This window comes from Diprion similis, chromosome 12, assembly GCF_021155765.1.
Source record: "Diprion similis isolate iyDipSimi1 chromosome 12, iyDipSimi1.1, whole genome shotgun sequence".
NCBI lineage: Eukaryota > Metazoa > Arthropoda > Insecta > Hymenoptera > Diprionidae > Diprion > Diprion similis.
Window position 1 is genome coordinate 12050316 of NC_060116.1, and position 270749 is coordinate 12321064.

At 41.6% G+C, this 270749-nt stretch overlaps 17 protein-coding genes and 1 non-coding gene across 25 annotated transcripts; 9 read left to right on the plus strand and 9 right to left on the minus strand.

The window, feature by feature from the left end:
- Positions 1-37910: 37910 nt before the first annotated feature.
- LOC124412826 (cuticle protein 8-like) lies at positions 37911-39086 on the plus strand. The gene is made up of 3 exons (XM_046892972.1): positions 37911-38043; positions 38375-38609; positions 38806-39086. Exons 1-3 carry the CDS (start codon positions 38032-38034, stop codon positions 38943-38945), a joined length of 387 nt encoding a protein of 128 aa, XP_046748928.1. The 5' UTR covers positions 37911-38031; the 3' UTR covers positions 38946-39086.
- A 15829-nt stretch (positions 39087-54915) lies between these two features.
- Positions 54916-59358, plus strand: LOC124413212 (V-type proton ATPase catalytic subunit A). Its single transcript, XM_046893648.1, has 11 exons — positions 54916-55009; positions 55864-55962; positions 56046-56158; positions 56243-56608; positions 56849-57000; positions 57096-57367; positions 57446-57629; positions 57736-57853; positions 57932-58212; positions 58344-58533; positions 58634-59358. Exons 2-11 carry the CDS (start codon positions 55881-55883, stop codon positions 58724-58726), a joined length of 1851 nt encoding a protein of 616 aa, XP_046749604.1. The 5' UTR covers positions 54916-55009; positions 55864-55880; the 3' UTR covers positions 58727-59358.
- A 539-nt stretch (positions 59359-59897) lies between these two features.
- Positions 59898-62436, minus strand: LOC124413216 (upstream stimulatory factor 1). Its single transcript, XM_046893651.1, has 5 exons — positions 62211-62436; positions 61911-61990; positions 61290-61567; positions 61018-61182; positions 59898-60920 (listed from the first exon to the last, which is right to left on the minus strand). Exons 1-5 carry the CDS (start codon positions 62249-62251, stop codon positions 60705-60707), a joined length of 780 nt encoding a protein of 259 aa, XP_046749607.1. The 5' UTR covers positions 62252-62436; the 3' UTR covers positions 59898-60704.
- Positions 62437-63203: 767 nt separating this feature from the next.
- Positions 63204-65928, plus strand: LOC124413215 (probable 39S ribosomal protein L45, mitochondrial). The gene is made up of 6 exons (XM_046893650.1): positions 63204-63352; positions 63614-63934; positions 64094-64245; positions 64519-64567; positions 64704-64853; positions 64979-65928. The coding sequence occupies exons 1-6, from the start codon at positions 63302-63304 to the stop codon at positions 65216-65218; spliced, it is 963 nt and encodes a 320-aa protein (XP_046749606.1). The 5' UTR covers positions 63204-63301; the 3' UTR covers positions 65219-65928.
- LOC124413217 (oxysterol-binding protein-related protein 11) lies at positions 65291-67272 on the minus strand. 2 transcript variants are annotated; one of them, XM_046893652.1, is made up of 2 exons: positions 66863-67272; positions 65291-66682 (listed from the first exon to the last, which is right to left on the minus strand). In XM_046893652.1, exons 1-2 carry the CDS (start codon positions 67092-67094, stop codon positions 66303-66305), a joined length of 612 nt encoding a protein of 203 aa, XP_046749608.1. In that variant the 5' UTR covers positions 67095-67272; the 3' UTR covers positions 65291-66302. The 2 variants fall into 2 exon arrangements, with proteins under 2 accessions (XP_046749608.1, XP_046749610.1); XM_046893654.1 differs by having other exon boundaries at positions 65291-66655; positions 66863-67264.
- A 1186-nt stretch (positions 67273-68458) lies between these two features.
- On the minus strand, positions 68459-73330 carry LOC124413211. 2 transcript variants are annotated; one of them, XM_046893646.1, is made up of 7 exons: positions 73176-73330; positions 73018-73078; positions 72519-72826; positions 72085-72267; positions 71880-72012; positions 71311-71477; positions 68459-71157 (listed from the first exon to the last, which is right to left on the minus strand). In XM_046893646.1, exons 1-7 carry the CDS (start codon positions 73286-73288, stop codon positions 68499-68501), a joined length of 3624 nt encoding a protein of 1207 aa, XP_046749602.1. In that variant the 5' UTR covers positions 73289-73330; the 3' UTR covers positions 68459-68498. The 2 variants fall into 2 exon arrangements, with proteins under 2 accessions (XP_046749602.1, XP_046749603.1); XM_046893647.1 differs by lacking the exon at positions 72085-72267.
- A 1291-nt stretch (positions 73331-74621) lies between these two features.
- On the plus strand, positions 74622-82460 carry LOC124413210 (putative U5 small nuclear ribonucleoprotein 200 kDa helicase). Its single transcript, XM_046893645.1, has 6 exons — positions 74622-74710; positions 74961-75124; positions 75236-75755; positions 75950-76196; positions 76344-76674; positions 76771-82460. The coding sequence occupies exons 1-6, from the start codon at positions 74666-74668 to the stop codon at positions 81869-81871; spliced, it is 6408 nt and encodes a 2135-aa protein (XP_046749601.1). The 5' UTR covers positions 74622-74665; the 3' UTR covers positions 81872-82460.
- Positions 82461-84083: 1623 nt separating this feature from the next.
- On the minus strand, positions 84084-87027 carry LOC124413213. The gene is made up of 3 exons (XM_046893649.1): positions 86697-87027; positions 84804-85232; positions 84084-84484 (listed from the first exon to the last, which is right to left on the minus strand). Exons 1-3 carry the CDS (start codon positions 86978-86980, stop codon positions 84187-84189), a joined length of 1011 nt encoding a protein of 336 aa, XP_046749605.1. The 5' UTR covers positions 86981-87027; the 3' UTR covers positions 84084-84186.
- Positions 87028-91089: 4062 nt separating this feature from the next.
- Positions 91090-142722, plus strand: LOC124413482 (janus kinase and microtubule-interacting protein 3-like). 3 transcript variants are annotated; one of them, XM_046894077.1, is made up of 13 exons: positions 91090-91318; positions 99281-100120; positions 100618-100891; positions 101226-101339; positions 105969-106073; positions 134153-134242; positions 134351-134458; positions 134852-135184; positions 135283-135501; positions 135779-137062; positions 138063-138332; positions 140986-141147; positions 141244-142722. In XM_046894077.1, the coding sequence occupies exons 2-12, from the start codon at positions 99288-99290 to the stop codon at positions 141007-141009; spliced, it is 3654 nt and encodes a 1217-aa protein (XP_046750033.1). In that variant the 5' UTR covers positions 91090-91318; positions 99281-99287; the 3' UTR covers positions 141010-141147; positions 141244-142722. The 3 variants fall into 3 exon arrangements, with proteins under 3 accessions (XP_046750033.1, XP_046750035.1, XP_046750034.1); XM_046894078.1 differs by lacking the exon at positions 91090-91318 and adding an exon at positions 96695-96777; XM_046894079.1 differs by lacking the exon at positions 141244-142722 and having other exon boundaries at positions 140986-141148.
- Positions 142723-142933: 211 nt separating this feature from the next.
- Positions 142934-143576, minus strand: LOC124413483. Its single transcript, XM_046894080.1, has 2 exons — positions 143323-143576; positions 142934-143170 (listed from the first exon to the last, which is right to left on the minus strand). The coding sequence occupies exons 1-2, from the start codon at positions 143574-143576 to the stop codon at positions 143017-143019; spliced, it is 408 nt and encodes a 135-aa protein (XP_046750036.1). The 3' UTR covers positions 142934-143016.
- A 153-nt stretch (positions 143577-143729) lies between these two features.
- Positions 143730-148282, plus strand: LOC124413527. The gene is made up of 10 exons (XM_046894166.1): positions 143730-145004; positions 145066-145191; positions 145398-145658; positions 145743-145871; positions 146014-146191; positions 146267-146640; positions 146745-146860; positions 146963-147494; positions 147595-147830; positions 147986-148282. The coding sequence occupies exons 1-10, from the start codon at positions 143937-143939 to the stop codon at positions 148164-148166; spliced, it is 3201 nt and encodes a 1066-aa protein (XP_046750122.1). The 5' UTR covers positions 143730-143936; the 3' UTR covers positions 148167-148282.
- A 168-nt stretch (positions 148283-148450) lies between these two features.
- On the minus strand, positions 148451-150573 carry LOC124413525. Its single transcript, XM_046894164.1, has 2 exons — positions 150440-150573; positions 148451-149825 (listed from the first exon to the last, which is right to left on the minus strand). The coding sequence occupies exons 1-2, from the start codon at positions 150539-150541 to the stop codon at positions 148686-148688; spliced, it is 1242 nt and encodes a 413-aa protein (XP_046750120.1). The 5' UTR covers positions 150542-150573; the 3' UTR covers positions 148451-148685.
- Positions 150574-153641: 3068 nt separating this feature from the next.
- On the plus strand, positions 153642-154477 carry LOC124413526 (U6 snRNA-associated Sm-like protein LSm1). The gene is made up of 3 exons (XM_046894165.1): positions 153642-153771; positions 153924-154108; positions 154190-154477. The coding sequence occupies exons 1-3, from the start codon at positions 153726-153728 to the stop codon at positions 154361-154363; spliced, it is 405 nt and encodes a 134-aa protein (XP_046750121.1). The 5' UTR covers positions 153642-153725; the 3' UTR covers positions 154364-154477.
- Positions 154478-154674: 197 nt separating this feature from the next.
- LOC124413524 lies at positions 154675-159334 on the minus strand. 2 transcript variants are annotated; one of them, XM_046894163.1, is made up of 7 exons: positions 158871-159334; positions 158202-158371; positions 157917-158126; positions 157463-157839; positions 157016-157378; positions 156036-156830; positions 154675-155789 (listed from the first exon to the last, which is right to left on the minus strand). In XM_046894163.1, exons 1-7 carry the CDS (start codon positions 158993-158995, stop codon positions 155025-155027), a joined length of 2805 nt encoding a protein of 934 aa, XP_046750119.1. In that variant the 5' UTR covers positions 158996-159334; the 3' UTR covers positions 154675-155024. The 2 variants fall into 2 exon arrangements, with proteins under 2 accessions (XP_046750119.1, XP_046750118.1); XM_046894162.1 differs by having other exon boundaries at positions 158202-158374.
- Positions 159335-159918: 584 nt separating this feature from the next.
- On the plus strand, positions 159919-170860 carry LOC124413523. Of its 3 annotated transcripts, none has more exons than XM_046894161.1 (18): positions 159919-160576; positions 160856-161049; positions 161116-161292; positions 161374-161501; positions 161969-162156; positions 162300-162430; positions 162579-162689; positions 162864-163241; positions 163322-163433; positions 163575-163659; positions 163763-164176; positions 164260-164460; positions 164669-164821; positions 164907-165040; positions 165133-165474; positions 165598-167269; positions 167449-168210; positions 170003-170860. In XM_046894161.1, exons 1-18 carry the CDS (start codon positions 160349-160351, stop codon positions 170194-170196), a joined length of 5604 nt encoding a protein of 1867 aa, XP_046750117.1. In that variant the 5' UTR covers positions 159919-160348; the 3' UTR covers positions 170197-170860. The 3 variants fall into 3 exon arrangements, with proteins under 3 accessions (XP_046750117.1, XP_046750115.1, XP_046750116.1); XM_046894159.1 differs by having other exon boundaries at positions 159920-160576; positions 161362-161501; XM_046894160.1 differs by having other exon boundaries at positions 159920-160576; positions 161362-161501; positions 164260-164454.
- A 39302-nt stretch (positions 170861-210162) lies between these two features.
- On the plus strand, positions 210163-212511 carry LOC124413655. The gene is made up of 7 exons (XM_046894376.1): positions 210163-210232; positions 210303-210473; positions 210588-210768; positions 211355-211529; positions 211733-211923; positions 212061-212274; positions 212389-212511. Exons 1-7 carry the CDS (start codon positions 210163-210165, stop codon positions 212509-212511), a joined length of 1125 nt encoding a protein of 374 aa, XP_046750332.1.
- Positions 212512-217571: 5060 nt separating this feature from the next.
- Positions 217572-243483, minus strand: LOC124413656. Its single transcript, XM_046894377.1, has 4 exons — positions 243448-243483; positions 243169-243366; positions 224509-224749; positions 217572-217690 (listed from the first exon to the last, which is right to left on the minus strand). The coding sequence occupies exons 1-4, from the start codon at positions 243481-243483 to the stop codon at positions 217596-217598; spliced, it is 570 nt and encodes a 189-aa protein (XP_046750333.1). The 3' UTR covers positions 217572-217595.
- Positions 219312-219383, minus strand: Trnah-gug. Its single transcript has one exon. It is a non-coding gene; the product is annotated as a tRNA-His (tRNA).
- Positions 243484-270749: the final 27266 nt, after the last annotated feature.

A 270749-nucleotide genomic window follows, 5' to 3' on the forward strand; every position in this document is an offset into this window, starting at 1 on the left:
AAATATTCGCTCATTGGCCTTATGTTTTGCGAGTTTACAACAAGGGATCCGCGTGTGTGTAGAGATTACGTTCATCCAAAACGGCTGCAGCTACTATATAAGGGCGGAGGCTGAACCTACGAAGAAGGCATAGAGATGGTCCGAGTGATATATAAGGGCGAACGGGTTTGAGAAGGGTCAGCAAAAACTATTGACGTCACATCCCACCGTTGGCGGGGTTGATAGGTGAAAAAAAAAGAAGAAGAAAACGTATTATTTGTCTCATTGTCGCGGTATCAAATTTAGGGGGATTCGAAAAGGGCCAAACGTGGCGCGGCGAAAGCAGCATCCGGATTTAGCCCCGCTTCAAGTCCACCACGGCGAACCGACGGGTCAGCAATTCGATCACCCTTCGCAGGATATTTCGTATTAGCTGATATATATATGATATATATATACGTACATACACACACACACACACACACACTCTTGCCCCGAGCAGACGGGTGAATGGTCAACCTTACAATGGACCCGACTACGATCTTGAAGCATTTATGAGTCGTAGTCCGATCCCTAGTAGCCCTTTAATCCGAACCCCGGATATTGGAACGACGCTTATTAACCATAAGATCCTTCACCCTTAAATTCTCCGACTCTTGTCCCTTTTGATTCTAGCCTCTTTCGCAGCTCGTCGTCGTGCAGTTGAATTTCCACGCTGTCAGCCTCGCTTTTTTTTCCGCCTCGTTTTTATCCGCTCGCGTGTGTAGATGTAGTAGTTGGTGTACGCGGGGCGAGGCTAACTACGCGAAATGCCCCGCAGGTGAGTCGCGAGGATTCGAGATAAACATGAAATATGATGATTGCCCGTTGAAGATTGTCATTATTCCTGCACGGAGACAAAGAACGACGAGGAGGAAGAGAAAGAGGAGGAGGAGGAGGACGAGGAGGACGTCAACGAGTTTAATGCCGGCGGGGAGCAGGGAGGCCGAAAAGTGGCGTTTACGCCAAACTCCTATCTCCGCTTCGCCAACTCTGGCCTGGCGCTGCTGTTCAACTGAAAGACACAAAACCAGGCCGACAATGGGAGAGTCGACAATCTCTTCCCTCTTTTCAAGCGGACGTTGGAGAGAAGCTCGCATTGTCGTTATACCTACCCACCTCCGCGCTACTTTCTTTTTATTTTAAATATAATAACCAGCCCCCGAGAACACTGCAGTCTCTCCAACGAAACCACGATCTGTACCTACGTGCCTATACATATATCGACAAAAACTTTTAAATCCGGCTCGTCTCTCACGAATGAAGCCCTAATTTCACCCCTGGACTAAACGATTTCTGCAGAAGAAAGCCTCGCATCGACCCGTAGCGAAAAGGATCTTACACAACTATAACGCTTCCGCAGCTGTAGGTTTAGGTGCGTAAGGTACTGTTTTCTAAAATTGAGATAATAACTTTACGGCGAATCTCGACCGCAGACGTAATTCACCGCAGACCGTCTAATACTATGAAAGCAAAGTTTTTTCACACCGTGTTTTTAATCATTCACAGTGAAAAGAAAAAGAACGAAGGAAGTATCCGGTACAGCTAGGAGTTGTCACGATATATCAACCAGGAATATCATTCCCCTAAATTAGAAGTTCATATTAAATTATAACAATTTTATGAGATTGAATTAGTAATGAAAAGATCGTCGGATAAACTTCTCAAACATCAACTGGCGACTTAAGATTACACGTGCGGGTCTTCTTAGTGCTTCGTAAATTGACGTTACGATTGACGTAACAAAAGAAAAAAAATAAATAAATATATATTCACGATTCTTCATGAATTTTAAAACGTATAAAAGAGAAAGCTCATCTTTTTCCGAAACCTTTCTTTTAATCTAGGTAAACTTCTCAGAAGGTGACATGGGTTAAAATCTCAAATGATTTTCATCCGAACACCCTAATTCACACATAACTATATAATACCCACAAGCCTTGAAGGCATTCAACAATGCCTTCGATCCAGTTAGAGCGATGCACGCCGATCACTCGAAGGCATTGTTGCAGCATGAATGATAATAATCGAACAACGTGGATACTCTTCGCCTGGGGGATGAAACTCGAGAGTACAAAAATGAGAGATCTCGGTATAGTCGGGGGCGCAGTATATACGAGCAGCGGTTATTGCTTGTATACCTCGGCGTATACAGAGAGATGACAATACTGTCAACGGTCACGGAAACGTCGAGTCACGCGGGGTCGTCGAATAGACGCCCGATGGGATAACCGGAGGGTTGGCCTCAATTATTCAGCCAAGTTGTGCAGCGTAGTTCGAGCCACCCTTCCGCTCCCCTCGCGAAGCGCCCGTGACGGGGAGAAGAAGCCTCACCGCGAGCAAGTTCAAGTGCTTCTTGACTCGCAGAAACAACCCATCGAGTCTGACAAAAGACGCACCTTGCTCTTCAGAGTCTCTCTCTCTCTCTCTCTCTCTCTCTCTCTCTGCTCCGGGTGGCTCACCCGAATTTACATCGCTTACCATAATGTGACAAGTGGCTCGACTCGAGTTCCCGGCGCGAAATACGCCCATCGAGATGCGCCGGGGAATTAAGGAGAGGATACGATGCACTTCGAGATGACCTTTTTATTCACCCCGCGGTACGTACAGGGTGACATTAGACCTTACCGACCCCCGGAGCTTTCCGGCCACGTAGGTATAACACGTACGTCGAGCTCACCCCCATGAATAATGCATTCCACAAACTGCACTCGGCGTTGAGCACCATCCGTCAAATAACGAGTATCTTAGATATATTTATGCAGATATGCAAGAAGTATACATATATATATACACGTAATATATAAAAGCGCAGCTTATGTATTCGGAGTAAACTTCAAGCTGTTATCGGTGAGACGTTCTACCCCATTTCAGCAAACCTTGACATGTTGACAGCCGTAACGACAGAAGTCTTATCGAAGATCCGGAGTTTCAGGACTCGCCAAATTTTCTCATTCTTATCATCCAAATCGTTTGTATGATCACTTTGTACTGCAGACTCCACGTGTTTTATGCGGCAAAAAGAGACGAGATAAAGTATTTTCTTATCAAAATTGTGCAAATTCATGCATACATATATATGTATGAGCTTCTATCATATTTCAATAACTAAAAGCTCTATATCTGTCCTCGGATAACTTGCATCTGACATTTGCAGGCTTATTATACATACAAGGACAACTTACGTTACGAAACGTGCCAAAAAATGAATGTATACAAATCTGACATCCAGGGTAGAGACGTGGTTTTTTATTTTATTTTTTTTTTACTCTCACATTTCGCTTTTTTTCCTACAACACACGTTGAAAAGTCGCGACATCGAGACGTCCTCTACACATATTTGTCGGATAACCGGGACGTGCTGGAAAGCGTGGATCTGAAGCTCTGCACTCCGTTAAGAAGGAGAAAATTCATTATACGGCGTATCTCGAGTACGATAAATCGTCACGCTCAGGCGGCATAAAACTTGGCTAGGAACTTTAAGGTCTTCGTACCTACCACCTTCGCGGTGGATGAAATCCCCCGAGGGATTGTCAAAATTGCATATACCGTAATAAAAATCCGCTTTGAATATATATTCCCTCGATCGCTGCATCCCGGTTATACTTGTACAATATATATATATATATATAAAGTATACCTGCATCGGCCTGCATCAACGGTTGACCATTTTGCAGGGTGCAGCGTGAGGCGCGGATGCATGCGTCCATCGACATAATCCACCCTTGCCGATAAGTGGACGGGGTCCACCAATCACTAATGGACCCAGATATAACGAGCGCCCGTCGCTCCCGCATGCTAGGCGAGGCGACGGTGAAGCGATGGGTCGAGGGTTTCTCTGGATCTCGAACCGTCCTGTAAATCGATTAATTCCCGGCCGATTGACTCGGAATTTAATACTTATCGTATACACTTAGAACCCTGATCCATTTGCTTCCAATAAACGATCTCTTCTGCCTCCCTCACCTTCTCGGCGCCGCGGTGTCAATACGATCGTGAAATAGTAAATATCGGGTCCGATGTAGGCGGTGGCGGCGGCGGCGCGTTTCGGTGGGCAATTATTTCCAACCGTTAGAAGAGTAAGTAGACAGGCAGAAGAAAGCGTGGAGGTACTATACCTGCTCGTACACACAAGGCAAGGAAGAAGAACGAGTGAAACTGAGAGAAGCATCCGCGGAACCCCGAGGGAAACAATGGGTCGTAAAAAGATATCGCTGTATGAGGTAATTCCATACCCGTGGGAGGAATGTATGATATTTATTTAAATAAACCATAAATTCGTAAATAAATGCGTAAGCCTAGACGGTACGCACGCGTTACTTACGCGCATAAGTAAGGTAGGTATGAGTATAAGTAGGGGATGCATAATACAGCTGGGGGTGTGTGTACACGCAGGTATACCACCGTCAAATTAAACACACACGCGTATAGAGCGAGGAGTCGAAGTAGGGACATAAAGCCGGCGATAACTTTGGGAAACCCAGCTATTAATTACCGTAACAGCCATGCTTACATGCTTATCCGAGAGCCACACACGCTTACCGCCGTGTCAGACACTGTGTACCTCACCTCTATACCTAACACTGATTTACAAGCCTCTGACCTCACACCCTCGCCTCGCCTGCACCGCCATCGCCATCGCCATCGCCATCGCCATCGCCCTCGTTTCAAGGCCCGAATTGACCGACCAAAACCCCCCAGATTATCTACGAGAGGATTTTACAACGAGCCGTCTTCGAAGCCGAGAGGGATATTCCCTCCGAATTAATTCCAAACTTCGAGGTGTTCAACTTGAGGGCAATATTAGCTTCATTTATTTAATTTTTTGTTTTTTTCTTCCTACTTTCCTTCTTTCCCTCGTTCACTTTCTTTGTTTTTCTTTACCCTCCCCCGAGTCGTTTACAAGGAAGAGACAGGGGGCGGGCAGAGTGAAAATCGTAAAGATGATAATCAAGCTCAGTTTATGACCGAGACGTCCAAGAACTTTTTTTCCACTCACTGGAAAGCTCGATGCGATTGAACAATTTTCAATTCCACGATGTAGTGCAGCGGCATATTGTGTAGGGCTGGAGTGAATCATGTCCTCCTGGAATTCGATTCCCATACAAGCGCATCGGGAGAATCAGGATTCTCCCTGATTTGGTGGCATCCTTTGCAGGACTAGAAGCCGTCGCTTGTTGCAGCTGCTGCTCTCACGGCTTTGGAGTTATCCAGTTTTACGAGCATCGCTGTTATCCCAATTGCCTCGATACGCCGTCGTTGAACAAACGAGAGTTATCGACTAGACCATTCGAATTTCGAACCCGAATTCAGTCCAGTCTCTGGAATCTTTTTCGCCTAATAAACCGGGAATCGATGCAACTTGTACCGACTCCATTTCTGGATCTATACGGTTCTAAGAATTTTGTAACGTCCTAGTCAACCGTTTTCGCTGGGCTACCCTTCTCATCCGCAAGGTTTACTGCCTGTATATAACTTGACTTAGGAAATACGTTAGATTTCTTGCCCGTATATTCCACTCTCTACTTTTCTTTCTTTCTCCTGCCCATCTCGGCTTTCGACTTGCAAAAACACGTACAACGGCGCATGACGCATGCCGCGAGGTCTATTACGCGTAATGCATCATCCTTTAAAGTCACGATTCCTCAGGATATTCAAGAATTATACTTGCATAATCTCAGAGCACTTTGGGTATCTATAGATAACCCCATTTTACAACACGTTAAGGCAATTTGTCAAAACATTTTTGAAAATTTATGGGAACGTATGAACCTGCGAAATATTATTACTCGTTATTTCCTATCAAAAGAGTTCGGGCCAAGTTTTTTCCGCCCTTATTCCACGTGTCTAAACTTTGCAGCCTCTGTCAGTCAGCAAACGGCATCGCTCAACATTTCCGGGTGTCGAATCGAAATTGGGGCACAAAAATTCGGGGGTTCGAGTTTCGTCGACGATTTGGTTACACCTTTAGATATTCGCGAGTTTCGATCGGCCGCGCTGACAGTTCGGGCAGGTACGTTCGTACCACCTCCCTCCATCTACGTCTAAGGGATTTCGTTGATTTTGCAGTTTCGAAGCTTTCCATCCGAGTCACTTTTACCTGTCAGCATCTCTCCGAGGCGAAGCTAGCATCAGGGTGGCGGATTGAAGCGGCCGTAATCACGTCATGCTCTTCGCTGGGTCGCCATCAAGTTCCATTGGGTCCTACTTGGCTCCGCTTCGCAGGGCTAATCGACGTTCACGGTTAGCCCCTAATGTCCCGAGTTTCGAAGGGGTCAATTAATTCCAAGATGCAGAACGGGGTTGGCTGGCTGGAGAACCAAGGGCAAGAAACCGCAGCGCGGATATTTGAGCGATGAAGATTTTTTACACCCTTCATCGATTCGGAATGATATCATCCTTGCTTCTCACCGCAGCGAATCGATTCGATTCGATTCGCCGGGATTTCCGGGGATCAGCGTCGTAGATCGGTAATCGGGTCAAGTTGAATTAAGCACCGTCTGAATTGATTCTGAATAAAAGTTTATTCGCTCGGTGATCGGAGGATTCGGACGGTTTAACGTGGATTCGGGTAATCGACGAGCCTGAAAGTCCGCCTTGTTATCTGATCCTCGTATTAATCCTCGTCCAGAGTGATCCGGCTCGTTTCGCCGCGCGGTCTTATTGTTGGTTGACCCTCCCTACTCTCACGAACAACAATTAGCAAGTGGATGCCTCACGTTAGTAGCAACGAGCCGCGGTTGTTGCGAGCCGTGAAAGCGAAATTTGGTTCGCATTGTCCGCGGTAGGCTCACGTGACTATTCATACCCGTTCGTTCGGCCCACCACCGCATCCATTAACTTGAAGCCTTCCAACGACCGCATGAAACCCCATATACACATCTCTGCTGGAAATGTTATCCCGTTTCCTGCCATCTTCCATCCGAAAGAAAGCTTCGTACCATTGTCAATCAGGATATACTGCGTGAATATGAATCGTGGAAAGCGGCTGATTCCACGCCAATGACAAGTCGGATCATCACCAACCATCAACGCCGGATGGTTACACCAGATTTACGAAGTACTTAGTATAATCGAGTGATAAAAGTGTTCGCGGTTTGGTGATCAACAGCTGAATACTTTTCAATTTTGGGTTAACCAAAATTTTTGTGGATGAGAAACAAAACTAAAATACAAAACACATTAGGACGCGGTAAACTTGTAACGGATTCGTTACGTCATAAAAAAAAAAACACCGTTCTGATTGGCTCTTGTATTTAAGACAGCAAGCAAGTAAAATTGCCTCTCTTTTTCGCCGGCGAGGGTTCATCCGCGATAAACTTGCCCCAGCGAGTAAGACATAATCCATCTTCGTCGGTGTTCCTTTCCAGGATATCCTCGCGTGTCGCTGCACCCTTATTCCCCGGGTCCCATACGGGGAAGAATTATGGAAGAGAATTACGCACCGTTAACAGTGCTGCTTTTATTTTCAAAAGCAACAGCCAGCAGTGCTGCAAGCGCCTGACGAGCGGCCGTAATAACGTGCTCGACTTCAGTCCAGCACCGTATTTAGACCCTAAATAGTCCGTCGTAACGAGGCTAGAAAAGGGGATGATTTACATGCGGCGCATGCTAGGCTCAAGCGCCGTCGGACGTCTGTAACAAACTGCTGAACTCCGTGGATTGAGATGGCCGAATAATTTCACGCAATCAGCCGTCATTAGCCGCGAACCGGACGGTCGGTCCATCTTATCGGCAAAAACCCCCGACGGTGAGGGAGGAACACGCAGGGTGTGAGGGAGGCAGGAAGAAATTAGCTTGTCTGCGTTGAACGTCTGCGTCAATAATAAACGAGGGTTGAGAGTGAAAGCGAGGAGGAAAAAGAGATTTCGAGGTGCGACGATATCGTGTAATAGGGTATGTATGTATATGGGGCATTCCAACCCAAAATCGACCTACGTCTGACCCTCACTGAGTGTACAAAAAAAACATCTTTCACAGGGTTTTAGATTTTTTGGACAACGAGTTTGCTTTTTAATGCTCGCAAAAACACGAAAACATTATTTTCGAAAGGTTAGCCCGGATCGATTGGCTTCGAATTTTTCTCATGAATTTTTTGTTATAAAACATTAATTTTGAGACCGAAATGGACGTGGACAAGCTTCTGGTTGAAAATGAATAAAAAGTGAGGAAAACTGAATTGAATATGACTCTGAAAAATACTAATTCATATTTTATTCGATTTTTCTCACTTTTAGGCTTTTGGTTCAGAAGCTACAGGCAAAACACGTGATTGATGAGTGAGAAAAAATTTATAAAATATAAATTTGTATTTTTGACATATATACGTATTTGTCGCCTGTAGCTTCTACACCGAAAGCTTGTCCATTTCCATCTTGGTTTCAAAATTTTCGATTCTCAACAAAGAATTCATGAGAAAAATTTAAAGCCAGTGAATCAGGGCTATTCGTTCGAACATTGTCTTTTTGTTTTATTGAGAGCAGTAAAAATCAAACTCGAGATCGAAAAAATTTAAAACTCAGTAAAAAATGATTTTTTTTTTGTACACTCTACGCCATACTTAAAAATAAATAAAACCACGGATAAGGTGAGGTTCAACGTAGGTCGGCTCGGAGCGGAATGCCTCTTATATATATATATATATATATACATACCTATGTGGGTTGGTACTTATAAATGGAGCTACGGGATCGAGAATTGAATCCCACTGAGAGAAGTTCGGGCATAATGCTTCGTTTTACACAGCCATTTAACGAGAACTCTGAAAAGTACTCTGAATAATTTCTCACAATGAGCCATCATCTTGGAGAAATCCGGATGCCGCGTTGGTCACGAATACAGATTGAAACTCTCTCGAACGAAGGCAAAGGCCATAGTGCCAATGGGATTCAGCAAATTCCCCGTAGGACTTCCAACAGCACACTTCGTAGAAGGGCTTTCTCGACTCTGCGGTGCCATCTTTACCCTCGTCAAAGTTTCGATCAAAGAGATCCGAACCAATCCATGCTGCGTTCGAAAAGGGTGGAACGACGAGAAGCGCTTTTGTTCAGGCATACGGCACAAAGGTTTGGCAATAAGAAAAAAAAAAAATAAATAAAACGAATTTGTTTTCCAAAATTGACAACGAAACGATGTTTATCAAATATCGGAGTTTTCCGTAGCGTGACGTGAAGATAGAAGGAAAGGAGAGAAAAAATAAGATCTTGAGAGGAGAGAAGAATCACTCCAATAAAAAAGCAATCCAATATTACACACCTACGACTTACCCGGAATATTTCTCATGCATAGCCGAGTCTCCGGGCCATAATTGAAAACCGATATATCCATGATCGTAGTTTTATCTCACAACTATACGCCGATATATTTTATACGTTCATATACGTACATTATACGCTTCCGTTTACCTAGAGCAGTCTATCTTCCCTCGAGGCGATCCTCCATCGCGTTGCTGCACCTGTAATATGCATTATTTCGCATCTCCGTAAGCCACCGCGAGTATAGACAAAGTTTGAAAATATCCGAAGTGCTCAAGTTGCCCGCGGCAAATCGATGCGGGATTATGTAGGTGTACTAATACAGTGAAGAACAGTGGAGGAAGCGGCGTTATTAACGTTAAACTTCTCACAACATTCGATACTTTCGTTCCCCTTTTTTTTTCAACAAAAATTTATCCATCGGAGCGCGCTTCTAGACCGCAGAAAAAACAACTCGTAACGGAATAAGAGAAAAAGGAAAATTGAGGGAAGTTTTTAGGCGTGAGATTGAAATTTCGAAAGTTTTATCGGTGCGAGGAAAATCGAGGTATATAGGTACACGGTTGCCGACTGATCATTTAAAACACACGTCGTACGGTTTGGAGATAAAAATTAACTGGCGTCGTTTCTGCGCGCTCGTTGGCTCGTAAATTTTCAGTGTCAATAGGAAATACGTGTGCCAGAGTCAAGCGGGAGAGGCGGAATAAGGGAGGTGCCTTTCCCTCGCGTGGTAACGGATATCGGAAGGCCCCTAATTTACTAGTGAGCCAGCTCATCGATTATCGGCGGTTTGCCTCCCGCGGGAACACTCGCGAGTATTCGCGGATGACCTGCTGGCGCCGCATCCGCCAAATGACGCACTTCCTCCGCCTCCTTCCACGCCGCTGCAAATAAGTGCAAGAAGGGTCGTTCGGCGTCCGGGAAAATCGAATCTATCGACCCGACGTTTCACGGAGCGCGAGCTTCCCGTCGCCTCAGGGATCGACTATAAAGTCAAGACATAGGTGGGTACCTACTCGTCGTATATCGAACACTTGACAAAACTCTGCGGTTGTTCTCTGCAGTCGAAAAAGATACTCTGCGGAGAACTATTTTCGGTTGTATTTTTGACTTCTCGAGACAGGTACAAAGTGAAAAACCACGATCGACTCTGGAAAGGTTCAGTGGGGAAGAAAATATCGCAAAGAAAGTGCGAGAGCGGATCTTTCGCGAAAAGAAGAAACACAACGGCGGTATGTAATACGTCAGGAACGTCGGCAGAAGGAAGTTAAGTACACGAAATAATTCAACCGGTGGTATATCGTGTGTGTAGTTTGCATGTGTAGTACGTAATACGAATCCCACCGAATGAGCAGTAATTCTGATAGAAAGAACGTTTTCCGACCAGCTGGAGGAGCGCGTGAAATATATGTACAATATACTGGAATTTGAAGAAGCGTTTCAGCGTCTAGCGCTCTGTCTGCAATATAAACAGAGATAGGTTTTTATTGCGTGAGAAATTCTGAAACGGAAAGAGAGAATGAAATATGTGTCTACACGGAGACACGTATTAACACGCATGTAGCTATATCTACAAGAATTACACGTCCATATAGCAATTGCGTTTCGAAAGGGATGGAAAGCGCAAAGCGCCGAAGCTGATATTGCGATAGAGGGTGAAAAAACGATATCCCCCCCGACCCAAAGCCCGACATACCGAGGCGCAGCTATTATTTTCTAAGGTGAAACGAGTCGATAATAGGGAAGCTTTTCAAGGGCTTATCCGACGTGGGTATCCCGAGATAAAAGACACAACGAGAAGGCAGGATGCCTCGAAGCGAAGGGAGGGATGAAGGGAGGGAGGGAGTTGCTTGAGCTTCGCGAAGCTGAATAAAAGAAGGAGCGGTGAACGAAGAAAAATAACAGAAACGGAATGACCGACGAGCAGAGGTGGACGAGGGGATTTTTTGCCTCGGAAGGGAACGTACGCGAGTCGTTAAGGTTGATAAAAATCAGGTTTGATTGAAGGCAGGTTGAGCTCCTTTTTGCCTTTTCATAGCCTCCCTCGGCCCCCGTTACTCGGCTTACGCCCCCGCCTAGGACGAGCCTTCTTCAACCCTTTCCTGCAATCAATACACGGCCATAAATACATTTTGCTTCGTAAACCACCACCGACCGCGGATCTTTTCCCTCTTCTATATCCCGTGACGCACGAGTCGGCGGAATTATTTTCGACGAAGTTGATGGCTCGAGAGGAAGAGTACGTCAATCGGCCGCTTCACCCTCTCCCGGTACACCTGCGGGCCGCGATTTTCTCCCATCCGGGAGAACGATTGTCCGTCAAATATCGTAGGAAGGTATCTATATGCAATTTATATCACTCTTCGATCTTGACATCCCGGCTTATGACTTGGATCGATCTGTTGTTGTCTCTTCCTGACTCTTTAATACTGGCACGGCACTTGGTTATTTATCGTTTCGATCGTTATATATCAAACCCTAAGGGGCGAATCGCTTTATGCTTTACTGACAGTTACAAGGAGAAATTATTTACGAAGACGAGATGTTGTTATCTTATTTATACGCGCGGTCAGGCATCCTGCTATCGACGTTTCACGATCCCACGGTATAATTCGTAACTATGTTTCATTGGAATCACATTGATACCTATTTAAGTAAAATTTTTAACATGTCAAATATTGAAAATTAATCGACTCGCAATTCTTGTCTAAAAACTTTTGTATTTTACTACCAGTAATATAACAATATTTCGGAAATAATAATCGTTTACTGAATGATAAAAAAAAAAATTTCTTTCAATTACTTCCGCCGTTCAGAGATTGAAGCTAATTTCTTTTTTGAAAACTTGGATGCTTATAAAACAAAAAAAAATTAAAAACTGCTTGTAAAATGATGAGTTCGTGATACGTTCATTTTTTATCGTACAACTGAAAAGATCTTCGATTATTTCTTTTATATCTCTGAGAAATTAGATACGTTTCTTTATTTTTGCCTTTTTTTCGTCAAGAAAATTACCGCGCCAAGTGAATTCTTCCCATTCATCAAAGTTGACTTCTGTGCCCCCCTGCAGAAGTATTATACAATCATTTTTCTTCTTCTTATTCTCCTTCTACTAATTCTTTTTTTCTTCGCAAGTTTCGTCTTTGCAGTCGGAGACTCGACAAGAGGGACGGTTTTCGGCCTGCAGGATTCAGTCTGATTGTCGGTATCGAGAAAGAAATAAAAGATCTGCGAACTGACAGGTAGGTATAGGGAATGTGGCTGGGTTAAATCCAGTGCTTTAGTATACACATATAGTATAGATTACATCTATACATCTATCTTCTCTCCTACTCCACCGCGACGTCTTTATAAAAATAGATGTAAAAAGTTGTTTCATCCCTTTTCCCCCCTTCGCCTCGCCGACTTTTTACCCCTGACCCAATCTTCACTGGCCCCTATCAAGTTACCGATATATGCGCTTTTCAGCCAGTTGACAGGTCTCTCTCTATCTCTCTCCCTCTCTCTCTCCCTATCTCGCATCGTCAAGGATGACGCCGGACGCCCCGAGAAACGTTTCTCTTGTCGAAAATGGTGCCGATGTTGCTGCGCCAGGATCTCGAGTGTTCTGATTAAACGAACTACCCTTGAAAGGTGTATTATATATCGTCTTGTTTGTTGTTCCGTCAGAGGACGTAGCCGCGGTGGAAAAAAGAAGGGAAAAGAACGAAAGTAAGAAAGGAAAATCATACTTACTCTCGAGAGAGACGTATTACTCAGCTTGCGCACTCGATAATGGTTAACGATTTTCGTGATCGGAGCAAATATATTCCGTAATCGCCTGCGATGTATACTGTGTAGTATATGTATAGCTGCGGGGCTTTTGCGATGGAAAATGAGGATCGGGGAATGAAATCGTTTCACCCCCAGAGGGAAAATTACACGAGTTATCCAGCCACTGCATGAACAACAGCGCAGGTTTTCGGTACGAACAAACTCCTAATTTAGATTTAAGGACCTGCAGCATTGTGGAGATAAATTTCCGCGGACGCAGAAGCTACAAGCATATCATAATTACACTTATTTCACGATTACCCGAACGAACTGCAGTCTACCAAACAATTTTGCATTCGGTATAACACAACCACAACCCCCAACCACCAGGAAAAGGGGGTCGCAGGATTATAAGGCGGATAGTAAATCGGAGAGGGGGACGTGAAGGGGTAGAGAGAATGGGATTTTTACACTCGAAGACGTTTCGCGCGTAAAGCGGATGTGTAGTTTGGTGTGACCTACTTGCCTAGAATATATATGTGTGCTATACGTATAACGTATATACTACATACTATATACCATATACACATAGGTATATACGTAGGGTGAGCTGATAATATATTGTGATTAAATTCAAGGGGTGGCACCGTCACGCACCGCCGCCATTTATATCACTTATTGTCTCACGCGCGCTGATCTTATATTTCTTCTCCGGCATAGGTATTGTAGGTATGTAGGTACGAAGGAACAACCCCCGAACAACACGCACCGACAAACGAAGCTATTTTCGCGACACCCGGTACACCTCACCTATCGCAGGTCCTAACAACGGTGCAAATACAGGTGTTATTTCGCGTCAAAAGTCCGGGAAACACTTCGAACACTTTGCTTCGGCAACAGTTTCGAAATTTACTCGAGTGAAGGTATAACAGATCGGGGTTTCGGTATTTTGAGGTTTGGTATTGTAGGACTTGATTTGATTTCGCGGATCTGTCATTGTCCTCGTGGAAATCACCGAAGGTGATTAAAGCATGGACGAAAACACTAGAGGATTATTATCTAGCCGTAAAGAGCCCGGTTTATTACAAGCGGACTGACGAACGTGAATGAAAAATGTGAAAAATTAGCATATGGTGGAACAATAACAATTTTATGCGGTGATAATGAAGAGAGAAAATCGTAGGGAGTCACGTTTTTCCTGAACTGTATCAAGGATTTTCGTGATACATCTCTGGCCACTCAAGGAAAAAAAACTACAAACTACCCCGCGCAGTTATTTGTTCGTGGCTAAGAAAATAAAAAATAAAATAAGCGTTGAATAAACACAGCTGAGGTGGTTTTTCTTTATTTTTAAGCTTTCGGCTGGTATTGTGTTTTTTACGTCTACAATTCAAGGATCTCACTTGGAAAGATATCACCCTGTTTACGTATAACGTGTACCGGTTAACGTGATGCAGGAGAAAAGATAGACGGAGAGAACAAGGGTGAGCTTAGACGTATAAATCGAGGAAAGAGGGGGATGAAACGAATGTATGCACATCGGTATACCTGGTATGGGCGAAGGAAAACTCTGAGGAATATTAATCGGTCTCCGGTAGCGTAATTTTATCTTATACGGTATCTGACGTGACTCAGAGGGCGCCGCAGTGATAACTTTGGTGATTAGGCAAACAAACAGTGATATGCCGGGTGTCTGAAATGTTTGAGAAACACGCGCGAGCTTTTTCGGTACGAGCATAGAGGGAGAGTTTGGAGGATGGAGTGGAGCAGGCGGGTATTTATCGTCCGGAGTCACGCTAGCTCATAACTTCCTGAGGGGGTTGGTTATCTGTCTGTTGTACCTGACACGAAAAAAATCATTTTAATCATAAGACTAGTAGCTATAATTGAAGGCGCAATGACTGTGCGAACTGTGACGAGGAGAGACGGGGATCGGTTAAAACCGAGTTTCTTTTTAAACCATAGCTCGAATAATTCAACTCAGCAAACTCAACTTCCGCCTCGTCTTACGACATGATTAGTTTATTTGTCCCACGGAATAACAAGCCTTCAATATCACGGAGCTTTCCCGGTGTTCCCAGGCTGACTATCTCATTTGTGGATTCTGTTTTTCCTTCGTTTTGTGCAATTAACTCCAAACTCCCAAGCTCAAGATTGTCTGTCACAGAGTTCGGTCATGTTGGACGAAAAATTGAGAATCTATCGTTTCGGTAAAATTCCTCAGCACTGTTCGACTCGCGGTGCAGATTTTGCCTGAGAAAGTGACTCGTTATTTCCGTTTTTCTAGATACGAGAGAGTCAAAAAGTGTATCGTTAAAAGGATACTTTACCATTGTATTATAAAAGGTACGAGGTACCAGCACTCGTGGTATCGAATTTACGAAATATTAACGTTTCTATATTCAGGAAAATCTCTCTGAAGAAAACGATGTACCTACGACCGAGGTTACGAGAAAGTTTGACTTTCAACAACGGAACTGTTGAACCAACAGAGTACAAAACCATGAATCCGAGATTTAAACAAATCCCCGGGAGGCTCGACGCCGAGTACATTTTCTAAAACGCCTAATATACGCGAGGACAATCGTCGTCTCAAGTTTGACGAAACTTTCCTGCACAGCATCGTTATTATTGCGTTATACTCTGTACGCGTGTCATCTTCAAGATTCGAAGTTGCTGAGCTTACTCGCCACTCGGGCAGGTATTACGTGAAAACTCTCAAGTTATTATCTGCTCTCGACAGTCCGGGAGGCCAGGCAGACTCTGGTCTCATGGGCGAGATACAAGAAGACGGTAGCAAAGGAAAAGGCAAAGGAAGAGTAAAACGAAGGTAGGGGGAGGGGAAAACACAACGAGAACTTATTACGTATCTACTTTGAGTCGAGCAATGGTATAACTGTGATTAAAGCCAGTTGTCTCAAGTCATAATCGCTTCGACTTTCCAAACCAGAGAAGTTCGTACCTCCATACCCTACCCACCTGCACCAGGAGTTTTGGTCTCAGCCAAACTTTGCCAGCTTACAGTACACCCACGCAGACGTCCACGCGTCGCGCTCACCGATACGGGAAAACTGTTCCCAAGTATGAATATATACTTGAAACAAGACACGACCGCAAGATGATGGAAATTGTCGTAGAAAAACATTTAACAACGCGCCAACCCCCTTTTATATTCTGACGATAAGCAAGAAATTATTAATTACCAGGTATACGTATGCGAAATTGGAAGAGAATTTTGTACTAGTGTCTGTACGAAGAGAAAAGTATCTAATCACGTGCTAGATTATATTTTCCGGTAATGATAGAGAGAAAAAAAATAAAAAAATTAAACACTGAAGATAGCTAACGAATAAAGGATAACTGGAAATTTTTACTCGGTGTAAAACGTAGTTTTGTAATTAATTATTCGAACGAACGAGGCAAAGATAAGTGCTCTGTGAAAGGTAATATATGGAAAAACCAGTTGAACACATATGTACGTAAACTTTCGAGAAATTTCAAACGACTGCAACAACGGAGCTGGTATCAAGGGGCGCGTATAAATGCAGCTCGAGAGCTGCTTGCGAAACTTACCATATTTGTACCATATATTATACCGGTCACGTTTATACGGAAAGAGGAAGAGCGAGAGAAGGAGAAAGAGAGAGAGAGAGAATAGGAAGAGAGGAAATAACGAACGCTAATCCCACGTTACTACTTTGCTACAAACGAGGAAATGGAAAACAATATAACACACGTACACTGCACACCACTTCGTTCGTATGCTATCGCCATTATTTTCGCACAACGAAATCTGCACCCCGTCGTTTCTAGATGGAAAGTAAGCGATGCGCAAAATTATACATACAGGTATATGCAGAAAAATAAATAGATTAAAACGTGAGCCGGTAAATGAAAAGACTGCAACTGAAGTTAAGAGGGTTGATTTCTGGTATCGGAGCACCGGGTACATGGAACTACAATATCTTGAGATGTACTTCGGCGGGTACACGAAGCGTTGAATACGTAACACAGGCTAGGCGTAAAGTTGGTACATAAGTCATCCGACAGAGGAGATTTCCCAGATGACGTCTTGCGAGAGTCAGGAACATGTGACGGAGACAAACGAGTTTATAAATAATATGATAATAGAATATTGAATATCGAATATCCCCTCGGAGGGTTGAGGAAAATTAAATATTCGATTTCACCCCGGAAGGATCCTCTCCTCCCCCATCATCCACCCCCGTCGCGGTGGCGGTAATAAGGTTAAGTATATACCTTCGCCCTGCAAAGGAAGGCACGCGCGTTACCGAACAAATACTGAAAACGATGATGTAATAACTCGGTGAAATCAATACCGATCGACCTCAGGACCTTTGTACCCTCGGATTTATCAAAAGTTTGAAACGCGACTGGCTGGGATGTCTCATTGTATAGAATTTATTATCCATGTCCTATGACTGGTACGATTTATAGATTTTTTAATAAAACCGTCGAAAAAAATTCCGCATAATATTATATCCAAGTATAAACTGGCGAAAACAAAAAAATCTTGAGGAATATCTGAAGGCGATTCACAAAAAGTTAGCCCTGTTCAACCGTAAGAAAAACTTTGTTTGAGCGATTGAGCAATTGCTCGTTAACTCTGCGGAGAGTTGCGTGATTTTTGTCGAAATTAAAAATCAAGCAAACGCGAATGAATAACAATTTTCGTCGAAAGAGTGGATGAATATTATCTGCAATTTAATAGAGAGTGTTTCGCGTCAAGTGTAATATCTGGGCGAACGGAGCGGAGCATTATTATACGTATGTTTGCACTCGACCTTAATACGTATAGGTATGTATATGTATATGTATATATAGCAGGGAAGTGGGTAACAGGTGAGAGAGATATTCAGCTAGTCGTATATCCTAAGCGGATTAAACCACATACGTCGAGCGTCCTCGGAGCCTGGGAATCCATAATAGATGCCTTTATCTCCTTTACCACCGCGAAACGACGCGAACGCTGCTGCAAAACGACTCAGACTCTTCAGCTTTGCAGGCCACTCGCGACAGACGACGATTCTTCCCTTGAATCATATTTCCCGGCTGTTCCGCGACGCCGTCGGTTCCAAACTTTTCCTGAAGCCCGGCTCTTCGAATCTTGTCGGAAGCCAAAACGCGCTTGCGAAACAGAAAAACGCCCAAATCTTGTGAATTCCATTCCTCGGATACGTCGTGCCGGTAAGGATCCTACAGGATCTCATTTACTTCGTTTTTTTTTTTTTTTTAATAAAAAATCACCCGAGCTCAAAAGCTTTTTGCTTGAGTTTCAAAAGAGTGGTCAAAAATTAGTAAGTAAAACACGAAATCGAAAGCTGTTTTCTTGCTGCGAGAAACTTAAATTCTAGTTACGGGGTTAGAATCATACGTTATACGAATATAGGTAAACGCATGTGAGTCCGTATTTTAGCACCGTTGAATTTTGACACAACGAGAAAAATTTCGATATTCGGTTTCGCGTGAAAGAGAAGAAAAAATTGGCCAAAAATCTACCTCATCTGCTTTCTTTCTTTATTTTTACGCCCTGCACGGGTTCATTGAAAAGTTCCGGTTTTTGAATCAGTGCCAAAATCAATTCCGCTACTCCCTCTGCCATGTTTTGCTGACTATAATATTACGTAGACGTTAGTGTGCGAAAGCCTGCAGATCGTACACCCGTCGACGTTAACACAATTTCGAAACTCCAACGTATCCCACACCACTGTGCGTATACCTACGTATACCTACATACACATAGTCACCGCGATAATCAAAGGCGAACATTTCGGCGTGCGATTGCTTTGCACCGTTTCGATCGCAGGACTAAAATTAACTCCTTCGTCAGGATGTTACGTCTATCTGTTTGAGCCTATGTGCGGAACCCACGATTCGATATTTACCTAGGGATGTCGATTATCGAGATCAAATCGTACGATTGAGAAAGAAAAAATCTCGACTATTAACTGAGGGTGAAAAGATTATGAAAAATTGCAATAAACGTTCGACAGTTTTGAGTGTATATTACAAATAACTCGGTAAAAAGGAAGAATTTTTTAAAGAAAAAAACATTTTATTAAAGTTGGAAATAAATTACCTACCACTCGAAGAAACACGGGGGCGAAAAAAAAAGCAAAAAAAATTAAATATCCTTAAGGTTCATAAAATAGCAAGAACAGGACTGAATTCACCGTTTCCATTTCCAAAAATTAGCTAAAATATACACGGTTACCTGAAATCCACACATTTAAATGTCCAGGTACAGCTTTGAAAAAATGAAAAAGACGTAATACTCAAGGAAAGAAAAGACAGAAGCTCGCTAACCAACCGGGTAAAATAACCTTGGCCGGAAGACACGTAAGTGGGGGGAAGGGATAAAGAAGGAAAGCTCAGCCCTCGTCTGCAGTTTATGTCCACCGGTTAACCCTGCAGTCTCGGGAAAACAATCTTGGTTATGCCCGTTGGTACTCTCTCCCTTTTGCTCTCCCGCTCTCAGCCTTTGTCCGTAAAGAAGGTACAGCGAGGAGAGACACTCGGGTGTATTCATTTTAGGATGTACGTATTATTTTTGTTTTTTGTCTTTTTTTTTTATGAAGCGGGAGAATTTGAACATTCAACACCACGATACGCATGATTCAACGAAATTCCTCTGATCACCGGAAACCACCACCAGACGTACAAATACCCTCGGAGAGAATAAGAGAGAAGAACAAACCCTTGAGCCGACCGAGTTTAATGGACCGTGGATACGATCCCGTACGCAGGAGGAGTCACTTTTTTCCTATTTTCTTGGGAGCGATAGGAGACGTCGCCATAGGGGAGGTGGCATGAAACCGATATCATTAACTTGGTGTTGAGTGATTAGAACGAGTCTGGAGTGGATCGAATTCTTGTACACTTTCTTCTTTACCTATCGAGGAAATGTAAGAAATGGCAGATTCTTTGCGATAGAATGCGACCAAACGTGGAGGAGAGATAATTTTAAAAGGTATTGAAGGGGGATGATTCTTTCAGCCTGAAGTACGTGTGCGATGCAGCTACTCCCTCTGCATGAATTGTATGTAGGTACGTAGGATTTGTTCATAAATAAAATTATACCTCGTTGAACGGAGAACTAAACAAAAAACATCGAGCGAGCTACCCTCTCGAGTAAAACTTTCGTTGAATGAGGCCTAAATTTACGGTCCAACATTTTATTTACTCTCCGACTGCGGCATTCACTCCTTTACATTTCGAAAACTCCCCTTTTACTCCTCCTGCAGCGAACGCTAGACTGCCAGCGACTTTTCACCCGGTGAAACGAAATTCGCTGGCTTAAATTTCCACCCCCTTAGAGGGCGGAGTGATAGAGAGAAAAGAAAGTAAACATTTGAAGAAGACTGTTATACAGAGAGTGAGAAAAACGGAGGGTGAAAGAAAAAAAGATGCGCACACATACGTTTACGTATATTAAATATCTCGAAATACTTTTTAAAGGCCGCGGAAAGACGCCTCCGTGTCACCGTTGCACCATCTTCGCGGCGTATGGCTCTAACAAATTCCCAGAGGACGGTTTCGCTCAAAGGTGAAAGGGAGAAAAACGGAGGAAACGGTTGAAGATGGGAAGAGTGGGAGAAGTGGGTTTTATTAGATTCCGAGCTACGAGTCTTCTTGCAAAATTACATTACCCTGCACAAAGGAGTTTCCGAGTGTAAAAATGAAAAATCAAGCAAAAGAAAGTTATGAAAAAACCTGCGCACAGCTACAGCGTGAATAATTTCTTATACTCATTAGAGAGAATCTCCGGGTTATTCATCCCCAATTAGTTGACGAGTCGTTTGTATTAAAAATCTTTGTCAACGACTGACAAACAGAAAAATAGATCAAACTACGGAGGGCGAGAGTCGCCTTTCATGTATATTATTCCGTATTAAAATTTACATCGACTATATCATCGACTTACGAACGGGAAATGTAAATACATGATCCATTTTAGAGAAGATTCTGCTCTCGAATGAGTGAAGGGAAATAACGAGGTATCGAACTAGCATATAACATTTCGTCCAGATCAGACGTGCGGAACGTGACGAAAAAATGGATGAAATAAAAGAAGAAAGACCATAATTGACGAGTCAACCGATACGCAACACCATAAAAGTTCATGCGGTATCTATATTTCTTCCTTCGTGCCTGCAGTTTTCTCTTTATTCCAGTGAAATAAACTCGACGGAAGAAAAGTTGGAACGTAAAACAAAACAGAACGTGATAAGGCACCTGGGGTAAATTTTCAATAACATCTAAATCGAAGCATCCGTCCGCACCTGCCGACCTCTAGAAGGGTTTGGGGGGTGAGTAAAAGCCGTGGTGAGAAGGCGTGGAGAATCGTGGTTTTGCACGAGGGTCGGCGTCTTTCTCTCTGCGTCCATATTAGGCACTATCACCTCGGAAACGTCAACGAGCGAGTTGAAAGATATACGAGCTGAGACGCGGAACGCGAGGTTAAACTTCCAACTTTGAAAAGTCTATCTTGAAGCCAAGGGTTGCGAGCGTCGGATGCTGCGGCTTTGGTTAGGAAGGCAGCTGATGCTGGCGTCGTCGTCCCGGCTGCACGAACCAGGCCGAAAGAGATCGGAACTTGGTGCACCTCGTGTGTAGGTACGTATAGGCAGTCCCACATCCACGCGTAACGGGCATTCCTTGAATATTCGAACATAACTTGTGCGTCGAAGGATTTTTTGGTATTTATCGGACGCCTGATTTCGAGAATTCCATTCGGGAAATATGCGGTACGTGTAGTACTATCGATGGTGAATCGTGTCTGTAGGTAATTGAAACGTGAAATGCTCGAATACAAATTTCAAATTAGCCACCAAGCTAAAAATAATCGATGCATCGATCGATCGAGTCCAAAAAAATAATCGAACACGATTCGATTAAGTCGGTAAAAATTGATCGATTAATCTTTTGTTTCGTATTTTTGTTTCGAGACGGTACATTTGAAACCAAAATTTCGCAAATTTCAGTACACGGTCTTAACGGGGGAAAACTTTTTGATAATTTATCGTTTGACTCAAAATACTTTTCAATTGAACGTAAAAATATTCATTTATCTCTGACTTATTACATCAAATAGATACATACATAGTAAGCAACACAATGATAATAATTGTTACTTCAATCACACTAATTGATATTGTATTGCGTCGTTCAAGAGAGTAAAAAACAAAAACCGATTATGAGGAAAAATAATCGAGTTAATCAAAAATCGATTATTTTTGGTCATTCCTAATTGCATTATACATGTGCAGATAGATCGGAGCACAGACGTAACTTGGAGGCGAGATGCATTAATCCGTGCAGGCTGCACCTCGAGCCGTAGTAACTGGTAGGTAGGTGGATGCCTGCATCACCTTATACCAGAGCGGCGAGATTGGTCCGGTAATAAAATAATAAATTTGCCTGCTTTCCAATTTCAAACACCGCAGAGAGTTATTTTGAGTTATCGTTAAGCTTTCTATGTATATAACTGGCATCCCGGGTCCCTCTGGCCACACCGGCTCGTGCAACGCATAAGTCACGTTCATAAAGTTTCGCGCACACACGCAGACATCGTATAGGGAAAAGAAAAAAGGAATCGTACGAAAAAAGGGAAAAGGGTAAAAGTCAACTAAATCCCGACAAGCCGGCGTATTTTATTCAATATTTACTCTCGCGGTTGCAGCTGCACCGTCTGCTCGGCCTCAAAAGAGACTCTGCCTGTATCCATTATTATATCATGTACTTTTATCGGCAAAAAACGTCTGTGTCTCGTCAATGCTCAACCGGAGAATATTAAATTGCTTATATGTATACCTATATATACATTAGGGTGGCGTAAACAAACCGACTATTTTCTTTTTTTTTTTTGGCGTCTCGTGTGACAAAATGTTAGTTTTTGATGTTTTAAGAGCCCACTCCAAAGGAAAGTTCAAAAAAAAATTTTTAAGAGGTCGCTCCACATTTTTTAAAACGTCAGAAATCGTCAAAAATCGATTTTTTTTTTAAATATTTTTTCTCGTTACGGTATAATTTTATAGACAAAAAAAAATAAGTTTCCGAAAGTTTCAGTTCAAAATTTGAATTTTGAAAGGTCGCTCATAATTTTTTTTCAATTTTTTGGTGCACTTCTTTAGATCTTTTCGAGCGACCTTTTAATATTCATATTAAAATTTCATAAATCTTTGTTCTTTAATTTAGTAAGAAAGAATCGATAACAATACACTACGATATGAATTAAAAATCAAACAAAATACTGAAAATGTAATTTTTTTAATTTAATTTTTTGACGATTTTTGACATTTTTTAAAATTTGGAGCAACCTCTTAGAATTTTTTTTTGGAGCTGTCCTTTGGAGTGGACTGTTAAAACATCAAAAACTAACATTTTGTCACACGAGACGCAAAAAAAAAAATGTTCGGTTTTTTTGCGCCACCCTAATATACATATGTATATGGGATATAGGTATGGAAAAAAATTATACTATAAAAAAAGTTACAGAAGTTGAAATGAATTTTTTCACTCAAATCACTGACTTTTTCTTGTTACAATTTTTTATATAATTTCTTCTTCCTTTTCACCATCTATAAAGCGTCCGAAACAACCGTTTTTCAACAATCGATGTGTAAATTCTAAGCCGGGATTGGAACCTTGTTGTCCATTCCGCGTTGATGCAACATACACGTGTACCCGTATAAACACCCACGAAATGTGCTCAGGGATAAAAGAAAGGGGTTCGAGTGGGATTTACAAAGGGCGTAGGTATATAGCGAGTCCGCCAAATCTTCTGCACCTGACGGACAACGGACCGCTGGATTTTAATCCATGTTAAATCCGGCGATTCTCCTGCAGCTGGAAGCATGATACAAGCAGGCAAAAAATTAGCCCGGGGTGCGAATCGACGAGGGGGTTTCAACCCCGGCGAAAAGCTGGCCTCCCTACTTTTTAATTGCGAGTTACCAGCAGTTGGAGTAAAGTACGCCTGCATTTCGACGGTTTATCTACGATCTATATCTACATGTGTGCGGTACGTGTTCACAGGTGGAGGAGAGGAGGCATCGCATATACGCCCGAGGGTCGAGAGCGGACGATAATAATTTGAAGGGTCGACGAGTGAAGCCGGTGCGTCAAATAGCCGGCTGTACACAAACGCACCGCGTATCGTATGTAGGACGTACACATATCCATATTCGACATGATATATCCCATTTCGTACGATTCAATTGAGCATAAATATATGCATTAATTAGCTGAAATGAAATACTGTTGGAATTGTTGAAACGCTTGTAAAAATATTGAAACAGCGTATGATATAGGAATTGTTTTATGGTTGATTAAAACATTCATCAGTTTTGCAGGTTTCAAGCACCTACAACTCGGATAGCCAACAAACAAATACTGATACGCTATTTCATACGATTAATTTGTGATTTTGAAAGAAGCGAGTGAATTTCATTTCAAATATTATTAAATAGGGAACTTTTGGACGATAGTTTGTTGGACGTAGCACGAGTTATTCGTAATATTTATCAAACCAAAATCGCTATTCGAAGAGGTATAATTTCAACCCTGCAGATAATGAATTACGCCAATAGATTTCTTTTTCATTTTTCTGCCAAGCGTCGGTAACTTGCAAAAGTGATTTTTGAAACACCAGATTATTTTTCCACGCGGGTTCCAAGTTTTATTCGAATAGTAAGTAAATAAGTCGCTTTACGAGGACTTTGGGAAAATTGGGGCAAGGTCGGAATTTTTAAGGTTCAATCCTGGGCTAAAAAATACTGGGTTTTAAAAAGTGGATGTTTGGGAAAAACATGACTTGCTTAACGATTAATTTCATACGCCTTTCCTCGACCCGAGAAAAGAAAGAAAAAACTTTCTGACATACAAAAACGGAGAAACTCTTGATACAGAAGTATAAATTGAAAATCCAGCCAACAGCTGCAGGCTCCGCTTCATAAAATACGATTTACATAATACGAAACGGAGAATTGATTGACGATATTATCTCAGTCGAGTCGGCATACCCACTTCTGTAATCAACCTTTGAATTCGGTCTTATTATATATTTCAACTGCAAGCCAAAACCATCCAAGATATTTCTCGGATGCCCTGCGATACCCTCCACGTTATTGGGTGGTTGTGTTGTATTCATGATGTATATAGTATACTTATCAAGGTAATATACACAACAACCCCGTCTCTTTCCGTCAGCATTATAAGCAACAAATTATATTTTAATGAAGAATATTCACACTGGATAAGATAATATAATCTACCGGCGATATCTTCTTTGACGGTAAATAATTATCAGGATGCTACACATGTAACACCTCGTCCATGGTTAGTAATAAACGGAAACCTTACTCACGGCGTATGTCAAGCTGTTCCTCTCTGCAGCGGTGGTAACATCCCTCGTTTTACCCTCTAGGGAAAAAAGCTGCCGTACCGGGAGAAGCTTTTGCCTTCCCCTCGTCTGGTCTCATCTCGTCTCGTCTCGTCTCGTCTCGGCTCGCCGAGTTCATCGACGGATTTCGAGAGGACGAATCTGTGGAGTAAAAAAGGTAATCGGTAAAGTTAACAAACCCGTGAACGGTCAATGGGGGGTGTTTAACACCCGACGCATCACGAGGATTCGATGTTAAAAAATGGAATGCAATTACTGAGAAAGGTGGTGGAAAGAGGAAAGCGGAAAACGGGAATGCGGATAATTATGCCAGGAGATGACGGAGAAGCCATTACCTGCACGAGATCCAGAAAATAACTTTACTCCGCCGTAGATAAAACTTGGCAAAATGTTTCCGTATATACATAAAATGCGGGGTTAATTCGCAATCAACGGCAGGAAATGCAATTCTTGTGCAACCTTCTATAAAGTTGCAACCTCAAGGAAAATATTGCAATTATAAATTTTCATAAACATAAACGTTGAAGGGTCGGTGTCAACTTAATTGCTGCGAACAGTTTGAAAGAATACATCAATGGAGTCGGATGAAAATTGCGTCTGTGCTAATTATTTATTATATTATGCCCAAACGAAACGCATACAAAGCGAAAAATATTTATATCTGACAAACGCTGACGCGAGCTTCTAAGCGGATTCTCGAATCCTCGGACTAGCTGGGGAGACTTGACAAATTGTCCAAAGAAATTGGCAAACAAATTGACGACAGACCGCGCTGAGGCGGAATGGCGAACAAGAAGAGCAATATGGCGTCGACCGCAACACCAGGGGCGCGGACAGTTCTCGCCTTGGAAAGCAGTCAGCAGAAGATAGCCGAGATCAATCAACGAGCTCGGGTCTCGGTCTTATCCCGTGTATCGAGGACTGCTAGAAGGACTGCTGGCCTCGACATCGACTGACCCGGGGTCGCAGTTTCTGCCGTTCTCCCTTACGCTTACAAATGGGCGAAACGCCGGAAACCGTCTTGACCGACCCACCCGACCACCAATGACTGGTTTAACGCTTTGAGCTTTGCTCCGACAGTCGAATTCCGTTCTGTTCGAGTCAAGTTGCGGAGAGAGGGTGAGCACATGGGTATAGACTATAGGTAAATACGGTGCAGTGAATCTCGAGCGTTTCCAGAAGCGGGAGAATTCATCGTGGCTTCCGGAACCGCAGAATGGATCTACGTATCAGCTACTGCAGCATGTAATAATAATTAATCCACGCCGAGTTTCGTTCTTTGGCATGCTAATCATCTCATCCGACTTTATCCCGCCACTGAAACAATGAGTTTGCAATACCAGCTCGGTTGAGCATCGAGGGAAAATTCCAGGTCAACCAAATTTCGGTGGTTATGAGGAAGTCCGGAATACATTTTCATGGGAATACTACGTTCCTGCATGACTTATTATCAGATGTGTTACGAGTCGAAGAGAGAACTTTGAATGTAATAAAAATTTCTACCAAGTATAGTATAGGACTTTAATAATGGTCTAAGTAGTTATTCTTGTGTATATACGGAGTAAAGCACGCGGCCACGTTGCACGCACTCGCAGCTTTATTCTATTGCAAGCTACTAGGTACAGAGACATGCATGACGTGAGTCCCGTACCTACTGAATATAGGAAGTGTATGAAGAGGATGACGTAGCATTGGTGCCTTGCGTCACGTTTGCATGACTGGCCTACTACATAATATATAATTTTGCGTTGCACTGAAAAGGAAACGGAACACGAAGCTGCATTAAATTTACTGCTCGAAGCGCGCTATCTCTAAAAGGACGAACGAGGTGCAGGATCGCAGTGACGGTAATTCGAACCCTGCGAGTAGTGCAGGATACATGAATTCGTACACGCTAAATAACTGAAGAGTAATAATAAATCTTGTCTCGTAAGAAGAGCAATTTTTGCTGCAAGCTTAATAAAAAAAAAACAACAATAACTAAACGTAAAAGCTCCACAACCATAGTTGCTGGTATTCGGAAAAAAGACTGCTCGGATCTGCTTGCAGTTTTCGAATTTTTCCCGATTCGTATCCTGGATGGCTTGCTGAGACTTCATATGTTAGCCAGTTTTTCGCGGGTAAGCACAATTTTCTTGCTTTCTTCAGTCGTTCGCTGTACTAAAACGTTATAAAAGAAAAACTGGTTTCCCTCTAACTCAAACTCACAATCTTTATTTGTTTTTTTGTTTGTTTTTTTTTTCAACCGACCAATCGAAAAGATAAGAAGGCACACAATGTACACAATTCATACACCAGCACGTATATCAAAGCTGTAGACCGTGTGAAAATTAATATTTCGCGAACAGCAGCAGCAACGAAATTGGCTGTCTTACTTTTGCGCTTTAATGCAAAAATTAGGCAGGCTAATGTCGACATTTATCTTCAAGATTTTAGCGAGCCGGAGGCGGGAATTAAAATGTAAGTTTTATTAAGAAAAGTTGAAAAATATCCAGGACACGCAATACATTATACGCATATGTATAGCATAGCTATGTACGAAATATAGATATACAGGCAATATTTATACACACTTATGCGTACTTGGGTTGAAATTAACTGCAAGGGAAAATCCTGGAACGGAAGGGAGGCCGAGAAGGAAACAAGTTGTTCCTCTGCAACAAAAAAGTCAAGCTATTACATACCGAGTTCGACACGATAAGCAGGCGTAAGATGTTTTACACGAAGATAAATTGGTCCAGATCTTGGCAAGAAAACTTTGAGGGAAAAGTGTTTCACGAGATCCAAGAGTTCGCGACTCTTCCTTCCGTGTACCATCATCATCCTGATTTTCCTTGTTTTTCTTCTCAAGTTGTATTTTTCTTTCTCCCTCTTTGCCTTATTTTCCATTAATCGAATTAAGGTAGCTAAAAAGTTTTTTGCTTGGACAAAAAGAGAAAGAGAGAAAAAGAGAGAGAAAGAAAACGATAAACCGTAAGCGTAATTGAAAATTTTTAACGTCTAATTAACCGTCCGAATCCTCTCTTGCTGGAAATCGAGTCTGCCCGTGTATAATACACGTGTAGCTGTATAATAATAATTTTGGATCTGGCGAGGAAACTTCGGACTAGTAGCTGCAGGCCATACGGGTTTGCAGTTAATTCCAACTCGGTCCAGACTTGAGAGACAAGATACAAGAGGCGAATTTCATCTGGGACATGGAGCGGAGCTACAGGAAGGCAAACGAGAAGAGGAGAGAGAGAGAGGGAGAAAGAGAGAGAGAGAGAGAGACTGGAGATCGCAAATCAAAATGTGGTTTTGACTCCTGCGAGTCTTCCTTCTCCCGGCATTTCTAGAACGTTGTTATATGCGCGCGTGGAGAACGCGGAGAGGAGAAGCAGCAAGCAGCGTTAACCGCAAGACAAAGTGGAACCCGGCGAGGATTCCAAAAACTTTTCGAAACGATCCGACGAACCCCGCGCACGCGGCCAAGTTATACGTGAGTTGAGAACAACACTTTATTCTTGGGGCCTCGTTATCGCTACTATAACGCGTCGGTGAGTACGTTTTTGACCTTCGCAGGGGGCGACGAAGAAAGCGCGTTGCGATTTCGAAACGGAAGCGCCACCCACGGACGGATAAGTAATTGATATACGCGTCCTTGGAGGGAAAACGGAAAAAGCACCGGATATGACGCACTCGGCAAGACGACGTTGCCAGGTAAAAACTTACGAACTTGTTAAAGTTATTTTTGTTCACAAAGAGAGAAAAAAAGAGAGAGAGAGAGGAACGAAAAAAACATTGAGCAAAATAGCAGCCACACCGATTGTAGTCGGCTTGATAATTTTTCGGCTCCCCACCGTTGAACCATTTCAAGATAATGAAACGGTAAAAAAGAGGGAATAATAAAAATGGAAGTGAAAGAAAAATAAAATAAAAAATAAAAAATAAATCGCCAACCCCAAGCTTTACTCTGGATTTTTCTCTTTCTCTCCTCTCCCCAGAGACAGCAGCTATAGAGCTGCGACATCTGTTAATTGCAGTGAAATCCGGGGGATCTGTATTATATAGATATAGGTATAAATGTGTACATAACGATGTAGTCTGCATATAATACATATCCACGGGGTGACATTGGAGGAAAAAGGAGGTGGCTCTTATCGTTAGTTGACGCGAAACGTTCCGACGCTTTCAAGCCATTGTTATTTACCTCAATGGTAATAAAAATAAACAAAAAAAAAAACAGCAACGAGTCGAGATAAAGAGGAAGGGAGAAGTAAGTCGAGTAATTATACCAATACAGAAGCAGACGTTTTAAAAGGGCTACCTCTATAGGTATATAAGGAGTTAAAAGTCGCCGGTTTACAAAATGCAGATTCAGCGTACAAGCCGAAATTATTTTCATTATTATTAAAATAAACGCACCGTTAATTCTCACTGAATCAATAATCGACTGTAGTTCCATTGAAATCCATACCTATATACTTTTGATGGAAAAATTGAATGTATTCAACGGTATGAAGAAGAGAAACTTTGATAAAAATGTATTCTAATTAAGCTTAAGTCGGAATGCCAGTGAATTGAAATCAAACCCAATTCGGAAGATCGCGAGAGCCGAGTGACTTTGTAAAATAATGATGATATCCGTTTATTTCAACGTAAGAGAATGTATAAATCTAAAGCCAGAATCAGCGAGATTGAAAAATATTCGCTACGGCTCAGGCGGTAGGTAGAAACTATTTCGTTCGTACCAAATGGTGTGCAAAGTTGGAGGTGTAAGGTAGGTTTACCATATATGTTCGTGACGTAGAAACAAGAATGGAGAAACGTGGATACCTCACACGTTGCCGCATGCAAATAACAGTGTAGTAGGAAATTACGAGGATGAGAGTGAAAAAGAAAACGCACTCGTAGGAATATAATATGCGAGTTAACGAAGGCAATCCGTGCAGGACAATATCTGCACGTGCGTGGGTGTGTGTATCGCGACAAATATTTGCGCCATCGGCGAATGATGGAGGAGCGTCGGATATGGTAAAGCCCGAAATGGCGACGAGGTATAAGGTATCAATTACGCAAACCACACACCAAGTGGCGGAGGACTAGGGCAGCAAGTTTTCAGGAAATTCGCGTAGTAAGTCAAGCCAGGGGACACAGTGGAGACCACCGTGAACAATACCCTGGAACTGCTTTCATTTGCATGTGAATCGTAGCCGGAGGGTGCGACAGCGGAGAAGAGAGAGAGAGGAGAAGACTGAGAGAGGAGAGAGAAATGTACCCGTCGGTACGCATATACCTTCATAATATATGCATATATGGATTACAGAGAGAGAAGGAGAGCCAGAGAGAGAGTCTCTGAATTCAATATCATCATGGCTCGATCCGGGCACCATGTACGCCTGGGTTGTCAGTGTACCTGCCTGAGTGCAAAAAGGACAGTAAAAGAGCGTAACGACATACACGAGGCCAACGAGGCTTGGTTACTCCGCACTATAAGCCGTAGGAAGGAAGTTGTCCAATCATGATCTCTGCAGGACAGAAGGAGGACGAGTCATAACATCACTATACGGATATATAACGTGATGTGACACTCAGATTTTACAAGGGATTTCAGCGTTTTTATTAGGCTAGCTATTACGTAGGTATGTATAATACAAGTATGAAATCGGGATGGTGTAGGTATGCCTACATGGTGTTTAATGTGCGGATATTATACTTGGCCACCACCGGGAGGCAGAGTTTCAAATTGTACCGAGGACTTTACTCTGCTTAAAATCCAGGGAGAAAAAACCGAGAACAGTGTAGGCACATGGATTGTACACAAGTGTGACAATCACCATACGTATTGAAAATTCTTGAGCACTGGGATACAGCTGAAGAAGTCAGACGATCAGTGAGACGTTGCTTCTAACGAAATTACAGTGTCACAGTAGATTCGGATCAATCGTGCACCTACAGCACCGATTGAACGCCCTTTGATCCCGCTGTAGAGACGTCGTGTGATGAAAGCTCGTACCTATCATGAACTATCGGATGATCAGGAAAAATGCAGAAGCCAGATCAAAGATTGATGGCTTTGGAAGGTCTGATTTTCTTCCCTTTTCCTATAATACACTCCGTATCTTATGCTCAAGGAGCGTGAACTCATCGGTTGTTCTTGCGGTGAAGCACGCAAGGCGTGGTTCATCCGCGACTATAGGAATAATCTCGAAATCCTCCACCCTTAGTGAGCTAGGTGAGCCGAGTAAAATAGAAGCCACGCGCACCCTGCAGGCACCCCGAGGTGAAAGGGTAAACATACACACTTAGCGTCCCAGTTTAATGGGTAGGGATCCTCCGGTTTAAATTACGGGCTAATTAATATGTAATTACGATCCAGTCACAGCCCTTGAATACTCCCTTCAATTGCAGATATACTACGGGATTAGGTAGGTACGATATCTGGGGTGTCAGCCGAGTTGCGCGAACAAACCTCTTATACACGCTGGCGTGTTCATTTCATTGTTACCAGGTTTGCATAGGGTGGATAACCGAAGAGCGAACACGACAAGGAGGACTCTCTCCCTCTAGGCGTTCTCTTGCTGCGGACAAGGATGGATGTAAGCAGACCTATACATATGTAAAATCCACGTTACATATAGTGGTGTGTGTACATGGAGATCCAGCCACGAGAAGACGAGGCTTCCCAATTTCGTACTGAGATGAGAACCAATTAAGTTGTATCTCGGAACTAACTAGCAGACTAACCGAGCTGGTCGCTGTTCCTTCTACCGGGTCTCCATCTCGCCGATGAGTCAGATTCCTTGCTGACCGCAACAACCTTGGTACTATCCTCTTACAGTTCACCACTCCCTCGTCCTCGTAGACATCATACGTGTGTAGGTCCATGGGTGTATATAACGACGCATCCATGGACCAACACATTCTACGCCTGGACGAAGGGAAGTCGCAGAATATATGAGGCGAGTAGTCGCGTTAAGGGCGAGGAAATTTCCCTCCGAAATATGGATAAAAACGAAGAAATTAAGGAAAAACGAGGCCGTTGAGCAGACGATGGTATGATTTTACAAGGTGTTCGACGAGTTCTTGAATATCGAACAGAACAGTGTAGGTTCGAGTGGTCCAATCAATTGTAAAACGCGTTCATAGAAAGGCGCAGCGAGCCTTTGGGATGATTGATGCTGTTTCGGCAAGAATCCGGGAAACGTGGTAGCGAGGAGACAGCCTTACCTGACCGAAGAAGAAACTTCTTAGCCGGGATGAGACGGGGCATTCGAAGCTTGAGTTGGAGGGAGGAAGAGAGAGGAAGGGATGAAAACCCCGGCAAACAGAACTATTCATCTTTATCCGAAAACCGTATCTCCGCTTGGCCGGATCAGGGGTAGATGGGGGGAATTTATCTGACAATCCGGGCTCCTCCTCGAGTTCCTCGGTTGCGTGTAACAATGGAAAGGACTGCAAGAGCCAAGAATACGCGGAATGCAACATAACTATCTGTGCAAGTTTGCGCGTTGCCGTTGGTATAATATCAGCGAGGCATACCTAGGGATGAAACGGCGCCGCTAATCTGCGCGGATTTATCCCAGGGGATCGCGGACGCAAGTGCCTTGCTTATCCCGCAATATTGCCGGGATTGGTTGTAGCAAAAACAAGAGTGGGAGGGGGAACCGCTGCGGCCGCATAAACCGATATGGAAAAAACATTCGGAAGCCCGGCACGCGATCTCGGCGCACTCGATTAACCCTCCGGGAAACGTTTCCCGCTCTTCAGCGCGCCTCGGGTTAATCTTTATATCTCTTAACGGTAATTTCTTTTAAAAGTGCTCTTCATACGAGTCGGCTAATGGCAGAAAAACAATACTAGGGCGCCCACTGCGGAGGGGTTTTAGTACGTACCTACCCTCGGGATACCTAATTCACTCGATCCTTATCGTTATATCGACGCGCGATGCTCCCGTCTTTCCTCGCCGTCCAGCTCGCGGAAAAATAACTTTATGCAACGCGTCAGACGTACATATTCAACGAGACAACCGAATTCCATTTTCCCGGGATGACCGGTGATCCGACAATCTATGCATTAGTAATACGTGGTCAGAGCCACGAGTCCATGCATACTTATTATTTTCACCATACATTTAGAACAGCGGAATATTTATTCATTTCAGAACCGAATGCCGCGATACATACATACATACATACATATATACGTGCATAAATGACGTAAATAATACAGTTTTCGATTCGTTTTTATTTTTTCTTCATCTCCTCGTTTCTTGACAATTTTTTTCCTTGTTTCTGTTTCATTTTTTTTTTTTTTTTTTTTTTTTTTTTTGTCTTCTTGTGTCCAGGTTTGCTTGCCATTTGAATTTCGAACTTCGGCTGACCGTACTTAAGCTGAAAACATGTTTTTTATACGACGATACGATTCGCTGCATCGTTTTTGCCAGGAATCTATTGGCAGCGGAAACTTTCCTTCACACTTTCACGTTGTACGCGCTATAATATGATGTGTGTACGTGTAACGCTCTTTAGTCAACACGTAACAAAAGAAAATCGCACTGTAACAATAGAGACTTGAGCGAAAAAATTGTATAATGATTGCTTGGATATTTTCATTCTTTTTATTTTATACTGGAATTTAAGAAATTGGCTGAGTTCGCGAAAATTCTCATTGGCTTTCACGAAGAAATTTCGCTTAAATCAAGGTTCAAATTAATCGATCCGTCCATTATTGATCTAAAATAACTTTAAATCTTCTTCAAAAAAGTTCAGTTCTAATATAATTACTTGAGATTAATTGATTAACAGTTTCTATACCGAACGCGTTTGAAAGTATATGTTCATATTTAAATACACCAACTTCGCGTGCAATAATACTCAAGCAGTAAATCTACAGGATTCTAAAAATTAAACGATATTTTACGAATATTTAAACAACGAATTTGCGCCGGAAAGACCTTTGATTTAAATTTTAAATGAGAAGCGCTACCTACATCTGCACGTATTATATACTATACATATACACCGTAGACACGTAGGTTTGTAAATCTATCGATGCCCAGACGTGTAAAGGGTGGGATAAAAGTGGTAGGCAGCCGAATTCCATTCGCCGGTTGATTAAACTTTAAGCAAGCCCGGCGGTATAAAAAGAACCGCAAGATTTGACCGGAAGTACATTGTATACGTGGAAATGAAAGGGCTGAGAGAAAGGGGAGAAGAGCGAAGAGGGAGAGAAAGAAGCTTGGTATTCCGGATCGCCTGGCAATGTCCAACGAAATTTCAAGATCTGGCTGAGCTTATAAACAATGCAGGACTCCCAGGACTCCCGGGATCCTCGGTAGGGTTGGTTTATTATCTGGTTAGGATGTGTCGCCAGGCATCCCGCGCGTCTTTCTGCAGCATTACCTGGTGTTCGCCACCCGTGAAACAAGCCCGTTCCGCGAGGTTCTCCGAGCCACGGAAAATCTTATATTCCCGACAAAGATATTAGAGGCCCGAAGGATATTATGCCGTGTTCGCCTCTCGACCGAGAACAAAAGTGAGCCACGAGAAGTTCACGGGGAAAGGTGCAGCAGATCTTTTCATATCATTTCTATGCCGGAGAATAGGAAGAGAGAAAACGAGCCGAGAACTGAGGAAATTGAATCACAGAGAAAGTTTATAGTTTTCGTTCTTAGCTCCTTTGTCCTTCGACCCCGAAAAGGAGGTGGGGGGGGGGGGGGGGGGGGGGGGGGGTAACAAGTGCAACATGAGCAACAAGTCAAAGTTCCTCAAACTTTCCCCATAGAACTTGATTAATTACAGCCCAATTGATTACGGATATCGTGCAGGCTCCGAATCACTTGGCATTGCATAGAAGTCTTGCAGGTGAATCTGCGGAAAGCTGAATTCCTTCTCCTTAGTTGAGTTGTCATAACGCCGTAGAGTGTTGGGGGGGGGGGGGGGGGGGGGTAAGTTATGCTGAAGGTAATTTGAGGGCTTCTTTGGGTTAAGATATTGCGGAAAACTATATGACTCCAGGGCTGAAACTTTCCCGGTAGGGAAACGAGGGTGCAAAGAGTGTCTATCGTGAAACTTCAACCTTAGCTGCTCCCCCCCTCGCCCCGCCGCCGCTGCCTTATATTTATATCCTTGAGGAATATTGTATTTTCCGAGGCAAACACGATTCTGTGCTAATTAATTTCTTTAACTTGTGTACGTCACGATCCGTTGAAATGAAGGAAATTTGTCGTTATAAGTAGGTACAGTAAGACTGCGGGTGTTTACTCCGAGCGTAGGCCGAAATTTATGAGAGGGGGGAGTCGCGAGAAAAATAAATCTATGCGATTTTCTGACTACCTGCATTGGTACTGAAATAATGAGGCGAGTTGTTCGTTCGTTGAAATAAAAGCACGAAATTTCCTCGGCTTCGAGTACAAAGGGGGGACCAATTAGTGTGAGTTTCAAATTCTGAAACACAATGGAGGTGCGGAATTACGGGAATAACCGATCTAGACTTCGTTTCTGAGAATTTTTGGTAATCGCTAATTAGCAATCAGGTGAGCTGTTTCGTTATTCAATTCACACGTGTCACCACAAGAACGCGAATATTCACGGCTTAACTGTGCCGCGTTGAGTTTGTCGTGTATTTTAGCCCAATTACAAACTAGACACTCATTTGTAGTTACTTCTATATTGTAAGGGTATACAACAAAGCTAGAAACACCTTTGATGCTTCCAATTTGAACAGATGTATAAAAAATGTATGGATTGGTATAAGAAGATTATCACATAATTCAGTAGCATAGTAATGAATACTGTAATAATTTTTTGATTTGGTAATGATGATAAAACACGAATGAAAAAAAACGCAAAATCAAAAATTTCACTCAACGTTGCTCGGATAGTTTTTCACACGCGCAGATGACGATTCGACCATTTGGATAAGTGTGAAATTCTTCACAAGCCGACGAATATACTGCAGGCATCTGCAGACAATTTGTCTGCTCCAACAAATCATGGCTGAAGAAGAATAAAAAGTGTCAGACATCCGCTGCGGCTGACAGCTGGAGACATTTATAAGCGGTATTAGAGTTTCTAAACTTACTGTAGTCTTTTTACGAGACGGTATAATAAAGATAGGAAAAAAGAAAAACGCGTCTTGTGTTATAGAATTTGAGTACCTACAACACGAGCCATCCGTTTTATTAACTGTTCGTTTTGCGAGGTGGATGTAGTAGCCGAAGCTCGGCGAGTGGCTATTTAAGAGACTCTTCGGCGCGTCGACAGCCAATAATTAAAGCCGTTTATACCGTACAGCGATAAGAGTGGCGATTTGAAATTTTCTGAAAGAGTATAGGATTAACCGTGGCCCCCTGCGATTGCATAACTGCACGCAAGCTCGCGTGCAGCTTTCCAATCTTGTTGATCATCGTCGTAGGTATCGAGCAGCTCCTTCCATTTCCCCGTTCCCATGAAGAAAGCAAGATGCATCGCAAGATTCTCGCCCCGGTTTTAATATCGCCCTGCGGCTTGGGCCATAACTTAAGCCGCAGCCAGAGGTATAGAATAACGGAAAGACGATCCATCCTGCAACGTTAGTAAGATGTAACCGTCAGCCCGTTATTCCTTTGTCTTGCCGTTCCACGCCTTAATTGCAAGCTCTTCGCCTCATCGAGTTACCCTCAAAGACAACAATTATTCCACCCGGCTGTAACCATTTGTTCCGCAGCTTTAGGTGTACGGTTTCCCAACTCTCGGTACAACCTATATACACCTATACTCGTCGATGTGTGAAACAAATGCGAGAAAGATGACGAGGGACGGAGCTGAAATTACGGGAGCGTAAATTTGTAAGCTTTATTAATTTTCCAACCCTCTAAACGGTGATACAAACCTAATTTCACGATTCGAGGAAAAGTTTCGAATCCGCTGTAAGGATCGACGGAGAAACGATACACGTAATTCTTTTATATGCATGAGTACATAAAAGATTTTTTCCTTTTCTTTTTGCTGAAAAAAGCAAACGGCTATACCCGATCGAACGCTGAGAAAAAATCTATGTCTTCGCTGTGGCAAAAACACTTTGCATAATAGTGTGACGGTTGCAGTAACTCAGACGACTAAACGTTGGAAGTATAAACTCACATATAATTACCATGCGACGGTATCAACGGTGTTACCGATCAGTTTTTTACGCTGCCCCTAATTTCTCCGCGGTCGAAAAGTCCCGGTACAGCATCTTAATTCATTCGTCGCGTTACGTGGTGGAATGCAGAACTCGCCGTCGTCGATGTACGCGATCTATAGATCGCGGATCGAACACGCCTAACTTAAGCATATATACGTGAGGTGATCGACGGCTGGGCAAAGCCGATTGTTCGTGACTCGCTCGAGTGGATTAACCGGTGCTTTTTCTATCAAAACTGTTGGATAAGCATGTTTTCTAGTCAAGAGATAGTACAGAGCACCGATCTCGAGGAGCTGCATCGATAGGTGTGTTACATTTCTTTTCTCACTTCGGCGGCGATCGAAAACGCCTATAAAAGCCGGGCGTTGTTTCAAAGGTGTCATTGCATTCGGCGTGATCTTTGTTGTTAGTTATAGTTGATAGAACGGCGGTAAAATGGCTTACAAAGTGAGTGCTAATCGTAAGTTAGGAGTAGTAATCGAGCCCCGCCTTGGTGGTCCAAATTTCTACTCTTTCACTCGCAGATTCTTTCGATAATCCAACAACAGGTAGTTGAGTGCAAGGAAAAGTGTGGAGAAGGAAAAACTAACGATAAGAAACACAAGCTTAGAATCGTTCAATACCGATAAGATTTGTCCAAATATTTCTGGATGCACGCTTGATGCATCCTCGAGATTGAATTTACAGACTAATACAATGATCGTGCGAAGATCGGGATCGAGACTACAGAGAATCGGCGAGCAGTTTAATCCTTCAACGAATGACCGTCATTTTCCAGCTTCTCACCGCCGTGGCTTTCATGGGGTTTACGATCGCCGTTTCGGAGGCTCACAAGGCTCACTCCTTTCAACACTATCACGGCCCGGTCGAAGGTCCTGACGTGAAGGTGAGCTGGCACGACCACCACGGGCACGTTCACCACGACTTTGCGGCTCATCCGAAATACGAATTTGCCTACGGAGTCGAAGACCATCACACCGGTGACCACCATGGGCAAAAGGAGCACAGAGATGGTAAGTACGACGATTAAACACCGGTCAGCGTTAATTTGTGAGAAAGAAACGATATTAATTACGAGTCACGGATCATTAGAGTGGATGCAACTTATTATCGAATAGCGAATAAAATGGTTGTTTTCTGTGCTATTGCTGCCGAATTATTTGATTGTATGTTATACCTAATTACCTACTTTTGTTTTGTAATCAACAGGCCATAACGTGGCTGGAGAATACACCCTGAAGGAACCGGGCGGGAATACGAGAACGGTGAAATATCACGCCGGAAAGCATGGTTTCTTCGCCCACGTGATTAACAGCAACGGAAATGATCACGGTGGACACGGACGTTAATCTTTTTATACGAGCGTCGCGACGCCTGGGCAGCATCCACATTGCTGCACGGAAGAATTTTACGCTATAAACCATTGATAATCGCCCCCTTAGATCTTTATAACAATCACCGTGACTGCAATATAATTCATTTGTTATATACCTACGTGTAATGTTGTGATTCCTGATGTATACCTATAAGAATTCAAATCATTCACTTATACGTATATATTTACGTTTTCAAAAACAAACTCTTCAGTTTCAACGTCTTCTAGTATCCTATAAATATGTGTATATCGTTATACACTACATCACATTCGGCGATGATATTATCAGCACTTTGCAGTAGAACGAGAACCTCCCCTTACGGAAAAAAACTCATAGAAACTCATAGATAACGATACATTTCCATAAGCAAAAAAAAAAGTAGAGAGTACGAATTCGTCCATCATCTTCCAGGCGTTTAACAATATATTTAGTAGAGGTTTTCTATTTTGAAGAAAAATACGGCGTACTCCCTCCTTTACGATAAGTGGTGGAGTTAAGACGAACGTGAGTGGGCATGAGCCTCGTTCAAATTGTTCATTCAATTTAAAATACCGCGTGGGAGTATCTCGCTCTTTTCGAGGGAGGGAGAAAATTACTACCGCATATTCTCGAGAAGTGGTGTTTGCGGTATAATTTAATACGTAGACACGGTACCCTAATTATTATACCAACCTCATGCCTTCAAAGGTATATAATATAAATATGAAAAATGATACAGATATTTATTCCTCAAGGTAGGAAAAAAATTCATACACAGAAGAGACAAATTTTCAACCGTCTAACCTGCGTGTTAAAATAATTTGAGAAAATTAAAAAACTGAGTAAATAAACAACGTACGCAGAATCGAAAAAATATATGGGGTATTCTAAAATTAACACCAATTCGATGATGCGCTACTTTAGTTAGTAAAGATAATTTTTGGTTCAAAAATTTCAAAATTTCGAATTAGGTGATAAAAATTTAGCAAAAAAATTCGGCCCACGGACAATTTTTTCAAATCTTTAAAAATGGGCATTCGCAATCGACTTCAAGCATTTATAAAAAATAAACGGCTTACTGATAAAATTTTAAAAAAGTCGCATATTTTTTACCGAGTAGAATATTAGAAAAAAAAAACAGGAAATGATTTTGAGATGATCGGGGCTTAACACTGATCCAGTTGGCGTGGATTACCCCATATGTGTTGTACAAAAAAATTAACAGGTCTAGACTAGAAGCTGTTTATACTGCTAGGTAGGCATTCGTCTGTGTTAGTAATTGCTCGAATCTGCCATAGAAAATTCTATCCCACAGTAGCACAAGGCGGTAAACTTTACCTATCTTTCAAAGACGAGTTACGGAGAAATCGTTTTCTCGTCAATCAGATACTTGCGTATACAGACTGTACACATACTGTACAGGGATGAAAAATTCATACAAAGTTTGCCTACATCAGCTGCAATGCGAGGAGATAAAATATAGGCTATGGCAAAAGACGCGTTATCGCACATTTATCGACACAGTTGCTGTCAAGATGTAATAATCGTTCAGAATTCAATATGCAAAAATATGGAAGCACCAGTTCCAATTTCAGCATACCTTATACACATCGCGTCGTGTTCCGCCCTGTTCCGCACATATTTTCAATATACGGATAGCAGGTGAGTACGGAACGAGTATCGTTTCAAATATATTACATGTATAAATGGATTCGAAACGAGATGCACACAGTTGTGTATTTATATAATGGATAATTTCGGCTCATAGTCAATATCGTAGAAATAAATGAAAACTCTGATCGCGAATATCGTCAACAGGGGTTCGCGTTATATAAGTCGTGTGCCCTGGATGCGGGGGGTGGGGGGTGGGGGGGGGGGGGGACTAATAAAGCGGAAGCGTCGAGAAATTATTTGTCGGGCAATTTGGCCGAGGAGATAAACAAATGGATGAAGAGAGGAAAAGAGAGTGAGAAAGAGAAGAAAAGAAAGCGAAAAAGAAAGAGAAGCTAGAAACGACTGGCTGTGGCCGAGGGGAGGATTGCCCGGAATTTCTGCAATTAGGTTAATGCCAAAGTAAAACAGAAAATAAGAGTCGCCCGGCGTAATTTAATTTATAGCTCGCAAGGCACAGACCTGAGGCAGCCGCAAAGCGAGTAACATCAGTTACAGCTGCAGCTGAAAAAATAAAAAATAAATAAAGAAAAAAAATGCGAAAACTAATAGGGTCGCAAAGAAGTACGAAGCACGTGTCCTTGCCAACCCCCCTCCCCCTCGCCATTTTCCATAATCTCGAATTCACCCACCCAGTAATGCAGGCATAACCCCTAACGGGATGAACTTCGTTGCTGGAAATGTCGACCGGATGACTCTGCAGCTCGGCATGAGCGAACAGGAAGTAATTTAGCCGTGCCAATATCCGACTAAATATCTCACTCGGTGAGTTTGACTTGCATACCGTGCGTTCTATACAATGTTGTGCATCGTATCTACGAGATGTAAGTCAAACCCTGTACCCATAAGCGGTCACTTATATTATATATATTATGGAATACGTGTTATGCCTACGTAGATTCACGTCATAGGGGTTAGTGCGCCGTAGACACGGGGTGTCATGCGGGATAAAACTTGATTATACGGAAGCAGCTGTTATCGACTAACGTTTAGTCGGCATAAAGCAATTAATAGGACCAATATAGATATACCTACCAAGTTGTCCCGCCGAGGCCGTAGCCAGTATATATATATATATATGTATATATATATATAGGTGTAGGGTCTTCTAATTATATCCAACTCGTGAAGCCTGGCATTAATTTACCCCTAGCCAATATCGTCAGATGCTAAGTCGATTCCCCCTGTACATTCGCATGAAATTTGCTCGAATATTTGGTATGTATATATACGTAACGTACTGTAAATAACAAATTTCCTACCTTTGATCACTTCCTCCTGACCTGTAACTGGATTTCAAACTTCTCCATCACGAAATAGTTAGCTTAGAACTAAATCAGCAATCTAAACATCCATAAATTCATCTCTTCTCCCAGACCGCCGTGATCGTTTGTTTTTTCCACAATTTAGGACGCGATCTTTGAGCGATAATTCGTTTATAATATAATCTAGTACTAAAAGGGATTCCTTGAGAAGGTGAGGATCAATCGGGACCAGCATCTGATGTGTATTTGAAATTCAGATTTTTCAGTCTACCGTCGAGCCTCGATTAAGCTGGGGCATCGGTATGATTTAAATTTGACAAATGGGGATAACTTATACAGCGCGACTGAACCCCTGTTATATACCCATTTGTCAAAGTTACTCCCCCTGCAAACGAACAGACGGATATCAGCTCATGCGCCGATATTTCTAGGGAACAAAAATCATTCTCGTCATCGATTCGATGCTTCAAGGACGTTCCAGCACTAACTTTCAGCATCGAAAGAGGATTTGGGGACTTCTTTTTGACTCTGCAAACAAATGCCCAAAGTCCTACGCCCTCCACACCCAGCGAATCTTTCGAGGTACGTTATTGAAAAGAGACTATGGATATCTATGGACTCCATGACGGCACAAGAAGTATATAAATTTACACGCATGTCTGGCCCAGCTCAGTGAACAATATTTGCAGAAAGACGTGGTTATACTGTATACGATAAAGAGAGATCAATCGCTTGTCCCTCGATCGCTAAACGGGCAGCGTCCGGTCCAGGTCATCGCTATAAACCCATTTAGGGTGATCACGAGACACTCCGTATACCCATCCATCCATCCATCTATCCATCCATCCACCCAAATGTATTTGAGCCTTTCGCACGTTTCACTGGAGTTGAAGAAAAAAATGTTCTCCTTTTCGTGTCGCAATATTTCAAGAGAAGATTCTCGTTGGGCTTGTGCAGACGATCTCGGTCCAGTGTCAAGAAAGAGCTGAAGCGAGGGAGGAGGGGGGAGAGATTTCCAATTTGTAAATGTTGAGCCTTTAATTAATACCGCCGCATTTTCTTCGGGGCGCCGCTTGGACGATTTATCGACGACCAGACGGCGGCGGCTTCAGGGCAAAAGAGCCCTGCAGGTCCGGGGGATCAATCAAATCCGCTTTACCCGTCACCGGCGGGGGAGAATGAGAATCGTTAAATTCTTAAGTTCTATCGCTCGGTTAAAATGCAGGGCATCACGTGATCATTTAGTAGTATCGAACCGCCCACGATTCGGCGAGAAAATATAACGCGGCATCAATTTATACCGATATCATTTCCCGAAAACCCGATCGGGAATATAATTCAAACAAGTAGATATTACAGCGGAGTATAAAATATTGACTGAAAGCCATGACGTACAGTGATGAATTGTCTTCTCTGGGAGAAAGTAACTCGGAGCTCGAAATATATAATTAATTGTATTATTTTGTAATCATATTATAAATAATGAGTATGACGATTATTTATTTCTTTTTTATTTTCAAAATACAGCAATATCGGTTCAGTTTCCAAGTTTCGTGCCACGTAAGAAATATAAGATTTTCAACGAAATGAAAAACGTGGTTAGGAATCAGACTTTCGATTACGTTTTGATACTGGAACAAATAGACAGAAATACCAGCAGCCATCCTTAACAGGGAAGAATAGAAATTGAGGAAAATTGAAGACGATTAAAAAGCAACGTAGGAAGAAACCAACGAATCGAGGGCGCGGGTGTCGTGAGTGGAATCGCTCGACGAAGGGATTCTGATATATGTTGGACGGAAAGAGGGATGCTCTCGAAGCTCGAGTGTCGGGAGAAATAATAATACATGTATACAACAAATACAATGCACCCTGGCGAAAGATATCCCCGGACGACTTGCTGTTTTATCAAAATTGCTTCCTTGTATACACATGTCATGTGCAGACACGAAAAATACATGATAATAATAATAATTGGAAAGATAAAATCAAACTGACAAGATGTTCTATCGTATATTATATACCTGGTATAGGTACATGTGCGTGCGTGTGTGTGTGTAAAAAAAGTGGTGAAAATCGCTGAAGCCGTATGGCATGGAGAAAAAATGTTAAGATAAATTAATGGAAGGATTTATTGAGGCAGCGGAGATTAAATCGTACGAGAATTCGAAAGCCTCGATCTTCTTCTGTAAGGATCGAGGTATGAGGAGAGTTTTAACGGTAGAATTGAAACAAATCGTGTCAGAAAGATAACGGTTAGCCGAGGGGATCGTTGCTTACTGCAAAAAGAGGAGAGAGAAAAAAGAACTTGAAGAGAAAGAGGAAAGATTCTTTAGACGATAAAAAAAAAATCTGATCCTGTAACATGTACACGTGCAGGTTAGTTTTCCTTTCCTCTGGCAGATTTATTTTTCCCTTCCATTTTCCTTGGTCCCTACGAATCCTCGTACGATTCGGATTCTCTCGTCGATGCCTCTCGCATGCCTGAGCTGACGACGTTACCTTATCGCGTATAAGCCGCTCGGCGGCTAATTTGCACGTTCGCAAGTTGTAGATACACGGGCAAGTACGTGCATCTCTGTACACGTGTATATTGCACATGGGCATTTAGATAGACGCCCATGTACGGACGTAGAGTAATATTGTGTAATTACAGAGAGCGAGCGAGAATGCGCGGCGCGAGCCCAATGCTCAACTAAACTCGCGCGACTACCCAAAAGCAACTTGCTCCTTCGTAGTTCCGCAGTGAATCCGTGTCTAATTATTCGAAATGGTAAACAAAAAGGGTTATTTACGGGAATGGCAGCACAAACGTCAGCCGAATAAACACGTTCAACCCGCCTGAAATGGTTTAATTCAGAGCCCCTCGTCACTCTGCACAAGTACGTACTTCGTCCTGTATATAGACATGAATTTTAACTATGTATCATATTTTATGTACATATGTATGTATGTATAGGTGTGCAAAAGGCATTCCGAACCGAAATGACGTGACGATCTTAGTTTCTTACCTCAAGATTTCTTCGCCCTTTTTAACTCCAGCACTTTGTAGCTTAGCTTGATGTTTTTAAGAACAAGTATACTGCGAATTACCGAAGTTCAAAATCCCTTCTTAAGGGTGAATTAAATGGAAATTTTGTCGACGATACGATTGAACAATCCGCATGACCGCGGAACCTTGAAGGAATAGACGCATATGCCGGGTACTTTTATACCGAAAATTGTAGAAAAACAGCTGTGGCACATGAAACAAAAGTTTGAAGCACAAAAAGAAGAAATTGGAATTCACCTGGAAGCGGTGGAAACGCATGAAATAATCCCAGCGTGAACGTTTAGCTGAAAAGTTTGCAAACTCGTAAGGTAAACCTGGAAAAAATTTACGGCGGTATGTTTTTGCAGCATGCCAGAAATTATAGTGGCGTTGTAACGGCAGAGAGACGCGTCGAAGCTGAGAGACGAAAAAAATTATAAACCGCCGGAAGGAAGGTGGAACAAACGAACAAAATACTCCCACAGGCATTCGCAGTTGCCGAAGAGTTCGGAAAGTCGTACGGGGTGAAAAAAATTGCAGTGTTATGTTTTTTCACGAAATAGATGTGATTAGTATGAGGTACAAATAGCTGGCTCCACCAAATTTTCAAAAAGCAAGTTTCAAAGCTTTTTCCCTTCTTTATTTTTTGAAATTTCGAAAAATTGTCTAGTGGTTTTGGCGAATGAATAATGCGTTCTCGGCAACGGATTACGAAATATCAGTGGCAAAATTCATTATCACTTCAAGGTCTGGAAGCGGTTTAAACCTGTCGTAAATTCGCATGTTTCCTCGAAATTGAACATTGAAAATTGTGTGAAAAAATTTTGCACTGCAATGCAAAAACGATCAATTCCATGCGCAGCATTGAAGAGTGGACGTACCTTGAAGGAAGTGGGTCGAACTGACTTGACGAAACCGAGAGAGAGAAAGAGAACGAGAACGAGAGGGAAAAAGAGAAAAATAGGAAGCTTGGGAGTCGGAAAAGGATATAGCCTGGGACAGTTGGCGCTGCACGCTCCTTCCGATCGTAATCTACCTTTAATATCCTGCCCGTGAAAGAACTAACCGCGATCTGATAGTCTCGACAAAAAGAGAAGGTCTGGCATGTAGGGTGCATGTCACAGGCAGCCCTTACTGTAATCTGCATGTCATAGGTATTCCTGTGCGCGCGAATTTCGACGTAAGATCTTGCGATTGGTTCAACGAAAGTAGAACTTGGGTGAAACTCAAAATTTTCGCATCTTTGAATAAATGACTGGAATTTTTCAAAAATTTGAGTCAAGTAAGTCATGCGATTTCAATTTTAAAAATATTTCTCTAAGATTTCGTCGAATCGTTCCTTGCGCATAATTATGCTGTAATCGTATAAAAAAGTGAAATTTTTTGTCAACACACTTTCTACCGTGCACTAAAAATTATTGCTACGATTTTTAATCGAATTTTTGTAAGACATTTAATTTATTACCTCAACTAAGGTAATATAAAAAAAAAAAAAAAATAGTAAAAGGTGCAATTAAAAATATATCCTCTTCACGATGAGTAACGCGCATCGATTTCGCAGGTACAAACATAAGTAAGAGAAAGAGAGACAGTGAAAGAATCGGGTATAAAAAGGAAGAGAACGAAGTGAGAAGACGAGCAAAGATGAGAGCGAAAGGAAGCGGCGGGGATATGAGGGAGTGGAGGTGGGATCAGGGTGATTGCGAGAGCAAGTGGGGATATGACACGGGGGTAGGAAAGGTGAGGGGCGCAAAAAGGAATGAAAAATTATCAGTCGGGATTTGGTATTGTAATAAATCTCTCTTATCTGCTCACTCACAGCGTACAGACACAGCGAAAAACTAATCATGGATTGTAGAAAGTCTGCCTTTTCTCATGAAATTTTTATTTCGTTTCGTTGTTTCTTTTTTTCTTTTCTTAATTATCTCTCTCTCTCTCTCTTCTACTACGGTGTTGTTTTTGTCTTTTCTTCAATGGATTCACGATTTACCAACCGCGTGATTCTTTTCACATACTTTTACTATATTATACGTAGATAAGTACATACATACGAGTAATTTAAAAATTTTCAATCCACCATCTGTACAGTATTTAAGTTATTTTCTCAGTGCAAACTCTGTTTCCTACTTTTTACCACGATTCTACAAACATTAGGTATACCTATTACCTACTGGGTAGAGTTGTGCAAATACAATGGGCTGCGATGATAAGCCGGAGTCTGGCTCGAATCTGATATTTGATCGGTAGGAAAGCTGGAAACGGAGATGGCGGCTTAGCCTTGATTCAGGTTTGCTCTTGAGAGCGAGTACAGCCGGCCGTACTTCAGAGCGATACTTGCGCCTTGTAATAACAAGGGACGAGAGCCGAGTCTGCAGCAGAAATTCTCGGCGATGGCCAACGGGGACCATAAAAAGGAGTCGAAACCGGAGGAGAAATATATATTCGAGTTTCGCCGGGTGGAAAAAGGAGGCACGTAGCAAAAGGACCCTTCGGATCTTTTCAGTGGAGAGGATTCCGAGGAGATAGGTCTCGTCCGCTGACCCGCTGGACAAGTCGTTCCTTCATCCGATTATTGCCAATGGAATTTAAGAGGGTTGAGAATTGATATTTTTCACCAACGGTCCAGAGTACCTGTCGGTTTCTTTCTTCCTGCAGCTATATGTTAACTCTTTGGATCGTTGCCGATATCTTCATACATCTTTTCATGCATATACTTATACTCAATTTCACATTCATGACCGCTTATGTATAATTGACATGAATCATCTCTTCAATGGAAACCAAAAACAAAGCGAATCAAACGGCGAAAGGGTTCTACTCTCGGAAGAAAGAAAAGATCGGAGAGAGAGAAAGAGAGAGAAAGAGCGAAGAAGGATATTCCGCAGCCTGCGAAAGCCAGAGGCCAAGACAAACGCGGCGAGGTTAGGACTCGGCTCTATCAATGCCATAAACTTAAAACTGACAATGCCTACTTCCTCCTAGTGCCTTCTTCCTTCTACTGCAGCCGCGGATAACGTGCAGGGTACCACGGCTACGCGATCTGCGGATGCGGAGGAAAACGAAGACCTATATATTACGTGAAAGGGTGGATTTAGTGGGGAATTTGGCGGCCACTTTTTTATCGCTTCACTACGGAAAGAGGGGCCCTACGATCTCTCGTGGCGCTCGTGCTGCTTTGGCTACGTGAGGTAATTTGTCATTCGCAAGGATATTTGAAGAGGAAGAGGGACGGAGGGAGGGAGGGAGGGAGAAAGAGAGGTGGTCAGAAAAAAAGAATATCGAATAAAAAATGCTGCCCATTTTCTCGCAAAGAAGAAAAACATATGAATCAAAGAACTCGATATTTTTTGTTCAGAAAATTTAAAGCGCATGTTACATGCTGTAATAATATTTCCTTGGAGGAGCGAACTCAAGCGTGAAGTAAACTTTTTCCCCTTTACCGCACTGCACCGATGCGTATGTATGTACGTGTATTTATTGCAATGTGCTTCTGAACAGCACGAATTTTCTTTTTACCTTCAATACAGAACTCGGCCGATTTTCTGCCCTCGAAAAATTAAAGAAAAGAATTATTCCATAATTCGAAACCAATACATAAAGAGCGTTGTCGAAGGTGAAAGGCCGCGTCGCGGGGGTTGGAATTAGGTACCACTAAATTGAATAAGGGCGGAGGTTAAATGTCACCGAAAAGACAACGGCAGAGGAACTTTCGAGGGTGAAACTGTATCTATAAAGGTCTACTTTCGCATGCTGAAAGTAAAGTTGTATTATACCCTCAAAGTTGTATTCCGCCAGGCCGGTTGCACGACACGCCTGCCTACGTGTGTGAGGGTATACGTAAGTGTAAGACACCTAAGAGTGAGTAAACATATATGTAGAACGAGTCGTGGATGTTCTGGCTGAATAAGTTGGTTAAATGGTGTTAAAAGCTGAGGCCGCCGCGTCGTTGCCTGAAAGAGGGTGCTGACGATGAGAGGGGGCGAGAAGTCGAGGGGAAATTGAAACAAGGACTACTGATGCGCGTCTCTTATTCCTTTCCCCGGATGCAGGCCGTATACCTATATATATATACGTATACTCGCGTATAAGGCACGCAGGGAGAATATCCTCCTGCGACGTTATTGTCAGGTGCAGGTTAAACACGGAAAGATTAATGGAAGAATTGAACCTGCTCTCCTACGTATTCCTTCGTAATTTACTCCCGTCCGTTGTCAAAAACAGGGTGGGTGGGTGTATACATATATGTGTATGGTGGTGGGTCGTGGGTTATACCTATACGTGGTATACAATAGCACGGAAATACGCGGACGCACCTTTTTCGCAAATTCGTATTACGAATGTCTATATGTAAACGCTCGCACGCTTTTATTGTCCGTGTAAAGTTTGACCCTGAAATCGGATTTGAAAAATTCAAGATGGCGGATCCAATATGGTGCACAAAAATTTCAAATTCAATCGAGCTTGGAGAAAAAAAACTTGGTCTAGTCGTTTTTAGAGTCGCTGATTGCGAATCTGAAATCGAATTTTTAAAAATCAGTATCGCGAATCTAATCAGCGAGCCTGAAAACACCTGCGTAGAGTTTTTTCACCGGATTCAATCAAATTTAAAATTTTCGTCCACCATAGTAGATCCGCCACCTTGAATTTTCAAAATCTGATTTCAGATTCGTAATCAGTAACTTCAAAAGCAAGAGAATACTATGTTATTATGAAATTTGACTCGGCACAATAACGTGTGACTCAAAGAATCAAAATTTTGTCAATTATTCATTCAACGCGATCGTCGTATTTCCTCGCTCGCTCCTTCAAACTTGGAACTATCCGTTATGTTTCCCTCTCATTTCTCGCGACGGAAAGACTTTTGCTTCTCATCAATTCAACGCAAGAAAAATTTATCGTTTTTGGGCGCAGTAAATTAATTTTACCCGTTTCGACGAACTATAGCTTTACGGGTCTTCAGCTCTAGAAACCAAAAATCGAATCGATCATATCCCAAACAACGGCGTGGAATTTTCAAGATATACTCGGTGACTACTCATGCTGGGAGTCTCCTGTTTTTTCCTCATCTAACTTCCGTTTATTTATTCTGCGCGGTAAATACTTTTTAGCAACTAAACAAAGGAAAGCCTTGAAAAAGTTGTTTTTCCTGCTTGTTTAATATCACAACCACACACCATTTTTTTTTTTTTTTTTTTTTCATTTTATATCTTTACTCGCACCCTCGTAGTTTTTTCCGCCAAACTCTCCTTTCTTACCGTCTCTATAATCCCGAAGACTATTGTCTCTCGTTTTATTTAATCAAATTTCAGGTAGAGGATACAAAAGGTCGGAGCATTTGGCGAGACCGTCGCTGGGGAGAACCCTTACTAATTTACAGAGTACACGGAGCAACAAATACCGAAAGGCTGTACAAGATTAAACCTAACAGATAGACACACCCGCCAAGAGGGATGCCTAACAAATTCGAATCGGCAATCGGAGCTAAGCTATCGAGTTTCGATCCCAATACTGGAGTAATTATCGCTCCGACACGACTATCCTATACGTACGTTTACACAGACCCAAAGCAACGTCCATCAAATCAGCACCGCCGCCAAGTTCAGATGAAGGTGTACAAAATTCAGGCAAACGCAGTAATTTGTTGCTAAAGTTACGAGTGTGCTTTCAGGTTTGAAAGAAGTAGGTAAAAGTTGCCATACAAGATAAAAGAATTGGAAAAATAAGTGTACACAAAAACTTCAAGAAAAGATCGGAGCAACAGAATCACGATTATAGAAACAAATGAGCAACGAATTTCGGAAGTAATTTTTCGTAGTGTTGACATGATGAATATTACGTTAATCGGGAAACAGATGAAGAAAATTGGTCGGTTATCTGACTACCAACGGCGTTACAAAATTAGCGCAATATCATACCAACCAGTTGAAGCTGAACGACCCACAAAGTCATCCGTGGGAAAATTGTGCTAGCAAACAAAGCCTATAATTGAAGATTAGCATTTATATTAGGTCGAAATTTAAATCTCTGCAGTATGTACCGCGTGCAATGACAATTGTTGACAAAAAAGTACGACGATACTGTAGAGAATTTTTTTTTTTTTTTTTTCTTCTCATCATTTCGTCTTTTGAACGCTTATCTTCTCCGACATTTTTATTAGATACCTCGAGAAGAAATATCGTCACTGAGATATCAGGGCGCGGCTAATTCAACGCCGTTGGAAGAAAAAAGTAATTGTATGAAGCAAAAATAAAAACCTATGAAATGACCGTCTGGAAGTGCCTTTTTTATTCGTCTCTCTTTAGCTTGTCAGTTTCGTAAATCATACTGCATTATCCCTATCAGAGGACGAATTTGGCTGAACGACTTTTGCAATATTTTTACCCATAGTTTTACCCCTTCGGTAACTATTCGCCAATCGATCAACCGATATACGAATGCAGATGAATTGACTGTTACGGGGTACAACTTCCGGTGATTTGTGAAATCCACGCGTCTTTGTATCTAGCGATTTTCATTGCTTCCCTGTACGATCTGTCGAGAGAATTAATAGAATATTTCTCCGAGGAGGGAGGAGCTGAGCTTTCCAGCCCGTTTCGAAATGGGTTACTTACATCTCTTGCGAAAGGCGGAATCCTGTCGGGAGTTCTTAATTTCATTTTGGCCATACTCTCAACTTCGCCGCACGGTGTATATAATGTACGGTACATGTACCTACATATTTACGCGTGTACATAGGAATACGGTCGAGGTGATAATACAATTTCAAGAAAATTGTAGCCACCTTGACAAAATTAACTCCTTCGAAAAGTACTTCATCTAGATCGAATAACAAATATAAAGAAATTAAAATAACTGAACAAAATTTTGTGGAACTTTGATAAGTTATCGTAAGCATACCAGCTTCAAAGTTAGTAAAAAACTAGATTCGAAAAATAGAAATTATAGCAACTTTATCGAGAATCATATTCTTACTTGAATAAGAAATAATGAGAAGAAGCATCGTGACGCAGGTAGTTTACTATTTTTACAATTTTTTAACGATAATCAATTCGCATGTTTCGGGTTATATAACGTAGCACAAAACGAGTTAATCCGTTTACACGGCAACACCGCGTAATAACAAGTTCACAAGCCCCCAGGGATTTTAAGTTGCACATGTGTAGGGTGGGAAATTTCACTGAAAGTTGGTTGGTCGGTGCAGCGGGATCCCATCTACTCTACACAAGTGTATAATCGTGTTTATGAGCAACGAAATGCATTCGCTCACACGAACGTCAAATAATGTACTCAATTTTAAATAATTATTTAATACTTGTAATAATTGCCCAGTGAACGCTGCTGCAAATCCTGAGATAATCTTTTTTTTCATTACACATTTTTCGCAAACGAATTTACACTCGATTTCAAGAACATGAATAAATGCAATCGATCAGCGTAAGTATAACGTCGCTAAAATTAATGTAAAGTGATTTGATCACGTAATATACCTACTTTATGTACAAACGACACGATACGTGGTTAATTAAATGTATACATGAAGTGTAATTAATAGTTATAAAGCAAGTCAATGGTGCAAACGTAATTGCGATCACCGAAAATTTACCTATCATACGAAATGTGAAAAAGTAATTTTTAAAATCGCAATTTAAAAAAGTGTAAAAATATTCAACGGAAAATAATCGTACTGCATTTAGAATAGAGTTTATTCGCAATTTAATAATCGAAAAGGTAAACAATGTAAGTCATGCAGTTTTAGATTGGCGACAAAATATTTTTTACAATGAAAGTGTGGCACGCACCGCACGTGTTAAGTATTTACGAAATTGCTGCTGTTCTCCGATTTCAATACCTCCGGCGACTACAAGCGTTATTTTTTCTCTTCGTTTTTTCAACTTTCCATCGCTATTTCATGTCAAATCTGACGACAGAACGACGCTTCGGCGATTTATTGATAACGATAGTCTAGGATTGCGCCACGGTGTTATATAAGCTATATACAGTGCCCATAATATGTAGATATTCTTACGCACACCTACGTGATCCACGTCCGCGTATTTATTATATCTTTTAAGCTCGTTTATCATTGGAAGCAATATTATATACACCCACATCGCAGTCCGGTTTCACGCGACCCAACAAAGCTAAACTTACGATTCTCGTTGTCATATACCTGACGATTTATACAAAACTAAAATCTGGGAGAAACTCAGTTGCTAAGAGTATCTAGACTTGAACTTGAGAACTTACAATTTAGTGTATTTTAAGAGTGTCTACAAATCATTCATTTCAAAATTCCCGAGCATTCCAGAAGTTTCCAGACTATTTTTACAAAATTTAAAGACTGCTTATAATGACATTTGTAATTAGATTTTCACAACGAAATGTTTACATTACATGGGGCTTATTTATTTTACTTAGTTCTTCCATATTAACAAAAAATCGAAAATTCTATCGAATATATTTAGTTCATTCAAATGAAAATATGAACAATTTTTTAACACTCGGTGGGAATACCAAAAATTATATGGGACTTCAGGAATTTACATGGTGGAAAAAAATTCCATAGTAATTCGAGAATTTCAAGCGTTTTTCAGGCCAGCAAACACCCTGTAATTAATTTTTACCATAAACAAAGGTGTGAATTTCCCATGAAAGTTGACCAAAAAATTAATCTTATTTATAATTTATAAATGTTATTTATCTGATATAAAACACCGGTAAAATTGCGTGTCAGCAATAAATTTTCATCAGTTATACTCACGCAGATTTTGCAAGACTGAAAGCGTTGAGGTTTTGAATTTTCACGAACATTCTACCCATCGAATTGGATCCGTTTAATAGTCAATCGAATTGAATGATAACGTGGAATTTAAAATAGAGGGAAAAAAGCTCGTCTGTTAGACAGTTAGATAAAACACGCGGCTCAGTACCGTAAATTGAGTGCGCGTCATTGTCAGACAGAAATTGGAATCTACGATTCAAGCACGCGTATAAAGCAGTTCCTCGATCGACTCACTCATGTGCCTCAGGTGTAGTTCGGTATGTAATTACATTCGTCATGTGCGTATATACCTATGTGCAATTGAATGTCGAACAATACGGAATATATAGAACAGAAGCATCTAAACGAAAATAGTTTTTGTTCCAGAAATTATTTTCGAAATAGCGTGCAATCGAATGCACCGCGAGTCATCGAGGAATGAAAATTCGAAGACAAAAAAGATTTGGCTTTGGATAAAAATCTCAAACAAAATGGTAGCTCATGAATTAGATTTGCAGGTATATAGTAACAGGAATTTACTCACCCCAACTTTGCCGGTGATCCAAGTGCTGTCATCTCTGGCTGGAACTTCTTTACACATCGGTGATTCGATCTTTTTGAATCCTCGAAAGGCCTGCAGTCAGTAAGGCAGGAATTTTTGAATTTCGCAGTCAATAAACGGAATGTAGCCGCAGATCAATCGCGATATATCGATGGCCGCTCTGATTTGATTTTTTGCCGCCGCGTTACCAAAGTCGCTGCGTAGTAGAACGCCGTCGGTAAGTTAGGTCTTCGACACGCAGAACGATATCAAGAATGCAACAGAGACCTTGGGAATATAATATCACGAATTGCAGTGATAAAGTAGGGCATCGGAAGATAGATGAAAAGTTGACTGTATTTTTTCGATAGATCAATGCTACATTTTCATTCTCTGAAGCCGTTTTCAATGAGTCGACCACCTGCAATACTTTCATTGACACTGGTAGTCTGCCACGCAATTCAAACAATTTTACGAGGCCGAACGTCTACATGTCTAACAAATTGTTTTTACCTTATGAAAGAGTAAGTCTGTGGAATAAAAAAGCAGCTATAAAGTAAATGCGGCTCTGTCGTTTATACTCGCGTTGAAAATGAAGATGAACGATTATCTGAAGCACTTGGAATGCCGTTTGAAATCAACGCAGCCGCTGGCGTACCACGACAGCCATGTTGAAACGAGGAAACGCGAGTTGAATGAGTCGGTCAGCTGACCTGTCTTGTGATATCCACAAGCAGCCAGGCGAAAATCCTTGCTGGGTGGGTTCACTTCAGTCCGTTGGAAGTCTCCGTAAGTTTTATTCAGTTACTCTTGTCATTGAGAGAGTGATTTTGTGAATAAGTAAAGTTTAAAACTACACGATCAAGTTGAACGACTATTGTTATTTATTATCCACGCAATCAGCGGTTTATTTTTTTACAAAATACTTTGCTACGCTAGTTATCGATCTCACCACTTTGCGTACGCCATCGTTTCCCAGCCGTAATTTTTTTTTTATTTCATACTCACCCGCGGATTGAGTCCGTTCTTGGGTACTCGGGCTTTATATTTTAATTCATAAACATCGCGAAAAACCTCGGCATACCTTTCCTATGCCATTAATCTACATTCGGAATCGGAGATTAATGATTTCTGCTAGTAGCAGACGGCGCTCTACCCGGGGGGCTACGCCTACTTTTTAGATTTCGACTGCTCACGTGAATACCTCGGCTCTACCCAAAACACGTCTGATTGAAAATAATTCTCTCTCGATTAAGGATCGGTCAATTCATCCTAGACACAAAATCCCTTTCGTAATCACTTGCGAGAAAATTTTATCCCAACGTCACTTTATTCAATTAATAATATCACGAAAACTTTGAGCACAAGGTGGGAGTGGTCATATACCATCCAGCCAAATATAAAATATTCTATCATAACACTACTGCTCAATGCTGTAGCTGAGATTTATGCGAAAATTGCGACGTAGATTTTATTCTTCTACTCCACCATGAATGTTTCCACGACCTACTTTTTCTCTGCCGTTTTTCATTCGTTTCAAATCCAAACCCGACCGAATGTACGTCACATGATCTCAGCTCTGGACATTGAGCCATTCAAAAATTTTCAACTTGCAACTTGACTCAGATTAAAATATTTTCCAGACAAATAATAAGTCAAGATGTCGAATCGAGGTCTGGGAAAGATTGCGAATGAGGACAAGGAGTCCAAATTCGGATATGTCTACGCAGTATCCGGTCCCGGTTAGTATACATCACAATAATCTAATTTCCAATATCTGTGCTTGCATTGATCGGTGATGTAAATGAACATTAAATACTTACAGTCGTCACGGCGGAGAAAATGGCCGGATCAGCTATGTACGAGTTGGTCCGTGTCGGCTATTTCGAGCTGGTAGGAGAAATCATTCGTCTGGAGGGAGACATGGCCACGATTCAGGTTCGCACTTATACATTGATTCAAAAGTTCTGAACCTCGTGTCAATTCTATCAACAAATATTTTCACCGATGCCCTAATAACAGGTATACGAAGAAACCAGCGGTGTGACTGTCGGTGACCCTGTCTTGCGTACGGGCAAACCTTTGTCCGTAGAGTTGGGACCTGGTATCCTTGGGAGCATTTTTGATGGTATTCAACGTCCACTCAAGGACATTAACGAGCTTACCAGCTCCATTTACATCCCAAAAGGTGTGAATGTTCCTGCTTTGTCGCGTACAATATCATGGGAGTTCAACCCCCTGTACATCAAGAATGGCAGCCACATAACTGGTGGAGATATGTATGGTATCGTCCACGAAAACTCGTTGGTCAAACATAAAATGATCCTGCCCCCAAAAAGCAAGGGAACTGTTACTTACATCGCTCCACCCGGAAACTACACTGTTAATGTAAGTTATTGTGTTAAAGATAATGAGCCCAAACCAGATATGAGACTAAATAATAACAGTTAGATATCATGCCAAAGTTTGGCTTGCATTTCCAGCCAACCTTCTGTATCCTTAAATACCCTAAGTTTGAATATTCTGTACAACTTGTTTGTCAGTAAGGGTGCCTAATGGGCATATAGTGAGGAGCAACAATTGCTAAAAACGTTGGGTATAAATTTTACATGATTCGATGTTCTTCAGGATATTGTGCTAGAGACAGAGTTTGACGGAGAAAAGAACAAATTTACTATGCTTCAAGTGTGGCCAGTACGTCAACCACGTCCTGTTACTGAGAAACTTCCAGCTAACCATCCTCTATTGACTGGCCAACGTGTCCTCGATTCACTTTTCCCGTGAGTTTAAAACCGTACCCAATTAGATGCAGAAACAAAAATTGTTTTCTCTATGACTTAAGTAACTCATTATTGGAGCTATATATTGTTTACAGATGTGTCCAAGGAGGTACTACTGCTATTCCCGGTGCTTTCGGTTGTGGTAAGACTGTCATTTCGCAGTCTCTATCCAAATACTCAAACTCAGACGTCATCGTTTATGTCGGTTGTGGTGAACGTGGTAACGAGATGTCTGAGGTACTCCGAGACTTCCCTGAGCTTTCAGTAGAAATTGACGGAGTTACCGAATCCATCATGAAGCGTACCGCTCTTGTAGCCAACACATCTAACATGCCTGTAGCTGCCCGTGAGGCTTCAATTTACACAGGTAAGCGAGACCGTTGCCCGAAATTCCATCCAATTTACATAATTCATGTTTAAATGGCGATGTTTAACTATTTTTCAGGTATTACACTGTCTGAATACTTCAGAGACATGGGTTACAATGTATCTATGATGGCTGACTCTACCTCTCGATGGGCTGAGGCTCTTCGTGAAATTTCTGGTCGTTTGGCTGAGATGCCTGCCGATTCTGGTTACCCTGCATATTTGGGAGCTCGATTGGCTAGTTTCTATGAACGTGCTGGACGGTGATTACCATTCCTTCTCGTACTCTTCCATATTATTATTTTCAGTTCCCCAGGTACTTTTTTTTCAGTCATTCATTTGTATTGAGTACAATATCACTTGTTACAGAGTCAAGTGTTTGGGTAACCCAGACCGTGAGGGTTCCGTTAGTATTGTAGGAGCCGTATCTCCTCCTGGTGGTGATTTCTCCGATCCTGTCACCAGTGCAACCTTGGGTATTGTACAGGTGAGTGGATAACATTGCAGGACACTTCTTTGAATAACTGAACTTCCAAGAGAATTTACCAATTTCCGATCATTTCAGGTGTTCTGGGGTTTGGACAAAAAGCTGGCTCAGCGTAAGCACTTCCCATCCATCAATTGGTTGATTTCTTACAGTAAATACATGCGAGCTCTGGATGACTTCTATGACAAAAACTTCCAAGAATTTGTACCACTGAGAACCAAAGTAAAGGAAATCCTACAGGAAGAAGAAGATTTGTCTGAGATCGTACAGCTGGTTGGTAAAGCTTCGCTAGCCGAAACTGACAAAATCACCCTTGAAGTTGCCAAGCTTCTCAAGGACGACTTCCTCCAGCAAAACAGGTAATTTGATAGATAGCATGCACGGAACGAGATATTTAAAAATACACGTTTTCTATCATTTGCACTTGGTTCTCTGTCTCTGAGATGAAACATCTACATGCATTTACTTATACCAATATTTTTCGTAACAGCTACTCGTCATACGATCGTTTCTGTCCATTCTACAAGACTGTCGGTATGCTACGCAACATGATTGCATTCTACGACATGGCCAGGCACGCAGTAGAATCTACAGCCCAATCAGACAACAAGATCACCTGGAATGTAATTCGTGATAGCATGGGCAACATTCTTTACCAACTCAGCTCAATGAAATTCAAGGTTTGCCTCTTTGACTTTACCAATTATTGTCCTTCTCTCAATTTCAGTAAAAAATAAATACTCATAAACACTTATTAATCCTGTAATTTAATTCTCTCAGGACCCAGTGAAGGATGGCGAGGCAAAGATCAGGGGAGACTTCGAACAGCTGCACGAGGATATCCAGCAAGCCTTTAGAAACCTAGAGGACTAATTATTTTTCCTGGAACCACTCATTTCAACACTCCTTTGGTATTTAATCATTCGGGAATATAGCTATTTAAAGGTGTTCCTATGTCATTCAAACTTAATCGTTTTTTGTGATGGAAAACGAACCATTAACAAGCGTTATAGAGCAATAAAAATGCTAAGAGGTAATGATGATGCGTTGCATAACAAGCGCGAAAATAATTGTATAAAACTCAGTAATATGTAAATTACTCAATGTATCATGAGAGATACATTTCATACTTAGAATCGACGTTATTTCTTGTGTAAGAAATGGTCGTAGTACTAGGGCTTTAATCAAGACAATAAACTGGAACCCCTTTAAATACAAGCTGAAAAATGACCTCATCGAAAATGTGTTTCCAATCGCGCGTAAGTTATTATTACTATTTAGAAAATAAAATAAGCTTGTATTTTTATTAGAATTATCCATTGGTGAGCAATGTTTTGGTAATCGCTTTTACGTCGTTGAATAATTCTAACGACAAGGGCAAATACCTTGAAAAACGCAATGGATTATATTAATAAGAAAACGTAGCACGTGTACAATACGGAACTCCTTGGTGAAAAACTCTCGGCACATCTGCTAGTGACGGACGATTTTAATGTATTTAAATTTACAAAAAAACACATGGCCTTGGTGTTTTGATGATAATAAAAAAAAAATGCGATGGCGCGACAGTTTTTTAACTGAGGACACAATTATGGAATCATGGAGTATTATTGTACCATATTATATGTTATAAACGTAATAGAACTAAATGTTAGGTAATGAATAAAGTTATGTTATATTAACGTTGAAACGTTAAAAAAAATATAGTAGTGTAAGATGCTAGATTAAAAATGAGGTGCTGGGTTTACGTTATGAAAAACTTCATCTACACAGTGTCCGAAATTCCAGCAGCTTCAGTACCATTTCCAATGTACGATATGTAAAGAATAAAAAAAAGATGCACAAAAAGCAAAAAATTAATTAGAAGTTGTAATGTGGACAAAATTACTGGGCAAGTTTTTTTATTTACTTCATTTTTTTCTTTTTTTTTTTCTTAATTTTTATATTGATTATTTTAATAATAATATAACAATAACCCCGCCATATATACAATAACAGTATATTACAATTAATTATTACATGTTCCATTCGGATGATTTTTTTATCGAGGGAATTTTTAATCAAAAAAATATTGCTATATGTAGGACAATGGTTAAATAACTAATATCTTCAGCCTCGGTCGTCAGAAACATTTTTATAGAGTACAAAAACAATATCGATAGTAAAAAAGTACCAACTATAACAGATTTAGATATCATTTAGTATTTATGATTACTGCTACTGTGACCGAAACTGGAGAAATATTTTTATACTTAAATCCAACTGTATTCATTTTATCCTTTGTTTAAAAATTTTCTGGTATCTTTCGTAAGAAGTCGTTCAACTGATATTCGATAAATTATCGAAAACAGGCATTGATTTTCACAGCCTTTATACCCCATTATGCTCAAGCGATATACCTAATATTGCCTTTCCGATAAAAACATCACACACCGCAATAAATCAGTAATCCTTAGTAATCACAATGCCGTAGGGGTAGTTCCGTATTAGTCTTGTAGGTAAAATTCTACACATAACGATGCACTGTCAAACGCAGTAAATTTAAAGGTATTCGGGGGAGCTATAAAATCTGTACTCAACACTTTTCACATATTTCGATCGTGTCAAACAAACCGATGCTTCGTACCAGCTTAATATGAGTATATACTAAAGAATCTAACTGCTCCTTTCTTCCAATGGATCACAAAGGAGTGTTTCTGTCGAGGATTCATTGACTTCCACATTCTAAATTTGCTGCATTGCGGAAAGTACAATCAATGATGTTAATTGACAAACATATCCTCTAGTATGGATGTCAAGTATTACATAACAATATCTATGTACAAACAAAGAAAAATTTCGCACAGATCGATTAGGGACTGAGATGAACTTCTGAAGTTGGTGTGGGAGACGTGACTTGCGATCTCAATTGTGCATTTTCTCGTTTTAATTGCGCCACTAGTTGTTTCAAAGCCGTTATCTCATGTCGCAATTTGTCGTTATCACGTAAGCACTGTCCCAGACCTTGGTTTGCTGCTCGTAACTCGCCTATGTATTCACATGCTTTCGCCAGAATCCCTCCTTTGCTCTATTGAAAACAAAAATTTATTTTTACAGAATAATCCAAGTTATTTAACTATTGTGAAAAAATGTCAATAATTTTGTGCAAAGTGTTTGGGCAGTACCTGCGTTTCGTAGTTTGCTTTTCCATCTCCGCTTACGGTAGCATTACCATTTGTAGTGCTGTTACATTCTGGAATAATTTTGCCTAACTTCGCAATCCAGTTATTAATTTTATCTCTACGCCGACGCTCAACTTCGTTATGCGTTGCTCTTCGCCTATCGTCTCTCTGCGTTATGTCAAAAATAAATTCATGAATAAATAAACAATATGCAGATATCTTATTAATAATTGATTCAATACTCAAGTGCAGTGAATTTTAATATCAAACTATACCTTTTTAAGTCCTGTTGTGACGTTGCGTGGTGTTTCAATTTGAAGTGTTGCTCTAGGGGCCAATGACCTCGACGTTTGAGCAGTAGTAAAGACTTCATTGGCATTTCCAATAACGTAAAATTGACCATTTAGAGGTGACGTAAGGACCTGCACTGTACTGTTAGCTGCCTGTGTCACGGGAAGTTCGATTTCGTTTCCACTCGTCCCTCCATTTACCTGCACAACTCTGTACGCCAGAGTTTCCTGATAGCGTATTCCATCCTCTCCAACAGTTTCTCCTATTATGCATAGATAAATCTATGTTCTAACTAGTAAAATCTGACAACAGTAACCAACATTGATATCAAACCATTGAGATGTTATTATTAGAAAATTTGTCTTTCTGTTCATATGAAAAATTAGCAGTGAATTTTTAATCATTCTGATAACTGGCAGGTATGTATATTAACGTTTGTAACGTCGGTTATTGACGTTCATGAAAAGACAAATAAATGGAAAATTTGTGAAAATTTATTGAGTGACACAGTGTTACCAATGTAGAGGGAATAAAATTCGATTATCAATGTTGGTTGGATAAATATTTTTTGGCCCACCCTGTATAAAAATAAATAATCTAAATACCTTCGCCGTCGCAATCAACAAATTCCGCCTCTTCGAGCACTATGCCTGTAGTTTCGTCGTCTTTGACCCTCGATGACCCGCTGCAAAAGATAATTACGATGACGAACAAGTATGAAGAGCAAAATACTTTTCACTCCGCGTTTTATCACCCGGCTGGATAATTACGCATCAAGTGAATTGAAAGGGAACATAAATAAGGAAATGCGTGTGATCGCGTTTGCAATGACCTTCACGATTCACTGGTCTTGATTCGATAACAATTTATTGATTCCACTGACACTCGGTTAACCAACTAATTACCTGACATCTTGTTGGTCAAGATGCTGCTCCAAAATATCCATTTTTTGCCACCAAAAAACGTTTGAATTTGTCAAAATTCACGTGAGCTGGTCACGGGACACGACAACGAGGTCATGTGGTGTACAAGATGGCTGCTTGCGGCGCACGCAGGTCCAAGTCGGAGATCACACGTCACGACTATTCGAGGTAGCGAGGCTGCTTCAAGATAACGAGAAACTCAGCCAACATCCCGTTCAGTATAACACATTCTGTTATCTACATGTGTATTCTATGAATCCAATCTTAAATATCGTAAATGAATCATGCGCGATAAAGAGGAGGTTTTCCAGCTATAGCAATTCTGTGATTGGTCAAAATGACGTTTCGAAGTTTATCGTATGTATGTACTTATTTCATTCTTCACCGCCGGTAGGCCGGTAGGTGGTTACCGATCGCGTCAACCACACCACTATGCAGAACTGTGCTAATATTTCCTGAGGCTGGGTAAGTCCGGGAGTAATTGTAATCCTCTGTACGTAACGACCCCGATCAACTTGTTTTATGGAATCACAATGCTTAATCGAGTCGGTATAGCAGAATGCTGCAATTTCCCCCCACTATATTTAGACAATGCTTGTGGTGCAGTCATTACCTCGTAGCAAGCGCGTCTGCAGTTCGGACCCAGGGGTTTGGAAATCTCAGCGTTTAAATCAAAAGTGTTTTCGCACATACCTTATCAGAAAACAGTTTTAGCGCTCAGATGATGCGCGATGTATTTTTCGATGTTAACGAACGCTTGTCATTGCTAATTAATTACTATTTTTCGAGGTTAGCAGACGCTTGTTCACAAATTTGATTTTATGACGTTCGTCTTTATTACCGACCGAATGCCTACGCTGCGAAGTGCGTATGGCACACTATCCATTTTGTAGGGATCAGCGCCTAATGTATCAGGCAACGGCAGCATCATATACGCGCATCGCATGCGCACATTGAGCCGGGCAACGCCGAAAATTGAGAAAGTTAACCTCTCTACGCACGCAATCGTATTTTAAAGCTCAATAATATTTATCCGCATTGATGACATGAGTGAATTGTAATAAATAAAAAGAATGTCCGCAATTGCGTCTAAAGCAATGTTCGCTGTTGGACGTTTAGTGCAGGTAAGCCTAGTAATTTTTCGTATTTCATTACGCATTACACGGCACTCTTGATTATCGCCTATATAACATTATTGAACTTGATTGTGGAACAAATTGCAAATTTCTGAAACTTTATTTCTGAATAGGCACCCTGAAATTGAAAAGTTACCAAGGACTTATTTTCTATTTTCGTTTAACACCAGAAGCACCCAACTTATTTTAGACCAACGCCCATCCTTCGCTCTATCCTGTGAAGTATATTTCATGTTGCACATGTTTCAGTCCCATGCAACGCCGTTATACATACCAACGTTAAAGGCGGCACCATGTCTCCTATTTGTGAGACATCGTACTACCAAACATTGGAACCCAAAGTGGAAAAAGTTACGAAAAGAAAAAGTCATGAAGATAAAACTTCCTAAGTTGAATCGAAATCCTGACGATATAACTCCAGAAGAACAGCGAAGCATGATGAAGGAACGCGGCCTGGATAAGCCAAGAGTTTGGAACGAAAGACCTATTTATCTCAGCTGCACTGGTGCCTCATTTGAACCGTATGTTCCTCCAGAGGGAGATGGAAAGTTTTCTACACTTTCGACGGCAGTAAGACTTCTTCTTTGCTCCAGCACCCCTTTTGTTCTATTTAAACTTTCCATGTTGCCCGTAGTAGTAGGAAACCAATTGAAATGTCTGGAAGCTATTTCTGTTTACAGATTGCTTATTAGATCAGTTTCCGTAATCGAATTGTTGTTTTTTCCATAGGGTGCTAAACAGAAGGTAGAACTGCTTCAAAAAAAGGGTTCGTCGTACAAGGCTGTTAGGAAAATGAGGAACTATGAAGAAGAATTAAATTTGAAGGCATTTGCTGAAACTGCACGAGAAATTTATATCAAAGCACATGAAGCATTGGCTGTGTAAGATATAAAAGTCATACTGCCTCGCAAAATCTGATTTCAGGCAAATAACAATGTCATTCTATTCACTTCTACTGTTCCAAATTATTCTATTACGAATGAAATTTCTAAAAAAATAGTGAAATGGTTGAGACCAACATCACATGCATTATTAGATCAAAAGCTTGAGTGTTCACCTGAAATTGGTGTTTGTCTCTAGCATATACCTACAATATAGGTGATAGATGTGTTTTTTTTTTTAGAAATCAAATTAAATCTCAACATTTTTTACAGTAAAAACAAAGTTGAACTCAAGCAGCTTGTAACTGAACGGGCATACCCTGTAAGTATTCAAACATTTCGATCTTCAGAGAGCTTCACATTCAGCATTTATTTGTGTGCACTAAGAATATTCAAAAAATGCATTCAATTATTTTCAAATTTAAATCTGTTATCATACCACCGACTGAATTTTTCAGGAAATGATGTATAATATGCAACATAAAACCATACACTGGAAATTCATCCAATCTTTAGAGCCATGTCGAGTTGTGCAAGCCAGGTGTACGGAAATAATAACGAAAGACAACGTTTTTGGTCAGCTCACAGTACGGTTCCATACTCAGCAGGTAAATGATAATTATTAAATTTATTCTTCAAATTCCAACAAGCTGAACATTCAATTTTTTATGCTTTGGAGTTTTGTATCATTTCTAATCTTGTCAGAGATCATTAATGGCCCTTCATTTTTCAGGTATTGGCTGTCTACGACAGATTTGGCCGTTTAATGTACGGCAGTGAATTTATAAAAAAAGATGTTATAGAATATGTAGTTTTCGAAAAGCATTTATCAAATCAATATGGCACTTGGCGTATTCATGACAAGATCGTACCGACGTGGATGCCTTCAAAAGAGCCAGGCACAAAAACTTTTGTAAGAAAAATGGATCCCTTGAATCTTGATGAAGTCAACGCTGTTGAGGCTCCTGCTTAGAATTTGTCATAAAAAATTGTATTGATGTAAGAATCCAAAGCAGTTATATTTGTCGCAATAAAATGCATAGCCAAATGTGGAAGCTGTATATATTTTTTGTTCACGAATCTGCTAAAAAATAATTCATTTCAATATAAATGTATTTGTACCTTTTGTGCGATACTGCATTGGAAGATTCGATAATACATTTTAATAATTAATAGGGCATTAAAAATTACATCAAGCAATAGGTTTGCAGCCCAAATTATGTATGGTGATTTTATCGACAAATGTGCAGTGATATGCCCATTTTGTTTTGCCAAAATTTTGTCATCCTTATCGTTTAGCAATACTGAGGACTTCTATAGTGTTTACTCTACGTGATTTAAAGGGCATGCTTGTTTTTTAAACAATGGTCTTTAATATGTAAATGCAAAGTAGGGTTTACTTGTATTTGAAAATACTTTGATATGATAAGTGCACGTTGAACAACGTGATATCAGTTTTTGTAAAGTATAAGATTGTATAAAACTGACGAATTCTGATTCATCAGTATGTAAGTGTATAGATACGTAGATAACAAGAGCAATCATTTGCTATATACAATTTCGCTCGAATTTTTTTCATAAAATAAGAACAAAATAGTTAAAAAGTATTTAAATCTATGTATATGCCTCTGTTCTAGTATTTCATCTAATAATCTGCCAGTCTGCAATATCAAGACTTACCCTTATATATTACATAAATATTTACATGGCATGTTTTTAAAGTCTACGTTAATAATCTGCGATATTGTTCAAATCTTTAAATTCTAGTTATGTTATAAAAGTAAATGTCATATGATGGTCATGAGAAAATGTCACAGTTATCGTCAGTTCAAAACATATGAAATCACATTTACTTCAAGAATCAATTATGTCGAGAAAGCCATTCAGATTCACGGAAACTAATATTCACGGTATCACTAAAAATTGTTTGTATGCCATTTCCTCAACCCTGGAGCATTTGTAATGGGAATTTACATTATTGAGTAATGTCTATCACGCTATTACGTCATATTGATTTCTCTTACAGTGCAAAGTGATGAAAATGCACAACGAAACAACTATTGGTATAATATGTTTAAACATTGATTTAGCGTATGTAAGGTACCATGCGACATAGCTTTAAGAATTAATAAATCAGGCTCCAAATGGAGGTCAGAATTTTCAATTGTTTGGGCAAGGGAAGCATTGTGTTTTTCAGCTTTGTTCAGCTGTTCTCGACAATTAGCAAATGCATCCAAGACTTCCAATTTTGCCACGGGAGTCCTCGTGGGATTAGCAGAATGTTCTCGAGGTGGTAAAGGTGGATGACTGCTGGCTATAGCACGAGTGTACATCTCTGTAACCGCTCTTAATTTGTCAACCCATTCTTGCCGAGCTCTAGCATCAGTCGCTCGCAATTTTATCATGTCACCTGCGGCAGTAGTGAAATAATTGTGACCTATTGGATTTATGGACAGGTATTTTTCAAAGAATCATAACATTTTAATTAAGAACAACATTAATTTTGCCCTTCGCAGGCCTTCCATAGATAGCATGAAAAAAATCTAACACAAACGTTTTATAGTTCATGAACTGTACACCGTTATCACAACTGTTTTAAATATCTTTTTCTGCTTACCCGTCGCCGAGTTTACAGTAAATGTATTTGAATCCTCGTCACTGGGGGCAATAACAGCACCGGCAAGATAAATGGAGCATCGAGGTTTCTGATTTTTCTCAGATTCGCTCAAAAAGTAATGCAACTCTCCCGTTTCCGGACTCAGAATAAACCATCGATATTGCCAGCCTTTCATTGCATTCGTGTATTTGTGCAGCAGGCCTTCGTATAGCTGGCGTATTGGGTTGTTCATTGTTTATATTTAATAAAAAGTTATTTTCTTTTTTTTTAGGCTCGACCCCGCACCTGGTTACTGAACCAAATTAAGTGTGACAACTGACACTTTGATTGATTTGAGGTTAGATCGAGATGATTATGTGACGGAAAAACTATCTAGATAATTTTCACGCACAGCGAGTGGACGAATGCAAGCATCACGCGCAGATGCAGCGTTATTTCGTAATAATACGTCAAATATTATCACCTATTCGAGGATTATCACAAGTAGACAACACGAGTATGTTATTTCTTGTAGAGGATGTACAGCGAAAAGAATTGGTTTTGTTGGACAAGCTACAAAGGGACACGATTCTCTGCACAACGACTTTTATTTCATTTTGAATACATCATAATGCTGCAGACTATTTATGTTTAAAAAATAAATCATTGAAAAATGACGAACTGCCATATGACATGATGCAAAATGATAGCTGCCATATGATACAGTGGTCGATCTACTAACAGTCTAATACAGATCTATGTGCTTTGGCTTGATTAATCACTCAGTGTCAGCTTCATTAGATGGTTTGTAATTATTAATTAATTTCACAGTTAATCATTTAGATGTATGATACTTAAAATAACAGTTCCAACATTATTTATTTCAATCTTAACATGATATATTAAAATAAGTTCTCGATTTTAGTACTCTGATCATACTGGCTACGGAATATTCAATTCGTAACTTTCAGTTATTCGGGGTGAACCTTACTCGAGTGTCTTTAATTTAATGTTGTTACATGTGTGTTATATAATCTGTTTTAGTCTATAACTATAGTTTAACGAAAAATTAATAATTTTAAAGAAAAGGAAAAGTCTATAAAAATTTTAGCAACTGAATTTTAAAAACCTATTATTAATAAACGAGGTATAAAAGTTGATTGGTCTTTACGTCATATTCTTTATATAGAATTGTTTGCAACATTTGTTGTTAAACCATAAAGAGACATAAAATAAAAAGAAAAGAAAATTGCAGTATAATCGATATACATATAAGAATCTGTCACAGTAATGTGAAAATAATATAACTCTACGTCATATTCTCCATGTGAAATTATTTTCAATACTTGTAGTTGCTACGTAAGGAAAGCAAAGAAAAAAGAAAAGATAAATGCGGTATTCCCAAAAAGCCATCTGATGCATCCATTGCAACTGTCAGGTGACTTTAGCTTATGTCTCACATAAAAATGTTTGCTAAGTTAGCAGATGAAATGTAGAAAAAAGACAAAGAGAAAAGAACGAAAAAGCAGTAGTACCCTGAAAGGATATATCGCATAACGTAACAATAATCTTTTCATTTAACATTTCTTTTAGGTCTGTCATGTAGTGTAACAGTCAGTAAGTAACAGTTATGTACCTTAAACAGTACGTATATACTTTACACTTCAATAAGACCTTCTTTCACGAGGATATTACGTATTTCTGGAAATTCAACGATGTATTCACCAGGTTTTGAGCGCTCAACGATTTTTACCACCACAGAAGTATTATTAGGGACCAACTCTTCGACCCTTTTGGCTATTTTGGGTGGTAAATTTCCAGCTTCATCAAGTGGCCCTAAATTTACGATCTGGCAAACATTGGCCAATGTCTTTGTCGACATGAAGTCTTTCGTCATGACTCTGATATTTTCATGACTGACTGTTTCAACATTGCCATAGTCTATAAAATTTACGGTACTTTCCGTTGCAGACGTATTTGTTTCCAAGCAAACAGCACGGTACCAGATTCCTTCGTATGGAGCAATGCACAATTCGTCCGCCCTTGGTATGTAGTGTTCTTTTTGCTGATCGCAATACTCTTTAATCTGAGCTGCCATTACGTCAGTGATGTGATTTATCAATTCCACATCGTAGGGTGCCAAAATATGCAGCAATGCTCCATAAGAGAAAAGACAGAGAACGCTGAGAGTCTGACCTGGCTCACCCAGCTCGGCAACATCCAGATCTGACAGCAAGAATACAGTCTTATCGTCCTCTTCCTTTTTCCAACTTGGTGTCAACAATTTGAGAACTTTCTCATTGATGCAAGTACCATCGGAAAACTTCAGGAACACACCGTCTGTCGACGGTGAGCCTTCGAAGGTGCACATAAGAGGCTTTTCCGAGCCAGCCAACATCCCAAGGTACTCGCTTAGCTCTTTGGTCATTGGAACGTCTTTAGGCACATTTTTCAACACAATTCTTGCTACGCATGATTCGTATTGTTTCAAGCTATCGGAAATCGGTCGAAGATTTTCAAGTGACGTTGTTTCAATATTTCCAAAGTCCACATAGGAAACGATAATCTTCTGTTCTTTTATCTGCCTCACAATAGCACGGTAGAAATTACCATCCTCGATATATTTAGCTAAGACCATTTCACCTATTACCGGTAACTCTGTTAACTTCTGCACCTTAGTTGACCACTTAGCTACCTCCTGTGTCAATCGATTGAAGGTTTCCATTTCGCTGGGCACAAGACTCCGTACAAATATCATGTTATGGTTCCGGAACGAAGCTATGCAAACTTCAGTCCCGCTTGTGAGAGAAGCATATGGAACACCTTTCTGTTCTGGTGTTGGAGCCCATGGCTTGAGTATTGCTCTGCCGGATTTTTTCTCAGAATTGTATACAATGATTTCGATTCCGTCTTTATTTACATCTTGATGCTTGTTGTTTACCACAGTAAAAAAATACTGTTCCATAGGCGCCAGTTTAAATTCTGGGTCAGATACTTCACAAATAGCTCCCAGTGTTGGTATGATTCTGAATCCTTGTGAAAGAGGCATTACCGCACTGACTGGTTCAACACGTCCCTCATCTACGGCAAATAGCCGCAGTGAAGGAACTAGAGATTGTACGATGCCCCGTATCCAATCATCTAGCCGCTTGCCGCAAATGAGATCTCCAACCTTTGGTTTAAAGTTGGGATCCGCCGAAATTTTATCACACTCCTTTGGCAGTACGGAAAATATGTTTTCACACTCTTGTCTGAATTTTTCAACACAGACCGTAACAGCAGCTTTGTTACTGCCAAGAAGGACATGAGCTTCGAAACATCCTTCCTCTTTTTCATCAAGTAACTCAACAATATTTTTTGGTCCTTTTGTAGGAGACGATAGAGGAGCACTTGCATTTTGATACGGTCCCGCAGGTTTGGTAGGAAGATTTGATAAGGAGTCGGTACGAAGCGCTTCACCTTTACTACAACTCTTAGCAACTTCTTTTGCACTAACATCATTATCAACTGCTTTGGTTGTTGGTTGACTTCTAGATGGTCCAGCTACAGCATCGTTTCTGTGTGAAGCTCCTTTTGACACTGGCCTTATATCAGTACGCCCTGGTGCATCTGTTGCTTTGTGAAAGCTAATATCTGGATCTCCGAGGTCCAGCTTAAATTTGGGTTTAGCAGTTTCTGCCTTGTTGATTTGCATACTTTTCATTTGATGTGTTGTCTGTTGATAAATTTCCTGCTTTTGATTTCTAGGTTCGCTTCCATCGGATGTTTTGGTTGACTTATCGCTCTGCTGTACTTGAACTTGTGGCTTCGAGTGTTGCATACTTTGTTCCTTTGCATTCTTGACTTTATAACTTCCGTAAGAAGAGCTCTTGCTTGATCCCGGTCTACTGGCTTCTTTTGGAACTTGCTGTATTTGTGTTTCTGCTTTCGGCAGTTCGTTCGAGGAGTTCAGCTTTTGATTTGTATTTGATTCATTGCCCTGTACGTTGGCAGTCCGAAGAACCTGACTGTCCTCATTATTTCCTGGCTTCCAGCATCCCGAGTTATGACTGGTGCTTTGATCAAAAACTCTCTTTTGATCACCAAAGTGATCGCGTTTATGTTGATTCTGTGACAGAATCGGGATATTTTCTTTCCCAGACGTCAGAGATATGTCTAGAATAGGTGTTGATGTTGAATTCGGTGTGTTCTGGTACTCTGCTCGTCTTACCGGACGTCTCAGCTTCAGGACACTTCGTTTACTCATTGATTGCACTGGTTGCTCTTCACCGCTTGAGACAGAAAGAGACGCCAAGTCAATTCCAGGATCCAATCCTCTGCCGGAATGAGAAGAAAATTTTGTTAACCATGCGCACAAGAAACTTTGACAGTAAAACAGTAATGTATGGATGAGTACTTGTTTTGTGATCAGATGGAATTTTTAAACATTGTTTGACTACCTACTTCAAGATATTGTAAGAAATACTCACGGTATTTCCTGGCAATCGACTTTGTGCCTTGGCCAGTCAGCCACCTGGCAGGCTCTATTGCAATAAAATTCCTGACAACGCTGGCAGCGGCTTGAAGCTGGTTTAGTACAGTATTGACACTTGCCGATCTGGTCAGCAATCCTATTTTCGCCATACTGATAGAGCCCCTGAAAAGAAAATGTTTTACATACCTTTAAAAATTTTTTTTTTTCTGTTGTTCTAATTTTGCAAATATTATTCTATGAATGAATACATAAGTAATCCAGTCAAGCCTTATTGGAAAATTTTTCCTTGAATTTGTACCTCTATTGGATTTGATATTAGGTACACACAACAGGTTTTGGGAAACACAACGAAAACTTTATCTACTGTTGTCATTTACTATTTTATCGACAAGTGAGAGTAAAAAAGCTAGGCTATTTAAAAGCGAAATTTTATGGTGAAAAAGTAGTGATCATGGCCGCATTTAAATCGTAAGCCATCTTTCCTGTATTTCTCTGATATGCCAGACAGTATCCTTTTTGATAGGTACAGAACCGAATATTGAATATAAGAAGACATGAACTTACGGCTTCTCTTTTTTCATAAACAGCTCGTATATGCTGGTTGACATTTGGATTTCGTGGCGGCAGTTCATACCTGGTATACCCACGCCCCATGGAGACATATCTAGTCCCATCATTGGTTACTTTCATCCGATCTCTGTGAAAGGTTGGAAAGTATTGACGACAGCAAAACTTGAGTGTAAAAAATAAAGAGCGCAACAAGCCTTACCTAGTCCACAAATTGTCTGTATATACATAAGGTTCTGGATTTTCATATGGATTATAATAAGCTGAATCACGGGGAACTGGATATAGACAGTCATCCTCATAGTACACAGGATCAGAAACAGGATCACTAACAGTCCTGTGCAGCAATGCAGCCAAATTCTTACCACGACCCATGTTACAGGTACTGCAATCCAGTTATTCAAAAAATAATTTCAAGATCGTTACACAGTTTTACTGACAAATCTGGCTAGTTTGATAGATTATTCAAGTTGATAGTGTTAAGGGATAAATAATTCATTTTAATGAAAATTTATCTATAACTACACCCATGCTCTGCTCATGCTATACCTAATAAGAGGATTTCTCAGAAATTGTAAATCACTTATAGTTTTCAAATTATCCTTAGATTAGATGATGTATCCTTGGATAACTCACGGTGGTACGACATGGCGTGGAATCTGTTCAGGACTGATGTACTCCCTAGGCTGGTTCTCTACGTTGTAAGCAAAAGGTACAGGTTTGGGTTCTATCATCCTCCGAGGGCCCATATTGCGATCGAGCTGTTCCTCACGTTTCTTTGCAAATGTTACGCGCAGTTCCAAAGGTTTGGCACCATTGACCTCTCTTATGGCCTTTTCCGCCTCGCGGAAACTTTTATAGCTCACAAATGCCCAGCCAGCATTCGGAGGGGATATAACACTGACCGGTGTACCATGATTTGCGAAAAGGTGGGTTAGACCATTCTAAACAATTGGTTATGTATTATGTAAAGATACGATATTCTGACTTGTTTTGGCAATTGGTATTCATGTGTTAATCAAAATAGGATATTAAAACAACAATTTTTAACGAATGGATACTTTGTCGTGAAGAATATAATATGCAGTTCAATGGAGATGTGAAGAGAACATTGCACATGCTGAACTTTTCATACCTCGTCTAGCTGCATGGGGATATTAGACACGTAGAGTTTATACTCTGTTTCTGGTTCCCCCCTGTAATTACAACGTTACATTAGATGCGAATTGCTGCAGTGTTAATTCAGGGATTACGACATGTATATAAATATTGCAAGTGGTTCGAATCTCAAACCTAGCGTAAGGCGTCAAATTCACTCCAGGTCCGTGCTCGTACGAATTGAAGTTTGCGTCGTAGAAATGAGCAGCCATCGGATCCCAATTGTCTAAATTATTAGGCCGTGCCATAGCGTCTTGACGATTAACCGTCCTCGAAATCTGAAACGACGCTAGTAATCTTATGGCTTAGCTTCAATCGGGTATATGTATATACTTTTGACCGCCCACTTTTTTTTTTGTCACATCAGCAAAAGTTACGTAGGCTTTAGAATAAGCACGAGGTATCGCTATTCACTTTTTTTTACTCGTTGATTTCTTTTTTTGCATTCTTTTAGTTGGACCGTTAAAAGTACGAAATCGAGTCAAATAGGGCAGAGGTTTCAATAATCGGCGCACGTGTTAAGTTCGAAGTATTTCTAAAGCTGAATGTAAAAGCCGACCGCATGCATAAAATTCTCTTTGCGCATGCGTACTATTTTGAATTTAGAAGCTTGTTGTGTCGGACAAGTTTCGTCGAAATAAAACTAATCGAGATGTGCGCTTACCTTCTTAATTAGTTTAGTCTACGGTGATTATGAATGTTTTCGATTTTATTTGCTTGATATTTTTTCAATCATAATGTGCACGAGAAAATGGAACGAGACTTTCTTAGATCGTCGACTAGAGCTTCAGTGTTCTAAAACCTCACATTTATACAAACTACAGTCTACGCCTCGACTGGCTGGGTTTTCACGGGAAGCAAAATGTTTCCGCAGTATTTTGTTGCGTAGAACGACCAATAGGAACGCCAAGAAAATAAGTCATTCGCCTTCACCGCGCACCAGGTAGCGTTGGAATTCATTTTGTAGGGACTCTGGGTAGCGGCTCCCTGCTCTATCAGTATTCCGATTAGTCAAAAAGTCAGCGGCAGCATTTTGCTATCCGTGAAAATCCAGTCACTGGCCTCGTGACTTCTTATCAATGATAGCACTGTACAGTAATATTCATTATGTCTACCGTTTTCGACCCTATGTTTCGACCACGGCTTACATACGGGTTTTCGACTACCTAGTTTTCGGTTCAAAACAAAATGTGACTTGGACTCTATATGAATTATGTGAGAATGTTTTCCATTCTTCGTATTGTCAGATAATTCGTATGGTCGCTGAAATAAGAAGGCACTAATAAATGTTACCACGGCCCGTGGTGGGAGTGAGTCTTTTGATTGAGTCGTGGTATGTTTTGAAAGCGAGGTATACATATTAGGGTTACTCTGTTTCTCCTACTATGCGTTTAATTGGTTGAGAGCACGGTGTAAGAATAATTATTCTTACACCGTGGTTGAGAGGACGCATATTGGTCAATCAGGTGTAGAGCGAGATACAGATTATAATCAACACGTATCTTTCTCTCTCGCTCCTGTGTTGCACTTTCTGTACATACGAAGCTACCCTAAGTAGTATATGCTCCAAGGGTGACGGCACTGAAGCGAACTCAAGTATAGTGTGTATATTCGACGCCGTAAACATGGCGGATGCTGCGGCTCGGCAGCTTCAATACGAATATAAAGCGGTAATTATTATCAGCTTACTATAAGAAACCTATTAAAGAACAACCATTACACGAGAAAAGAAAAATTGTGCAAAACTCATTGATCCGGTGTCTAAGTTACCACCAAAATTTGAGAACTCTGTTCTCGTACGAACAACGTCACGTCGTATAGGTTATATTTCAACTTGTGTTAATTCGTTGCCAAAACATGATATAATTGTTCCGCGTGTTTTAGGAAAACACTTTGGTGATTTAAGACTCTTTGTTCCAGAACTCCAATCTTGTCTTACAAGCTGACGTACGGCTGATAGAAAGACGTAGCAGAGATGAAGCGACCGGAGAGGTTATGTCCCTTGTGGGCAAGTTGGATGGAACCAGGATGGGCGATAGACATCAAAGGACAAAACCAGGCAAAGCAGAAGAGCGTAAAGTGAAGTGAGTGAAGATATAAATTTGCGTAGCACCATTCTCACATTCAGTAGCCGAGCAGGTTAAAAAATTGAAATTGAATCATTAAAGACTTTAATACCGAACAATGTTTTTCAGACGTCAAAAACGTGATGAAGCGCAATATGACTTCACTCGTATGAAGGGCGCCACTCTCTTGTCAGAGGGTGTTGACGAAATGGTAGGAATTGTGTACAGGCCCAAAACACAAGAGACTCGTCAAACATACGAGGTGTTGCTGAGTTTCATTCAGGAAGCATTGGGCGATCAGCCACGTGATATTCTCTGTGGTGCGGCTGATGAAGTATTAGCTGTATTGAAAAATGATAGATTAAAAGAAAAAGAGAAGAAAAAAGAAACAGAGCTGCTGCTTGGTGGTTTAGCAGAAGAGAGATTTGCCCTCTTGGTCAATTTGGGGAAAAAAATCACAGATTTTGGCAGTGATGAAAAGACCACAACAAATGAAGAGAACATCGATGAGACATATGGCATAAATGTTCAGTTCGAAGAAAGCAGCGAAGAAGATGACGAAGACGTGTACGGAGAAGTTAGGGAAAATGATGATGAAGGGGATGAAGGAGAAGAAGCAAACATTGATCGTGCAATTCACGCAGAGAACGTATGTATCTAGTCAGTTTTTTTGAAATATTCATCAAGTTTGAAGTTTTTTACTCATATAAACTTGTAACAATTCTGTGTAACGCATTTTTATTCAACTCTTTTCTGTTCATACAGGCAATTTTAATATCACATATTACAGTATAGTGTCTTGATCTTTTACATTCATTAAGTATTCTTTTACCCTTGAAACAGCTCGGTGGTGCGGAGGAAATGAAGAAAGAAAAACCGCTTCATCCGTTGGATATTGACGCTTATTGGCTTCAGCGGAGATTAAGCAGAATATATGATGATGCAATGGTGTCCCAAGCAAGAGCTGCTGAGGTATTAGCAGTGTTACGAGATGCGGGTGATGATCGAGATTGTGAAAATCAGCTGGTCCTCCTCTTAGGATATGATTGCTTTGATTTTATCAAACAGCTTAAAAAATATCGACACATGAGTGAGTATCAAGTGACACTCACCTTTATAATAACAAAGCTAATATTTACGACTTATTAAATATTTGAAAAAGAAAGATTACAATTTGAACTATCATTAAAATATGTCTAGGCTTTTGAAAGTTTAAATATTCTGACTATTCTTACAGTTGCCTATTGTACGATGTTGGCATCGTCTCAATCCGAAACGGAGAGACAAAAGATCAGAAATAAAATGAATGATGATTCGTCTTTGGCAAAGATCTTGCGTCAACTAGACACAGGCAAGGGTGATGACGATGCTGAAGAAACAATGGAAGCACGTGCACAGCGCAAGAGACTAGAGGAGAACGAGGATGGAGCTGGTGGTCCTGGTGGTCAAGTTCAAGGGTCGCGGAATCTGATTGATCTGGAGGATTTGATATTCGCTCAGGGAAGTCATTTTATGGCCAACAAACGTTGTCAGCTACCGGATGGAAGTTTTAGAAAACAAAGAAAAGGGTAAGACATTTTTTTTTCAACGATGAACAAATTTTTGGTAGTAAATCGTTACTATTCAAAACTGAACAAGCTAACACTCCACACCTCTCATCTCAGGTACGAGGAGGTCCATGTCCCAGCACTGAAACCAAAGCCATTTGGAGAGAATGAAAAGCTGCACCAAGTTGATCAGCTTCCGAAATACGTACAGCCGGCGTTCGAGGGTTTTAAAACATTGAATAGAATTCAAAGTCGGCTACAAAACACGGCGTTAGAGAGCGATGAGAACCTGTTGTTATGTGCCCCAACTGGAGCAGGTAAGACAAACGTCGCCCTGCTCTGTATGATGCGAGAAATCGGAAAACACATAAACGCTGACGGGACAATAAACGCTGACGAATTTAAAATAATATACGTTGCCCCAATGCGGTCGCTTGTACAAGAAATGGTAGGAAACTTTGGAAAGCGTTTGGCAAGTTACAATTTGACCGTGTCTGAACTCACGGGTGACCATCAGCTGACAAGAGAGCAAATCGCTGCAACACAAGTTATAGTTTGCACGCCTGAGAAATGGGATATAATAACTCGAAAAGGGGGGGAAAAAACGTTCACGTCTCTTGTCAGATTGGTGATTATCGACGAGATCCATTTACTCCATGACGAGCGAGGCCCAGTTCTGGAAGCTCTGGTTGCCAGAACCATAAGAAACATTGAAACAACACAGGAAGATGTGCGACTAGTCGGTTTATCGGCTACCCTTCCAAACTACCGAGATGTAGCTGCGTTTTTGCGGATCAAACCAGAAACTGGATTGTTTTACTTCGACAACAGCTACAGGCCGGTTGCTCTGGAGCAGCAGTATATCGGTGTGACTGAGAAGAAGGCACTGAAAAGATTCCAGGTGATGAACGAGATTGTGTACGAAAAAACAATGGAACATGCTGGAAGAAACCAAGTCCTAGTATTCGTTCACTCACGAAAAGAAACTGGGAAAACTGCCAGGGCCATCAGAGACATGTGTCTCGAGAAAGACACGCTTGGTCAGTTTCTACGTGAAGGATCTGCATCGATGGAGGTGCTCAGGACTGAAGCTGAGCAGGTTAAGAATCAGGAACTCAAAGACCTACTACCATATGGTTTCGCTATTCACCACGCCGGAATGACCAGGGTCGACCGTACCTTGGTTGAAGATTTGTTCGCAGATCGACACATCCAAGTCTTAGTATCTACTGCAACTTTGGCATGGGGAGTCAACTTGCCAGCTCATACAGTAATTATCAAAGGCACGCAGGTTTACAACCCAGAGAAAGGTCGCTGGGTGGAATTGGGCGCCCTTGATGTCCTGCAGATGCTGGGGCGAGCTGGTCGTCCACAATATGACACTAAAGGTGAAGGAATACTGATAACGAACCATAGCGAGCTCCAATATTATCTCTCGCTTTTGAATCAGCAACTCCCGATTGAGTCTCAGCTGATAAGCAAGATGTCAGACATGCTGAACGCGGAGATTGTGCTTGGAACAATTCAAAATATACGAGATGCCGTTACGTGGCTCGGATACACTTATCTCTACATCAGGATGTTGCGATGCCCACAGCTCTACGCTATATCTCATGACAAACTTAAGGAAGATCCATTGCTAGAGCTCCATAGAGCTGATTTAATACATTCAGCTGCTCTGGGATTAGACAGGAGTGGATTGATCAAGTACGATAGAAAATCCGGACACTTTCAGGCGACCGAATTGGGTAGAATCGCATCCCACTATTATTGTACCCACGATACCATGTCCACTTACAATCAACTCCTCAAGCGTACTTTGAGCGAGATCGAACTATTCAGAGTGTTTTCATTATCAAGCGAATTCAAGAATATCAACGTCAGGGAAGAAGAAAAATTGGAGCTACAGAAGCTGATGGAGAGGGTGCCCATACCTATAAAGGAAAGTATTGAAGAGCCAAGTGCCAAGGTCAATGTTCTTCTTCAGGCATACATATCTCAGCTGAAGCTTGAGGGTTTCGCATTAATGTCCGACATGGTCTATGTTACGCAGTCAGCATCCAGGCTGATGAGAGCTATTTTTGAGATCGTCCTGTTTCGGGGCTGGGCTCAGCTAGCGGATAAATGTCTATCGCTCTGTAAAATGATTGATCGAAGGATGTGGCAGTCAATGTCGCCACTTAGACAGTTCAGAAAAATGCCTGAGGAGATAGTGAAGAAAATTGAGAAGAAGAACTTCCCATGGGAGAGGCTCTACGACCTTGGACCAAACGAAATTGGAGAACTGATCCGTGTCCCCAAACTTGGTAAAACAATTCACAAATATATTCATCAGTTCCCTAAACTGGAACTGTCAACCCACATTCAGCCCATCACTAGGTCCACTCTACGCGTTGAGTTGACGATAACACCAGACTTTCAATGGGACGAAAAGATCCATGGTGCTTCAGAGGCCTTCTGGATTCTTGTGGAAGACGTTGATTCAGAGGTCATACTTCACCACGAGTACTTCCTTCTCAAAGCTAAATACGCCAGTGACGAGCACCTGATCAAATTCTTTGTTCCGGTGTTCGAGCCTCTCCCTCCCCAATATTTCCTTCGGGTTGTTTCGGACAGATGGATCGGTGCTGAAACTCAATTGCCAGTTAGCTTCCGTCACCTTATTCTACCGGAGAAAAATCTACCGCCTACCGAGCTCTTGGACTTACAACCGTTGCCGATAACTGCGTTGAGGAATTCTAAGTTCGAGACTGTCTACACTGACAAATTTCCCCAGTTCAATCCCATCCAGACGCAGGTATTCAACGCAGTCTATAACTCCGACGACAACGTCTTCATCGGCGCACCTACTGGCTCTGGCAAAACTACAATCGCCGAGTTCGCCGTGCTTCGTTTGCTGACTCAGAATCCCGAGGGAAGGTGCGTCTACATGGTGAGCAAGGAGGCGCTAGCCGAGCTTGTGTACAGCGATTGGGTAGCTAAGTTCAATCAACAGCTTGGAAGGAAGGTGGTTTTATTGACGGGAGAAACTGGTACGGATTTAAAGCTTCTCGCGAAAGGTCAGGTGATAATAACGACTGCTGACAAGTGGGACGTCCTATCAAGAAGGTGGAAGCAGAGGAAGAACGTCCAGAACATTCAGCTGTTCATCGTCGACGAGCTCCAGCTCATCGGTGGTGAAGAGGGGCCGGTTCTTGAAGTGGCCTGTTCCAGGGCGAGGTACATATCTTCACAGCTTGAAAAACCTACTAGGATCGTAGCTCTTTCAGCCTCTTTGGCCGACGCCAAAGACGCCTCGCAGTGGCTGGGTGCCCCGGCAGCCGCAACGTTCAACTTCCACCCATCGGTGAGACCGATACCTCTGGAACTCCATGTCCAAGGATTAAACATCACACATAACGCCTCTCGCCTCGCGGCGATGGCAAAGCCAGTTTACAACGCGATCCTGAGACACGCACCCCACAAACCTGCCATCATTTTTGTACCAACGAGGAGACAGGCCAGAATGACAGCGATTGATCTACTCACATTCACGGCAGCGGAGGGACAACCATCGAGGTTCTTCCACGCGGAGGAAGCGGACATAAAACCATTTTTGGATAGAATGAGCGATAAGACACTGAAGGAGACCCTGTCACAGGGTGTTGCTTATCTACACGAAGGGCTCTCGGTCGATGACCGACATTTGGTCGAGCAGCTCTTCGACAGCGGAGCGATTCAGGTCGCCGTCGCGACACGGGACCTCTGCTGGGGGTTGTCGATAAATTCTCATCTCGTTATAATCATGGACACCCAGAGTTACAACGGCAAAACTCACGCGTACGAGGACTATCCGATCACCGATGTTCTTCAAATGGTCGCCCGCGCCAACAGACCGCTCGAAGACCACGACGCCAAGTGCGTCCTCCTGTGCCAGAGTTCAAAGAAGGATTTCTTCAAGAAGTTCTTGAACGAGCCACTTCCCGTCGAGAGCCATCTCGATCACAGGCTCCACGATCATTTCAACGCCGAGATAGTGACCAAAACTATAGAGAACAAGCAGGACGCAGTCGACTACTTGACTTGGACATTCCTCTACAGAAGACTCACACAAAACCCGAATTATTACGGTCTTCAGGGCGTCACGCACAGACATTTGTCCGACCATTTGTCCGAGCTCGTTGAGAGCACGCTGAGTGATTTGGAGCAGGCCAAGTGCGTGGCGGTCGAGGACGAAATGGACACCCTGCCTCTGAATTTGGGCATGATAGCAGCGTACTATTACATCAACTACGCGACCATAGAACTGTTTAGTCTTTCGCTGAACAATAAAACGAAGATTCGCGGTCTCCTCGAGATCATATCTGCGGCGGCTGAGTACGAAACGGTTCCGGTTAGACAGAGGGAAGAGAACTTGCTGAGAAGTCTTGCCGCGCGGCTTCCACACGCACCTCAAGTCGCCAGAATGGCGGATCCTCACGTTAAGGCACAGCTCCTCCTTCAGGCGCATTTATCCAGGATTCAGTTGGGTCCTGAGCTGCAAAAGGACACCGAATTGGTCCTCGGCAAAGCTGTCAGACTGATCCAGGCCTGCGTTGACGTCCTGAGTTCGTCAGGGTGGTTGGCACCGGCCGTAGCTGCGATGGAGTTGGCGCAGATGGTGACGCAAGCCATGTGGTCGAAGGACTCGTACCTGAAGCAACTGCCCCATTTCACCTCGGAGACGATAAAACGGTGCACCGAAAAGGGGGTGGAAACTGTCTTCGACGTCATGGAGCTCGAGGATGACGACAGAAACAGGCTACTGCAGTTAACGGATGTTCAGATGGCCGACGTTGCCAAGTTCTGCAACCGCTATCCGAATATTGAAATGGCCTACGAAGTGCAGGACAAGGACAAGCTGAAGAGCGGCGGCACGGTGAACGTTGTTGTGCAACTAGAGAGAGAGGACGAAGTTACGGGTCCCGTTGTCGCGCCGTTTTTCCCTCAGAAACGCGAGGAGGGTTGGTGGGTGGTAATCGGCGATCCGAAAAGCAACTCTCTGCTCTCGATCAAGAGGCTTACCCTTCAACAAAAGGCGAGAGTCAAGCTGGACTTCGTGGCACCTGCACCAGGCCAGCACTCGTACACTCTCTACTTCATGAGCGACGCTTATTTGGGATGTGATCAAGAGTACAAGTTCACCATTCACGTTGGAGAATACGAATCTGACGCCAGTTCCGAGTCCGAGTCCGATTAATATCGCTTGGTAGCAACAAATACGTTTTCAACCCATACATACATGTGTATATATATGTATACATATATTTCTGGATGCTAAAACTTCTGGTGTAATACTGCATGGAATTGTTATGGATGGTTTTTCGGATTCGCGACCACATCGTTCTTCACACGAAACAGTTAATTGTAAACTGTTTATCATTTTTTTCCGCTTAATTGTGATGGGTCTTATTCTTGAATTAATTTTCCATGTAGGTACTACATTGCGAACTCTAGACGACATTATTTGCGATCAGTCTCCATTGCTTGAATAACGGTGTTCGTATAGGTATACGTTCTATCGAGATTTTTTTTATACCGTTGGACGAAAAAAACAACAACAACATAACATAGTTGCGCGTCATTTGTGCGAAGAGGAGGAGAAGGTGGTGTATGTGTCTTTTTCAACGTAATAATGAAAACTAATAGATAATAGTTTCTGTATTTTTTATTATTAGGATAATGTTAAGCGTCGTTACTAAATGATTGCTGACACAGCAGTGGTTGACGCTTGTATAAATGATATAATTAAAATACATACCAAATATAATACAGAAAGTTATTCGCTATCCGACCTCCGATTTAATTTACATACCTGTACGGATAACAGAGTTATATGTCTAGCGACATTTTAGGGATAAACTCCTCTGATAAACATTACTAATAATGTAAACAAATTCAGCTGCAGGACGTGTGCAATAACAATATGTTCTCATTCTTTTTTTCTTCACATTCACGATATTCTATACTTTAATCAATAACATCAGTATCCATATCGATATTTGCTATAGTGTTGTATACTGTATTATTTGTATATACCCATTCAGTGTTACACATTTTTTAGATTCTTTCATACGTAGACTCGGTTTAAAATTACAAAATTATCGTCTAATCAGCAACTGAGAATTGAAAGGCATTGTTAAGACTTGCTAGAAATTAGGTTTCGCTGTTTCTGCGGTATAACATCGATTTGAAGCGCATATCATTTACAGTTGTGTAACACTTAAGGCTTTGATATAGGAACGCACATTATAGGTTACGAATCATGATACAGTCACTTATAATTTAATCTAAAAATATTGATTTAAAGTTGTTTTTTTTCGGGAAACGTCACTTGGTACTCTGATCAACGTAGTATACCATATGGTGTTGTGTATCGGAATTCGACAAAATGAAATACGGAAGCGTGCAGAAAATTTGCGACGCAAAAAATAATTGTACTGCCCTTGGAAAATTAATGAATTTTCATTTTTATATATTCGTGATATGCTTTTTTAAATAAGGTACGTATGTCCAATAAGTGTATCACGTTAGTATGCAAGTATAACGGACGCGATTAAAAGGACGGTAGATGCGGCTGCGAATAATGTCACGTAAGTAATGTATCAAATGTGTATTATTACCATTAATTTTTGTTTCTCACTATACTCGTCTGGCATCTTTGTCGCGTCATTACATCATACAACACGTTAATCTTGATCTTTCGGTTTCTACTTGTACTGAAAACTTTTATTATCATCACACTGGAAAATAGATAAGGCGTATATAATAAAAAAATAGACCGATAATTTAGACATTTTGCAGTTGACTCGTTTTTTCGAATCTCGATCGAGGTTATTGACCGCAAAATTGTGTTTCATGCGTTATTTTTCAAATACTGCGTGACTGTTACCTACAAAAAAACTATTGTTCATTATCAATTCTTAAACACGTACTCAATTTGCTATTATAACTTCTGTAAAATCTATATTATATATCCTTGAACGCATTTAGCAACTACACATATAATTTATCGATTACGTAGATATTTACACAAAAAAAATTAAATAATAATAAATAAAAAACAACAACATGAATCTCACATATCCGTATACCATTAGGCTTATTTTATAACAGATCTTATCAGCGATAAAGTGCAAGGGAAATAAATTGTGTAACAGATTAACAGATGCAGAGTCGCGGAGTAAGAAATGCAAATCCATGTATAGTGTTCTCCTTCCGCACAGTGAAACACACGTCATTACGAAACTCAACTACAGGTAGACAAGTGCAATCTATAAATCGATAAAACAATGAAACCCATGCAGCTAATTTGCAATCTAGGTATGGAGGTAACGTACTGCAGAACGGAAAGTAACTAATTACGAAGTAGAAACTGAAATATTGGTTTTCGATAATACCCCCTCCCCCCCACACACACATCCACCTACACACACTCGCCAACGAAACGAAAGCATCGCATGATGTACGCATGAATGCAACTGCATCATCGGCTTGTCAGAGTTATCGTTGAAATTACTCCAAACTGTCTATAGCCGTTTCGTCGAGGGTGTGGAGCCAGTTGAATATCATCATGTTCCTGTCGTACTTGGACAACTGTTTACCACGGTCTCGCTCCACGTCCCTCACGGTCAACGGGTGGTCTTTCCCCTTCCGAGAGGTTGTCAGCACCGAATCGGAAGTCAACGAAACACCCGGAACCGACAGCGTCGCTCCTTGACTTGATTGGGCCGCCGATGCAGCAGCCTCCAATCTGTCCAGGTTGAACTCACTTTGCGAAAGGCGTTCCATCGCTCTGTACGTCGTCAGCAACCTGTCGATCGTAATCATTCGAATATATACATATATGTATGAAAACATCCTTAGTAGAGGTACCTCAACGCTTAACCACTCATTAATCATGATCTGCACAGGATTTTTATGTTTCAACGGTTTTCACGCCGTAAGAATTTTAACAATTTTAACACGACCATTTTTTACAGCGTGCAGCGATTCCACGGGACCGGCTATCAAAGGTGGTCGACCACTCGAGGGTGGGTCAAGTGACGCAGAATGTACGCGACCAAGACGCGTCATCGCACCCTTCGCTCCACTTCCAACTACAGAATGCGGCATATCGCAATTCAACCAACCTCCGACGAATGTAATTCTGGCGGACCTTCTTGTTGACGGACCTGACGAAGTCGGCAGCCGTGAAGGGCATGGAGTTTGGATGATGAGCCGGGGCGGGTGGCGCTGGTTGGATGGTCCCACCGTGCGGACTTGGCAGCTGAGACGTGGTCCCAACGTCGCCGACGGCGACCCAAGTGCTGCAGGACCTCGAAGCGTGGTCGAGCCTGGCCTGCTCGAGGAGAAGCCCGTCCCGGTGAGCAGTATCCACCGCGAGGGCGGAGACGGCGGAACGAAGTTTTCGCGAGCATCCCGCGTCTGGATTGGGCAACTGGAAGACGTCACTAGTGCTGAAGCTTTTCTGTAGGCCAAGTGCCGAGGAGAGTGCTCCGCAGCTTCGGATCAACTCCGTTTCCTCCTCGAACCAGAGGATTTCCGGAATGTCAGCCGGCCTGAAACCGAGAGGGAAAACATCATATAACGGGTGAGAATTGAGTCAGTTTTCTTACCTTATTTGCAGAGAAAGTTTAGGTACTTGGGATGAAATGCGAATGAAATTTATTACGGGGACAAAATTGATTCCGTGGAAGTGTTTCGATCCTATAGATCGTTCTTTCGAGACTCTAATTTAGATATCTGAGCCTAATACACCGCTGGCTAATTTATATTTAACCCGCGACCATTGGCGGCAAACGGGACGCGGATATATTACAGGGGTAGGTTTACGTGTACTCACTTTGTCGCGTGTTATTGGGTCGTGAACGGTGAAATAAAGCGGGATAATTTATCGTCCAGTCGCCGTGAAACGCTTTTGTCACGTAAACCGATAGGACCGGAGGTGCGAGGACGTGGATCACAGGGTATGTATATACCTATGTCTTGTTTGGAATGATGTAAAAAGTAATTAATTGAAAAACCGGCGAGGTGTGAGTTCGGTTTGACACAACTTGGCTGCGGCTGCAGATAAGATCTAAAATGATAAATACTCGCCCTGAAATAAAACCTGAATTTCTCCCGATTAATCCATTTCATCAATGCCATTGTCGCGGGCTCATTTGAATTTCATACTCAATTACAGCGACTTATTTGTTCCAAGCTCTTTTCTCTTGCCTATATGTATACGGGTGTAACAACCATCCAATATCGCTGGTAACATATGTTTGTACTTGTTATACTTCGGATCGCGTGATATATCGACAACCTAGCTGGTCGATGTTCGAAGAAAGTCTTACGTAATTCGCGTTCGTTTGCCAATTACACGTTCTCTCTTCGACTGGTTAAAATATTATTGCACTATACGGTATTCTTAAATTGGATGTTGTTATATAGGTATACATATTTGAAAGCGTTGCTCTTTCTCTCTCTCTCTCTTTCTCTCTCTCTGCACGTGTACATAATATTATAATGTATGCATAATTCGCATACACATACGTATACATACAAACATGCGTTTATAAAGAATCCGGACGAGCAGCTTGTGGACACATAACGCGTATCTCTCTGTCTACAAGTATTAAAAATCGTACATAAAACGTCGTCACGTCTACCGTATGTATGCAGTATCTCGTGAAATCGGTTATCGGATGCGATCTATCCGTCGAACCGTCGCATATATGGACGTATGAATTAATGAGAAACGAAAAAACATCACCTGCACTAACAATCGTGGAAGAAGATACCAGCAAACACGGTGTAGGAGAGAGGGATTGAAACATCTCGTTCATTCGTCGATTTTATCGATCGTCGATCGATGGGTGCGTGGACTTGTAATTACATGACAATCAATCGCCCCGAAATACAAGGAGATATGATATACATTCGAGTTAAACGATCTTGGCGAAAAGCAAAAAATCAAATGAAAATTTGAAACTTTCGCCGATATATTACATCCCTCGAAGACTCCTCGCGAATCTCACCTGTTGGCTTGGATCTGCCGATTTTCGGGGTTGGGCGATGGGCCTCTGCTGCCCAGGTGAGCGTCGCTGTACGATTTGAAAGGTGTGAGTCGATTGCCACGGGCCTCGCTGGCCGAGGACGAAACGCTGAATAGCGAAATATCCGTTGTGACGCTCTCGTGGCTCGGGGATCGCAGCATCCTGCAGGCTACCTGGAGGACCGGCGTCTGCAGGATGACGCTGGCTTCCGGGTTGTTGGCCGGTGTTGGCGCAGGCGACGCTGGCTTGGCTTCCGCCTCGGACATTCGTATATTATTTTCAATTACAAACTAATCTGCGAAAATTATCCGCTCCTCCTATCTTATATTTATCCACTGTCCAGTTATTGTTTATTTATTTATTTTTTTTATCACCCTCGAGATTTTATCAGCGCGGTGGAGAACACGATGATGATTTTTTCTCAGCGATAGTCCTGTTCATTTAGACATTTTTTCAATACATTCTGACATTTATTTTGTTTTATCTGGTACCGATTTCTCCAAAAAGGAACACTCAGTTCTTGATATTGTTTGCGCAATTCACCCACTTCTCAGAGCTTATCATATCTCTTTAATCTCGTCAGCTGGTTCAATTTTCTTGCAAATTACCGATACACCGCTATTTATGAGTACCGATTCGTCGGTCTCTTTTTTATTTCATGCAACCCGCGACCTTTGACGTTACTCACGATGAATTCACTCGACGACTCGACGTATCATTTGAAAGTTAATTTTTTATACAATATAAGGTATCGCAAAATCTTATCGACTTATTTTACGACTCTTCGTGCACTGCAGGTATTATTTTTCTGAATCCACAACAAGTCCTTGGCGCGTTACTACCCCGTTATTTCCCAAACTTCGCCCCGACAATTCGCCTCAGGAAAAGCCGGAATCACGGAATTGGATTATTTTTCCACTCAATTACAGAAATTTTTCAATAATCCGAGCACTTTGTTCCCTGCAATAAACCGGCAACAAGTCCCTTTATTTTCTTTGTTATTTTTTCCGATACTGTTGTTATTGTGTATACTAATTTTTTCTCAGCTGTTACTATCGCGACACACCGACAGGCAATGACACCGCCTGGACTATCGCTACCGGGGTTCACACACACTAAGACGTCTCTTATGATGCCGCTCCCGGTAAATGGTGGTGAATATCACGGGAAATTCGTTCGCCTTCGTAAAGTCTCGTCGGGTTCCGGACTACAGACGCGTGTTTACTGCACAGGCGTCAATCGATATCTTCCTAGAGCGCCATCGTCGCAGAGTTCTCTTCCAGAACCAGCTATTATACCATCCCGCAAAGCGAACAATTACTTCCAGACTCCGGGCTGAGTACTCGCGATATGCTTTCTGCACGAGATGAATATCTCATCGAATGCCATAGAAATCACTGCGGTTGTATGTACGTTCAATTATTTTCATTGACACGAAAACAGAGAAAAAATGCTTCATAATTAACCAAATGGCGATTTATTATTAGAAAAATTAATTACACACTTTTTTGCTAGCTTAATTGCCTTCGTAATTTATATAATTATTCGATTAACGCAGAGATTTCCATGAAATCCGCGACTCTTCATCTCTAGCGAGAAGGCTCTCCCACCTGGCGACGAGCCGAGGAACAATTCCGTTGAAAATCGTGATTCGTCACTTTAATCGTGTCAATTTTGTTGAGTAATAGACGGATTTCATAAAATGCAACTCGTGACGATGAACGGATGTGCTTGTGCTCAATATATGTTATACAATGAAAGAAATCGTAAAACATTTTACAGGCAAAAAAATCGCGCTGGTTTTACGCTATTGAATCAGAATAGAGAGTCAATCTCCTTAATCGAAGAGGCGAGGATGCTAGGCAGCAGGTTAACAATAGAATCGAATAGGCGAAGTAGGTAATCACTGTGAGCGTAATTTGTTTTACTATTCGATTTGATGGCGTAGCTTATAACAAGAGGAACTCCTAATGGGTCAAGGATAATTTTGAAAGCGAGAGTCGCGACAGCGGTGAACGAACTAAAATAAATTCTTCATCCGACATTCAAAGATTCGAACGCTCGCTCTTGGAGCTGCCATTTGGCCGATTCCTTTCTCGCGGTTCGTTCTTTATCTCACCGATTTCGCAATCTGTTAGACCGTAAAAAAGTCTCGAACGTCTGAAATTTTTCAGTTTTAACAGTTTTTTGCGACCCAAAAACGTTCAGTGTCCAGCAGAACGAAGCGTCTCATCTTCTTTGCCATCTAATTTTTCGCCTCGGCTGATCATTTCGCGCAACTTAAAGTGCAGACGGGTCATCAGCGCGATGATTGCGAAATTTAGTCGAGGTGACACGCGAAACGAGGGAAACTTGAAATTTGACGCCTCGGGCTAAACTGGCGCATCGTGGCGCAGCGTCCCGGATCTTTTGGAGATACTTACGTGAAGCTGCTGTGCAGGTTGACGGAGAACGGCGAAGCTACACCACAGCCCCAGGGGGAGAAGTGCGCCGAACTGGAAACTGGGACACGTCGGCATGCTGCAGCGCTTCGGTGTCACAGCAGGAATGAGCGCCGAACCGTTTACCGAGTGCCAAACGATCGCTCTGCTGATTTCTGATAAGGCACGAATTTGTCCGAAGTCAAGAACCGCGACCGCGCGAGAAAGTCATCGAGAATATCGAGTAGGGGTGAAAATGTAGGAAGATGAGAAAATCGAGTTGTTCAAGACCTGAAAATCTATTGCAATGTACGGAAGTTCAATATGTAGAAATTTTACATATGGAATAATCGATATTTAGGAAGTTCGATATTTTGCCTTTATATGTGTACGCCATCTTCCTGTATTTCGAATTTTTATCAAATAAGTTTTTCCATTTTTGAGAGCACGATACTGTGATCTAGTAGCTATTTTCTGATCTCTTTTCATTACGTATTTTTTCATTACGCTGTATCTAAATATTGAGTGAATTTTATTTATTTATTTCTTTTTTTTTTTTTTTCTTTGATTTTATAAATAAGTTACTACCGCAATTCGATGCGTTCTTTGAGAAAAGTTTTCAATTTTTAATTTTTTTTTCTATTTTTAAATCCACCGACATTGATTTCTCGATTTTTGTCCAATGTTCCTTGAACATTGTTTCACGCACCTAGTACATTTCAATAGCAATTGTTTTTGTCACAAATATGATGGACTTTTAGTTGCGTAACCGCGAGATCTAATGACGTCAGAAATCCATTTAATCAAGCAGAGTCGTTTAACTACCATTTTGATATTTTCCTCTATAGCATATTATATCTAACATTGGTTAAAAATAAGCTCGACAAAAAGATAAAAACTGTAGTAATAATGAATGTATCATAGACGTCATATCGAAGGATTGGAGAAATGGATTCATTACCGTGGTACCCAATTGTTATATTTCGTGTTCAATGGTGCACGTAGAATCAATGTTGCTGAATCCTGAAGAATGAAAAACCCCAGCAAGAAAACGGTTATGCCATTTTCACTGTTATTCTATAATTTCTCGTTGTTTATACCGCACAATTGAATGATCAACTTAAATGACGAATAATTAATCCTCGCATACGATATTCATTGTTTTGAATGTTTCTTAAGTAGGTCAAGCGTTTCCAAATAATTGTTGAAAGCCCTTCAATTGTCTTGAATACACGTACCAAATCGAACAGCTTCACAAACAATTTTCCAAACCCCATATCATATATATACTGTACTTTGTGATAAAGTAATTGATTGATGCATGTGCCGTAAGTTGCATAACGAAGCGTGTTTTTTTTTTCTATGCAAACAAACGCGTCTGGTTTTGCAATTCTTTACATGAAAAATTGGTTTTCGGTCATCTTGAAAACACTTTCAAATGTAATAAAAAAAACAAAGCTTAAATCGAAAGCTTTAATCGCGAACGTTCGTTTTGCCTCCAGAAAAACGACTTCTTTTCACTTCATTTTCATTGAATTTACAGAAAAAAAAAAAGAAAACTAAAATTTACACTCACTGGCGGAGGTGTGCAGCGAATTTTTTGGCCAAAGAAGCTTGAAAAGTTTCTGCAACTTCTGGCAGTTGGCAGCAAACAGATACTATAGGTTCACATATTTACAAGCGATGTATACACGAGATTAAACGTGTGCGTGATAGGTGGGTGGTTCATAGAACGCGCGCGTGTTTGGTGGTTGCTGGGCTTTGAAGAGCGCGTAAGCGCGGTGAGAAATGGAGAGAGAGAGAGAGAGAGAGAGAGAGAGAGAGAGAGAGAGAGAGAGAGAGAGAGGTTTATACTATATATAAATACACATAGGTATATACGTGTATACTTGAATTCACCCACACATTCCCACATCCGTATAGAGAGGAGAGGATCTCCCAGTGTAGTTTGTGGTGAGCTTACTTTAGTTAGTGACGGTGTCTCTCATGAGGCGGACCTGCAACGGGGACTATAAACGGTCGTAGTTTAGTGGAAAAATCGTTGGTTAAAAAATACCTTAAGAAAAAAAGTAATAATTTAAAAAGAAAAATAAGAAAAATAAACCGACCGAGTCCCTGTGCAAATTACACACACACACACACGCACACACGAGTGTGTGCCATAAAGTTGTCATTGAAAAACCGGTAAGTTATCGAAGAAAAATGCCTCGTAATCAATTGCGCCAATGAATGCTAAATTGTGGTCCGGACAGGCGGCGAATCTCTTGTGCAAATTCATCCTATCGCCGCGAGTAGTTGCATCTTTATAAGACGTAGTAGTTGTAGTAGTGTGTAAGAATACCGTTTACACTGCCACTGCGAAATTAACCCCAAGGACGTTGATCGGACTGCTTTGGTGTGCCATGTGTGTAATTGTCACATGTCTGCTGCAGGGAGTAATTTTCAACGTGTTACGTAAGCGGAGAATCTCTCTCTTACATATCACCTTTGCAAAATTTTTGTTACCGATTTTTACAGACGCTACTTTCTCATTGTTAGGTATTTTTTTTTAATAGTTTTATCGCGAGTTACAGGGAAATTAATCGAGCTGCGCACTGGTGGCTGAAAATGATTTGTTGCTTTCGTTGATTTTGGCTTTGGATATTGTGTATAATAATAAAAATCGTCGACAATCCGTATCGACGTTTACTCTTGATCGATGTCAACGTTTGCCCGCATATCGGCTCGCTGCGTTTTTTTATACGACTAATTGCTCGGCTGACCTAAATCATGCGGTATGTCCGTGGGCTCGTGTATTGGATGAGGATAATGGGAAATGGTCCCTATAATGGTCCCCCTGTTCCTTACCGCCGTTATACACCCATCTACCAAGGCTTGCAGTGTAAACAGCATCGCCCCCTCGTAACGCCACTTATATCGCAAGTTCGATTGTTTGCCGACTCATTTCTCACACCCACATACGACAGTGTGAATAAGGTACGAGGCTGCGCGATTATTTTTCATCTGGAATAATCGACGATACGACAGAAACCGCATGTACTGCATAGATTGTGAAAAAAATCGTCGGGATATCTGTATTTTATTTTTTTTTTCTTCACACTTTCAAAACTTTTTTCTATACATTATATAACGCGAGGAAACCAGTTTTAAGGGGACATAAAAACAGTCTGGAATACAAGTAAGATGTTAGATTCAATCCGCGATTTGTTTATTTTTATTTCATTCACCTGCTCGGCTTGGCTGACATTGAAAAGACAATTTTATTATATTTTATTTATTTTATTTATCAAGACAATTAAATTGTATCGTATATATATGTATATACATACACGCGTGATGTTTTTATGTACAGTATATTCACGAATATAGAGTATAACTGTACGTGACTACCTACATTTTCTTGGTTGTTGAGCCAAGTTTCATGAATCGGATTTGTTATTAAATATGCCGTAATTATACCGTCTAGTTTTTATTACAGAAAATTTTTACCAAACTGTAAAACTATTTTTTAATTTCTTTTCGAGATTATAACGTGAGCACCACGAAAGAATATGTTTCCAATTCAATTGACCTATCATTCAACGCTTACCTGAAAATTTATTTACCGAGTCCTAGAGTAGTTCCATTGACAATAACCCGAGCAATTTATCAAGTACGTGTAATTCCTCGTGAAAATTTCCTCCTGCAACGGTGTGAATTAATTATCGCAGTTGTAATTTTCGAAACTGTTTCGACACAGCGTTACATTATATTTATAAACTGTCTCTTCTTTTGAACTTCGATTTAACTGTATTTCTTCTGGTTTTCTATAGCTACCTGAATTATTTCCTCATACAGAAAACGCGCCCCGGGGAATAAATTCTGAAAATAAAGGTTTAAATTTCGTTACTTTTCTACGTTATTATACTGCGCGCACAGAGCATGCTCGCAACATATTGTTCCATAGCTTGACTCCTGGGGGCAGGAATTCGTTAATCATAGTCAGTTAAGCCTCAGCCTCGTTTGTATGAGAAATGTAAAAATTACGGAGAAGGAAGGTGTGCACGTATAGAACGCGAACGTCAAAACACTTTGAGACCCTCCGTCTGTCAGCTTTGCCGTTCGGAATACAAGATCAGTTTGACTCATTGCGAATTGGTAGAACAACAGCTTAAGAAGCGTAACTTCGAATTCTTTTTACGCTGCATACAAGAGCTCGAGTGGTTCTGAACAGGTTTTCGAATCCACGCAACGGTTTATAGTCTATTTATATCTTCGGTTATGTAATTAATTGATTATATATACGGAGATCAGTGTCCAGACCGCACGCGAGGTAGAGGGGCGGGGGGGGGGGGGGGGGGGGGGGGGGGGTAACATCATTATCGGTGAAAGCACCGTTCCCCAATCACAGGTGTATTATACATGCATATAAATGTGCGCGGATCGAGTAAAAACAAGTAATGTATCCAGCAGGCGAAAGAACCGCATTGTCAATCGATCTTAACGGACGTTAATCCTTCGCATTTAGACGAGAAAGTCGAGCTACTCGCATAGAGTGCAGATTATCTTCATGCGCTGGCAAAAAAGTTAAGAGATTATATGCATATCGATATAAAGTTATATGGCGGGAGAAAATAGTTGGAAAAAATTCGCTAATTGATGGAGAAAAAACAGTCAACATATTTCAGCTTGATCGCGATTCTGCGTAAACGAGAATTAAGGGTGAAAGTATAATATAATTAACGCTTTAATTATCATCCTCGAATTATCGACCTTTTCTTAAAAATCGCGTCACTCGATTGTGTATAAATTTCTGTAAAAATGATCGATCATTCAACGATTCTTCGACCCAGTTTCTTTCTCTTTTTTCTTCTTTGCAGTGTCAATTTTCATGGGAATTCGCATTTAGAAACTTCACGGGATATTTGCTCTCTCGATGAGCTTTTCGCAGCTTCGAATCGAAAGTTGGGAACCCTCGGGAAGCGAGGCGCGGCAACAACCAACGACAGGCAACGGCTATGAATAGCGTCGCGACGCCGAAGCGTTTAATGTCGCTGAGGCTAGAAGCGATGTCACAATTGTCACAGCCGACTGACCTATGGAAGCAGCGATGATCCCCGACCCCCCTTGCGCTCTCGATTGTATTTTCCCTGTAATCTATCGGCAGCCGACGCACACGCATCGCGCGACGTCTAAAAAGAGCCGATTGCCACTTCCGGCTTCTTCAAATTTTCAAATTGGGTCACTCGCCTCGATCGCATATATATATATATATATATACCTACCTACTCATCCTTTTTATATACGTCGAGCCGGATCATTTTTATACCCCATCGCTATTATGAGCGGTGTGCAATCGTGCGCTATACATATTTCGGTTTGTCTATACACAAAGTACAGAATTGAGAAATTTCCCCCTTCATTCCTCTAAGAAATGTTTCTGAAACGATATTTGGTATAACGATTCCCGTCAAGCTTTAACGGAAAATTCTACTCTGCGTGAAAAATTTGTATCTTATGTCAATTTACTCTTCATTCAATTTTTAGACTTGTTTTGTTTTCCAATTTTTTCTTTCGATTTAAAGTCCGAAACGACGAAGTGCATTTAAGTTATTTTTAATATTGATTTCGGATTAAAAATTGTACTTCTGATATCACATCGAGGTTTGACAAATTAATTATAGTTATCCAGGGTTCGTACGCATGGGAAAAAAACTGGAAAAATTTGTTTGTTAGAAAAAATTGACGAATCTTAGACTTTTTTAAAAATTTCAAGCTACACATGGTATGATAATTGAAACATATGCATGCCCGGGTGTATCTATATATACGTAGAATGGACATCTGGATAGTCTGGAAAGCCAAATAACCTCGTGAGCGAAGTTTGAAGTGAAGAATCAACGTTTGGGAAACTTACCCCGAATCGGTCTCGCGCTATTTATAGAGCGATCGCTTCACGGATGAGAGAAAAATAAGTATTTCAAGTACCCATCCAGTGATAGGTATACATTTTTATTTAACTTTACTCATTATTCTTGTTTTCATTCAACCGATTCGAGTAGCGCACGCGTCTTCCATAATTCATTCTTCACGGCAAAGAAACGAATGTCAGAAATTTTTTTTTTTTTTTCACCCAGCTGCATGTCTCCGTAGGAGAAAAGAAGACCCGGTGAAGTGTAAAAGTGACTAAAGAATTTTGCGAAAATACAACAATACGTAAGGAAGACGTGACTTTTTGCCATATAAATTTGCACATATACGCGTATACATATCACGTGGCGATGAAACAAACAAAGAGACGCATCCGGATGTGCAGGCGAATTCTTTACGCGTTTATTATTCAGAGACCTCTTTCATCGAAACCATTTTTTCCCGCAGCCGGTTTTAATCGGGATTCATTTGGCAAAAAAGCTCTCCAGCGTATCGCAGCGTCGAAATTCGACGTTCGCTGAATGCCGCGTCGTTTGTCGATCGTCAACGCGATGCCAATCTCGTTACGGAGCTTTTGACGAGCGAACTAAATTGAATTAACCTTTTGGTCGCTTCCCTTCCTCCCCTCTCGTTTCGTACTATCTGCATATACCGCGATCACAAGCCGACGCGACGTTGCGAACGAGCAAGTATAATTTTCCTGTACAGCACAGTATTGCAGCAGGCCTTCCAAATGATAAGTATAAGACCGAAACCGCGAACATCTGCAAATTTGCGTATACAACGAGCTGACACCCATGATCGTGATTCACAATGTATATTTAAGACCGGCTTATGTTTTCTTCTTTGCAAGTCGTCTTTCTCCGGATTGTCCCTTTTCTTTTCTTTCTTTTCTTTCTTTGTTTTCTCGCTGTTGGGAAATAAAGTTTGATAAAACACGAAGGCTTAAGCTCTGCGATTTATGTACGTAATTCTGTGGAATTTTTTGTTTCCCCCTGTAAAAAAGTTTGTTCGTTACCGTTTTTTTTTTTTCTTTATTTTTTCATTTCTTCTTTTGTCAAGAAAGTTCCTCTTGGGTATTACAAAATTATACCGAAAGAGGCCTGATAACCACTGTACCATGCAGTGGGAATCGTGTTGTCTACGTCTAGATAACTGGATTTCTTGTTTCATGAAAAACAAAATCGTGAATTCATTGCTTTCGTTCAGCTGGTAAAGAGAAACCGGAATTATAATAATCAGTGAATCAGGATCGATTGCCAGAGTTTATTGTACAAAACACTTGATTAATTCGGGGCAAAGTCAAGGCTCCGTATTTCGGTTTTTGACTTGCATATTTTTTCGAAGATGCGGAAACGCGCTTTTCTGCATAACAGACAGTCAAGCGACATAGTAAACCCGAATACAGGTATAATACAGCAGAATATAAAGCAGAAATCTAGGCGTGGGCAAAAATTGATTTTACCTTGCAGCATGGATGCTTTTACCAATGGTAGTAAAACGCCGCGTTTTACGGGTTCCAAGGACCTCTGCTCATTGCGCGTCATACATGCTTTTAGTGCTTCGAGCTTAAACGAGGGACCGAGAGTCGGATATGCTCATTCTTTGCGGCCGACTTGCGGCTGTAAGGTCTAAAACGAGAGTATCTTTCCTTTTATTTTCTTCGCAAATTTACGTACGTATACTTATATTCCGTGCCAAGGCTCTGTTCGCCAACGGACCGTCTGATTCCGGTAAACGCGAAAGGTGTTTAGCACACCGTCTTTCCGGTAACACGGTTCTTTCTTTGCTTCAGCACTGCACGTGTCTCGGCTAAAATCTGCAGCACATTGAGTGTTTATCAAATTATCATATTCATAAGCTAGGAAGATTTTTTTTTCGAGATACATAAGTGAAGAACACTGGAACTACGAACAAAGGCTTGTGGATGTCGATGCCTCATTCTAAATCGCTTTAACATATATAATTAAGAATCGTTTGATATTTCACAAAGTTACCGAAATGGGTGTTTTTTTTTTTTAATACTAAATAAATTTTTTAATGATCCCAAAATGAAGAAAAATAAGTGTTTTAGCCAATTTGAAGAAGAAAAATAAACTTCTAACGAATCTACTTCGTTTTCAAACCATTTCAAAACGATTGAAACGAAGCATCGATATCTAAACTTCTCGATTTTTAATACATATTTGTATTTTTTAAGCTATCTTGGTAGCTTACGACGGTAATAATTTGATAAATACCGCATCTTCGATTATTTGATAACAAAATCAAAAATAAATGGAAGAGAACGAATAAGTAAAACGTGGAGGATGAGGAAAGCGGCAATTTCGAGGCGCCGGTTCGTCCGTATTGCGCAAGGATGCGACTGTTATGTCAATCCAGCGTGTCGTGAGCTCCTCTCACAATCGGTTTATACAACGTGCCTTACGGAGATGGGGAAAACAGGGAGAAGCAATCCGTGACGACTTTCCCACCGTTCTCCTCGCGACCGATTCTCCAGGTTCCCGCCGCTTTTGCCCTCACCAATATTACAGAACGGAACCGTTCTCAGCGAGGCAGCCGGTGAGCCAGTCAGTCGGTCGGTAATTCAGTCGAGCAGTTGTCCTTAAGCTCGATCATTCGTCGGGCTAATACACGTGATGTTTAAGCTGGAGTGATTGACTCTCTATCAAGCTTCGATAATTAATCGACATTTTGAATATACTCTGCAGGATATAAATATTTCGTGATTAAAACTGACATTCGAGTGGCATTTATAATCATGTGGTGTGTATCAATTACAGTTGGTAAATTGTGCTTTGGAAGTGGATTTTTAAACCTCGATTGTTATATTTCACCTCAATTATAATTGGTGTACGTGTAATTGTGGGGATTCGATTTTTCAGTATTTACGAATCGTTGATGCATGGGTTTTCGTTTTAGAAAGTACAATTTTTATGCCGGTTTATATAGTTTTCACTACAAATTTTCCAAACATATTGTTTGATGCTCGAATAAGAACAAGTCGTGGTAATGAAACCACAATTTACTTCTGTTCTCATTTTGCAAAGTTCGAATAAACAGCACAGTGTGTATTAATGTGTTCGATTTCTCCTAAATTTTTTTCTTGCTTTCGATGCAGTACCTGCGAAACAATCTTCGAAATGAATATCATTTATGTGCGCTAAATTAACTAAGTGGCTTAAATATTAGAAATATGTATTAGATTGATTTTCTTGCCGTTGCCTCGTCACTGCGTATAACCTTGTCCTGTAGACGACCCGAAGTAGGTGTTCCGCTAATTCGGTTTCACGTATCACTCTTAAGGCTAAATTATGCCTAATTTCAGTTACGTCAAATCTTTATTTATAACTTGGCTGTAGATAGTGCAGTGAAAAACAGCCGATTGTATTACGAGCAAAAAATAAATAAAAATTGTCTGTTAAATTGTCAATCGCGCTATCGTGCGTAGTAATTATATTTTGGCAAAGCATTCTTGTAGTAAAAATGGTGGGAAGTACGGTGAGAATTACTTATCATTGCACCATACATAATATGTAGGTATAAGTTGAAGTTATACATTCATGAATGTTCTTTAAACTTGTGAATGTACGGAAATTGTTGTATAACTTTTACTCCGAAAAACGTGCCGTCTATGGATATATTAGATGTAGATATATACAATTCCCGTCCTATATTATACGTACATTAGGGTGTTGCAGATAAAAATAATTTACGATTTCCCACCGTGGCACCTGCTAAAAAGTTTGTTTGGGCTAAAAGAAAGATTCTGTGAAAATATGAGCGTTCTAAGTTATGTGGAAGATCGCGAATTTTTTTTTTGAATTTGTGAAAGAAACACGTCGTAGCATTTTAATTATTATTTCTTTCCTGACATTTATATTCTACCCAAAGAAACCAGGAATCGCATTCTCCTAAATTAAAAGTTCATATTAAATTATAACTATTTTATGAGATTTAATTAATAATGAAAAAGCTCATATTTTGGAAGAATCTTTTTTTTTAATCATAAACAAACTTTTTAGGTGGTGCCATGGGTGAAATTTTTTTTTTCCTCCTTTGAAACACATTAAAATCTGACAAACATTTGATTTTTTTTTTTATCCTGTAAGCTTACGTATTAGGGGATATCACTTGTGATTCGTCCTCGAATTATACAGTGTGATAAATAAATTATAGGGAAATTAGATCTGATATAATTAAAGGTAAATGAAGGGAACCTTTTCTGCCCCACAGATAAAAAATGACCACGAACCCCTCAGCGGGAGACACCGTCATCCCGACGAAGACGAGTATAACAACGAATGCAACCGGGGATCGGTTGATCCCTGGTAAAACCGAGTGTCACCTTGCCCGGGCAGAATCGACACCCGCGGCGAGGAAGAGACACTTGGATCAGTCTAGTTCTCCGACAAAGGGTGAGATACCGACGAAGTCACCGAGGAAGAGCGAGTCTCCGGTGGAAGTGGTCGCTAAAGACCTGCAGGATTCGCTCTACGAGGTGAAGATGTGCGTCGCCAGTGCGGAGGATCAGAAACGGACGCCGCCCTGCGCGACGGAATCGCGGCCGGAAGTACCGAGAGACAAGCCGTCGATACGGAGTTTGAGAAAACGCGAAAATCAAGCAAAAACCCAATCACCAGCAGCAACAGCGAAACCACAGCTGGTCTCAAGGTCCCAGATTCCCTGCAGAAGCCTGAAGAGGCCCTCGTCAGAGGAGATTCCCGAGGGCGAAAAATCCCACCGAAAGAGTCGCGCCGACGGCGTTTCGCCGCAGGAACCGGAAGTTGGAACCCCGCAATCCGAAGCAGCGATCGCAGTTCCTCCTCAGTCCAGGACACAAACGCACCAGCAATTCCAGAAGAGAGACGAGGCTGTGAAGTTGAGGAAAACTATACAGTGGCTTGAGGAAGGCGCTCGCAGGATGAGGGAGGACCTCGCGGCGACTCGCGCCGAACTCCACGAGGAACGAAAGGCCGCGAGGTTGGCCAGGAGGGAACTCGACTCCGCTGTTAAGGACGCAAAGAACGGCGAGGCTGCCAGGCACCTTCGGGTCATCGCCGAGCTCAAAACCAGGTGAGAAAGAAAGCAGCGAAACCGTGACTGCAGTGGACCTAGTTTTGTCTTTCGTTCAACTCCGTTCCGCGTGTTTCACTCGCCGGTGAAAATTACAGCGAAACGATCCTAAGCGACTGGCATGTGTTTAGTGTAACGATCGAACGATCGACGAGCATGATCGATGAAATTATGCACAGTTTAGTTAAAATTTATATGCTCAACTTTCTTTAATTCAGGCCTTCTGCCAGTGCAGCTGACCGTGTAAAACGCGCGAAAGCCGGTCTCTAGCTCGTGGGAATTTAACAAATTCATTTCTTAAGCTTGCAGTCGCGTTATTTGCTAGGAAGAAATAGAGTTGAAAAATCAACGATATTTACTATACATTTTAGGAGTATTTATTTATTTTATTACCCTACTTCATTTAGACAAGGAAATATAACAACGAACAACAAAATTTAAGACCCCTGATTCTGTAAGTTTGACACATTCGTAATGATTTTGTTACCAATTCGCAGATTGGCGCAATCGCCGACGCGGACCGGCGTCGAATCAACGTCGACATCCTCAAAGGCGGACATATTACGGGAGGAAAACCATCGTCGAGAATTGTCAGCCCTGAGAAGACGCCTGGCGGAAGCTGAAGCGTCTGTCCAAAAGCTCAAGGCGAACGCGTGCAGCCCTCATGGTTCGGGAAAGCGAAGAAAAGTCGAGGGTGCCGACGGCCGACGGCTGGAAGTCGAGGTCCAGGCGTTGAGGACCGCGAACCGAAAGCTGGAGGATCGACTGCAGGTAAACAGCCGAGCCGAAAATATCGCGGAATTTGTATTTGAGAGGATACTTAATTCTCCGACGAGTCTCTGAAAGTTGCAATGATACCGATTCGATGGAAGAAACGTCCGGTAAACGGAAACTTTTTACTTTAGACTTCGAAAGTAGAGATAGGTTTTAAGGTATGAGGGTTGAGGGTTGAAAAAAGCTCCAGGCTGAACCGGAAACTAGAGCAAAAGTCAGGCTAGAAAAGAAAAAAAACAATATTAATAACGATGAAAGAAGAGTCGAATAAACGGAGTAAAGACCGGATGTGCAGAGATTGCGTAACCCCGTAGGCTGTTTACTTTCTCAGGTCGTCACAGAAGCGGAAAAGAAGCGAGCGACCGAGCTGCGGATTCAGCACGAGAACCACGAGGCTCAGCTCGCTGCTTTGCAGAGGACGTTGCGCAGCGATACGATAAAAATGGTAAGTCGACCCAGATAAACGATCGGCAAGCTATTTTTCCCACTAATTGATAATAATAGCTCGGCTAATCAAACGCCATGATTAATCAATACTGCACCCTGCATACAGTGTCAATAAATGATTCCTAGGGACCGTCCCTTCAATTAATTTCAGTCTCACTCTTTCTCTCTCTCTTTCTCTGGACCGATCAAGATCGTAACCGATCGCAGCCGATCACACGTGGAATTCATTCACGAATCGTGTTCCGTGAGTGAATTTGAAGGAATAAAAAAAGAAATAGAAGGGATTGGATGAAGTCGATTGCGTGGTATGGATGACCAGGTCGGCGAATAAGGGTCAATTTGTTAACATAGATCGAGTCGAGACGGTGTATCGGTGGATTCCTCGATTTCCCGAGCGCCGCGCAGTCGTTCTTTTTCCGTCATTTGCCTCTATAATCAGAACAACAACGACAACAGTAATAACAATAATAACGACGATAATAAAACTAATAATAGGCCGATCGCATGCGTGAAGAGGAATGACTCGGGCAGAGTCATTAGTAGAGGTGGTTTCTTGGCCGTGATGGGCGTGCGCCCCGAAGGGCCTGAACTTGGGCCCGCGGCACGCGATTCAGGGTTGGTTATTAAAAATTGGGCCCCGGGCCTTGCCGGGACCGTATCTCACAGCTCCGCTGCATTCCCGGCATCGCCCTGCAGGGTCGCCACTTAATCATTCGGTAGGAAATGCCTGCCATGCCACCGTAGCCCCTGGGAGGAGGAGAAAGATGAGTGCACGAGTATTCACCGGATAATCACACCCCGTTCAAAATATCTTCCCACACTATTTTTTTACATCAACGATTTTGCGTGCCCCTTTCAATTTTCTACATCGATTATATATTGCCTGCTACAACCGGCTGTGATGTAGTTCTGTTGACGTACTGGAAGAAGAAGGAGGCGAGGCTCGAGAAAACGTACATATAAAAGACGATAAAAAAATCATCATCGATCATTTTCCAGACCGAGTATTCACCTTGATATTACACTTGTTCGAATGCCCGTTCCACGCATCCATCCCTGATCGATAAGCTCGGGATAAGAGATTTTTCAGTCCTTAGTCAGGTGAAAATAAGTAATATATCATCCTTCTTCCGCATATTTCTCAGCCACAAAATTTCGCGACTAGTTTAAAAGTTTGCAGAAGAATGGAATTGATAAGTTACACTTGATCGTGCGTAGAGTAATTATTGCTTTCCTCCAAGCAATCTCCTTACGGATAATGGTACCGTATGTCTTGCAATTATCATCGCAGCACTTCGACGCGCATCCAGACGTAACTATAATAAACTATTTTCTCAGTACCTTTGCGTGCGCGTTACAATTTCCTCGACATATACACATTACACCCCCATCCCAATTTATTTCCCCATCTAATCCTCTTTCCCTCTCCCTCTTTCTCTTCAGGATCATTCGTTTTTCCTTTGCTTTCACCACTGATTGACTCAACGTTCCTTTCTCAACCCGGGATCGGCAGTCGATTTTTGTAATCTCGGAGCAAAATGCAGTTTGAATTGCAAATAAATCGCGACTCCTGTCCACGTTTCGAGTCCGCAATTTAAAGTCGCTAATTCTGTCCACATGCATCATTGCTACTACCGATCGGCACGGCAGAATGGCAGCGAAACACGTGGCAGCTTATTGTTAGAATACGTGGTCATGGTATGCTGCCAGTCAGCTATGCGGCAATTACGTGCGTAAGACAAGACACTCCACGCCGATGAAAAATGGACACGGGTACCCGGACCATGCGGTAATTGTTACTCAACTTTACCTTTCGCATATCGTTGTTCGCTCGACTTTTATTGTACCCATACATATAGATGTAATACCCAGGACGGTATGCCTATGCACGAGTACTATTCTTGCCGCAGGTACTTGTCCAGGTTCTCCGCGTGCAGGTATAACATATCGCACCTAGGTATACAATATATATACGTATATATTATATATATATATGGCGCATTTATAACTGCGTGTGAATTTTGACCGCAGACCACGGCTACACTGCAGGGCGGTGGTCGAGAGCTCGTTTTCTGGCAGCGTGGGAAAACGCCTTCCTGACTCCCGTCACCGCTTGCATTTATTGTACGAGTATCATACGTTCCGTGGTCTCGGTTTGCCCGATTAAACGAGTATTTATAGCGTTAAAATTTCTTGTTGTTATTTCATTTGGGATCGAACAAGTTCGGCATGAGTACCAAACAAATTCTGTCGCCGTTGATTCTCAAGATCTGAAGCAATAACTGATATTGCTTTGAACAAAAAAAGTTGGCAATTGAATTTTGGGGATGAAAAAAGTCGGGGGATAAATCTGGAGGATTTATTTGAGCCAGCTCGTTTTCCTATCCGAGGTGTAAACGGGCGAACCTTTAGGGTTGTAAACGGTTGTGAGTTAGCTCGTTTCGTAGCTCATAAGGTATTCCGGGACGTGTTACGAGTTCCCGAGTGGCAGGCTCTCGCATCGGAGTCTATTTTCCTCCTCCTCGTTCTCTTTTCTTCCTCTTTCCTTACCTCCGAGCAAAGGCTAGGCCAGCTCTATCCTCGTCCAATTGGTCATAGGTCAAAGCCGGTAATAACTCAAGGGCAAAGCGCTGCCTGCACGTCGCTACGCGAGCTCAGCTTTATGTCGATTGGCAATTGCAGTTCGGACCAATTGCAATCCTGTGAGATTGAAGTAGAGTGTTCGTGAAAAATCCAGTTCCATTCGTTAGAGATGTTTTCTCTTACGTTTGGTACTTACTTCTCCTACTATTAGGTACGCTAGATTGTATTAAAGGAATCTACTATTTTTTTTTTTCAAAATTCAAATAATATTAATATTCAGAGAGAAGACATTTCTTTTAACTTTTTTGTAATCTTATAACTCGTCAAAGCATTGGTGTACTGATAAGACCAGGACGTTTTTTTTTTTTGTAAGAAATTAAACGCTCTACAAAAAGGGTTTGGTTTCATTTTATGACAAGTCTACTCTTTCAAAAGGTATTTAAGAACCTTAAATTTTTTATACAGTCTAAGGCACACCTGTAATTCGCTTTGTCAGACGCACGATTGGAATCCTAACTAAATGACTGGTAATTCGAAGCGTGTATACCAATGTTCGGAAAATTAAGTTTTCTTTTTCTTCGTTTCCTCGATGTTTGGTACCGATTTCCATCCACCGCGAGTAAGTTCCCTTTCCGGTATATGTACAATAGAACAATGCGGATGCTGACAGATTTTTTTCGAAGCCTTGATCGAAAGCTGTGCGTCGCCAAATTTGTCGGCAAGTATAATTACGTTCTTTTTTACGTCGTGGATCCGACCTCCGACCCGAGGCTATAAAAAGTACTTTCCCCGACGAATTGCTTGTATCGAACGAGAAATTTGTGGGACTTGCGTATATGCGCAGGCTTTAAGTTCTCGAAACGTCGAAAGGACTTGGAACCGGACGAGACGGAGAGTTCGAGTAGTTTTTCCATTCACGGCCATAAAATAATATTCTATTTTCCTTGAGGCGTTATTCGAGTGGAAATGACGCACTGAGCTTAGGGCCGTTATACGTTTGAGTTTGAAAGGAATTGCGAATGCCTTTTTCTCGTGCGTAAACCCCCTTCTCGAAACGGACTCTGCGGAAATCGCGTAAATGATATATTCTCGTTTGCAATTTTTCTACCGCGATTAACTGCTGCACCGATCAATTTTATGTTCGCGAACGTTGCGAATCCCGGCGCACGTGCCTGCTGTGAGAATCGCTTAGAAAGGCGAACGAATATGTGCGCGTCAAGGTGAAGGTACCAGGAAAGGCCCGCAGGGCCTCAACCCGGAGAGATGCATGGAAGGCTTTCTCGGCGATAATACGTCGAACCGCGATCCTAAAAGTGGAGCAAATTGTTCGCCCCTTTCAATAGTGATGGCCGTTGAAGAGAAAAAATGAAAAAAAAAAAAAAAAAAAAAACCAACGGATTTCAACGTGGTAGCGAAATTTTTAGATTTTGAACACGAACGTTAGTTTTAAATAGACCCGCAATGTATGAGGACTAAGTTGTTTCTGAATTGTAGAAGTGCTCCGATTACAAATTTAAAAACATGAAATTGACTCGCTCGAAATTCGTCGTTGATTAAATTTGGCAATCGGTCGGAAGTTCGGAACATTCCAGACTCCAGAGCTGACGATCGCGGTGAAAAAGGAAGAAATGGAAAAAAAGAAAAGAAAGTAGTCAGAAATGATAACGTTCACTTTGCCCCCGAGGCAAAGGGAGGGCCGGCGAAGATATGCAAGCAGGTGGATGGTGTCCGAGGATAGGATATCCTTCCTGACAGGCGGAGTTGATCTTGTAACCGACGGAGAAAGTTCCTCATAATTTGGCCGGTATAGCATAACGACAACTGCACAGTCCATCGCGATATTCGAAAGTGGATCTATAAGATCGAGGAACGGGCGATTGGCGAGGGAAAATATTGCGCGAATAATACCGATCGAAGAATCAGAGAACAAGTGTCAGCCACTGTTGGTGCTATAAATTATTTTCAAGGATTTCTTCTAGCGGGAATACGTAGATCAATTAAATGCCAAGAATCTGAGGTGCGTTGACTCCATTCTTTGTTGCAGATGGACGAGATTCGAAGCAAGACGAGGGAGGTCGAGAAGCTGGAAAGGCTCGTGCTGGAGAGTTCGCAAATGCACCGGAAATTGCGGACGAAGGAAGACGACCTGGTGAGTTATTTGTGCAATATTAACGACCCTTGTTACTTATCATTGGTCATTCGGTTGACGGATTGTAAGAGGAGAAGAATCACAAGGCAAGCAAAAATGTCAACGTCGCGTTCGAATAAATGTATGGATTATTATTTTCCATCGGTGGTCACGATGCACTCCGCCATGGATCTTATGGCATATACGGCTATACGTATGGGTATAATGTATACGCTCGTCGAGAGAAGGGAACGGAAAGCAAGCGCGAGCGAATGAGCGTACTTAAGTTGTTATCGGCTCTTATGTTTGCCGATAAGTGAAATGTCGAGGTGGTCTTTGGCCTCGTCAAATTGTCCTTGATAAAGGCGCCTGTTGCTGTTGCTGTTGCTGTTGCTGTTGCTGCTGACGTTGCACGAGCGTCAGTGTAAACCTGAATAAATCTTCTTCATCCGCGTCTTATAGTTCTTGCTGAATTCCTGACGGGACTTTTTGAAAGCCGTATTTAATGGCGATTAGGCCAACTGGCGCTGCTACGTGGTGACGAAATTACGAATAAACTACATAAGAAAGAAAAGAAAGAAAGAAAGAAAGAAAGAAAGAAGTCCGCCTCTGGTTTCTTCCATTACTTTTTTTACTCGTTTTACCCATCGCCCATAAGTTCATCGAGTCTTATATACTCTTCGGGCTTTCACGTGCATGGATGTTATTCCTTCTCTCTTTGGCCCTTCTATTCCTCTGCCACAATTTTTTACTGCATTATTTTTTACAATAATATTTTTTTTTATTTTCTACCGCTTCGCGTTTAACGATAACGCGATGTAGGAACGCTCGGACAGGCGAACGACCATCGGTGTAAACACTCTTATGCAGTTCCTTATTCCCTAAAGCCCGCGACCATTCCCTAGAGAATGATTTACTGCTCGGGCAAATGGCTTCGGCTCACACTACGAGTTTAGAATCACGATTCTTCTTCTCTCAGTCGACTTTCCTCAGCGCATCCCGTCTTCGCCGTTTCCGGTTGCAGCTGACTGACTCTTCTCGCTCCATTGTTATCCTCGCGAAAATTCAGTCTGCAGAATCAGCGGTTATCGAGAGGATCGGCACTCGCATCCTTTTTCAAATTAAAAGAATCTGTGATTCTACTATCTATTCTTTTATTCGTTTTTTGATTTTTATCTGGAAACTTACCGTGCGTTGATTTGATAACTGTTTAATCGTTTATCATATATCCGAATGAGCTGAAGATGTAAGTATAATAAGCGAAGCAACGATCTCCAGAAAGAGGTTAAAGTAAAAACTCGTACATCAGGCTTTCCAGAGTAATTAGTGTCGAACCACTTCAGGTTTTATTTGTTTTTAATTTATTCATTTATTTAATTTTTTTTTTTTGCATCATTACATTCAATTCTTGGGAAATTTAAGTACGTGTAAGTCACGTATGAGATTCGGCAGAGAAGAAGACGAACCTGAATTCTCAAAAATTTCTAATTACATTAGCAGCGCAAAAACACTTTCACTACGTGTTTGACTCTATAAACACGTTGCATTTTACGAAGTCAAATTAAAAGATGAGATTTTTTATTTTATCCATACAGGCTTTCACAGGAATTTTTTGTTGTTGATATTGTCAACACAATTACTATTGATCTTTTTTTCTGGAGTGGATTTTTATTTTTATTTTTATTTCTTATTGAGAAACATCAGCTCGACCGATCAGATACAACGAACGTTCAATTACCTACATTATTATACGGTATAACGGAAGTGTACAACGATAGTAGGTATCTATATAAATACACGATGTCTTGAGGTTATTTACCTCATTCTCACGAATTACAAATTATACGTCACACGCAAGAGAATATAAATTTTGCAAGCAGTGTGTGGGTATAATGTAATTAACAATCTTTCAAGCATGTGATTATAAATTCTCGCGCATCGTGTTGACAAATAATTAGCCATACTTATTTTCGAATACATATCTCTGGCACAGGGAGAAAAAGTTTTTTTTTTATTCGCTGAAATAGTACCTGTAGGTATGTAATATGCGTTGATTCGCGTTTTAAGATCTGTGACGACAATCCGCGAAAGAATTAATGACGATGAGTCAGATAAAACGGTGGACAATACTACCTATGCACATACAACATATAGCATACATGATACGAAGTCGAGGTGCGAACTCGGAGTCTCAAGGCGGGTATAAGAGCCGTTAGAAAAATAATAACATTCGGTCATGAGCCTGGTTCGACCTGACCCAGACTGCGCACAACCATAACTCGATTAAAATATTTATAATTCCATGGTGCTCACACTCACTCGGAGAGACGCTCTCACACCTACGAGAAAACAATCCCCGTGTCTAATAACAATGCAAATTGCGTGGAAGACTCGACGAGGCAATCGGAAGAAGCTTTATTTCATTGTTAGTCTGGTCGGAATGTATACACGCATATGTATTTGAAATTGCAATTATTATTTCATTTTTCCAATCGTTGGAAGAGGGACACTGAGAAAAGAGTTTATTTATTGTTAACAAACGTATGTTTGGATATGGTGAAATAAATGTTTCGTTACAAGTATGCAATTTGTCAGCTATTAAAAAAAATCTAACGATCATTATTCGGCTCAACTAAAGTTTGATAATTATAAGGAAACTTTTGTTTCGCCATATTCAAATATATACGTTTCTTAACAGTAAATAAATTCTTCTCTCGGTATAGAGGGGGTAGTTATATACTGGTAGTCTGAATCCTGAATTTTGACCAAATTCTGCACTAACTTCAGCCGTCATCTTTAATTTATTTGAGAATTTCGTTTTGACAAAAGAACTCGCCCTTTTTCAACCGCTGACTAAAAACAGTCGCAAATAAACTTGTAGGAAATTTAATCCTCCACAACTTTAGTCACAAGATCTTATTTTTCTACGATCTAAACCACGTTTCCGACTTAATACCACGAGTCGAAGTATGTCGACCGAAACTTTTCTGGAATCTGGTTAAAGCACTGGACCACTTCCAGCAATGATTGAAAACGGAAAAAGTGGTATCAAAAAGTCGCAATTTTCGCGCGATTTGCAATGTATTTCGGATCGATAATGACGAGAGTGATTAGCCAGTATCAACAGGGTGACTGATCGCAAATCTTGCACGCGAAGGGCTTCTGTCTATGCACAAGCAATATACTTCTTGTACCTACACGTACACACCGGTTGGGCATAATAGGTACAGAATACACAGGTAGAGGCACGAGAGCCGGAGAATACGAAACACGAGTGACGGGGATCAGTCTGCTCTAGACTTCAGAGCTGGACGCACGCGCATTCAAGTTTCTTCCGCTGTTGTCAACCGTGTATATGATAATAATTATACCGTATAAAAATACAGTTGTTTTTCACATTCTTCATTTTTTCGGAGTGAAATTGCTGCTGTTATAATTTTTTTATTTTTTTTTATTTTCATTTTTTGGCTCGTATCACTTACGACACTTTTGGTCAACCAGTGCGGTATTTTATTTTATTTTCAATTTTTTAAACTCTATTTTAGTTACTTCATTTTCTGTTCTCCGTTTCTTATATGAATCGGCTGTTCAAACAACGACTGGATGGGGTTCGCGTGGAATGAGGTGAGCTTTGTTAAGTTAAATATTACAATTACGATTATTACCACTGTTATTAGTGCAATTACTTTTTCACCCTGTTACCCACCATGTTAACTACGGGGTGGAGGTACAACGTGTATTTCAACCTTTGCTTCCGACCTCTGACCTCCGTCACACGGTTATAAAAGTTATCTACTTGCCAAAAGACTGTTTGAATTTCAATAACCTATGGCTTGTAGAATGTCCATTGCTGCTTGGGATTTTATTGCGAGAAAAAGTAACGGCAAGAAAAGAATAGATCCATGATCGATAAGGACTTAAATATTGATTATGAAAACTTTACGTATAATAAAACAGTAATAATCGTCTTATTTTTATTTCGATCGTTAATTTCTTTGGATAATCATTTTGACTGGAATTATTTCTTGGGATGTTGCGAAGCCGAGAATTATGCAGTGAAACTATTCGAGTTAATTGCGGATTGATCGTTGTTGCACACGATTGATCGATCTATTACGCTGTAATAACTCGTTGCGAAAACGTTGCATTTTCGTTCATTGATTAGGATTAGTGATGTACACGTGTCAGGTAAGAACGAATGCTGTGCAATTGATCATTCGTATACACAGAAATAAAAATGCTGCGATATCGTATCTTTATGTATAAGCTTAACATGTCCTATAATATAAAAACAAATTTCACCAACTCACACTTTTCACAGACAGAGCTTACACGCGCGCTTAAATTCATCAATTATACGTACTTATATCTAATCGGAATCTAAATCGAAGTTCTAAAAACATGTGAAAACTACCGAATTGACGTTATGTAAAATCGGTTTCAAATTCTCCCACGTATTTAGATATAAATCTAAACTGTACTTACTCAAAGTTTTCTCGACAGAAGCGAATATCACCTGTTATTTCTATAGAAAATTAGAAAGAAAAAAAAAAATTTGCAAACTTTCATGAAACTGAGCAAACATTCATATCCGCCGCTAAAATATTGACGAATTCGATCGGAAAATGCGATGAGTATAAATCTTGCGCTAATCCAAGTGTTCTCCGATCGCCTCGCTCGATTAGATAGCAGGTACGAGGATTAGATCGAAAGTTGGCGCTCTCGTTCAGGCGGGCGTTTATAATGCTGATACCATATGCCCGCAGGATCAGACTTTTGTCACGCATATATCACAACCTGTAGTTCAACGTGCCCACGAGCAATTAAAAATTCATACTTAAAAGACAGCGGGAAAGTTTTGATCCATTAACGTTCGTAATCAACCAGCCGAGGCGAACCTGCGCATATAGACGTTGCAAAAACTTTCATACATTAGTTTGTATGACTTCAATGCATTGACTATCGCGAAAGTCGCAGCGCGGGTGCAGTTTCAAAAAAAAAGTCACCACTGCAGCCATATAGTCATATTGATTCCTTATCACTTGTAGAACCGTATCGAATCGGTCTCTAGGACAGGTTTTATGGACGATATTAATTCTCGCGTGTTCTAATAATTTCTATTCGACGTAGATTCAATTATAAGAGATTTATCTCAGGTACACGTCCTTAATTAACGAGAAATTTTTACCAGATCATTACAATTGAAATCGAGTGAGCAATCAAGTCGAAAGTTTGTAAAACCTCGAGTCGTTGAACGTTGTAATAAGAATTTGCGATCCTTTTATTTCCCCAACGAGGCATCTTTAATGTCGTCGATGTTTTTGCTTTTATGGTAATAAAAAAGTATCGAAAATAATGACGATTATCATGACTTGACTGGGTTTCCATGGAATAACAACACACGTTTGGTACCTTGAGGAATATTTTTTAATCGGTTAAACTTTTGTTCCAATTATTTAGAACGTTTGTTTCCAATAATATATCGAAGATCATGGCGAATATTAAGTGATTGAGATGCGGATGATAAAACGGCGCGGCCGTAAAACCCGTCTTACACCCACATTCATTAATGACAATGCCGCTGGTGTCGTTCCGTCGCGTATTATAGCGCCGCTGCGCTGTCAGTGTTATGACATTATGGCCGATTGTGTGGTAGGGCAAGTTGAAATGCGACGATCCAACATCCACCCATGTATAATAATCCGCTGGTCTCCCATATAAAGGAGGACTAGTGAGTCAGCTTGAATACCGGCTGACAAAGTCGCGCGGTCTTGAACAAAGCTGCCGGGCGATGCGAGCGATGACTCCATAATAGAAAATACGTCGCATCTCGACGTAGATCTATGTAGGATACGTGTGCTTGGCCTCTTGAAATCCGAACACCTCGAAGCGAACGATTCTGCGGGAGATGAAAAATTGACGAAATTCAAGTCGGCAACGTTATTCTGACGAAACATCGTGGAAAAATAACGATTTTCTTATTTTTGCAATGATTATCAAGGATATGAGTAATTTTTGATTCGTCACAGCTTACTGAATTTCATACAATTACAAAATCGTGAAATTACGGTTTTTTCTAACTTCAACATCATAAAAATGGTTGAGTATCGAAGTCGTATCCCGTGGAAAGGATGAAACGGCACTTGAAAGGACAGAAATCTGATCATTTTGCACCTCGATAATTCCTTGGATTCGAATCGTAACCTTTAATGTATAAAAACGTGGTTAATCAGCGATCAAAAAATGTCCCAAGTGAACAATTTATTCTATCTTGCATCGCATCAAAGGAGTTTATTCTTATCAGCGTGACAATGTTGATTATTACAGAAGTTACCTAATTGTTTTTGGATGCAGTGATGAGAAATCTTTTCAAATATAATAAGATAAAAATTTTTCACGTATCCTCGGGTATATTGCACCCATCGAACGAATCGGCGTTACTATCGTAACAAACGGCAGCGGTTTTTAGCCGTGAATTCCTTCGGCAGAAGCTAATTGACTTGTCGAGTAAAAAGCCAGCCGTGCGATATGGTGATTTTTCCCTCCGTGCGAAAGTCGCGAAAGCCGGTATAGTTACATGCACGTAAAACGCACGCCGTGTCACGTTGGTATGCAATTCTACGATAATTCGCTCGAAGAGAAAGACGCAGGGGGGAAATTAAGCGAGAGAGTAATTTATCGAAACTCGCGAGATATTCAGGTCATTGAATTTCCCGGCCTGAAAACTTTGCGAGATATCGTGAGGTCGCTACACCCTCCTTCGCTTGTTGACGTGTTCGTGTCTGCAGAACGATATTCTTCTTCCTCTTCTCGTGGCCTCTTCGTGTTTTATATGCGCGGACTGTGTGTGCGATTACTAATTATAACCGTCACGATTGACCCATATTTTATGTACTTTGAGTGACCATTCCGTGGTTCTACTGTAAACCGTGATTCTTCAATTTTTTTCGGAAAATTTTGCACGTAAGGTAAGTGTGCCAATTATTGACACGCTTAGACTTAATCATTGACCTTTTTTCCCAAAATTATAAATCAACGACACAAATTATGAATTTTTTGATGACTGAAACAAAGTGTCAAAAGGTTAGACACTGCAAATTTATTTTTTGGTAATTTTAGAACTATGGATCAAATAGATTCTACCAAAAAGGTCAATAACTGGAACGGGGTCGATATTACAACTGGTACACTTACCTTAGTCGGTCCCTCGTTTTAACATTTTGTGTAAAAAGTTGTTTAATAAAATTACATAATTTATATTATCAGAATAACCCTTTTACAGACATTTTATAACTGAACAGAAAAAAAAACAAAAAAATTTATGCATGGATGACGAATCCATTAGCTTAATTAGCTTAACTTTTTTTTTTATCAATATCTAAAATAAACATTATAAATAATTTTCATTAATAAAGCACTAGTAAAAGGAAAAACGAAGCAAATTCGGTTTGATAGCGTAAAATCTTTTACGATAGATCGAAATCTCGATGACTCTATATGTATCCACGTGCAACTGGACGCGGTTTTTCGATCTTCTGTACAACGCGCAACGAGCTGTTTCGTAAAAAATCTAATACCTACCTAATGCATACATTAGACGTGTATCTAAGACGTAAGCGTAATTACGTATCATTTGGTTCAAGTTCACCAAGTGCAGAAGTTCAAACGAGCGATTAGACCCTCGCGGCTAAGTGCGAGCAATTTACTGCAATGTATATGCGTACAATACATACATACATACATACATACATACATACATACATACATACATAATTCGTCTCCAGGACGTAAGTACGTACCTACTTGCGCGCACCTATCTATCTCGTAATCTGATCGAGAAAAGGATACGGGTACATACTTCTACCTGTGTAAACAGCTTGCTTAGGTACACTGTACTGCCTCACGCACACACAGACACGTAAAATCTTACCGCTGCAATTTTCCTGCTGTAAAAATGCAAGAACGAGAACAGGGAAGGAAGGAAACGACGAAAGAAAGAAGAGGGATAAAAAAATAGGAGAGAGGATCGGGAGACCGAGTCGAACTTTTTATCGTTCGCTATTTGTTGCATAAGCGTTTTGCAGGCGCATACGCAGCAGTGCAGACTCTTCTGATTATCCCATTATCTTCGCGTTTTTCCTCCCTCCTTATGCATGTATTATAGGTATACATCAGATATCCAGCATCCGGGAATAATAGAATCCAGGGCCGTATTTTCACCTGCAGCGATTCCGGACGGAGGGGGCGAGACGAAGAAGTCGAAGGGTCAGTGACTCGCTCTTCTCAGCTCTCGAGTAAGTGTCCTGTCGTCGTCGTGGGCAGCGCGTCGTCGTCGTTTTCTCCACGCCATATATAGAGCAGCTCTATAACCGAATTAACAAAACTAGTTCGTATGGCCGCGGTGCGCAGGGACATTCGTGCATCTACGTTCGCCTAGGTATAATACACTGCGTCAATCTGTGGCTACGGGTAACGTACGTAGGCAGCTATCCGCAGGACGTTAATTAGCCTCCCTGCATCTACGCTAGTTTAATTAAATTAACAATAACCGCACCTCGTGCGTTGCCTCTTTTTCTCATCTTTGCTTTATTTCTATATTTCACTTCATACGTTCTATTTCGTTCTTTCGTTTGCAGCTGAATGCTTCTCGAGAGAAAAAGTGAAACAAGAGGAAATTAAAAATATACTTATGTATGTACATATATGTATACATCTACACATCGTACATACACGTATTACATGTCTATAGATGTAGACGCGTTACTTTCAAATACTTAATTGGTTCTCTGTCTCGGTATCTTTTTTTCCTCACTTTTCTATTTCATTTATTTTTTTTTTGTCTTGCCATTTCGTCCCAGTTACCGATAATCGTATACCAAAGTATTTTTTTTTTTTTTTTCAATTTATCTTATTTTTACGTCTCCCTTTTCTATACAATCGCGGACTGAAATCGATCAACGAATTAATCAATTCGCGCGTGCAATTTGAGGTAACGGTTTGTTACGAACCTTATTCTATTTATCTGTACCTGCAGTCGTATACATATATAACTAGATAACTAACGCAAACTTTTTCACAAATTATATTACTCCGATCAGTGGTGAGATCTATTGTCGAGTGAAAACTGGGGGAATTTGGGTCAGAAAAGAACCTGCGCCATTAGCGTCTACGTGTCTCCTATACGTGAATGTAATGGGCAGGTGTATTTTTGAAAGCAGCTTACTCCGTTGTTTCCGGATTATCTAGCATACTTTTTCCGGTTCAACGTGTCGGTCACTGCCGTATGACCGTGATCAAACTGACCCACAATTGTCGTCGCGTAGAGTCCGAGCTGAAATCGAAGAGTTGTCGTATAAATTTCCCCTTTGGCATGCCTTTATTCGAAACTCACCTTGCCTCTATTCGCTATTCCAATTTATGCTGATTTATGAATTCTCAAGTCAACGAGCGATGTGTTGTTATACATCGACGAGGGTATAACTAATTACGATATTATACGACTTGGAAGGAATAATTCTGCGTTTGGGATTTCAATGCACGTAATGTGTGATGAATATTCAACGTAAGATTAGGTTCTAAAAAATTATCACGTCGCGAAGAATCGAAGAATCGAAGAATCGTCGTGTCTGTTCCTATAACCGACAAAGATACGAAAACAGAGACATGGCACCGAAATTTTCACGAATCGAGGACTCGATCTGAACTTGTTCGAGACAGCTGTTATCACACGGTATAATCACGATAAAACGAGGGAGCACCAATTACCGAAATTACAGCTTCTGCGTCAGCTGTTGTATAAGCTCGAGCCCGTGTCAACTTGTCCGTATCATGCTTCTCGGAAGAAGAGGCAAATGCTTAATTTGTTTTCCCTTGGACTCTCACGACGATCGTCCAATTAAACAATAAGAATGCTGCCTCATTTTCGTTACAAGAATAATTGCAGAGACGTATACGTACGTCTGACATATCGAGGAAAGTACGTTTTTTTAATACTCTAAACTGCAGCCGTTACTTAATTTATGTCCGTTTCTCTAAGCCCGAACGCTACTACGCCTCGCTCGTAAAAAGCCCTCTTTAAAACACAATTTTTCTTCAAGTATAATAATATACTCGTTTACCGGGGGTCTCCGGTGAACGTTCACTTCCTAATTCGCGCGCGTTTCTAATTTCTCAACCACGCGGTTAAACCGCTTCCTGATCATTGTTTTTTTTTTATTTTCCTTCCTTTTTTTTTTATGGTTTCGGATATTCACTCGATCATATTCTTATATTATACTCGCTTACGTTTTATCCTAAGCTTTAAACGGTGGATCAAAGCACGTATGCTCTGCGGTTTGAAGGGGTGCGTGTGATACTCAGTGATGCGTGCGGTGCGTGGGAGCGGCATTACTTACCCTGCCTCACGCATATACTTGACCAAGTTTCCTCATTGCGTATTATACAGGCTGCGGTTTTGCTCGACGCGCGTGTTAATCCGTACACGAGATGATCGCGGATTTTATACGCTTCGTTAACAATCGATTGGGAGAAAACGTCTCGCGCATATCTATTTTCATCGACCTGATCGTTCATAAATCGAACTTCCAACCGTGAATCACACTTTCGATTCCTAAACACGATCAGGCGGAATCCCCAAACGGCGGTGTAAAAGAGGCGATCGGACGTGGGATAACCGGTGTGTCCCTAATTCTAACGCACATCCGACCATTCCGATTGATCTTTAGCCTTTTCCACGTTATTAACAATAATCACATTAATAATAGTAGTCTTGTCCATAATTCACGAGCGTATCATATAAGCCGGCCAAAAAGAGCTGGCGGAATGAGAATTTGTGGGCGAGAAATTGAAGATACATCACCGTCGGCTTAAACGGTCATGCATCGCGAATTCGAAGTTCGAAGTTATCGGGCGCAGAAAAGTCGGTCACGCGGGATCTTGACGTATAGGAACATGTTCTTACGCCGTTAAAGAGATTTGGGGTAATTTTTTTCGCTCACCAATTTTCGTGGATCGGTAAAAATTCAGCTCCAGCCATCTCACGTTTCTCATATATATAATGAACGGCGAACCGTGGGCAACGGTAATTCAACGCCATTCTTCACTACATAATACTTGAATCCGCAAAAGCTCGAATTATACGCCTGAAATTTATTCCTATAATTCGCAAAATTCTATTACACGGAGTTAAATTGTACGAAATAACTTCACGCACTTCTCTAACTGTCGTTTTATTTTTTATATTTCCATTCAAAACTCGTACGACGCCCAATCCTTATAAAGGGTTGGTGTAAAGTCGGTGCGTATATGGGGGGGGGGGGGGGGGGGGGGGACATTCAAGCATTAATAGGTCAAGCTGTTTTCTACCACTTTGAGGCCCCCCCTTTCCTCCTTCTTCTTTTCTGTGCGAACGTATGTGTAGCACGTGGACTTTCACCCCCCTCCCCCCCCCCCCCCTCCCCCCGCTTGTGGGACTTTTATTTTATCTGCGAAATTATCTCATCGAGACTGTGCAAATCAAGTGATAAGTCATCGTGTGAATGAGTAGTTTACTGTAGCTAGATACTGATGTTTTGAGTGAAAAGTAGTTTGAAATCACTTGGAAGTCTCGTGTGAATTCAGGTTACATCCGTGATTCTAGCAGGACACCCAGTCATGCATTGCATAGTCACGGGGAGTAATTGATGGTATTATAAGAAACAATCTACTGTACGAGTTACTGTCAGTTTGAGAATCTTAAATGTTTAAAATATTATCCGCTTCTGACCGCGTCGAGTTCGTGCAAAGTTTGCTCGTTTCGCGTAGTATTTGGACCAGCTTACAAACACTCGGAGTTGCGCACTTGAAGATCAAACTCGAACAATCCTCGTATTGCGGGCCCGGCTAACTCAGAGTCAAATCAAATTAAGTATAAGGTTTATTCTTCTCATTATCGCATGACCGGTGATATTTCGAGATAACCGATTGGTCCGCGAGGCTAAATGATTTGACTTCATCTTCGGAGTTACTTCGAGAATGTTGCAAGTGTACGCTGTAGATTGACCGACGTTTCTGGGCTACGGGCGAACAGCTCGCGGGCGCTTAAGAAACGGGTTTCCCGGCTATGGAACAGATTGCATATTGCACAGTGCAAATTACGACGACCACGACGCCGCGACACCTCGAGTCGTATTAATGCGGAGAAATTACGGCAAAGCACGATTTGCGTGCCTACGTACGTCTGCTGCATAGAAGAAGGTACAACACGTCACGTCCAAGTCGGTCGTCGAAGGTTCGGCCAGCACTTAATGATCATCTTTTCTTCGCGGTAAACCGTTATTACAAATTATTGCGTACGTAGATTACACTGTTTGGTATACGAGGTGGTGTGCATGGAAGACAACGGTCGCGAAACTTCTCGAATCGCTTACATTTTCTTCGATAAGGATGACCGTTTTGCACCGATTTGATCGCGAGAGAAGTCGAGAAGAAGATTCTTCCTACGTAACGTCATTTTTAATATTATACTGACTATTATTGTCTTTTTGATTGTCGTGATTTCATCAACGTCGTCGTTTCGCATTCTTCTTGCTTTCACGATGACTCGGGAAAGAGATTTAATGTACTGTACGGGCGAGAGAAGAGACGTTTGCGGAATGCTAATTCGATGACGCATATCTCCTCGAGGACGGGCCATCTTCTTGTACGGTTCTCTCTTTCCTCTTCGCGTTTATACCTACACCTTATACATTACGTACCGCCTTGAAATCCTGGCGTTTCCCATAATCGAATTGCCGTTGGTGATGTCCCGTGTCTCGTGTGTCTAAATTGTCGGTAAACAAGATATGCGAGAAGCCAAAAAGATCCTAGATATAGTATACATATATATATATATATATATATATATATATGTATATGTACCTAAGTAACAAATCGACCTCGTTTCATTTAAAAACGTTTGGAAGTCTAGACGTTCACCTTCCATTTATCGCAACGGTGCGAACGAATTCACAGCCTCGCAATCAGACGTGTACTTAGTTCGTGCATATTTTGTATATTATTCTTGACGGGTTGACAGATTCAAGTATACGTGACATATCCTGCAGCATTCGGCCGCTTGAATGATAGATTACGTGAGACATCGTCACGTGTATTTTATGTGTGCGGAGATATTGAGGCTGTAATTAGAATAATTATACAAGTCACGGGATTGCAGTTATAAGTTTTTATTTTTTTCTCATCAATGAAGGACTTGGGAACAAGTGTCGCATCCGCCGAACCGAGGTTCTTGAATTTTGTTAACCCATAATAAGCCGCGCGATTGCAGCACCGACAAAAAGCGCTGCAATAACTGTCTCGACGTTTTGAATTACTGCATATATTCTCGCAAAGTTAAATCAACTTCTTAGAAAATCTATTCATAAATTACTTGCGAAGTAACTTGACGAGTAAAACTGCGCATAATTATATGTATACATAATATCTCACAAATGTAGGAGACATTATAGCTAACGTACGAAGAATCGTGAGATTTTTCTTTGATGATAATTTTCAAGTTACACAAATAACTTGACACTTTAGAAAAGTTTTATATAAGTATGCAATTTATGCAAACAACGAGCATGATCATTAATCAATGACCTGACCTTTCTGGTAGTCGTAACTATCATAGAATTATACATAGTATTTTTCTTAACCGTTATTAAACCCGTTCACACGTTAGTCTTTGGCCTTGTCGCCTATGTAAAGTACCAAGTGCATATTGCATACAATTGCATTGGCATTAAAAGTATCATTAATTGATTCTTTGTCTGTAACGCTAACCGCATATATTTATCATGCGATTCTCTGCTCAAGTTCTGTTCATCTTGATTTCATACCGAGAATCAAAGATGCATAGTTCTTGCAGCTCACACCAGTCGATTAGATTATAATTAATGCGCTGATACCGGTATCGGTGTCTCGTTTTGAAACAATAAAAAGAGATGAAAAATCAAGATAACGATACACGCATCAGTCGAAACAATTTTATCTGCCTTTAGTCTGCATATCGAGTCCTGGAGTTCATAGTTTATACAGAAATACAAACGACAGAGAATGATGACAGCTTTCGTCACATCCCTGCCCGTCTATGTCATCAAGAAAGAGTTTGTCACATGTCGAATTAACAGTATCCACCATAACCCGTTACCAAGTTAGATCCAGTGTGTAGGAGTTGCGACCTCGGCTGCTGCTGCGGTGGGCTTTAGCCAAATGAAGTAAAAATCCAGTGATATTTTCTCGTGAGTCAACGATCTTCCGGCGTCGCCTAGATTCGCCGTTCACACGCTCTCGATCCTTAGGGATGCCAATCTGGACCAAAAATCCGCGCGGGCTCTCAGGTGCATGCAGCAACGTTGATCATCTGCAGATTACACTCATCCCGGTGACGGAAGGTTAAAAACCAGCACCGTTTGCATGCCACCGTCCGTGTTAAGAGGAAATCGTTTGCGGTTACTTCGTCTCGACCCCGAAGTGGATTATATGTATATAGCTATTTATAATACGTGTGGAGCTAAGATTTCTACGGCAAACCGCAGCTCGCTCTATCACCGATTCTCTCGATCTTGTCTGCTGTTTTAGTGCCGATGCGGTCATCTCCTCGCATCGAGGTGGTCCAAACCGAATGTTCCTGATTTATTGACCGGCTTATCGACAAAGTGCTCGTGCGGTTTGAGCCCCATGGTGAGTTTTAAGAACGGTTTTCCAAGTGGCTGAAGTCTCCGTTGAATCAAGGCACCATTAGTTGTCCTTGAAAATGCAGCCGTGCGGGAATCCGTACGAATCCATTCCAAGTTCCCATGAACTTGTTGGATTTCTAACGTTGGTAACAACCCATGGGAACTTGGAACGGATTTGTACAACATGGATTCTAGTGTCTTGACACGAAGCGCAGGTTTCTTCTTCTTTTTATTCACTTCTTTTATCTGTTTTCTTATCGAAGTGGAAAAACGGAGCAAGCTTCTTTTTCGGAGGATTATATCGCGGGACTTGCGAACGGTTATGAGTTGGGAAAAAGTCGCTTTCATGGTCACCCTAGGGTCGGAACTCGGCCGTGCTGACAAGCGAAACGAACCGGAATTAATAGAGTTCTCGCTCTTCGTAGTACTCGTAGCGGTTCTTTGACTCCGGGGTCTCGCGAGCTTCGCCTCGTCGTAGACGTTGTAAGAAATCGAGAATGAACTAGAACTCAACGACGTCACGGCACGCGGAAAGATCCAGGTGAATCCAGATTCGAAGACCGTTCTTCTCGACTCGAGGCGAGACAGGGGGAGGAAAAACTCTCGTGATATTCGTTACTTCTTGATCCAAGGTTCGTTACGACGGTACATTGACAGTGCCTTCACGTTACGTTCCACGCAATTCCCTGGGGAGACCCAGTTTGCATTGTCTCTTACGCGCGTGTGTTTTGTATATAATTTCGTCATAGGTAGATGCAATACTGTACAATATACGAAGAAGCATGTGAATGTACTTGCGTCAGAACTACAGTGCGAAACGCCAATAGACACTCTTTAAATTTCTTCAATTATCAAAGAGCACGCGACCATCGAAAGCTGATCTTGATGTTACGATCAATCGATGCATTCAACGCCCAGCGAGGAACTGATGAACTTTTTAAATTGTAATCCATGTCTTCGTTATGATACTGTCCTCCATAATTACACGTGCCAACATTCAGCGGTAATTACCGCTAAAAAATTTTCACGACAATAGTTGCTCCGGTATTCATCGATGTGTATTATCGCGATCGATGTGCGTGCCGATTGCAGTGCAATGAATCAAAGCGGCAACGAGGGAGGGAGCGACTTCCTTTAGTAATCGCGGTATGGTCTTGGGTGGCATTGTGATCCTCTTAAGGTGCAGGTGACTGAAACGTGATCGGGGACTTGGTTTCCTGGCCAAGGGTCACTCGGGAATCACCGTTTCTTTTTGCCTTTACCTAAAGGAAGGAGCCACTTCTGAACTAGTATACGTGACCACGATGAGCCAATTTGCTTTATAGCTTGAAGGGTGTAATCTTGGATGAATTGGAATCTCCCCGCCATCCTTCAAAGCATGATTTGTAACTCATTGTAAGAATGTACGACAATGAATCGTGAAATTTTTAAGTTAGAGTCATTGACTGTCAGCCAAAGTGAGACCAATTTGTTTCCTGAAATGATGAGATTTAGCTTCTGATCTCCAGTCGTATTTGCAATTCTTGTACACTTAATCTTCATGCCGGGTATATGAATAATTATTATCATAGTTTTCTGTTTCTCATAAATTTTAATCATCTTATTTCCCTAATCTCACTCTCTCTTTACGCTAACGTAAATTTTGCCCCTCCCCCCCCCCCCCCTCCCTCGTTTTTTTTAGTTTTTATTTTGTTCTTGAATAATTAGAGACCGAGATAATTAGAATCTCAGCAGTTCTCGGCCTGATTCCCAATTCTGACTATACTTCATCTAATTCTAAGCGGCAACATCTAAGAGCGATCCTAACTTTGTCTATCCGTATCTTCTGAAAGAAGCTGCAGTGACAACAAAACCGTTTGACCGAACGATGTTCTCTCACAAAGTAACTTCATTAACTCTTGAAAAGACAGAAAAGAAAAAAATAAAGGGATCATTCAAAGATGAGAGATGAGTCTCGGGATGTAACCAGCGAATGTTTAGCCATGGTTATGTGTCTAACCCATTGACTATGTAATATATGGAACACGTGGATCGCCCGGTATGGATATACGCGGTGTGCATACACGTTCATACTTAAGCCGGCAATAAGCACACGTTGGTGCATGTACTTGTGAACCAAACAGTCGGCTGAGTGGCCAGTTAACCGTACAGTGAAAGTGAACCAACACTTTAGTCGAGTTTCAGTCCCCTCGGTTCTCTCTCTCTCTCTCTCTCTCTCTCTCTCTCTCCTTCTTCGGCTCTGCACCACCGCAGACCGTCTAGAACCCACAGCTTCGGGTTTCTGTAGCGAAACCGACCCGGTTCGAGCCGTGTTCGCTCTGGCAAGCGTGCAAAATCGTCGTTTTATAATACCGGTTGATGTATACAATGAAATTGATACCTCATTGTGTTTCCGCTCTGCACTAGTACCTGCCTGATAAATTCGAATTTTTCAAGGTTTCAAAGAATAATCTATAATACAATCTCGATGGTACCGACGAATCTTCGTCAGCGACGATAAATATTGTATATTTAAGAAATAAAAAATAAACAAACCGTTTATTCTACACAGTTATCGATGCGACGGAAGGAAATGAAATTATACTATTCTATAGTTACGTGAAAAAGTCTATCCAATAAAACTCTCCAGGATTCGTGAAATATATCGCAAGGCTATCCCTTTGTGCTTTTTACCAAAATTTGGATCCATTTTGAAAAATCTTAGAATTCAGTTTTACTACCATTCATAATTCGGAGTCTATCTTAGCATTGGAATTTTTTTATTGAATTCAGTTTTTTTTTCCTGTTTTTTTGAATCCATGAAGCAATTAATTAATTGATTTTGATATATGCAACGAAACATTGCGTTGCCTCGAAAGGAATTTTCTCCAGCTCGCCTCGTCTGCAAATTGATTTTGATAAAAAAGGAAAAAGTCTTCTCTGGGTTTCTTGTATGTTCGCTAAGAATTTTTCACTCGCATATTCCGAAACCTTCTCGCGTACGCTTGAACTACCGTAAATCGATTTTTTGGTCCCAGTTGAAGCGAGTTAAACCTTCATGCTTGTGTGGTCATGCATGGACGCGATGCATGCTGCGTCGTATTATTGCCGACGAATAGTGTAGGTGATTACAATTTACGACGGGGTACAAAACGTATTTTTTGTAACTTCCTTTTATAAATATTCTTTCTTCTAGATCATTATCTTGTTAGGTAATTGAATGTTACCGCACGCCATAACACTGTCGCGTTGCCTAGGTGGTAATTCACACGGGTAATCGACCTCCTAATCGACCGAGCGTGATTTAATCACGAATCCGAACTGCCTCCCGCAGTTTTTGAACCACCTAACTTGGAATTTTTTTGCAGCTTTTCAAGTATACATTCGAAATCTCATTGGGGACTTATGTAACTTTGTTTCATTGAAACATGCCTGCGATTTGGTTCAAGAACAAAGATGCGAGTTTAGATGAATTGAGAAGCTTAATTCGTTAGTCTCGATAGAATAAAAAATTGTGTGTACCAAAAAGGGAAGCGAATTTTTCGTATTCTCAAAAATCTGCGTCTTTTCCATTTGCCGAATTTCTTACTCGTTATGATAGATGAATCTTCTGAATTTTTAAGCGACCAGAATTCAAGAGAGTCCACAAGACTGTACATTGATCCGTGATCTTACGCAATATTCTTCGCATAAATCTTGAGTGGTTATGTTATGCCTTTTAACCTACCCGCGTAGCAGCGCTTTCGATTAATTGAATTTGAAAGAAAAAGCTCGTGAATAAACATGAGGATTCGAAAATACCTCCTTCGGTGACCTAGTAATTATTATCCTTTCACAAATGGTTTACACACGTTAATCTTTCGGGACAGTGTAGCAGAAGCAGGAATAAAAATTGAGGTTTTTTAAACTTTTATTTATCCATCTCAAACCTTGTAAGGTAGAATAAGAAAAGAAGATACCTAATTCTCAGTACAAAAATTAAATACTCGAAAAAAAAGTATATATTATATGTATTAGAAAATCCGAACGTTCGTTAAAAAATATTCAAGTATTTCGAATTACGGTCATTCATTTCCTCAGAACTTAATTACGTTCCAAAACACTTGTCAATTTGGCAAAACGAAGAAAAATTTTATCTCGAGATAGGAAATTTCTATCTAAATATCACACAACAGCTACCTTGAAGATGTTTAAAATTTCGGCTTACGTCTCCTGACGTCCTTAGAAACGTTTTATTAAAATCGATGAGTCGTCAAGTCGCCGGTGAATGAAGGAACATGAAGATGAGGATGAGGATGAGGATGAGGATGAGGATGAGGAGGCGAAAGAGTCAAGAAGTCAGTACAAAATTGGTGTGTGTACTTTATTATACCTGTGCACAGGGGTCCCCGTGTATGCTTACCCAGTATGCACATAACGGTTAAAGGCAAGGTACTCGCCCCGCCCTGGCTTGCCTCACCTGTCCCAATATACCAATATGTGTAGTGTAGTGTGGCTACCTCGTCCCCGTGCCCGCGGCCCGCGGCCTGCCCGAATGTAAACGACGAATGGACCGTCGCATCCGTCTGACGGAGTGACGGACTGAGACGCTGCAGCATCCGTGTGCCAACCGACTTCCGTGGACGTCGCGTGTGAAATCGATGACCACGAGTTTCCACACTTTCGTAGAAGGAGTAGGTAGTATGAAAAAAGGAGGCGGTCAAACCTCGCCGGTGCCGGATCGACATGACGACCGGTATATAAGATGGGATCTCTTCTTGCTCTTCTTCTTCTTCTTCTTCTTCTTCTTCTTCTTCTTCTCCTCGTGCTTCTTCTTGTGCGAAACTGACGCGGAGGAACAATGGCACGCAGCATTTGCTTTGCTTTGCTCCGGTTCGGTTCGGTTCGGTTCTGTTCTTCCCTTTTCCCCGTCAGGCACGAACGACGCAATTTGCTCCGTGGGGGCTCGTTAACTCGGCTTCTTTTTACGCATCCATTCTCCTCCTTTAACAAATGACGTTGATGATAATAAAATAAAGAAAAGATAAGGAACTACGGTTTTTTCTTGTTGGGAAACATTCTTGGGTGAAGAAAGGGCCAAGCGTTTTTTTTTTTTTTTTTTTTTTTCCCTCGCTCGGGTATATTTTCTATACGACATCCTACGTGCGTGATACATTCTGATCTTACCATTAGAGACTTTTAGTAAAATATTGATTCGTGAATGTTGAGTTTCAAGTTTCGTCTTTTACTAATTTTTTTTTTTTTTTTTTTTTTCCTCTACTCTTTTCCCCACTTACGGATGAGTGAACAATGTGAAATCTGATAAATTATTGACAGTTGAATGTGATTTTTTAAATTAATATATAGATACATTTTCATACATTTGAATCAGCAGTTAAATATACACTTTCGAAAGAATGAATATCAGACGTTATCGGAGCGTTTGAACCAAACTAGTAAAAATTTGACGTAATCGAATAGGATTATTTATTTCCCTTTTTGCATAATTTTGGATCCGTTAACGTTACGTAAGTGCACCTGCACCTATGAAATTAATCTTTCATGCCATAGTATATACGTATACATATTATAAACGCGCTACAAACTTTCGCGAGATATAAACTGTACTTTCGATCGTTCTTATTATTTAATAGTCTTCTATAGATCTGAATAACAAGACTTATGCTCGTATAAAGTGCATCGTCTCGTATAAAACTATCCTTCGGTATAACGTCTAACCTACATCCAGATAGATATTGTATACATTACAAGAATTCACTCGCTTCGGATGTGTCGTAATACGGTTTAATTAGCAACAAACCTCGTACCGCTCAGACCTTAGATTCCTGCGATTCCAAGTATACATGCAGCCTGCATTATACACACCTGTATTATAATCGAGAGCAAGTGACACGGCGGGTTACTTTTTTTCTCCGTCTGCAAAAAATCCGTACCGTTTCACCGTCGATTATCATCATTATGTATTATGCGATGAAGAAAATCCATGTTAAATAAAACCAGAGAGGGAACTGCAACTATCACTCGATGTTATAACGGTGATGTAACAACGTCGTAGCCCGAGGACAGGAAGTCGTAGACATTTGTCACAATTTTTCGTCGCACGATCGTTCCTTTTTCACTTTTACCATCTTCGATTATTTATTTATTCAGATTTCATTTCATCTCACAATCACAACTTTGGCAACGTAAAAATTCGCTTATCTCCAATCGGGGGAAACGACTGTTCAACCATTGGGTTTATTTTTATTTTCATTCAATCTGCGACCCAGTTTTCGCCAATCGTACATCATCAAGGGTCATTACCAAGCTAACAGTAATCTACCGGTATAATTATGTGATTAAAATTCATTTGTGTTACGAGAGCCTCGCCGATTTGGAACGGCAGAGTTCGTGATACATCGCTCTTCGCGGTTGCGCCAACACACTTACGGACTGTAATGCATATCGTAATTCTAATTAAAAAAACGAATTAACAAGCATGAAAATTCAGTTCGTATTTACAACCTGACAAGATGCAGCGACTCGATGACCAGGAAATGAACGCAACGGTTGTCCGGTACTGTGCAGAAACATCGGCTCGTTAACCCACGATGCCATTTATCTATCCCCAAGTCTGCAAGTCTGCAAGTCTGCAAGTGTGATGGCACCGAATCGGCAAGCCCCGCGATCACAATAAAACGGAATGCGAAAACTGGTGTAACGAATAATTGTTATTAATAATGTATCGCTTTGCGTTCCGTCGTACATTCTTCTTTATTCTTTATTTTACCGACTGCTATAAAAGGCGTTGAAAATCTGGCAGGTATACGTACGCAGGAAATAATTGCTCTAAAATTGCTTTGCAGAAATGTTTTATTCACGGTGTTGGATAATCGAGTGAACCTCGTTGTCCTTCCGATGTACCGTTCGTACATATATTATAACGTTTTAAGCCGTACGACGTATCGATACTTCGAGTTCTCTTAGTCAACTCTGAAATTTGAACGATGTCATATTATCACGCAATTCCACGCTTGTTCTGCGAACGATCATACATCGGTTCAGGGTTAAAAAGAAATAAGTCTGATTTAAAATAGACGGGGGCACGGAGGCGGTAAGTTGGTACAATATAACACGGTACCTTCGTCCATACGTGGGGAATAATATATCTATTATTATTCTCTCACATACATTTGACGAGCTTTTACTGTTACTGTTCGAGGCTGAATGAGTAGTCGAAGCGATTTTTAGCGACCCTTGTAATTAACGAACAAGCGTGTAATTTCATGGTTTAACCGACCGGAGGATGGTAGATACTAGATACTAGATACTAGATACTGGATAGGTATAACTTAGCTACGCGTTGTCTCCCTGTCATAGATAAGCTAATTGCAGTAAGCGTTCCTCGCGATGAACGGACAGCGTCGACGAGGAGAAGAAGGAGTAGAAAAGGTGTTTCTTCTCCCCTGAGCTGCACGTGCTGGTGTAGCACACTTAGAAGCTACTGCAAAAGTTGTGCGTAGGTCTCGACTCTCGAGGGAATAATATTATACCCCCCAGGCTTTATTATCTCGCAGAGTAATCACCTTATTCTTCTCCTCCTCTCGTACACACAGAATGTCTACCGCCGAAGCGATTCTCCCGGGTAATTCTTCTTTCGCAAAGAAAGATAAATGCGCAGGCACGCATACGACTAATTATAACTATATACCTGTGATCTCTGCGGAGGTAACAATCGCCTGGTCACTCTGACCGTTGGACGAAATTTGACGAATCGGAATTAAAAACGGAATTAAACTCGCACGCGTCGGTTATACTTTTGTGTATACGCTACACGGGAATTCGCGTTGTCGTTCATTTAAGAAGTGGGGGAGTCGCAAAACCGCGTCCACAAGATCCTCGCCGAGCCGATGATATAGTGGAAGTGGTGCCGCGATCGAGGACAGAACCTCCGAGAAGAACGGAGCTCGGTTGAACTCCTCGATACTCACGAAATTGCGTTTATTTTTATTTTTTTTTTTTTATCTACTTTCCAACATTTTACCTTCTCTATTATCACGCGTTGACAAAAGTGTGTCCTTATCTCGTAAATGTAATGCTAGTGAAACTTTATTTCACTTCATTTTATTTGGTGCTTCCTGCTCCAGTCGTATAAAGCTCGAGGTGTTCAGTTTACACTGATTTTATGAGGGAACATTTTGTCAGAGGATATATTACACCCCTCTGCTGTTATGGTGAGATATTTTATCGCTCTGCAATGAAACTGGATATGTAACCTCGTTATAAACTTTGTGATGACTAGGGGAGTTAACAATTTTGTAAAAAAAATTTCTCCTCTCCACGTGCGCAAAACTCGACGTGACTGTGTTTGTTTTTAATGTATGTGCATACGTGTGTACGCGTGTGAAGGGGGTGATTAATTGTCGTGTAATTATCGGGAAAAGTTTTTACGTCCCGTTGGGGAGAGACTATAAATAAAAATGAAAATAATGTGAGAGACGCTTGGAAGTGTCGAAGTTTTTTGTGATGAATGCATCTGTGCTTTGAGACTCTGCGCTCGATTAGCAAATGCACGAAAGGATTGCTCTGGATTATGGACGCGTACGCTTATTACGGGATCCTACCCTGCGCAGGCGGTATACTTAACTCAGTAAGTTTACTAGTATTATGATCTCATCTATACTTGGATGTAATATTTTTCGTTGTGAAAAGATCGTATGACATGAGTCAATTTTTGATTTACTAAAAAAACTTGTCGAATTTCTTCGAACTTGGGAAAATTCTTGCAGTTGTCAAACTGTTCTAAAACCATTCTTCGAAATTAGATAGATATCTATCGGAGCACTGATTTCGTTGATGGGATCTTCTGGAATTAAACGTCCAATAATATTCTTGCATTCGGGACATTTCTGCAATCCGTTACTTTCGCAATTTTGACCTTCTTGAAAAAATCTCCGTAACGATGTTCTGACCGACGTGAGTTGAATCCCGGTCGAATGTCGTAAGATTAACCTTTGGCTTCTTCGCTATAAATTATTTGTAAAGTATATATATATGTATATACTTGTATACGCATACTTAGATACATTCACCACACGCCAATCGGCTAGAAATTGTAAAATTCTATTTATTACGTACCAATAAAGTTTTAACGCCTAATGTCGATTTAATTTGACGAGTCTTGTTTTTTATCTTATACATTTTTCATGGTTTCAATTCACTGCAGCGTGGCTCGAGGATTATTGAAAAAAAATATTATTCAAAAATTCATCACCTTAATCCAATTAATCTCCAGATTAATCTCCATCGAGATTAAAAACCTTCGGTACGGTATTAAATAAGGTGCATAAACCTGCCTCTGCGTGGTGGGATTAAATGTTTAAAGAAAATCTGTACCGTAGCGTTTCGTCGTGGGATAGAAAAAAAAAAATAAACTCGCGGTTGCGTAGGTGGGTTTCAATCAACAGGTGGTTCAGGTGTGGTAAAATATTCGTATGTACACCGATACGAGACGGCGGTACTAGCAGCGTGCGTGAGGATAAACCTGGCGAAGATTCTTCTGAAATTATTACATTGGCCAACCTTTCAATTCATATTTTTTAACACGGTTACATCGACTCGATACTGTAGCTTGAGAAACTAATCAAACATCGGATACATTGCGAAGTGAAAAACTGTTTAACGTGTAACTATATGCTCTATGAATTTCAGATCGTTATTCGGTCTCTGATTGCGTGAAAAGTATAGTTTTTTATATTACAAGAACCTTGTTACGAAAGGTGGGATTTTACTTTTCTTTTTCCGGATACTTGAAAAATCGCCGTTTAAGGATTGAATTATTTTATGCGGGTAAAGTTATTCAATCCATACCGATTTCAAATACTCGTTCACATCAATATTCTCCGCAGTGAAAGTTTACAAATAAACAAATTCCTTGTTCTTTCTTCTTTTCTTCTTCATTCGGGAACTAAAGTGGTTGATCGAGTTTTTTAATTACGATAATTACTTTTACTTCGATGTCACGCAAATCCTAAACTATACGGTCTCATTTCTTTTCCTTTTTCTTGTTAATTTTTTAATTTTTTATTCTTTCTTCTATCTAACACAATAATTACACCGAGCAATAGTTAACATCGCAAGCCATCAAACGATGCGATACTTATTTGAATATGTTATAAATCATACCTCACACATCGAATCAGGCTTGAAGGTAGGCACCTGTAACTCGTCGTTTCGAACCATCATGCGGAATGAAACGTAGCGAAAATCGATTTATTCGGTATCGTTAATTACCGAAGCCCAGTTCGCCGGCTGCTCCGACATATCGGGCCCATCCAACTGACCCAATGGTACAGTACGACGTAGGTGAAGACGGTATACTTGCCATGCCAGAGATGCGTGGAAGTACGGGAAGGCGAAGGCACATGTAGTCGCGCAGACAGACTTCGAGCAGTAGCCAGCTGTGTGTCAGGGGGCCAACTTAACGGTCCACGACACTATTACTACCGCAGCATCCATTCGCCTTCGAATATTACGAAGGTAGTCCACACGTAAGCGCCTATCGGTACACACTCGACCGCTTCATCGCCTGCACAGGTGGACCGACCGGCAGGTATAATAAGATACAGGTATATAGGATACATATACCTACGTAGAGTCACTCGATGTCTCGAGTATATTGAGGTCTCTTCGTGTACTCTTCGCCTCCGGTAACTATATACCAACGACGCCGATTTTCGAGTCACGTGCCGGCAAGTCTCCCACGATTAGGGGAAACCGGTGTTTACTTTACTTGTATCCGAGAAATGGGTGAACTCGATTGATTTTGTGTTGCATTGAAATGCGGAAACATTTGCGGATGAATATTTATCGTCAAGGTATAGAGCAAATATTCTGCAAGAAATATTTCAGTTTCGTTGAGAAAAATAAGTGTCATCCTAGATTTTAGTCAATGGTTGTTAAAATCTTTAGTCCAAGACTTCTTTATCTATACATCGATATAAAGTTTGCAATCCTTAAGGGAATTTTAAGGGAACGAAGGAGCTTCTCCATTTGCAATGATCCTTGCTGAAAATTGTTGAATCGTTGGTTATTCCGCAGGAATCAATGTATCGAAATGAATTTCCGAACGTCAAAGATTGTGGCTTGATTTACGACGTGTCCAGAAAGACACCGGTAAACAACCAAGGACCGCACTGACCGTTGACCCGCGTTTTGACCGACGCCTGAACCATCATTGAGATAAAGATGGAGATGGAGATGGAGATGGAGATGGAGATGGAGATGGTCCCGAGTTATCCGCGGAGGCTGGGTCAGTAGTGAGCAGAGGTATATTGCGTAGCCGCGGGATACTTTCGGCCGGGAAGGAAACTGTGCCACGAGATCGAGATGTCGAGGAGCCGAGCAGCGAGCATCTGAGATCCGTGAGATCCTCCTCAGGGACAATAACCAATTCGTTTTAATTATAATATACCGATTGGGAATCACCGTTATACACATCTCGAGATGTTACAACTAGTCTTGGACTTAACTTTGCAGCCGTCGTGCAAAGCGGTTCCCGCGTCTTTGTCGGACGATCGAGCGTATGGATTTATAAATATATATAACATGCCACGCTGTGTGTTTCTCACGTGTACGTTATAAAAGGCATATCCTGCAGGGCTTCGTCGATATCTGTGTCAGTCGGCAGATGTAGCTGCACATAAGATGCAAGGGACAAACACTGTGGACCGTTGTATCAATTTCCGTAATCCACGGTGAAATGGGCGGGCAGCAAAACGATCTTTTCATTCAACTCCAGTCATACCTTCCAGGCGTTCGCGGTGTAAGGAGTAAAATGATACCCGTAACGGGAGAATGGGTGTTACAGGACTGAAAACAGGGATGAGCACCTTTTTCAAGAGGATACGCCGTAACACCGCGTACAGCTGCGCCGTTTCAAGATTGAGGAAAAATTGGATACCGGCAGGAAATACAATTTTGTTATATCGAGCAATCCTTTAATCCGTGGCCATCAATTCTTACTTATTTTGCAAGATCTGTACAACAGTAAAAACGATTCGAAATTCGATTTTTATCATTCAGCTGGGCTGTTTCGTATAGAGTAAAATTATGATAATAAAAATTATTATTTCTTGGAGGTTGAGAACCTCAAGCGCGAAATGTGCACACCTATGTGTATATATATGTATATGTATATACCTATACGTATACAAGGAAAGGGGCCGAGACCGGAAGTAGATAGGAACTTGGAACCTTGTTATCTGGTTCTGTTTCTTTTTCTCACACTAGTTTCCGAGTGCGAACGTTTTTACGCGTCTATATTCACCCGCACGATTTGCAAATGTTGCGTAACCGACCTGACCGGAAATCCATTGAGTACCATGCGTATTCAGTTCTGTAAGTAATGATTTGAAACTGGGTAGGTCATTTGGTCTGTTCCGTACGGAGATACGAAACTGTGCAATACGATCGCCGGATCAAACAACCTCGGAAACCAGTATTTCCTTCTAGATTTATCTAATCGCTCTAATTAGCAACGCACAAACCAATTAATCCCTTAATTTGCCGACCGTTACGTCGCCCTGGAAACGAGAACTTTCCAGCTTGCGTTCTATACGGTATGTTCCTCGTGTGAACGAGAAAACATTTTTATACAGCTATATTATGTATCCGGTAAACGGAAATGCGATTACCCAAAATCAAATTTTCCATCATTATTCCTGTCCTTGTGGCTTCGTTTTGGCTTACCTACCTATAAAATGATCCGGAATCTTCCACGGCTGAAGAGAGTTTGGGTAAGACAGCGGCTTTCACTTTCGCAAGTCCAGCATCTTCGGGAACTGAGGGTCCTTGTTTCGTTTCGAATCGATCATTCTTTAGCTCGACTTGCTTATAGCTTGGAGCCGTTTTTTACCAACGCCAAACGGCGTCGCGATACCCTTTGATAGTGAAGCTAATTGTGAGTTTATAGTCATTCAACTTTCCCCGAGAGCGAGAGTCGTCCGTCTCATCGCTGCGCCAGGTCCTTCCTGGCCATTCTGCTGGCAAGAACGATGGTCACCTCTCACCTCGAAAGACTCATTAGTGCAGCTCCTTTTCTGGATTCCCTTTTTCATTCATTAGGTAACTGTACAGCTGATTTTTATCCTCCAAGCCGAGAGGCTCCAGTCAACTTCGCTCCTCCTCACAGCACCATTGTTGGAGAGCTGCAGGAGTGAACGGTAATTGTCAATTAGCCATTACTGCGGCAAACGAATAGAATTGGATTTAACGACTTGTGCGTGTCGCACCCTATAGATGCACGCCGGTAACAATACTGCGAAAAGCTCTTTCCGTTTACTGCATAATTTTTATGTTGGTTGCTGTAAAAAATTTGCGCAACACATTGTCCTCGTCCTAAAATTCGGAATAATAGTTTTCTTTTTTTCTCGCTCTCTGTTTCAGATGCGAAAGTTGCGCGAGACGGAACGAAGTAATCAGGTTCGTCTAGCGCCCCGCATAGAAGATAAAAATTCAACGAGCACCGAGCATGTCGTAAGTTGACCTTTTCCTTCGCATCACATAAAACATGGAACATTGAGCTGATATCTGATGAGAAAACAATCTAACAAATGCAATAAAATTTAAATTAACTAAACGCAGGAGGACTCGTGTACCGGGGACTGTGAGGCTGCGGCCGAGGTCGAGAGGCTTCGAGAACTCAGTGTTGAGCAGCAGGAGGTCATTGAGATTCTCAGGCAGGCAGTCAAGGTATCCTATATACACGTACAGAATAACCGGAAATGTAGATCATACAATTATAAAGTGGAGAGTTTTTCCGTGGGGCTTATAAAAAAGGGAAAAAAAAAGAACAACGTCATCAAAAGTTATCCACGCGACGTTGCGTACGAGTTATTATAATTCCACGACACGCGTCCTGCATGGCGCATGGCGTGTCAAAGAAACACTTTCGCCGACGCAAACTTCCGGCGTCGATATCGTGCCTATCTTACAAACTTTCCCGTTCGTCACGAGAACGCTGAGGGTCCAGTCGTTTTAAATCAATCAAGATAATCACCCCCCCCCCCCCCCCCCGCACCACTTATGTTACAATTATTATTTTACGAGCCTCTTACCACGTTTTTTCCCTGCACAATTTTCAAGGAGAAAGAACGGAAGCTCGACCAGATCTCGAACAAGAAACGAAAGGAGGAATTCTACAAGCAGTGGCTTGAACTCGAGCCCGTTGTAGAAGTCGAGGACGAAGACGAACACGAACATGAGGAGGGTGACAGCGCTTTGTCCAGCGCTCCGTCGTCGCTGTCACCCCAACCTGGAGGATGTGGACAGTGGCAGCAGACAGGCGTTACCAGGGAAGCGTACGAGACGGTACTCCTCGAGGTTGAGGAGCTGCAGAGTAGACTCGTCGAGGAACAGCGGGAACTTGCTCACGCCAAGAGCCAGGTTCGCGACCTGGAGAAGGCTCTGCTTCAGGAGGTGGGGCTCGGCTCGAATTGTCTTGTCTCGATACTCTTTCGTGCAGGTCCGGTCGTCGCTTGTCAAACTCCTTGAAACTTGAATCTTTATATTTTCAGACACGGGGAAGTCAGAACAGCAGACGAGCCCTGAGCGACAAACTCCGGGAGATCGAGGACCGGGAGGCAACTTTGGTCGCTGAGATCTCGGAACTCCGAGAGCAGAACGAGCTTCTCGAATTTCGCGTTCTTGAACTAGAGGAGTCGCCCTGCCTCCGGGACACGCCTGATCCGGCCGACAGCGGTATCGTCTCGCCCGAGCCCATTCACCTCTACAAGGTGAGTTCCTCACACCTGCAGCCGAGACACGCCTGTCGCGAATACTCGATAGTGTAACTTGATAAGCCAGATCTGATACTCCGATCAGCCTTTCTAAGCGACGAATACCTGTCTTCTTTTTCTCTGTGTTTCTTTCCTCTTTATATTGTCACACGGGCTGCCCAGTGACCTGAAAAATCTGAGAATTTTCGACTCTGCTGCTATAGATGTGACGTCCAACGATTTTTCATATTCCCTAAACTCGCATGTCACGTTACTAAGAATTCTTCTCGTGTAGGACCAGGTCGGTAAGCAGAAGGACCGCGCCGTCGCGACCATCATTCCTTACAACACTTACAACAGCCCAGCTTCGCCGATACCTCAAAAGCCGCCGTTGTCCCTCCAGGAGAGCGGGATCTTCGACGAGGATGACGAAGCGGACGTGGAGCTGGCCAGTCGGGGAACGCAGACGGAAGCTCCGGCCGGTGATCTTCTGCAGGAAGTCCAACGGCTACACGAGCTTCGGGCCCGGATCCAGGAGCGGGCGGTCAAAGTTCCGGTTCCCATGATTGACCCGAAATTGGACGTTCCCGACGTCGCTGATTCCGGACAGAATGCAAATTCCTATCTAGACCGCATTCGTGAACTTGAGCAAAGACTCGCCGCCCACGAGGAGGCGGAGAGCAAGCGAAACCAAGACAAACAGCTGTCGAAACAAAGGGAGGAGGAACTCTTGGACGAAAACTACAGACTCACCGAGAGGATTTACTGGTTCGAAAATCTTCTTCGGAATTCCAAGAACCTCGAGGAGGATCTGAAAGGCTCTTCGAACGTTCAGGAGGACGAGTTAACGCCGAAGAATGATGACTCGCATGTTTCCGAGGAACACGAAGACGCATCATCGGCGGGGATGCAAAATCCGGAAGCTACCGAGGTGCCGCAAACGATTTTGTCCACTCCAGGGTCTGTCGAGGCCGGAAAATCGATGACCTTGGAAGATCTTGACGTGGGATGCAACGAGTGTGGAAAAATGAGGTCTGAAGTGATCGGCAGGCTGGAGGAGCTGGTACAGGTCGAGCTGCTGACCAGACAACGCATCGTCGATCTTGAACGTCGGGAGGCGACGTACATGAAGACCTTGCAGAAGGCTGACGAGATGTGGGTCGAAGCGGAGCGGGGCTATTCGAATCAGCTCAAAGAGCTTCGCGCCAAGCTCGAGCTTGAGCTCTCCGAAAAACAGAAGCTCTCTCAACACGCTGCCGAGCTAAAAGACAAGCTGAATGAAATCCGGACGAGCGATGACGTTGCGGATCGCTGCACTGAGTGCGTTAGATGTCGCAGGTTTGTGATGCCGGAAATTTTCATCTCCGAAGCGGATCAATCCTTCGACGAGGTTGACGCGGCAGCTGGAAGTGGAGAAAGCAGCGGGGATTCAGCATCGAAAATTGATCCGAAATCGAAAATTTCCAGTAACATTACCGCGGCTGCGATTTCGAGCGTCGGGGATGGAAGCGGTGAAGAGAATTTGACCTCTTCTAAACCACTCGTTAATTCAATCATAGAGCAGGATACGGCGAGAAAGGTGAGTCGAATTGACAGGCTGATTTGCATAATGTTACACCTTTTATTAGCTCGTGCAGATATCGAACATCGCGAGAGGTTGTAAATAACTCTTATGAATCGGAACGGTTTATCGTTCAGGTTTCTACTGCTCGTGACAATCGTGTCATCCGTGTCATCTTTACAAAAACGAGATATTCAATCTGTGCCAATAGTATGATTCATCGTGCGCGCGTGCCAGCATCAGGATTAGCATAAATTTTTGCATATTTTCGTAATCGTTTATTTCCCGTTAAAAAAATTCCCACAGTATCAAACCTCCGGCTAAACTCTCTCTCTTTTTCTATCTCTCTCTCCTTACTTCCCATTACATTACCAGTCAGCTCCTCCGTCTATACAAATATACTCATCGTTCACCCTGGTGTCAATCACTTTCTCGTATAATCGTCACTCAGCGTCAATCGTTCGTCTCGAAAAGTCAAGCCAAACTCCATCTCGTCTCCGATTAAACTCTAGTCGCCGCGGGTCGTGCACACATTGAAATAGTGCGATTAACAAATAGAAATGTACGAGCTCGTGCCTCGTTTATTGTGCAACTACAGCGTGTAGGTAACTACTTCGTGCCGTACGTGTGTTCCAGTGTATGTCGTGTTATTCTTTACACACATTTAAATATCCGGGTCAGAAGCATTGATTACATTTTGCATCCAGTAGGTACCAACCCGTGTACGTTCAGTTCGCACATACCGGAGTCCCGGATGTGGTGGAGTTGCTTAGTCGTTGTTTACGATTGTATCATAAATTTTTTACGCGCGTTTCGAGGATCTCGCTGTTTCGTCACTGAAGGTGAAAGATAAGCATTTAAGTAGTTGTTATAGGCACTCAATCGTACGATATATAACTAATGAAAAGAAGAATGAGAAACTTTCTCGAGTTGACTGCTGTGACCCTAAATATCCAGGTTCCCTTCAACATGAATCTCTTCCCGCCGTTTCTCCGTAACTTTTGATAAATTGTTTCAGGTGAAGGTTTCCAAGGTATTCGTGCCCGAAATCGTTGCAGAATTGGCAATCGAGGCTAAGGAGGAAGAGGCGCCTAGCGAAGAGTCTGATAATCGGATAGAAAATACCGATGGTTCAATCCCGGACAGTGCAGGCAAGGGTAAAGGAGTCGTTGGAGTGGTCCAGGAGGGTCCTTCGGGAAAGAACGACATCGGGATAGACGTAGTGGAAGGCGGAGAGGCTCAACCAGAGCCTGTAGTGACTATTAACGAGACAGAACCTAAAAAGAAGGTTAGACCAAAACGGGATGGGCGTAAAGTGAGGGAGAGGGAAAGGGAGCGGGAGGGTTGGGTGATGAAGGCTTGGAACAAGAATAATAGGATCGATTCGATAGAGCAGGACTTACCCGGGCATAGAATACGTTTAAACAGGCTAGTCTTGTACCAGGAGCTTTGCGTTTAAGGGGCGAAGTCGTAAATTCTCCCGGAAAGAAGAAGTAACAAGATTCAATCAGTCAGTCAGTCAGTCAGTCAATCGATCAAGCAATAAATATAATTCTCGTTGTAGCGATCACTCGGAGAAATAGAATACCAAAAGGAAAAGAAAAGAATACGAACATGCCCGAAAATCGACTTTGTCATTTTGGTTTAAGGACGATACTGTGTATAGCGAAAAAAATTGCCGGATCATTGCCCGACTCGATTTCGTCCGCGGATTATTCAGGTACATGTCAAAGTTGCGCGCACCTGAAACTCCGTAACGAAAACGAGACACGCAAGGAGGAAAGTGCGAAGAGAGAGCTTGACGCGTCCCAGAAATTTTTCCAAGTTTAAAATACGTGAAGGGAACCAGCAGCCGTGCCGATGCTCCGCGGGCTATTCGGATAATGCAGAAACGAAGAGTTGGGAGGGACGCATGCATTCTCGTTTACGATCGAAGACGGTGCCTGTAAACATACTTCATTTCTCCCCGTAATATTCATCTCGCATGTACAAAGTGCTGCAGAGTGAAGTGGGAAGAGGAGGTCATAAGTATCACTATACCCGTGAATTTAACGACCACGAAGAAGAAGAAGAAGAAGAAGAAGAAGAAGAAGGAGACAGCCATATGTATAAAGTACAATAAACACGGGAATGCGAGGAATACAAGATGATGCAGTTGGATGGCGGTGACTGTTGCCAGTCAAAAAGAAATCAAAGTTGGATCAGCATAGCAGAGATTTCTCCGGTCAGGAGTCGCGTAATGCATAAATGCAAAGTGCACTCTGCCCTCAGTCGAAATGATCGAAATATGCAGAGTCGGATCAGATCGAGAAAGAGAGAATGAGAGATAAAAAATAAGAAAGAGAGATAGAGATTAGATGCAAAAATATTGTCAGAGGAATTGATTCTAACTGGCCGAAGGTCAGTTAATCATAAAATTTCTCTCGCTATAATACCATCGCCAAATTGCGCCTACTAAGCATATATCTAAATAATCATCGCAATTGGAGCGCAAATGATAATAACAACGTAATAAAATTGAATAATACAAATAACCGGACGCTCATTTGACGCATAGTATTCTAAATACATGCATATTCGCATCATGCAGCGGATAATTTCGTGCTTTTGTGAGTTTCCCTTTACACGACTCTTGTCTGCATTCTTCGATCCCTGTTCGACGCCTACTTGAACGCATCCTTGGGTGTAGAATTCTGTTTTCGGTATATCCACTTACTTTAGAAGTAGATCCTCGATTCTATTGATTTTACGGCGCTTATATGATATGACATTGTGCTTACGGTGTTGGGGTTTTAGAGATATCGGGGTGAAGCGAAGAAATTTTTTTTCAATTTAAATTCAATCGCAATGTACTCTGAAAAGTTGGCTTTTCAAGCTTTTGAACTTCAACGAAATTTTCTATTGAAAATCCCGAAAAAGTCCGAAACTCGGACATTTCCTACATTTTTTCAAATATTCAACATCAACTTTGATTTTTATCTCAACTTGAGTTAGATATAAACAAATTCTCTCGCTCTACCCTAACAAGATGTATTGAGTCACGATCTCACTCTCCGCAGTCGTTGGAAGTATAATTCCGCCGCCTATTCAATTAGCGATCTGTTTTCTGCCTCTTTATACAATCACCTTACATTCCCCCTTTGCAGTATACAATGCTAATACCGATGTCATTACGTTCATTGTTCCTGCGGGCTCTTGACTCTCGGTACAATATCCCGCTAGCGCGTTTTATTGCGCAAGTATAATAACCGAGATTAAATTTTTCTTTTTATTTCGTTATTTTTTTTTTTTTTTTTTTTTTTTTACATTACCATTTTACTTTCATCTTTATAGCATAATTGTTTTTGATAATACAGTCCCGCTTAATAATTAAGCTGTAGCGATAACAAACTGGGGAGACTTCTTGATAATGATAATGATTAATATAATCGACCTTAATTTGGAGCTGGTGCTCCAGCGCTCGTTATTGCTGTCGAATAATTACTTGGTTTTATTTACAACGTTGCAGGGGATTTAATGCAATTTGCTTCTAGCACCTATATACTTATATATATACAGTATACACGTTATTGTTATTACAGTATTATTGTCTTTCTTAAGTAGCATACTATCTACAATATTCTTCTTAATTTTCTTCTCATGAATTTTATTCCTTCAATTCAAAGGCAGATTACTTCTTCTAATTCAATACTGATATGGGATTTATTTCTATTTATAATCTTTCGTACTACAGCTTATCTATACATATACGTATATGGAATTTGGGAAAGATGCAGTGTCGAGCTATCAGGACCGTAGTCTAGCGACATTTTTGTTTTTAACTTTCTTTCGTAGCTTAAATACTCATCAACTCTGTCGACTACGGTCCTGGTAGCGAGTGGCGCGATGAAAATTCATGATTCCGTTACGAAATCAAAATTGAATCTATCCAATTCTGGCAGGTAATTTACTTCCGTTGGAGATGAGGCCAAGCCGGGCCTTCTCCGTGGTGTGTCAGTCGAATTTGCGGCTTTCTCCCCGCGGAAGAGGACCTCGCGTTTTTCGACCTCGAGCTGTTCCTCCTGCGGATGTTGACGAGATGCTATTTTCGATCAGTTAATAAGGTAATTTTTGTCTATCAAAATTCTATCGAGAATCTCCAGTAGTAAATAAAATTTATGGGTAAAGGAGAACAAAGATTAAACCAGATATTTTTTCAGGACAAATCCGCTGGCGCTACTTGGTGAGTCCAAGTGACGTACAGAGATGGTACGTCCATCGCCTCCTGATTTTTACTCACTTAACTCGCTCAATCGATCGTTATAAGTTAGTCAACCCTGAACCTAGCTGTTAAAGATTTTCTTTTCGTTTTGTAGTAATTATCGTAAGTAGTTGCCCAGCTACTGGTCATGTTTATAATTGAGCCACACTAAAAGAAGAGACCAGCTGATCTATGTCCATATCAATGTATAATAACTGAAGTGCCTATACGAACACTTGGATGTACGAAAGTGTTCATTAATTACTGTGCAATGCCGCAAGTGCAATTGTACGTAAAATCGAAATGGAACCCACCGTTATCATCGTCGTAATAACCGCAGCGCGATAATCTATCTATCGCGGATAGTCTGAATTCATATTATTTGGCTTAAGAAGCTGCGGTAAATAGCACTTGACAATTAATTTTCATCTCACGATAATTTTACATATGAAATTGTTGAAAATTTTTAATTTCCTCTTACATCTCTCTATTTTTATTATTTAGACAATCGAACGCGCCGAAAGGATCATATTATTAACGACGGACAATAATTTTTATTCGATGATTAAAATTATATAATCAACGTAGTAGGTAATATAATACTTACATAAATATTTTTCGAAACGAAACGAATTAAAAAAAAAAGAAACAGAAACAAAAACTCTCTCGAAATCGACGAATCATAATCCCATGTTGTTATAGTTATAGATTACATATTTATCACTTTTTACATTTTAACACGTATAATCTATTTTTCTGATTTGCCCATTATTATGCGTAAGAAGTGTGAAAGAAAAATTATATCATTGGTTCTATCTTGCATGCATACAAGGCGGACTAGAGACGCATAAAAACGTATCTACCAAATTGGAACCGCAAGTTAATTAAGAGTTTGTGCCGACGTTTGAGGTCTGTAATCCCGTATTAGGATGTTATGTAGAAATTAGGTAAAAATGTCTAGTCGATTTTTTCTAAACTTTAAGTTTTTAATATTTTACCGCTATATATCGATATCTATATGGTTTCCAAAAGGCTATACAAATATACAGGTAGATCAGCTTGCAGAATTTGTTCGACCCAGGTTGATAAATTCTTCTGTAATCGCTACGATCATGCTTCCAACTTGTACCATACACTTTATTGCCTGCTGTATTTTCAGCGATTAATTATAAGCCCATTGAATTCTAAACGTGTACAGAATAATAATAATAATAATAATAATAATAATAATATGCGTACTCTGATATTAAATATTACCTATTATATCTAAGTATACATTATATATACGAGATATATTTTTGAAGAAACACTTTATACTCGTCTTTCGTCGCTGACGAACTCTCGGAAAGACAAGGAAAAAAATATTGTTTTTTCACTACGTTTGATACATTTATTATGTATATGATTATGTGTTACTCGATTAAAATATTTAAATCAATATCCAGGCAGTCTTCAATTCTCATAGTACCATCTACAGCAGTTGTTTTAATTGAGAAGAAGAATGTAGTCAGCGTCATGCAAAAAGTAAGAGAATTTTGAATACATATAAAATTATAACTATAAAAAAATTTATGAAAGTAAAAGAAATCTTATTTAATATTGCAAAAGATCACCAAGGATACAAATTTTCGCAGAATTTGAAACTTATATTTTACACGTGTACCTACAAGTTTTATCGAGAAACGAATCGGTCGGATTTAATACATACTAAAATATGATTTCAACTCTCAAGTCACGGTCTAAAGTCTGTGTTTTTACAGAAACGGCCTGGTTCCGGTCTAGTGTTGGCTCGTCTTAGTCCTGTAGGTTCGTTACTTCTGCAGTTTGGCGCATCTCTTCCCTCGGGATTCGCACTGCAAGCGCTAGTCGATGGCTGCTCGTTTAACCTTGGTAGAAAGAGCCATATTATACTTATTCATTTTTACCTCAGAAAAGAAACAAAATTTGCTGGAACTTGTAAAGTTGGCATATTTTAAGTTAGTGATCACCATATTTCATTATATAAGGATCAATTTCCGATCGAGTTTAATTGGGTCACCTGAGACCAGTCTGCAACAATCTGGCCGAAGGATCGGCGTTCCGCTTCATGGACACCATCGCCCCCATAAGTAAGGATGGAACCGCGCACTCCATGAGGTGGATACGCTCGGCCAACTCCGTCTGACGTTGTTCCAGGGATGCCTTGCGTTTCTCGTAGTGAGAAACCATGTGGGACCAGTAGCTGCTAGATTTCCTGGATGTCGCTGTACTGACAAGAGATTCAGATGACGCGGTAATCTCTGAGCCCGGCATTTTGTTTGATTAGTGCACTGATTTTGTTCGCAAAATATCTGGAAACCCAACGTTGACAAGACGGCAGTGTCTGAAATATTCGGGCTACGAAGAATTTTGAAGGTCTATATAATCCGCCGAATTAAAAACATTTGACTACGGACCAGCTGATCATTCATGGCACATATGAAATATCCCAAAAAGCAAAACTCGGTGACGTATGCATATATACGTAATTCTCGAAGATGGCGTCGCGTGACGAGTTTCCCTTGGATCAAAAGCTTTTGAAAACGTTTTAAAATTCTTGGTGTAAAATTTCTACAGCTCGAAGAGACAGAATAAAAAGAAAATAAACAAAAAAGCGATAAGTAAATTATCAAGATGAACTCTTTCCGAACTTCTGATCTCGGTACCGCAGATCTTGGGAGCGGCAACGTCAGCAATGAAAAGGGCACTAACAGCCATTGGAAGGACATTGTGAACAAGTATGAGAGACGAAATGCTTCGCTAGAACGGCGTCAGGCCCAGTTGTCCGAACGTCTTCGAGCCATGGAGTGTGCCCTGCCATCGATGCTGATGAACGCTATGGTCTCCATGCACTACGGAACCGAGCCACCAAGCATGGACCTGACCAGCATCTTGTCCAAGTCAGGCGTCGGTTCCGGGACACAAGGCGTGGACTTGAACCAACCGATTTCTGAGAGTTATCAAATAGAACTCGTTTACAAAAGAGATGAAGAACCGTTCGACGCTAACCGGCAAGGTAAGAACTCGAAGGATTCGACTTCAACGTCAGTAAGGAGTTCTCGGTTCGCCACCGGCGATGACTCGCATCTGAATCACAATACGACTAGTGATGGTCAGGTGCCAACCGATGATGAAGGTCTTTCGGTTATGAGTTCTCGGGACTTGATCGCCCTCGGGCGAATCCAGGAGCTGGCCGAACAGGAACGTTTGCTCAAGAGGTACATATGCGATCTTGAAAGCCGTGAACGAACCTTCTGCGAGACTTTGGAGAAGGCCAACAGACTTCTGAACGATCCATTGGACTGCATGGAGTGTCTGCCCATCTGTCCGGGCGCTGAAGTCAAGGAGCCGCTTTCAAACGATCCGGTAATACAGAGGCTGCAGAAACTCGAGTTTTACAACAAGAGAATGATCACGAGCATGCGGAGTCTCAGGCAGGAGAAGAACGTGCTGATTAAACAGACGGACATGTTGAAAACGCAGCTCAGATCCACCCAGGAAAAGCTCGGTGAGGTGCAGAAAGAGGTGCTTGGTGATTCGAAGGTCATTCCTGTTATGGGCGAACCTTCGTTCACCGCGGTGCGGGGTACTTGCAGTTGCGCCTCTACCACAAACAAAGAGAATACTGTGGGGAAAAGCACAAGTCCAAAAACGCTGATCCAGTTAGCCGAACAATTCGAGGATGTCTTGGAAAAAGCCAAGGTTTGTTCCTAAGAGTGCAAATTCGTTAGCCTGCAATTACTTCACCTTTAATTTCTCGCAGAATCGAGGTTTGTGCAAATTGAGCGGCCCTATTAAGGAAACTGCAACGAAACTGAAGCAGCTGAGCAAATCCGAGGAGGGGTACAAGTGCATTTGCGATTGTCCCTGCGATCCCACAACGAAAAAAGTTAGTTGATTGTCTTCGCTGAGGGGTGGTTATAAGAATGTAATATCTTGCCCTAGGCTTTCTGGGTGGCGCTTTTCCCGTAGCTATTTTAATAATCATTGTTTTTTCACAGCGCTACTGAAGCTCGCCGGAAAGCCTGGGATGAAAAAGGAATCTGCTGCAGAAATGTATTCTTTGAAATATCGTTTGACCTACTTTGAACGCAGGATGGACCCTGCCCCAAGTGCCTATGCGGACAATTTGACGCTGATAAGTTAGGCGAAAATGGCGACTGGTTTTGTAACAGCTGTGGCGGAGAGTGTGTCTGCGATCTCGTGAGTCTCGACGATGATTCTTCTGAAACGAATCAAGACAAAACTAGAAATTGCGAGTGCGGATGCAAAGATGATGAAATCGCTTGCAGATGCGGCTGTGGAATTGTGAACTCAAATGACGTTTCTGAAACAGGCGATATATCAAAAACAGTGGTGGGTTGGTGACAATTAGATTTGTCGAAATTTTCTATGAGATATTTCTAATCCTGCAATCAATCCATTTTTGGCATTCCCCAGGCTAGGAAATTGTCCGAAGATTTGGACGGCATAATTTGCAAAGATTGCGGAAATTGCAAGTGCGGTGATGACCACTCCAGGTGTCCGGATTGCATCGAGGCCTGCACTTGCTCCTGCACCACGAAAACGGTGAAAATCGTTATACTTCTAATGCAGTTTATAACGTTTTTATTGAAGAGTCAGCTCCCGATTTTTTGCCAACTCAATTCGACAGCTATGAGTTACTTTCTATTACTTTCCTCTAACGAGATATTGGTTTCTGCGATATCAGGTGCCGGAATCTTTACCAACTCATGACGAAATCCAGTCAGGCAGCAAAACGAGAGAGTTACAAGATCCTAATATCTGTGGTCCTCGTTGCGCGTGCAGTGATTCGAATACCAAGAGTTCGGAGAACGATGTCGTCGATGAGCTCAGGAGAAGATTCGTGTTTCCATTAGGAAACAAAGGTGGGAGAAAATAAATCAATGTGGCTTCAAACAACCAACATTAAAATAAGCCTCATATGACTCTTGGTTCCTCAGGCAATCCTGACTTGCACCCATGCTTCGAATGCGAGCAGAAAGAACCTTGCGACGTTTGCTTTACCGAAGAGCTGAAGAGATTAGACGAATCAAAAGTCACCGCGCGTTCCGTTCTTAAGCAGTCTCTCATACCCCCTTCATCAATACCATGCGAAGAATGTTTGAAATTTGGTACCCAACGAAGCAAAGATGGCGGGAAGACAAGTCCAATGTGCAATCTGTGTCAAGTGCGCGTGATCCCAAACTTTGGTGCTGAGAAGACCTCAGAAATAATCGTTGGAGATGAAGGAAGTGGAGACCAACTCGACTCAAAAAAAAATCACGACTCAAATTGTCCGTGCGGTTGCGAAGCGACGATTTCGACGAACCCAGATGTAATCGTGAATGATTTAAAACTTCATTTCCATTGCTTAGCGAATCAGTCTATATATTTTATGGTACATTCTCATTGACAATCCATATTTTATTCGTATCTTAGCAGTGCCTCTGCGGATGTGACGACGATGCGAATAGTCATCATGCGATAAAAAAAGACAGCTGTCCCTGCGGATGTGACGAAACAACAGGGCAACACGAGGCATTGCAGGAATCAGGGTAAGAGGATGGAATGCCTAAATAGCTGGCTTGAGCCCGATCCTAGAATCGCAAAGTAGATATACATAAAAATGATTCGTTTTTTAATAATTCCAACTGCAGCTGTGACTGCGAGTGCGCCAAGGGTGGGGTGCACTGCGACTACTGTTGCTGCGTGGATTCCGTCGTGAAAATGTTGAACGATGATAAAATGGCGCACGAAAAATCTCCGGAGACTTGTCCTTGTATCGAAGATAGTAACCGGGAAGCCGAGATGGAGCGTTTGGCCAGAACTCTTCAGCAGGAAGTCGACTCCATTGGCAGAAAAAATTACGTTCTGCAACAGCTTGTCGCTAAGTGCGGCTGCTCCTCACCTGAAATTATCGAGGGTTTCTACCCTTCGGATGGTTGTCCCTACCACGATCCAGCACCATTAAGGCCAACCATTTCTGGTCTGCAAGCAACTGTCGAATTGCTGCGTGTGAAGAATCGCAGCAAGGATGGAATGATCGCGGCTCTGGCTGAGAATCTTGGAGACTCGGTAGACCCTGGAAAAATCGTCGAGAAATTGGCCAAATCAATCGCTGCGGCAACTGAACAAGACTTTGACCAGTGCAGGCTGTACGATTACCTCAACAGCCCAGGTTGCGCTCAGGTGAATTTCCGCGAATGTGTGACATTGTGCACGAGGTGAAAGTTGAAGAGATTTTTCAACCCCCTCAGTCTACACGTTTCTTGTATTTCCTTGTCGACAGATCAGCAGCAAACTGCCAAGCCGAGATGAAATTTCCACTCGTGAAGAAGAGTCGGAAGACTTCGGGCAAATTGCTGGAGCTAGAGACGCGGAAATGATAAACCAATCACGATACGGCATTCCCCCACCTCGAGACTTTGCAGTTCTGAATAAGATCTGTGACGATTGTCTCCTAGTCGCATGGAGTCACCCGAATGATATTTCGTTCGTCAATGGTTACGAAATCCTCGTTAACGGGTAAAATTACCCCCGCAATATGCTTATGACGAAATCAGTTCACGATGGAAGATGGAGTTATTAGTCGGAAGTTCTATAATCTGAGGGATTACGAGATCGGAGATTGAGCCTTGATAATCTCTCCAGGAATCTAAACCCACCGGATATTTCTCTAGGTATTTGGCGAGCCGCGTCAGGTCGCCCACGCGCACCGAAGCTCTCTTGGTTTCTCTTGACATGTCACGCCCGGTATTGTTAACCCTGTACTCAGTTGGTCCCGGAGGATCGTGCTCCGAGCCGGTAAGGATTACCCACCCACACTGTCCCTGCATCGATAACCAACACGTCTTCAGATGATCGCTGATCAGGTACTAGTTTGTTCTATTTCCTTCACAGGAATTGAAGCTTTTGCAATTTTGTTATTTGAATTTATGTTGAAAAAATCAGTGAAATCTCAGAATTCTACGTAAAATTGTCTTATTTACTTTAAAAAATTAATTAGCCAAATAAAATTGAAGTACAAAATAAATTTTCGTGTGCGTTTCGCTCGAGCTGCAGGAAGAGTACCATGAGATTAACAAAAGTAGTGTTTTTTTTTTTTCTTGATATAATTATAAGGAAAGAAACGAATGCCAGTATTATTTTGGCGATAAGTAATTTATTTAATTGAACAAATGAGACTGTGCATGTATGTACAAAAATTGAGCACCCTAAAGTATTCACAGTAATTGAGCTGAGCTTATGTGGTTCGATGATAACACTGATGGATTATTTTGATATTGCGCTTGTATTATTGCAAGTGAGAATATTTGGTGATTTAAAATTAATTACTGACGATTTATGGAAACCTTAATCAGTGAGCGAACTTTGCAATAATTATGAGAAGTTATTGGTTCTTGGTATGTAGAAAAGTTTTCTTCGATCTACGATATCGTCGATAGTATTGAGGTCTGGCCACACATCGGGTACCTTGAAGTACACGCCAACAAGAGGGGGTTGAAAGTTCGGAGCAGTCAAGGCTCGTGGTAGTACGTCGTTATTTTCACTGGGAGTGAAGTAGATTTCCGTTGTTGTCCCGGTTTCAGTCGGGTAATAAGGATCGTCCTCCAGGACGTTGGGGACAAGCGGTTTCAAGGATGCGGTATAATCGCGTTGGGGAAATCCCGAGGTCAATGGCGTTGTCGGGGTCGTCGTGGACGGTCGGCCAGGATTCTGAGTGGACTTGGCACCCACTTTGTCCCAGCGAGGATAATTGCTGTTTTGGAAACTGAAGTGAGATTCCGTGGTCCGCGGATATCCGAAGCCGGAACGTGACGTGGTAGACTCGATGTGCTGTTCTTTCGAGTTCACAGTGAACTGATCTTCGCCTGATCCATCTCGAGGATATACTTGCTTGCTCTTTATCAGTTTTTCGAAGTGGGTCCCGAATCGAGCTTCGGTGGGCAGATTGGAGAACGTCTGCTGGCGGTCGCTCTGCCAGTTCTCGCTGACGTTGAGCCTCTGGTAACCGAAGGGGGATTTATTATATACTCTGTATTTGTCCCCTGAAAAACTTTCCGTGCTTGAAACCTGCTTCATCCTCTGATCGTCCGCCCAGTTTGGAACCACGTTCGAATTGTTAGAGCGCTCGGGTGAATTGACTGTACCAAAATGGAAGCGCCCAGTACTGACCTCTTTACCGACCGTTGAGTTATTCTTGGAAGAAAAATTGCGGTAGAGATTACCCGTCATCCATCGACTAGGCTGCGTCATGGTTGAGATGGATTCTGACTCGGCTGAAGGTTCGTGGACCATTTTGCCGAGCCGAACTCCCGCCTGGCAGTCAACGAGGTACGCGTGATCGCAGATCAGAGCCTCTTGTCGGAAGGCGGTCATCTCCGGACAGAGATAAGAAAACTTATTACCCTGGTCATCGCAGTTGTAGTAAATTCTGCAGTTCGACGGTACGTCGGCGTAGTAGCCAGTCGGGCGGCCGGCGCAGGTGAAGTTGGAATTAATTGGCTGCGCCGTCGTGTTCTGCGGGCATGAAGATAAAGAAGACAATTTTCACATCCAAGTCCATACCTACAATCGTACCGCACACTGTCAGAGGTCATTGCGGCAATTACGCTGCCTCATTACCTCCACGCATGAATAAGAAGCGGCGGCAGTCTCGGGTTGCGCAATTCTACATGCCTACGTAGTCACAAAAAGCTAAAAGTCACTGTATTTCATTTCGAAGGTCCTCTGCTTTGTCTACGCAACTACGGGCAGCATCGAACACACCAGTCGCACTCGAGATTCAAAAGTTGGTTTGCACGCCCACGTTCTCTCACGGGACAGCGAATTTGAAAATTGGTCAACGAGTGAACAAATTTCATAAATTATATCGATCAAATGTCTGACTCGTTCGAAGTAACCGATGGTAATTGGTTGCTGTATTTATTACTATCGAAGGAATTTATGCGTAATCATAGGTCATAATTACTGTAACTTGACAGACATTCTTAAGAACTAAAACCAGTCATGCGTATTTTAAAATAACTTGAAATCGCTAATTTCATAACATTTTATGTTTACAAAACGACACAAGGAAACTTTGGATATCTTTAATCTAGAAAGAAAATAAGAGGAGTAAGATATTAACTCACGAAGAATGCTTGGAGCTGTGCAGCGGTCAGGCTGATTACGACAAATAGAGTAAAAACGTCTCCGGTCATGTTGTGGAAAAGCTTGAATCGGCCGCGAGCCATTCGATTCAGAGCCAAGTATCCACTTGGACCGTAATACCGGCGAACGTACGGCTAGGCAATCTCGATGGTAACTACCAATTACATTGTCTATGGATCGTAGGATCATCCGCTGGAAGGCCTTTGCTTGGCTTGCCGAGATGCGCTGGGAGTGAAAGTAAGAGCGATATACATATAGTGTAGGATGAAGGAGTCAATGCCGGGCACCACCTACTTTACTTTTGTCAGGATTTTACACTTGTCTCGCACCTTCGGATCCGGGGACAAAAACGTGTTTACGCATCGCACGAAAGGGCGTTATACAGGAGCAGTTTTAATCTTGGAATCAACGCAGGCACTGCGTGCTTCTAAATCTGGGGGGGGAATCACTCGAGATTTGAATGACACAATAAATATTTGTGTCGAATTAATTTGAGGGGGGATTACAGTGAAATTTTGATAATATCGAGTTTTTGATTTTTGAAACGTCTAAAAAAGATGTGATCAAATATTCCTCTCAACAGAATTTAGATTATGGTATTATGTGTCTTGAAAAAAAATTTCAATCTCCTGTGATGAAAGTTTGTGCGCAAGGAACTTTTAGCAGGAAATTTTCAGTGTATCGCTCCCAAAACTTCCTTGTGCATACACTTTCATCGCAGGAGGTTGAAATTTTTTTTCAGGATACATACTGCCATAATCTAGATTTTATTGGAGGAAATTTTTGATCACATCATTTTTAGTCATTTGAAAAACAAAAAACTCGATTTCATCAAAATTTCACCGAAGTCCCTCCTTTAATTAACTTAGTTTATTTCAATTTATGAATATTAATTTTTTTCTTGATAATTTTTGCGAATACATTCTAATTCAAGTGAGTTTAAAAATGTTCAGTCCATTCCTTTTTATTTCTTGTTAATTCGAGTCAATTTCTTTCAATTGAACTTAACTTTTTAATTTGAATTTAATTTTTTTTCGCACATAATTCAGTTATTTCTTAGTTAATTCTGATTATTTCAGTTAATTTTTGATAATTCAGTTTATTCTCATTGATTTAGTTATTTTGCATTAATTCAGTTGATTCTCGTTAATTCAGGTAAATTATGATCAATTCACAAACTTATTGATGCATAAATTCAGTGAGTTATTTCCCCCTCGTCCAAATCAAGTGCAGCAGCTAGAAGAAATAGAATTTTGTCCTCTTTCCGGTACAACGCAAGGTCGAATATTCCCAAGTTTACGTGCCACGATGCACGTATCTGTACATTCCGATGTATCTATACCCATGATTTTTTGATTCACTTTTTTCGTCGTCCTATTACACTATTACGATACAGAAACAATTGTGTATTAGAACGGGAGTAATATTATATTTTCAAGGCACGATGGATTGGACACGGAAATATGAAACAATATTTACGCATCGAATTACGTAAAAGTTTACACACACCTATACGCGTATTTATCCTTGACATTATAGAATACTTGAGCATGATTGGCAATCAGTAAAAGTCACTGTATCTGTACGATTCCTTGAGTTATTCTAGCATTGTGTTTGTTTTGAGTAGTTGTAGGCAGGTGTATACCTATATGCGTCATACGCATGCTTGTAGAACAGCAAAATACTTGGGAATAAAACCGTTTTTACAATTCAATCGCAGGCTTGGCAAAAGGGAATAATGTGTAAATGTATTTTCTAAAATTTATTCATGTTGAGCTCGCGTAACTGCGACGTATAATTCATTCTCTTATAGATTTTTGGTTGGTTCATTCATTGCCACGCGGCATCTTGCTCGAGGTCACGGACGAGCATAAATTTAATGACTCCTGGAACGACGTCAAAAAAGAAGTAATGCACGTAAAATTGAAATGTCAAGAATGCCTACCCTCTTGTCACGAAAGTACACTTGGTTGAACCACTATAAAACTAAAACATTGTTTTTGTCTTCTCAAATCAAGTTGGTAGCAAATTAATCACACTCGATGTATTCTGAATGAAATAGGTCCTGCAAGAAGTAGTATTTACAAACCTCTTTGAATTATTACTCGAACGCGAATTTTAAAGTTATGATAGTACAGTAAAACCTCGATTATCCCAACCTTAGTCATCCGAATCGTCAATTATCCGAACTTGATTTATCCAAACGCTCAATTATACTGACGTTGGCTAAAAAATATATATTTGACGTGAAATATACATTGTTTCTCGCTAAAAAAAAGTGTAGCAGCCGTTCTTCAATTAGCGATAGACGACTATGTAAAACCAAAGTAATAAAATATGCGTTTGGTGTTTAAAAAAGGTCCAATTCGTACTTAGATGTTTAATATAGACTGATTCCGTCATCGGAAGGGAATAGCTTTTGGTTTTAATTTTGATTGCCTCTGAGGGTTTCCCACAGTAGCTGCACATAGTGGTCCACCAACTAAGGCAGGAAAAAACATTTTTATTACATTGTTTCTCTTATCTAATTAAGTTTGTATAAAATAGTATTGTATAAGGAAACACATTTTGTATTAATTATTGAGTAATTATATTTCATTTTCTGTTCGCGCCTTAACGCTGGCAAAATCACCTTTTATATTTGCAACATCTAAATTACGAGCGATTTAACTCTATATTCAACAGAGGCAAAGCATTCAGATTTTCCTGTGATACTAGGGAAAAAATTATCGGTTTACAATATTTTGTATACACGTGTGCACAAAAAGTTCTCGAACTTTATGCGGGAAATTCTTCGGAATCGAATTGCACCGAGACATTAATATTCATGCGATTCTTTATTGGTAACGATTAAGAGTTCACATGCCCAAATTTATAAAAATCTAGGTACTATTTGAAAAATTTGATTTTGAAAATTCAAGGGCTGAAAATTTCGAGGTCTTATAAGGCTATATATAGCCTTTTTAGCAGCACCGTTAATCCGAGCCCGTGTTGCACACGCAACACAGTTGATGGAACTCGGAAATCATCGCTGAGTATTTTCGCATTTTTCGTAATTTGCAAATTTTCGAACTCTGTGAGTAGAAACATCTCTGGCAGAGTGGAGCAGACGGAAATATTTTTCGCCCCAGTCAGTTTGTCATAGGCATGGACAGTCATAGGCCAAAGAGTACATGTGAATCAAAGTTGTGGGGTGCAACACAACAGCGAGTCGTTCAGTAGCTGAGTAACCAGAACTTGAATTAATTGATATAAAATCTGTGAAAAATGAACGTAGTGCCCGGAACGGCATCCCTCCTCGAAGAGCTTGACAGTACGTTTGATGTAATTAGTTGGAAGTTGTTAGTTGAATAGATTTATTGAAATTGAGGTTATGTTTACACTTGACTATCAATTTAAATATTTTGATTAACATTTACACGAGCATCACTAAATAAATTAATCACCCCCAAACTGTTCGTTTAGAAAAGCTAATGGTTCTGTTAAGAGATGGTAGAACACTTATCGGATATCTCAGAAGTGTTGATCAATTTGCCAACCTGGTTCTTCATCGAACTATCGAAAGGATTCACGTTGGCAAAGAATATGGGGATATTCCTCGGGGCGTTTTCATCGTCCGAGGCGAGAACGTTGTTCTCTTGGGAGAAATAGTAAGCACTAAATTTTTCTATGCTCAACGAGGCTATATTTTTAGTTTTCCAGCACTATAAACTTACTGAATTTCACCTCAGGACAGGGACAAGGAAAAGGATCTGCCACTATCTCAGGTGCCTGTAGATGATATATTAGATGCTCAAAGACGAGAGCAAGAATTAAAGCAAGATCAAGAGCAACTGATGAGCAAAGCTCTGAAAGAACGAGGCCTCTCCTACATTCCGGATTTGGGGCATGACGACATGTTCTGACCCACATCTATTCCTACGACAAGTTCATTTTCATCATCCTCATCATCTCATAAGTCTGATTGAATGTACAAGAGAGTTGTTTAATTTTGTGAAAGCAAAGGGAAAAAGGTGAAAAAGGTAAAAAAGAAAACAGACAATTGTTATACATGAGGCGTGCGCTATAATATGAAAATATATTATTGATACACAGATCTGACAATACGAATAAATCGCGAAAAATTTTGTTATTCTACCTCTGTTTTTTTTACAAATAGTTACAATGAACTGTTGCAAATTTCGTTGTTGGCTCATTCAGGATGTATAGTATTTTCAAATATTTAAACCCACAACATTCATCGCCGTCATTTACAACTAATATGATAAAAACTTAGCATATGATTGAGGTCTAGTATAAATATCACGTAGCAAACTATTTGCTATACATTATACAAAAATTTCGCACAGAATTCGTATTCGATATCAAACGAATACGAATTAATTATTAATCGACAGCTGAAAATTAGGTAAATAATAATAAAAACTGCTTAATAATTTAAACAAAAGTAAAAAATACGCATTGGTTAAAACTTATAACAGTGTTCAACGCAATTTTTATTACACAATGAAGTGTGGTAAAAGTGAGTTTGAACATTAGATTCAATGTATATACTATATTTCCGTTTTAAAAAGAAGTCTCTTGTAACGTTTCTTTTGCTTTTACTGGTTTCAGTGTAGATTCACTCAATTGTTTGTTCCTTAGAGTTTGAAACTTCAATTTATTTGTAACAGTTTTGTCCAGGACAGATCTTTTAGAGTCGTTACGCTGAAGATTCGTTCCCCTTTTCCTGGGTGATGGGTTAATAACCTCATCAATTTTCTCTGCAGAGTCATTAACACTGTTGGTACTACCAGAAACTATGCCAGATGTATCGGAACTAGGTTGATTTCCATCCAAACAATGCAGAAGACTATCGGATAGCCTGTCTTCGTTAAGAATATTCAAATCTGATTCAGATTGTTCAAAATCGCCAGTACGAGACGTGAAACTCAAATCAACGGGACTCGCAGTTAGTACACTTCGTGATAATAGATATTCTCGAAATGTACTTGTTATAGAAGCACTACTTCCTTGAATTGCATTACAATATTCGTCTTCTATTGATGTCACAAAATTTCTACCCTCATTTAAATTTCCGAAGTTTTCTTTGTCCTCTGTACCACCTTGATTGTCAATTAGCACCAACTCACCACTCGTACTGTCTATTTTTTGAGATTCTTCCAATATGGATGTACAACTTTTTTTTCGTGTAAGATCTAAATTTGATCTTTGAATGTTAGAACCAGAACTGCGAGGCGTCCTTCCATTATTTAATGTTGCAAGATTGCATAAGTTTGACCCAGAGATCATCATCACTGGTTTTCTTGATCGTGGAGTCATCATGGTTTCCTGTCGGAAGTGTAAATTAGTTTCAACAAAATTTTCATGACTTCTTCAAAATAATATTCGTCTGGCCAATCAATCATTTTTTGACCAGAGTAATAATAATTGAATTTTCTGATTGCCTTTTCATATCAAGTAGCAGCGGACATGCAGATTCATTATATGCAAACAATGAGCACATGAATAGAAACAGACGCGTAAAAATAACATGGGATAAAGAGTGAAAACAGAAAATGCAGAATACATGCATACCTGCATAGCTTTACTCATCTTCGTCGTGCTTTGAGTAATTGGACTCATGCTTTTGTCATGGTTCGCAATGGGCGTCAATGTGCATTCATTAGCAGCAGCAGCAGCAGTAGCAGCAGCTAGACTTTTTCGCAGTAAATTCTTAGCTGGTGTTGATGTATGTGCCGTATATGTGTTCCAGAATCTACTCATTACTGTTGGAGGTGAATAGCTTGATATTTCCGAAACTGAAGTTTCTGTCTTTTGTGGAGACATACCAGATTGTATATTAGGCATAAATTTCCTGGGAGAAAAAACCACTTCTATGTTGGATTTTCGTGTTACAGGAAATATCGGGTCTGAATTTTGCCGCACCAATTCGCCATCATTCATATTAGAGGCAGTTTCTTTCGAATACACTTCAGGTTCACTTAATTGGCGTGAAAATCGTAGATTTGTCGAGGTATTAATATCTTGCAAGCTGGAAGCTTTGTTTTGCAGTTTTTCTGGACAGACATTGTTGTCAGATTCACCTTGAGTAAAACTTTCCCTGACCCATTCTGATGATTCATTTTTTACAGTGTTCTCAAATTTTTCGATGCTTTGCTCTTCGCTAATATTTACAAAATTTACTAGCACCACTTTCTTCTTTGACTTAAAATGCCCCAGATTAGACGTGTTCAGGCTCCCCGTGCTGCTGCTTATGTGTTTTACATGCAGTAGATTATCTGCTTCCAATGGCTCGTAGCTATCCATGCTTAGCTCATCATCTGATTTACTGAACAGTGTTTTTGGCGGAAGCAAAGATTTCTCCAGGCTCTGTTCAATGCATGCAAATAAGAGAATTTTAGTAACATCGTTGCATTCACTTGCAGAGTTTGTTAGTACAAATAGCAATTAGCACAATTCATTTGATTCAAAAAGGACATTGACACTGACAAAATATCAGAAATTGAAACAGAATTTCTGTAGTAAAAACACATAAAAAAGCTGGTATTATTTACCGACGACAATATATTCTCCTCGCTGCTAGATCTGGTGATATTGTTACAGCCTATGTTGATGTCTACTAGTTTTTTATGGCCCAGTATTTTCTTTTGGAAAATATGCTTCTTTATTGAATCTCCTAGGCTTTTAGTTCTCAAATTTTTCACCTGTCGAGGCGTTCCTTGTCCGTTTTCTTTATTGAATTGTTTAACCAGCCTGCGTTTTTTCGCAGATTCTGGCATGGCCTGAATATGAGCATACAACTGTGCTAATGCTGCCTGCGTGTCTTGTGTCGAGTTTGCTTTGGCTGTTAATTTGTGATCGACAAAACTAAACACTGTGTGAGCTGTACCAGTTGCATCTGACGTTGATTCGTTTAACTGTGAATGGAAAGAGGGGTATGAAATTTGGGAAAATCGGTTTCAAATAATAAGAAAAAATTAAATACATTAAAAAAAGCTCACATCATTTTTTGTAGGACTCAGAAGTTTCCTTTCTTGTTCAACCCAGTAAGCTCTAATATCAGTGGCTAGTTTTGGAGGAATGTCGAACATTTCAGTGCCTTTTGTAATCATGAAGGCAACTAGTCCGGACAAAGTCTGTGAATTTATGTGCAGAGCTTCAGGCGATAGTTTCCTTGGACACAGCAAATGTGGAGTGAATAATGTTGCTAGGCTGTCACAATTCATTTTGTTGCTGTGTTCGAAGCTTGCCGTTTTGTTTAACAGCCTTAGAACATTTCTAAGCAGAATCCGATTTTCAGATGGTAATAAAAGCAAAAGTAGCTGCAATGATCTAAGTAGTCTACATTCGTTTGCTTTCATATCACCACACCATAGCTCTGTTAAAAAAAATGAAGATTAATGAGTGACAAATTTTCACACTCTGTTGTGGTCATCTAATGGGTATGAGATTCACCAGCAATTTGACAGTGAGCAGGATAGTGCAAGTCTGTTAACAATGGCTCCGGCAATTCGGCTAAGAAACTTTTCAAAACGGAAGCACAGTCGTGAACACTAAATCGGCCATCTTCAAAGTTTAATGGGATTCCCTGATATAGCGCGTTTTTCAGGTCTTGTTGCCTGGTGAGCTTTCCTGTTCGTCGAAAAATCCCTTCTTGTACGATGCCTGGAATAAAACAAAGGTAACGTTTAATGAATGAATATAGTTGTATTGTGTGTATAAGTGCTGATTCAAACTTACTTTGTTCAGTTGACAGATATTCAATCAGCTGTTTGACTTGAGTTATACCATCATGTGACAAAGGAGCACCCTCTATCACTCCCTTCTGTAGATTGATGGTTGACTTGGGCTTTTTTGAGAAGCTTATCAAGCTCCATTTTTTTAGTTTAGCTTTTTCCGCCACACAGTCGCTACTGAAAAAAGATATTGGGATTTTAACTTATGCTTCATGATGAATGAGAAATATGGATAGATTTTTCATAGGGTCTAATAGATTGCACCACCGAGCTTTTTCTCCATCACCAATATCAAGCCAACACAGCAATCAGTCGCAACTAAAATACAAACCACAAACAGTACGGCAGACGGCATCTTGTGCTTGAGGTCGAGACTAGATTTTTGGCTTCTCGCCATACACTACTCAACGCATGCAGAACGCATTGACACGAAGGAGAACAGTTCTTGGTCATACTCGCATCCCAACTAAATGCACGTTGACACAACCATGTAGGGATACAAATTACAGTGACAATACCAGGCAATGAAAAATAGAAAGAGCTATTGATGGTGCGGTAATTCGAAAATAAATACAAAAAAAAAAATTACAATCCGCAAATTAGATAAATTCTATGAGCTGACATTGAAACGTTTGGCTTGACAGTGAAACGATTGCAGTAGACAATAACTCACTCCTCAGTGTTGAGGTCCAATTCAAAGGACAGGTGCATCCTGACGAGGGTGTGAAATTGTTCAGAATTAACTTTTCGCATTCTGTAAGCCAGCTTTCCGTCGACCCCTTCGTTAAAGTCTTCCATTTTCGTTATTAAAAATTACGATTAACGTTAAAAATCCTGAACGCGGGACATGTTGTACAACCGACGATTCAAATATTACATAGGCACACATACACACACCTACGCGTTTTTGGTCAACGGCGGTTAGGTTCAATGGAAATATATGCATGTATCCGGTGCTTTGTTATGTTCGTAAAATTGACATGATGCGTAGATTTTTCATGGCCAGGCCGCGAGCAGAAGAGACGGATGAAAACATCGTTGGTATTTTTGTCCGGGCAAATACAAATTCGCTGTATATTAGAGATATTTTTCACCGACGACCGCACCGCCAAAATACGGATACCATTTCGGCTTACAGTTTCCACGGCAATGGCGAATCACGTGACACGATATCGAGTCTTCTGATTGGTCGTCGCGGTAGTATCCGAAAGATGGCGTGTGCATCGCTTGTGTGTGAATGGTGTGAAACAAATGCGAAACGCGATAGTATGGCACTCCGTCGTCGGGTGGCAATTGGCAAAACGGCGTTCGAACTGTTCGAAGGCTCCGCACTACATATACGATGGTACTCTGAAAATGTAACTGCAGAGGTGAGATGCTATGATAATTCTTGATTGAAAACAAAGCGTACCTAGCAGGGTGAATGAAGAGGCCTTAACGCTTTTTGCAAACGTCACAGCCGCATTACGGGTTGTAAAAGTTGGATTATTAAAAAGTTCAGGGCCAATGACGTTGCCGGCGTTTAGACTTTAAATCAAAATTCTAGTACAGATTTGCGAAATATTTATTAAATTCAATTTGTGTAATACACTATTTAAAACAGTCATGTTCTCGTTGTAAATTGAAGTATATTTTTTTCCGAATCAACAAATTTCGTTACCGATAATTTCGAACATTTTCTGGCGTTACCAGTCTAGTGAGAGTATGGTGAGAGATTCCGTAACGAGGTTGGCAATTGTGAATCAAGATACATAACTAACGCAGGATTCATTGAGTCCTTTATGCAGTGCTTTTTTCAAGTTCGGTTTGCGTTGTGTCAGATTAAAGTGCAAGTCTATCGTCAACAATTGCACAACAATTGCGCCTGCCTGTACTGCCGTGTTTATCAGTGGAAATCTCTCATCGCATACACAGAATTATTATTTGGCATGCGATGACATCTCTTGTAGCGATGGCGAAGCTGAACGAGGGATAGTGAAGTAATAGCGAACGGCCATATTGAGCGAATGTTGACTGTACGCGTACTTTGCCTGTAGGTATTTACTACACGGCACCTTCTAAAGGCGAAAGATCCAATCGATTGGTGTATATCCTCGCGAATATCCAGTGAGAATTTCGCGGCCTGACCGTGTGATTTTCCTTAAGGATAGAATGAGCGATTGTAACGACGAGGTGGATCAGTGCGAGAAACGAAAGAGCATCGAAGAAGCCGCGATGGGTGACGTCCTGGGTAAGGAATCCAGCAGCAAGGCTAATCCCGAAAAGGATAGTCCTTCTAAGGATCAGGGGGACGAGGATGGACGCAAGGAGGCTGACGGTGCCTCGACAGTCGTAGTCGAAAAAAATTCTGCTCTCAATCCTCCGTCAACTGTCAGAGAGGTACCCGCATTTTGCTACACCCATTAGCATGCTAATCACGGACACGATTTTCCATGTAATCGATCATGTAAACTCTATTTACGAGTTCCAAGGAAGTCTCGTTTCATTATCTTCGATAGAACGAGTTTTCACCTCTACCAAGTCAGTTAAATTCCATGTCCCTATTGACGGTTCTTCTGGTTCTGTGCAACACGGCTAACCCAACCCTGAACTCAATGCTTAACGTTGATATAGAAGGTATATATCAGTTATCTCAAATGGATTGGTTTTATTTTTTAGAATTCAAATGTACATAAAGCTACAGAGAATATTGATGTTGGACGAGATGAGGATGTGGGATCTAACGAGTTGTCATCCATTAAAAGTAATCCAGAGGCTACAATTGACGGTGTTACTGATATGCTGGTTATACCTAGTTCTCCGTTACAACGTCCAAAAGGACCGTGTTCTTGTGATGCGTGTAAAGACAGAAGGTAAAACATTTCGTCAACTACCACACTTGAAAGATGTATACATGGACGTTTGCTTTGTTTTCGCAGGGAGCTTTTGACTGAGCAGTTAGAAGAAGTGACAAGGCTACAGGGATTGTGGATGGAATTGAGGCAGCACATACGTTCGGTCTTCAGAGCAGCTACAGAAACTTCTCGTGTACCTCATTCATCCTGTCCCAAATATGACAAGGCTCATTTGGAAAATATGCATGAAATCATTCTGCAGTAAGTGCTTTCTTCTCCTGTTTGTACTTAGCAACAATATATTTTTTTCATCGTTTAATTGTATTACAGATTATGTAAAAGGGATCCTCATCAGCTTTTTATGAGGCTTGAGGGACAGGCCCAAGATTTTGTTGTGGAGACAAAGGTTCGCCTTCTTGATCTTCTACATATTCGGAATGCTAGCAACCTTGCTGAAATTTTTCTCACTGGTTGGTAATATATTTGGTTTGACAAATTTTATTTTTGCCGAATTCGTATTTTATTATTGAAACTTATGCATCTTATAATGAGTAAATAAAGAAAAGAAAGAAAAACAAGGATTTGAAAGTTAGTTCTGATTTGAAATTTATCGCAGAATTTCCGTGTCAGTTTTATCATTATACAATATCATTAGGAATTTAAAATTAGAACGATTCACAAAACAATTTGTCACTTTAGAACTAGGCCATCTGTCTAAATATATCATTACTAGTTGCAAAAACAGTGGAGTAAGAATATCAAGTTTTGTTTCCTATTCTATTTTAAAAGTAGCATTGTAGTATCATAAGTATTACATTGCTATATTGTTTTCGACTTTATTTTTTATCTCTTCAATCGAAATATGTGAATAGTAAGAAAAGTATATGCTGTCTGTTACTATGTACTAAATATTCCCAAAATATGTTTGTATAAACAGGATTGCTGGATGGATATGATGCATTGTTGTCAGCAGCATCTCACTTATCCAGTCTGGTAGAGCCATTAGAGAACGAACATCTTTCAAAGTTTAATCTTACGTGGGATTGCTTGAATAAACGGCTTTACCAGAGTTGCGTCTATACCGATCCACTTGTGCAAAATAATTTGCCACCCTTTATTGGACAGGTAACAATCATTTGGTGTTGATATTTGATAAGGTTAGGGGAAATCATACATAAATGTATCTATGTATAAAAGAATTTCTTACTAATTTGAACTGGATAAAAAAATTATTTTGACCAATAGCATAAATGCACCGAATATTTCAGCTACGAAAACTTCTGCCACTAAAGGGTGCTGAATACCAAGGCCTTGTACACAGATATCTTGCTTTTGATGATGAAATGACAAGAATCGGGGACATGTGGCCAGAGGCTGAACGACTAATTGACAAATACAAGTACGTATCTGTTATTCCTGCAATCTAATTTAAGAATGATGATTTAGCTGTGTAATTCATGCACATTCTTCTCGTCATTCTTTTTGTAGATCTAAATTGAACTACTCACAACTAGTACATAAAAATGATAGATGTTTTAAACTTTCAGCCAGGAACAGGCGGCTCTTAAAGCAAAACAGAAAATGCTCAGGGAAGATTGGGAGCTGTTTAAAGCTCGAAGAAAACTTATTCAACAACGAATGTGGAACAGAACTTCTAAGTTAGTGAATCTTCTTTTGATTAAATATAGTTCAGTATCATATCTAGGTAATTATCAATCGTCAGTCATCAAGGCTAATCTCCACTGTATTTAATTTTGTCTTAAGCTTTTTTAGGGAAATGAGAAGGAACAAATTAGAGAATAGTAATAAAACAATTTCATAAACTATTACAGTGAGTTGACGGAATTCGATGAGCAGTTACTAACACTTGCTACGTTGGGGGCAGTCGGAGCATTGAGTCCGAATAGTAGACCACCTAGTCCGAATTCAGACCTTGGTCTAGATGCTCTGAATCTGCCACTAGACACTGATATTTTAGAAAGTCTGGCGCACGATGCAAACAAGTCGACACATCTACGCCTCGCTGACATGGTGGGTGCGCTAACATCGACCGAGGTCCTAACAGAGATCAATGGTCATAACGTTGGCCCACCAACAGCATTGAACGGTCATTATAATGAACCAGAATATTGGTTTGGCTACGAATGTGCTGTTAACCATGTTCTTAATTATGGGTTCGTTACACCGCCACCTTCGCCTAGGTCTGGAAGGTATAATAGCGCACGAATATGGTTTGTTTTGTTACGTTAGTTGAAGTTATTTTTCTTCAAAGAAAACTTTTCGTTTTTAGTCCGATCAATGATGAGAGAGTTGATGGCGAGGGAAGTGAAGTAGACATTGGCGGAGGTGACGAACAAACATGCGAATGCCATGTCTGCACTGTGCCTCAAACGTCGCCTACTGTAAGTATTTTCAACAATCGTTGTTAAACATACAGATTTATAATTTAATGCACATTCCACCCGCGGTGATGTATAGAATGTGAAAATGTTTGATTTGTTCAATTGTATGCAGTATCTTCTATAAATTTTTTTTCTTACTAGCGGATCGGTAAAGGACCATCTCTTAATCTCAATCTGCAAACAAATAATTTCAATCCATTCCCACCGATTAGCAACGGTTTATCAGGTAATACAGAATTTGTTGCTCACAATTTTAGCTACGTACAATGTATGTATTCAAACGATTTTGTTTCTTACCAAATATTTTTTTTTTTTTTGCATTACAACAGGTAGTGTGAATTGTACAGCACCGAAGAATGGTTTAGTTGATATGAATGGGGTATATCCGCATCTTTATAATCTACACGCAGCTTTTGCTGCAGGACCTAAGAAACCGAACAATCTAGCTTGTCAAACAAGCTCATCACTGGGTAGCAAATCAGATGAAAAAAAATCTTCTTCATTTGGTACACCAACAAAGAAAAAATCCGAGGATATAAATCTCAATAAGAAACAATTAGATGATATTCAGTGTGCTATGGAAGACACAGATTTAAGAGAGACTGAACCGCAACCGTGTCCGTGTGTTTATCAACACGCAAAGGAAATTGTAGAGAGGAAGAAAGAGGTGCTAGAAAATCCACCTTGCTCTTGTTTACTAAAGTCTAAACAGAAATGGGATACCTGTCCGTGTTTAAAAAAATGTAAGTTATATGTTCAAGTATCCCACTAAAACGTTTTCAGAATCTTTGTCTTATTTGCAACAAAAATATAATATTTTTCATAGCTCGCTCAGATCCCGCCATGACAAACGGATATGGACAGCCTGAATCTCTTACCATATCTACTGCCAAACCAATTTCTGCCTCAAGGAAGGCAGCGAATAGGCCAAGCACTACACAACAAACCCATATTCAAACAAGGCACTCGACCACCCAGACGCCTAACATCACTCACAACCATAATCATCTACCACATCCTGGTAGGTGTAAGTGACATATCGTTCCATCATTGATTCTAACAAAGATTCAGATTATCGTAAAATATTCATACTCGCAAACTGTTAAGCTTGATTTTAAAGCTCAAAGGCGAGTTTGCTCTCAATCGTAAGTCTCCTCTCATCGGATGCGGCACAACAATATTCGAAAAAACAGTGTATTTAGTAGATATTTATATATTGTGCTGTTTAAACACAGGTCCCACTCATTCTCACTCGCGTGGTACACTGCCGGATCTCGCGAAGGGTGCAGCAGCTCCTCATCGTGGACATGCTCATCCCAATCATGTTCCACATGCTTGTCACAAACAAGCTAACATTGAGCATATAAAGAGGGTGTCTTGCAGCGACCGTTAGTATTTTTGATCAATAATATTAAGTATATCATTTGAAAGTTTTATCAGTAACTATTGAAAACAACGTTTTGGTAATTATAGTTGGTGCAGGCGATGGGGATTGTTCAGATTCTGGAAGTAGCCAAGAAGATTCGTGTTCGACGAGTAGTTCAACTCCTAGAGATTCTAGCAGACATTGCGATTGTTGCTATTGCGAAGTATTTGGACATGGAGTGGTTAGTAGATGTTCAAAATTTATCGCATCATCTAGAAAACAGAATTTTATCTGGGGGATACTTGGTTACAAGTTGCTACTTCTGTTTTGCAGCCTTCGGTAGCACCTGTGAGCAGGAATTACAATGAAATGAGAGAGAGACTACGGCAACTTTTGACAAAGAAGAAAGCTAAGAAGTGCAAGGCGGCGTGTAGTCCACCAAAAACTCCAGTCGAAATCCCACCCTCAAATTCAAACACTGTACCTACTTCTAATGTTTCACCTAATCAACCTGTACCAAGGCCTAACACTCCTGTCTCCATAAATCCTGTCCAACACCAAGACACAAGAGATCAGAGGGACTTGGAGGCGTTGCTTGAATTTATTGAGGGCAATCAGAATAGTAAAAAAGACAATAAGAAGGCGGAAAAGAAGGCGAGACAAAGGCAGAAAAAAGTAAGCAGTTGGTTACTGAAAAAACTAATTATCAGTTGTTATTGGGAATTTGGTATTTAATAATAATTCAGATTCATTTGCTTTTAAATCTGTCCTTATATTGCATATATTTGTTCATAATAGTTGGACGAGAAGCTGAAAAAGGACCAACAAGAAGCAGAGAAACAGAGAATAATAGAGCTACAGAAGAAGACCCCTGAAGTTACTATAACTGTTGTCGATCCTCAAAAACCTCTCCTGCAAAGGTCACTGCCACAACGTACATTGCCAGAAGTTTCTATACTACCTGCATCAGCACCAATAATAACTTCGACGCTCAAACCGTCCAATAAGAAAAAAGATAAAGAAGACGGGACTAAAATGAAATCACCGCCGGTACATTCGAATCAAAAAAACAAGACTGGAATCAATGTTGAGAAAAGAGACGAAAACGTTACCGCAGTTGGTCAAAAAAGTAAAGCTGCAACATGTATTGATAAAGTTGACAGTAGCAAAAGTAATATTTCGGCATCACCAAAGGTTGAGGAAAAAAGCGAAAAAAAGTGTAAAAAGGAAAGGCAGAAGCTCAAGAGGGAAGCCAAAGCAAAGGAAGAAGCACTCCTAAAAGCAGCAGAAACGATAAAAAATCAGTCAGAAAATCAACCGCAAATTGTTACTATCAAAAGAGTCATGGAGTCCAACAGCGCCGAACCAACAGTTACCATTACTTTGAAGGGGCAAACACCTGCAGAAGATAAAGTCCTATTCACATTGGTGAATGGGCAAACAAAGGAACCTGCGTCGCCAAAACCTGAACAGCCGCAAAGCCAAAAACCCAATGGTAAGAAGAAGAAAGGTAAGGGAAATGGTAATCAGCAGCAGCAACAGCAGCAACAGCAACAGCAGCAGCAAGCTAAGTCCAACCCTGCACAGCAGCCATCAAGTAGCACGAACGTGAAACATCAACAAGGTAATGTCAATGATAATAAAAATATTAAAAACCAACAAAGTCATGAGAAACCTAAGACCGGAAAGCAGAATGATGAAAAGAAACTTAGTACAAAACAGCAGCAACAGCAACAGCAACAGCAACAGCAACAACAGCTGAATGTGGAGGAGTCTAAAATTGGCAAGTCTAAGAAGGACAAAAAAAATATAGAAAATAAAGAGAACGTGATGCAGCAACAGAATAATACTGGAAACAAAAGTAAAAGTCAACAGCAACAGCCGCAGAGTAATAATAAAAAATGTAAAGTTAACGCACAACCAGTGACAACACCCTGTGTACAGAAGCAACAGCAGCAACAAAGTTCTATTAGCGATTCCAACAATAAAAAGTCAAAAGGACAATCTCAGGAAAAGAATAATCAAACCCTTGGTAATAAGAATAAAAATTCGGGCAATAATAACAGTGTGAAAACAAAAAGCAATAATCAGAAAAATCAGAACACAATAAGCTCGATTGTACCTAAGCCGTCGATCACTGCCGAAACCCCAAACACTGCCACTGAATCTCTAAGCTCACCTCTTAGTAATCAGTTTAAGGATATTGGTGCAAATCCGGATCTAATTATTGAAAATCTCAAACTACCACCGGGTATCACGATAACGAAAGTGAACGCCCCCTCTAAACCTATGCCTATAAAATCTACTCCATTATCAAAACCAGTGAATCCACCCAAGCAAACAACTATAATAGCCGCTCCGATGAGTGGAGTTCAATCAAATTATGCTACTCCACAAGGAGCAGGGAATGTCATTGTTGTAGACACTGGGAAGCTCAAGCAAGATCTTTTGCCCAAATCCAATGACAAAGGTGAGTTTCCTATTACTCGAATTCAATTTACTCTAACTTAGTATAGATGACACAGTTTCTGATAAATTTTGGAGTTAAATATTTGAAACTCCTGATGAAAGTCTACACTTTTTGGAATAAATGGTTTTAAATTTTATTATATATGTGAGAAATCTATAAATTCTCTTGTATTGTTATAGATTCTTCGAAAGACAATCAGCAATCCCAAAGTACAAATGGAAAGAAGAAGAAAAAGAAAAGTAACAATAATAATAACAGTAAGAGTTCTACGAATGCCTCTGGTGCAGTACCAAATTCCGTAGTTGTGCAAAATAACGCGGTAAATGGTACGCCGTTAACGAATGGGCATGCCGATGCATCTGCTAGGATTTTACACAATCCGGGAAGTAACATGGTTACGATACGAAATCCCGCATTTGGTCCTCCGAAAATGGAGCCGACGCAACAAGCTGCAATTATTAAAGTATCGGAAAATGGTATGGTGACTATAAGAAGTCCAGCGCTTCAACAGGCAATTAACGCTGGTTTAACTCCGCCTGCGAAACCTGACTTTATCGTGAAAGGCGATTTATCGAGTAACAAGGCCGTGCCTCAGCAGAATATTGGTGGAAAACAAAACAATATTATCCCATCAAGTTTGGCCGAACTTCGGAACAGGTTAACACCGGATTGCACAGGACTGAAAGGCCTCGCTAATATCCAAATTAGTAAAGTAACTGGTGGGCAGCCCATTCCCGAAAATGGCATTAATTTGAGAGGTACCAGTGTAACGTTAACCAAAGTTCGATCTGAAGCTGTGATGGATAATGTTCAGCAGGCTAAAACTGCAGTCAGGGAAGCCATTAGCGCAACTATGGCAGCTTCGAGTAGCGGAAAAGGAAAGAAAAAGAAAAAAAAGGGCAATGGGACTCGACAGAATGGAGATGACTGGAACCTCGTTGGTGAGAACAACAATAAATAATTTAACCATGTAAATTTGCTTATTTGTCTTTAACAATCCGTGCAAATGTTTGCGTAGAGATGATTCTTGACTAGTTAACGTGACCAGATTAGTTTTGTTAATTTGTAATGTTTTAAGTTTTGTAGACGTTTGGTGTATTGTTTATTACTTTATTCATCGTTATTACTTTTGTTCTATTATGTTCAGTATTTTTATGACCATGGCTGTTACACACACGGGTAATTACTTCACCAATCTCTCTCATTCCATCTTTTTTCAACTTATTCAAATGTTTATTCTTATTTTTTTCTTTTCAAATTATCAGACTTTGCTTTAAAACTTGTTTTGCTGCATAAAAACAACTACTATTTTCATTTTGTCCTTCAAACTTTTCTTTTTAACTCGTGGAGTCGTAATATTCAGTTCAGATTTTTTAGGGAGAAATAACTATTGATGCTGTGTTAAGTATAGTAAATTTTGATATTTTATGAGTAGTTAATTTTCGTATTGATATTTTGACAATTACAACAGTTTTTAGTTTTGTACAAAACGATGATACTTCATGATTTGTGGTATATAAACTACGTAATGTGTCGTTTCGTTGAATGACCTTAATATGATATAAAAACAAAACTGTTAAGTACGAACGAGTACGATTAATATTTGCTAATATTGTGAAGAATGTGCAATATAGTTATTACACAACGAGAAATTGAGAATCGTTCGGTGGTATGCAGTATCAGTGCGATTTTTATTACAATGTAAAATCTCCGTGTGAGATGAGTGATCTGAGTGAATAGAGAAAATTGCAGAGTTTCTTTTTTCTTTTGTAGTAAAAAAAAGAGTCGAAGCACATCAACTTGGGACAATTGATCCATGTACTTAAAATACTCCCGTTACGTAGTTTACAAACCAAATATTATCGTAATATGATGAATCCAGTGACTGGAAAACTATGTGATATTAAGATATTATAGATAATGGTATATTTAATTTCTCGATAATTCGACGAAAATAAAATTTATTTTTTTAAATCGAAATTCTCTTTTTTTCTTGACGGTATGTAGCATACTACCCCTTCTAAATGGGACTGAGAGAGTATTTAATACTGTAATTGTAAAACCAGATAATCAAATCAAATTACTCAATTAGGAAATACGATCTTTGGTTCAGTCACGTTAAAGGATACGTTCGTTCAATGCAAGAATCTTATTTAAATTTCTTGATATTCAACTCGACCAAACATCCGAATATTCAACGGAAATAAGTTGCGTTCGACTATTATTGCCAATGAACACGTACACACTGAGAAAAGAGAAACACGCGTAGTGTGCATGAGATAGTAGATAGATTTTTCAATTGACAGAGACGTTATATTAAAAGCAATAGAGAACAAACGGTCCACAAATGATTATACATTAGTACTGGTAGAGAGAAGATTTTAAAGATGAACCATAAACGCATGCATCATGCACAGACTTACGTAACTTGAAGAGCCATGCAGCTGCGAACTTCGTAAATGCAATATATGAATATTCTTTAAAATTGATGGGGCACTTAAAATCTTTCTCATCCACGAAGCCGCTACTGAGAAACAGATACCTACTTTTCACTGACATTACAGATAAATTATTGAGTCAATGCACACACATTAGTGACAAACTGTCAGAAACGAGGCGATATACATATACATATATACTTATTTTTTTTACGTTAAATTAGGTTTCTCATTTCTATGCAGTACAGTGCGCAAGAAATGGTAAATTCTTGTATTCAGAGCGTGTCTTTTGCAGAGAGCGTATTTACGCCTAAAGATATAGACCTTGAGGACGGAGAGATGGACGACGCAGAACGCGAGTTGGAGGCCTTCAAGCGTTTTTGTCTTCAATCCGTTCCACCAGCGCGAAAGGAAAAGGTTAACCTGAACATCAAGGATATTGTTTTAAAGAAGAAGTCAACTCCGGCGACAGTTATTGCCGCAAACTGATTAACCCGTAGTTTATTTTTGTTTTTCTTTAAAATTTTTCTTTCTCCTTTTGTAATACGTAGTCGTCGAAAAAGGCATTGCCGTTTGTTATTATTGAATAGAACGTACTGACGCCGCGGGACAGCCATGTATTATAGAATATTACAGAGTACAGTTACTGTCATTATAAGCATAAGCATTAAAACGCATAGTGTAATAATATGATTGTTACAAGCTCGCATAGGTTTAATACAAAGTATCAATGTAAGGAAAAAAATATTGACAAGGCTGTTTTGCAAGAACTGATATGCTACCAGAATCCCAGACTATTTCGCTACCAATTTTATTGTTGGTCGCTCAAAAAAAAAGCGAAACAATACTTTTGCAGATCTATTCTAGGATAATTTTTATTTCTATCCACTTCCGATGTAGAAATTCTGCCAAAGTACCAATAATTGTTTACTATCAATTTCAATCGATATCAACAGAATACCGCCTGCAAAATGTTTCAGGACATTTATTTTAATTCTATGATCTGTCTACAATTGAATTCACCGTATAACACATACGTCATACATATATACATATACCGATCAATTTTGTACTGTGCATGCTTGCCAAAATAATTATCATACACATTTCGCGTCTTAGTAATCAAAAAGTAAACACAATAAAAAGTTGTAAATATTCATTATACAGTCGAAAAACGATAGAATCATTTTCAAAGTTATTTATTATATTATTGAATGAATTAGATTTTATGTAAAAAATGAATTTAACAATAAAAGTATAACAATAATGTATTTCAAAAATAATCTAATTTTCTTTTCGTTCATAATTATTACTTATCAATAATTTATACATATGTCTAAACAATAATTCATGTTATACATATATGTCACTTAAATTTTGAATTGCTTTAGATGAAATTTGTACGAGTATACTTGCAAGTTGAATACATCGTATTAAGTTGTATAATTTTTATTTTAGCAAGTATGTTTGCATGAAAACATTTATCGCGGGACTTGAGCATGGAATATTGATTATCTATAAAAGACAATAGTCGGTCTCGTGGGATAGGTTAAATCATGTACACGTCGCTCGCGACACAATCATCATTATTTTATCATCAGCAGTTGTGTAAAAATGTAATTTTTCTACACTAAAAATCGTCAATTATATATCAACTTTTGTCGAATGTAACAAAGTGCTTCTTTTGTAAGTGATTTTTCTTTTTGATGTTTCTTTATTTTTTTTCTTCTCGTGCTGTTGTATTTTATCTTGTAAAAAAACTAAAAATTAATATGAATGTTGTAAATATAGAATAGAAACACTTAGAATTCTCCGACACGTGTTACGCACGCGAGAATTTTATTCAGTCCCAATGCACGGATATGTATTACATTATATACGAAAAACTCCTCCGTGAGCAGGGTTTTTTTTACCATATTATATTATTAGCAGCATTGTATCGTAGAATAGGATTTCTTGTATCAAGATATATTTCGTCAAAATGGAAGCTTGTCATTTCATTTATCTTCATTCAACCCCTGAATCATCCGAATTTTTCCATTTCAATGTATAATCTGTTTAGCAGTGTTGATTTTGTTGATCGCAAACAGCATTCTATACTTGGTGAAACAGAGCTGAACCGCCTTCGTCTTACTATACGAAGCCAATTAATTAAATATTCAGTAAGTTAAAAAAAAAAAAAGAAATTGAACGCAACTTAAACTACTGGAGGAAAAAAATTCAGGGCTTGACTGAGCTTGAGTCGATTTACTCAAATTCCCTCGTCACGGTTCTGAATAATTCATGAATAAGTTCTGCGGAAATTGTAAACACCGAGGTGCAGGCGAAAAAGGATATCCGGAATCACTAATTCTAATTCTCGTTCTCTTTGGGTTCTCTCGAGTAATTATTGTCAGTCTGCAAGGTATATAACTGGCACGGTATAAGTGACTTGTGCCCTAGTCATTAGGCTCGCGTAAATACGCCAAAGGGTGCGTACAGCAGCGGGGCGCTAAGGGTAATTGGAGCTAACGACTTACGGAGAAAGGGAAACTGGATATATTCTATTGCCATTCGCCCAAAAGTTGTCTATTTCGAAATGGCAAACAGAAGACGTGGGCCTAAACGAGAAAGTCGTCAATTTTCACGTATAATGTTGGGAAAAACATCGCGTGCTAAATTTCAAGTATTTTACATCGTGTTATGAAAAATTCAAATTGACTATTAAAATACGTTTTTATAAAGTAGCGAGAAGAAACTTTATCAAATATTTGATGGACGAATAATTTAAATACTTTTCTCCGCTCTTCATTAACTGAGTTCTATTTCACGACAAAGAAAGTATCAACTGCAGTAACAGTAGGTTAGATATGATTCAAGTTTTACGGGAAGTTTGAAAACTGAAAATTCGGCTATGGTTATCATTTTTGAAAAGTCCAATTTCATCCAATTTCAAAATTGGAATATCTCGCATTGGAGATTCAAACAAGACAAACGAGCAAGCGCGTTACTGCTGGTCGTTTTTTATTAGTGGAACGAAAATTAAATATTCGTGTGACGTTTTTATTCGACGTGAGTTACGAAGAAATTTTTGGATTTCGCGAACCGTGAGAGGCTGCAGACCAGCGTTGTTTATGCATCCGGAGCTGGGAGCCTGGAGAAGGGTCTAAAAGCACGTCGCATCCTGGGTCCCTTGTCCTGCAGCAGAGTCTCTAGCGTGCCACGGGTGCTTATTTCACTGCAGGGACAACGCGGTATCATAAATCACGGAATTACAAGACAATGGATCAGCGGTTATACTTTATTGCACGCAAAGTCATTGGGGATGCGGTCGTGCTATTAAAATCTGAAGATTCGCGGCTGCTACGGTGCTTTTAAATGCAAAAATCTCAATTCCCAGCTTGCGGTGCTCCGACACACGCTTTACTTGTTATTGCTACCCACAAGTTTTCCAGAACATTTCACGGTTATCCAGTATTTACGTACTCGCACACAGTATACGTACATACAATACATGTATATAACGTTCCGCGAAACTCGGTGGGAGGCATGTCGGTCATTGAAAATTCTATTTAAGAAAACCTATGCTATATAGTTGCATTTATTTTATTGCTACGCTATTTAAAATTCAGGATATCTTACGCATCAGAAAGTGGACTTGGACGTCTTGTTCAAGGAATCACTATACAAGTCGATAGATTTACCTTATTATCCACCGCTTGCAGATAATATACGCACAATCTGACTACGCTTATCGCCTTACTTAACGCAAACATTTCGAAATCGTGTGTAACCGGAAGTACTCGAATTACTCAATACGAGAATGAGTATACGTACACTCCGATGTATCTGGTTTAACAAATGTAACGAATGATGGTCGATTGAGCTTCTCCGCAAGGACGGAAAACCGCCGTCTTCCAACCTAAGCAAACGCTCGGTTACACGGAGAATATGGAAAAGCCGGCTCTTGAAACCCTTGAGTTTTGACGCAACCTTTTAGCCGAAAGTTGAACAGTACGAGCTCAGCTCATTGTCAGTAATGACACGATATTTCAGCCAGATACTCGAGAATTTAAAGAAGTGAAAAAGAAAAACGGATATACGCGAGGAAGTTTCTATTATGTATTTCCCCTGGCGGCAAAGAACACACATGTCGTGTCCCTGGACTGGATGAATGGATGGGTAAAGAGTTTTTTTCAAGTTTAAAGTCACATCTGCTGGCGCCGTGTCTCGTGCCTTCTGCGCCTGCATGCCTTCTTGGGACAAGTTTTTTCTTTCTTTCTTCCTTTCTTCATATTCGCATCTTTCCTGGACTTATTTCTAGTCATTGGGTGATGATTCGGTGTAGAGGTGATGAAATATTTTAATTTTAACACATCTCAGGACATCCTTATGTCGCGCCAATCGTATGTCTGTCCTTTGCCCTCTGGCTTGGTCAGACTTGGTGGTTCGCCACTCCTTCGGATCAAATGCCCGTCTGCACGTGAAACATGAAGAGTAATGAAATGACAAAGACGGGTGCAAAAGTCGAGGATTAAGCCGGGATCTTCAGCCACGCAAGCACATAGGGGGGGGGGGGGCACATAAAGAGAGAGAGATTTGCAGAGCTCGGCCTATTTTAGGCGAGATCAAACGGACACGGACCCTGCGTCTCCATCGGTGCATCAACCACCGCGCGCATCCCTTCGCTTTACATATACGCGTGCATGTATATGGGATAAATTGCAACAGCGGAGGAAGAAAAAACCCAATTTAAAGAAAAAATATCATTCCGGGAATCGCTCGATGGGCGCCGCGAGTCTTGCAGAAACGCCCGGCTGCATAACTCCGAAAATTTCTTCTGTGGCAATGCCATGCGGAGCTGCATACGCGGGTATTCCTAGGTGTAAGAGCGAAAACTGGAATATAGGTATATATACCTACCTACATCCGAACGGACGAATGGCTTCGCCTCTTATTTCTCATTCCTCTCGCACATCCAAGAGCCTTCGGCATTTAGCACAGTCGTTGTTGCCGCACAGGGGAATGGCGGAATTCCGAAGCAGGGATTGCAGGGAGAACAATGAGAATGGCTCTCGGTTTCATTCACAGCTATTGCTCTGCTGGGCTAAATTTAACGCAGGTATTTCCTACTGTCCAAATCGAATCTGTACTCGAGCAGTCTGCAATGTTCCGCTTGAATTTTTTAAATCGCGATCCTGTACAGGACATTTTCGACGCGCAGTGCCACTCGGAGGTTGAAGTCGAGAATGAATGTTTAAAATCGATTTTTAGATCTAACGAAAATTTCGTAAATTTTCAGTAATATCGGTGTAATAAACAGTAACTTAGAAGCCCCTGCAGCAAGGTCCACTTGGAGCGTCGATTTTCTCAAACCCGCGGTAATGATATCCTGAAAGAAGTAACAAGGAATGTAGCAAATGACCGAACGACCAATCAAAGAATCGAATATCAAGCCCATAAAAACATTAGCACCCGGTAATATTTCATTCGGGTATGCAGGAGTGGAGGATCCCAAAATTTGGATCTTCTTTCATTGCGCTCAGCTGTCAGTCGGTAATGATCATTGATTTACGGCGCGTGTACCCTTCACCTCTTAAGGGTTTCTCCACTCTTCCATTGCTTTGGAAGTCTTCGGTGTTACCTTACCCTGCGAGTTGGAGTCGGTTTGACTCTTCGTCGCGTTCCCGCTCTTGACATCGGACACTCTCAAGACACTCCGACTGCTGCATCTTCGCCCGGTTAAGATGCTGCGACTCGCTGAGAGGGCTGGACCGAACCTCTTTTCATTCGAGATGAACGCAGAGAGAGTAGCTACTTTACCCGCCCAGATGGCTTCACTTTTTTCGGTATGCATACATTTTCGGCAAAGTTCAGAGGGCCAAGCTCTCCCCAATAAATCATCGTTCGGATTGGAATGTCGAGAAAATGGATCTACAGCATTCTCAGAAGTAAAGTTTAGAGTTTTGTTTGAAAACAAGTCGAAAGCGATCGTGGAAATTACTGCAGTGACTAGAATGTCGGGTAATATTGTATTATTATACTTTTCTGTCAAAGAAAAATTACCTATTCCCGCGAGGAGAGGAACTCGCGAGCTTATAGAAGTGATTCTTTCTAATTCCTTCCCACGAGAGATTCACGCCGAGAATAATTCATGTCCACCTCGAGCTAAAGTTCGCAGGTGTAACACTTGCTGAATAAAAATTAACCCGCCGTTCTGGCGCCCAGGTACAGCGTCACGTTGACGAGATGTCAAACGGACTTTTTTTTTCATTCGCGAATGTATCGTCAACCCTATACGTTCAACTTCTGTAAACATCCGTCGGATTTAAGCATCCATAATGTACGTATAATTCAATCAGAAACAATGATTTTACAAAATTACGGTTCCAAGATAATCGGTAACGATTCCGATTATAATATTCTGCAGTTCATTATATGAGAATAAGCTGTATAAAGTAACGCTTATGTTCGAAAAAGAAAGCTCCCTTAGAATTGGACCGCTGGTGGTGCTGGCGAAAGCGTTGAAATATTTCAACAGGAAGTCTGCGAATCGTGAGGCGTATCGATTTTTCTATCAAATTTTCCAATCCTCATTCGGTGCGCATTCCCACTTTGATTTTGCATTCAGCTCGCGGAGCGCACGCGTGGTCATCAACCGGGGGCAGAGGGGAGGAATAATGTGTATGTGGTACGCGGGTCGTGACTCCGCGGCTTTCAGCTGATAATTGGCACTGGGCATTTATACGCTTGCAACCAACCGCGCATTATTGGCAACCTACGCGCAATCCTCATTTACCCGTAATTTAGCACCCGGGACACACGCGCCCTTCCTCCAGGAGCTTCTTCGCCGCAGGTACAAGGTATAAATTTCAGCCAAGAGTTAGGCTCTTCCAATCCTTGAACTTACATACAACTTCCGATTCTTTCACCCAAGACCGGATGAAACATGGGAAATATTTTTCGCGCCTGTAAAATATCTGAAAAACATGTCAATCTGCCGAGATGTCGGGGGTTAAACTTTAGAACATAATTATACACACGGACCCTGAATTTATTTTCTGGCACCGATTGCGTAATCTCCGCAGCGTATAGATGTGTGTAAGGCTTGACGTACCTACGTATGTACCTCACTATACGTCCTGTCGAACACACCGGGTTATACGAGTCTACCTATTGCAGCGTCGCGATCAAACCAGACCGACGCTGTCTCATTAGTGCCGTCCGTCAGTCACCTCTGCAGCGGCTAACCATCTCTTTTCTTTTACCATCCCAGAGCCTATTCTTGCCCTACTGTGTCGCTCGTTAAATTACTTTAATGCTTTGCCGCCCTCGAAGATTTTTCAAACATTTATTTACTATAATCTTTTTCTTCGTGTAAACTTTGACAGACGTACATAATTCGATACCGCTTTATATGTATTATATATACTTGTAATATACGTCCATGCTTTCAGAAGCGTATAGAAAGTGGCAAATGGTGAAAGTGTAATCAGATTTGACGGACTATATATGATTTTGATAAATGGGTTTCGATGGTGCAGGGATTGAAGAGAAAAGTCTGTGTATTCAATATTGATTTATTTCTGGTATTGGTACAACAGTGAATGGAAAATATATCACTATAATTCATAACGCTGTGATCTTTGAAATAGATCTCAGCACGTGCGAGGATGAGATAGGGGGTTAGTGCATGGTGGAGGGTGTTGAAAAATGACTAAACGAATTTGAAGAGAGCGATAAGCGGCTGGAAGCATCGCGGCACAGGCGGGTGTGCACCTGGAGACCGCGAAGTTGTCAGATGAATAGGCCGCTGGCGGAAGGGCATGGAGATATCGGGCGTAACCACCAGTAGTAAGCAGCAGCAGCAGTAGCAGTGGTAACAGTTCGGTTGCAGCAGCAGCCAGAAGACACCGGAAGTTGGCACAAGTTCGTCTCCATGTCTGTAGACACACACGTATGTATAAGATCAGATGAGCCGCTGCTGGTTAAAAAAAATCAAAAGAGGAGAGAGAGAGAGAGAAAGGTGAAAAAAAGAGAAAAAAAAAACACTCCAGAAAAAACTACACCCTGGTGTAGTTTTTTTCGCCAGGTTTTTTCCCTTCATTTTCAAGATCGGAGATGCTAAGGTGGCGTGAATTTTAATTAGTGACGCGTTGATTGGCTGCGCTACGCCCCCAGTGCTAAGAGTAGCTGCTGTGGTAGTGAAGTACAAGGTATGAGAGCCAGTCTCTGTACTCTAGGGTATCCCTGCATGTGCCACCCCGTTGCCCTTGCGTTAGTCTCGGCGGAAAACGTGGCCGAACAATTTGTTGGAATTAGAAATAACCGAAAACACGCGGTGCTGGTGAGGTCTGGTCCCGGTCTCCGCCTCCGTTGCTCTTCTCTTCTCTTCTCTTCTCTTCTCTTCTCTTCTTTTCCGTCGCGGTCTTCAGCCCAACGTACCGCAGCAGTCAACTCGAATTACGTCTTTTGGAAACGTGATCTCGTTATATGTGCCACTCGCGTATTTTGATTTCAAACAAATTCCCCTCTCGACACGCCACACGTATGTCCGCGACGACCGCCTTGTCGTCGCACTTTTTATTTAATCGTGAAAAAGGAGATCATCTCTACAGCTAGATCAGCAAAAGAAATGTCGGTAAGATGCTGCGTGAATATGGCTATTTTTTCCTCTTACCTGTCCGACCGGCCACCGAGGTACGAAAGAAAACGGACTAATCGCCTCGCAGCCACCCTGTGTCATTTGAACGTATGCATACACCGAGAGCTATGCAATCTGCAGCCTTAGAGCGGGGACCACTTCTGTAACAAATCGAACCTTTTAAGCTTCATGTATCGCGTCGGTGTGAGATATGAATGCACGTCGTCGCCGTGCGTATCTGCGCTGTGCAGCCGTACCTTCTGGGAGAAATATTGTTTGTTCTTCTGGTTATTTCAGCGCACTCAAGACGAACGGCAGACCAAAAAAGTAATCGCATTAGCTTCAGTCCTTCTCGCCGACCACGTGGTGCACTCCCTTGAAAGGTGGAAGCAATGCTTGATTCTTTCTCAATTCGACTGAACACACGCCAGCCTTGCGCGTCATTTGCTACATCGATCTTTTTTTTGGACAAAAACTGAAATAGCGGATTTATTCGTCGACTCAGATTCGGCGACCTGAAATATTCAAACTCTGCCGGCTCCTCGGAATCAGGCACGGCTCTGTACAGTATTTACTCAGCTAGTATAAGTGCGCATCGCCAGAGGTACAGAAAGACCCCCCGAGCGATGCCAGACGCAGTTCGTCGCTATTTTCACTCGGGCTTTTATTATTCCACAGCTGAGTGAAGCAGGTGCGAGTGTAGTGCGAAAATAAAGAAATTATGAACCACGATTTCTCGCCTTGAGGAATATTTTCTCTGAAAATGACGCAGAATGTGCTAAGCGGAGGCAGGGGTAGATTTTTTGCGGTTGGGCTACTGGTTTCGAGCAATACCAGAGTTAAAAACTTCTTTCCTACAGTTTAAAAAGATTTGATACCAACCTTCGGAGATCATGTAGCTTATTTCTCAGAAAAATATCTAGAAATTTCGAAAATCGGATGAGTGAAAATTTCAAGTTCATCATCCAAGTGCAGCACTCCTTGGCATATGCGACCTGCATATGCTATTCCATCTCCTCTCACGCTCTCATCACACGTTCTCCATAGTCTTACAAACTTCAAAAGCACCGTGCTTGATTAATTCAGTTAGAATTGAGCTGTATAATTGTACATGCATACTTCTAGTGTACACCAAGTGTATTGCAGAGCATCGTTATAACGCAACTCGAGTCTTAATGTGAAGTTTATACACTTGCTTGTGATGTGAGAATCGAAGCGAAGAAGGGGATGCCCATCTACGTAACTGGCACATACCTATACCGTAAGGTGCAAGTGTACTCGACAGCGTACATAAAATTTGTATAAGTATATTGGTGCCCATAGTGCACAGGTGCAGCATAGAGTGATGCACTTGACTCCTTCGCTCCTTGGAAGATGTCGGCCTCCACTTCGGAGCCAGGCGGCGTCTTTAAACTTTGGTAGACACCACGGGGAACAAGTATATCTATATCTACCCGTATATATGAATGTAACAGATTATACGTACGTGTTTCCCAGCCAGGACGTGGCAGCAGCATTTCCGATGCGGCAGATAAGAGGATAGAAATGATAATTATTTACATAGCGACTGTCAAGTGTGCAACAAGATTCTATTCGGGAGGTGTGGGACAGACAGATGGATCACATCACACCTAGAGGCACATTCCAACAAACTTCGTGACAAATGTAGCTATGAGCACGATGAACGACTGCTTGTAGTTGCAAGGTGTTGGACGCTTTCTGTTGTATCGTAGACGGAGGTAAGACTTGGATAGTATTGGAACAAGTTTCTCTTTCGAGTGCGTCATATGCGCTGGATTATCATCTATTCCTAGCTAACACTGGCCGACATTGCAAATTTATTTCTGAATTTGAGTACCAAGGTAATTTGACAGTTTTATCCAAGAAGTACAAGGTAAATAGTGTCCTCCCCTCCAGCGCACCTAAAATAGGACGAATATTTATTAATAGATCCTAGCTTCTCGGTGGAAGTTATTTGAAGTTACCTACTTCGTATAATCTACCGCTGCAAAGATTCATCTTTTAATTTCCTTTCATACCAGGTACACGGCGGTCGACAAAATTGACGAGTTATCCAATAAATAGTATACCTATACATTCATCTTTGATCTTTCAACATTCCAGCGTTCCCATTGCTCTCTGGCAATTAATCGTGAATAATAATCTATAAAAATCTAGCTTGTGCTTGAATACCTCAAACGTTTTTTTTTTCACAGATGAAACACTGTATAAACTTGAATGTTGTTGATCTTTGAATATTAGAATCATTTGACTGAATGGTAGATAAAGAAAGTCGAGGCTTACAAAATTATTGCACAGCTGAAATGAAAGGAAATCCAGAGTTCACGTGACATCAAATCAATGCGAAGATCTCAATGCCAAACAAATTGGTTGCATAACAGGACAGCCTTGATCTCGTCTACAAAAAAGCGACATTTTTCTCTTAAAAAAGCGACGTACGTAATCAGCGCTAAACCGCGAATGCGGCGGATCGCGCGTCACGCCAGAATCTCAAATAAACGAAATTTGAGGCAGCCGGGATAGGGGACCGTCTAAATGCGGTGGTCGCTGTGTCATCGTCTGGATACGCGCCTGCGAAAAGTCGCACGCTGCACTAGCGCGGATTTTAAACTTAAAGTGCTCGCGGGCACGATGAGCTTTGAGTTACTCCGCAACTCGGAGCTTCGGGCTTCAGCTGCAGGCTGGATTGCCCTGCACCGTCCGACTGGCTAGCTGACCACACGCAACTCCGAGCCAACCTCCCCCCTTTGCCCCCTATTTAATCTTATTCTACATCAAGTTTATCTCCAGCTTCGCTTCGTTATATTTACTCTCTCGCCATTGTGAGATCATCTCGAGACGTTTGTTCTGCCCGACCACAGCTGCCACCGAGTGCAAAGTTATAGCCGGTGATCTTACGTCAGTCCGGTGAACCCGGAGGGGGAAAACTTCTGACCGCGATTTTTGCGTCTACGGGTGTTTGTTGTTTTTTCGAAATCGAGTTCTACGCGAGCTCGGAATGAGAATGGATGCAGCAATTGCAGCGGCCGATAGCCGGAAGAAACGACCGCAATTTTGCCCTGAAATATGGCGCGTGCGCTACTGCCGTTTGTTCCTATTATTAAAACAGCATTCGAGTGCTCCCGTTTTAGCACAAGAACGTCTTATGTACTTTTCGCAGACGACAGATGTTTCAGACGAGGGGCGTTTGTTCGGTGCAGCCTTTACTCGCTAAAAATTCCCACCTCGTGTGTTTCTGGGCTTTCTTGCGTGAACCGCGCGAAGCCCACGCGAATAGAAACCGTCCTATACTGTACATACATCGTAGGTGCGTCGAACAGCCGTCCAACTGTCTGCCGCACTTGCAAAAATAGGAATTCTCGCCATCTCCATGCCCCTCTTACCCCCTGACACCCTCGCCGTTGGTTCTCTCGTCGCTTCTCACCTCGCTGCCTACTTTCTTCGCCTAATCTTGCACGTTTCTTTTCTAGCTAATTTCAGTTCCCTTCCTCCATGCAACTCCATACCGCGAATAGCGAGTCGAGCAGATTGTAGAATTTTTTTTCACTGGGTACCTACAGGATCTGCTGGAGGTGGATTAGCTAATGGAATTGATATTCAAATCGACGAATTCCGGAGGTAATGTATTCCACGGTGTCCAGAGAACCGCTCTGCGGAACCGTACAAACAAAGCTACTGATTCAAAGAGCTGCAGCACGACTTGCTGCCACCCGTTTCTCGGGAGACGTTTTTTCACTCTTTGTTCAAGTTTATCTTACCTCCGGATCTTCCTTCTGTCGTAGTCTGATCGAGACGTCGCGCTGTGCCAACTCGTTCATTTTTAATTACTCAAGCCATATTTACACATATAAACTCTAAAGGGGACTATGTTTGAAGGACTAATGAGTCTGAATCGTGTCTCTTTAGTTTCATTACAATACTTTACAAATACTTTTATTCTTCTAGGCATTATGCAGACACAGTCAGGGTTTTCGAGTCGTGTCAACTCGTCAAGTAGGGACAATATGCGCACAAAGTAAAAGCTTGTGTCACAACCAGGATCTAAGACGCATTCGCAAGATGACATACTTGGCACAAAAAATCTACCATCTCTGAGGTGGAATTGAATTACAAAACGCCGTCTTCGTCGTATTTTCACCGAATGCATAATAATTTCTTAATGGAACGAAATGAAACGTATCCTGCAATAGCTTGAATCCATTCGTTACCACATCTACTGGTATACGCACAATTTCCTTGAAATTAATAGCTGATTAGAATTCCTTGCGCCATATTGATTATTCTACGTCTAACGGGGAGATAAGATTAGAAGGCCAGCTTTTCTTTTTCTTTTTTATGTTTATTCGAGTAAATCAAGAAAATTCGGAAGAATAATTTAACCGATTACAGACTCGAGAGACGAGCGAAGCGTATCTGACGCGAATCGCGGTTGTTGTTTCGCTGCTGCTGTACGGTTGATTTATAAGCTCCGCTTGAATCCTGGGCCCCTTTGTCACAGTGGCACGAACTGTCGTCGGCCAGCAGGAGACTGTTAATTTCTCGCAATGTTTTCCACGCCGCGTTAGAACACGAGTCTGCGGTCGCTTCAACGTAATTCCAGTAGCAATTGTGGTGACTCGAGATGTATAATGTAAGCTCATGAGGTACGCGACTTGAATCGCAAAACGAAATCCTGAATGATTCGCCGCGTCCTTTTCGCTCGCCTGGTTGGAGCCGCGCGAAGTATCGCGTCTGCGGTCGACTGATATCGAGTTTTCGCTACATTTTTTTCGCCAATAGCGTCAGGCATGATACATTATATACAAGCTTATGGTACGCATAAATACACGCAGAAAGGATGTAAGTATGTTTTATTTCATTGAATAATAAGCCGCTCTAGTAATTGCTGAAATAGTTTGACATGGTCGAGGTATTCGACTGACGCAATTATTTCGCAACCTTGAAGTTTCAATTTGTATTCTAATAAAGCGCGACTGCGCAGTTGAATTCTTTTTCATATTTGCACCGTCATAAGATACGTTTTAGCGATATCGCAATCGTGCTTAGACAAATTGATATTAATTATAGTAAGCGCGGGTATAATCTTGTGCACGAATCAGTTAGCTGAAAAAATCGCATACCTCTATTATAATGGACGGGTTAACGAAACCTTCTCATGTTTCGTAATGTCCGGTTTGAAAATGACGTTTATATGAATTATTCGTGGTTCAATACCAATTCCTGTTTTAAAATATCCACAAAAATTCAAAATGCATAACGAAAATTTTTCAACACGGTAAGATAACAATGCTTACGAAATACGTGACTAAAACGCTGCGTACGTAAGATGGAACGCCATGAACAAAATAATTCTTCACTTCCGCATGTAAAACATGAACAAAGTTTGTCAAGACGCACGTCGCGCCGTCGGCCAACCGGAAGAACGCGGATGCGTGACCCGTCGATCCCTTTCGCAGTCTAGGGAGAGGTTCTCGAGCGGTCATCGACTCATCCTTCGGTGTCAGACACGTCCTAATCGTGTTTCTATTGTTTACAAGAAACGTACTATGTAGTTGTACCTGATCAGACGTAGGCGTGCACATAAACTCTGCACGACACTCGAACACGATACTAAAATAATAAAACGTTAACTATCAATACGTGATAGATAGATATAGGGCTGATAAGGAGATGGTAAACCTTATCGCCAAACCCCAGCTTGGACGAAAAGAATAAGGTACATCTAAAGAAGAACGAAGTGATATCCGTAATTTGCGAAGAAAAGATTACGGTCCGATCTCTGCCCCGCTTTGTTAATCGCTTGGATTTGCAACTAAACTATTGAAGTGCTGCAAAGGGCGCTGAAATCAATTTTGGACATAAAGGGCCTGGAAATTGGTTCTGCGACAAGATATTGTTGACGGTAAACTTCGCTTTCGATTGCGCAAAGGCTCAACTCGCTGCGACTAGTGCACCAAAAGTTACAGCCGAAGAGTGGAATATTTAGTGAAGTTGAGTATGGAATTTCTTCGTATTTTCTGTGTACATCCGCAACTGTTAATCCGAAAATGGATTTAAAACATTCTTTGTTTCCTTTTGGGTCCAATTAGTCTAGAAAATGTCGTTTGAATCGACTCGGAGTTTGAAGTTTGAAGAAGTTTGTTGGTCAATTTTGAACCGACTTCGAAAAATGCTGGAATCAATTCTGTCAAGCACAATATCGACGTGATTTTGCAAGAGAAATCAATTGGACGCTATCCGAATAAGCTGCAAGCAATAACGGATATGAGTGACAACCGAAGAACGAGGAAACTTGAGAGTACTTTTTGTGCTGTCGATTCAACGCTGTTCTAAATGTCTTCGCATTTCCAAGGGTCCAGATGATCTGATACTAGTCGTACAAATCTTTGCCAGGCGGAAAAATTGCTATGCTCGAGAAGCGCAAAACACACAAGGCTGACCCCTCCGGACAATGGATCGAAAGTTACGACCGATAGAGATACATGAAATTTGCACATGATTTCCAGACGGTGGGGGAGAGGAAATACATATTTGTAACGATCTAGTTTCGGCTATTACTTTAAAATGCCTGAATTCTAGGACAAGTGTTAGTGTGTCAGTGTGCAATAATTAAACAAGTTACTAAATAGTATCAAGGTAGAAGACGAGAAAAATTGGGTAATTAGAATTGAACATTAGGTAATAATTCTGATCATGATAACAAGACAGAAAAGTAATGAACACAATGTTTTGAAATAAATGTGGGAAATATCGTATATGATATGGTTATTGTTATGGTTAGTAAGCTTACTTAAGGTGACGGCTTGCGTACATCTAAAACGCGTCTCTACAGGATACGATATATTGTGTATGATATTGTATTGTCACAATTTCATGTAACCGGAAATAAAATGTATATAAAATTGAATTTTGCCTTACTTCGATCCCATGTTTTCTGCAATTGGTTGAACGCTGTTGTTGACTTGTTTCCTGAGTTCCTAGGGTTCCGATAAGTGTAAAAAGGGTCACACTAATCGATTACGGAACGGAAAGTTTTTCACCCATGTAAAAAGAGGCCCCTGTGACTTTTTGGTCAAAATTTTGACGCATTTGTGAAATGTTGCAAACGATTTTTCCGGACGCTATTCCGACGTAATTTTGCCAGAGAAATCGATTGGGCACAGTCCCAATGGTCTACAAGCATCGGATCAGAAGTTACAGCCAAATAACGTAGAATGTATTTTCTCCATTTTTTGCTGCTGGTCTTTGCTTCGTCATTTCTCTGCTGTCGGTCCTACGCTAATTTTGCTGTGTTTTCTGGGTTCCTGGGCGTCCTATTAATCGATTAAGGGTCACACAAATCAATTCGAAGACCAAAAATTTTCAGCTCCGGGAATCACGAAAAAAGTAAGGTTGACCCCTTTGGATTTTTGGCGAAAATTTCGACGACTTTGAAAAGAGCTGCGAATAATTCTTTAAGGTCCTATTCCGACGTGATTTTGCGAGAGAAATCGATTGAGCGTAGTCCCAGTACGCTGCGGGCAACGCCTGAAAAGTTACAGCCAAAAAACTGCAGATTTTCATCGTCATTTCTATGTTGTTGGTCCTACGCTCTTTTTCACGTGTTTTTTGAGTTCCTGGGGTGCCAATTAGCCAAGGAATGGTCATACAAATCGATTCGAAGACCAAAAATTTTCGGCTCCGAAAATCAGGAAAAAAGTAAGGCTAACCCCTTTGGATTTTTGGCGAAAATTTCGACGACTTTGAAAAGAGCTGCGAATAATTCTTTAAGGTCCTATTCCGACGTGATTTTGCGAGAGAAATCGATTGAGCGTAGTCCCAGTACGCTGCGAGCAACGCCTGAAGAGTTACAGCCAAAAAACTGCAGATTTTGTTCGTCATTTCTCTGTTGTTGGTCCTACGCTTTTTTTCACGCGTTTTTTGAGTTCCTGGGGTGCCAATTAGACAAGAAATGGTCATACAAATCGATTCGAAGACCAAAAATTTTCGGCTCCGAAAATCAGGAAAAAAGTAAGGCTAACCCCTTTGGATTTTTGGCGAAAATTTCGACGACTTTGAAAAGAGCTGCGAATAATTCTTTAAGGTCCTATTCCGACGTGATTTTGCGAGAGAAATCGATTGAGCGTAGTCCCAGTACGCTGCGGGCAACGCCTGAAAAGTTACAGCCAAAAAACTGCAGATTTTCATCGTCATTTCTCTGTTGTTGGTCCTACGCTCTTTTTCACGTGTTTTTTGAGTTCCTGGGGTGCCAATTAGCCAAGGAATGGTCATACAAATCGATTCAAAGGCCAAAAATTTTCGGCTCCGAAAATCAGGAAAAAAGTAAGGCTAACCCCTTTGGATTTTTGGCGAAAATTTCGACGACTTTGAAAAGAGCTGTGAATAATTCTTTAAGGTCCTATTCCGACGTGATTTTGCGAGAGAAATCGATTGAGCGTAGTCCCGGTACGCTGCGAGCAACGCCTGAAAAGTTACAGCCAAAAAACTGCAGATTTTCTTCGTCATTTCGCTGTTGTTGGTCCTACGCTCTTTTTCACGTGTTTTTTGAGTTCCTGGGGTGCCAATTAGCCAAGAAATGGTCATACAAATCGATTCGAAGACCAAAAATTTTCGGCACCGAAAATCAGGAGAAAAGTAAGGCTAACCCCTTTGGATTTTTAGCGAAAATTTCGACGACTTCGAAAAGAGCTGCGAATAATTCTTTGAGGTCCTATTCCGACGTGATTTTGCGAGAGAAATCGATTGAGCGTAGTCCCAGTACGCTGCGAGCAACGCCTGAAAAGTTACAGCCGAAAAACTGCAGATTTTCATCGTCATTTCACTGTTGTTGGTCCTACGCTCTTTTTCACGTGTTTTTTAAGTTCCTGGGGTGCCAATTAGCCGAGGAATGGTCATACAAATCGATTCGAAGACCAAAAATTTTCGGCTCCGAAAATCAGGAAAAAAGTCAGGCTAACCCCTTTGGATTTTTGGCGAAAATTTCGACGACTTTGAAAAGAGCTGCAAATAATTCTTTGAGGTCCTATTTCGACGTGATTTTGCGAGAGAAATCGATTGAGCGTAGTCCCAGTACGCTGCGAGCAACGCCTGAAAAGTTACAGCCAAAAAACTGCAGATTTTCATCGTCATTTCTCTGTTGTTGGTCCTACGCTTTTTTTCACGTGTTTTTTGAGTTCCTGGGGTGCCAATTTGCCAAGAAATGGTCATACAAATCGATTCGAAGATTAAAAATTTTCGGCTCCGAAAATCAGGAAAAAAGTAAGGCTAACCCCTTTGGATTTTTGGCGAAAATTTCGACGACTTTGAAAAGAGCTGCGAATAATTCTTTGAGGTCCTATTCCGACGTGATTTTGCGAGAGAAATCGATTGAGCGTAGTCCCAGTACGCTGCGAGCAACGCCTGAAAAGTTACAGCCAAAAAACTGCAGATTTTCATCGTCATTTCACTGTTGTTGGTCCTACGCTCTTTTTCACGTGTTTTTTGAGTTCCTGGGGTGCCAATTAGCCAAGGAATGGTCATACAAATCGATTCGAAGACCAAAAATTTTCGGCTCCGAAAATCAGGAAAAAAGTAAGGCTAACCCCTTTGGATTTTTGGCGAAAATTTCGACGACTTTGAAAAGAGCTGCGAATAATTCTTCAAGGTCCTATTCCGACGTGATTTTGCGAGAGAAATCGATTGAGCGTAGTCCCAGTACGCTGCGAGCAACGCCTGAAAAGTTACAGCCAAAAAACTGCAGATTTTCATCGTCATTTCACTGTTGTTGGTCCTACGCTCTTTTTCACGTGTTTTTTGAGTTCCTGGGGTGCCAATTAGCCAAGGAATGGTCATACCAATCGATTCGAAGACCAAAAATTTTCGGCTCCGAAAATCAGGAAAAAAGTAAGGCTAACCCCTTTGGATTTTTGGCGAAAATTTCGACGACTTTGAAAAGAGCTGCAAATAATTCTTAAGGTCCTATTTCGACGTGATTTTGCGAGAGAAATCGATTGAGCGTAGTCCCAGTACGCTGCGAGCAACGCCTGGAAAGTTACAGCCAAAAAACTGCAGATTTTCATCGTCATTTCTCTGTTGTTGGTCCTACGCTTTTTTTCACGCGTTTTTTGAGTTCCTGGGGTGCCAATTAGACAAGAAATGGTCATACAAATCGATTCGAAGACCAAAAATTTTCGGCTCCGAAAATCAGGAAAAAAGTAAGGCTAACCCCTTTGGATTTTTGGCGAAAATTTCGACGACTTTGAAAAGAGCTGCGAATAATTCTTTAAGGTCCTATTCCGACGTGATTTTGCGAGAGAAATCGATTGAGCGTAGTCCCAGTACGCTGCGGGCAACGCCTGAAAAGTTACAGCCAAAAAACTGCAGATTTTCATCGTCATTTCACTGTTGTTGGTCCTACGCTCTTTTTCACGTGTTTTTTGAGTTCCTGGGGTGCCAATTAGCCAAGGAATGGTCATACCAATCGATTCGAAGACCAAAAATTTTCGGCTCCGAAAATCAGGAAAAAAGTAAGGCTAACCCCTTTGGATTTTTGGCGAAAATTTCGACGACTTTGGAAAGAGCTGCGAATATTTCTTTAAGGTCCTATTCCGACGTGATTTTGCGAGAGAAATCGATTGAGCGTAGTCCCAGTACGCTGCGGGCAACGCCTGAAAAGTTACAGCCAAAAAACTGCAGATTTTCATCGTCATTTCACTGTTGTTGGTCCTACGCTCTTTTTCACGTGTTTTTTGAGTTCCTGGGGTGCCAATTAGCCAAGGAATGGTCATACCAATCGATTCGAAGACCGAAAATTTTCGGCTCCGAAAATCAGGAAAAAAGTAAGGCTAACCCCTTTGGATTTTTGGCGAAAATTTCGACGACTTTGAAAAGAGCTGCAAATAATTCTTAAGGTCCTATTTCGACGTGATTTTGCGAGAGAAATCGATTGAGCGTAGTCCCAGTACGCTGCGAGCAACGCCTGAAAAGTTACAGCCAAAAAACTGCAGATTTTCATCGTCATTTCTCTGTTGTTGGTCCTACGCTTTTTTTCACGCGTTTTTTGAGTTCCTGGGGTGCCAATTAGACAAGAAATGGTCATACAAATCGATTCGAAGACCAAAAATTTTCGGCTCCGAAAATCAGGAAAAAAGTAAGGCTAACCCCTTTGGATTTTTGGCGAAAATTTCGACGACTTTGAAAAGAGCTGCGAATAATTCTTTAAGGTCCTATTCCGACGTGATTTTGCGAGAGAAATCGATTGAGCGTAGTCCCAGTACGCTGCGGGCAACGCCTGAAAAGTTACAGCCAAAAAACTGCAGATTTTCATCGTCATTTCACTGTTGTTGGTCCTACGCTCTTTTTCACGTGTTTTTTGAGTTCCTGGGGTGCCAATTAGCCAAGGAATGGTCATACCAATCGATTCGAAGACCAAAAATTTTCGGCTCCGAAAATCAGGAAAAAAGTAAGGCTAACCCCTTTGGATTTTTGGCGAAAATTTCGACGACTTTGAAAAGAGCTGCGAATAATTCTTTAAGGTCCTATTCCGACGTGATTTTGCGAGAGAAATCGATTGAGCGTAGTCCCAGTACGCTGCGGGCAACGCCTGAAAAGTTACAGCCAAAAAACTGCAGATTTTCATCGTCATTTCACTGTTGTTGGTCCTACGCTCTTTTTCACGTGTTTTTTGAGTTCCTGGGGTGCCAATTAGCCAAGGAATGGTCATACCAATCGATTCGAAGACCAAAAATTTTCGGCTCCGAAAATCAGGAAAAAAGTAAGGCTAACCCCTTTGGATTTTTGGCGAAAATTTCGACGACTTTGAAAAGAGCTGCAAATAATTCTTAAGGTCCTATTTCGACGTGATTTTGCGAGAGAAATCGATTGAGCGTAGTCCCAGTACGCTGCGAGCAACGCCTGAAAAGTTACAGCCAAAAAACTGCAGATTTTCATCGTCATTTCTCTGTTGTTGGTCCTACGCTTTTTTTCACGCGTTTTTTGAGTTCCTGGGGTGCCAATTAGACAAGAAATGGTCATACAAATCGATTCGAAGACCAAAAATTTTCGGCTCCGAAAATCAGGAAAAAAGTAAGGCTAACCCCTTTGGATTTTTGGCGAAAATTTCGACGACTTTGAAAAGAGCTGCGAATAATTCTTTAAGGTCCTATTCCGACGTGATTTTGCGAGAGAAATCGATTGAGCGTAGTCCCAGTACGCTGCGGGCAACGCCTGAAAAGTTACAGCCAAAAAACTGCAGATTTTCATCGTCATTTCACTGTTGTTGGTCCTACGCTCTTTTTCACGTGTTTTTTGAGTTCCTGGGGTGCCAATTAGCCAAGGAATGGTCATACAAATCGATTCGAAGACCAAAAATTTTCGGCTCCGAAAATCAGGAAAAAAGTAAGGCTAACCCCTTTGGATTTTTGGCGAAAATTTCGACGACTTTGAAAAGAGCTGCGAATAATTCTTTAAGGTCCTATTCCGACGTGATTTTGCGAGAGAAATCGATTGAGCGTAGTCCCAGTACGCTGCGAGCAACGCCTGAAGAGTTACAGCCAAAAAACTGCAGATTTTGTTCGTCATTTCTCTGTTGTTGGTCCTACGCTTTTTTTCACGCGTTTTTTGAGTTCCTGGGGTGCCAATTAGACAAGAAATGGTCATACAAATCGATTCGAAGACCAAAAATTTTCGGCTCCGAAAATCAGGAAAAAAGTAAGGCTAACCCCTTTGGATTTTTGGCGAAAATTTCGACGACTTTGAAAAGAGCTGCGAAAAATTCTTTAAGGTCCTATTCCGACGTGATTTTGCGAGAGAAATCGATTGAGCGTAGTCCCAGTACGCTGCGGGCAACGCCTGAAAAGTTACAGCCAAAAAACTGCAGATTTTCATCGTCATTTCTCTGTTGTTGGTCCTACGCTTTTTTCACGTGTTTTTTGAGTTCCTGGGGTGCCAATTTGCCAAGAAATGGTCATACAAATCGATTCGAAGACCAAAAATTTTCGGCTCCGAAAATCAGGAAAAAAGTAAGGCTAACCCCTTTGGATTTTTGGCGAAAATTTCGACGACTTTGAAAAGAGCTGCAAATAATTCTTTGAGGTCCTATTTCGACGTGATTTTGCGAGAGAAATCGATTGAGCGTAGTCCCAGTACGCTGCGAGCAACGCCTGAAAAGTTACAGCCAAAAAACTGCAGATTTTCATCGTCATTTCTCTGTTGTTGGTCCTACGCTTTTTTTCACGCGTTTTTTGAGTTCCTGGGGTGCCAATTTGCCAAGAAATGGTCATACAAATCGATTCGAAGACCAAAAATTTTCGGCTCCGAAAATCAGGAAAAAAGTAAGGCTAACCCCTTTGGATTTTTGGCGAAAATTTCGACGACTTTGAAAAGAGCTGCGAATAATTCTTTGAGGTCCTATTCCGACGTGATTTTGCGAGAGAAATCGATTGAGCGTAGTCCCAGTACGCTGCGAGCAACGCCTGAAAAGTTACAGCCAAAAAACTGCAGATTTTCATCGTCATTTCACTGTTGTTGGTCCTACGCTCTTTTTCACGTGTTTTTTGAGTTCCTGGGGTGCCAATTAGCCAAGAAATGGTCATACAAATCGATTCGAAGACCAAAAATTTTCGGCTCCGAAAATCAGGAAAAAAGTAAGGCTAACCCCTTTGGATTTTTGGCGAAAATTTCGACGACTTTGAAAAGAGCTGCGAATAATTCTTTAAGGTCCTATTACGACGTGATTTTGCGAGAGAAATCGATTGAGCGTAGTCCCAGTACGCTGCGGGCAACGCCTGAAAAGTTACAGCCAAAAAACTGCAGATTTTCATCGTCATTTCACTGTTGTTGGTCCTACGCTCTTTTTCACGTGTTTTTTGAGTTCCTGGGGTGCCAATTAGCCAAGGAATGGTCATACAAATCGATTCAAAGACCAAAAATTTTCGGCTCCGAAAATCAGGAAAAAAGTCAGGCTAACCCCTTTGGATTTTTGGCGAAAATTTCGACGACTTTGAAAAGAGCTGCAAATAATTCTTTGAGGTCCTATTTCGACGTGATTTTGCTAGAGAAATCGATTGAGCGTAGTCCCAGTACGCTGCGAGCAACGCCTGAAAAGTTACAGCCAAAAAACTGCAGATTTTCATCGTCATTTCTCTGTTGTTGGTCCTACGCTTTTTTTCACGCGTTTTTTTAGTTCCTGGGGTGCCAATTAGACAAGAAATGGTCATACAAATCGATTCGAAGACCAAAAATTTTCGTCTCCGAAAATCAGGAAAAAAGTAAGGCTAACCCCTTTGGATTTTTGGCGAAAATTTCGACGACTTTGAAAAGAGCTGCGAATAATTCTTTAAGGTCCTATTCCGACGTGATTTTGCGAGAGAAATCGATTGAGCGTAGTCCCAGTACGCTGCGGGCAACGCCTGAAAAGTTACAGCCAAAAAACTGCAGATTTTCATCGTCATTTCACTGTTGTTGGTCCTACGCTCTTTTTCACGTGTTTTTTGAGTTCCTGGGGTGCCAATTAGCCAAGGAATGGTCATACAAATCGATTCAAAGACCAAAAATTTTCGGCTCCGAAAATCAGGAAAAAAGTAAGGCTAACCCCTTTGGATTTTTGGCGAAAATTTCGACGACTTTGAAAAGAGCTGCAAATAATTCTTTAAGGTCCTATTTCGACGTGATTTTGCAAGAGAAATCGATTGAGCGTAGTCCCAGTACGCTGCGAGCAACGCCTGAAAAGTTACAGCCAAAAAACTGCAGATTTTCATCGTCATTTCTCTGTTGTTGGTCCTACGCTTTTTTTCATGTGTTTTTTGAGTTCCTGGAGTGCCAATTAGCCTAGAAATGGTCATACAAATCGATTCGAAGACCAAAAATTTTCGGCTCCGAAAATCAGGAAAAAAGTAAGGCTAACCCCTTTGGATTTTTGGCGAAAATTTCGACGACTTTGAAAAGAGCTGTGAATAATTCTTTAAGGTCCTATTCCGACGTGATTTTGCGAGAGAAATCGATTGAGCGTAGTCCCGGTACGCTGCGAGCAACGCCTGAAAAGTTACAGCCAAAAAACTGCAGATTTTCTTCGTCATTTCACTGTTGTTGGTCCTACGCTCTTTTTCACGTGTTTTTTGAGTTCCTGGGGTGCCAATTGGCCAAGAAATGGTCATACAAATCGATTCGAAGACCAAAAATTTTCGGCACCGAAAATCAGGAGAAAAGTAAGGCTAACCCCTTTGGATTTTTGGCGAAAATTTCGACGACTTTGAAAAGAGCTGCGAATAATTCTTTGAGGTCCTATTCCGACGTGATTTTGCGAGAGAAATCGATTGAGCGTAGTCCCAGTACGCTGCGAGCAACGCCTGAAAAGTTACAGCCGAAAAACTGCAGATTTTCATCGTCATTTCACTGTTGTTGGTCCTACGCTCTTTTTCACGTGTTTTTTGAGTTCCTGGGGTGCCAATTAGCCGAGGAATGGTCATACAAATCGATTCGAAGACCAAAAATTTTCGGCTCCGAAAATCAGGAAAAAAGTCAGGCTAACCCCTTTGGATTTTTGGCGAAAATTTCGACGACTTTGAAAAGAGCTGCAAATAATTCTTTGAGGTCCTATTTCGACGTGATTTTGCGAGAGAAATCGATTGAGCGTAGTCCCAGTACGCTGCGAGCAACGCCTGAAAAGTTACAGCCAAAAAACTGCAGATTTTCATCGTCATTTCTCTGTTGTTGGTCCTACGCTTTTTTTCACGTGTTTTTTGAGTTCCTGGGGTGCCAATTTGCCAAGAAATGGTCATACAAATCGATTCGAAGACCAAAAATTTTCGGCTCCGAAAATCAGGAAAAAAGTAAGGCTAACCCCTTTGGATTTTTGGCGAAAATTTCGACGACTTTGAAAAGAGCTGCGAATAATTCTTTGAGGTCCTATTCCGACGTGATTTTGCGAGAGAAATCGATTGAGCGTAGTCCCAGTACGCTGCGAGCAACGCCTGAAAAGTTACAGCCAAAAAACTGCAGATTTTCATCGTCATTTCACTGTTGTTGGTCCTACGCTCTTTTTCACGTGTTTTTTGAGTTCCTGGGGTGCCAATTAGCCAAGAAATGGTCATACAAATCGATTCGAAGACCAAAAATTTTCGGCTCCGAAAATCAGGAAAAAAGTAAGGCTAACCCCTTTGGATTTTTGGCGAAAATTTCGACGACTTTGAAAAGAGCTGCGAATAATTCTTTAAGGTCCTATTCCGACGTGATTTTGCGAGAGAAATCGATTGAGCGTAGTCCCAGTACGCTGCGAGCAACGCCTGAAAAGTTACAGCCAAAAAACTGCAGATTTTCATCGTCATTTCACTGTTGTTGGTCCTACGCTCTTTTTCACGTGTTTTTTGAGTTCCTGGGGTGCCAATTAGCCAAGGAATGGTCATACCAATCGATTCGAAGACCAAAAATTTTCGGCTCCGAAAATCAGGAAAAAAGTAAGGCTAACCCCTTTGGATTTTTGGCGAAAATTTCGACGACTTTGAAAAGAGCTGCAAATAATTCTTAAGGTCCTATTTCGACGTGATTTTGCGAGAGAAATCGATTGAGCGTAGTCCCAGTACGCTGCGAGCAACGCCTGGAAAGTTACAGCCAAAAAACTGCAGATTTTCATCGTCATTTCTCTGTTGTTGGTCCTACGCTTTTTTTCACGCGTTTTTTGAGTTCCTGGGGTGCCAATTAGACAAGAAATGGTCATACAAATCGATTCGAAGACCAAAAATTTTCGGCTCCGAAAATCAGGAAAAAAGTAAGGCTAACCCCTTTGGATTTTTGGCGAAAATTTCGACAACTTTGAAAAGAGCTGCGAATAATTCTTTAAGGTCCTATTCCGACGTGATTTTGCGAGAGAAATCGATTGAGCGTAGTCCCAGTACGCTGCGGGCAACGCCTGAAAAGTTACAGCCAAAAAACTGCAGATTTTCATCGTCATTTCACTGTTGTTGGTCCTACGCTCTTTTTCACGTGTTTTTTGAGTTCCTGGGGTGCCAATTAGCCAAGGAATGGTCATACCAATCGATTCGAAGACCAAAAATTTTCGGCTCCGAAAATCAGGAAAAAAGTAAGGCTAACCCCTTTGGATTTTTGGCGAAAATTTCGACGACTTTGAAAAGAGCTGCGAATAATTCTTTGAGGTCCTATTCCGACGTGATTTTGCGAGAGAAATCGATTGAGCGTAGTCCCAGTACGCTGCGGGCAACGCCTGAAAAGTTACAGCCAAAAAACTGCAGATTTTCATCGTCATTTCACTGTTGTTGGTCCTACGCTCTTTTTCACGTGTTTTTTGAGTTCCTGGGGTGCCAATTAGCCAAGGAATGGTCATACAAATCGATTCAAAGACCAAAAATTTTTGGCTCCGAAAATCAGGAAAAAAGTAAGGCTAACCCCTTTGGATTTTTGGCGAAAATTTCGACGACTTTGAAAAGAGCTGTGAATAATTCTTTAAGGTCCTATTCCGACGTGATTTTGCGAGAGAAATCGATTGAGCGTAGTCCCGGTACGCTGCGAGCAACGCCTGAAAAGTTACAGCCAAAAAACTGCAGATTTTCTTCGTCATTTCACTGTTGTTGGTCCTACGCTCTTTTTCACGTGTTTTTTGAGTTCCTGTAGTGCCAATTAGCCAAGAAATGGTCATACAAATCGATTCGAAGACCAAAATTTTCGGCACTGAAAATCAGGAGAAAAGTAAGGCTAACCCCTTTGGATTTTTGGCGAAAATTTCGACGACTTCGAAAAGAGCTGCGAATAATTCTTTGAGGTCCTATTCCGACGTGATTTTGCGGGAGAAATCGATTGAGCGTAGTCCCAGTACGCTGCGAGCAACGCCTGAAAAGTTACAGCCAAAAAACTGCAGATTTTCATCGTCATTTCTCTGTTGTTGGTCCTACGCTCTTTTTCACGTGTTTTTTGAGTTCCTGGGGTGCCAATTAGCCGAGGAATGGTCATACAAATCGATTCGAAGACCAAAAATTTTCGGCTCTGAAAATCAGGAAAAAAGTCAGGCTAACCCCTTTGGATTTTTGGCGAAAATTTCGACGACTTTGAAAAGAGCTGCAAATAATTCTTTGAGGTCCCATTTCGACGTGATTTTGCGAGAGAAATCGATTGAGCGTAGTCCCAGTACGCTGCGAGCAACGCCTGAAAAGTTACAGCCAAAAAACTGCAGATTTTCATCGTCATTTCTCTGTTGTTGGTCCTACGCTTTTTTTCACGCGTTTTTTGAGTTCCTGGGGTGCCAATTAGACAAGAAATGGTCATACAAATCGATTCGAAGACCAAAAATTTTCGGCTCCGAAAATCAGGAAAAAAGTAAGGCTAACCCCTTTGGATTTTTGGCGAAAATTTCGACGACTTTGAAAAGAGCTGCGAATAATTCTTTAAGGTCCTATTACGACGTGATTTTGCGAGAGAAATCGATTGAGCGTAGTCCCAGTACGCTGCGGGCAACGCCTGAAAAGTTACAGCCAAAAAACTGCAGATTTTCATCGTCATTTCACTGTTGTTGGTCCTACGCTCTTTTTCACGTGTTTTTTGAGTTCCTGGGGTGCCAATTAGCCAAGGAATGGTCATACAAATCGATTCAAAGACCACAAATTTTCGGCTCCGAAAATCAGGAAAAAAGTCAGGCTAACCCCTTTGGATTTTTGGCGAAAATTTCGACGACTTTGAAAAGAGCTGCAAATAATTCTTTGAGGTCCTATTTCGACGTGATTTTGCTAGAGAAATCGATTGAGCGTAGTCCCAGTACGCTGCGAGCAACGCCTGAAAAGTTACAGCCAAAAAACTGCAGATTTTCATCGTCATTTCTCTGTTGTTGGTCCTACGCTTTTTTTCACGCGTTTTTTTAGTTCCTGGGGTGCCAATTAGACAAGAAATGGTCATACAAATCGATTCAAAGACCACAAATTTTCGGCTCCGAAAATCAGGAAAAAAGTCAGGCTAACCCCTTTGGATTTTTGGCGAAAATTTCGACGACTTTGAAAAGAGCTGCGAATAATTCTTTAAGGTCCTATTCCGACGTGATTTTGCGAGAGAAATCGATTGAGCGTAGTCCCAGTACGCTGCGGGCAACGCCTGAAAAGTTACAGCCAAAAAACTGCAGATTTTCATCGTCATTTCACTGTTGTTGGTCCTACGCTCTTTTTCACGTGTTTTTTGAGTTCCTGGGGTGCCAATTAGCCAAGGAATGGTCATACAAATCGATTCAAAGACCAAAAATTTTCGGCTCCGAAAATCAGGAAAAAAGTAAGGCTAACCCCTTTGGATTTTTGGCGAAAATTTCGACGACTTTGAAAAGAGCTGCAAATAATTCTTTAAGGTCCTATTTCGACGTGATTTTGCAAGAGAAATCGATTGAGCGTAGTCCCAGTACGCTGCGAGCAACGCCTGAAAAGTTACAGCCAAAAAACTGCAGATTTTCTTCGTCATTTCACTGTTGTTGGTCCTACGCTCTTTTTCACGTGTTTTTTGAGTTCCTGGGGTGCCAATTAGCCAAGAAATGGTCATACAAATCGATTCGAAGACCAAAAATTTTCAGCACCGAAAATCAGGAGAAAAGTGAGGCTAACCCCTTTGGATTTTTTGCGAAAATTTCGACGACTTCGAAAAGAGCTGCGAATAATTCTTTGAGGTCCTATTCCGACGTGATTTTGCGAGAGAAATCGATTGAGCGTAGTCCCAGTACGCTGCGAGCAACGCCTGAAAAGTTACAGCCAAAAAACTGCAGATTTTCATCGTCATTTTACTGTTGTTGGTCCTACGCTCTTTTTCACGTATTTTTTGAGTTCCTGGGGTGCCAATTAGCCGAGGAATGGTCATTCAAATCGATTCGAAGACCAAAAATTTTCGGCTCCGAAAATCAGGAGAAAAGTAAGGCTAACCCCTTTGGATTTTTGGCGAAAATTTCGACGACTTTGAAAAGAGCTGTGAATAATTCTTTAAGGTCCTATTCCGACGTGATTTCGCGAGAGAAATCGATTGAGCGTAGTCCCGGTACGCTGCAAGCAACGCCTGAAAAGTTACAGCCAAAAAACTGCAGATTTTCTTCGTCATTTCACTGTTGTTGGTCCTACGCTCTTTTTCACGTGTTTTTTGAGTTCCTGGGGTGCCAATTAGCCGAGGAATGGTCATACAAATCGATTCGAAGACCAAAAATTTTCGGCTCCGAAAATCAGGAAAAAAGTAAGGCTAACCCCTTTGGATTTTTGGCGAAAATTATGACGACTTTGAAAAGAGCTGCGAATAATTCTTCAAGGTCCTATTCCGACGTGATTTTGCGAGAGAAATCGATTGAGCGTAGTCCCGGTACGCTGCGAGCAACGCCTGAAAAGTTACAGCCAAAAAACTGCAGATTTTCACCGTCATTTCACTGTTGTTGGTGCTACGCTCTTTTTCACGTGTTTTTTGAGTTCCTGGGGTGCCAATTAGCCGAGGAATGGTCATACAAATCGATTCGAAGACCAAAAATTTTCGGCTCCGAAAATCAGGAAAAAAGTAAGGCTAACCCCTTTGGATTTTTGGCGAAAATTTTGACGACTTTAAAAAGAGCTGCGAATAATTCTTTAAGGTCCTATTCCGACGTGATTTTGCGAGAGAAATCGATTGAGCGTAGTCCCAGTACGCTGCGAGCAACGCCTGAAAAGTTACAGCCAAAAAACTGCAGATTTTCATTGTCATTTCTCTGTTGTTGGTCCTACGCTTTTTTTCATGTGTTTTCTGAGTTCCTGGAGTGCCAATGAGCCTAGAAATGGTCATACAAATCGATTCGAAGACCAAAAATTTTCGGCTCCGAAAATCAGTAAAAAAGGAAGGCTAACCCCTTTGGATTTTTGGCGAAAATTTCGACGACTTTGAAAAGAGCTGTGAATAATTCTTTAAGGTCCTATTCCGACGTGATTTTGCGAGAGAAATCGATTGAGCGTAGTCCCGGTACGCTGCGAGCAACGCCTGAAAAGTTACAGCCAAAAAACTGCAGATTTTCTTCGTCATTTCACTGTTGTTGGTCCTACGCTCTTTTTCACGTGTTTTTTGAGTTCCTGGGGTGCCAATTAGCCAAGAAATGGTCATACAAATCGATTTGAAGACCAAAAATTTTCGGCACCGAAAATCAGGAGAAAAGTAAGGCTAACCCCTTTGGATTTTCGGCGAAAATTTCGACGACTTCGAAAAGAGCTGCGAATAATTCTTTGAGGTCCTATTCCGACGTGATTTTGCGAGAGAAATCGATTGAGCGTAGTCCCAGTACGCTGCGAGCAACGCCTGAAAAGTTACAGCCAAAAAACTGCAGATTTTCATCGTCATTTTACTGTTGTTGGTCCTATGCTCTTTTTCACGTGTTTTTTGAGTTCCTGGGGTGCCAATTAGCCGAGGAATGGTCATACAAATCGATCCGAAGACCAAAAATTTTCTGCTCCGAAAATCAGGAGAAAAGTAAGGCTTACCCCTTTGGATTTTTGGCGAAAATTTCGACGACTTCGAAAAGAGCTGCGAATAATTCTTTGAGGTCCTATTCCGACGTGATTTTGCGAGAGAAATCGATTGAGCGTAGTCCCAGTAGGCTGCGAGCAACGCCTGAAAAGTTACAGCCAAAAAACTGCAGATTTTCATCGTCATTTCACTGTTGTTGGTCCTACGCTTTTTTTCATGTGTTTTTTGAGTTCCTGGAGTGCCAATTAGCCTAGAAATGGTCATACAAATCGATTCGAAGACCAAAAATTTTCGGCTCCGAAAATCAGGAAAAAAGTAAGGCTAACCCCTTTGGATTTTTGGCGAAAATTTCGACGACTTTGAAAAGAGCTGTGAATAATTCTTTAAGGTCCTATTCCGACGTGATTTTGCGAGAGAAATCGATTGAGCGTAGTCCCGGTACGCTGCGAGCAACGCCTGAAAAGTTACAGCCAAAAAACTGCAGATTTTTATCGTCATTTCTCTGTTGTTGGTCCTACGCTTTTTTTCATGTGTTTTTTGAGTTCCTGGAGTGCCAATTAGCCTAGAAATGGTCATACAAATCGATTCGAAGACCAAAAATTTTCGGCTCCGAAAATCAGGAAAAAAGTAAGGCTAACCCCTTTGGATTTTTGGCGAAAATTTCGACGACTTTGAAAAGAGCTGTGAATAATTCTTCAAGGTCCTATTCCATCGTGATTTTGCGAGAGAAATCGATTGAGCGTAGTCCCGGTACGCTGCGAGCAACGCCTGAAAAGTTACAGCCAAAAAACTGCAGATTTTCATCGTCATTTCACTGTTGTTGGTCCTACGCTCTTTTTCACGTGTTTTTTGCGTTCCTGGGGTGCCAATTAGCCGAGGAATGGTCATACAAATCGATTCGAAGACCAAAAATTTTCGGCTCCGAAAATCAGGAAAAAAGTAAGGCTAACCCCTTTGGATTTTTGGCGAAAATTTCGACGACTTTGAAAAGAGCTGCAAATAATTCTTTGAGGTCCTATTTCGACGTGATTTTGCTAGAGAAATCGATTGAGCGTAGTCCCAGTACGCTGCGAGCAACGCCTGAAAAGTTACAGCCAAAAAACTGCAGATTTTCATCGTCATTTCTCTGTTGTTGGTCCTACGCTTTTTTTCATGTGTTTTTTGAGTTCCTGGAGTGCCAATTAGCCCAGAAATGGTCATACAAATCGATTCGAAGACCAAAAATTTTCGGCTCCGAAAATCAGGAAAAAAGTAAGGCTAACCCCTTTGGATTTTTCGCGAAAATTTCGACGACTTTGAAAAGAGCTGCGAATAATTCTTTAAGGTTCTATTCCGACGTGATTTTGCGAGAGAAATCGATTGAGCGTAGTCCCAGTACGCTGCGAGCAACGCCTGAAAAGTTACAGCCAAAAAACTGCAGATTTTCATCGTCATTTCACTGTTGTTGGTCCTACGCTCTTTTTCACGTGTTTTTTGAGTTCCTGGGGTGCCAATTAGCCAAGGAATGGTCATACAAATCGATTCGAAGACCAAAAATTTTCGGCTCCGAAAATCAGGAAAAAAGTAAGGCTAACCCCTTTGGATTTTTGGCGAAAATTTCGACGACTTTGAAAAGAGCTGCAAATAATTCTTTGAGGTCCTATTTCGACGTGATTTTGCGAGAGAAATCGATTGAGCGTAGTCCCAGTACGCTGCGAGCAACGCCTGAAAAGTTACAGCCAAAAAACTGCAGATTTTCATCGTCATTTTACTGTTTTTGGTCCTACGCTCTTTTTCACGTGTTTTTTGAGTTCCTGGGGTGCCAATCAGCCGAGGAATGGTCATACAAATCGATTCGAAGACCAAAAATTTTCGGCTCCGAAAATCAGGAAAAAAGTAAGGCTAACCGCTTTGGATTTTTGGCGAAAATTTCGACGACTTTGAAAAGAGCTGCAAATAATTCTTTGAGGTCCTATTTTGACGTGATTTTGCTAGAGAAATCGATTGAGCGTAGTCCCAGTACGCTGCGAGCAACGCCTGAAAAGTTACAGCCAAAAAACTGCAGATTTTCATCGTCATTTCTCTGTTGTTGGTCCTACGCTTTTTTTCATGTGTTTTTTGAGTTCCTGGAGTGCCAATTAGCCTAGAAATGGTCATACAAATCGATTCGAAGACCAAAAATTTTCGGCTCCGAAAATCAGGAAAAAAGTAAGGCTAACCCCTTTGGATTTTTGGCGAAAATTTCGACGACTTTGAAAAGAGCTGTGAATAATTCTTTAAGGTCCTATTCCATCGTGATTTTGCGAGAGAAATCGATTGAGCGTAGTCCCGGTACGCTGCGAGCAACGCCTGAAAAGTTACAGCCAAAAAACTGCAGATTTTCATCGTCATTTCACTGTTGTTGGTCCTACGCTCTTTTTCACGTGTTTTTTGCGTTCCTGGGGTGCCAATTAGCCGAGGAATGGTCATACAAATCGATTCGAAGACCAAAAATTTTCGGCTCCGAAAATCAGGAAAAAAGTAAGGCTAACCCCTTTGGATTTTTGGCGAAAATTTCGACGACTCTGAAAAGAGCTGCAAATAATTCTTTGAGGTCCCATTTCGACGTGATTTTGCTAGAGAAATCGATTGAGCGTAGTCCCAGTACGCTGCGAGCAACGCCTGAAAAGTTACAGCCAAAAAACTGCAGATTTTCATCGTCATTTCTCTGTTGTTGGTCCTACGCTTTTTTTCATGTGTTTTTTGAGTTCCTGGAGTGCCAATTAGCCCAGAAATGGTCATACAAATCGATTCGAAGACCAAAAATTTTCGGCTCCGAAAATCAGGAAAAAAGTAAGGCTAACCCCTTTGGATTTTTGGCGAAAATTTCGACGACTTTGAAAAGAGCTGCGAATAATTCTTTAAGGTTCTATTCCGACGTGATTTTGCGAGAGAAATCGATTGAGCGTAGTCCCAGTACGCTGCGAGCAACGCCTGAAAAGTTACAGCCAAAAAACTGCAGATTTTCATCGTCATTTCACTGTTGTTGGTCCTACGCTCTTTTTCACGTGTTTTTTGAGTTCCTGGGGTGCCAATTAGCCAAGGAATGGTCATACAAATCGATTCGAAGACCAAAAATTTTCGGCTCCGAAAATCAGGAAAAAAGTAAGGCTAACCCCTTTGGATTTTTGGCGAAAATTTCGACGACTTTGAAAAGAGCTGCAAATAATTCTTTGAGGTCCTATTTCGACGTGATTTCGCGAGAGAAATCGATTGAGCGTAGTCCCAGTACGCTGCGAGCAACGCCTGAAAAGTTACAGCCAAAAAACTGCAGATTTTCATCGTCATTTTACTGTTGTTGGTCCTACGCCCTTTTTCACGTGTTTTCTGAGTTCCTGGGGTGCCAATTAGCCGAGGAATGGTCATACAAATCGATTCGAAGACCAAAAATTTTCGGCTCCGAAAATCAGGAGGAAAGTAAGGCTAACCCCTTTGGATTTTTGGCGAAAATTTCGACGACTTCGAAAAGAGCTGCGAATAATTCTTTGAGGTCCTATTCCGACGTGATTTTGCGAGAGAAATCGATTGAGCGTAGTCCCAGTACGCTGCGAGCAACGCCTGAAAAGTTACAGCCAAAAAACTGCAGATTTTCATCGTCATTTCACTGTTGTTGGTCCTACGCTCTTTTTCACGTGTTTTTTGAGTTCCTGGGGTGCCAATTAGCCGAGGAATGGTCATACAAATCGATTCAAAGACCAAAAATTTTCGGCTCCGAAAATCAGGAAAAAAGTAAGGCTAACCCCTTTGGATTTTTGGCGAAAATTTCGACGACTTTGAAAAGAGCTGCAAATAATTCTTTGAGGTCCTATTTCGACGTGATTTTGCGAGAGAAATCGATTGAGCGTAGTCCCAGTACGCTGCGAGCAACGCCTGAAAAGTTACAGCCAAAAAACTGCAGATTTTCATCGTCATTTTACTGTTGTTGGTCCTACGCTCTTTTTCACGTGTTTTTTGAGTTCCTGGGGTGCCAATCAGCCGAGGAATGGTCATACAAATCGATTCGAAGACCAAAAATTTTCGGCTCCGAAAATCAGGAAAAAAGTAAGGCTAACCGCTTTGGATTTTTGGCGAAAATTTCGACGACTTTGAAAAGAGCTGCAAATAATTCTTTGAGGTCCTATTTTGACGTGATTTTGCTAGAGAAATCGATTGAGCGTAGTCCCAGTACGCTGCGAGCAACGCCTGAAAAGTTACAGCCAAAAAACTGCAGATTTTCATCGTCATTTCTCTGTTGTTGGTCCTACGCTTTTTTTCATGTGTTTTTTGAGTTCCTGGAGTGCCAATTAGCCGAGGAATGGTCATACAAATCGATTCGAAGACCAAAAATTTTCGGCTCCGAAAATCAGGAGAAAAGTAAGGCTAACCCCTTTGGATTTTTGGCGAAAATTTCGACGACTTCGAAAAGAGCTGCGAATAATTCTTTGAGGTCCTATTCCGACGTGATTTTGCGAGAGAAATCGATTGAGCGTAGTCCCAGTACGCTGCGAGCAACGCCTGAAAAGTTACAGCCAAAAAACTGCAGATTTTCATCGTCATTTCACTGTTGTTGGTCCTACGCTCTTTTTCACGTGTTTTTTGAGTTCCTGGGGTGCCAATTAGCCGAGGAATGGTCATACAAATCGATTCAAAGACCAAAAATTTTCGGCTCCGAAAATCAGGAAAAAAGTAAGGCTAACCCCTTTGGATTTTTGGCGAAAATTTCGACGACTTTGAAAAGAGCTGCGAATAATTCTTGAAGGTCCAATTCCGACGTGATTTTCCGAGAGAAATCGATTGAGCGTAGTCCCAGTACGCTGCGAGCCACGCCTGAAAAGTTACAGCCAAAAAACTGCAGATTTTCATTGTCATTTTACTGTTGTTGGTCCTACGCTCTTTTTCACGTGTTTTTTGAGTTCCTGGGGTGCCAATTAGCCAAGGAATGGTCATACAAATCGATTCGAAGACCAAAAATTTTCGGCTCCGAAAATCAGGAAAAAAGTAAGGCTAACCCCTTTGGATTTTTGGCGAAAATTTCGACGACTTTGAAAAGAGCTGCAAATAATTCTTTGAGGTCCTATTCCGACGTGATTTTGCGAGAGAAATCGATTGAGCGTAGTCCCAGTACGCTGCGAGCCACGCCTGAAAAGTTACAGCCAAAAAACTGCAGATTTTCAACGTCATTTCTCTGTTGTTGGTCCTACGCTTTTTTTCACGTGTTTTTTGAGTTCCTGGGGTGCCAATTAGCCAAGAAATGGTCATACAAATCGATTCGAAGACCAAAAATTTTCGGCTCCGAAAATCAGGAAAAAAGTAAGGCTAACCCCTTTGGATTTTTGGCGAAAATTTCGACGACTTTGAAAAGAGCTGCAAATAATTCTTTGAGGTCCTATTCCGACGTGATTTTGCGAGAGAAATCGATTGAGCGTAGTTCCAGTACGCTGCGAGCAACGCCTGAAAAGTTACAGCCAAAAAACTGCAGATTTTCATCGTCATTTCTCTGTTGTTGGTCCTACGCTTTTCTTCACGTGTTCTTTGAGTTCCTGGGGTGCCAATTAGCCAAGAAATGGTCATACAAATCGATTCGGAGACCAAAAATTTTCGGCTCCGGAAATCAGGAAAAAAGTAAGGCTAACCCCTTCGGATTTTTGGCGAAAATTTCGACGACTCTGAAAAGAGCTGCGAATAATTCTTTAAGGTCCTATTCCGACGTGATTTTGCGAGAGAAATCGATTGAGCGTAGTCCCAGTACGCTGCGAGCAACGCCTGAAAACTTACAGCCAAAATACTGCAGATTTTCATCGTCATTTCACTGTTGTTGGTCCTACGCTCTTTTTCACGTGTTTTTTGAGTTCCTGGGGTGCCAATTAGCCAAGTAATGGTCATCCAAATCGATTCGAAGACCAAAAGTTTTCGGCTCCGAAAATCAGGAATAAAGTAAGGCTAACCCCTTTGGATTTTTGGCGAAAATTTCGACGACTTTGAAAAGAGCTGCGAATAATTCTCCAAGGTCCAATTCCGACGTGATTTTGCGAGAGAAATCGATTGATCGTAGTCCCAGTACGCTGCGAGCAACGCCTGAAAACTTACAGCCAAAAAACTGCAGATTTCGTTGGTCATTTCTCTGTTGTTGGTCCTACGCCATTTTTCACGTGTTTTTTGAGTTCCTGGGGTGCCAATTAGCCAAGAAATGGTCATACAAATCGATTCGAAGACCAAAAATTTTCGGCTCCGAAAATTTCAGGAAAAAAGTAAGGCTAACCCCTTTGGATTTTTGGCGAAAATTTCGACGACTTTGAAAAGAGCTGCGAATAATTCTTTAAGGTCCTATTCCGACGTGATTTTGCGAGAGAAATCGATTGAGCGTAGTCCCAGTACGCTGCGAGCAACGCCTGAAAAGTTACAGCCAAAAAACTGCAGATTTTGTTTGTCATTTCTCTGTTGTTGGTCCTACGCTTTTTTTCACGTGTTTTTTGAGTTCCTGGGGTGCCAATTAGCCAAGAAATGGTCATACAAATCGATTCGAAGACCAAAAATTTTCGGCTCTGAAAATCAGGAAAAAAGTAAGGCCAACCACTTTGGATTTTTGGCGAAAATTTCGATGATTTTCGAAAGTGCTGAGATCAATTTGTTCAGGCACTATTATGACGTAATTTTGCGAGAGAAAACGATTAACCGCAGGCCTAATGCGCTGCGTGCAATGCATGGAAAGATACAGCTGAAAAACATTCACCATCAGAGATTTCTACCTTTAATCCCGCGCTGTTGGTTTTTCCTTTGTGATTCCTTTACTGTCGGTACGACGCCTTCTTTGGTGCGGTTTCTGTGTCTCCGAGGTTCAATAAGTCCATTTTGAGCCTTAGAAATTGATTATATTCGGAAAAATTCTCTTTGATTAAAAATCGCAAATTTATGCAACCCCTACCTCTGAGAACAATGGAGTTTAAGGTACGGCCAGAACACATCAAGTTTTACAGGATTCTGAAAAGGTGGGGCAAAGAAATTACAATTCCACATCTACAAAGTTCTAGCTGTTTATTCAATATGCCTTAACTCTAGTACATATGTTGTGTGTCAGTGTGTAGTGATTTAACAAGTTACACAATAGTATCAATGCGAAAGACTTAAAGAATTGTGCAAGTGTCATTTCACACTATGTCATAATTCTGATTATAATATCAGGGCAACGGAGTTTCATACATATCGTGATACGAAAAATATCTCAAGCAGTATCTGAAAAATTTCACATTCCAAATAGTCACTGTTGTTGTAAGTAAGTGTAGTTCAAGATCTGGCTTGTGTAGAGGTGCTACGCACCTCTGCAGGATACGATATATATTGTATGATCTCATATTATCACGATTTTTTCTAACCTAGTTTAATAATTATTTTACTATGTGGGATGTTTGTATATAAAGACGAGCATACCATAATGCAATTTATCAGAATAACTCTAAGATACAGTAATAAAATAATGGAAAAAAAAGATCCATAACATATCCTTATGATTATCTCCAATATTTGATCGCGCACAGTTCTGAGTCACTTCGAACAATGCTGCCAAAGTTATAGTCACCGATTCAAAATATGCCGCCAATAGCAGCTGTCGCTCCCACGATATTTTGGTGATTTTTTGCGAAATCTTCATCGTTGAAACTCTAGAAAAAATACAGGTTACAATCGATTCTACGACTAAAATTTGTGGATCCCAAGAATCAAAAAAATTGGAGTTCATCTCCATTGCGTCTCATGTACCTTCCGACGTTAGGGAGATGATAGCAAACTTTTAAATCGCGAAACGACGTCAGTTCGGACCAGTGTTCTACAAGTCAGAGTCCGATGGATAAAATCGTTCTATCATAATTGGGTGGTTGGGAGTTAAGGATATACTGAAAATCGATTGTTGGAGTTGACTTCGATTTTGAGGTCTCTAGTCTATCGTTAAAATGTCCCATTTTTAGACAGTCTGCTTTTGAAAAAAATGCGCGATGACGTGAGGAAGACGATTCAAATATGATTCAATTAGAAACAGTCCCTCGAGTCTCGGCACCTGTCACCCTCACCGCGGAGGCGTTAGAGACACGCGAGGGCCGGCCGAATACCCGCTGCTGTATATCGGCCAGGAATAGCCCTGGTCTGGTAGATTTTTGCAGGCGAGTTGTCCCGCTGGTCCGCACGCGCAAACCGTCTTGGCAAAACGATGATGGACCGTAATTAAATACAAGCGATGAGAGCTGACATTACTCAAGACGAGAGATGCGTGCACGCGTCTCTGGGCGAAATCCTGCCCCTGCGCCATTATGAAACAAAAAAAAAGTTCGGCCCATAGGCCTCATTAAAATCATGTAAATAACACAGCTGCACTCGGTACGGGATCAGTAACAGCCACCATTTTCGTCACTTCAGGCTGCTCGGATAATCATCCCTAGTTCATGCTGAGGAGGAAAATTTTATCCACGATCATCAATGGCTTGTCGATATTCATCGAAACATTGAATTTTACTCAGGATCAGGCTCAGCCTGCGCCGTTATACTGTCATTATATATTTTAAGTTACATTTTCTGTAAGGTATATGAACCGTTCTCGTTGCATAGAGACGTGTGAAGTGGTCGGTATTTTATGGGGATGACGTTTGTCACCGAGGCGGAAAATAGACGCAAGGATATTATGGGAGATAGCCGAAACAGCTTACGTGTACCGTAATTAATTGTCATCACTGTGCCGTGTATCTGGATCTGATATACATGCATGAATGTGGCACACCGAAGGATACGATGAAAGCGGAGATGGGGATATCGATTATGAATGAACCCCGGAGTCCATTCAGGTTGAACGTGACCCACCCAGACGTAGCCTTGGTCCATCTTCAACTCTTTGGTCAAAACCCATTCTGAGAGACAGACTGGTGACAAGGTGCGACCAAAGCTCTCTCCGAATTCCAACAGACTCCCCTTATGAATGGCGCGGCCTGTGAGATCGGGGAGTCTCGACCGCGCATTAACTCGCTGTCAACTTAATTTTAATCTTACTGGCCGTCGGAGCGATATACATGCAGTCACGAGGACCGGATTAACATCGCTTGGATCTGGTTGGCCGTGCCCGACACCCAGTCGAGGATCTTCACTCTCGCTATTTTCAGCGGGTTTAATTAATCTCCGACCAAAAACATCGCGGGGAATGGCGACCGCATGATGGCCGGTTGCCGCAAAGTGCCACCTGGCATAAATAGAAACATTGAGACTACCGCGGTTCAAGAGGCAATAAGAGAACACGGAGTCCTAAGCAAATCTACATCTTCTGTGGGCACCTGCCTTTCGCTTGATGCGTTGGCGGTGCGGTAACTTCAGTTTCCGGTCGCTAATTCGACCCAAGTTTTCGTTCATAGTACGCATTGAATGACCAGCCATTTGATCGGACAACCCATGTGTACATCTAGTATCAATGCACGTTCCTGGTAATGATACCCGTGAAATTATCGGTGGGAAAATATTTACGAACGAGCATAACATCAGGGTGGAAAAGAGTCGCATCAAGCATGTCAGTCCGGTTCTGCCCAGCTGGACGATATTGCCATCCGGCCCGCCATTGGAGAACTATTATTAAGACATGTCGGAACGTTAGTTGCTCAGGGTACAAATTAATCACGGTGAAAAAATGGACCGGAAACTCGCCTCGAAATACACCCCCGGACTGCGGAAATATTAAACGGACGTTGGCTCGACGGCATGCATACCGCATCTCTAAGATCTCGAAAACGATTACGTCAAAATCATACTGAAACGCCCACTGTACATCTACTAATTCGAAAATAAACTTTTGATTTAGAGTGACGATGGTCCGCTTCTCGATGTTCGGTAATGACCGGCACCGCCGTGTATCGGCTAATTTGCGGTAGCATCGATCAAGCCGTTACTTCCGGTTCACTTATGTCTTACTGCTGGAGTTCCAATGTACCGAAATTCATCAAGCACGAATTAATTTCTAGCGTCTGTATCATCAATCATGTTGTACTTTTTTTTTTCACAAATGAGATAAACTGCGAGAGAATTCAGAAAGATCAACTTAGAAAATCACGATAAAGACTGTTATTCTGTTCTGTTATTATACGTATATCTTGGCGAGGAGAAACGATCACATCTGGCCACACCGCGGTATGTCAGCTGTTTGCTGTTTATTCTTTCAGCTTTTTTCGAGCCGCCAGAAGGGGTCAGGAGTAGAGAACAGCAAGTTGACAACTTCACACGTCGAGGGAATGATTTTGGCAGTAAATTTGTAAGATTAACCGCGCCGAGCCGCTCACGTGGTGATAAATTCTGGGTATAGGCTGAAGAACTGAGAAAAAAAGCTGCGGAAAATCGTATCTCGGCTGAACAATGATATCTGCAGTTTGGCGTACTTGATGTCCAACATTGAGGAGGAGCAGGAGCTGCTGGATCAAAATGACACGGCTCACGCGGCGAGCTGCATAGGTTAGCGACGACAATCCGTCCATAAAATCACCTCGACACTTACATTCGCACTTCGAAATCCCATCTACAGCAGAGAAAATCATCAGCTGCAATGATCGTCCTCAGAGCGAGAAGAGCAAAAAGGTCGACCCGCAACTAGTCTCGACACCGTTACCGAGGGAGGAGTTTTCATGGAGGTCGAACCACGAAGGGCGGCAATCGAAGACCAGACAGAAATCATTCGACCAGAAACAAGACGATGGTGGGTGGTGAATAACGGCGTTAATTTGTCTAATGGAAATTGGTCTTGCACGTGGACCGTGGACTCGCCGAGAGGCGCAGGATTTATGCTGATGTATATTTCTTACCTGTATAGACTCGTCGGGCAGCTCGCTGCAGGGTGACATATGCAGAATATGCCACATGGGGGGCTTTCCGCAGCTGGCCCATACCCAGCCGATGTGGGAGTGGCAGAACCAGGGCGTTCGTCGGGTTTCCAGTCAGATATCCACCTTGTCGTCGTACGCCTACTTGGGGCCGCTGATCGCAGCTTGCAAGTGAGCGATAACCTCGATGATCGGGGGATGGCGATCGGTGAAACTAGAATAATTAAAGCATGGAGGGGACGAGTGTGTGTGTGTATGTGTGTGTTAAATACACGAGTACGTGCGCGAGTCGATCGATTCCTCGAGAACTGGTTCTCCGAGAGATGCGAGGATAAGAGTCTCTGGAGCAAGGCAATCACTGTCACGAAGCATCCGTTAGCCGGAGGTTAACGTCGCTTTTGTATCGATGGGTGGCAAAAGAAGGAGAACAAAAAAAAAATGGAAACTGGGGAAAAAAATCCAAGCGTAAAAAAATGGGAGAGAAAAAGAACGCTTAGCCACTTAGCGAGCCCCGTGCCGTGTGCGCAGGGTTTCAGGAACCTCAAGTTAGATAACTAAAAATACGTAGACAGAGCGGAGTTTTTGATGGGTTGCAAAGATAAGGTGTCAAAGATCGGTAACACGTGTAGCCGGGTCTGCGGCGTATCGGTACCTACAATACTCGTACCCATAAGCCCCCCTCCATGCCGAGGACCGCATCACCGCGTCTGCGCTTATTTTAGGATTAAAAACTTACCCCTTCGCAACACCACTCCAGATGCCGTGGTACGGTGGGTCTCGTCCATGCCGAATGCCTCGAACGATGGTTGACAGAATCGGGGCACACGAGGTGTGAACTTTGCGGTCACAAGTACGTCACCAAGCGAGTTCCTCGTCACGGGATTCTCGCCAGTGTTGGAATATGGCTGAAAACAGTGGTAGCTACTCAGCAGGTAAGGGCTGCACTCGAGGACCGATCGCAATTCGCCTTGAGGACTGAAATTTAAGAAGAAAAAGTAAAACCATAGACTTGAAACTTCCGTAACAAAGAATAACCATGCCACCAAAGTGAATGTAGCGATCGACACGAGCGCGCAGCCTCTAAACTCAATTTTTTCATTTAGTATATATAACACGTGGTTTCGACTACTACTAGATGTTCCTGGACGTAATGTACCTCGTGGTAACAACGCCCCTTGCCCTGTTTTCCTGCTACGTCTGCGCACTGGCGTTGAGGGTCTTGATAGAGGGTGGATTTTACGAGATACCATGGATGATAATAGCGATGCTGCCGACATGCTCACTGACACTCATCGCGTACTGGGGCTGGCTGATAACTCTGGGCAGGTACACGAGCTGGTAGCATATGCGCAATAATCAAAACCGGCCGAAACTCACCCGGTTGCAAAAATCTCGGAGGAATCTGCCTCCGAGACACCTTCTTTATACTAATTGCCAATTTATTGGGTTCATTGACGATCCAGACTCCACTCCCGACGCTGGCGTCGCTTTTGGCGAAACAACTTCGTCGTTCGTCTCCTGCCCGATAACGCTCTCTCGCGAGTGAACCACGCCAGCAACTATCCATCGGCTGGACCACCCATCTCCATAGTCGTGAACGTCGTGGAGGAATCCGCGACCGCTGGAATCCCCGAAGATGACGACGAGGTCGAAGAATACAACGCTAGTGACGATCAGGCTTGAGGGTCTTCTGGGGCAATGATGCGATCAGTGATATTCTGTCGGGGCTAATCCAACCGTGCACATTAAAAAGAAAGCGAATGAAAACGAATCTTGTTATGCGCGTAACAGGTAGGAGGGAGTTATTTACGACCTGCAGAGGCGCCGAAATCAAGATTCACGCTCGAGTTGCACGGAGTTTCGAACCGGGACGGTTGCAGGTGGCGGGAAAGTTGCTACGAATTCAGGCTATAACCAGTTCACTGGGTGAACCACCTCGGCTCGACCTCCTTGGCGCAGAAATTCACTCTTACTTTCGGTCTCTGCTTCGGCAGATGGGAGATCAGGATTTCACGGGCAGTTGGGCTGTTATTGAAATCCAAAAAGAAAGAAGTTTGAATAGCGGTCCTTCTCTTGATTTAAAACTGATCCAAATTGGATAGTCCGTTGAAACCACAAACGGAGTCTTGGCATTGTGATACCTATAATACTCGTCACTGGATGCAAAGAAACGAGAAGTCAAAGACTGTCGTGTCAAGTGCTCATGTTTACAGAATCGGAATTCGTTAATTATATAAATCGTAGAAAGGCGAGTGTTTCGATAAGTTCTCAGGCCCCGTCCGTTGCACCTTTTTCTAATAATTTATGCGCCTACGCGAGACTCGATCTCGGTCGTACAGAGAGTTCTGAATCATCCTGTATAACGTAGAGGCGTGTAAGTATCTGTCAACGATCGTTGGATTTATTATGCGCTAAGAAAACACACGCGATTTAAGAGTGAGAGTCCCAGGAATAAACTGCCATGCGCAGCACTCTTCGCTCCATGCAGCTAGCTTTGCAATTGTACGAATGCTGCAGGCGGGGGATGCAATCGCGTGCATTTAGACCTCTTCGTAGCAATCCCGTGGCGCGGTGATATCGTGGGCGATCTCTCGAGATCGGATATCATCTCAGGCTACCGACGATGCGGTTTACCGATCCTAAATCGATATAGTCGATCTACGAGATAAATGGCCCTTAAGTTCAATTTAATTTACCCTGAGATTTATATCATCGAGCCGCAGGCTTACTCTTCTGGCCACTGACAAGACGGTTAAGCTTACGCAAATATTCCTCGAAATATTTATTTGCGAAAATTAAATTTTAATATTGATACACTATTCAATATTTAAGAAAATCCCTCACGTGATTACCAGAGTTTTTAATTGTTTTTCAGCCAGTTGAAGTTCTCGAATATAAAAGCTAAGCGCAGGACTCCGTATCCAAAAAAGAACCATTGAATCTCAAACCTTCATATCTTATAATCCCATGACAACCAACGTCGATATTCGTGGTCCAAATACGTTTTCTATCGTAAATATGTATTTTTTATAGCAAGTGAGTTAAGTATATCGATGTGACGTGTAGGTATTTGAATGTATGGCGTTTGTATACCGCACGAAAAAAAGGCTAATCATATTTCCAAACATCTGAAGAGACAGGTATAAACCGATTAAGTTTAGGATTACACCAAACGATTCCCTGAGAGTTCGATAAGCCGCGATAAATAAATCCTTCGCGTGCTTTAGAACGAACTCTTTCTTCTGCCAACAATGAGACGTGAGCTTACGAAAACTCTGAGTCGAATAATGGAAGTAGAAGAGAAGTGACGAGTCGTAAATTAGCATAGATCAGACGAACCATCAGATTCAAAAGCTTGAAGAACCTGACTGCCGCCGCGTCTGTCCGGCATTGGGACGGGTGCTAACTCGTCTATAATAACGTAGCTGTAGTACCTACTTATAGTAGAAAGAAAAATAAAAATAGAAGATAGAAAAAAAAAAGATTGAAAAATCTTACCACCGGCCAAGATAGCTGCGAGGTGTTTTTCTAAGTGGACGCTAATTTGAAACAAGAAGAAGACTCGTGTCAGAGATCACGGCGAGTGAAATGAAAGCAAAGAAAAAAAAAAAAGTCAAGTGAAAAAACAACTTCAGCCACGGAGACCCGAAGTGTTGTTGTTGGCTAAATAAAATTAACACCAAGTCGATCATACAACGAGCTCCGCAGGATAGTTACTCTCTTGGATAGTCAGTTTGACGACGATAACATCTTGCGGTCTTTGGTTAAACGGACTTGATTACGAAAAACACCCTTGAATAATTTTTGTCGGTGTTTCGAGGGTTGAAGGGAAAGGCGCAAGGGGTGGTCCAGCTGTAATGAGCCAGCAGCTAGAGAGATCCCTAAATCAAATTGTTATGGGGAAATTGTTATCATACTCCGGAGTGTCGCGTGCAGTAGGTTCGGGATTTACGAGCTGACATTCGAAAATCCCCATCGCAGCATAAAAATAATAATTGGTTGATTTATCGGGTATGCGTTGGTTCGCCGCTTTTGTAAATATAAAGACACTTATTACACTGCAGACTGGATCCAATGGGGTTATTTTCGTTGGTGTAAGAGGGACACTGCGCGATAGACATGAGAGCGAGAGAAAGAGAGAAAAAGAGAGAAAGAGAGAGAGAGGGTTACCGCATTTCCTATAGAAAAACTGTCTATTTTTGAGAACGTTCACATCTTCTCATCGTCTCCATCGCGTCTCATCGCGTGTCGCCCGCCCTGCGACGGGTATAAGAATCGTCTAAGAGCCGTATACCGGTGGTGTTTCCGCTTCTGTCTATACTCGCATGATGTTATTTTTAATTGCGTTGGAAAATGGTCTCTCTCTCTCTCTCTTTCTCTCTCTCTCTGTGTGTGTGTGAAAAAAAAATGTAGAAAATGAAAAAAGAAACTGAAACTGTCAAAAGGAAGTGTAAAAAGGACAAGAGGTCTCTTGTATTCATCGCCGCTTATATTACTAACTTCCGTAAAACGTCTTCTTGAATTCAACCTCGCCCTTTAATCTGCTCAACGATCACTGGACCACGACTTTCATAGGGAATCCATCTGTGTGGTTTTATATTCGTTCCATGGGCAACGAAAATGCGCTATATATGTATAAGTGATGCGCATGAAATACTGCGATTCGTGTGTTGGTATAGGAAACTCGCCATAGACGAGACGAAGGAACTAAACAGAGTTTGGAGGAAGGAATGAATCTTTTACGCGCCATCTACACAAATGTATCCGGTTCGTGCTATACGCTAGAAAGGAGGATGCGAGTTTGTTTCGGTGTAGGTTCGGCGGGCTATTTAAAAATATTGGCATTCCGTGGTCGCTGGCTCTCTTCCGACAGGAAATGATACAGTGCAGAGCCTTTGATTGGAGAAAAAGTGTTTACTCATTTTTTCTATCATTCGTCGTCAGGGTTAAATTATCGACTAGCCAATTAAAATTACACATCTCGATTACCGTGAGCTGCAGCGGCACTGCATTGCATTTGATGAGAAAAACTGTGGGGGAAAAAACGAACTCTGCACCCTCCGAAAATGATCGAGTTGTCATTTCGGAAGCTAAAATCTGGCTCGAGACTTTTTCACGGTGCAATACCACACACTGCACTCGTTGACGAGATTCGTAATTCAGAAAAGTAATCTCCTCTATCCGCCGCACAGACGTAAATCGTACAATCGCTCGGAGGCTGAGGATATTCGTTTTCAAATCTGTCTGCGAGGATATTACCACGTGTTACCGGTTTCATTAGTATAGTGTGTTTGAAATATATGCGAAAGCTCGAGCATGTTAACGAGTCGTTTGCCCGAGGCGTCGATGCAGTCCATTATTGGTATAAGTCGAGTACTGATAAAAGTCCCAGGCCCCCAAGGGGACGCCTCTTCTGTCCCGCATAAATAATTATTGATTTATCCGATTTTTATTCCCGGCGAGGAATCGCTCTTGGATTGGAATTTATCGACCGCATGTATGGGTATACATATATACATATATTTGTGTTACGGGGAGAGGGTTCCAAATCGAGGGCGAAGCCGAAATCATCGTTTCGCTCAAAATATCGAGGTTGAGTTGCTTCTTTTCCTTCTCTTCACATTTACTATCCCTCGGAAATATTTCCAAGAATGCAATTTTGATTTATGCGCGCACTGCAGCGGTGAAAGATCGGGTCGTGATATATGCGTCGAACGCGAAGAGAGTGTGCAAAGTATCGGTTGGCCGAGGTTAGGGTAAGTCTACGTTTTTTTAAGCTCGTGTAAAATATTGCCAATTATATTATGCTTGCCGGGTCTATCCAACAAGTTGCCAAAATTTATTGTAGATGATAAAGGTATCTCGGCGCTGCACATATTATACCTACACTGCACACTTCGCATCGCCAATGCGGCTTAACAAGCAGCGGCGTATCTCGAACACGCAACCCAATAAATTGGCGATTCTGGTTCGGCGCCAATCCCGAAATTCCCGGTTTAAAATCCCCAATTTACTATTCAAGGCTTAAGACATGGAATCGGCAATCAGGAGCATTTCGATTCTCAGGCATGGTCGTCGCGATTCGTCGCCAATTTGCGGCGCTGGCTTTTTCCTTCGCTTCGCTTTCATCCCCCTTCCTCAAAAAAAAAAAAAAAAAGGGGGGGACAGGAGCTAAAGACGAAGTGATTTTTGGGAAAAGTGCGTACGGTGCCGAGAAATATACCGGTACCATCGAGATATATCAGTAGAGCGATAAGTACTTCAAAAATAAGTATCAAAGCACACTGGGTTTAACCCTTGCCCAAACGGGCGGGGTTAATTTATATGTTTTTCGTCAGGTTAGACAGTTTAAACATTCGAGGAAGAGGCTGTAGGACTCCCGGGGATATAACACTCGGTGCAGTGATAGCTTCTCCCGAAATACGGTTAAAAATATCCCGCCACTGTGCAGGCCTTACGATTTAAAGGTAACGATATAAGAAAAATTACACCCACTATCCTACACCGTTCAGTCGTTTTTGTCTTCCCGGTTTAAATAATTGATTACACGTATGTATTATTATACGGTGGACCGTGGCATCGTGCCACGTATCTTACTCGCAATAAAAAAGAAAATCACCGCGATTTATCCGATTTATTATCAAACAAATGCCACCCGTGAGACGGCATCCGTTGAAAATCGAACCTCCAGACGTGGTGCATCTGAAAACTGTGAACAGAATTTTATTGTTTTTTCAAAAAAATACCGGGCCAAGTTATTCGGACAAGATCTTTTGCCTTTTCACCCTTGGCCTTAGACTTGGAACTCTGTACCCTATACTTTGCAATTTTTCTGAAATTTGTTTTGTACCTCAAACTTTTACACTTTACAATTGGAAATATTTATGAAATTTCTTTAATACCCTGTTTTACCGGCATTTTCCTATAAAATTTTTCCATGTTTGTCTCCCTCGTCGAAATAATCATATTCTTCCTGCGCATTTGTTGCCCTTCAATTTTTACCTCCAGAATTTGAAACGTTCAACAGCATAAGAAATCAGGGTATTTTGCCTCTCCTTAAATCCCTTAGTATTTTTTCCGGGACATTTAGATCCTGCGAGGCAAGGCGGTATTCTTTTAATACCATTTCACTTACACAGGCTGTAACGAATAAGTACAAACGTTAATTCCCCCGCTTAGCGTCGCGACGCCCGACGTAAATCAGCCGCGGTGAGAGAAGGACGGTGCATGGGACGCGCACCGTATCCAGGGAATGTCGGGATATTAGTCCCGAGGGAGGCCGTCGCACGGATGCCGAACATTCTACCGCGGGGGCAATCGGACGCGATGAGCCACGAGGGCCGAAAAATCGAAAGACCGAAGGAGCGGTGTTCCCTCTAATGAATTTATGCGCTTCTTGCCTTATCTACGAGCCGGGTAATAGTCAATTTGTTGTTACCCTTCTCGTCCCGTCCCGGAATCCAAGAATATTTCGACAGCTTCGAATTCTTCTCGCGCTTCGTTACAACAAATACTGGCATTAACCGATATTTATATCTTCCTTTCCCAAGCCGCAGGTAAAGTTGAACAGGTGCAAGGAAAGACGAAGGTATAAGATCTAATTTCGGATCGATTTCACTTCCGTTTTCACTGTTGCACTCAAGATTTTTTGTCATCGTATAATCAGCACGCATCGTTCACTCTCTGGTCACGGAATTGGAGTCTTCGTTTATCTGAAATTAAATTTAGTGAGACACTACAAGACGAATTGTCACATTTAATTTCATCTATCGAAATAAATTTTTTACACCAAGCATAAACATTTTACGACACAACGATCGGTGTTCAGGAAACACAGACGTTTCGGTTGGGCAAGATTATATTTATAGTATATCTTCGGTGAAGTTTTGTCGCATAAATTTTGTGAAAACTTGCATGGATCTGAATTTGTGTAGAAATTTCAACGATTTTCTTGTGAAAGCCAGGAATGAGAACAATCATGAATGAATAAAAAATTTGGACACACAATCTCTATTTCAAGTTTGTATTAGGTACGTAACACCTTCCTCATTACGAGTCTTATAAACAAATTTCGAAAGATTCGTAACTTACTTTGTTACCGTCCGACGATTTTGAATCTTGATTGCCGCGAGTGACCGGCCCGAATTCAAAGCTAAGGGTATATAAAATGGGAAATAAATTATCGCGAAATCTCGCGATCGCGTTATTTCAAGAATAATACTACATCTTCGCTAGAATCGATCGAACGTGCGAGCAGCTGGTATATAATCCCTGCCAAATCGTAATTACAGCGCGTTAGTTTTATCCCACAGCAGTTACTTTAATTGCGTAGGTATTTATACGTACGAAAATACTCGGGCAGAATTTGCTCTCGGGATTAACCAGAGACGCGAAGTAAACTGAGCCCAGAGGTGTACGAATAGCCAGAAGCCCGCCAACAGATGTTGAAACGAATCAATCAAAGACGCGTGGTATGCAAATTCGCGAGAGTTAACAAAAGCTGGAAGACTTTAAGTTCGCTTTGTACACGAAAGACCGTCCAAAAAGCGGGTATCACGTGTTCTCTCGCTCTTGCTTAGCATCCGTGCTCTCAAATTATTCCCTCACTCCGGTTAACTGAGAAGAATTTTTTTAACATCGATAAAACAAAGCTTGAAAAAAAAAGATAAAAATCAAAAAATAAACCTCTGCCGTGACAATGTGCCAATGGACATTGCCGTGACCAGGATTCGAACCTGGGTTACTACGGCCACAACGTAGGGTCCTAACCTCTAGACGATCACGGCTATCAGAGGACTTGGTATCGTTGCTTTCATTTCTACAGATTGATCTAGATGGCGGCCGAATTACTCACCGAAGTGTAACGCCCGTTTTCTTCATCGACGTTTGTGTAGAGTTCGTGATATTGGGCGAAAGGAGATGAGGATCTAAGTGTTGGTGTCTTCGAGAGTGACAAGGAGTGGGGGCCGTATGCCCGACAAGACCCAACTTCGTAATGCCTGTGCCTTTTGACCACCTGAGAGTACGAATTTGTTGACAAGTATTTGAAAAAAAAAAAACAGTCATTATATTTTGAATTGTATTTGTTTGTTTTTTTCTTGTAAGATGTGAACAAGTATGCGAACTAAAGAAATCTGAAATATACTTTTCAATGTCAGTTAATATAAACAAGTCGAATGAGGTAAATCTTGAAAGTCTTCGAATGATCGATAAACTACTCCCATTGTTTTATTTTTATTATTGCTGATTGGCGATGAGTTCAAGATAGGAATTTATCTGCCAAATCGAATTATTCGTTTAGTTTATAACTAAAAAATATGCCGTACCTTGCTGTAAAAAGTACAACTCTTTTGACGTTTTTATCGTATCCAAATATATTCAGGTTTTTTCTTCTTTTTTTTTTTAATTTTTTTCGGTTGGATATTTGTTCGTTACAAAAAAAAAAAAAAAAGATAGAAACGGACTAAGCCGGGGTGAAAAGAAGCGAGAGCATAAATCCGAAAGCTGGCTGAACTAGCTGAACAGAGGTATAACTCGTTACTCATATTTTCCCACCAATTTACACGGTCGTTTCGTTTTTTTTAAATGTTTTTTTAAATTTATTTTCACGTTTTTTTCTTCCTTTACCAAGGAACGGGGGATGAAAAGAGCAAGCCGCAGATTACAGGGTATGAAGACTTGTTTCCCGAATGAAAAAAGAGAGATGGAACAGAGCCAAAGCCAATATCCCATCCCGTGAGACACTAGATTAACTAACGGGCATATCATTGTTAAGAAAACATGTTTTTGTTGGCAGCTGGAGTGGTAAAAATAATTCGAAAGACGGCTAGGTTGGATGCAGCTCGTTGTGATAATCTGCACGGGACGAGCAAGACTCGCCCCCGCGACAACGGATCGATGGCTCTATCGCCTCCTCGCCGAAAGCGGAAGAAGAAAGGAGAACGAAGAAGTAAAGAGTGAAGAGAAAGAGTTAGAAAAATGAGGAAGAAGAAACGGCGAACCGGCTGTCAAGGTATCCGACAAAGTTCGCGCTCTCGTTTCGAGACACGGAAACCGAGGCTGACAGCACGTTGTAGTTTGTATTGTTTACTTTGGACGGCAGTCTGGTTCCAAAGTTTGAATACTTTACAACGAAACAATTAATTAAACCACCGAGTGGAAAGATATATGTGCAATTAATTGACGGTGATATTATTATTCCTGTCGTCAAGTGCGGAAAATCTGTCTAACGGACGAGGCGTCTTAATGGCATCTGTAAATTACTTAAAGTTGATTAATTTTTTATGTTTAAAAAGCAGCAAAAATTCTTGCGTTTGTAAACTGTTTAATTAATCAAAAGTCGCTCATGTTTGGTGAAACTGATGATATTCTCTCGCTACACTGCGTGTAGAATTAAACTCATAACTATACATATAACAACTGATAGTGAAAAATTATTCGGAGATAATTTGCAAGCAGTATCGAAAAGTTGACGCTGCAGCAGCGACGCGTGCTTCTCTAATCTGCAAATATTTATCTCACAGTTTGTCAGTTGAGATAGCGATTGTGTCGTCCCTCTCGGGTAGTATCACACTAACGAAAACAAACACGCTGTGAGATATGCGTGGTATAGATATATCTTTGTCGGAAACGTACCGAATATCCCCGTTGAAATATAGGTATTGATCTTTACGAAGAATTTGTCGTCGATTTTTGCGCTGCAGTAGACCTCCGACGTTATCTTAGTGCGTTGATCGGCACCCTGGAGCGTTGACAAGGGTAGACTGATTGGTAGGCAGGCCATTCACAGCCCGGGCGTTGTTGCAAATACTGAAAGGCAAAACGCATTTAGAAAATCACGCGTTCCGTCCGTCGTCTTGTAGCAACAGTTGAAATATTGTTCTTGTCTCACGTTTTACTCCATTTTTCCATTATCCTGAAGAGAGATGCGGCGATGTAGTTTCGCGCTTTCGCATGTTGCTGATATTAGCTACAGCCAAATGTTTATCCAGTCTAAAGAAAACGAAGAGTAAATCAGAAGAGAAAGAGAGAGAGAGAAAGAGGATGGAAAAAGACGCAGGAATTAACCGGAATCGTAAAAATAAATCGAAGATTCCCGCCGCTTGTTGAAACCTGTAGCTACGAACGATGGTGACTATTTATTGGTCGCACTAAAAAAGAAATAAATTTTACACGATCTCTAATATTTTCACACACGTCACTCAAGTTTTTATATAATTTCCACGCGCTAATACAGGTCTAGTATATTTATATATTTATATATATAGGCCTGCGTATTAATTATAACGTGAAACACGTGGCAGATGGTCCATGTCGGTGGATTTCAATGATTTACTAAATGCGTATTAGATCGGCATCGTAATTCTCTACTTTAAAATTGGAGCGGATGTATAATATATACATACATATATATATATACATATATAAACTATATATTTTTCGTATTTCTTTCCACCTCGCTTCATTTTTATTCACTACGCGAAAAAACAAATTTTAAGTACAGGTACTCAATGTATGCTATGCAATCATAATTCGTATGAAATAACGAATAATGGTAACACATATCATGCCCACATCAAAATTCAGCACTGCGTAGGTAAGCTATAAAAAAGTTTTCCGCCACGTACTGGTGAGCGAAGAACATCGGCTGTTAAAAATTTATAACTCGCCGGCGAGTATAAGGACCAGCAAATATTCATGAGTATCAAAGTTATCACCTGTACGCCTGTCAATTCCCAGTGTCATTTGTCGGTATTGAAAGTGAACGATTGAACAAGTATGCGCGACTATACGTATTAATTTGTATGGTTTTGAAACCAAATAGAAGTAAACGTCGAAAGCCACTGTGGCACGCTGCTTCCGTTTCGCATCATTCGTACTTCCGGTTAACTCCAATAGTAGCAACGAAAGCTGAAGGGTTGTCCTCTTTTCAAATTTCTTTCTTCGCCGTTTTTGCTACTTTCGGAAACTTCCGCATGCACCGCAACTTCCTGAGAGGAAGAAAAACTCCCTGAAGGACTTCCGTAGACCCGACAAGCAATTAGCAGTAACACGAGCTCGTTTACGACCCGGGCTAACGTTAGATCGTTACTTTGGCCATTTGATCGTCGATTATTCATAACTCCAGAGTCGTAACCCGGTTCTGTTCGTTAGTGAAACTCTCGCCTGCAGACTCGGCTTCCGGTATAATTCGGATAGAATAATCGGGGGTTCGAAGGACTGATGGAAACGAGCAAATGTACGAGCTTTCGATTAATTGCCGGCGAACCAGCGAGACTTTGACGGCTAATTTCACACCCGAAAATGAACGAAATTCGGTTCTAATTGGGCGGAGGTTGGGCTGGTTTTTGTGCTCGTTATGTTACCTTGCACCACGAAATAAGTCTAGGATTTTTTGCTCCACACTTTGTAAAGAAAAGCGAGCTCACCTCACACGACAATTATGTATTTAACAATCTAGGATCAATCAACGAGCGGCGAATGAAAAGAACTAGTCTCCACGCATTCGTCGTTAAAAGTATTAAACTTCGCATTAATATTGTATCTGCGCAGTAATATAGAGGGTACTCGAAACAAGTTACCCCACTTTTATAACTATGGAAAAAAACTAATCTTGTGCCTTCGTATATAACCGCCTCTCGAAGAGAACTGGCCTCGTTAAAAACCACTCTGTTAATCTATCCACCTGAGACTCGCGTCGGAATTCGACATGTTAGATATCTTCGTAAAAAGATTCCTTTTTGCAAAAACCACCCAGGGCGGTTCGCCATCGGCCAAGCGTGTTTCTCAGATCCAGAATCGAGTCTCAGACAATTTACGCGCTTTCCAATGCGACCTCTTTCATATTTTTTTCCCTTCGCCTTCTGCAACGGCAACGCGGATCCTAAGAACGTTGCACAAAAGTTTGGAGTCCTAGGAATACGGTATTTGGAAACGTCGTTTCTGGGTTTCAAACCCCGATATAGAAAATATTGACTCCACAAATTTCCGTTTCAATGTACCTTGTGCTTCCTCAAGGTTGAAACGCAGTAAGCTGAGGCTGAAAATGTTTCGTCAGATTAAATTGAAGACGATAGGCCGGAACATTGAGAACCAAAACGTTTTGTTCGTGATTTTGGACGTGGAATAACAGAAAAAAAACTGTTTTCACACCGTGATTCGAGTTGACGTTACGAATAATCTTCCAGGATAATAAATTTTTTATCTTCCACCAAACGAACCTGGTCAATTAATGCTCTTCGACCCCAGAGACGCGCGAGGATATATTGCGTACGTTGGATGAGGATGACGAAGAGAAAACAAGCGAGCGATGTATCAAAAGCGGGATATACATTATGCACGGGTTGCAGGAAATTCTAAAACCGTCTAATATCAATAAAATGCAGCTAGAAACTCGAAGCGAGCTGCATGGCTGGCATATATTGAGAAACGATCTCGACGAAAACAGAAATAAATTTGTCAAATATTTGAACATTATAATTCAAGGATCGCGATTGTTTTTCAATCCTAATTTTATCCGTTCACAAGTAAAATACAAGTTAAAGTATAGAACAGTTACCTGTAATTGCAAAAAATAATAATTTCCTTTCGTCATACTTCAGTTTCTTGCAATTGCGTAAGAAAATAGTGAGCAAAACTGCAGGCATTAGAATCTAACCGAAAAACCGTTTCCATTAGCACAAAAGACTTCCTCGAGTGGCGCAGATTTTTCAAGATTCAATCTGAGAGAAGTAAGTACTTGATAAATATCCTGCCTGACCAATATTCTGCAGAAAGGGTTGAAATTTTTCCACGAGACTTGGTATAAGTGAGCAAGACTAACGCGTTATATAGCTTAAAGGTATAAATCACGTGTCGGGATGTAATCTGCTCGGGATTGTACGGGTGGGTATAACGCACATGGATACCTACTTGTGTATCTTGACGCCGCACCCTTCCTCGTCGACATCACCCATAAATGTTCCCTCCTGGAGGCCGGTTGGCAGTCGGCGAGGAGATGCCATGCCGAACTGTGGCAATAAGCCTTGACGATGAGCCACCGCGTTATAGGAAAGCGAGGCCGACCTCGAGGACAGTAACACGTACGTTCAACAGTCGACACCTGAGCGCTAATTATATTCCCCGTTTTATCGGCCATTTCGACGCGCCTTATCTGTATAGCGGTAGATGCATTTGAGAAATTTATATCTTCAAATTGATACGCTTGGATATAATAACGAAGCATTGCGTTGCGATGACTCGACATTGACTTCACACAGGTGTTAATACTCCAAGTTAAGTACGCGCAGAGTAGTAGGTATGCTTAAACGTTGAGTGGGTGATAAAGTCGATGGAAGACATCAGGAAATGACATCGTAAAAGTTTAATTGGAGTTGAATAATTATTGATGGGAATCGGATATGAAAACGTGAAACTTAATGCTGATTACGTTAACGAGCAGAGCGATTGACTTACTCTGATAAAGTCTAAGCATGTATCGTGACCTCGGCTTGCAGCCTCTTCTCGCAGTACTTTACTGCTTCAGATTTTCATATTTTAGCTGGCTTCGGGCCTGTTGGGCCATAGCTTGTGTCGATAATGGATAAGCCTTTTGGAACGAGGTCTCGTTCCACTTTGGTTGACAGTGATTTGCGGTTTTGAAACAGCCAAGTTAATCTCCGAAAAGTGCGATCGTTCGTACGGTTTTTAGGTGATAAAAATATCGCCCGTGATGCAGGTGAAAAAAAAGTCATTAATTTTTATGAAAATTTGATTTGAAATTGGAAAATTTTGCATAATTCGAAACTGATCGCTCTATTGTTCGACCGATCGAGCGATGGGTTGGTATGTACACAATTCTATACCTGACTGCGATATTTGGTGTGAACGACTCTTAAAGAAACAGAGACGTGAGCGTGTCGCGGTTGCTGGGACCAAGTTATGACAAGGGTTGCCCAGAAATAGCCGGTTTACAGGAATACGCCGGGGCGTAGGTAGGCGTGTTAAAGGCTGGCATTAATTCCTGCGTGGGATACGTATATGTATACATATACAGGCGACGCATGCACATAGGTGCGTCCATATATCGTGTGTATATCGGGCGTTAGAAAACGACCGTCCAATGTGTATAATAATGCTTTAATGCGTATACACCGCGAGAGCTCCAGTTTTAAGTGACGCTTAAATCTCAATCTCATAGTTCTACGTTTGCAAAATTATATTCTTATATACATACACAATACATATATTTAATAGTTGAAAACATCCGGAAACCATTCCGAGATTTATATAGATGGGTGTTCGCATTTCGGTAAGTTCGTGAAACAGGTCGAATTCCAATCGGTCGGAATAACAGCACGAATTGCCATGCAAAGCATTTCTATCCAAGTTGGCGAAATACGCTCTTCGGATGATTTCGGAGAAAGTTCTAATTCCGGCAGAAATATAAAGTAAATATAAAGTTGGTCGCTTTGTCGCGGTCCGTCTGAACCGTTATGACAACCGTTCAAATCCTCGAGGCATGCATTTTTGCATTTTTTCGCGAGTGTAATTGAAGAGGGCGGCGGATAAAAATTGAAAGCAAAAATGTGAAAAAGAAGGCAGAGACTCCGCGGCGCACACGTGGAAGCAATTTCTTCGTGTTTGATGCATTCAGCCCCCAGGATCACGACGTGAGGAGAACGAGGATGAGGGTGAGGGTGAGGGTGAGGGTGAGTCGACATTTTCTGGGTCGATGAAATATTTACAATATTGCGTAGGTAAAATTTTTCGTGCCGAAACAACTCCGCTCAACAACTTTATGAGAGCTAGTTTGTTTTTTCTGATTTAGGGGATCGCCGGGGCTTGTATTACATTTGTTCAGGCTTGTTACGAGGTGACGGGTTCCGCGAGATACGGCCAGTCAAAGACGTTTATTAGTTTCCCAAGTTCACACGGCCCGAATCTATGACCACTTTGTCTTACAACCCCCGAGCTGCATTTTACCCTAAGGCCTTAGCCTTTGACAAATGGTTAGAATTACAGATCCATTCGAGAAGTAATAATTTTATGAAAAAAATTCACATCTTTTTGACCATACAAGAATGTTAAAAAGGCCAATTTACACGGCACCGTATATCAAACACTGCGGTGTTGACATGTGGGTTCGAAAAAAGAAACTTATGAAAAAAATAGAGGGGAAAGAAACATCGAGAAAATAAAAGAACACGGAAAGACATTTAGGGGAGATTAATGGGCAGGTAAATTTTAATCAACGGTCAGAAAGGACCATAAATTCCGACGAGGTATTGCCCGAGACAATTATTATTATATATTTTAACGATAAGTATTAGTAATATTTCCGCTCATCTCACTTTTCTTATTTCTAATTTTTCTCTCTTCCTTTTGTCCGGGCTGATCATATTACGCCTTCCGAACTTCGGAGTAGTAAATTTACAACCGTATTGCGTGCGTGCGGTCAGCCAAATGCCATCGGCAGTGTGTGTATGTATTTTCGTATGCATGTAGGCATAGGTATCTCATGTCCTCCATCTTGAGTGTATCGGTACACAGGGTAGAACGAGATGCTTAACACGCGACGCGACTGGGTTGTAAATTGAGTAATTTACAGGTCATTTTGCGAAATGACCACTCTGCGGTGGAATTAATTGTACTGGACACGAACCGTGAGTCCGAGGTAAACGGGCTGATGATATTAATTGTTTATTTGTGTACCGTGAGTACAACTCGTGTCGTACGCACGTATAATCTACGTCTAAATTGTCTCCTGGGGCCCTGCGGTTTCATTTTGCGGCTTACATTACAACCGTGTCGTAAATCTTCTTATAATTTCCCGCATTTACCGCAGAGATCAAGTGTAATTGTCGATGCAAGCTGCGTGTGGTAGAATTAAATTCTATTCAAGGCGTAAGCTCAGGATAATTTTGTATCGATAGAATTGTTGCTGAAAAATATCAAAACCGTGAACCAATTTTACCAATTTCTAGTTTCCAATTTCGTTACAAGCGCAGCCCGACGTCGGAGAAGCTTCGAGAATATGTGTGGAGTCAAAGAAACGAAGGAGTGCGATGCACTCTGTGGTGCAGCATGACTACGTGCACCACTCTTGGAGAATTCGTCGTTAAGAAACGCATTAGCTGACAGGTGCCGTGTAGAAAAATACGGTAACTCAAAAGTCTCGCGTATAATACAGGTCGGCCGCGTTGCATGGTTAAAAATGGAAGAAGTCGAGGGGATCTTTGTGGGCACGCCGTGGGGGTCCGACTCACCAATCTCACTCCAGGACCAGGTGGAATGGCGTGGAAGGTCGCCGTAGAGGCGTGAAAAGCATCCCCTGAACATTACGAAATTACACATCCACAGCCCATCCAATTATCCCTCCCTTCTTCCAATAATACGAATGGCTGAACCGCGGCTCTTCTGTCTATTTTATTACCGCAACTATTTCACTTCCTGTTGAAATCTCGCCAGTTCAGTGCCTGGAGTTGATGGGATACAGTGATTCATGGGGAGTATAGGTACGATAGGCGGAGCTGAGCTGTAGAAACGGGAAAAATGGTTCATTGAAAGAAAGAAAGAAAGAGAGAGAGAGACAGAGAGAGAGAGAAAGAAAAAAGAAATAAAATATTGTAACTGCACCTATATAACTTGGAGCAATTATCGATGATAGAACGTTGATCTACGGAGGTATTGCACGTTCAATATGTATAAACGCATGATCGATGACACGGACTTAAATTACACATCGAGTTCTTTTTATTCCCCTTTCTTTTTTTTTTTTACTGGATAACGCGTGCCTCGCGGCGGGGGGGGGGGGGGGTAACACCATGTAATCTGGTTCGCTAACCGGTTAACATCGCGTTCAATTTGTCGGTCAATTAATACTTGTATCCCGTGTATATACACAGCAATTAAGGTATTAATCTACATACAACCGCGGCTCTCTTATTAAGCTAATTAACTTCCACGGTTCCCCGTTAAGTACGACAGTGAAAGAGTTCCGGCCTTTCTGCACTCGTTGCTTTTCTCCCCCTCGTGCTACAGAGGCTTGAACATGGGAATAACGTGGAGCCCTGCTTCAAGATTCGAGGCCGATTAAACGGTCTTCGATGTTCATTCCACCGAGCTTTCGTTATTTCGTCATCCACGCGAAAACGGTCTTACAAAATCATTCGAATGGAAGTGAGCGCAGGTTTCTGGTCATCATTTCGAAAATCAAGCTGCACATCGTCGCGTTTCAAGAATTGCGCAGAGCGGTTTCTACAAATATTACAAAGAGGGGCGATTTTAATCTGTAAAGCGAGCAGTGCAGGTACCTCAGACGGTTCTCCGAGACCCCGCGAGCTGTATAATATACCCTGCAGGGTAACAGTATACATGATACATGTACAGTTGAGCCTTCCAAAAATACAACTCATAAGCGTCGGAATATGAGACCAGAAGTAACATAAAGGTAGAGGCATCTGGCGCTCACCAGAATATAATAACAGTTAGCCAGAAAACGCGCTGCCTTGCCTTGCGTTACGTTTCGTTGCGCTGCGCTGCGTTGCGTTGCGTTGCGTCGGGAGACTGAAACGGAGCGCTTCCATCGACCGACCAAGACCAGCCATCGGCGTAGACCAATAAACGATGGTTATTACATAAAGCAGGCACCCAAGGAGAAATAACCAAAAAATTTGAAAAAAAGAAGAGGAAGAGGAAGCAGAAGAAGACGAAGAAGGTGAAGAAGAAAGAAACGTGCTTCGGCTTCAAACCGAGGATATTTCCAACCTCACCGGAGTCTTTGCTGAAATGTGAAATCGCAATTCCTCGAAATTCCCAGATAACTTCAGGGATGAGGTGAAATTGACGATTTCCTTATTCTCGGATTGAATCCTTGTTTCGAGGCTTTCGACTTTCCGTCTTTAATCAGCCCAGCTTCGCCCTCGACGTGTGTTTGGATATGGTAAAACACGTCGAACAGTGCAGGCCACGTGCGCGGCGTTGACACGTGCACCGTAAACAATGAACGGAGCTTAGAGTGCTCGAGTACACGGGGCACGCGTGACCCCCGACCCCAAACCGGAGCTTGCACACGTGTCTAACACGCGTGACCCTCTCTCGCTTTCTCTCCCTTCCGTGCAGGGGAAAGGATTTACTCCGACGACCCAATTACGGGCCGGAGCTCAGTCAACCTTTGCCTCTGATCCTGTTTATCATAAATTTACAAAACCGGAGGTAGGCATTGACGCCCTTTGCACCGACAAACTGATGCCGCGGGCCTCGGAGACGAGGATCTGAAGCCGGCGAAGAAAATTTCTTCTCTTGGCGGGGATAAAAAAATAAAAAAAAAAAAAAAAACATGAAAAGAAAAGTATATTCATCACGATCGTGCTTCTAAACACTTTTCTCCTCCTTTTTTATACCATAGATCGATGCAGGAAACGAGTATCTGTGAAAATATTTCCAATATCGATCCGCGAAGAAAAGTCTAATTTTTTATAATTCCCATTCACAACCAACAATGTAAAGTTTCAACGGAGAGAAAGAGATGGAGAAAAGGCCCGCATAATACGAAGTCCGAAAATGCACTTATCTCATTCGTTAATCTCCGGCGAAGGCGGGGGTCATTTTGTTAGAGTAGGCACTTAATTAATGCAATGTCGAGACTGGCGTGGTCGGAGGGATTTCAAGGGTCAACGATCAACGAGTAAGTAAAAGAAATTGGCATCGGCGAGAATCGTGGCTTTGAAGAATAGGTTTTTGAAAGACGAAAGCCGCATTCTTCAATCCATCTTCACCTTGTGCGATTTGACATTAATAAAGGAGTGCGCAGTGTGCAGTGAATTCTTGAATAGCGTCAAAGGTGGATTTCGCTGTTCATTTTTTGAATTCTAAAATCCTTGTTAAGTTTAATCGGTGTGCGACCAATTAGAGGAATGTAGCGTGGTAAATTAATACGGGCGGAGTTTACAAGCTCTGAGGAATAGCGTGGGCCAGTTGTTCGTATAAATCAATGGAGCACGTGCCCACACGCCGCAGAATGTCGGCGTATGTGTTGCGCAATATTGCGTCGTCGATAATAATTTAGATCAAAAGTATCGCGAAACAGATGAATAGAAATTTTTCGAATAGACGACTGAAATGACGATGGTAATTCTGGTTTTTAACCAAATTTTACTGCTTATTTTTTACTTTTAAAATATGTCTTACAGCATTCCGTTTACCAGAGAGACTTGTCTCTCTATACATATAATAAGATGTATGTTTTGTGCGACGCAATATATATTATTAAATTCTTCTCGAAAAACGTGATGCAGTTCTCCGATGAGGAGAATCCGCGTTCTCACAAGCTCGCGTTTAACTTATTACACTTTCCGTTCCGCAACCGCGATTCATTTTACGTCTAGACGGAATCTCAGGATTAATCACTTTCTTGAATCGTCCTAAAAGTAACTCGAAATAAATCACTTCCGGCTGATAGAGAAGCTCGCGTTCCGTGTCTCCCTGCTTTCAACGGGGCCTAGAAAAGATTTTTCAATCTCCCTCCTCTCTTATGGAAGAAGACGAGCAAAAAAGTTTAGGAAAAAAAAATAACGTCGTTGTAAAAAATCAAACGCTGTTACCCTTGAAGTTTCGCCCATTTTTCATCAAACATTTGTCGGTTCTAATACCATTTGTCCAGCTTCTGCATCAAAAATGTAAAAAAATATTCGCAAATTCTCACAAAAAATTCAATTATGCTAAGAAAAATAAAGTTCTCATTTTGACAGGAATACCACGCATGACGTAATGATCAAAGTTCCCTTTGAATAAGTCTTCAACTTGCCAAATGAGCTTGCACGAATAAGTGTTCCCTTGGCGCGAATCGCAGTGAAAAGAAATTGCAAAGAAGGATGAATTAAAGGGGTTAAAAATAAATGAAAGATAAAAAATTCCCTCGTTACAACCGAATCAACGATCTCTGCAGCAATTACGTTGCGACGACGCCCCGGGTTTGCACGGGTCAACGACCTCTTGGTTCGCGCAAAGCACGTACAGCGTGCGTATAACTTGGCAAATATGCGTCTAGGAGGTTATATTATAGGATGGATCGGTATACGGTGACAGCCGACGTTGTACGCTAACTGGCAATCAGGCATGTAATGCATTTGTCGGATATTTCTGTCCAGTTGTCATATTATTATTATTATTATTATTAAACTCACAGACGTAACTAGTCTTAATGCTCCAATCTCGAACATTGGCCCAGTTCCGATGGATTCCGTGTATATTTAACCGAGAGAAATGAAAGAATGAAATGAAATAACGAGAGAAAAGAAAATTTGAAATTTCCTCTTCTGTAATTGAAACGTAATTATTTTGATTCGCGCCTCAGGATCCACCGTTGATGGGTAGGTACCTACATACGTCGACAGTTTGAAAATTTCTTCAAGCCGTGACAAGCGAGACTCAAACCTGGGGTAAATGAGTCCTGACGCACGAAGCGCCGCGACCGGGTGGCTGTGTGATTTTTAATACATAATTGAGCTGACGGATACGTGCGTAGAAAATGGTAACAAGCATCGAGGGCGCGTGGTTCGTGGCGTCGTTATAAGCCCCACGAAACGGAAATAGACCAACCGACCATGACAACGGTGCGGTTCAGGTTCCGTTTTAAGAAATAGGATAGATGGACACATCGGGCACGTCACAGCCGTCCATCCTCTAGTTTTCTTTACTTCATACGCTTCTTCACCTTCAGGTCGTGCTTACTTATTAACCGTTCATTAACCGCCGGCATGGCGTTGCTGCGTACTGTTACGTTGTTAGTATTGCTCGGACAGTTTGGTTCTGGCCTCCCGATTGTGGACGGAATTTAAAACCAATCAATCGATGTATACTGTCGACCTGGAGGGCGTTCAAGAAGCCAAGAATTTTCGTAACCAGTTTAAGGATGCACAGGCGTGTAGAGGTTGAAATCGTGCCAGGTTAATGAAAATCATACAAATACTTCTCTCTTTTATTTTAAACACCTGTGTGAAATTTTAAAACGACTCTCCGAACCATACCAGAGTTATTTTACTCTTAATTTTTATTTTTTTTTTTTCATTTTACATTGATTCTCGTGGGAAACTATCAGGCTCAATGTGAAATCAGGAAAAATTAAAATCAAATCAACTCCGGTATGGTCGGGACGATCGCTTTCGAATTTTACAAAAATCTTTAAAATAAGAAATAAGAAATAATTTTCATTGACAAGGCAAGATTTCGTCCTACACGGCTGTACATCCTTAAGGAATTCATCAGGACCCAAGAAAAAAAAAAAAAAAAAAAAAACATTTGAGCTGGAAAAACGCAAAGTGCGGAGAAGGCGAGCGAGTGGAATAAAATTGGTATTCCGATTTGGTAAGCCTGCGTGGCGCGTAATATCACAAGCAATATAGGCACTACAGCAGCCGACACACATGCACGGGTCTGGTATAATAACACATAAGCAAGCGGTGCACGCTGCAGTTTCGATTATAAATATATGAACGTCGCTTCCGGTAATGAGACGGATCATGCAGCCTTCACATCCGGGTGGCTTCGCCTCGCCTGACGTTGCCCCTCGTCAATCCGTCTCGAAGGTACCTATATAGGTACCTATAACCCAGAAAGAGCGAAGATACCGCACCACGGCACCGCCAGGATATCTGCTGGAAGCTTTCCTGTCACAACAGCCGCGCATTCCGCGGTGCACTTTTTACAGAGACCTAGAAGAAAATCCATCATCATTAAAAGATGGCGCGTGACGCCCCGCTCGCGTTCCGTTGCGGCTTGCGAGAATAGCGATGGAAGCGATCCGTCGCATTTCGGAGTCATTGAAACTCTCCTCAAGCTCCCGGGGCTAGGAAGTACCTCCGAAATTGGACGACGGATCCGGGACGCAAGGGTGTCACGAGGACTGTCGAATGGGTCTTCAGCAACCTCTTCGTCCTGCGTGTGGCTCGAATTTGTTCGCGTTTAAACAACTCTCGTTTACTTCACTACCTCGCGCCGTATTCCCTGCCCGAGTAAAGTTCGGGGTGGCTTATTTGCTCGATGATTAATTGCAATCAACAGGATCTGACGTAACGAATGTTCGGGATTAATGAAGCGGCGACGGTGGCAGCGGCGGCGTCACGTTATACTCGCGTTAAACTCCCCAGGAAATGATACCTTACACCAAAAGTCGCGGTGACAAATACAAGCGCGGCAGTTTCGACAAAGCGCAACGGGCTGCGCAGCTCAAGAACTGAAATAATAATTCTAATCCCCGTCACTCGGTAGGCCGATCCTCCCAAAGTCCTTCTCCCTTCCTCCCTTCCTGTGAAGAAAATACATCGTATGCCTCGGCCGATTTGGAGTAGGTAAAATATCGTCAAGGCTCAGGACGATTGCCGTCGGGTCACCGAGGGTCAATCGTGGCGTGATCACGAGAATCACGACCATTCGGATAGAGACAGGAATAGCTTCTCAGTGATACCAAGGCCTGGCCCGTGTCATTAATTCCGGGCTGTAATTTGATTCGAGAAAGGTGTCGTGAGCCATGTCGACATGCATGTATGCAGCGATAACAAGACGGATCGTCCGATGCCAAACGATGGAGATTCCGGCTTTGATACGTCACTCAGAGCACCAGAAATATCACTGGCGAGTCTCTCATGCTCTCCTCATTCTTCCAGAGCTCCGAGGTCGTTGTTACGGACGCGATAAGTCGGACAGGTATAACTTATATCCCGGATTGCATTACGCTCGAGATGAAAATCTCTGGCTGACCCGATGCTGCAGGTGCGATCCGTGACTAATTGACAAACCGACTGCCGAAGGTCGAGACGCGAGCTGATGATCTCGCAAATTATAAATCGAAATAAGAACAACAGCGGGTAGTAAAGTCTATATAAGTACCCACCGGATATGATCGGCAAAAAGAGTCCTAGACGACGCGGTTAGTTCTTGAGAAGAATGAAAGGATGTAATCATTTATAATTCAAGTATTTTCGCGAACGGAGAATTACAGTTCATTCGACATGTATTATTTGACGCTGCAAAAAAAGAAAAAAAAAACGCCGCAGTTGTTGAAGGCGGGAATTCACCGAGCAACGACCTCGAGTAGACGTTAAAGATTGATGAACCATGCAGTAAAGACGAGCGTCGTCCTTTCGCCTGGCACAAATCAGACTGTGGTACCTAAACTCGTGCAACGAAAAGGCAAACGAACGCGTCTAAGTGCACGTGCGAGTGCATTTCACAAGGCATTAAACGATCGAACGGTAAACTTGGATGCCATCCGAAGAAGGGGGTCGACTTGTCGTTGAAATTGCGCTCGCGTCTCACGGAGCAGCAGCAGCAGGTAGGGTGCAAGGGCGGAATGTTGAATGGCGTTTTCCAGATAGTCACAACGATTGTAGCGCCACGCCTAGATCAATTCTTAGGATGAACGGGGCGAGTCCTCTAGCTGAATAGTAAAGAAACTTTTGCGAACCCTTCAACGATCAGATAAGCAACGGCATCGGTCCGAGACGTAATGGACGTGGTGCTCGTCTCTCGACGATGAGGCGTGATTCGAGTACCAAACGGAACGCCGCCGGGAGAAGGTATGAGGAGACTCCTCCGGAGGCCGGTTTCCCTTATTCTAAAATACCCGATGATTATTGTCCACGTCACGCGGGGTGGCTCGACTCCTTTTTATATATTCAAATTCACCCGTTTCCAGGAGCTAGTCGAAGCCAACCGGATGTCTCTCCGTACTCACACAGGTGTCTATGGTCGTATGATCAGTTCTTCGGGAATGATTCAAGACTTCCGAATAATACTAAGAATGTCCTTATAATTTGCATGGTGTTCATTGTGTTTGTTCACACTGGAAAATTCATGCCTGAACGAAAACACTCCCTCACGGAAAAAACCTCGACTTTCTTCTCACAGGAATTTAGCATTATCTATGAGTTGGGCGTATTAATATATACCCAAGTTGTGAGTATTTTCCGTGAGGGTCAAGCTTCGGTTGTAGTTTGGTATGTGATTGGAAATTGGAAGTTGATGAAATTCTCTCTGAAAATAGATAGGCAATATGATTGAACCTTGTCGAAACGAGTCTTCGGAAATTCAAGGGTTTATTGTAGCAATCGCAGGTTTCAAAAATCTTGTAAAAACGTAATCAAAGCTAAAATTCGAATCTGAAAGAACCACGTGCTCCCTAAAATGAAAACCGAATGTGAAAACGATGCGTAGAAACATGAGGAACAGCTAAAAGAAAAATTGAACCGACGTCGTAAGCTGTTAAATAAAATGGGAGATGCGAATCATAAAACGTGGTTGTAGGTGGTTTTGGCAAATGTATAATGGCCATACGCGTGTAGGTATATACACAGGGTAGCGAAAATATTAAATATAACTTTTTATGAAGAAGCACATCCACACAGAGGGGCTCATAATGGCGCTCGCGTGGGACAGCCACGAGTAAAAACTTACGGCTAGTGGTTTATATTTTTAAGATGTCCCATAATGGTGCAGCCAAGAGCCACGAGTCTAAACGTAGATACGCAGTAAGTATCTCAAATAAGGAAAACAATGGGGCTCGAGGTGCTGGAGGTGACTGCAATGGCGGCCGATCGCGATATCGGAAACTAACGGTTCGCAGGTTGTGCAGGTTGTGCAGGATAAATTACCATCGGCCTTTGCGAGAAGGAGGCCATGCGGTAAAAATTTCGCAACGCAAGGTCGTTTCGCATTTGCGGCGTATTAAGCAGATACGCGAGAATAAGGAATTCAGCGTCATTTCACTTCGCATCCCTGCAACTGCATTGTAATCAGCGACTCTCCTCTGGATGATGTTGCACCGGGATATGAGAGTCCTTTGTCTCTCACCGCCCGAGGCATCGCCCGCAGGACTGCTAACGACATCCGGAAAAATAACTTCAAGGTCGCAAAAGAAGCCAACCGCGTTTCCGGCTGTTTTGCTTGCAGCTCAGCTTACGTGCGATAGAGACTGTGTTTTTACAAATTCAAAGCGTGCCAACTCGTTTGTTAACGGCATCGTGGAAAAAGGCGTCTGTCAAATATCTTGCTCTTATTTTTCCTCTGTACCTACGTTAATATTTTTTCTTTTCCTTTTTTTACTCAGGAATCGTGATTTACACACTCGCTTTCTTCCTTTGTCATTCCGCACTCGTTGAATTGACAATTGGCTAAATGAAACCCGACCAAACCGTCCAACAGTTTTATTTCGTGGAATTCGTCGGTGAACTTTATCGACGCATCACGGATTCAGTATCCAACGAGAAGACCGTCGCCGGAATTTCTAGGTGTGCAGACTGCGGATAATTAATCGTATTCAAGCCCAGCCCAGCCCAGCCCAGCCCTTGAAGAAAATAGAAGAAAGAAGAACGAATGGAGAATGACCGGGTGCCAAGACGTCCGAGCTTTGTTAATGGCGTCAATGGTTCTTTTCCTCTTCAGCCATACTCTTCGCGTCTGTAACGTGAATGCAAATTCCTCGAGGAAGACGAGGTCGGTAGTTATTTACTCGTTGCAGCGAGCCTGGGAAGTTTCAACACTATTTTGGCTCGGGGGCATCGGCTTGTCTAGTAGTCATCGGATGAACGGAACTCGGACTCTTGACCTATCCCCATGGCATAGGCGAGATCTGTTATTAGGTATACCTGGCCGTCTGCGGTAAGAAACAGCGTGTTCACGAGGCCCAACCAGCATGAAAGCGGCCCATTGTTGGCGGGGAAAATTGTGGTTCAACCGCACCCTGAGCGACGTAATTTATATCCACATTTCCATGCGGAAGATATCGCGGGAAGAGTTTTTCGATCTTTGAACCCCGACGTGCACGTCGCCTACGTAATGTAAAAATGAATAAATTGAATTGAAAAATAGACTGATCAAGTTTGTCTCTGAGAAAGTAGTGGGAAAACGAAAAATAAGCTTCAAAGAAAATTGTTACTCACGATGATTATGGGAGGTCCGCGGCGCCCAAGGCTCACGATCAGATATATATATATCCTAAGCGTCGTCTTCACGAATGGACACTGATTGTAAGTCTGTATTAAGTTGTTGCAGTAAATAACACGTTGCTGCCATTCGCGTAGGCGATGCCACCGCGATGTGAGAATAACTTTTATCTGGCCATGAAAGCGTGTTCGGACCACTTATGAATCGATGGAAGGGTAGCAGCCGTTGAATCGGTAGATAAATCCTCAATTCTCAAGAATCTCACCAATCTCTCATGCCCATTACGCAGCTCGTGCAATTCGTTTTTCCTCAGGATTTCCGTGCAGGCATTTTCAAGCCGGTAAATGGGATTCCGACTACAGCAACGGATCGTGTCTAACTTCATTATACATACATACACGATGCGAGTTGAGGTGGTTGGTTCCGAAGGGAGAAAACAAAGAACGGAAGTTGGGAGAGATGCATGCTCAGCGAGTCTATCGGCGTTGTCCTTACGAAATTAATCCCGCTTCGGCCACCTGACTGATGTGTCCTTTATCTTTGAACCGAGGGGACCCAACGTACAACCGAAAATCTCCTCCTGCAAGGGTACGAGGCCTTGTCAGGAATTCTAAGTGAAGCCGAGGTGAGGGAGGAGGCCCTTTTTCTTCCTGTACGCTGTACACACGTGCTTATGTATACATAATACTTCCATAGATTCTTGAAGGACGTTAATGAATTACGTAAATTTTTATCCACCGTGACTCGACCGCTCAAGATTTTCTGTTTTATTTTCCCCTTTGGTTTATATTTATTTAATTATATACACAGAGAAAAATTTTCAGCTGCGGTTACTACGCGGTTCTTAACTATTTTCATTTTTTTTTTTTTTTTTTTCTTTTATTGCCACAATTGAAAAATATAGTTCTGACTATAAAATGAAAATTAGTTTTGTTGTAATTAGAAAATCTGTAATGGTATCTGTTACCATTCTTTTATTCTTGTTTTCTCGTAAGTATAATTTGATTTTGGTGCAACAGTAAATCAATGTTAAGGCTTTATTCTATTAAAAAAGAACAGTGAATCAAAAAAACTAATTTTGAGTTGCAATTACCAGATAATTTAGTACTGACAACTATAATCGCATAAAATATTTACTTGTATCTGTAAGTTCTCTTGTGATGCCAATAATATTTAGTCAATGTTATTGTAACGATACCTATTTTAATAAAATTTTTTAATGCTATAAAAAATGAAATTTCTCTCGATACACTAACCAGAATTTCCATTCTTCCATCGTCGAGGAGGGAAAAACTACTCAACTCTCTCCTCAGGAAGTGTTCAAACTGCACAAAACCATTTGACGAATAGTCAACGACCAAGTACAAAGCCACAAATAATAATTAACGCCCACCCACATTGTTGGAGAATTGAAATTGATTTGTGATCATCGACCCATCAATTTTTTCCTTACCCTTCAGCCGTCCTCGATGAAGAATAAAATCTATCGACTTGTCCATCCGAATTGACGTAACCGCTGATTACTTGTATTCGTGATGTAATTGTAATGTAACTATTACAATGCTTAATAGCCTCTAGATTTTAACAGCCGATAAATAATGGCCCCGAGGTATAAATATTCTATTCCTTGAAAAGATGTTCGTTCGTAAGAATCATTCTAATCCGCTTGCGCAATTCAAGGTTGAATCGGCACAACCGGCATCTGGCAGACCGTCGGAACTTCCGGTTAGGCAAAATTTGGCACTATGTAAGGTATCAAATGTCCATAAGCAAAATGTTAAGCAAAACGAGCCCGAATGAATGGAGCGAAGTTTCGCCGTGCAACCCGTCCCACAATGGCAAGAACGCGATAAGCATTAAATGCTTGCCGTTCAGGGTCTTACGACAGCGTGCAGAGTAGGTACTTACGTAATACGAGATGCCCGTTTGCTTCCTGTTTTTTCAAACGACCGAACGGTGCCCGGGATTTAGCCGCAAGCTACAATGAATGTTGGAAGGCTAATTCGACACGGGAGGCGGAGGTTCCTTTGCTTCTTTCGAATTCGGGAAGAAAAAGAGCAGGAGATCGTTCTTCTCTGGAAAACGACCTTGAGATGCAGCTTCGCGATGGGTCGCGTCACGCTGATCAGAGACCATAACCATAGCAATAATGGTCTGTTATGTCATTGCACATTCTATTATTCATGCCTGCAGATTTAAAGAGAAGCCAAACAGACCGGGGACAAAATAGAGCCGACATTAGCGTGGACAGGAAGTTGTCGGACATAAAATCTCGCCGGTTTATAGTAAACACGTGGCGTTCTATGAACCAATAAAATATCAGACTCGTTGTTTTCGGGCCGCTTCTCTCGCCGACGTCTCTAATTGGTCTCCATAGTCCCGGGTCCACCGTTCAGGCGAGAAAAAAGCAATCAGCATCCAGAGATGATTTTTGCTCGCCGAAACGTCGGTGGTTCTCATAGAAAGGAGGGAGAATGATTCGAGGAAAGTAAGCGATCGGGGGGTTGTTTCGACCCTGGAAGGGTGCGACGAGTGACTACAGATAAGAATTAGAGAGCGGCTTTAGTGAATAAGTAAATATGGAGGCGCGCGGCCGTTGCGGAGGATGAAAATCAAGATGTCCTGTAGAGAGTGGCTACTTTGGATGCGTAACGGGTCGGGGCGCGGTCCTGGGCGGATACGCCACCATATTGTTTTCGATTGCCGAAACGAATGCCGCGCGGTACTCTCCGATTAATTATTCCAACCGTGAAGTGCGCCTTAAGAGACGTGATGCACCTCTGATGGCTGACACTCGCGACTGTTTGACCCGCCGTTTCTTTCGATTCATCCTTCTTTCACCCCGCGATGTATTATGCGTCGGCATGTATAATAAAATATGGCGTCACGATGACCGCTTGCAAAACTCTGCCGAAACAAATCGAGCACGGAATATCTACGACTATTTTATTATTAGCTCCGTTATGACGGCGATAATTTAAAGCGTTGAAACAATGCGGTGCATGCACATAATAATACGTTCATTTGCGCATAATTGCGTAGATGCGTGCGCAATTTGTTTATACCGAATAGAGTGTCGAGTGATATTACATGCAAATGCCTATCGAGAGGTTTATTTTAAAAACAATTCCAAGAATAAAAGCTTGAGCTTCTTTGCATCTGATCGATGCAGCGATTCGCCGAAATTCGTATGTCATCCGGCGTCAATCGCCTTGTCAGCGAATCACTGACCGTCACTAAACCACCTTCAAGTTGTAGAGGATTCCGATATGCTGGCTCTGAGCAACACCAATCACTGCAAACAGAACCTCGCGCTGTCTAATAAGGCTGACTTTTAACGAAGAGGGTGAGAATGCCGGCGCAATTTTTCCATACCATCTGCTCTGTGTCAGGTTCCTGATCTTGAAAAAGCATAATGAAAATACAAAAGGTTTCCTCTCGAGATTGAGAAGTCAAAATTCTCCGTTTCCAGTACTGAAGAAAAACCCTCGAATCCTGCATGGTTCTTCTACTTCTACGCAGAAGTAGTGCGTAGATTTGTGATTGTCGATGTTAAACAGACACCCCATAAGAGGCCCGGTAACAATGTAGCGATGAAAATCGGAGCACGTGGCTTGTCCGCTATTACATTCAACGACCGTCCATGAGTTGCGAGGAAAGGTCTACACGGTGGAGAGATGATTAAGTTAGTTATTGAAGAGCAGGAGATGAAATGTAGGGGATAAAAACGTGAACACGCTCGTGGCCTGAGTAGGTACATGTAATATGTGATGTGCATCGTGACATAAATGGGTGGTGAAATTCTTCGTTTAAACACAAGCACGCAACGCGGCATAAGCGTGTTTAGTTGCATGGATACATAGAGATATGGGTACGCGGATTATTTATAGTAACGAAAGTCAAGTGCACCGGCAGGCAGCAACGGCACACGGCACACGTACCTACATACACACGAAGCTGCAGTAACCAGACATGATTTACACAGAGCTTATATGCACTGCTCGAGCCATAACAAATGCTCAGGGCGTAAATACATCTGCCTGCCATATTTGCAATGTTCTCGCACGTTTATGCATTGCACCCACTAAATCCGCCGATTACTATTATTCTCAAATGTTTGCACTCTTGCCTGTTAGACTTTGCACGTTACCACTCGTACGATATGCGAACACCAGCGTCCATCTTCCTCGGAACGTTGCTTATGGATACCAGTGAACGGTTTGAATTCATTGGCTGGGAAGAATGAAGGAGAAGCAATTTTTTATACAGGTGATGAGAAATAAGTGGCTTAAAAGAAGGTCGTATCCCTCTGGAATTATAAGAAAAATCCTATTTTTTCTCTATATTCTCCTCTAGATCATCAACAATCCTCTTCTACCACTCTGTTCAATCCTTGGTTCATCGTCAGCTGAACGTTCTTTTCTCTATATCTCCCAAATTCGTATTTTATCCACCTGCCATTCCCGTTTCGATTTTACTTTACCCTATTTTTTTTTATTTTTTGTTCATCTTTTTTTTATTTCTTGCATTCACGGACACGTATTAGGGAGGGCACAGAATTGGTTGTCCATTATTGCGATCGCTTTGTGAAATTGCAGGATCGAATTTTATTAGAAAAGGTTGAATCCGAGGGGGTTGGCTTCGTTTCCCTTTTTGCTGCTCCAATTTTTTTCTTCACATCGCGTGGCAGATGCGCTCTGAAGATTAGGACACTTGCTATAAAGTACTAGCCGTCGATCTTTTGCACTGCGGATTCTGGCAATTCCGTGCAAGGAATTCAGCCGGCATTTTCTTATTCAGTAAGGATTTCTTCTTCCCCTCGAACCTTTTCGAGTACCAAAAAGGAATATCAAGTGAAAAAAAACTGACAATAGCGGATATTAAGGCAGGTCGTTCAGAGAGTAGAAATTTTAAAAGCATTATTTGCGTCTGGATACTGAATACTCGATCGATAACGGACTCCTGGAAGCAATAAATCGGCTTAATGCGTTCGGTAAAACGAGTTCACCGTTTACGTTCACGTTGGATAGCTGGATAAATGCATATATTCAAGGAATAAAAACACCCGTGCGCAAGATCATTGCAATAACAAAAAATATCGTCGATTTTGCAAGCCGCGAATATATAGACTTCGTCCGAGGATATACTGCAGATATAACAAACATCATGCATCGCATACACGTTATATGAGTAACAAATACTCTTGGTCTCATTTCCAGGAATACACCACCCGTCTGTAATAGTAATTTTTTCTCTACAGCTGTTTTCGTTTATCGAATACCAATGCGTGAAATAATTCAGTTCACAAATATATCTATATATATACATATAATATACCTAGATAGAGAAGCGATGAGGCAACACGTTGCCGTTGGAAGATATTCAAATACTTACAAGTATCGCGAATGACGGATCGTTTGTATTACCAAGAGGGAATTTCTTCTCTCATTTATCGTACACTCCACGTTTTTTTTTTTCTTTTCTTTTCTTTTCTTTTCTTTTTTTGTTCTTCTTCTTCTTCTTCTTTCCTTCCACCACCGCGAATCGAAAGCTCTTAGTTCATCTACCTCGGGTATCATAACGGGATCAAAATTCCCGAGGCGGGCACGTAAATTTTACTTTATTAGCAATATTCAAATTTTTTCCACTTACCTCGTTTTTCGCCTCGAATATCTGGCGGATGATGCACCCACCAGAATAGAGAAGCGATATTCTCTTCATCGACGGGGCGAGCAGACCAGCAGCCCCGGTTCCTTGCCGTTCGGTCCAGTCGCGCAGTCTGCCTTCCGCAAGATGATATTTATGACTGACCCTTTCCCGGTACCGGAAAGTCGCAAGTGTGTATTCTAACTTTAGATCATATCAAGCATCTTCCCCGCCCTTCCTTGCCCCCCCCCCCTCTCTCCCTCCCTGTTCCCAGTCTTACTCTACTTGCACTGCATTTTCGTTGCATACTCTGCACTGCATCTCAACATGCACACATCATTCTACAAAGTTAAATAAACACTTTAGTTTTGCTCCACTTCCGATGGACGTGATACCTTTTGAATTTTCCCTCATTTTCAGGTATTTAATGGCGTATCGATTATTTGTGACCGGAAGTATTTCATGTGCAAGTATCTATATACAGCGAATCGATTTGAAAGGATTCGATGAAGTTGAAATTCTTGTTTAATGCTGAAAGCTCCTGCGTCATCGACCTAGTTGGAATCTGAACGTATTTTTTCATCCCAAAAGTATAGGTCTAGAATCTAACAACGCGCACTGCTATAGCCACGAATATACCTATCTATTATATGTACGTACCAACATCCAGAGAGCTCACCATCTACCGAGCAGTTATTATTAACTCTTTTGAATTTAAATATTTTCGTTTGAAGATGAAGCTGCTGCTTCATAGAGCCCGAGGTTTGCCGAGTAACAGACTAAACAGCGGAGGTTCCAGGTACCGCGATGGAAGCTGAGACTATCGTCGTCAAATATGTACGTGCAGGACAAAAATTTACGCATCTGCACCACCGTTTTTGGCATCCCTGAGATTCATCGTTTATATGTTACATATGATGCAGTATCACATACGCAGAAATGATTTCCAACCATGGTACGAATAAAAAAGAGAAATAAAGAAAAAAAAAATAAATAAAAATAGGACGATACAAAGATAGAAAGTCTTGCATAAAAAATTCGCTGCCTTTGCAAGATTTCGTAAGAATCGTACATTGGCTAGCTAGCTTCTCGAGTTTCGAGAAGAGCTTTTCTCCGACCGTTTGAACTATGAATTTTACAGAGTTATAACCACCGCGTATAAACAAACCAGCTGCCTAGATCTGTTGATAAATAGAAATAGTTTATAAAATTTTAGTATCTACTATGCTACTTCGTTCTATAACTATATATATTGCATAGGATAAAGAAATTCGAATAATATACATAATACATCTGTTTCGAAAATAGTTTTCGTCCTTCGATAAATGCGCTGGAAATGATGTCGGAAAAGCGAAAAGCACTCAGGAATGCAAAAGTATCCCCACTAATTTACGCACACGTGACGTTGTTATGTAGACATAATCAAGACGGTTATTTGCAGTGGTCCGTAAAATTGCTTCCGGTCGTTCGGGTCAAATATTTTGTGAGATTGTATATATATCGTTGCATAGTACGAGTAAATCGCGTGGGTGCTGCTTTCTTTAAAAAAAAAAAAAAAAATGTGAAAACTGGAAAAAGGAGAAACAAAATAAAAAGAGAAAGAAAAAAAATTGTGGAAGAAAGAAGGAAACCTTTTTCACGAAACCCATACGCGGAGTCGGAAACCGTTTCCCATGCTCGCATGTGCGATCCACCTGCCAAGATGGCGACGAGCCGTTGCGATGATCGAGGGACGAGGAGCATCGCCGATGGAAGGAAGTGCTAGCTGACCGGAAACCACGCACAGAGATGTGACTGCCGCCCTCCAACTTCCAGCTAGGGGGTCACCGACCGTGAAGTGCAGTATGGATGCAGGTACGTGACGCGATAATCACAATAAGGGGAGGGAGGCGATCGGCGATCCGAGGAGAGATATTGATTGCCGTTCGGAAATCGCGGCCCTTAACGATAAGTGAGAAGTTCAGGTCTGGATTGGTAACGTGAAACGTCGGCGATTCCACGATCTTCACCGCAAGATGATCTCTGACATCGGTTGTTACGTCAGCTTGTCGAGTGCCAAAGTGCGGAAAGTTTGAGATGTTATAATCCAATATTGCTTGTCTTGAATCCTACGTCAACACGGAGGCTTTCAACACGTTTCGCGTGAAATTTTTAACTACATTGACTTCCGAGCGTGGGCGACGACGGGAGCGCCGGGAAGAAGGAGGAGGAGGAGGAGGAGGGTGGATCGGAACAGTTTCCTCCTCCCACGGGAACAATTTTCCCACAAAATGGCGAGCACCGACCACCGGACAACCAACTGTTGCCTCAGCCACCGGGCCGGAAGAAATCGCCACCGAGCTTTTGCGACACCCGCTTTTCCAAAGACCAAATTAACGAGTCAACTGAGTCAAGTCAATTATATATGCGTACAAACACCGTGTGAAAGAAACGGGATGCAGAAAAAAAATTCTCCCAGTCCGATGACGACGATATTCATTAATATAATCATACATGTATAAAAATGACGAAAGCAGGTTTGAAAAATTGCGAAATTACGAAGGGGGGAGGAGGGGGGGGGGGAGGTTTATTAAGAAGGAGAAAGAAAAAAATTGCGCAGAAGTTTGATTTATCGAGCCAATAACACGGTTCGGTGGCTCCTGCAGGCGGCTTTTGAAGTCCGTCCAAAGTTATTATTTTAATTTTATTGTTCTTTGAAGTTTCTCGCGCGAGCGCCTTCCTTTCGGCTCAACTGTCACAACACGGGGGGAGGAGAGAGGATGATGCGGCGGGAGAGGTCTTCTTCCTTTGGCGCGTCTCATCTTTATTTATTTCCTTCGCACTGCCACCTCCACACACGTCTCCACCTCTCAAGTATAAGCCTCCGCGTACGTGGCGTCGTCGTCCTCGGAGGGTCGGACAAAAGGACGAAGAGAGTGGTCCACCGGTCCGGACTGACCTGTATCCCGGATCGGGGGATCGAGGGATCGAGGGATCGAGTTACTTACTTTGACGCCTCTGGACTTGGCCTTCCTACCGAAAAGGAACCTCTTACACACGTTTTCAGAGTATCGCGTCGACCTTCCACGTAATGACTTTCGTCTTGCTTTGCAGTCCTTTCGACAAGCGACGCACGCTTAATGATCCCGTAATCCGCGACCTGAAACACGGAGAAAAACTTTTACTGGATCAGTAAAATAAAGCAGCTTTAACAAATTTTATATTCTATAATAACGGCATAGTTTGTAAGATTATTTTTTGAAACGATTATTTTTTACACACAGAGTGGCGGTAATGTTTTTCTGAAGATGAATACGTAGGAATGTGTTTCTTCATTTCCACTTTCTCTATTTTTTCTTCTTCCTTGCCCTTGTGTCGCCACTGAGTAAACCAGACTTTCACGGTCAGATAGCATTTATTGGCTCTGCAGCTTCGAGATAAGCTCGTATCACGCGGAGGACTTAACCTAGTCTAATACTTGAGGCTAATCTAATCAACCCTCCAACAACCCCTAATCTTTCAAGATTCTCACCGCTTACGTAATGCGGCGCCTCTATGCGCACACTCAACATAAATTCCGTCGTGCGAGTTATCCTCTTTCATTTCTCCTCCTTTTTCATCTGATGCTTCTCTTCTATTTCAGTCCGCAGAAATTCAACAAAATGATTTATTTTTTCCAAGACACGTGCTTGTACGAGAGTGCCCAGAACTAAAGTTCACTTTGCTCCAGTGCAAATTGAATAACGCATTATTCCCAGGGTATCAATAAAAAATTACAAAATTTTCAAAAACTTTGACATCAAACGAAGAAATTAATTGTTAGACGTAAGGACGTTACAGTGAAATTGATTTTCACAGTTTTGTAAGAATCTGGAAATCTAAGGACATGTTTTCAACGCCGTTCTTCAAACTATACAAAACCAAGCAAAAAAAAAAAAAAAAATTGAATAAAATTCGTTTATCCGAATGCAAAATCGTGAGTAAGTTTCTTCTGCGAAAACTTAATAATCCGCATACATATTTCTAACAGCTGTAAACGTAGAAGCAGAGCTGGAAGCACGCACGGGGTTTCATTGTCTTCGGGGTGGTAAGCCTGGAAGCAATCAAACGAAACTCTATTGGGTAATAACTTTGAAATGCCCGAGCAAAGACGGGGTCGGAGTAAACGTATGCACGGCGCAGTGATAGTACAACGTCTGTCTATACATATATCTATACAACGCGCGTTCACAATCGGAAGGTCCTGTCCTATTCCTGACCTGAGCTCAGTAGTTCCTGAGTCGAAACGCCTAGGAAACGAGAGATGCACAGCGTGTCTGCAGAGGCGCGTAGACGTCGTCGGGAAAACGAGGAAATGTGGATGACATAAATATGGAACATTGTGTTCCGGTTGAACCGCTGCCTCTGAATGATCACTTCCTGTTCCTGAGCCGCTAATTTTTCCTCGATATACGCCTAAAATTATCAAGGAATATTATCCGGACCCAAGAATACTCGAAAAGAGCGGCATCCACGCTCCATTTCGCCAGCGTCGAATAATTGGACGTTCCTCGAAATCTCGTTTTCTATTTTAATTTTATTTTAATTTATTTTTTTTTGTTTTCCGTTTTTAACAAATTCACAGAAGAGTTTTAAACGGATTGAAACATCTTTGCGAACCTTTTTCTTTCATATACACCGTACTCTTACAGATGATTCTAAGCGCGTCATGAAATTGATGGCGTTCCATTGCCGACAGAAATTTCCTCGATTAACTCGTCCGGTTTTCTAAGGAAAAAATACATGAACATACATAGCTGCGCTTCCTTTTTAAAAGTCTCTCTTTTCTCTGTAAACGACTTCGAATTCTTTTTTTTTTTCTTTTCTATTTTACGTTCTTCCTCGCTCAAATTTTATTACACGGTTACCCACTTGTCACGGGGAGAAATAACTTTATCCACATCTAGTTAGTTGTTTGGAGAAAAAAAAAAAAATGGATACTCTAAGTCTGTATGAGAAATTATTTTTCAGTAAATCAATTAATTCGAATTGACATTCGATATGACAAGTTCCATGCCACGGGAATAAACCAGCACTTTTGCGAAAACTTTGCGAAAGGTGGTGGACTTTTCAGATTTATAGTGGTATTCCTTATCGCAGGAAGAAATTTCCTAATCCCTGATGCTGAGAACTGTGTATCACTTGTGTCTTTATCCTTCTTTCTCCGTTTTTCGAAATTGAGTACTCCGTAGTTAAGAAAACTTTGAAGAGTCATTGGAACAAGCCCGTTTTGTCGAGCGATAGAAGATGGAAAAAGGTAGGTAGGTGTATATATATACATTTAAGAGAAAAGAAGCAATATTACGGTGACGAAGAAGAAACACAAAAAGTCGTAGTTCAGTCATCGTATACGTAGTAAATTAGACGAGGCAAAACAAACAGTAAAAGTGTACGGAGACACTTCCGGAATCTAGCTGGTTGTAGTTTCTCTAACCGTTGAGTATTCTCTCGGCCTGCCAGCCTCTCATTCTTCTTTTGGGGCATCTTTTTTCGTTTTCCCCAGGTTATATCGCCCGGGCCATAATAATATAACCCCGAGGAAACACAAACTCAGTGGAACTCCACTATAGCTGCTTCGTTATTTCAATCAAACTTAAGTTACGAGTTCCTTAGCTCCCTCCGCCCTCGCCCTCAGATGACGGAGTTATGACGACTGTTTCCTGACTTTGGAAGAACCCGCGAGGCTGAAGTTCCAGCGAGTCCCACAGGAAAACGGCCTCCCAGTGTCGCTATACACGTCTGGCTTAATTGTCTATAAATTATCCATGATATAGATCGTGGATCTCATCTATACCGCAGCTTTGTTTATCTTTAAATCACGGCTCGTCCACCACGACTCTGTAACAATACTCGAACAGCTCGCGTATCTGATATCAATTAACTACTCTGACAAGCAAATAAGTTTATTACACTCATCGTCAGTCATACATTGTAATTATTTTATGAAGAATGTAAGTTTTTCAATTAAAAGACCATTATACGAACATTAAAAGAAGAAGTTAAAATAAGAAGATAAATTTATCGTCCAATGACCACATGATTAACAATATAAAGTCAATACCATAAGGTTTTTCAAATAAAATACGTGGCAATTTATTATCTTTACGATCCTCGTAAGAAATTGAATTGATAGAAGAAGATAAAGATGAATAAAAAAAAGACCGAAATACATCCACCTCGCTACGTTCGCAACAAAATATGGTAAGTCGACGACAGTAAATGCGATGAACGAAGGATATGAATGAAGGAGGAGAATCTCGGACCACACGCGGCGAGAGTCACCAAACGTATACATACACATATTAACATATGTCTGTAAATGCGTGTAGAAGCAGGCATACATGTGTGACTTTTAAGTGTAATCGTGTACACGTACGCGCTTCACGCGTGTGTACGAAGGATCACCCTTCTGTATGTGGCGTGTATCATTTACACGTCCGGAGCAGTACATGGACACTAATTGCAGAGTACAGGTTTGGTAAAGCGGAGTCGAATGCACGGCGATGTGAAGGCACGAGACGAGTGTAACGCGAAACGTGGCCGAACCCTGAATTCGCACCAGGACCACTCTTCGAGAAGTGCTTGATGGTGTGCTCAAGGTGACGGTGGAGGAGAGTTATTTATACATGCTAATTTGCTCGAGACGACGAACTGAATGAGATAAGAAATAAGAAAAATCGTGAGAGAGAGAATGAGAGGTAAGGAGGAGAAGCGGACCCTCGAGAACTGATTCAACTGATTAAAATCTGGGATTAATTTAATTCCGTGGATTTTCGGTGATCCAACACCGTCACAACTGATTTTTATTTGAGTAAATCGGCATGTCTAAAATTAATCGTTACTTCTCGTGAAGATGAAACAGCGAACGAGGGTGAATCAGAAAGCTGTTTCGGGACATTCGAGTCCTTTGAAAGTGCCGTCTATGGTATATCCCTTTCCCCGAATGGAAGGACGTGAGTAATAGAGAAGCGCACGAGTATAAAAAAAAGGTCCTCGGATTCTGAGATCGCAAAAGCGAGGGTCCTCGCTCCGATGCTGTACAGTCTCTGCGGACCGGAGTTTTTGACCGATGGCATTTTTTCGTCAAGCTATTAGCAGCTGTGTCTTGTACATTTGGTAAAACAATACTCTGCCATGCTGCAGAGCTTGGTTTCAGATAACATCTCGAGACGGGAGCTTATCCCTCGCGGACAGTTTCTTTATACTTGGAGAGCAGAGGGAAAGACGAGGACGGAGAGAAGAGAAGAGAAAGAGAAAGAGAAAGAGAGAAAAAGCCTCTTTCCTAACTTATGTTTCCTTTTCTATACTTCCTGTTGTATTATGGAATTACGCCACTGCAGTAGGCAGATCGAGCTAAAAGTCAAATTTTGCTCTAATTGTTTTGTTTTTCCTCTCCCTCATGCAAGGCACGCGCGTATTAAAATCTCACACCGGACCTCGAATGCTAAAAGTTCAAACGAGTCCGCGGAGAGAAATTCTTTGACAATTTTTTAACGTTTACGACGATTGAAAATTTTGTTTTTCATTTTTCTTAGTTTCAATTTTTTTATTTTAATACCTCGCTGAAAATCTGAGTAGATATGCAACCACCGATGCCACATGGATGTGTAAACTATAATACGATGCCCAATAAAGTTTACTCTGTGTCTTTTTTTTTTTTTTGTTCTACTACATACATCTTGCAGCAAGGCTGGCGGTCGAGCTTTTTGAAGTCTTGAAATTCTCCTGTCTTTTTTCTCACATGCGCGCAATGCCAACGACCGCATCCATGTATGACTCCGTCTAAAATATAATTTGAGTTATTGATGTGCCTCCGGTAAGACAGAGGGCAACGAGGCCTGAAGCGCGCGGACCATTCGTTAAAATTCAAATTTTATTATCGGTATGATCGAAACACGGTTAAAACTCGATTCTTTCTTTTCTTTCTTTCAAACCGCCGCGTGTGCATCATGCTCGAGATTTTATCGTATACTTATGTGTATACAATAGTACGAATAAGGTAGGTTAGATACAGAGCTGAGAAAAATTGCCTTCCAATCGTTATAAGACGAGAGACTATCGCCTCCCACGCGACGACAATAACGAAAGATTCTCTTTTTGCCGAAAAAGAGAAGCGACCGTTCTTCGATTAAGGAGAAAAAGAGAGAAACGCGGTACAAGGTAAGAAGAAGAAGAAGAAGAAGAAAAGTACACCTCGATCCCACTCACGCCTCGCGTCCAGTCATAAAGGTTTTATAGGATTGGACCGTCGAGTTCAGCGGCGTGCGCGCTGGTTTAATACGTCTGTATCCACGCCGGAAATTTCGGAGGTGAGAAGCAATTTGGGGTAAATTTGACTCCCGGCTTTCGGACGTGAGACGGCATAAAAGACGCGTCGCGTGTAGTGTTAACGACGGGCATTCCATAAACGTGAAATACACACGGTGCTTAGTTAAAACCTGGAAAATTCGTTGCGTTGTAAATCAGAATTTACTGACCAGTTGAAAACCTGTAACAAGAATAAATGTGACCGTAGGAACTCAGCTGGCTAGTCGAAGCAGTGCTCGGAGTCGTTATTGCTCGGTTAAGGATTACTAATTCGATCAAATTTCAACCGACCGCTTATAGCCAACGCGTGTACCTACGGAAAAAATCATTCGCACGCACTTCCGCCGACTTCGAATCAATCAGTTTCACCTTTTTGGCTGTGTAGCTCAGAAATTGTACCTAATTTGATTTTTTTTTTTCTTTTCTTTTAATTTCTATTTGAACATTTTTTTTATTTACAGCTATTCACGTCGAATGGTTGAATGAAACAATGTCTTGACGACGACAACCGCGTCGAGACACGGAATTTTATTATACACAATAACGGGCCAATTAAGAATTATTAACCCTTTCTTATTACAGATATTACATCTCGTTAGGATTGCTTCGAAGAAGTATATGTATAACCTCGACTGTTGTATATACGTATATTGCAGAGATCTAGTCTCTTTACCCTGCGCATTATATAAGAACACGTGCAACGGCGATTGTTAACCGATTCCAATTGTTAATTAACCAACTAACGAGGATATTGCTGTTCTGATCGTGAGTACTCGCTGATTCAAATGTAGTTATCCTTGAAATTCACATCCGTAACAGGCCGAAGTGAATTCTTAAGACCGATGAAATGCTGTTGGAGATTTTGTGCACGTGAGTTTTAATGAAAGTAAGTTAAAAAAAAAAAATAACAAATTGATCTTCGTATTTGAAAATACCTTTATACGAAGCATCTTGTTAAGTTTCATCGATTTTAGAAATCTACACGAACAAACTTTGTTCGATCAGAATTGTACTAAAATTCTTTGACCTATTTCCCGCACTATTCAAATCTTATAAATATTCAATTTCTTTTCGGATTGCGAGTGATCGAAAACTGAATTTCAGAGAATAATACTAGATTCAATTAATATTCGTACGCTGAACGAGAGTAAAAAACAAACTGCGCGATGATCCTTACGAACGTTGGATAAGGGTAATTAGAGATCTCTAAAAGCAGCACGTTTTCACCACGACTTAGACTCGTGTACGCTTTATCGTTATACACGAGTATTGCATGGATGAAGAAATAACAAGTTTCCATGTAATGCTCGTGCCCATATCATGCGTGTACACCAGTCTCACGACAGTGCGTATATGTCATGGGAATAGACGAGCATGCTGCTGCGTAGTTCTATAAATATGTATCAGCCTATGAGTACCTGTGACGAATTTCTTTCCATACGTGCATACACATATACGCACACACATGTATAATTGTTATTGTTATTACATATTGTAAATTTATAACCACGGCAAAAACATCCCCCGATAAAGACCTGTAAGAAAGTATTGAGTGTCATGATGAGGGTGAGAAGGGAGAGGAGGGTTAGGAGGGTGCACTGCGGTGGTTGCTGGTCCTGCTGCCGCGCCAAATGCCGGAGTAACACATGTCCCAAACGTGTCACGGCTAAGAGAGAGAGCGATGTATATCCGTAGAAAAGAAGAGAGGAATAAGGGTGGCTGGGCTTGCCCCAAAACTGCAGGGTCGTTCTGCTACCTGCTAGAAACTATTCATCGTCTCGAGAAATGATTCTCGATGCTTCGGTACGTCCAGCGATATACATGTAGGTGAAAATCTCGCAAACGTCTACATATTTGGCTTTCGGTATTGTGCTTCTTTTTTTTAAACATTAGGATTTCAACATTTAGAATTTGAAATAAGATTTATTCGTTTATAAATTGTGTGTATGTATAAATACGGTGATTCTTATGTTCCAGCGCCTTTTCCAAGTATAACGATCTCGGCGATTGGCTCGAGTCGAATGACGTCACGTCAAGCTGGAGGTTAGGTTTGATTCTATGATTGTCAACATCGATCGTCGTGATTATAACATTTGAATCGACCGATTAAATAATTTTGAATGATTAGAGGGTGAGTAACAGCGGAGAGTTTCGTATCAAGAAATGAGCCGTTCCGTTCACTTTTTAAATTGATTCATTTTAGTGACGCTCCAAGAAAGTCTCCAAGTTCCACCTTCCAAGAGTCTAAAACCACATGTGATTCTACAAAACTAAAAAACGAGATAATTCACAAAAAACAATTCCTATAATATCCACACTAAATTAACAAACAAGAATCAAAGCAGCATTTATGTATGCAAGCCGCCGGACCAGCCGTAGACGGCAAAACAGTGGCCGCTATTACCGATATAAAGTTCCTGCTTTTTCCTAAACCGATATACATATATACATAAAGACATCAATGATACACACGAGTGCGGTAAATTGCTTCATCAATCATCAGTAGGGGTTCAGATTGGCTGGTATCGACTAGACGTGCAAAAAGTGATTTCATACACTATCCAGCAGGGTAGTCGAGTACTGCACTTTTTCTCGCATATCGCATGTGGTGCTTCGCATCGTACCGACTGGTGTGGGAATAATTATAGGTGCAGTCTGGCATAGCGTCTGCAGGAGGAGGGGAGGAGGGGGGGATTGCATCTCAACCCTACAAGACGTCTCGCGTCTCGAACGCGAATTCGAATGGCTTGATGCTGATTAAGATTAAAAAAGCATAGAAAACGTCGCCGAGGATATAGGCGTCTGCAGATGCTCTGAGCATCGGTGTAGCAGTTGCAGATGGGCGCGTGCAGGGAATAACTCGATGCGCATAAGACGTGGTGCACAGGGCGAGGAGAGTCCCTAACCTCTCTATATTTACTCGGTTGCAGCAGTGGCCTGCAAGTGTACCATAAGTCAAACCGCGTGCGCGCCTAGACGCGAGGGACAGACTTTTGGATGGTGGCAAAAAGAAGAAAAAAAGAAAGAAAGCAAAAGGAAAGGAGAAAAAGATTTGAAAGAAAGAGAAAAAAAAAAAAAACAAGAGCGGGAAGGGGAACTTCGTGGACGAATCCACGCATCCACGCATCCACGCATCATCCGCACGCACGTGTGTCGCGACTCCGAGAGTTTTTGGTTGGGTGGGGTGGAGGGGAGGGCGGAGGGCGATTTTGACGGCGTCTTTTGAGGGGTGGGGGACCGCCGGAGGCCGGGTAGGGAGGCGGGGGTTGTGGGCGAGCGGTTATTTCAAGCATTGGTCCGGCACTTAGCCCCGAGCCGAGCCTTCGAGCGCATCCCAGGCAGTATTAAACGACGTGGAGGAGGATAAGGTCGACGGTCTTGACGTTCCTTGCGAACATCTGATAAAGTCTGAGAAAGAAATTTTCAAATAGAAAAAAAATAATAATTCGTATATTTTAAGGAAAATTCATAATTTCACTTCTACCGCAGGAGTTGAAATTTTTTTTTTTCTATAAAATTCGACCGTTAGTAATTGTTGTTTGTTTTAACTTCTTACGCCATTTTAAGATACACAAACCCATGACTCACGTGTGTAGTATTCTGGATTTTTATCAGAACATGTCGTCATGATGTATAATCATACACGTGACGCGGTGTGTTAAAGCCAATGGTGATTTTATATCTTCGTTGTAAGATTAAATAGTGGTACATACCTTAATCTGTGAAAGTGCATGTACATCGATCAATGAAGGATATTATGTACCGCATGGAAGCAAAAATAATTAATGAATAATTGATAATAAAAGTGTTTAGTAAAACAAAATAACGTTGATCAATATCCCCGAATTTCTGTATATTCTATACGCAAAAATTAAATTTAATATTCACAGAATGCGAAAAGGAAGAGGATAAAAATTAAAGAATAATTGAAACGTAAGAATAACTTTACAACGGTGTACCATATTCATCTGACGTGTAAATGTGGAATCGAGTAGTGCGCGGATAGAAATATTGGCAAAGTCTGTGTATTTGCAGAGACATATATATATATTGCTGTGTGAGTACGTGAACGGGGTCGAAATATCTGTGAAACGAGACAAGATTGAAAAAAGAATATATATATATATATACATATATAAAAATAAAGAAACCAAAATTGAAGAAAAAAAAGGAGAGAAAGAAAGAAAAAAACACGGACGAGCATTGGATTTATAGCCGCGAAGCAAGCCTGAAATAACAGAAGATCCAACGGTGCTGAATCAGCCCCGCAAGAGGGGACCGGAGAACCGTTTCTGACAGCAGCCACGCGCGCGCAATTCCAACCAACTGCAAGGAAAAGGGAAGAACGAGGAACCCCCGGCAAATAATAGTTGGCGGAAGGTTGTGGTTAATTCCGTTATTGCAACCGCGATCCGCAATAGTTGGAAATTAATAAAAGACGAAGTTGAGTTGTTGGAATTAAGAGAAAGTTCAATCGAAGCAGTAACTTTATCGCGGTAGATAAAAATTTGAGACTTTTTATACCCCGGAGGGATTACAGTGACGGAAATCTGAGCCGGTTTGACTATACATTAAAAATATTCAACGGTGAGTAATAAGCGTCATAATTATATTGATTGTAAGAAATAGTATCATACTCCAAATGCATGGTGTGACTAGGTTGCAAATATATGTGTATATATATATATATATATATATATATATATATATATATTTTTTTTTTCACGCATGGACGAAAATCCAAGTTTCTGTAGGTACACCTAAGAGCATTAATTTCGATTTTATTTCGGATTTGATTATTCATCGTTCGTTTAATTTCAACTGCCATCGTTTACAATTGTTCGTATAATGAACTTCCGCCGTGTGAACGAACGAAATTCCGATGAAGCTTTTGTCGGCATCGTCAATTGGCGATGATGAATAACTAGAACAGGTATAATAGAAGAACTGTGCTGCACTCTGCACTGATTCACAGAACCGTCACCTTCACACTAAACCGAGAAGCGAAATTTCACCCGAAACGAAGTAACAAACATTCAGGGATTTCATCGCTGTTCTCGCCACCACCACACGTGTCGAATATGACTAGCGAATTATATAGCGGTTCCCTTAAATACGAGAATGACATCAGCAGACGGAATGAATGTAAAAGAAATCGAGAGAGCCAAGCCGAGCCGAGCCGATACTTTGAAACGTTCTGTTTCTATAATAATTCAACAACGTACTTGAGTACCGGCATCCTATAAATATATATTCTACAAGTACACACGTATACCGAGGTAAAATTATACACATATAGGCGAATGAAGTCGAGTAGGAATTTCATAACGAGCAAAACGCCTGGGCATCAATTACATTAAATACGGTTCATGTACATGCACACGTCGTTAAAGTTTCGTTTTGTATCGGCGTACTGTGTACATATCGTTGGAATTGAGTGTAAGTAACTGAAAGGTACCTTTGTCCGTTTGAATACGATAAGTGTCGTCGTGCAGACGAGCTTTCGAGTCGACGAAAACTGCGAACCACTCTCACATTAAAAGTCGGGCCGGTATAGATCGTACGTAACGTATAAAATACCACTTTGTACCAACAATTTGCCCCGTAGAGGCGAGTCGGCCTGTGTATTTTAGAGTCTATAAAAAATCCCTCTACCATAGTCTTCTTAACCTTCGTGACGCATCGCGGGATCGAGGATCGAGGACCGTGCGCCGTGCGCGTGGGTCCGCCTGCCTCGTATGATCTCTCTCTCATCTTTATCCGCGTGCAAAGTTAATTTTTCTTTTCACAACCGCCCCCGATAAGCCCCATAACGGAAGTCCCAAATTTTTTACGGCACCATTTACATCCAAATTGGCCGAATTACCCAATTCAGCTGGTTAATCTCTGACAACGCGGTGTTCCATATAAATCTGATCCGTACAATAATGCCAACTCAGGGATGGCACATTTATTTTTCTTTTTTCTCTTTTTTTTTCTTTCCGAAAAACTTTCTCGCTTTTCGTATCTCGTTCTCTCTCACTCTCTGTATTCTATGCAAACTTTTACGGTAGGTACGTAAAGAAGAAATTGGAATCGGTCCAGAGAAGAAGAAGAAGAAGAAGAAGTTAGTCAGACTGTCGGTACACGTATACCGGGAATATTCATGTATGCTTATAACATTGGTTTATCGCCGATATAGTTTATTTGTAAAAACCGGTTATTATACACTCCCGCGTATACGTATAGCTACGTATTTCGCCGAACGTTTTCCGAACTCTCCGCGAATATCGGCGCTGGCCTTACACACAGCATATCCCACATATTCTGAATCACCGATTACAACCGGGTCGCCCTGACTCATTTGTTTAATTCAATGTGTAAACTGTGAAGACTGGATCGACCGATTTTACGGCACAGATGCGTGGATTCTTGGGATCATCTCGCTCTGCGGATGAGAAAATACAATGCGTACTGCGTTAGATTGTCTGGTCCACTTGCCTCGAATTGAATCGGTTAAATATTGAGGCCCGAGTTTACTACATGCACCGGAGGCGATCAGGCATTTCACGCATCGCGTTACGCAGTTGCGAGGCCGTTTATTCTATTCTGGCAAAGTAGCCGCGAAGCCAATCAGCTGATTTGTAAATGGAAGAACAACACTTCTCGCCACGAGTGAGTGCAGTTGATTGTAACTTGAATCCGTTCCGTAGGATACTTGTTTGCACTGATCGGTAGCCTGCAAGAACATAGAATACTATACTTATAGCTTTGCAGAGAACAAAGTACCTTTAGATCCCTTAGCATAAATCCTCTGTCTTGTTGAACGCACTTATCGCCGCTTATCCGAGCACCACGAACGCAGGGAAGAAATGCATGTGCAGTTGGATCCAACGTACAATAGCGGAACAACGGCTGGACTATGAAACTAGGAAACCCACGCTCGACTCTCCGCTCCAGGTTCTGACTCACGTCGTCAAACTTGAGACGATAAGCGAGGTGGTGACGAAAACCAAGAATAATAGCGAGAGAGAAAGAGAGAGAGAGAGAGAGAAGGAAGGTGGTGGGAAATGATAAAGTCGAATTGCACACCTACGCCGGAGTACCTACGACGTAAATAAGGAACGTCGAGGACCTCTGGAAAAGGACTCGAAAGTCTGGTCCCCGATTTCTAACAAGTCGAACTGCTGTCACGAAGCGATTAACCTGCAGATGAACGGGAAAAACTATAATAAACGGTGTGAATTTGACTGAACCACACGTCACTCTTTGGTCTCGCATAAAGCACGTGGGTAACGAGACGTCGTCGAGAGCGTAATCGCTCTGCCCACCTGTTGCCCTCCTTCCTGCTCGTACACAGTCATGTATGTGTATCCAGCATGCATAAAAGCCCGAGAGACTCGTTCGACGACTTTTCTTCGTTGTGTATTATAATTCGTCTGCAATAGAGAGGTCAATAGAACTACCGTGATGCCGGTTTTAACACCCACCCCGTTTCCCGCCTATCTTATAACCCACGTAGTGTGAACGGTGACGACAGACTGGCAGGTCAATCAAGAGCTCAAAATGATTTTTTATTTTCTTTCCCTTTCGCTTAACGATAATCAAATTTTTGTTCCGTCTACCAGTCAAGACAGTCAATTTTGAGCTATTTATATACTTCAGACATCGTAGCTAGACCCTGATTCAATTTTCTTTCTGTAACAACGTTGCAAAATATAATTTCTCCGAGTAGAAAAAACTTGATGTGGATCTCATTTGACTTGACAATCCGTTAAAACAAACCACATTCCATTCACGTTGACGCGAGAAGAAACGTTTTTTTGTCAAATATTTTTGATTGTTTGTCTAGTCTCGCGTCAATCGGATTGTAGAAAAGATCACCTGCAGCCGTTGATTAAATGGGAAAACATTTCAGATACGATGGAGAAATAGACGATACACAAGAACGCAACTATAGAATGTTTGAAAATAATTGAATATTATAAATAGAATATAGTATATAGAGAAAGATCGGATCTCCGATGACCGGAGATAATGATGACTGCAACTGGCAAGAAAATAAGGTGAATAAAAGGAATGAAGAAAATATAAATAAACGCATGGATGTATATATTACTCGCCCCAAGAAAATCTCGCAACCCCGTCACATTAGCCAAATAAAAATAGACGATATAGTTTCAAGTAAAATATACCGGGAGATCAGGTCCGCGGAGTAAGTTCACTTCACCCAGCTAAAGAAAGATGAGTTCGAAAACTGCCTGGGCGTTTCTCCTGCGGTGGGCGACAGATTTGTTAAATATACCTATACACAACATACATATATGTGTCTATCCATACGTATAACTATACACTCGGACGTATAAATATATCGGTGTTATTAATAAGATATATGTATATACATATATATACATATATATATAGGATGGATGTAATACATCGGCAATGAAAATAGATATAGAGTTTCTTACGAGGATTCCAGAGCCCCGAATCAATACCAACATACTGGCGTATATACATAATCGTATCCGCATGTATTACATGCACAGGAACTGCACCGTGCAGGCCAAGACGTAAAATGTACTTATTTACGATTAACCAGGCGAGGTCGAGAAGAGTTCGTTGAAGATGAGAGAAATAAAAAATGTTTGAAAATTTAACGATAAGAAAGAAGGTAAAAAAATACAACTGAACGTAAGAGAAAAAAAAGAGGAGGCTTCTACACTCCTCGAGACATCAGGGTGGTCTGACGACGGCAACGTCGAATCGTTTAAAGTAACGAATCTCAAGTTTGAAACAGTACCTCGTATAATGTATAAGTTGTCCACGTCATGCAGCAGACGAGATATATTTAAACTCAATTTAATATCCACGTTAAGTAAGTATATGCTGAATTCCTCGAGAACTGCATATACGCGAGGATAAATCGTGCGTATAATAATGAGTAAATCAGTTATAAATTAATAATAACGATATGGATTTTGTCAGTTGATTGAAGGATGGACTTAAAAGATTGCGTAATTGAACTCCTCCGGGAATAAACGAGTCTGACCGAAAGTCGAATAATCAATCAAATTTAATAAAATCGTGCCAATTTAACGAGCTCCGAAGAAGAAGAAGATTGTTCGCAGCTCAACTTCGCGTTCCGTTGTGTCACCACAGATTTGCGATAAAAAATCAGTCGACTCTTCTCGCCCTCGGAGTTTTTTTATTTACCGGAGTTAGAAGGTCTTCCCTGTTCAGTGAGGGCTGCGCAACTACACAGGTAGACGGGTGTGCATAATTGATTGATAAAAGAGGCGCGAAGAAGGGGTTCGTCCGATCGCGAAACGAATCGAAAAATTAATTCCACTCGACACTCAACCGCGAAGAATGTTTCCTAGTCATTTACGCGCTGTTTTTTCACCGCGCAATAAACTTCCGGCGTCGATCCCGGTTTACGCGCAAGAAACTTAACTAACCGCATACACAGGCAGCAGGACGTTGCTTCGATACGCGAAGCGAATAAGCAATATCGGATTTGCAATCGTGACGGGGTGAATCTCTTCTTTCTCATCGCAATCGCCGCGGTGCCATGGATTTTTCATATTCTTCTCGTAATGCTTGAAGCGCAGCGATTATATATTTATCGTCCGTAGAGATCCTCTCGTCTAACTGTTCAACTTCCGTTTCCGATCGTTGAAAAGTCACGTTAACGAACTCGAGTCGGTTCCACCTTCGACCGGAAATGATTGAGTTGCATTTTCCGATGTGAGTATATAAACGATTGGCTGTATTCACGATGTATAACGGCAAAGAATATTGTTTGCGCAATTCTGCAGGCGCTCCAGTTAAGAGGAGGGAAGAAAATAATTGAAACAACACAGGAAAGGAGAATATAGAGACGGAAAATACAAAGCTGGTTCGATTAGATACGACATTCCTTGGAGACCGAGTCGCCAGCCGGAGATTTTCTGATACAGATACGTAGTCGTATACGTAGTCGATCGGCACAAGATGGTCTGAAACGATGTTGCACCGGACCTCCGTCATCTGTCTTTACTTACGCGGCGTCCAACTGGATATTACTACTGCACGTTGCATAAACACATAATCGTAAGTCAAACGAGAGATTGCCTTAATGTCACTCGCAACCGTTCACTATAGACGCGAGCGATCGCAGCTCGTTATTACTGCAATATTATTACGATTACCATCATCATCATCATCATCATCATCATCATTACCATTATCGTTATCGTTACTTATTAAGTCGTGCTAGATATTCCAGACGGAAAGTATTTTCCCGCTGCAGTGAATGCGGTGCGAGATTTCACGTGGAAGTGTTATAACAACAGATGACTAAAGAAATAAAAGGAGAAAGAAAAGAATTCATAAACGAATTCGCGAAAATAATTAGACGAGAAAGAGAGAGAAGGAGGAGGAGAAATCTGACGAGATTAGTTTATTTACTCGTAACGTCGCGTACGTGTAACTTGAGCTTCTCTGCGTACCGAACGACTTACGGACCCCTCGAGGATCTTGATTTGTTCTCGGAAGCTCCACGGTCAATTCGAATCTCGTTTTGTTTCTGCATATGCTCTCTGCGTGGCGTTTAATCGAGCCAACGAGCTCTGATGACTGATGAAAACACGGCTTGACTGCTCGCCGTTATTCATATACAGCGCGATTCAGAACGAATGAATCGATTAAGATTCCGAGTTTAAAATATCTCGTGAAAATCCGATATGCCAAAGCTCATTGTGAAAAATTTTAAGAGACCTGCAGTACCTCCGAAGTCAGAAAACTTCCGAAATTTATCAGTCATCAAAAAGCAGCGTCTCACCTCATTTGGTTCATGTGCCATAAACAACTTCCAAACTATCCTTTACTCGAGATATTTCCAAATAATCTTTAGTCACAAAGAAAAACAGTCTAGTTAGGAAGAAATCCGTAGAATTCTGTGAACAATTACTGTCGTGCCTAAATCTGTAAGGTTCATTCAACAAGCGTAGTTCTCGTTCCTTTATTTATCATTGTTTAAATTGAGCGTTCTTACCGGCGTTGTTGTCGCTGTTATTAGTACTAATTCCTATAATAACAGTCGGCTGGTGGGATGCATCGTGGAAGGAGAGACGAAACCCCGAAAGACGAACGACGAACCCGTCTCTCAACCACCATCCATCGTACTACGTACTTGAAGCTTACACGCTTACATGTACGTCCCGTTGGCGGTTGGGTGCAGCTGTGCGATGGATTATTATGCAATCAAACCATTAGGAAGTTTATTGTGTCTACGGCGGTGCAGTCCTCGTGGAGCATCGAAGCCATCGCTCGGACGCGACGGTCCGAAGAAGGAACCGACGATGAACGCGCGTCGTCGCCACCGTGGCCAAAGGCCAAGCAAGCCGTTGAGTGTGAGAAGGTCTGTACCGACGTGTTCCGCCTCTACGCATCGGTATTTTTACACTAAACTTTATACTGTCGCTGGTTTTTGTTTTACGGCCAAAGAGCGGCGTTAAGTCGCGTGGCAAAACGGGGACATAAAACTCGAATCGCTACAAGCTTACCAGCCGGTGTTTCACTGGCAGCATCACGGCGGCGGCTATGGGATGAGTGCGAGCCCTGAAGAAGAGCAAAGAGAGCGACGACGCCTCCGGGACAAGATCCACCTGGAACAGAGGCGGGTAAGAAGGTTATTGAGTCCACCGCTGGAATGGCGAGACGTTGTACCGCGTAAGAGATCCTCGTAGTAACTCGTCTCTTGGCTAAGCAAATAACCTGTTGCTGGTTGCCCCGTTGCGGCCTGTTCATTCATGGGATGGACACGCATCTATCTTGTTAGCTACCGCAAAGCGAACTCTTTGTGTGTTTTTTCAAAGAGTTTCGACTCATCGTACCTCACTCTTCTTCTTCTTTTTCTTCTTCTTCTTCTTCTTCTTGTTCGTCTGTTTATTCTTCATCTTATTATTGATGAAGAAGAAGTCTGAGTACGGCTACGTGAAGAGAGCTTGCAGAAACCGAGTGATTGGAAATTGCACTGATAGGAACTGGTTCGATGTCTTCATCTTCGATTCTCGTTCTTCTCCTTCTCTACGTCAAATTCTGTATGCCGTACACCTTAAAAAGACATTGTCTAACAAACAATCGTCTTCTCAAATTTTTAGACTTTTCCAAATTTTCCGGAAACTACCCACAATTCTGGACTCTAGAGCAGCCTGTTCTTTTCCTCTCTTTTCTTCCGCTACTTCAGTTCTCCGTTCCATTTCCCTTAAGTGACAGTAGTTTCCTGCCAATTAACGCCACAAGTATTTCAGCTTCTGATACCAAAGTTTCCCGAAGAATTCCGAGAATTTCCGAGTTGAAATTTTACGATTGCAAAGTCTTAGAGTACACGTATTTCTCGTCTTCATCGTTTACACAGTGTACAAACCCATCTTACACGGTGTTCCTGAGTCAGTAACTCGATATCGCGGATCTTCCGGCCTGTGTGTATATATATATTATATTATAAACCTGCTCTCGGCCATTTCTTCGATAGTTTATTTAGTAAAATTCCAGTCAAAATTTCGACGAAAATAACATAAAACTGCTGGTACCCGTCGAGAGAACAAGTAATAACAAACATTCAGTATTTCGAAACGTGCTGCAAGGGCAACTCTTTGATATAAACCGAGTTGAGTTCTGGATTCTGCCAAGTGTCTGCATGGTTTATACCGACGATTTTATCCCGATTTTCCCCGCGCCAATCGGAAATGAACGCGCGTCAGAGAACTTGTAAAATAAATGAAGAAAATAAACGAAATATTCGTCACTTCCTTACTTCGCAAACTCAAAGATATTTCACGATCCTTTTATATTACATCGAGAATAACCGATACCAGTTACAAATCGTCCAACAATAAAGTTACCGAAATTATTTACGAGCGGCAATAAGCCGATGCAAATCCCATGCGGTATAAGACACCCGGAAGTCGGATGTACGTTCAAAGACCGGGTATAAAATCACCGAGTAACGATCAGCGGTAGAACCGAAGCTTAGTTACCTCGGCTTAAATCGAGCCTAGGATCAATTTCAATACCATTTTAGTATCCTCGTATGACGTTAGTACCAAACCGTGATTAGACGACTGATGTGCCTCGTATACGAATGCGAACCACGTATAGAAAAAGCTTCTTCAACTATTCGGAGTGTCAGCACGATCTATAAGATCAGCGATGATATGAACGAGACTTCATTCACAACGATCGGCCACACAGTCCAAGCACCACGAGGTTACAGTCTTCGGTTAATCTCTTCACGTCACGTTACAAGCAACCATGAGGAATGTAGAATGAGAAATAAGTTGCACATCAAACTCATGGCATGCCCGACATACAAGAGTGTCTGCAATCATACGACGCCACAGAGGTCGGGGGGAATAATATTTGCAACGTTTGTTTGCTTATTATTTAGAAACCAATGCTAAATCCCTAGAGTAATAGGCAAGACAGCAAGGGTGGCCACCAGAAGAATAGACCATTGAAAATAGCGAGAAGACACCAAAAATTGTCCGATTTCGATTCGATTCCTGACACCCAAGTGCACGGCCAAGGATCAACTCCTTCGTAATTCTCGCTCCTTGGGTGGTAGAATCGTCCGATAAGATATCGAATCGTGTGTTCGGCTAATATAACGCGGGAGCCTGTAGCTGCGGGTGAGTGCATTCCAGGGTGATGTTGATTACCGCGAGGCCCTCGGCGTCGTCCTGCCCTACCCCACCTGCCTGGCTTTACGTCAGTGCGAGTACCTACCAACCTACCTACCTACTTCCGAGGCAGCGCGGCGTTGAAACACGCCATTAGCGTCACACTCGACCTGCGCACGCATTAACATATCGGCTTACAGTAGTTACAACTCGCACCGACCAAACGAGATAATTAAAAAGATTAGTTTACTACCTCGAGCAGCTCCTCCTCCTTCTCTACTTCTTGTTCCCATTTTGTATTATTACATACATATAGCTGTAATCAACGTCGAATTAACACGCCATGCGTTCTTGACGTGATATTTTACAGTTTTTGCAGGTCGAATTTTAGCGATGGATGATTAAAAAATCATTGTTTTATTCTTCTCGTCTATAACGTATTAGTGACATAAGTTTAGTTGAGTAATATCGAGTTGATGTGTATGAGAAAATTTTTATATCGCGGAAATTAGGAAGGTTTGCGAAAATAATGCGAGTCACTTATAAACCTTGAGAGATATTATACGAAATTGAAGTATAATGTTGAGTTATGAGATATTTTAAGAACTTGTACCACACAAGGAAAACGAAGATTCGTAAAAATACAAAGAGAATCAATTTTCATTATTATCGTTGTTTTTTTTTCCCTGCCAATAAAATCCGCATAATGATTTGAAATCCACAGGTGAATTATTTCGACAAAAATCTGGGTCATGGGAAGTAACATGATAATTATGTGGATGTTTTCGATGCGAACCGGACAGCGTCTGTCAGAGTTTCTTTGATCAAACCCCGGTTCTCTGGGAATTTTAGTCGTCTGATAAATTGTTGAGTTGCCAAATAATTTTCTTAACTCGCGATTATTAGACCCGTGGGTCGACGGTCCCCTGCAGACGCCCCCTGCTCTGCAGACGTTAATTATCAGGCTTCCAATTGTACCAGAAAAACAAGAAGAAGAAGAAGAAGAAGAAGAAGAAGCTGCCGATACACGGCTGAAATTTAATTGAAGACGTTAGCGAGGCGAAAAACGTTCCTTGGCTCTCTCATCGACAAATTTATAGAGAAACCTGACAGGATCAATTTGCGTGACCCGCGTGTCACCAGGCGGTGTGACGACAGGCAATTCTCTCGTATCCAAGAGTGTCCACGGGATGAGATGAAGACGTATTTAGGCCGGGTTCTCCGTGTATTTACGTCTCGTGTTCACGCACACACACACATACACACACAAATAGATACCATGTACACTACAGCTATGCATAAACATTTGGGCGTTCGCACATTACGATATTTATGCGTTGTCCGTTGAAAGGCAGGAAGACTGCAGCAGGTCACCGGATGATAATGAACGAGTCTCGATATATATTCTCTTCCCGAACGGCAAATTGGTCCGTATAGGTATAGGATATATAGCCGGTTATGCCGAGATTATACGCGCCCGCGGGTTCCTCGCGAGGCGGGAAAGATTTCCCCGCGGGACCACGATTTTTTTACGTCGAATGGGAACCGTGTTGCGCTATGAAAGTAATTTATCGCTGCCGCGGTGAGTCAGGGCGGACTTAGGGACCCCGACAAGAAGCTCGACTTATACTCTGACGCCGCTTTCGAGCGGCGAGCTTTTTAGAAGAAAATGATGCGAAGAGGAAAAAAAAACTTGGAAGAGAACTAATTTTTCTCAGAACCTGACCCCGCGACGATGACGATGACGATGAAGAGAAGATTTATCGATCCGCGGTACAAAACGGTTGACATATTTAACGCGTCAACTCGACCCTCCATTCCCCACAAAATAAAAAAAAAATTAATAAATAGAAGAATACTATATCCGTATGTTAGATTAGTATTGCGTGAATAAAATAAACGGAAAAACGATCGAGTGACGTTTAGGTTGCGGGAAAATCAACGTTACATAGTATATGCATGTACAATATAAATAAGTTGTAAATATGTGAATGCAAATGAATGCATTTCGAACGCGCGAACCATTCATCCGTTATATACGCGCACCCGTAAACACTTTTTTCTTCTTTAAACATGCGTGCAGCAGCAGCGACAGCAGCAACGTCGACCCCGTGGGCGTTATGCAAATTCTGGTAAAACGCGAACGCGAAGCAACCGCGAGGAAGTCATCGCATGCACCACGTATACTGTGTAGATCCTGTACTTTCACCAGCTTCGAAAGGCGAAGCCCACACGCGGAAGAAAAAGATTTCATCTTGACGAGGAGCCAAACTCCTTCTCATATGTATACTTCAATTTACTATCTGCAGGTAGCTGCAGTGATAATATGCTGAAATATTGTATATTTTTGTGTAATTTTTTGGATAGACTGTACTTTTTTTTTTTTTTTTTTGAACCGTCGAATCGTACCGAAGAGATTCGCGATTTTTACAAGTAAATACATTAATAAACGTGATTTTTTTTTAATACTACACTTATGGCGAATGAAATCGTTCCACTTGCGATTCAAATTTTCAAAACGTGCGTAGTGAGTGAAAAAGGATAAACCGGCAAAATGGAACCTGCGAATATGAAAATGAGAAAGATGCTTTTCAACTCGTGCGAAGGTATTCACCTTGTGATTTAAAAGCGAATTTCGACTGCAACGGCTGTAGTAATAAACTGTAAGGTCAATTAACACGAAGGTGGTACGCAAACGATGCGTTTACGAGCGGGTTTTTCAACAAAGAAAGAAAATTCTCCATCACGGTGTAATTTTATTCCGTACAAATGTCAGTAGAATATGCCCACATGTATATCGTCACCGTGAAGAGTCTATACTAGGTATAACGTGCGTTAGGTACGTACTACAAAGCTAGAATAACCTAACATAATGCACAATGACCGGATTCATAGGCGTATAATACTGCTGCTGCGCATGTATGTACCATGTATAAATACATACAATGAACATATTACAGCTATAGCTATATAGTCGAGTGACAAAAGTCGGCTTGTTCGTTTCACAACGAACAAATGGCTATAAAAATCTTACCTCACACACACACACACACACACACACACACACACACACACACACACACACACACATACGTAGATATAATACGTAGAAAACACAGCCGTTAAGTCGAGTCGAGTCGAGTCACGCGTCAAATTATTGCAACAAAAAATAATAGAGACAAAGAAAAAGAAACATTTTTCCTTCTCTCTTTCGACAAGGTTAAACAATTGTAAATATTCGACAGACGGTAATAATTAGACTCTTGGAAGACGATTGTTCGATATATTCGCAGAAATCAAATGAATATCCAAGATATATGTTGGAAATCGTGTGAAACTGGTGATTAAAAATAATTTCGAAAGTTTCAAAATATCTGTGCCGTTATGAAATCTACGTTTACGTGTAGAATCGCATAGAATGAAATTAAAATCATCTAACATCAATAGATGTGATATCATCGGGCTGGAGGTGTAAAAAATTTATCAAAAAAAAAAAAAAAAAAGAAGAAAAAACTGATTGGATAAGAGAACGAGATAACGATCGACTTATTTGTTAATCCTTGATAAATAAAATGCCCTTAACCATTCCCCTGTGCAATAAAGTAAGAAACATCGACGTACATTTTTAACGTGCAGGGGTGGTTTTTTCGTCGCTTCACGACGCCTGCGTCGAAGAATGCACGATGTGTAAAAGATACATACACACAACGTTATAAACGGTAAAAGACGCGGTTAAAGAAGAAGCAGAGAAGGGGGAGGGGAGGAGAAGGCACCCAAGGATGCAGGGGTACGTCTGAGGGGTCCCGGGGTGCGTACAAGCCGGCGTTGTCGACGTCACACGTGCACTGTTTCCGGTGTCAAAACAAATCACGATGGACTTCCGTTGAGCGGTGAACACCACCAGGGTTACCTTATACAAGACCGAATAGCTAGACCGACTCGCGTTTGCGTCGTGCGTGCACCTATACACACACACACACACACACACACGTGCACACGATGATGGTGCTTCAGCCCCTCCGGGCGGCAAGGTTCGTCCAACGATTACGTGAACGGTTTTGTAATTGTTTAAACAGATTCGAAACTGGAGATAGCGACGAGTCTCGTCTACAGCTCGGGGAGAATGGCGACGACGAATTTGGAAGCGGGTAATGCCATCCAGAAGTCGAAGTGCATGGCTGTGATAATTGAAAAAGGCGACGCGAAATTGAATATCACGCGTGAAACGTCTGCCGTTATTGGGGAGGATGACGTCCTGTGACTAGGTTAAGGAATTCCGGGAAGAAGGGTTCGCGTCGCGACGTGCCGTCGACGTCGTCACGGCTGGACTCACCTTCTCGTCGTTGTAGTAAGCGGAAAATCATCGTACATCCGCAGGATCTCGTCCGGGTGGGTCTATGAGGAAAGAAAGAACGATATTGAGAGGGGGATAGAAGAGGGGACGAAGAGGAACCAGAAATTTACGCAGAAGAAGAGAGAGGAAGTTCTCTAATGAGCCGCGCGCCGAAGTAATTCGGCGCAGATGCCTCGGCGTCGAGAGCCGATTTTTGTGCCGACTCGAACGCATGCCGCAAACGGCAGATCCCTTCGGGAATCAGGGACACGTGGTTCCTCCTCGAAGAAAAAGGAACAATGCCTTCTCTGTGAAGTTGGGAACGCCATGATCACGAGTTATAGAATATTTTGCAAATTTCTATGCCTCTTCGAGGTAATAACTCGACTCGGTAGACTTTAGAGAGGATTGGCGTGGGCGGTGATCGTGTAACCGGAGAAGAAGGACGTGAACTTGGTAAACCCGATTAGCTCCTCTTTCACCCACACGCGAGTGGGGCGGCTAATATTTCGGGCTTAAAGACGGGTGCGGTGCCTTATCATTCGTAAGTCGTAGTGAGCCTCGAATTAGCGTAATGCTGACGAGTTGTAAGTAGCCGTTTCCTGACCAGACAACAACGGCCGCAACCGTCATGCGGCGGTAAGTGCGTGTACGTTGGGTCCTAATTTCCAGCCGGTTGACTCCGTTCCTCTCGACATCTCTTCGAGTTCGCAATAAGAACGAAGGTCTTCGTCAAAAAACGTTCAAGATATCTGTCCTGTCGAAACACCATGCAGCGGGGTTGTAAGATGTACGTATTACAATAAGAAATCGGTTCCACTCCTTCATCTGCTTTCTCATTTTCCGGTTTGAAAAAAAGTCGCGATTCCCATTTTGGGTTAGATTTTTCGCGGGATAAAGATAGCGGTGAGCTTGCGTTAGATAGAGGAGGAGGCTTGTCAGCGGGGTCGTTTAGGCGTCTTTCGATAGGACGTAAACTGTCCCTCTTGTACCGCTGACTGCACAGCACTTGGGTTGGCGTATGTATGTGTGCGTATATATCGAGATAGATGCGTGAAGAAGATAAAGATGTTTAGATTCGAGGCGCGGACGTTGAAAAGGAGACAAGGCCGCCCCTCAGCCCGCCAAGAGTCCGATACACATCTCTTTCTTGGCTCGGATGGCTGTGGGATGGTAGATGATGGAGGATGGATGGATGGATGGATGGATGGATGGATGGATGGATAGATGTATGGGTCCAATGGATGGACGAGGTCGAAACCGAATGAATTATGCATCTGTTG

Coding starts and splice junctions, on each gene's coding strand:
- LOC124412826 (XM_046892972.1), top strand. Junction 38,610..38,805: donor GCAAAAGGAGCACAGAGATG/GTAAGTACGACG, acceptor TGTAATCAACAG/GCCATAACGTGGCTGGAGAA.
- LOC124413212 (XM_046893648.1), top strand. CDS start 55,881: ATGTCGAATCGAGGTCTGGGAAAGATTGCGAATGAGGACAAGGAGTCC. Junction 57,368..57,445: donor TGAGGCTTCAATTTACACAG/GTAAGCGAGACC, acceptor ACTATTTTTCAG/GTATTACACTGTCTGAATAC. Junction 58,213..58,343: donor GACTTCCTCCAGCAAAACAG/GTAATTTGATAG, acceptor TTTTCGTAACAG/CTACTCGTCATACGATCGTT.
- LOC124413216 (XM_046893651.1), bottom strand. CDS start 62,251: ATGGATATTTTGGAGCAGCATCTTGACCAACAAGATGTCAG. Junction 61,991..62,210: donor CTTGACCAACAAGATGTCAG/GTAATTAGTTGG, acceptor TATCTTTTGCAG/CGGGTCATCGAGGGTCAAAG. Junction 61,183..61,289: donor TCACAACAGGACTTAAAAAG/GTATAGTTTGAT, acceptor GACATAACGCAG/AGAGACGATAGGCGAAGAGC.
- LOC124413215 (XM_046893650.1), top strand. CDS start 63,302: ATGTCCGCAATTGCGTCTAAAGCAATGTTCGCTGTTGGACGTTTAGTG. Junction 63,935..64,093: donor TTTCTACACTTTCGACGGCA/GTAAGACTTCTT, acceptor TTTTTTCCATAG/GGTGCTAAACAGAAGGTAGA. Junction 64,854..64,978: donor TACGGTTCCATACTCAGCAG/GTAAATGATAAT, acceptor TTCATTTTTCAG/GTATTGGCTGTCTACGACAG.
- LOC124413217 (XM_046893652.1), bottom strand. CDS start 67,094: ATGAACAACCCAATACGCCAGCTATACGAAGGCCTGCTGCACAAATAC. Junction 66,683..66,862: donor TACTGTAAACTCGGCGACGG/GTAAGCAGAAAA, acceptor TAAATCCAATAG/GTCACAATTATTTCACTACT.
- LOC124413211 (XM_046893646.1), bottom strand. CDS start 73,288: ATGGCACGGCCTAATAATTTAGACAATTGGGATCCGATGGCTGCTCAT. Junction 72,013..72,084: donor ACAGACAATTTGTGGACTAG/GTAAGGCTTGTT, acceptor AACCTTTCACAG/AGATCGGATGAAAGTAACCA. Junction 71,478..71,879: donor TTTATGAAAAAAGAGAAGCC/GTAAGTTCATGT, acceptor TTTTCTTTTCAG/GGGCTCTATCAGTATGGCGA.
- LOC124413210 (XM_046893645.1), top strand. CDS start 74,666: ATGGCGGATGCTGCGGCTCGGCAGCTTCAATACGAATATAAAGCG. Junction 74,711..74,960: donor TTCAATACGAATATAAAGCG/GTAATTATTATC, acceptor TCTTTGTTCCAG/AACTCCAATCTTGTCTTACA. Junction 75,125..75,235: donor GCAGAAGAGCGTAAAGTGAA/GTGAGTGAAGAT, acceptor AATGTTTTTCAG/ACGTCAAAAACGTGATGAAG.
- LOC124413213 (XM_046893649.1), bottom strand. CDS start 86,980: ATGTCCGAGGCGGAAGCCAAGCCAGCGTCGCCTGCGCCAACACCGGCC. Junction 85,233..86,696: donor CGGCAGATCCAAGCCAACAG/GTGAGATTCGCG, acceptor TCTCGGTTTCAG/GCCGGCTGACATTCCGGAAA. Junction 84,485..84,803: donor CAGAATTACATTCGTCGGAG/GTTGGTTGAATT, acceptor TACGATCGACAG/GTTGCTGACGACGTACAGAG.
- LOC124413482 (XM_046894077.1), top strand. CDS start 99,288: ATGACCACGAACCCCTCAGCGGGAGACACCGTCATCCCGACGAAGACG. Junction 100,892..101,225: donor AGCTGGAGGATCGACTGCAG/GTAAACAGCCGA, acceptor TTACTTTCTCAG/GTCGTCACAGAAGCGGAAAA. Junction 138,333..140,985: donor AGACAGAACCTAAAAAGAAG/GTTAGACCAAAA, acceptor CAATTCTGGCAG/GTAATTTACTTCCGTTGGAG.
- LOC124413483 (XM_046894080.1), bottom strand. CDS start 143,576: ATGCCGGGCTCAGAGATTACCGCGTCATCTGAATCTCTTGTCAGTACA. Junction 143,171..143,322: donor TTGTTGCAGACTGGTCTCAG/GTGACCCAATTA, acceptor CTTTCTACCAAG/GTTAAACGAGCAGCCATCGA.
- LOC124413527 (XM_046894166.1), top strand. CDS start 143,937: ATGAACTCTTTCCGAACTTCTGATCTCGGTACCGCAGATCTTGGGAGC. Junction 145,659..145,742: donor GCGATATATCAAAAACAGTG/GTGGGTTGGTGA, acceptor GGCATTCCCCAG/GCTAGGAAATTGTCCGAAGA. Junction 147,831..147,985: donor TACGAAATCCTCGTTAACGG/GTAAAATTACCC, acceptor ATATTTCTCTAG/GTATTTGGCGAGCCGCGTCA.
- LOC124413525 (XM_046894164.1), bottom strand. CDS start 150,541: ATGGCTCGCGGCCGATTCAAGCTTTTCCACAACATGACCGGAGACGTT. Junction 149,826..150,439: donor CACAGCTCCAAGCATTCTTC/GTGAGTTAATAT, acceptor TCATGCCCGCAG/AACACGACGGCGCAGCCAAT.
- LOC124413526 (XM_046894165.1), top strand. CDS start 153,726: ATGAACGTAGTGCCCGGAACGGCATCCCTCCTCGAAGAGCTTGACA. Junction 153,772..153,923: donor CCTCCTCGAAGAGCTTGACA/GTACGTTTGATG, acceptor CTGTTCGTTTAG/AAAAGCTAATGGTTCTGTTA. Junction 154,109..154,189: donor TTGTTCTCTTGGGAGAAATA/GTAAGCACTAAA, acceptor ATTTCACCTCAG/GACAGGGACAAGGAAAAGGA.
- LOC124413524 (XM_046894162.1), bottom strand. CDS start 158,995: ATGGAAGACTTTAACGAAGGGGTCGACGGAAAGCTGGCTTACAGAATG. Junction 157,840..157,916: donor TGCTCACTGTCAAATTGCTG/GTGAATCTCATA, acceptor TTTTTTTAACAG/AGCTATGGTGTGGTGATATG. Junction 155,790..156,035: donor AGATGAGTAAAGCTATGCAG/GTATGCATGTAT, acceptor CACTTCCGACAG/GAAACCATGATGACTCCACG.
- LOC124413523 (XM_046894159.1), top strand. CDS start 160,349: ATGAGCGATTGTAACGACGAGGTGGATCAGTGCGAGAAACGAAAGAGC. Junction 161,050..161,115: donor GATGCGTGTAAAGACAGAAG/GTAAAACATTTC, acceptor TTGTTTTCGCAG/GGAGCTTTTGACTGAGCAGT. Junction 161,502..161,968: donor TGCTGAAATTTTTCTCACTG/GTTGGTAATATA, acceptor TTGTATAAACAG/GATTGCTGGATGGATATGAT.
- LOC124413655 (XM_046894376.1), top strand. CDS start 210,163: ATGTCCAACATTGAGGAGGAGCAGGAGCTGCTGGATCAAAATGACACG. Junction 211,924..212,060: donor TGGCTGATAACTCTGGGCAG/GTACACGAGCTG, acceptor TTGACGATCCAG/ACTCCACTCCCGACGCTGGC. Junction 212,275..212,388: donor ACAACGCTAGTGACGATCAG/GCTTGAGGGTCT, acceptor TGCGCGTAACAG/GTAGGAGGGAGTTATTTACG.
- LOC124413656 (XM_046894377.1), bottom strand. CDS start 243,483: ATGCAGTGCAGAGTATGCAACGAAAATGCAGTGCAA. Junction 243,367..243,447: donor GCAACGAAAATGCAGTGCAA/GTAGAGTAAGAC, acceptor TATGATCTAAAG/TTAGAATACACACTTGCGAC. Junction 217,691..224,508: donor TGCGGCGTCAAGATACACAA/GTAGGTATCCAT, acceptor CTTGCCTCGCAG/GATCTAAATGTCCCGGAAAA.